This window comes from Rousettus aegyptiacus, unplaced genomic scaffold (genome assembly GCF_014176215.1).
Source record: "Rousettus aegyptiacus isolate mRouAeg1 unplaced genomic scaffold, mRouAeg1.p scaffold_m13_p_14, whole genome shotgun sequence".
Taxonomy (NCBI): domain Eukaryota; kingdom Metazoa; phylum Chordata; class Mammalia; order Chiroptera; family Pteropodidae; genus Rousettus; species Rousettus aegyptiacus.
The window spans coordinates 12,474,498-12,689,554 of NW_023416289.1; the positions used below are offsets into that span (position 1 = coordinate 12,474,498).

Sequence of the window (215,057 nt, forward strand, 5' to 3'; positions counted from 1 at the left end):
TAACCGCGTAATATGTATGTCTCAAATAATACAAGGGGCATATTTACATGTAAAATGTTTGTTTATCTGAAAATCAAATTTAATTGGGCATCTTGTATTTTTATTTGCTTTATCTGGCAACCTTATGCCTACTATGAGTCAGGCACTGTTCTGGGCTCTAGAAACAAAAATCCCACCTTCTGTGAAGTAGCTGTTCCTGTGACATAAAAGCAGAAAAGCTTCAAGCCACTGCTTGAGTCCATAAAATGCTTCACACCACAATAACCCGCATTCCCTCCACATATACAGAACAGACAGAAAACAAATCAGCATTACTGATGGTCTGGGACCGTCAGCTCTGACAAGAATAAAAACTCAACTTTTCATCTTTTAATCACTTTATTAAAATCAATACAAATTAGCTTTAAGCACTGTGAATTAATTTTTGTGTGTGTGTCTTCAAGTTTGGCTGGATCCTATTATGCATACAAATTAAGTTGGTTGAGCACTTGGTCTCTACCTGTTCCTATTCTCATTCCAAATCCGGGAGATGGTCTTTCAGGTAGCAATAGCCATCTCTTAATACTTTAAATTCTACATTAATCCCACCCATAAAACTATAAAGTTTATTAATGGGAGTTTTACTAATTCTATTCTAGAGGAATTATGGAAGATCTCCTAGATTTGATGGCAGTTGAGAAGGCGTTCACCTAAAGGAAGAGAGTAGGCAAAATGCACTCACTCCTACTGCACATTATAAGAATAAAAGCTTAAGTATGTATTGTGACCTACAAGTCCCTACATGATTTCTCCCACACCTTCCCTTTATTTCTCTCATCTCATCTCCAACTACTCTTCCCCTCAGTACTTTGCTTCAGTCATTCTAGCCTCTGGGCTTTTGAAGACTTACTTTACCTGCATCTGAAAAGCTTTCTTCAGATACATCCCACTCCCTCATCTCTTTTCAGATGTTTGCTCAATTGTCTCAGTGAAGCCTTTCATGATCACCCAATTTAAAATGTAACGTATCTCTTCCTTCTCTTCCTATCTGTGTTGTAGCCACCAGCCCCTGATAGCCACATGGACCACCAGAAATCAGTGAGTTTTAGGAAACACACTCTTTATTCAGCCAGCTGGGGCTGCCAGGGGTACGCAGACCCCAAATTAAGCAGCCCCGGAATGCAGAGGTACAGGGTTTTTAAGCCCTAAACCCCATTCTTCATTCTGTTGGAACACACAAGTCTATTTTTCTTCTTTTTACTAACTGTCAACCCACAGGTCAGTTGTGTGAGCTGGGGGTACAGAAGCAGAAAACTTATTGTTAGAATGTTATGTTCCCATGAGCAATAGCCAAGCAGTAATTTTCAAGCCAGCACACCTGCCACCTTCTTGCTTTATTTTTTACTCCAGACTTATCACTCTCTTTTATATACTTATATGCATGTGTGTATATGTGTAATTATAATTTGTTTCTCACCACAAGAATTATAAAGACAGGGTCCATAGCCCAGTTCCTAAAACAGTGCCTAACTCACAGGAGGTTTCTTTAATTAATTTGCTGAAGGAATAGATTTCATCAACATTTATTGAGCACTTAACTCATTGCTGTAGGTACCACAGGGTAGGAGATTTTTTTTTTAAAGACACACTAAAAATCTGAAATATGTCATCATAAAAGTACCCCCTAAAAGTTAAAAAGTAAATTTAAATTTTTCATTTAAGGAAGAAGACCCCAAAACACAGCTCCTAACTTTTAACCTACTTAAAGCAGACACACAATTAACTACACTGCAAAGCAGAAATAATAACAGCTCATTGAGTGAAAGAATCGAACCGTCTTAAATGTGAAAAAGAAGAGTTCAAATCTATGGGGAAAGATCTGATTCGGGTAATCAGGGATCCATTTACAGAGAAGACAGTGAGCCACTTTTGGAGACTAAACAGTGATTGGCAGGCAGAATTTTTCAGGCAGAAGAAAGAACAAGGACAAAGGCAGAAATAAGAAAGTCCAGGACACTCCCAGGAAAGTTCCAAGGAATTCTAGGGATACTTACTGATTTCACATAATGTTTCTTCTGCATCGTTTTCCTTTCTCCTAGCTTTGGTACAGTGGCAGTGTCATAGCCAACAAGGTTTATCCCAGGCATGATTATTGGTAATTGAAAGTTTTCCTCTCTCCGAGCCAACTGTTAAGAATATAGTTTCTACATATTCCAGACCTGGAAATGAACTCAAATCTTCACTGGCACACAGCAATACCTTCTCTTTCACAAAGGGCCTCATATGTAAAGGTTGACATTATTTCCAAATGAGTCCCGTATGTGTTGGAAAGTGTTGCTTTGTTAATGTCAGCTGTTTAAAGTGACCACAATTTTCACAATAGTGTTTCAGATTTCTTCACTTTTTAAAAAACTACGAGCTTCCCAAAAGTGAAGGGTTTCAGGGCTTACCCCCCGACACACACACCCCGCCCGTGCTACCACAGGCTCTACCCTCAATTTCCTGACCACCCCTTGGGCTTCCATATCTTAATGTCTTTGCCCTTCTCATTCTTCCAGATCTGTCTCCAGAGTCATAAACCCTGAAGGTGCCGCAGACACTACAACAAAATATCATTTAGTTCTCAATATATATTTGTTAAACAAATGAGAGTCCTTCTAAGACTTTAAGGGGCTTGGAGACTAATGTTATAGGGAAATAGGAAAGAGATTAAAATACTATAAAAGTGACAAAAGCTACGAAGTATCAAGAAACCTTTTCTAGGTATACCTCATTTTATTGTGCTTTGCTTTATTGCACTGAAGAGGAGTTGCATGTTTTTACAAATTGAAGGCAAGACCCTCCACCAGCAAAAAGACTACTTTATTGTGATACTCACTTTATTTCAGTGGTCTGGAACTGAACCTGCAATATCTCTAAGGTGTGCCTGTATACTAAGTATTCTTAGTGTTTACTAGAAAATAAATGGCTCAAAGTCTGATCATTCTTTTCCTGTATTCCTAATCAGTGGTTCTCAAGTGTGTCCTCCAAGTCAGCAGCAACAGCATCACCTGGAACTTAATAGAAAAGCAAACACTCACGCCCTGCCCAGACCTTCTAAATCAGAAACTGAAGGTGAGGCCCATCAATCTATTTGCAGGTTCTCCAGATGATTCTGATATACATTCGATTTTGAGAACCACAGATGTAAGTCATTCTTCTCCATCCTAGGGTGTAATAACTATCACTGCCAAGTGCAATAAACCTCTTCTATTATGGAGTCTAGTACCTCTTCCCTTTTTAAGCAAGAGAAGCAGTCAATTGAAGGAAAAATTAGACACAGGAACACTAGTATTGAATGGATTATATTTTCTAGACATGAGATAAAAACTTGACTAGAGTAATGAGAATGAAGTAGATGGGACCCAGGTACCCAAAACATTTCAGAAATGACATCAGTAAAGTTTAGCAAGAAAAACAGAAGTTGAGAGTGAGGGTGGAAATGAAGATGACTCGGATTCTTACCTTGAATGCCTTTGTTGGTAATACCTTTAATACAAGTAGAAACTCTAAAAAGCGAAGAAAGTTTAAGCTGAGGTGGGAGAGATAAATACTTCAGTCATACCTCCCTCCTGAATGAAGATTCCAAAAGTTTTCAGATTGATATGCCCAGAAGGATAGGCTGGAAAATAAACAGGGATAAGACCTAAAGATTTGGGAGGTGTTCCTATAATGCCGTGGCCAAAGCCTTGAGGCTAGATAATACTGCTGGAGAGAATTCAGAAAGACAAAGAGGCCAAGCCAGTTCTGTGAAGGGTGTCTTATTTGCAAGGCAGCAAAAGGGAGTCCAGTGAAGGAGGGTCAGAAGCCATGAGGGAGGCAGGGGGACCAGGATGGTGAAGTACCACCAAAGTCAGGCAAGAAGAGACAGTCCAGAAAGAGGAGATGGTCAGCAATGTCAAATTCTACAGGGAAACTTGGAAGGCAAAAAATAAAAACCAAAGTATTGATATGAAGAACTCGAAAATTAGAAAGCCTTCGATCTGGCTATTTCAGGCAGGCCAGGTAGGGCAGGAACCATGGCTCGCTCTGAAGGTGACGAAACTAAATGATAAAAACAGTTGATACAGATGTCTAAGGAAGTGAAAAGGTATTTGGGCAACTGTTGAAGAGACCCTGAGGGCACCGAAGGAGTTTTGGAAGTAGGATACATAAATTATAATGGGGGGTGGGGATTAGATTGGAATGAAGACTTGACAAGGAAGGCTTGGAATAACTCGACATTGCTGAAGATTGATGACAGAAAACTCGAGTCAACATTCAGCTGAAATTCACCAGCATGAATTTGTCATAGGCCAGATCTCATAATAATAGAATCTCAGATTTGAAAGGGAATTCAGTAATCAACTAGTATTCCTTCAGTTCAGCAAGGTATATTTGCTAGTTCTTGCTTAGGGAAATTGGTCAAGGACACTATGGTAAATGTCATAGACCGTTGGCCCCAAGTTACTCAAAATGAAGTGGGGATACATAAGCAGCGGTCAGTATAGCATAATGGATAATAATAATAATAATAATAATAATAATAATAATAATAATAAGTGGCTCCAAGTCAGTTTGCCTGAATGTTAATCATGTTACAGTTACTAGCCATGATAGTCGGGCATAGTCGTCTTAGCCTATTCCTTGACTGTAAAATAGTACCTATCTCATAGGCCTGTGATCATTAAATTAGGTTACCCGTATTATCTTTTAACAATGAGAATATACACAGGTTTTACATTTAAAGTAAAAAAGGCGCTAAAGAGTTGATGCTGAAGCATATTTCCTCAGGTCTCTTCCAAGGTTTTACTTTGCCCACATTCCCTGGGAGGGCTGCCGGAAGCGTCGCGCATGCGCGCGCGTACCCCTGAGTCGGGAGATGCAGGTGGGGCCGCCAGGGGGCGCAGCTAAATTGCGGCTGCTCCTCCCGACTTCAAAAGGCCGGGTTGGGTCGTAAGGGCAAGCGCAAGCTCCTTGCGCATGCGTACTCGGGCCTCGTTCAGCCAAGATGGCGCCCGTGGAGCACGTTGTTGCGGATGCCGGTGCTTTCCTGAGGGAGGCCGCTCTGCAGGTACTGGGAGCTCTGGTGGCGATGAGCAGGGTCTGGGCTGGCGGGCTCTGCAGGAATGCGAGAGGTCGGGCGGGTGTGAGCTGGGCCGATCTCTCGGCAGGACATCGGGAAGAATATCTACACCATCCGGGATGTGGTCAGCGAGATTCGGGACAAGGCCACTCGTAGAAGACTCGCTGTTCTGCCCTACGAGCTGCGTTTCAAGGAGCCCCTCCCGGAATACGTGCGTCTGGGTGAGGACCTCTGCCTTGGTATTGATGGCGAAGCTGGGTCCCAGGGTGCAGATGGGACCGGCTCCGGTGCGAGTTGGGGTCTGGCTATTTTATTAGCAATTGAATTAGAAACTGCATGTTCGAGGAGATCAGGATGGGAGGGGCCTCGGGCCAGGAGTCAGGAGTCAGTAGGTCTTGCAGGTTTGGATTAAAAATAGAAGGACCTAGGTCTCTCCAGCTTTTCTTTATTTGTTTTTAGTAGTTCAAAGTAATAATTGTTTTGGAGCTCCATAGGCCAGCTTCAAGTCAGAAAAAGGGATGGGTTTTTGGCTTGTTGACATAAGAAACATTTAAGTCTGTAGAGAATTTTATAAGCATTTATTTGAGCCCAACTGATGACATATGCCAGGAGCAATATCTCAAATCCTCTGGAGAATAATAGTTTTGCACCTTTTATGTATTCGAAATTAAGGAGGGAACAAGGACAATTACATAGAGGTAAGAAAAGGCAAGGTGGGTATTAGATCACAAGATCTTTAACAGAATTATGTGCTTGTGTTCTCCTAACAGTGGTTACAGCTTATTTCAAAGGTATGTTAACATAGATGTACAGAAACAATGGACAGACCTTGCTCTTAAGATAAACCTTTTACTAAAGAAGTTACAGGCTTGGGACATGACTACCCACCATGATCTGCCCAGTTAGGAATTTATGATCAGATCACCCTGTGAGGTTACTTTCCATAGAACCCTTTTTTATCCACAGGCTTTACATTAGTTCTGAAAGAAAACTGAATTATCACTTGGCTTACAAGTCAGCATTATTCTCTTGTTGGGGATCAGGGTGATACTGCCCAAGAAAGATTATAGGTGATGGGAAGCGTTTTTAGGGTTTAGAGACTGATAGTGGGGGTGTTGTTAGCTACACAGTTTGTGACTTCTGTAGCTTTCTCCACCAATTTATTAGCTGTGTGATCTTTTACAAGTTACTTAATCTTTCTGAGGAAATACTAATAGTACTTAATCCATAGGATTTGTAACATAGTGCCTGGTACATAGTAAGTGACTAGTAGCATAGCTGCTGTTTCTATGTGCTTCTTAGGATATGTGAGCAGTTTAGTTACCTCTCCATGTGGCAGTGTATCAGAAAATTTATTGTACATGTTTGTTGTTGATGTCTCAGGAGAATAACAGTAGTAATAGCTGGCATTTGCTATGTGTTAAACAGTGTGGTGCTTTTTTTTTTTTTTTAACACATAAAAACTGTTAGATATTTGTTACAAAGCAGCCAATAATTTGTTCCATTACAGACTACAACAGTTATTAATTGGATTAACTTTCCATCCCATATTGGAATCTGATCATGTTTTATTAATCTGGATTGTTAGAATCAAAGAATTTTAGAACTGGGAGAGGAAACCTATTCTGACATCCTAAAGCTAGATTATGAACTTATTATTTGTAAATATTATGGTAACTTTGACTTTCTGTGAAATTTGTTATGTTCCTTCATCTGCATTCAATGAAGATGTCACAGTAAACCTAACTGGCACGAATCTTTGTGATAGGGAATACAAATGTCTCAGCTGCGATTGGAAAAGGATCAGGAAATAGATGATAGTGTTAAAGAGGTTTTTATTGGGATATTGATCCTAAGTTCTTTTCATGCTTTTAGTAATATCTAAGGTTGTATGGCTTTTTGCTTCTAACTGAGGTTGGGAATCTTTTGTCTACAGTGACTGAATTTTCAAAAAGAACTGGAGACTATCCCAGCCTCTCTGCCACAGATATACAAGTACTGGCACTTACCTACCAGTTGGAAGCAGAGTTTGTTGGCGTGTCACACCTAAAACAAGAACCGGAAAAGGTACATCAGGACCGTTTATTATTTTTTCCCCTTTTTCTTTTCCCCTTCTTTGATTTCTCCTCCCATACTTGGGCCTGGCACACCCAGGTTATAGTCTGTGGCTCCAACTGGGGTGTGAACCCAGGACTTTCTGCTTGTAAAGCAGAGATGCTAACCACTACACTATGGAGCCACCCTTTCCTTAACTTTTTATGAGAACTATTAGATATATAAAAGTAGGAGTGTACAATAGGCCCAATGTTTCCATTATTCTGCCTACACAGTTATCTGTTCATGATCTGTTTTCATCTCTGACCTTGGCCTGGAGTATTTCGAACTCAGACATTGTATTTCACTGATAGATATTTCTTGATGTCTATCTTAAAAAAAATAACCACGAAACCACTATTACCCCTATACAATATTAATAATTTCCTAATATTATAAAATAACCAGTTAGTACTCACCTTTCTCAATTATTTTATGAATTTTTAAAGACAGTTTATTTGGATCAGGATCCAGATAAGGGTCATATGTTATGATTAGCAAATGTGTGTCAGTCTCTTGATGTGTAGATTCTTGGGAAGGTTGGTTAAAATATGAAAATGCAGAAGTAGAGTAAAACTCAACTGTCTTCTCACTATTTAATAGAATTATTTTCAGAAACGAGAAAAAAAGAACATGAGTGCTTGCCAATTTTTTTAACATGTGCTACCTTCAGAATTCTGAGATCCTGTTGTTTTCGGGACTCACCCATGTTGGCTAGGGTGAAGAGATTTAATGGATTAGTGCCTGGGCCCCATTGGGTGTTTCAAGGCCAGAGGAGTTTGGAAGCTAAATAATTAACCTTATAGTAATTTCAAATAGTGTTGGCAAAGAATTGCATCGTCTCTGCTGCCTGAGTCATCAAACCCATGGTGGACTCATATTCCTATACTTATTTGAACTGCCCTCAACTTGTTTTCAGCTAGGTTTAGAGCCCTCTCATCCAGAAATTACATTAAAATATAGCCTTCTGCGTGTCACTGGAATGTTTTTGTGGTGGTGGGGTGGGGATGGATGGAATAGTTGTACGTAAACTGACTGGTAGTCAGGTTTCCATTTGCATCCATTAATTGCTGAGTCTTAGAAATTGTCTTTTCTTCAAGCCTTTTGAACAGGAATAGGATATTATGTATCAGAAGCTTTAAAACAGCATGTCTTTTTCACCCAGCAATTCTACTGTTAGGCATTTATTCTAAGGATATAACCAAAGGTACTTCCAGGATTTATAGATGATGGTGTTCATTACAGCTTTATGTGTGAAAACAAAAAAGAAATGTCTCAAAGTAGTTACTTGGGGAGGTGTAATCACTGAATAATTCTTTATATACAGTCGTGCGCCACATAACAACACTTCAGCCAACAATGGACTGCATATACGACGATACGTACCATATAGTCTGGTGTAGGCCAGACCATTTAGGTGTGTGAGTACACTCTGTGATGTTTGCACAAGGAAATTGCCTGACGACGCATTTCTCAGCATACTCTGGTTGTTAAGTGGCGTATGACTGTGTGTGTTTATATTTTCCAGTTTTAAAAACATTGAATATGTTTTATTTCAATAACTGGGAGAAAATATTTTGTTTTCCTGATTCTTAGAAATTGTCTTTTCTATAGCCTTTTAGGCAGAAATTAGGTGTTATTTTTTTTTACTCTTCCATGTTGAATTTTCAAACTATTCTTTGCTTAGAGTTGTCACTTTTTTATTTTTAAAGGTTAAAGTGAGCTCATCAATTCAGCACCCAGAAACTCCTCTACACATTTCTGGTTTCCATCTGCCCTCAAAGGTAATTTTTTAGATAAGCCATTCTCTTCATGCCCTTTCTGCCCAAGTCATACCTCCACAAATTTACAGTGAACCGAATTTACATAGGCTAACATCATCATTTGTCCAGCCCTGTCTAATCTGACTTGTGTGTATATATTATTTCATCTGTAACCCTCTCAATTTTTCGGTTTTAAAATTATTCTTTTAACCTCAGCCTAAACCCCCACGAGAAACAGTAGAACATGGACACTCAGCCGATAAGCCTGAGGACCTAGAATTCAGTTCCTTCATGTTCTGGAGAAATCCTTTGCCAAATATTGACTATGACCTGCAGGAGCTGATGGTAAGGCCCTGTTTTGTGATCTCCTCCTGATGACAACACACTAGCTTCTCCCTGCCACTCCTATGGGTTGGGAGTTTGTGAATTCTATTATGTTTCAGATTGACAGAGGTGAGAATGTTCCAAGTGAGGAAGACAAGGAAGAGAATAGATTTGAAGAAAGGAAGGACGAAGGTAGTGATGATGATGAGGGGTGGATAACTCCCAGCAACATCAAACAGATCCAGCGGGAGTTAGAACAGTGCACCATCCCAAAGGACGTGCGGGTTGGCTGTGTGACTACAGACTTTGCCATGCAGGTGGGTGGAATGGGCTATCGGCTAGTCTTGCGCTTTGTATCATACCTGTCATGGGCATTGGTCCCTCAAAGGTTTGGCAGTGTGTACAGAGCTACTGTGTAATGGATTGAGAAACTTTACCTGTGTTCTTTGGTAATTTTTAGTTTGGAGGCCAGAGAATAATATAGTGACAAAATGTATATAGTATGTTAAATTTTTAATGTTTACTATTCATAATCTGTTGATGCATTTCTTTCAGTGCATATAGTGTTCTGTGCTCAGTTAAGTACTCAGAGAAAGTAGAATAGGTTTCCAGCCCACAAATGAGTATGTTTACTCTGACAAAATAAGTATTCCTTTTAGAGAGATTGCTAATGAGGGGTCTTGGCAAAATGATGAGCACACACCCCAAGCACTTAAGAGAAATCAGGGTCTTTGTCTTAGTTTGTGTCCTGAGAGGCACCCTAAGCTTGTTTTTCTTTAGCAGAAGCCTTTTATGAGCCCAACCAGTGTTCGTTAAGTCTTTTAACTATAATTATACAGATATTAAAAGAAAATGGAGTATTGCTCCAAGTTCAGTTCTGCTTTAACTTGGTTGCAGAATGTCCTGCTTCAGATGGGGCTGCACGTGCTGGCGGTGAATGGTATGCTGATCCGTGAGGCCCGGAGCTACATCTTGCGCTGCCATGGCTGTTTTAAGTATGTAGCTAATAATTTGGACCCAGTGCCCTCTGCTGAACACACTCCTGTTTTCCTGCCCCTTTTGTACACTTCTTGAAGGAGAGCCTTGCCTTTCTTTACACCTCATCCCACTAGGGCACTGGAATCCCTGGAACAGAGGTGGCCAGTGAGCTCTCACCTGACAAATCGAGGGTGGCGTTTTATAGTTCTTATTTTAGTGGCATAGGATTTAGTGTGTGGGATCTGAAGCAAATAACTGTAATTATTTAATAAGTACTGAAATGTGTATGGATGGAGTGATGCCTGAGATTTGCATCAAAATAGTACACAAGTGGAAGGTCCACCATTGGGCCTGAGCTGATAGAAGAGAGGCAAGGCCTCGGGGTCTGCCCTTAGCACCCACGCCCATTCAACCATAATAGCTTTTGTAGTATTTCTTATGTGATTTGTTAATACAAATTATTGTATGATAATTTACAATTTTTGTACATCGAGCAGGCTACCTTACCTTGCCTCAGTTTCCCTATTTGTAAAATGGAGATAGAACCAACCTCATAGGATTGTTTTGATAAACTTATAAAATAATGCCCACAAAGTTCATTAAGAATTCGTTATTAACATAACAACAACTTTCATATTTACATACTTGCTCCTGGGGTCATTTCCCTTTGCCCTCAGAGAACTGCAGCCACAGTTTGCTCATGCCGTCCCCACGAGGCCGGGCAGCCTTGTCTGTGATGTGTACAGTATGGTTCAGCCTTTTCCCCGTTTCTTGTCGTGCCCTTCGAGTCATGTGCTTCACCTTGTGCTCTGGGGATGGGGCTTGCTGCTTGTGGCCCCGGTCAGAGCCTCTCCTTTCACGTCTCCAGGACAACATCTGACATGAGCCGAGTATTCTGTTCACATTGTGGAAACAAGACCTTAAAGAAAGTGTCTGTGACCGTTAGCGACGACGGAAGCCTGCACATGCACTTCTCCCGCAACCCAAAGGTGTTGAACCCTCGGGGCCTCCGGGTGAGTGGCGTGTCTCCCACTCCCCTAATGGCAGGGCCTGAGGTGGGAAAGCGAGACCTCTTAGCTTGAGGGTAGAAATGATCAGAGGACAAAACAGTATCTCATGGTTTTTTCGAGATAGTTACTGAAAGCCTGTAACCTAGAGAGATGGGGGAGCATGCACAACAGAGCTTCTGCGTGCGGTTTTTGAGGAGTTTGCAGTCCAATGAGAAATAACCAGTAATTCCAGACAGTAAATAATAAGGGCCAAATGCGTGTGGGGTCACAAAAAGGGAGATCATTTACAGAATGGTGGAGGTCAGATTTGTGCCAGAGTTTGAGGATAGGCAGAATCTCCAGAAGCTTCACAAACCAGAAGGGAAGGGGTGTGTGAATGCTCTACACAAAAGAGAAGCCTGGGCTGGGTACTAGCAGCTGTGTATTTGTTTCAAAGACTCAGGAGAGAAGGGTTAAGAGACAAATGAGCATGAGAGTGTAGCCAACCTGGCACTGAGTCCTCCAAGTGTGGTGACTGCCACTAATGTACAGGATGAAATTTTTTTTAGCTTTCTATTTTGAAATAATTTTAGATTTATAGGAAAGTTAAAAAAATACAAATAATTCCTGTCTACCCTTCACTTCCCTCTGTTAACCTTCTACCACATTTGCTTTATCCTTTGCTACTGTTTTGTTTACTCCAGTTTGTTTGCCACGGCCCACTGCAGCCTGAAATATTAAATGGAAAATCCTAGAAATAAACAATACATAAATTGCGCGCCATTGTCCACGGTGCCATAAAATCTCATGCTGTCTTTGCTCCCTGCCCGTCAGTCACTTAGTCGGCGGCTCGGTTATCAGACTGACTGTCGCAGTATCGCGGTGTTTGTGCTCAAGGCCCCCTTACAGTAACCTAACACTACGTCACAACACTTGTCATTCACCGCACTTCACATCATGTAGGCGTTGTGTCATCTCACATCATCACCACAAGAAGACAGGTGAGCACAGTACAGTAAGATACTTTGAGAGACCACATTTACATAACATAGTATATTGTTATAATTCTTAGTTATTGTTCATCTCTTACAGTGCCAAATTTATAAATTAAACTTTATCACAGGTACCTATGTATGGGTCTCAGTGTTTACAAATTCATCCTTCTACTGGGGGTCTTAGAATGTATCTCCCGGTGGATAAGGTGCGGCCTATGTGTGTGTGTGTGTATTTTTATTGTACGTGATGCTTTGCCTTGGGATACTTTAGTATTTCCTGAAACAAGGACATTTTCTTACATAACCACAACATAATTATCAAAATTAAAGAAATTAACATTGCTACAGCAGCACCATCTAATCTATGGACCATATTCAGACTTTACCACAAATTTCCTTCATAGCAAAAGAAGGAGAGTTTTTTGGTCCACGACCCAATCTGAGATCACACATTACATTTAACTGTCCTGTCCCTTTAGTCTCTTTTAAACTGAAGTGGTTTCTCAAGTCTTTTATCTTTCATGACCTTGTCATTTTTGAGGTGAGTTACTTTGTAGAATGTCCCTCACCTGGGGTTTGTCCAGTATTTCCTCATGGTTAGAGTCAGGCTGTGCATTGTAGGCAGGAAGGCCAGAGGGGATGATGTGTCCTGGGTAAATGATAATCACTTGTCCAGTTTACTGGTGATAGTAACTGATCACTTGGTTAAGGGGGTTTCTTTTGTAACCACAGTATAATTTCCAAAACCAATAAATTAACATTGCTGTAATACTCTCTAATCTACAGACCATATTCAGACTTTGCCACAAAGTTCCTGTAAAGTCATTAGTTGTAATAAGTAACTTAATGGAAAGATACTCTAATACTGTATAAATACTATTTCTCATCAAAGTTTAATTCATAATTAAAGTTACTTGAGTCAGTTTTTACAATTATGGTTGCCAAACAGTGATTTTCTAATTCCATCATTCTTTCTTTATTCATTATTTAGCATTCTGCAATAACAAGGAATTTTCCCTCTTTATGTATTTTTCTATATGTGCGTAGTCTTGTGGATTTTTATTTTAGTCTGTAGGCTGTGACCCATTGCCATCATTATTTAGATACTGACACTATTCATGGAGGCTCTTCATGCTGGCCTCTGTATCCTTTTGACGTGTCCCGATTATTCTTTGAACTTCCTTACTCTCACACAACAGGATGTTCTGACTCTTATGCTACCCCCGCCCTAGAAGCAGCCATTTCTGTGAGCATCTCTGGGTCGTCTTTATGGAGAATGGTTTTAAGAAGCAAAGTACGGTCATTGTGCTAGGGTGTCAGCCGGCAATGGACAGAGATGGGAAATGTATGTATTTGTATATATAAATACATACGTGAATATTTTGCATTTCTATATCTGTATTAAACACTGAATACCCAATACCACAGAGGTCATTCTAGCCCTCTCATTTATAGCACCCTATTAACACCATTTTCTATAATTATTTATTTGTTTAACCCTAGTAAATGTTACTGCTTCAGAACTGCTAACATACCATTGTGAAAATGGCACCTGCTTATCAGAGTTCTATGTTCATATGGTATTTTTTCTGTCTTTAGCTGAGGGTATGTAGTCAAAGTGCTGTGTTGGGTTCTCCATCTGGGAGTTGAGGTGAGGATCAAGTGGGAAGGCTGCATGTCATGGGCCTAGCGCATAGTAGGCAGCAAATGGTAGACCCCACTGATGTCATCTGCATCCAGAGCCATCGGGAAAGCTTGATGTTAACAGGCCCATTTTAGACTAAATGGGTCTCCATCCTTCTAATGGCCTTTCTTCGTCTTATTTGCAGTATTCGCTTCCTGCTCCCAAAGGGGGCAAATACGCCATCAACCCCCATCTGACCGAAGACCAGCGCTTCCCGCAGCTGCGACTCTCACGCAAAGCCAGGCAGAAGACTGATGTGTTTGCCCCTGACTACGTAGCTGGGGTATCTCCCTTTGCAGAGAATGACATCTCCAGCCGGTCAGCCACCCTGCAGATCCGAGACAACACCTTGGGAGCCGGGAGGAGACGGTTAAATCCCAATGCTTCCAGAAAGAAATTTGTGAAGAAAAGGTGAAATGCAAGGTCCACAGGAACTAGGTGGCTGCTGCAGCTGCTAGTGACTTTGGGTGGGTGTCTCCTTTCCCCAGCCGTGCCAGCTCCAGAGGTGTCTGCGTGGGAAGAACACACCCAGCTTCTGCGCGCTGCTCCGTGGCTCCTGCGGGGGTCACACTGGGTTGGAGGTGGAACACGTCATGCCTCTGCTTCAGTGCACCCAGGGAGCTGGGGTTCTTGCCACAAGGGGCAGAATTGGATGAAAACAGAACAGCACCCTGGAGCGAATCTTCGACCTTGAAAGAAGGGAACTTCCAAGTGATATTTTTCTAATAAATTTGGTTGCAAGCCTCTGTGCATTTTTATTAAAATATAGGCCAAATTTTTGCTTCTTAGGTGATTTGAAGGCCAACACTTAAGGTATACACCAAGATCAAGCATTTAGATTTATCTTTTTTGTAAGAAAATATACCAGGTTTGTTTTAAAACAAAGAGAGCTCCCATTTTCTTTTTAACTTAAAAATATTTCAGTCATTCAGGAAATATCAGTGTAGTGAACTCCTGTAGAGCCCTTGACCTAGATTCACCCAGTGCTGGCATTTCTGCTTATTCACACTGTACTTTTCTGTGTACACAGTGCATCTCCTAGGAAAATTATGCTCTTTTATGTAACCACAGGACGATCAAATTCAGGGAATTTGATAACATTACTATTCTCCGATGCATAACAATTCAGATTTTACCAAATTATCTCAATACCATCCTTCGTAGCATTTTTCTCATCAATTCTAAAGTTTCTCAGCCTTTGTCTTTGTGAAATTGACCTTTTAATACAAGCCAGGTTTTTAAAATGTCCCTCTGTTTGGGTTTGACATTGTTTCTCATAGTTAGGTGATGGTTAGCACTTCGGGCAGGAATGCTGCGTGAGTGATCGTTAGGTCCTCACCATGTTACACTAAGCAATGTTAACTGGTAAATGAACCTGCCAAGTCCCCGGGTTTTCTTCTTTACATTGATAGTATACACACAAAGTTACTGTCCTTAAAAGTTCCTTAAGTTGGGTTTTTTCCTGTATGATTATCCATTCAGTATATAGTTAAATTTTTTCGGTTTAAAGTCAGCTTAAGATTTTCCCCTTTTTTTTTTTTAAATATGAAAACAGTTCCAAAAATCAAAACAAGAAGGTATACTGAGAACTAGGGGCCATTCCCTCCCTGTTGCCTTTTCCCCTTAACCTTTGTAGATAATCAGTTTCATTTGTTTCTGATTTATCCTTCCACTTTCATTTGCAAAAATGAGTGTTACATTTCCTTTTTCTTCTACCAACGGGAGTATACTATATTTTCCCCCATTGGAAATCACTCCATAATAGCTTGGAGATCTGTCAACCTCATCCTTTTTATCATCCTTTTTCTCACCCTCCTGGTACTTAATTGTAAAAACCTACCAGATCAAGCACTCAACCATGTACAGGGTCTATGTTCAGTGCGTAACCTGGGCAGCCTGTAGGGACATAGTTAGGAGCTTTCGCTTCCAGCAGCCTTGGGCTACAAGAGGTTAAATGCTTTCCCCACAGTCACAAAGTCTGTGAGTGGTTAGGCCAAGTTCTCAACTTTATTCATCTGTGTTTTTTGTATGACACATGTACCAGATGAGACAGAAAACTGGCTCAACACTGTCTTCCCCCACCCCCTGTCTTTGTTAAACTCATACTTGGGTGCCAGTTGATGGGCTGATACAACTTGAGCCCAGGGTGCTGGAGGAGAGATAAGGGGCTAGAACTGGGTAAGACCACTGCCTTTGCCATTCCTCCTGCTTTTTCATTTTCTATCAAACACAAAAGCAGAGGATAACGTACCCATGTACCAAATACCCAGGCTTGTCAAGCTAACATTTCACTACGTTTACTTCAAATTAAGAAACATTTAAAAATGTAATGAAAATTTAAATAAGTCTCTCTCGTAACTGCCCAACTCTGTCATTGCACCAAAAAATCAATCCCAGAAAATACATAAATAAAAGGTCCATGGTGATATTAAGTGCTTCAGTAAAACTTCATTTATTAAAACAGTGGGCCAAGTAAGATTCATACACTATAGTTTTCCAACCTCTAGTGACCTGGGTGCTTTTGCCCAAACTCCACATCTCCCCTCCCCACTCTTCCTATCACCATTTGATATTATTTGTTGCCTTCCCATTATGTCCGCATAAAAACTTAGTGGTGGAAAACAGCCATTTATTCTGCATACAGATTATGTGGGTCAAGGACAGCTTGTATGAAGGACCTGAAATTGAGCTATATTTATTGAAAGACTTATTTACGCAAATGTCTGGAGGTTAACAACTGTAGACTGAGATCTTAGCTGCACTTGCTAGCTATAATACGACAAGTAGCCTCTTCCTGTAGCTTGGGCTTCCTCACAGCAGGGTTGCAGGGTTGCAGGGTTGCAGGGTTCCCAGGTCAGGCACCCTGAGAGAAATCTTGAGTCCTATCATTTCCTGTGAGCTAGTGTTGGAATTCATGCAGCATTACTTCGGCTGCATTCTACAGGTTGAGGCAATTACAAAATCCTGCCCATATTAAAGAGACGGGGAATTCGATTCCACATTTTGTTGAGAGAAACATCAAAGTTTTCGAAGAGCAGGTGAGATCGAAAATACTGCTGTGGCAATTTTTGGAAAAGAATCTGCTACATGGTCTATCTCCTGCTATTAAAATAATCAGCTCCTTAGGTACAGGGCCTTCCTTATTTTGTCCACCGCTCTGTCCTTGCCACATAGAACAGTGCCTGGAACATGGTAGATTCTCAATAAATACTTGTCGCATATATTTGGCATTTAATATTAACTTTTTAAAAGGTAATTATAACTCCAGCTGCTGCCTCAAAGCGTTCTGACTAGCTGGTCACAAAGCACAATTTTCTACCAACTGATTTAAGAACTCGTTTTCAGTTATTAAACCAGAGCCAGAAACTAGAAATTTTAGAGTTGTCTTTAAACTTAGAAGAGATTTTATAAGTAGTAAAGTTATACTGGCCAAGGTGAAGTAAAAGGGTTCACATTTACCCTCTCACCTGAAACAACTTAAAAACCACATAAAATACAGTCTTTGGAGGTCAGGCAGTGTGGTAGGGTGATCCCTGAAAGAGGGAGAAACGAATGAAGTGAGCTCCACAATTTCACTAAGTTTAAGGTCTAGAGAGAATTTCCAGGAGAAGGAGGAGCCCAGGCACCTCATTCAGTTACAATGCAACAGAGCTGGGAGGCGAAGATGGCGGGAGTCTTGGAGACAGGGAGCATTGTGGAGAGAGGGAGCTGAGAGAGGAAGTGTGCGCTGGAGGGCTGCAGGGGGTCCCCCTTGTGTCCTCAGCTAAGTACTGATCAGCACATGTGAAGAGCTTCCCAGAGCTGGGGAAAGAAAATACCCCAAAAAAGTGGAGGGAGTACTCCTTGGAGCTCACACAGGCCAGGAGCAGTTCACATACCTTCTGAGCAGAGTGGAAAATGTCATGATTCATAGATAAACAGTGGGTACTTAGGAGTGGGACACAGTTATCTCTAGAACAAAGTTTGCTCTGGTTCCGCCTCTAAGCAATCTTGCTCAAAGTACAGTGGCCAGAACTAGTCCTGTGGGCTCACTCAACCTCAAAGGACCAAGAAATGCAATTCCAAAGTCTGGAAGGTGGGACTCTAGAAATACTTGGTGAACTGCCTAAGTTGACAGCCACAGCTATGACACATGTGACCGTGAAATGAACTTGTGAGCAGGAATGTAAATACAGGCATAGCACATTATTAATTCTAGCATTTCAGTTCTTAGGACTAGAAGTTTTAAAAGCTTAGGAACTTTCAAATGATTGCGTTCCTTCACCTGCTGATAGCTTCTACTGTTTAGAAGGGGAGGGAACTGTCTTCCAGTCCCCTGATTGCTGTATCCCAGAGCCTGCCTGCAGGGTTCTCTTCTACTGATTAGTCATGAGCTAAGGCAAAGCAAACACCATTCTGATCAAATGCTGGAGAGAATAACACCCAAAGTAAAGAGAAGCTGAAGAGAACTTCATCGAGAAGATGAGAGAGGCAAAGTGGCCTCTGGAGTCTACCCCAGAAACACAAGAAATCAAAACTTCCTTGATTATAGTAACATGGGCCAGGTGATGGTCACACAAGAGACCAACGATCCACATATCCCCAAGCCCATTGACCTAATTCTATTCCTCCAGATGACTCATCTGTTTTACTTACACGTAAAGAAACAAAAATCATACTAGAATGGCATATTGTCAAAAAGCAAAATGTAGGGAGCTTTGTTTATACCTATGCCAAAACTGGGCTTGCCTTAACACTAAAGAACACAAGCAAATTCAAGTCCTCGGGCCTATGTGAGACACTTAAGAAGAGAACTAATAATAAAAGGCAAACTTTGCTTTATAATGGTATAATAGAAAGATGTTAATCTGCCTCCTCCACAAAAAGACAAAAAAAAAAAAAAAAACCAACATTAATCATCCACACAGGAATGACCACACAGAAATAAACAAACTGTTTTATATTTCGTAGCCATATTTGAAAACAAGGACAACCTTTCAACTAAAAAACCTAAATTTCTAGCACACGATTTTTTATTTTTTTAATTCAATGTGACAATAGATACTATTTGGCTGAAATAAAATCCTTTATTTGGGGTTTAGTAGTAGAGAGAAACTGATCAGATATATTTAACTTGATATTGAAAATACAGACATAAGGAACGCTTGTTTATATAAGTAAATTGTGCTTGAACTTTGATTGCTAGTTCAGAATATTTGGGACTCATATTTATCCCAAGTCTTACTGGCTAACATTCTTTGATTGTCATTTTTAATGAAGTGATACTTCTGTACTGCTATCTTCTTTAATACAAGATACGGATAATAGTGCAGTGCTTGTTATTGACATTTCTACAACACCCCCCATGGAGGCAGCACCGCTGTAATTCACAGCCAAGCAGCATATGCAAAACTCTGGGGCATCTAGAAAAACAGCCCCTGTGCATACAGACAGGAAAAAAAAAATCTAGAGTAGGAATGTTGAACATGTCTGTATCACTGTGTTTGTGGTTCATGTATTCAGAGGTAAAGTCTCATAAATGAAACGCCTTTGTATGATGAAGACAATGATGAGACTGTAATTTTGTGACCCACGATTACAAGGAAGACTGGTACATATGTCCTAACACCTGTTTAGACCTCTTCAAACACTGCGAACTTGGTGTTATCTTTCTTTACCCTCATGAAGCTTGGTGCCTGGATCTTGAATGATGCTTAAGAAATGCTTGTGGAATTGAATGCATGACTCAGACCTGTTTAGAGAAAATAGTCATGATGCAGGAAATGCTTTTTCCTTATTTTTCTCTTAGTTTGCTCTTGGAAATTACAAACAGATTCTCCATCCCTGATGGTGTTCATGTAAAAGCCGAGGTTACTAGAGGAACGAAGATGATCAGGGATTGAAAATGGGGCCCTGGTATATCTTAAATTCTCTGATCTGGCACCAAAACTCAATTTGCTGTATCAGATAAAAATCTCCTCACAACAAATGCATGCCATTTCAAGAGAAATTTCAGTTTAACCAGAGTGGCCTAAGCCCAATAGAGGATGACCTACTTGACACAATATATAACATGATAAAATTCCAGCTGAACACACAGGAACTCAGTGAGTACAACATAAAGATGTGTGTCTGGTACAATAATGACCGTGGCAGTGAGACAGAAAGGCAGGACGGGATGGGATTCACAGTAGGAGAATCATTTCTCCCCTAATACCGAGGACCTGTTCACTCCAGGGATACTTGGCTGGTAGCCACGGAAACCACTGAGGATAACAGGTGCCCAGGTCCCCAGATAGTCCCAAGAATGGCTCTGAGCTGTTGTACTAAGTCCATCATCCACAGCTCAGAGAAAAAGCAAGGGGGCTTTGGGGACTTTCTGTGCAAAAAAGCTGTCACACATGTGGACGTGGTGCCTAAGCAGGTGACTAATGAGGCTGTTTGTGTCCTTTCACCAGGAGGAGGAGGGGGGCCTCCTGGGGATTCTCCTCCCCCTGCTCCTTGTTGCTAGATGATGAAGGCTATCAACAGAGCTCCTTACAGGTCCTTAGTGCTGGCCTGCTCCCTGAGGACTGGGGACACTGTTTTCAAAAGACACACAAAGCCTGGGGCATACACACTCCTGAGACAGAGACCTGATTGGAGGAGACCATGGGAATTGTACAGTCTTAACCTGACAGCATATTAAAGCTGGAGGGACCTTTGAGGCGATGCAGCCCAAACTCATATTTTTAAAAATGAGGCAACCAAGGCTCAGAGAAAAGAGCATTAGCAACCAAACTGGGGCTAGACTCAAGAATCCTGACAGCGAGTAGGGGCTGAGGGCTTGCCCTGGAGTCTGAGGGCCTGAGTTCAAATTCTGGACTGCACCACTGACTAGCTATACAGCCTGGATAAGTCTCATAGCTACTTGGTGCCTTAGTTCTCTTATATATAAAGTGATCATTTTATTCCCTACCACACATCATACACAAAAATTAATTCGAAGTGGATCATAGACCTAAATAGAAGAGCTAAAACTACAACACCCTTAGAAGAAACCGTAGCTATAAATCTTCATGACCTTAGGTTAGGCAATGACTTCTTAGATATGACACCAAAAGCATAAGCAATACAAAGAAGTTTGGTAAGTTAGACTTCACCAAAATTTAAAACATATGAGTCCAAAGGCAACACTGGGAAAGTGAAAAGAAAACCCTAAAAATGGGAGAAAATATTTGCAAGTCTGAAAAGGAACTTGTATAAAGAACTTTTATGACTCAATAATAAAATAACCCAATTTAAAAATGTGCAAAGGATTTGAATAAATATTTTTCCAAAGAAGATATTTGTAAATGGCCAACGATCACACAAGTCAGTATCACCAATCATTAGAGAAATGCAACTCCAAACCACAGTGAGGTACCACTTTGTACACACTAGGATGACATAATAAATAAGACAGATGATAACAAGTGTTGGTGAAGAGAAATTTATAATAACCTTCATACATTGCTGGTAGGAATGTAAAACAGCACAGCAACCTTGGAAAAGTTTGGCAGTGTCTCAAATGTTAAACATAGAGTTACCAGCAATTCTACTCCTCGCTATCTACCTAAGAGGAATGAAAACATATGTCCGAACAAAAACTTGTACACATAAGTTCATAGTAGCATCATTCATAATAGCCAAAGTGGAAACAACCCAAATGCATATCACCTGATGAATGGGTAAACAAAATGTGGTCCATCCCTGCAACGGAATATTATTCAGTCATAAAAAGGAAGAAAGTACTCATTCCTGCTACTATATGGATGAACCTTGAAACATGATGCCAAGCGAAAGGAGACTGTCACAAAAGACCAGGTAATGTATGATGCCATTTATACGAGATGCCCAGAGTAGGCAAATCCATAAAGACAGAAAGCAAACTAGTGGTGGCCTGGGACCAAAGGGTGGGAACAGGCAAGGATAGGGGACAGGCAGTGAGAATGAAAAGCCAGTTACCTTTAAAAAGTGCCTCCGTTAATGGGGTCTTTCTTTGACTTATTTAACTCTTGATTACTTTGGGTCCTGATGACCTTGGCTCTGAAGTGCGCTCCAGACATTGGGAATTAATTAATTATCCTGTTTACAATAATCATAGTGGTTTCCCTGATGTGCCGTTTTCTCTCAAAAGCTTTAAAAGCATATTTGCATCCACTAACCACCAAGCAAATGATCTCTCTAAGACTAGGACATCAGGAAAAAGAATGCCTGACTTAAAGAATGTGAACTGCATGTTGTGATGTGCGCACACCACACGAGATTCAGCAAAACCTTCAAAAACTTCAAGAACTCCAGAGCATAGTCAGGGGGAGTGCTAAAGCCTTCCATTTTTCATCACAACTCTCAGGCTGAGTGTCTGATCAAAATGGGGGAATTGCTCAAAACAAGACAACAGGCCTAAAATAGAATTGCTTATGTCAACCACCACAGCACCAAATCGAACCTTAATGACACTTTTGGGTCTCCCAAAAATGGAATCTTAAACCAGTCAATCGGGAATCACACCCACCAGCCCTGGTTAAGGTAATCTGCCTGCTAGAACCCTGGCATCTGCTAAAGGAAAGTGACTTTGCAATCATCAAGCGGCCACTTTGCCTTGTATAACTTCTTTGTTCCTGCTCCCTTCTGCCCTAAGTCTCTCCTTTTGTACAGCTCCTAGGAGCTCATTCCTACCTGCTGGATTGGATGCTGCACGCTTCATGAATTGTTAAATAAGGCAAATAAGATCTTTAAAATTTACCCAATTGAATATTCTTTAACAAAATAACCAGTATTAACTGCTTTCTCCTTTTTTAGATTCACTATAGCTTGGCTTGGCACTGTTATCCATCCTGTCTTTATTTAACATTTTTATATTTTGTCTATCATGACTTTTTCCTGCATGTTGATTTTTAAAAACAATGCATTATATAATGAAGAGATATCTTACCCTAAAGATTTCCCACCTCGCTTCCTTCTGAAATTAATTGCTTAGTTATCATTAGTAACTTTTCTGACGGTTTTCCACCCCTACCCAAACCCACGAGGCCTCCTCTTAGTGCCTCCCAACCTCAGGGCACCCTTCGTCCTGCTCCACGCCCCAGACAGCCCTTCTTTCTTAGAACTGTAGCCACAGTGAGCTCTGCTCTGGGCCCCAGGCCCAGATGGCCGGCTCCGCCTTTGCTGGCCACACCGCTAAAGTGGGCCGGGCTAGGTATAAAGTAGGGGGAGCTGTGCCTGCAGCACTTGCAAGTCTCTCAACATCTTGTCTCAGCGAGGTTCACGAGGTTCACGAGGTTCACGCCAGCAACCAGCAGCGCAGCCAATCAGCACGCCCCCGCTCGAGCCATGACGGGTGAGTGTCCCCCTGGTGAGCCCGCGGCCCCCAGTCCTCATTCCTCTCTGCCTGCGTCTGTAGGGGCTCAGCCCTAGGTTTTGTTCCTTGACTCGAAATGGGAAAAGTGAAAGCATTAGGGTCACCAAACGAGCCCTGACCAGACGCCAGGAGAGGCGCTCCTGTTTCTACCCCAGGCGCCACAAATTCGGATGGGCATTTAAGAGAGATTGATCTTGGAAGCAAAATATTCCCTCCACAACAGGTCGGAAACCAGCTGTCAGAGGTCAGAGTTGGCCTGCTGTCACACCTTAGACTTCCTAGCATTTAAATCATTTTGAATAAGTTGATAATATTTAAAATAAATATATGTGATTTCACTTAAAGATACGGATTCCTAGCTTCTGAAGGTGAGGCTGCTCCCTTTAGTTCTTGGACAGAGACTGAACCAGCTCCAGGCTGCCTGGCTCAGGAGACATTTTCAATGGTGTCCTTTGGACTGAACAAACTTGATAAGGTATTGCCCATTTCTAGTGGCAAAGGCTCCCCTTAGTGATAACCACAACTTTATCAGGTACATGGCCCGACTCTTAACACATCCTGGACCAGCTGCAGCACTTGCAGGGGCTGGGAGCTGTTTTCCAGAGTGCCTCGCTCTGATGAGGTTGGACGGCGCCAAAATTTAGAGAGCTGTGTCTCAACTAGGGCAGGACTTACCTTTTTGAAATTTCCTTCTCTCTACACCTAGTTTTCCTTCCCCAAATACACTGGCTCTCGTCTTGCTAAAAGTAAATAGGAGAAAGAGGTGACTGTTGCAGTTGAAAGACTACAGTTAGACTCTCTGAGGAAAGGGCCGAGCTGGGGACTGGGACTCCGCTCCTGGCGTTTCCAGGGGCCTGGGGGAGGCTGCAGGGCAGCTCACAAGGCTTCCTGCATGCATGTTTCCTGCCATTCACTCTTCAGCTCTCCGGAAGGCACCAGCACCCCCTCCTGCGATGCGAGGGCAAGAACTTTTTCCAATCCTACACAACGTTCAGTATTTATGTGTCACTTTGACCAAAATTGGGGTAGGGGGAGTTAATGAGGGAAATCGAGAAGATTTGGAACGTCTATAAGTAACATTAGCTGTACCCAGCTAACCAAATCTTATGTTAAGTGAAGCATCCAAAGCATTTGTTTGCAACCAAAAGATGTCTGACTCTCCCACACATTCCTTGAAGAATCCAGTGAGCCTGGAGGGCAGAAGCAGGGTATAGGAAACTGATTTGAGGGCCTGCCCTTATATTTCCAACAGGTTTTCCTTGATTGCTTATTCCTTCTGCCCAAACGGTCTTGCGGGTAATATCTTTTACTGCTAAAGATATCTAGACATGCTTTACATTAAAGCGTCGACATACCACAGTCCCTTCCTTTCTCTGCCAGCTCTATCTTTCTTTTGTCATTAAGTTCTATGTTGGTCATCAATGAAACAGAAGGTTGACAAGAGTACAGTTTAATCTGAAAGGTTAGTGAAAACTCCTGGTTTCTGACTGGCCTGAGGTTGAAGGCAGAGAATTGTAGGAATGTCAGAGCAACAGGGCACAGAGGTCAGCTCCCAGGGGACAGTCAGGATGCTTTGGCTACTAGAATGTACTTTCCACAAAGAGAAAGATTTGTGTCTGTTTTGTGTACTGACGTCTCTCGAACGCTCAGAGCAGTGCGTGGCGCATAGTAGGTGCTCAGTGAACACCACGGTGGCAGGGATAGGTTAGTGTGAATACGAGCGTTTCCAAGGGAGAAAGAAAAGTTGGCTGGCATGTGTTTGGGTTGGAAATAGAAGATGTAGGATGGTGGGGGAGGAAGGAGGGCCCTCAGGACACAGAGAAGTGGAAGGAACTGGGAGTAGATTTTGCAGGGACTGAGATCTGAAAAAGAAACAGTGCAGAGAGAGAGAGAGAAGCATTAAAAAAGATGTACTTAGCTCTGTTAGATAAGATCATTTTTATTGGGGAGGCAATTAATGTACATGATAAGCAGAAATGAATTTTGAACTACAGGTACTGATAATATTCTCATTTGTCTTTCAAGACAAATGGCAGCTCCTTCTGGAGGTCTTTCCTAATCAGCCAGCCCTAACGAAAACAGTTTTCCCCTGTGAACTGTCTTGTGTGTCTCCTCCTACAGGCTAATGTCGTTGGTTATTTGCGTGTTTAATTGCCTCTCTTCGGGCAAATTCTGAGACAGTTTAACACATTGCGTAGCAAATTAAGTGCCAGAAAGGGAGACTGAACCCTCCACGTCTAAAAAACACAGGTTTGTCCATGAAAAATGACCCAGAACTAGTGACTCGGGATTATTGGGTTGGGTATTAAATCTCCCGATTTACCCTTTACCTCTGGCAAATAAACATGACTGTTGGGTAATTGCAAATGAATGTTCCGTTAATTGCCTATTTTTCTTCTGGGTTGTTTGACTATTTTTATACTAGGTTGCTTTAGGAATCTATATATTCCAGATATTAAACTTTGTTGGTTCTATTTCTTAAAAATATAGTCTTTTTGCTTGCATCTCATCTTTATTTTTTTGTTTTTTGAAGGTAATAGGCGTGCTTATGGCTAGTAGAGAGTGAGCTCCTTGAAAACAAGTCATAGATAGATATCCTGACGTTCTTATTTTCTGGGAAGCACATTTGTTTTACTACTTAGGAAATGCTGGTTAATATCGATAAGTAAATAATATATATATGTACATAGAAATAACAAGTAAGCCAAGAGAATACAAATCGACAAAGCAGACTTCAGCAAACTTTGATATGATTAATGTAAAAGCAGATCACAAAGAAAATGCATGTCAGAGCTTAATGTACTCACATTTCTCCCAGGAGCGTTGAGTCCATGAGTTGATCTGATAAACAAGGGGGTGGGAATTTGACACAGCCTCAGGAATTTCTTTCCCTTTTCCCAGGCCTTCCAAAGCAGATAGAGCCAGAAACTCCAGGAGCAAGCTTGGAAATCCTCTTTTCCGGCATGCTGGGTCGTGAAACTGAAACCTGGCTGAATTTAACCTAATAGAAGCTGCCTATGCCAGGTGTGGTTAACAAAAAAAAAAAAAAAAAAAAAAAAAGGGAGAGACTTGAAGGCTTAAATGTGCCTGCCTTTCTAGTTAATTTTCCTCAAACAAGACAAAAAAGTTTCAGGTGCTTTCTCTTCCAGCTCCACCCACAGTCGCCCCTGTTAAGAGTTAGCAAGGCATGAAATAGTGGCGCCAATTATTAGGAGAAATGGTGGTGGTAAACGTCCTGTCTCTGATACTCCCCTCATCCCCCCACATTGTTGCATGGATTTATCTATGTCTATATATTTGGAAATTATTCCAGCTTCATCACTTGCTCCATAAACTTGGGTGTAGTAACTTTGCTGTGCCTCAGTTTTCTCATCCATAAAACGGGGATGCTCGTCGTGTCTACCTCATAGGGTTGCCATGACAATCGAAATGCAGAGTGCTTGGAGCGGTGTGTAGCACATAGTAAGCAGCCACTAAATGCTGTTATTGCAAAAGGAAGGCATGCTTATTCTAAAACATTTTTAAGACAGAGGAAGTCCAAGAAAAATTTCATCTTTCCCCCCTGCCTCTACTCCCTTGCCATCTCTTACTTACCTAAGAAAACTATTAATAGTTTCATATGATCATTCCATGTGTTTCCCCCATACCAATATACTGCAAATCTACCCACATATGTGTACTCTCTTTCTTTGTTTTTTATAAAAATGTATTCATATTCACTTCATTTTATCAGTTAACACTATGTCATAAATATCTTTTTAGGTCACTGTGTGTAGTTGACTCATAATAATCTGTAGTATGTGTGTGCCATAATCTATTCAGGTGTTTCCCATCAATAGACAATTGGGTAATATTTAATTTTTGCCAACAAAAAGAATGGTGCCGCAGACATCCTTGCTCATATGTCCTTAGGTCTGGATGCTTTCAGTTTGTAGAACAGATTCTCCCAGATTGGACAGCTAGATCAAAGATTTCTGTGCCTTTAAATTTTTAAGGTATTCGGCCTGATTACTTTCCCCAAACACTGAGGCTATTTATATTCCCACTGGCAATGCGCCAGTTTTCTGCAACCCTGATAGCCCTCAGTGTTGCTTGTTTTGAATTGTTCTGCCAATCTGATGGGTATATAATATCTCATTTTAATTCGCTTTCCCTGACAGGCCAGGCCGTACACTTTCTCATTGGTTTGTCATTTGCATTTTCTCCTCTGCGGAGAGTGTTCATATCCTTGACTTGTTTTCCCATTGCCTTGTCTCTCTTCTAATTATTTGTAGGCATTCTTTGGGCTTTTAACTCTTTGTGATAAAAATTGTGGATATCTTCTTCTTTTGACTTTGTTTAATGATGCCTTTTCGTAAACACAAGTTTTTAATTTTTATATGGCTTTATCTGTCAAATGTTTCCTTCATGGTTTCTGAATCTCTAATCTGTCTTTAAAAATATTCTCTGTCCTGAGGTTATACACATTCTCCCTTTCCTCCCATACTACTTTAATAGTTTTATTTTTAAAAATTTAGATCTGTAATCTGCTAATAAATTATTGCTACACGCAATGTGTCAGTAGGATGGTTAAAAACAAAAACTTATTGGGGGAAGGTAGATGGTAAATGTGGTCAAACATGTGGTGATGAAGAAATCGTAACTATGAGAGGTGAACACACAATGAAAAAATATTTAAGCCTTACTGTTAAAACGTACTGCTGAAACTTACCGGATTTCGTTAACCGATGTCACCATAAAAAAATAATTAATTAATTAATCAAAAAAAGAAAAAGAAAGAAAGAAAATGGAAAAAAAAAGTAGGTGATTTCTGTTTTGTGTAATGAGTGAGGGAGTGTGTATTTGTGTTTAATTCTAAAACTATTAAATTGTGATTTATCAGAAAATAAAGAAAAACTTATTGAATACAATAGACACTGAAAAGTGCACGAGTTCTAAGCGAATTTTCACAAACTGAACATACTGTGCGATCACCACCCAAATCAAGATATAGAACGTCGCCAGCGCCCCAGAAGCCCGTCTGTGCTCTCCCTGACCAGGGCAGCCACTACATCAACTTCTAACACCTTATACTCCTTTTCTAAGAGAATGATTTTATTTTCATGCAGATGGAACATGAAGAAGAATGCCAACACCGTTGATTAAATTAGTCTCTGTTTTCCCACTGAATTCAAATGCCTCTCTTACTTGCTGGACTTTTAAGGAGAAAACCTATATCTGACTGCAGTGGCTGAGTGGCATAATCTGATGTCTAACAAAGTCACCTCTTCCCTTACAAATCTCGGCTCAGCTCCCACGCAGTTGAAGCTTTGCTGGTTGGTGACTGATTTTCTCCATGTGCCTTGTGTGTGTCTAAACAGCCAAAAAAGCACTGATCGTACTGGCACATGCAGAGAAGACGTCCTTCAACTATGCCATGAAGGATGCTGCTGTAGAGACTTTGAAGAAGAAAGGATGGGTGGTCACTGTGTCGGACCTGTATGCCATGAACTTCAATCCCATAATCTCCAGAAAGGACATCACAGGTAGGAGCAGCTCCCCATTTTAATTAGGTCTTTGTGGGACTTCTCACCTGTGGGTTCTCTGGCTTCGGCTTGGCCCCATGGCCTCAGCCTCTCTTTTTCCTCTCTGCAGGTACACTGAAGGACCCTGAGAACTTTCAGTATGCTCCCGAGACTGTCCTAGCTTATAAAAATGGCTGTCTGAGCCCAGATATTGTGGCTGAACAAAAGAAGCTGGAAGCTGCAGACCTTGTGATTTTTCAGGTGTGGTAGGACATCAGAAGGGGTCGGGACACTTGAATTCTTATTGTCCCAGACCTGTCACCTAATTAGCTATGTGACCTTAGATAAGTCACTTACCCCGTTGACGGCATTCTCTGTAAAGAAGGGTGATTACTTCAAAGGTGCAGCATTACACAGATTTACAGATACTGTGAGTCTGGCTGTGTGACCCTTAGAAAATAGGAACGTGACTGCAAAGATGACATTGTGAGTCTGAAGCTTTTCTTCCTCAGGGTATTTAATCTTTTTTTTTTTTTTTTTCAATTAGTGATTCTAAATGGAATCTCTCAGAGTCTGCAGTTCTGCCCCTCTCTGTAAACATCCTAACCTGTTTGTGGGGTGTTGCCTGGGCTCAGCTTCTCCGCTGTGGGGGTGTCCCAGCTGACATGCATTGTCCTGCTTACTGTGTTCCAGTAGCAAACTGTGGCTTTTCTTCTGGAAGCTGCCTCACCATTTAGCAGTCAGTACTGGAAATGTGTATACTTCCTGTCAGTCATCTTTTTTGAAAATGTCCGACTGCACTCAATGACTTTGCTTCTACTAATTCCAACTAGCTTTTCGATCTCAAACATGCAATGTATATGACACTGGAAATGTCCCCAAAAGGGTAATAGTGGCTGTGGTTTTTGCAGTTATTCAATCATCTGCAAAGAATCCAGCCTTCGAAGTCTTCTTTTAACCCTATGCTTCTTGCTATGAACCACAGCCACATGTCAGTTGCCACAAGAATGCCTTTTTGGTTCACGTTTTCTGCTGCATCTCATCCTGGTGCAGCCAAGACAGCAGCAGTAGCAGCTTTCAATTCTGCATCTCAGAATCACCATATTTTGGAATTGGAAAGGAACCTGGTGGTCTTGAATTTAGCTTCTATTCGATGCCTAAGTTTTCTTTATTGTCAGTACAACCGCGCAGGTTGTACACTGCAAAATAGCAACACATCGAAGGGCAATGTACACACTGGGGATCTGTGTATTTGTTGTAACAGTTTCCCGACAAACGACAGGAAAAATCTTATTCTAGAAAAATCAGTGAACTATGTAAGATAGTCTCTCAACATGGAAATAAAGTATCCTGAGGAAGGAGTGCTTTAATTCATACCAAGGTGCCATGCGGGCTAGCCTTCTGCTCAGTTTACTTCTCCAAAAAAAACTTGAGGGAGCTCATAATACCCTATGAGCCACCCAGTTCTATTTTCAACTCTGCCTGCAGAACATGCACAGGGAAGCAAACCTGCTCACCTAAACAACATATCTACTTTTCCTGAAAGCTGCAGATCCGGCCGCTTGCCGCTGGAGAGTCATCAGTGTGAGAACGGAGGAGCTGCTCGAGATCACTCAAGCCCCCTCTTTTCACAGACAAGGCAAATGTAACTTAGAGAAGGTCTGGGGCTTGTGTGGCAAAGGTCAGGTACCAAGTTAGTGACAGATTTAGGGTAAGAACACAACTTCCACTTTTACTCCTTTGTCCTTTCTGTTCTAAAACCCTATTCCCTTAGTCCCTGTCCTACAGGTCAGCAACCCTTCAAAGAGAGAGCTGCCCAGTCCTAAAGAGTCCTTCTGTGTCCTTGTTTTTCTCTTCTGGGTCTGTCTCTGTTGTCATTGCCTTTAAATCATGAGTCAAGGAGAAGACATACTGATATAGTTCTGGCTCTGCTTTATCAGGACAAAAGGCTCAAGGATTCATGGGAACTCCCTGATAAACCTTACACTGATTATATGTTTATAAACTTGAGTGGTTCTGTTTATTCTAAATGATAGGATTTTATGTCCCTGAGCACAAGGTACATATTTTGTATTTTTGATACCACGCCTACTAAAGCAAGCTCTTGAGAAAGTATTGATTTAGGCATCACACGTCTAAGGACCACTTTGCCTGTGGTCCTTGCTGTTTAGACCTCATTGCTAAACATGATTTCATAGGAACAAATCTTATTTGTATGTGGCCTTCTTCAGACCCACTTGATATTTCTTTTAGGTGAAACTCCTGTTGACTGTCAAGTTAACTGACCAAGGGTGATACTTTTCTTTAAATGTACTAACTCCTTCAAAAGGAATGACAAGGCCAGAAGAAAGATGCGCCCCTCGGCGAGGTCACGGGCAGCAGCTGAGGGGCCTGAGCCTTCTTGTGTTGTGCTGGGTGTGTTCCTGATCCTGTCACTCTGTCATCTGTCCCACAGTTCCCACTGCATTGGTTTGGAGTCCCTGCTATCCTGAAAGGCTGGTTTGAGCGAGTGCTCATCGGGGAGTTTGCTTACACATACGCTGCCATGTATGACAAGGGACCTTTCCGGGTAGGTGAATGATTCTGCTTTTTCTGGGTTCTGGGTAGATTCTGTCCTGAGACAGAGTTTTGAGCATATGTAGATACTAAGATCAGGCTCCAGGTCCCTTTGGGAGAGATGCATAATAAAGTTTTAATAGATATTTCGATACGATGTTTAGAATTTTGCTTTAAAATACTCCAGGAAAAAAGGGGGCAAGGCGATGAACTAAAACCAGAGTGGCAAATACCGAGAGCTGAAGCTGGGTAGCGGATGCATCATCACAGAGTTGACCCTTAAACAACATGGGTTTGAACCACGTGGGTCCATTTACACACAGATCTTTTCGACAAGTACTGTAAATGTACTTTTTCTTCCTTATTATTTTCTTAATGCTATGGTCGTTAGCTTCCTTTATTGTCAGAATACAGTATATAACACATATAGCATACAAAACGTGTTAATCAAACATTTATGTTATTGGTGAGGCTTCTGGTCAACAGGTAGCCTATTAGTAAGTAACTTTTTGGAAAGTCACAAGTCATATGTGGATTATTAACTGGGGTCACCCCGAACCTCTGCATTGTTCAGAGGTCAACTGTACTATTTCCTTTATGTTAGAAAATTTCCATCGTAAAATAGTCTGCTTTCGTTTTTCAGAGACCCTCATATTACATGAAAACATGCTGAGACCTTCTAGATTACATGCCTAAATACATGCCTAGCACTGTGGGGAGACAGAATTAAACAGCGAACAAATTACTCCCCATAGGCACCAGCAGTCAACACCAATTTTGCATTTCCATGACAACCTTCACCTGATTTGCCACACCCAGGAGTGCCACACCGAGGGTGCCCCTGCTCCCCAGTCTGTTGTACAATTCTCCAGGCTGGGACTCCTGCAGAGTCGTCCTGCGAGGCTCAGAACATGCACAGCAGATGGGTGGACTTGTGAGTTCTTTTCACTGGGGCTGTTTCATTAACTCCCTGCCACTAAGGAGATGTAGAGGGTAATGACTTTTCTTTTGACAGAATAAGAAGGCAGTACTTTCCATCACCACTGGTGGCAGCAGCTCCATGTACTCTCTGCAGGGTGTCCATGGGGACATGAATATCCTTCTCTGGCCAATTCAGGTACCTCATTTTCAATGAACCTTCAGGGGGATTTATTAGATGAGCTTTCTACAGGGTCCAAATCCTCAAGATAGAAACCGAACACAGCACAGTAATGATTCAGAACTGTCGGGAGCTTCCATTTAAGACTTACCGGTCTTCCCAGGCCCCTGTGCTTACAGAATAACCTGTGTGCACCCATGTCCACGCACCCCGCTCCCCCAACCAATGACCGGTGCAGATCGCCTAGATTTGTATGGCCATGTGGTCTGATTCTCTTCAGACAACTGACCAATCTTCCTGCCATTCTCCAAGTTGCTGCTACAGTGTCACAGATAATAGAGCCTCTCCACCCTAAATTTAAGAAATAATTTAGTTCAGCTAATAAAACTAAAGTTGGAAATATGCTTTTTGGTGGTCACTCGACTTTCAAGATAATCTCTCCTAAGGAAGAGGGTGGGAGAGAAGAGCAAATGAGGTGGCCACCTATACTATTGGAGAATTAATATTAATATTGGAGACTAAATGGCAAGGCTCATTTATTAAAACTCATCTAGTTACACAGAGAGGCAGAGAAATGCACAGCTGCGTTTCTTGGCAAGAGTCAACTGTCAAGAAACCACAACTCTCCCTTATGTAATAGAACTGGTATTTTTGGCAGAGGATCCCAGGCTGGCACAGCTTCAAGGTTTTATTAATATAAATGACACATCTCAATAGGCTAAAATAGGTAACAGCTAGGTAGAGAGCAGAAGGGGAGAGAATACAGCTCTGAACTGATTCTCCAGGAGGCCTGAGGCCTCCACATCGGTGTCATACTAGGAAGCCCAGATTAACCTTTGCTGTCTATATATAGTACAAGCTGTATAGGGTTTGTCCTGTGACTCACCTCCTTACATTGTGTGTCCCCAGAGTGGAACTCTGCATTTCTGTGGCTTCCAAGTCTTAGAACCTCAACTGGTATACGGCATTGGGCACACTCCCATCGATACCCGAATTCAGATCCTGCAAGAATGGAAGAAACGCCTGGAGAAAATTTGGGATGAGACTCCACTATATTTTGCTCCAAGTAGTTTCTTTGACCTAAACTTCCAGGCAGGATTCCTGATGAAAAAGGACGTGCAGGAAGAGCAAAAAAGCAAGAAATTTGGCCTTTCTGTGGGCCATCACTTGGGCAAGTCCATCCCAACCGACAACCAGATCAAAGCCAGGGAGTGATTCACAAGACTTGATTTCCTTCTAAAATGTAGCCAAATTTGGGTTTCTTTTGCAGGCTTGCTTAGTTTTTGAGATTTTTTCTTTTCTTTTTTGCAAGGAATGAATAGGAAAGAGAATAGACTTTATTCATACATTTTTGTATAGTTTTATTAAACATAGTTTATTCTTAAAATTGCTATTATGGCAAAATCTGATTAGGCTCAAGAGACCACTTAAGATGTAAAGCGGGGAAAAGTGTAGAAAGATGCCAGACAATATTCTCTAAGGCCCTTTGCACACTTTAATCCCTCTTTTTAGGGATAAATTTTTAGGGCTAAATCTGGCTCGAAAGCATCCAACTCTTCAATGATCTGTTTTTCTTTTAATTACTTCTTTGTGGTTTATGGCAGAAGGGAATTGCCCAGAGAAAGAAATGACTCTACCTGTCTGATCTAAGGGACTTGTTTAGTAGTGAGTAATCTATGCTTGTGATATATGTTAATTTAAATTGCTACTCAGTGACTAATATGCCTAATACGTGTTACTCTTCCTTCAACCTTATTTTCTGTGCACAATATACACAAATACCTTGAAATAAAAAGCTAATTGAAGTCTCTTCTTTACCTCAATCTTCTATTTTAATGTCTGCAGAAATAAAACAACACATCCGTATACGGCATCTGCTGCAGTGAATGAATTCAAGGAAGGAAATACTTAAAAACCCCCAATACTTGAAAATAGCTTTCTATAACCAGTGCTTTATTTATATCTATCTATACGACCATCTGAAAAGTTTTTTTCTATACTATTGCTAAATTGATGTGTTTTGGCCCTATAATTTTTGGGATAAAATTGTAAACCTAGAGTTTCATTCACTTTGGTGAACAATTTTGTCATGATATTCTTTCATTTAAATTGTTGAAGTGCAGCTCTACCCACTGTTGGTGTAATTCAAATAGAATATGATGAAAGACTGCCCTCTTGTGGTGCTTGGGAAGAAAACACGAGAAATGATGCAAAGCAAGGTTACCTGAAACTGGGAGTAGCTTTGTACCTGCCAAGGAAATGGTGGCCTCAGACAGGAGACCCTCACTTACATGCCAGATGCTGACAAACACTGGGTATTTTTCCCACTACAATACCACAATGGTAGATGGCTTGGTGCTTCAATTTGAAAATATTTTCTTTTGCCTTCATCCTTACTGCAATTCTGTGTAAATTTCTAAAAGTTCCAAACAAAATAAAATTCATTTCTACAAAACAAACTCACACTGATTGGTTTCAGTGAAGCTAGTGATAGAGGCATTCAGGCAAAAGCAGATTCTACTGAGGAACACAGAGGGAGAGGATTCAGATTATAATAAATTATAGCCAGAAGCCTGTAAGGCGACCTGGCTTGAGCCTTTGCCCCAAAGGGCTGCTTCATAATGAATGGCAATGGAACGACTGATTAAGATCCTCTCGGAATTTAAAGGACATTTAAAGAGGTCCAGGAAAGAGTGGTATAGAAATCAAGAAAAATAGAATGCAGTAAACAAAAGCCAAGGGGCAGTATTTATTCTGATTTGCCTGATTTATTCAGATTTATCCTGTCAGTGGGCCAGGCACTCTTCTAGGCACTGAGAATACAGCAATGGACAAAACAAAGTACCTGCACTCATGGAGTTTGCATTCTAGTGAACAATAGATGAACAAATATGTCAAGCAGTGATAGATGCTAGAAAGAAGCAGCAGAGTAGAAAGGTCAGTGATGGGACGCATTAAGGCTACATCGGAGCAAAGACCAGATAAAGTGAGAGAGTGAGACATGTAGATATCTGAAGAGCGTTCTGGGCAAGAGTGATGTGAGCGCACCACTGAGGCAGGGGCATGCTTAGAGTTTGAGGAAGAGAAAGGAAGTTACTAAAGCAGAGAAAGGAAGAGAGGGATAGGTCAGACACATGGCTGGAATCAGATCACACGGGAACTTATCGGCATGGTAACACTGTAAAGATAGGAAGTTGCTGGTGGGTTTGGAGCAGAGGTGTACCAATCTGACTGATGTTTGATTCTGGCTGGTATGTAAGGAATCAAGTATAAGGGGCAATGATAGAAGCAGAGAATTGTTGGGAAGCCGCTATGACTATCTAGGCAACAAATGGAGGTGACAGCAATGGTATGTGCTGCAAAGTGGTAAGATTCTGGATATAGTTCAAAGGTCAGAGTAACCGGATTTGATGATAGATTGGATCTAGGTCGGATTTAAAAAAAGACCTTAAAAGTATTTTGGTGTAAGCAATTAGAAAATGGAGATTCTACTTGTTAATTTAAGGAAGAGTTTGGAAACAGTATTAAGAGCAGGAATCGGGGGGTGGGGCGGGGAATCAAAATTTGACTTCAGACGTGTTATGTTTGTCGACTAAGATAGCCAAGCAAAGCTATCAAATATGCAGTTGGATAATAGAAACCTGGAATTAAGAGAAATTATTGCTAGGGATGGACATTTGGGAATCTTCAACATATGGATAAGCAATGATACTGGATAATATCACCTAGGAATTGAGTTATGATAGAGATCTAATGACTGACATCTAGGGCTCTCCAGTGTTAGGAGGTCAAGATAAGAATTAAAAGGAGTGGCCAGTGAAGCAAAAGAGCTATGCGGTATCCTGAAAGCCAAGTGAAGAAAACATTTCAAGGAGGGAGTGATCAAGTGTGTCAAATACTGTGGCTAAGCCAAAGAAGGCAGGCCTGAGAACTGACCTTTGGATGTGGCCATGGGGAGGCCATTGGTGGTTTTGACAAGAACTATTTCAGTAGAGCGGTGTGATGAAAGCTTAATTGGAATGGGTTCAAGAATAGGAGAGGAAGTAGAAATAGTGTATGTGTGTTTGTGTGGGGGGTGCAATCAAAGAAAGTTATTTATTTGATTTTTTTAAGAGATAAGGGATATTTATATGCCAATGGGAATGACTCTTAGAAAAGGTTCTGATGTTGGAGAGAGGGGAAAATTAAAGAATATGTCTTTGAGAAAACAAAAGGGTATGGGATCCAGTGCATGAAAGAAGAGCAGAGCAGTATCAGGACTAGAAATACCAATTCAAGGTAACACTTAGTAGGAACCTCACACAGATTAATTTTTGCAACAACTCTAAGAAGAGAGTTCTATTTTTGTTTCTACTTTATAGATACATTAAGGAATGGAGAGGTTAAATAGTAAGTGTAGGAGCCATAACACTAGGCAGGCAAACTCAAGGGCTATACTTTTATATACCATATTATATCGCCTCCGTTTAGAAGCAGGGACCATGGCACCATGACACAGAACACAAGTGTAGCAATCAATACGTCTTCCCGAGAGCGAGACCATTAAGTGTTGCTGTTGAGAAACTTTACCTGCTTTATACTTCTAGAGTCCCTGTTGTGTCCTGAGCAGGGATAAATGATGTTCCAGTTCTAACAGGCCTGATTTTCTGGCTGCTGAGAATTTGCTTCTTACGAGATGACAGAGCGGGACTCTTTACCGGCTTGGAGTGCAGCATGACGACTTCCCATGTTCTGGACGCTGTAACTTAAAGTCTATGACCCAGGATCGCATCAGGTTTTTCTGGCAGCCACTTGTAGCCTGGCCTTTGGATCAGTCTTTTGCCCATATGGGCTGTTTTTTTGGAACAAAATATTTTTGATATTTATACTTAATAAGTTCCAGTTGGTTATTACTCCTTTCCAGTGCTGTTGAAGTTAATAAATGTCAAAAGACGACTTTTAAAAATATTTTGAACAATGGCAGCATTGTCGAAAAATAAACAAATGTGTGTGTCCCTTCCTAAAGTGACAACTCATTTACACATACATATTTGGAGATGTGAAAAATTCGGTCTCTTTCACGTCTATGTTTGATAAGAAGGTATAAACATTCTATCTAAAATGGTGTTTCTAAAACTTGTTATTTATATATCATATTCATGATATCCATGTGTTTGTTATCTGTATTAGAATTTAATCTTTTTAATTTGACTCACATTCCTCCAAAGTCTAGCAGGTATGCATATTATATATTTTTCTAATGCACATTAAAACACATCTATTATAGTTAAAAATAATGTTTACCTATGTGTCATCTGAAATCATTTTAAGTTCCACTAGTGATATGTATTACATTCTGGTAAATACTAATTTATATTTTTAGAAATAACTGCCCCCCAAATAAAAGAGATTGCCTCTGGGGCTGAGAGCTTGGGGAGACTTGGTTTTCATCAAAAGCACCTCCATGGTACATGATTTGCTGCCATGGGTCTGTAACATTTTACTAAGCATGAAACATTTATACTAAGCAAACGAAAATTCTGTCACACTAAGTCGCTTTCTACACTGCCTGGCAAAACAGTAGGGACAAAGTAACTACTTGAAAATATTTCTATATCTCATACCTTTTCCTAATGATTTTATAATTTCAGCCACGTACTCAGGCTGCTCAAAACTGACATTTACGGATACAAATTTACTCACAAAGTTTGAGGAAAAGAGACAGTTACCCACTGCAAAATGAAAACTTTCATATTTTATTTTTGACTGCAGCTGTTTACAGAAATATACTTGCGAGTATACAAATGTTCCAATAGAAGCAAAATATCTTTTTAATATTTAACAAGTTATCACAGATAGCTAAAAACATAGATGCAAATTAAATTCCCCCAGAGAACAAACCGAAAATATCTGGTTGTCAGTGCTCTGCAACCCCGACTATGAAAGCCATGTGCACAAAAAATGCAACCCTTGTGTCGTTGCAGGACAATGGAAGAAGGCAGTTCAGTGGTTGATCAGTGTGCTCGAGCAAATAAAATAAAATCTTAAAAATTTAAATGGCAGAATGGTAGCTAAACCACTTGAAAACAGGTTAACGAAATACTTGTAATATATTTATTAGAAAGACTAAGTAAAAGTTGTCAAAAAAAAGTAGAACTACTTGGAGCTTATCAACAGAAGGGAACAAAGTGAGCAGATACATTCATTTGATGAAAAGAAATTACCTCAGTGTCACTGGAATCAGTTTTTAGCCACTAAAGTCATAAATACTTCAGTGTGGGACAGCTCTTTACTGTACGTACCAGTCTGATTCCAAACCCACTCTCAAACATCTGAGATGTGTGTGTGTGTACGTGTGTGTGCATGTGTTATCCTGAGGTTCATTAGCTAAAATGATAAGTGATCCCTACGAACTATTCAAACCAGGCAAATTCCTTCTGGAAAAAAAAAAAGAGCAGGGGCGATATGAGACTTAAACATGGGGCTTTTAAAGGAGCTATTACAAGCTTAAGTCAAATAGAATTGTGGTAGAATGCTTTGGGTACAGGAATATATCAAGCAATCAAGTGAGGAAGAGAGGAAAGAGAACAAGAAAGGAGGAATGTAGCTAAAGCATCTCCCAACAGTTTGTCTAAACATTTGCCAGCACCAAAGTTTGTAGAGTAAGCCACTTACGTTTCCACTGCTAGTATTAAGCAGTGGTGATTTTTATAGAGTATACAATTTTTTATTTTGAAATGAGTGGATTTTTCTTTAATGAGTTAATTAACCATTTCTAAACAGTGGGAGGAAGATTAGAACAATTATGGAGGTAATGAATTACACAGAGAGATTAAAATGAATGAATAAATCTACTTGTGGTTAGTTTATATTTACTATGATGCATACTTTGATAAGGGAGAAATGCCCAAATTATATAATTCATTGTCTTGTTTAATATTGTAGTAAATAACTGTTATCTGAAGCATAAGTTCAAAGGATAGCTCTATCTCTACTGCATCAGTTCTCATACAAAGCAAGAGACTTTAAAAGTTTTATATATAAAAAAATTAAATAAGGTGTTTTTTGTTGACCTAGTCAGCCATTTTGTTTAATATCTCAGATACAAGTATAAATACAGGAATGACAATTTTGTTCTGAGAGGAGGTCTAGCCAGACCAAAATTGTGGTCTGCTGGTAAAGTAAGAGGCAATGAAAAAAAGAAAGCTTGTATTATCACTGCCAATAATGTACCCATTTTATAGATAAACAGGAGAATTTAGCACCTATCAATGATATTAGCTACTTAAATGTCATAACAATCAAAAGAACTATAGAACATTGCACCTGTATCTTTAAATCGGTCACTTATTGTAAACTTTTTAGTAAGTGGTAGGAAAATCCCAAACTAAGTTAACTGAATGATCAATAACTAGACTGTGTATATACATAAAATATACTGTATTTCTTCTATAGGTAGTACTGAGAATAAATTATTATTGCCAATAAAGGATTATGGATAACCAGGTTAAGCTGAATTTATACAAAGAACAGTGTATAACTCTGTATGAGTGGGGTAAAGAACACCCTTCCAGATTTTACTGTAAAGAGTTTACACCAGTGGCTCTCAAACTTTCAGTGTGCATCAGAATTACCTGGAGGGCTTGTTCAAATAGCGCTGGGCCTCACTCCAGAGTTGCTGATTCATTGTATCTGGGATAGGGCCCAAGAATTTGCATTTCTAACTGGTTCCCAGGTAATGCTGGGGTTAGCTGGTGGGCTGAGGACCATATTTTGAGAAACATTAGTTTATACATCCTGTATATGTAGAAAACCACATATTATAATGTTCCTATGTACATGACACAAAATATATAGGAAGAGGGCTGGTTTTAATTAACTGTCAAACACAGATTAGCAAGCTTAACATTCTAATTTTTCTAAAATGATTTTCTGAAGTATAATCATTTCCCCTTACAGTCAATAACATTTCAAAGTCTTAAGTCTTACTGTAGTCATTTTAGAAAATATTCACATAACACTCACACCAAGTTGCTATCCAAAGTAAAAAGGGGCATAAATATTCTTAGTTAAGATGTATTCAATAAGGAATCATCGCTATACAGCATTCTCGACTTCTTTGGAATGATTAAAGTGCAGACTATCATCAATAGGGCATTACGAATATTGCAAAAAGGTCTGCAGTCTTCAGTGCGACAAACAAGCATGGAAATACTCACACAGGAGGAAACTACTACTGTCCTGGCTTGTTGCTGATGGCCCTTTCTTCAGGTACCGCCGCGGTGCTAAGAAGCTGGAAGAGGCAAAAGTAATGAAAACCAGAGGGATGCTCAACTCAACTGGATCTGGTTGAAAGGAATTATCTTAGTTCTGGAGGGATTCAGATAGAACTTCATTTCTTTTGATGCTATTTTTCATAGGTAGATATAAGTAGATCACTGAGGTTATGATGGGCAAGAAGTGCACTATAATTACTTAGTTGGCCCTGTCGATTAGAAAAACTGACATTGTCAGACTTTACTTAAATTATGCGTTTGTGATTTATTTTCATCCATCTAATTAAGATAATAGAAGATGCTTTAAATACTTCTTTAAACTACACACATTTATGTGCATGGAGTCTCACAGACAGTAAAATTTTCATTAGCATTTAGGTAAGACCTACTATTAGTTGGTTGAGATGAAGACAAATTTCATTAATTTATTCGAAACCTAAACAGTATAATTCTGTACTCTTTTACTTATTCTCCCTTCAAAGAACAATTCTGGTAATGCACCTTTTCTGTTAATCTTATGCCAAAGGGAGTTAGAAACTTATTGTTTCCTACGGTGATCAACAAATGGAGCTATAAAAATCTTCCATTTTGTACAATCCCTTGTACCCTTCTATTTGCTAGATGGGATGCTGCCTGATTCATGAACTGCTTAATAATGCCAATTAGATCTTCAGGGAGGGGAGGGGGCAGGGAGAAAAGAAAGAAAGAAAGAAAGAAAGAAAAGGAGAAAGGAAGAACTAAATGGAAAAGTTGAAAGTTGGGACCTATTAGAATCATTTGTTCATGTATTTTTGGCAATAGTGAAAAATGAAATTACAAAAAGGGGCACTATTGTGATAAAAAGGCACTTTCCATGAAGCATTTAATCTAGATATAAAATATGAATTTAAAAATTTTCCTGAAAGAGAAAGCAGAGTAAAAAATACAATTTTATTAATAAATGAGGTTAGAATGGTATGAAAATAAATGGGTATTAAAGAAATAATGAGAGCCCTGGGACAATCTACAAATGATATTGTAGGTATTATTTTGATAAGTTACTGCATTATGAACATTATCTCCACAATTTAGCTCTAAGTGATACAAATAAGCAGAGGAGAAAACCTCTTTTTATACATGTTATGAGAGCCTACTAAACCACTAACTAGGGTATATACTCTTTTGAGTTATTTTTCTAATAAAGCTGCTGAACTATATAGTCTCTTTCTTTCACTAAGTCCCTCCACATAACCAAAGACATGTGAATGCAACATGGCTGTTTTGGTTAGGGATGAAGCCTGTGGTCATGAAGCAGAGTAAAGCTATCAGGTCTTATGTATATATTTTCATTAATTTTTAAAAATCAACTAGGAAACAGATATTTGAACAGAAAACTTCATCAGAAAGGTAAAAAGTTCTCAACTTAGTCTTAATGAATACTTATAAATCATACTGAATTTGAGACTTTGATTATTAAAGCATTTAATTCTGTTCTTTAATTATTGATGCATCTAAATAGATTTCACTTTTCCAAAACAAAAATCTATAATGGCTTAAATAATCAAAAGAAATTATCATCTTAGTTCTAGAGGGACTCATTTCCGCGGACACTGTTTTTCCTAGGCAGATTAACTGAGGTTCTGATGGGCAAGAAACGCGCTATAACGAAATTCTCAACTATAGCATATACAATACTACAAAAAAAGAGGAAGCGAGGAAAGAAGGAAGTTCTCTCATTAACACTGCTTCAATAACAATCTATGTTCTATGGAGACTTGTATTGGCTAAATAACAACATGATACCCTAATTAAGAAGGTAACATGATATAACTCAGAAGCAAAATATGACTTTTAATTCTTTTCTCCCATGTTGGTATGGATATATAATGGAATGACAATAAGGAATAAAACACACACTCACACAAACACAGAGATAAGCTCCAAGCATTAATGTGTGTTGCTAAAAGCAAGAACAATTGAATGTAACAATATAAAGAAATAAAATGTGGCTTACAATTTATTTAGGTCCTTCTGCCATTAATAAATTTAATAAATTGATTCTGAGGCCTTTGCTGGCTCAGGGAGTCTCTCTTATATGTAGCTAAAATTTGTAACAGTAATCTGGAAACTGCATTTAGTAGCACAAGTATCAACCACTGACCACTGAGCTAACTCTTCAATAAGAAGACAAATACTTTTTGTAACCAAATTGTATATTCAGAATGCTGTACTTGACATTGACCTTTATTTAACAATGTTAAAAAAAAAACAAACAAACACATACACATCATTATGAATAAGAATATGGTAGCATAGCAAAGCCCTTGTATAAATAACCACAAAATTTATGAAAATAAAAATTGGGTTTTCTGTCTCCATCCAATCAACCATTACAGTTCAGGTGTATGTTCTGTTCTAAACTTAGATATTATATAACAGAAAAATTGGTCCCTGGTGACTTGTCATTGGAATCAGCATTTTGCAATGCTAAACCTCTTGATGAACAACAGAAGTCCGTCACCACTTCAGCCACAAAGCAGTGTTCACTCTAATTAGAATATGGTGAACAAGTCTTCCTGAGTCTCCTGTATGATCACTCAGAAAAATATTCAGAAAACTCAGAAATAAACTTATAGTATTTTATGTCTACTTATTTTTATACCTGCCGGGTAAGCTTTCTGACATTCATCACCCCTCAGCAGTTAGAGTTTTACATTTTAAAACTGAAGCATTAGATTGTGTGACTGGTCTTTCTCATAACCTGAACTATATTGGGTAATTTTTCACAATAGGGGCGGGGAGAGAAGAGATACATTGAAGTAAATGCTTTCAGTTCAGAGAATTTATAAAGTAGCTCTGGATATTACAAGATGGGGAAAATGTTATTAAAATTACAAACATGGGTTTTTAGTGTCTTTATAAATAAAAGGCATAGAATACAGAAAGCCAATTAATAATAACAATAACAACAATAATAAAATATTAAATATATAGTGAGCAAAGACTGAATGGCTCATTCTTATGAAAGACCATCTGACACAACTGCCTAGATGGGTTTCCTTACTCTAACATTTCGCTGAGTGAAGATCCAGCAAACACACAGTAAACTGCCTTTAGCCCACTAACAACATTAAGGAACTGCCTGATGGAATGGCCACAGATGAACAGGTCATTTGTTTCAAAAGATACTTAAATACTCAATAAAGACATAACAAACCCCCCCTCAATGTTATCAGACGCCACGTTGTGGTAGAACATCAGACAAACTCACAAATTTACCACAAAAATGTGTGGCAAAAAAAGAATAGTTTATATATATGTATATATATAAATTTCTATATTTATGCCAATGTACTCACTCAGTACAAATAGCAAAATAGTATACCATTTCCTAAATACAAAATATAGCTTTCCAAAAAAATGAAACACACATTAGATATAAACCATCCAAAACTTGAACGATTGAAAACTGTATTCAAAATTAAATGACCCATAGTAGGTCTCTTTCTGAAAAGTTCCCTTCATATCGGCAAGAAGCCTGTACTACTGAAAACGTAATTCAATGCCTCTCAATTAGAGAGAGAAAGAAAGAAAGGATGGGTGTGGAGGTAAGAATATACGAGAACACAGAGAAAAAAACAAGTTAGAAGAAGGGCACATTCAAAGAACCAAGGAAGATCATCACAAAAAGAGGGAAAAATCTGGCTATATAAACAAAACCGACACCACAATTCCACTAAGTTTAACTAAATGTATAGGATAAAAAAAATAAAAATAAAAAACAAACAGAAAAGTAGCCTTCAACAAACAATTAACAGGCTATTTTTTGTACATTTAAAAAATAAATGAAACAGACAAGAATACCAAAATATCTTATCTACATATAGAAGCCACACATAATTTGGCTTTAAACTGTATTAACAGCTTTCTACATGCCAAAAGGAAAATAGGACATAAGCATGTGTCCAGACAAGTCGTAGTGAGAAGCAGGCATCCCATGGGTGGTGAGAACACCCAAAACTGTATAACTAATGCTACAACTGCAAGTTCTGGAGTGTGTTATTTTGCTCTCTATAGATGTAACACAAGTTAATTCTTCATTTTAAGTCAATGACATGACCTTGTAAAGCCTAAGGCTTGTGGGAACCATCAGATAAGTGATCACTGTGAACTGTAAAGCACTGAGGTGACAAGTGAATTACACTCACTGCAGCTCAGGGAGAAGTGATGTTTCAAGAAATTTTACTTTGTCTTTTTTTTAAAAATTAAAATTTACAGTTTCCTATTAGAGGGAAAATTTTGAAGACTTCAGAACAGCACCGTTCATGAGGGGGGAAAATGCATTGCTTTTTGTTTCTCAGGAATTAGCTCCTCTCATTCCTGAAAGGATACCCCCCAACCTGTGCTGCAGGAGTTGTTGGGTTACCCCAGATCAAAGTGGCCTTTTCCTTTAAGTTGCTACAGGGTCCCAAAGCTAGGAGTATATTACCAATTGTCTAAAATAAAGTGAAAAAAGAGGGAAAGAATAATATAGATGAATATAAAAAGGGAACACTGGCCCAAGACTGGGTTAAGAAGAAAAGAGACTGAAATTACTGTCAGTTTAAACTACTAAAGGATATCAGAACATAATTTACCATATATTATCCCCTTCATTTCTTATAGAGCAAGATAATTATTTTTCTACGCACGATTATGGCTAAACCCCTTAACAGAAACTCAGAGAATTAACAACTCTCTGAAAAATAAAATCAACAGCATTCCAGCTGTTTCCAGTTTGTGTATTGTTTGCCTTTGTGATAAAGAGGCCTCTTATGTGTGTAGAGCTCTTAATATAGCTTCCTTGTCAGAATGTCACCCCTTCAGTTTTTCTCCCTAAAAACTGGAAAAAGATTCACTTTGGCCGATAGCTGTGCTTTTTATATTGAAAAATCACAGCCTTAGGTATTATTTGAATTTTCCTTTTTCAAAAGCTGTTACTTGACTAAAACAATGCAAAAAAGAAAATAATGATGAACAAAAGTAAACATGACGATATGGATTATCCTCTAATAGCAATAATAACCGAGCAGTCCAGCTTTTAAAATTAAACTGTACTTTTAAAGAAATAGCGCCTAGGAAAAGAGCAACAATTAATTCTGTCAGCTGGAAACTCAGATAGATTCTCAGTCATCACTGATATTAGGAATATAAAATATGAAGATGTTAACAATGGTGGCAATCATTGCAACAGGCAGCATGGGTGTGCTCTTTTGCAGTCAGAGTAAAAGCTATCCATTTACTCAATCACAGTTTTTCCTATTTAGTTTTGTTTTTAGAGTAACAGTTTAGTAATCCTCATGGAATCACAAGATCTCAGGATATCCTGGAATCTGGATTTTCTTCACAGAATTTCTAAAAAAAGAAGACATTTAATATAACTCATTAGGGAGAGAAAGCATTTATAAAGTGCCTATTACCCTGAATGATCCCAAAGTATATTACAGTATTACGAATGGTACTTTATCATATTTATACTTGATATTTATATTTCTTGAGGAACGGAGAAATGAGACATAATTATATCCAATATATAGTACATACATCAGATTTCCTGTTGTTCCAAAGCAAAGAAGTTTAGAGCCAAAGGAATGCCCAGTATTAACAGTATAACCACAGCTATATAAAAAGTACCATCCTGTGAGAAAGCTGTATTTTAAAAGGTCAGAGTCTAAACAGTATTATTACTTAACCCAAATCTGCTAATAATAATAAAAGTTATTGATGCTTTTCGAAAAGAAAGAAGCCAAGATGTAATACTTACATATCCAGTTAAAAGGATCCAGTCAAGTTGTTCCCTTGGTTTTGCAATGAAACAAGCAAATCAATCTTTTCAATGTTCTGGTTGGTGTTTATAGAGGATGCCAGTGGAGAATTCTCCGGCATTTGCTGAGAAAGAAGTGTTGTCACAGGTGGCTGGCCTTCATTTTGTGGTTGGCCTGGCTGACTTATGGCCATCAACTGATCTGGCAATGCAGCTGGTCCAGAAGTTAGAAGCTGATTACAGTCTGCAGAGACATTTAAAATACAGAAACTACCTGATTAGTTACTTTCTGTAAGATTCATAAGGAGGTATTTATCAGTTGCTGGGGGAAAGTCATTATTCCGTTCACTCAGTAGACAAGTAAGAGAGAGGCATCTGACAGCCTTCCCCCAAAAGTCTTCTCCAAACAGTACTGGTAATCATCTTTGGTTTCCTCTAAGCAGAATAAAAATACAACTTTGCCTACTTATCATTATAAATCCTATATCATTTCCTTGGTATATAAACATTAGAGATGGGTTTCTACCTCCTTGGAAACTAATTTAATTGGCTGAGATATTTTCTGTCATTCTTACTTCAAGTTTATAGCTTAAAGTGACACATACATTTATACGCACTACCACATTTAATCCTCCCAATGTCCTTGTTAAGGATGTAATATTACCATCATTTTAGATATGGAAACTGAGGTTCATTGCCAAATAATTTGTTTAAGATTTCACAGTCTATAAGTGGTCTAGCAGGGACTTGAACTCAGTTGTGTCTAACTACAATCTGTGTTTTTAAAATAACTGTGTTTTGCTTCTCTCTAGTAGTAGTAGTAATAATGTGACCATTTCAAGCAATAACATTTAAGAAATGAGAAATCAGAAAGAGTTTCTTACTATTTTGAATGCCAAATAAGAACATTCCTGAAGTCTGTTGAGATGAGCCGGGAGAATTCTGTAGTTGGTTCATTGTGCCTCCTGTAGTGTTGTGAAATAAAGCAGCCTGTGGCTGAGGTGAAGATGTGGCTCCCTGGATTCCCGGCATGCTGCTCTGAGGGGAATAAAGAGGAGACTGTTGCATGTCTTGCTGGTTTATACTGGTCTGCAATGCAGACATGGATGCTGGAGAGAGGAAGAGAGTTACTTGCTGCTCTTGAGAATTAGGTGACCCTTGGACCAACTGAATCTGAGGAGAGCTATGGAACAAGGAAGTCTGTGATGATTCAGACTGGGTAGGACCTGTGTTCTGAAGTGAAGGAACTGTGGGCTGGTTCTGAAATTGCATGGGCTGCTGCTCTTGATTCATTGGGGCCAAATTATTCTGTTGGTGAAAAATTGACTGGTTCTGTTGCTCCTGATTGGCCATTGGATTTTGATTGGGGTTGAATATCATGTTTGGTGGTGGTGGTTTCTGAGATGCCATTGTCGCCATGGTATTCTGATTACTGAATAAGATGCTCTGCTGTTGTTGCTGCTGCTGCTGCTGCTGCTGCTGTTGCTGTTGCTGCTGCTGCTGCTGCTGCTGCTGCTCCTGGGATGGAGAGTTACTCTGAATGGCAACTATTGAGTGCTGTGACTGAAAGAGTGTTCCTTGTTGGGTTTGAGGCATTGGATTAGGAGGGAGGGAGCCCAGGGACACCTGAGGCTGAAATAGACCTTGCTGGGAGGGTTGTGCCTGTTCTTGGGGAAGCATAGGGGCCTGGATGTGTGATATTGGAGGCTGCTGTTGGAAAGCAGCTTGCTGCTCAGTGTTTGACGTTGACTGAAGTGGAGAAATTGAGTTCTGAGCTGCAAAAAATGAAATCTGTTCTTCTTGGGCAACTGTGTTAGTTTGAAGATTATTCATTGGACTCTGGGAAAGAAATATGTTGGCTGACTGTTGGTCTTGAGGAACAGAAGAACCCTGGAGCACAGCCATGGTACTCTGAGAGTGAAACATTGGAGACTGCATTTGTTCAGCAGAGGTCGTAGAAGTCTGGCTGTGGACAACAGGACTTGGACTATGAAAAATAGACCCTTGAGTTTCCTGGGAAAGGTTCTGAGCATCAGCAATAGGATTCTGAGGATGAAAAAGTTGAGCCTGTGAATGAGAAGACTGCTGCAAAAAATTCCCAGATTGGAGTGATATCATTTCATTACTTTGCTGGAATAAACCATTACCTTGTTGCTGGGTACCACTACTTTGAACGCTCATCATACTTTTTGTAGATGAAAAAAGGTTAACTTGAGGTTGACTGTCCCCACTGTGCTGCATTTGGACCATGGTCTGAAAGACACTGTTCTGCATTTGTTTTGCTTGTGCTCCAGTTTCTTCTCCATCTCCTGAACTTGATGTCTGAAACATGGTAGTGCCAGGAGTTGCAACCTGTTGTGTGGTGGTTGTAGTAGTTTCGTTTCCAGAAACTGCGGGAGAAGAAAACAATTCACATTGCATTTGCATGTCCTCACTGGCAGACAATGCACTCATCATATGAGGAGTCTGCTGGTAAACTGGAGACTGCTGAAGGTTTCCGTTTGCTGAAGCAGTTGAAGGAAATAACTCGGACTGAATCTGGGCAGCTGCCTGGCAGATACTTTGCTGCATCTCCATCACCATTGCAGCTGATGATTCCATCACCTGCTGTTGCTGTTGCTGCTGTTGCTGCTTAGATAATGTGCTTTCGGTCTGTGGGTGAACACCTTCAGCTCTTCCAGCTATTAGATTATCTGCTCTGGTATGGACTGCTGGCTCTGTTGAGGAGAACATTCCAGGGTTTACACTATTTTGAATTTGACTGACTTGTTGAAAAATATCTGCACTAAGCTGTTCTTGAACATTCTCATTACCATCTGGAGCAGAAAATAAAACCGAAGATAACTGTTGTTGTGCCTCTAAAACTTGTTGGACCAAGTCAACATTTCCACCACTGCCACTAGTGGCACTGCCTGTGAAGCTTCCTGCTTGCAACTGCTGAATCGTATTCTGTAGCTGACTCACACTATTTGGTGATGGGAAAATATTTGATGACATCTGCTGCTGTAAAGTCTGTGCTTGTTCTTGTAGTGGTGACTGCTGCTGTTGTTGTGACGCCTCAGTCAGGTGTGACAAATTAACCACTGTACCATCTGACTGTAACACTTCTCTAGATTGAGTTTCTCTTGTCTGAAACTGTGTAGCTGGCTGCAGTAGTGCATCACTACTGGGCAGCTGACTAGATGCAGAAACTGCTGTAAAGGTACCAGCTTGTGAAATGTCCTGTGTTTGGATAGTTGTCAGGGTCTCTGGGTTGTATGCCTTGGGCTGAATCTGCTGCTGCTTTTCATTTTCAGAAGGTAAGTGGGAAGATGATGATGTTGAAAAAGATCCATTTCCTGCTATGTTAGACATACTTTCTAGTGTTTGTTGAGTTGATCCAACTGTCTTTGTAGTCTAAAAAAGAAAAATCCCAAATGATATGTATATATAAACATTAAATGAGCTCATATACTTTTAAAAAGTATTATTCTAAAAACACATGCATATGCGGGGACAATTTTCCACTACATTATTATTTGGAAAACAAGTATAAGATTATGATTCTCAGTGACAGCATGTCTGATTGTTTATGGGATATTTTAAAAATAAGTATTATAAGCAAAGATAGTCAAACAAGGAAGTAAAAGAATAATCAGCTATTGGTATGCTTAGGACAGTAAGAACACATTAATTCTATGGTTCATGAATTAATAGCAAGTTGTGGATTATTGGTAACATTATAGAGAGGAAAACAAGTGAAAAAGGAAAAGGGAGTTATAGGAAAAAAGTGGAGAAGAAACGGAAATTAAAATGTCTTTAATTTTGCAAATACTAAATCAGTACTTTCATTAATACCCTACATTCCACAGGGTCTAGCTAACATTAATTCCTTTCTTGCCAAAAATGTATATTGGAAGTCACTTTGTAGGCTATTTTACTGGAGTATAAAAGCATTTAGTCTAAAGAGCAAAATTTATTAAGTGGATCCAAAGAGAAACAAATGTGAAATAGGAAAAGTAAAAAGCATAAACATGAAAAAAGAAATAAAAAAATTGAATGTTTTATATTTACATTAAGATGTGGGGCACTAATCAATGTAGCTTACCTTAAAAATAGGGGAAGACCTTTTTTCTGCTGTTACTTCCATTGGAGTAACATCTTCACTCTTAATCATACTGCTTGATATGAGTGGAGTGATCAGAGCATTAGGAAGAATATTTACTTTATCTAAGTTACATCCAGTAGTTTTCATTGCTGCACACATACACACACACAAAAAAGAAAGTTTAAAATCATCAACTATTTCATTCCATAGTATGTTAAATATCAGTCATGATTTAAATGTCTATTTTTTGATGCTATGATGGTAGCATGAAACATAAAACTGGTGTATCAAAATGTGCCCTCCCTTTTTTGAAGTAGCATTGGCTTGAGTACTCTTTGTATGAGCCAAAGACTGTGGGTTAAATATCAACAAGCTTAAGCAGTTCTGTTAGCAGCTATATCTCGACCCCACAGGACTCTTCTATGATACCTTGAATTAAACTTCTCAAAACAACCAAGATATTTTATAGAATACAACTTGGAAATCTCCAGGAGGTTAAAACTAAATCTCCAGGAGGTTAAAACTACTCAATTACAACTGTTAAAATTTCCTTTTAGTATATGGCTGCCTGGGCAACACAAAGTCAAAACTTTAAAGGCCAAAGGATTTTCTGAGCATTTCTCTCGACAAAACTCAAGCTTCTCATTAGAAAATGCCACCAAGTAACCAAATAAAATTTACTTTCCTAAATTAATGTCTTAGAAAACTTAAATTTGTCAAGATGACACATGAACACATCTCTCTTTTAGACAAGACTTAAACTTTTTTCTTTTCAGAAATTTAAGGGCTATTTTAGTCTATCAATTAAATTTCCAAAGCAAAACCAGTAAGTATTACCCACTTCTTTCAACTCTCATTTTCAGGAATTAGAGATCTACACCAAGGAGAAGCAATATATAGCAGATTAGGTATGTTCTATTACTTTCTTATATCTCCTTTCCCCCTGGATTCTTTTTCTTCTTTTTTGTCTATGTGAGTCTGCCACTGGCACTCAGTGGAGCCTACTGATATCGCTAACGAGAGTCTTCTGAATTGAGCGCATACCTGAGTAATGATCTAAAAGTTTCCTGCTACTTTGAGACCCTGTGGAAGAAATACAGATTCCTCCAGGCACAGCTGCTAAATTTCTTAAGTTGATACTGAGAAGAAATCTTGGCCACAAAGAAGAATTTTAAACGGTATATGGTATTATGAATAGGATTGCTACCTTTATAAATATTTTGATTTAAAAATACTTGAAACTTTCTGATCTCAAACTTGTCTTCCTTAAAGTTGTCTCACAGCCAATTGGCTAGAAACAAACTGATTATCCTGTGGGAGGAAAAGTACTCATTTAACTTTGGATATTCTATGCTTTATTACTCTGAGAAATGGATCATTTATTCATAAGTTCTCTGGACCACTTTTCACCTCAATTTTACCAATACCAATACACTTCAACTTACAATCCAATTTTTACCGAGAAAAAAACCAGATCATGTATACTTTATCTTATCATTTAATTTATATTACTTTTGTTTTAAGGAGATATACACAGTTGGGGTGAAACTAAAAATTAATCATGGTGTTTTGGCACTAGACTTAATATTTCACTGAGTAGTTAGTCGGGCAGTTATCCTCCTTACTCCTCACCTCCTACAAACCCTCTCTGAACAATCAGAAACGTACTTCAGAGCAAAAGCTTTCAACATCTGACCATAACATATTTGGATATCAAGTTCTAAATAAATCGTATTGTAATTGTGATGGCTATTTATAAGAACGTTATTTAGAGGATTATTGCCATAACGCAAACTTAAGTCATTTATGTTACTCAATCTTCAACATTAAATTATACCTATTTAAATATGCCAGATGGTACCTTGGTATTATACTAAAGCTCTGAATTTAAAAAATCATAAAAATAAGCCATTTCTCAAGGAAAATTCCTGAGGGCTATTGTTTTTTTAATTGATCAGAAATCTCCAATCAATAATATTGTATTTATAAAAACAAATGAAAATTTTAAATGGATAAGACAGTTGAGTATTCAATTTCACATCTTCATAAAATTATTTTTATCATGACTTCAGTTGATAAAATTATTCAAAATAAGGAGGTATGAATTTTGAAAAATAATATGCATATGTGTTTCTTATCCATTTTTTAAGCTTGTAAGATTTTGATCAAATGACTAAATAATTTTGTTATTAAAAATTAAACATAGCATTTAAACAGTTTAACCTTCAGTTTATAACCCTCTATGAAAAATTTCACACTGAATTATGTTAGTGTTCCACTACCTTCATAGTCTACATGAAAGGAACATCAAAAAATTTTCATAGAGAAGCACCGATGCTTCGAAGATGGCAAAGGACAGACTACAAATGTTCCTGACTTTAATGATTAATTATGGCAGTTATCTAATAAGCATGATTTGAATTACTTTTGCTTAGATGTGGTACTTTATACACTGAAGCTTAACCTATCCTTTTCTTAATCCTAGCTAAGTGACCTTAGGCAAATTATTTAACACCTCTAGAACCCTGGTTTCCTCGTCTATGAAATGAGAATAATAAATTACCCACCTTACAGAGTTTGGAAGATTAAATGAGACAGTAAAGAGTGTGGCATATTGCCTAACACTTAATATATATTCAATATATGTTAGCTACGATTGTTCATAGCACAGATTTGTTAATTTTCCTGTATTGAATCAGATAATCTTGGCAGTTTACTTATCAGTACATAATTTCTCACTAATCTACTCTGGAAAGTGTTCATGGTGGAAATCATGGTTGCAAGACATTATATATGTGAACACTAAATTTTACTACTGACAATAGAAGAAAATCCACTGTATTTGATAAAATTTATTAAGCATATTATGCCCCTTAAAAACATAAGTATTTTTAATTTGACTTAACTCATGAATTTCATGGCAGAAAAATATAAGTAAAAGCTCAAATTATAGGAATAAATCAATGGCCATTATGTAATTGAACCTTCATACATAATGGCACAAAAGCATCACTGAATATCATAATTATATTAGAAATCTGCTAAGAAGAGACTCAATCCTACCATATTATAAAATCTTGAAGATAATTTTATTATTTCTTGGGATTGGAATAAAGAGGCAGAAGAAAGAAAAACAGCAACAAAATAACCTTAAGCAATTTTTTCAGATGCCTAAAGTTTATATTTTGCTCTCTTCAGTCTCAATGTCAACTACTAATCTTATTGGTAGCAAAGAGCTTTATAATCTCGATTTTTAACACTCATTATTGTACTTTATATATACTTTTAAGATGTTTAATATTGGGAAATGAAAAACAAAATTAAATAAAAAACTCCTCCATTCCAACATATGTTTTAAAAATGTTGTATAGTGAATAAAGGGAAATATCAAGTTGGGAGACAAGCCTCCACATTCAGGAAAGTTAAATATTTTACCATAAGGAAGATATCTTGCTAAATGTTCCAAGTACACAAGAGAAAACAAAATAGTAAGATTTGCTAGAGAAAATATACAGGATCACCTATTTACAATTTTTGAGAAGAATCAATTTGATACCTTTCATGGCCTCTTCAAAAGAGCAAGGTCTTGCTGGACTAGATATTTCCTTCTTCACGCTTACATTCAAAGCACCAGCTGCTGCTATCAAAAAAAAAAAAAATTAATGCATTTATTTATTTAAACTTATTCATCTTAACAAAATATGTATTTTAGAATCCTTTAACTGGACTATTTTCTCAAAAAAGCATCACAAAAGTATTTGTTTAGTAGAAATTGTAGGTTGAAATGAATTTTTGTAATCACCAGTCTATGGTCTAAAATTCCAACTGGGCAGAAGCATATGCTCACTTATCAAACCAAAAACAGCAACTTTAAAAAATCCTTCTTGTAACAATATACATATTGATAAGATCTGATAAGCAGAAGACTGATGAGATTTTTTAAACTTATCAAATATACTATGTAACACTAGCATGAAAAAAATTTACCATTTACCTGCATAAATGATTTATTAAAAAATATGAATTCAGAAATATATCTATTAATGTAGCTAAATTTTAAAAAACTGTGATAAACATATAGAACCTATAGCATTATTATTATTATTTTTGTAAAGTGTGGGATAAAAAAATCTTTGCTATTATTAATGGATAATTGGTGGGCTATTACATCTAGTCATATCAATTATATCTATGACCACTCTGAATTCAATGAGCCATAGAAAAGAGAGCAGCAGAAGGAAATTTAACTTTGGGTGGTGAACACACAATGCAATATACATAGGATGCATTACTGAACTGTACACTTGGGACCGATTTGATTTTATTAACAAATGACACTCCAATAATTTTAATTAAAAAAGAACAGAGACCAGTTCTGAATGACAAATTCTAAATAAAGAGGTTCTTGCTTAAAATTACTATATAATAATTTTATTTAAGTAGATTAATTTCTATTTTTCAATGTATTTATTTTATATTCCTTAACTTATTCAAAATGGGAATTGAGTTGGCTTATTTTCAATTTCTTATTCTTGACATGACAATATGAAATGATAGTTACAAAGAGACTATAAAGAGACAGTTAATTGTGAATAAAGAGACTACACACACACACACACACACACACAAACACACACACACACACACACCTCCTAAGAATGAAGTTAATTATTTATCTTAGCATACTGCACAGGAATTGAATGGAAAAGAAATTCATAAACATTTTTTAAGCATGACATTTATTCTAACAATTACATATTTAAAAACGGAAAACTAATCTTTTTTAAAAAAATTTCTATTTTAAAATCATTTTAATCATTTTATTTTAAAGCAACAAAAATATGAGTAAGTCTTATATCTTATATCCCCCATTTCTTAAAAGGAATTATCACTGCAGAGTCACTGCAAAAAATACCTAAGATGATTTGTTTGTTAAAAGACTGAAGTAAAAAAAAAAAAATTAAGGGTCACTGCAAAAAATACCTAATATGATTTCTCTGTGTTAACAGACTTAACAAAAAAAAAAAAAAGAAATTAAGCAAACTTCAGTGCTAAGTGGCAATGAAACAAAGGTTTTATGACTCTGCAAAGTATCTAAGTGCCTGATAGCATGCACATGCAATGTATTTTTGGCAGTAAAGACCCAGAGGGCTTTAGAGGGCTTGTGACAGGCAGAGTGTGTAGACCCTATTTATGTTCATGTGAGCCCTTGCTCTGATTCTACTTTTAGACCACATACTCAACTACTCGAGATTCCTAAATTTTCTGCATGACTACTCTAAATTATGTGTACAGTCTTAGGTCTAAGGGGTAAACAGTTTGGAAGCACTAAGCACTGGCTGGTGCGTCAAGGCCCCTCCAAGTGTGGAATGGAGCCAGGAGTGGGAAGAGAAGAGTGGCAGGATGGGAATCCTCTTTCCTCACAGTGCCATATTCCAGCTTGGAACTCCAGTCTGAAAATCTTAAATTCATAACTGGTCTTCCAGGTTGTTATGAAGGTATCTTGGTCAAGTTAGGAGGATAGGATATATTTTATTAAATGATTTGTTTTAAATATTTAGACAAATGGTATAAGAGCTATCATTTCTACTGACTTATGAATACTAGGGTAGGCCTAGTTTTAGCTTTTAAATGTTTAACTGTAGTCCTCAAATAAATCACAATACTAATTAGTTTATTATAATGATAGTATAAATTTTCTATAACCAAGTTTTCCTGAAATCATAGTCTCTCTCTCTCTCAAGTACACCTGAAAAGATGTTCACATTTTATAAAATAAAAGAAGGAAAATCATGGGAAGATTCTTTAATTAGCTATATCATAAAGGTAGAAACTGAACAACAGATCTTATTACAAACTTTACATACTGTGTATTTATTCAATTAAGGGTTTCTGAGAGTGCCTGTTATCTACAATATGTAAAAATGAGTAGGGGGCCCTAAAAGAATAAACATATGTTCATAATTGCCTAAATGTGGCCAAATCAAGTTAATTAGTATATGCTTTAAAGCAGAAGACTTAGAAGCTGTTTTATTTGGCAATCTATCAAAGGGAAATTTCTAATAATAAGCACTCATCACTAAGAAATAGGATTCTCAGTGCTGATGTTAAGCACTTCAAAGTCCTAAAGTTCTTTAAAATTAATCAATAAAAACAAACAACAACAAAACCTCCATTTTTTTCAGGAAGCAAAAACTTTAAGGCTATTCTCTAACATATAGATATACTTCTCTCTTCCCTTCCCACACACAATACAGAAGCTCATTAGGAATAAAGTTCTTTTGCATTAATTATGCCATCTTTCTCCCCACACAAACAAGCTCCTCCTCACACAAAATATTAAAGATCAATATTCAGTAACTAGAAGTTATTAAAATGCTTTAACTACCATTACTTTAAATCAAACTTTCTTGGATTTTTGAGGCCTTCCTAGAAAGAAAACAATAAAATATTTGGTCTTTGGGTATAAGCCAATTTTCTTTTTCCTGTTTTTGTTGAAGCCAGTATATTATTTCTAAACTTGGCCTTGTTCTGTCTGAAATTTCTACTTGTGATCTTTTATTCTGAAACAAATACTAAGAGGATTTAATTAATACTATACTGTAACATACTTTTATAGCAGACTGGTGAAAAATAACCAATGTTGTGAATTCAGACATGATTTAAAATAAAAAAGCAGATATATTAAGTGATAGAAAGTAATTTATCAATACTAGTTATTACTCTGTCACAGTTGTTTCTATTACTTTTTCTTGCCAGGGCTTTTCCTGCCATCTTTTTTCATTTTGTGCCTCACTGAATCCTGAACTATTTGGAAATAACAGATACAGAATCAATACACTTACAGATACGAAGAACTGCTAATTCTGAAGTATACCTAACACTGGAATGAACTGGACCAATGGTAACCATGGCAGAAATCAAGCCTCGGTCAGTGGAACATGCGAAGTTTCCATTTCCAAAATATTTTCTCTACTTCTGCCAGGAAAGGTTTTTCTTCTTCAGGCAACTGAATGTGGGCAAACAACTCATAATATACGTCTTACCCAGAGTTCTACTGTTCTGGTTTCTAAAGGATCTATTTTACCTAATTGCTTTAAATTATATTTAAAATATTCACCAGCACTCTTTGATATTTTTAAATACAGAAATTAGAAAATGTTAAGGCATATATAAAACTTTGTGATTTTATCACTTATCACTCCAAGCTTATCTCTCACCTCTCCAAAAAGGCATCCTGTAAGCCAGCCAGACAGACTAAACTATTATAAGTTTCCCAAGGTTGTCACTTTCACTTTGCTGCATATCAGAGTTACTCAATGAGTGGTAATTCTTAGTAAAGAGTAACCCATATGATAACTCTGGAAAGAATGATATCAAAACATTCCTAGCTTTTTTTCAATTATTATTATTAAAGCATAAGGCAGAAATGATTCTCTTAAATATAAAGAATAAAAGCAGTATTTGGTGATTATCTTCTTAGGAAATAATCCCATCTCCAAAAATACTAGTATCAATTCATCTCAGTATATAACTTTTTCATTTTAGTTGGCTGGTCTTCCGCATATCCCTCCAAAGTACTAGAAATTAATCATTCATTTTACTTTAGAACCTTTTTATTTTGACGTACCTGGGTCTGGAGTGTAAGTGAATGGCTGAACATCATGAGATCTTCCGGCATTGGTCACTACATATATTCCCACTGATACTGGCAAAGTTATATGTTGATCATGATATGGGGGGACCTTCACAATAAGATGATTCTAATTTAAAAAAAATTACATGAGTCAGAAAAGAAGCAATACTTAAATTAAAATATAATTAAGTACATTTCCTGTTAGCTAAAAAGTTTAAGAAGGCTGACTAGAAAAAAGAAAGTATTTTAATGCTCAGGTTCTCAGGTAGCGGGACATTAACCTTAAAACTGCTTTTAAGGCAAAACCCAAATTTTTACAAGGGCTTACATACAACTTTATGTCATTCCTATTCTCCCTAACTTATTACACTGTAACCACACTGACCTTCTCAGTCCATTCTTTTAGCAACTAAATTCATTTTACTTCAGAGCCTTTATAACTCATTGTTCTTTCTCACTGGAATATTCTTCCTTCACCTTTTCAAATGACTAGTTCCTTACCCATTTTCAGGTCTTCTTCAAATGTTATCTCCTCAGAGAAGCCTTCTCTAACCATACTATGTAAAGTAGTATCCCTCCCTAGCCTGGTCACATAATCTTATTTATTTCTAAAACAGTGGTTATCACCACCTAAAATTACTGTGATTATTTGTTTTTTTGTTTGTTTGTTTGTTTTTGGTTTCTCTCCAACCTCAAGAATTAAGTTCCCTGAGGATACAGGCTGATTTATTTTTCATTCTATCTCCATTATTAAGTACCTTACATAACACACCCACAAATGTATTTGTTGAATAAATGAATAAATTTTAAGGAAAAAATTATGCTCACTTAGCACAATATCAGTTATCACATTTAGTGCAGCCTTGAAATGTACTTCACAATGTAATTCACTGCTCCTTAATCACTTTAATATTCATTTAGTTAGGCAATAGGGTTCAGTTTACCCAAACCCCAGTAAATCAGTTATTTTCTGTCAGAATAGTGGCAGAAGCACCCTTATAAGAAAAGGGAAGGGTTCATAAATGCTTCACCAATGCTTATTCAAGGCTACTATATGTTCTTGAAAGATACTGCGAACCACACTAGACTCATTCTCTTCTTCCCTAGAACATTATAGTAATGGGAAGGGACATTTAGGGATGGTGTTATGCTTTTGTACTGATGAGGTGATATACAGGAGGCCAATGTTGACAGCTGAGGGTGAAGTGTGTTTGATGACATTTTTTATTTTATTAAGACTATATAGTTGGTTGACTCAGTTGAATAAAACATGTGACAAATAAGGCCAAGGTAAAGGTTTCAATTTCTGAGCACTTAATTTGTTTCTAAGCCATCTTAAAAGACTCTCTGAAACAGTTACATTATAAATAAAAAATAGCTTCTGATTTATGATATTAACGGAGTGTTAGCCATCTCAGAAAAAAAATCACATTTTAAAGCCAGGTGGAAAAACACATATATGTGTGTATATCCACAGGTATTGGGGGGCAAATATCTGAGAGCACATACTCAATTGCATATGAGGTCATCAAAAAGTGTACCTGCACTGACCCAACTTCTAAGAAAGTTTTAAAATCTTGTCTACTCTCATTTTAACTCTTTTGTATACTTCAAATACATCACAAAGCAGTTCCACCTACAGTTAAAAAGATGGTTGAATGGATGGATGTGAAGTATCCTCTTAGTCTTAAAACTATTTGGCAAACTCTGTATTGAAATTATTCTCAATGAAAACTTATTTCTGGTAATTAATAACAGAATTAGTTTTTAAAAGTTAAATGAATATTTAAGGCAAATCTAATTTGAAACCTTTTAAAAAACCAAATGAACTTATTCTGATACTAATTCTTCATACTTCTTCAATCTGAATCTAGAAATTCTACAAGCAATTTGAATTAAAAACCAAGTAAACTGTGTATAGTGATAGAAAGTTGTTTTAAAATACTACTCTCACACATTAAGAGCAATTAACTACCAATGAGCTAGGAGTACAATACAGATAAAACATGCAAAAGGTTGGGAGGCCTTTGGAGCAGGTACAATGCTCTCTGAGGGTAAAAGGAGATTATTTGAATTTTAATTTCTTAGAAAAATCTTCTTGGCTTCAAAATAATGATTTTTTTTTTTTTTCCCCAGGAGATAATCCTTTTCAGAGCCTACAAGCAGTGGTGTCAGATATTTTTCACTCCTCTAAGGTGATAATTTATCATTCCTAACTAAAACCAATTTGAAAAGACATAACCTCTAAACTCTCAACCCTTTGTTTAGTCTAGTTGTTCGCACAAATTCTGAGGATCTTTCTGGCAGCTCTTTCAAGAAATGTCTTTCTGTATTTATCTTGAAAATTCCTTCTCCAAAACTTTTCCATTTGTTTTTATTCTTATATTCTAAAAAGTGCAAAAGAAAGAACCCAGAAGACTAAAGATTGAGAAACAACAATCCATAACGATTTTCTATTTTTGGACACACTAATGCCTGTTTCACGTTTTGCAAAATAAGTTAATTCTTAAATCGTATGCCTCTTCCTAGTTTCTAATATACTTGTTTTTAGCTTCTAGTTTCCTTTTAAAATCACCTCTACTTTTCAACCTACTAAACTCTCTTGCTTTCTTTCAAAACCCACTTATTAAATCTATATTTATACACAGATATCTTTAATTATATTTTATATATTTAATAGGCCATTAAGGTCCTAAAGAATTTATCTAAAGTTGTTAAAATGAGAGTGCATATAATGACTATGTGCCTGTCACATATGGTATACATGAACATGTGGCATATTATGGCCTTGACGAGACGAGCCAAATATTAAAGAACTGTTTTTCTAGACTTTGTTAATTTCAATTTTTTTTTTTACGTAATAGAAAAAGTTTAATACCTGATGAGCTGATTTTACGCTTGCAAATGAATAGCTATCACAGTTTTTCATAATTGTAATCTGCAAAGTTATCTTTAAATGGTCTTTTCTATATACTATCTTTTGGGCATTTTTTAAGATTGTAGAGGTCTTTTCAACTTTTCTGCATTGGCCTGATATTTCTTTACTGACCACACTCAGTTTTGTTTTTCTTAATAGATTTTCTGATCACTCTTCTCTCTAAATGTTTTTTTTTTATTTTGTTTTATCTTTATTAATATAATCTCTAGGATCAATTTGTTATATCTTAGCTCTGATACTACTCCAAAATACTTCCCAGAAAGCCCCTTAGGGAAGATATCTCACAAAATTCTCTCTGAAGAAGATAAAGATGTAAAAATGAACCAGAGAACCACAGAATTAATAAAAGATCATATTATAATTTAATTTGTTTACATACTTGTTTGCAAAAACCCCAGGACTTCTAGATATAGCCACCAAATAAGGACATAATTCCTTTCCATTCCACCCCGTCTTATTTTTATGATTATTATTTAATCTATTGTAGCTGACATAACTGCCCTGAAAAAATGTGTTTTAAAAAATACAACCATCCCAATGCCTCAAAGGTAAAGAAAGAAGGAAGAAAGGAGGGAGAAGGTAGAAGGAGGAGGAGTAAGAGGAAGAGGAAAAAACAATAAAGATTTCTTAATATGAAGTTCTAATGAAACAGCAAGTTAAGATTATAAAATAACTGGGGCTATTTTATTAATATTTTGTATAATTTATAAGTCTCTCAGTCTCCAGAACTAGTTCTCTTACCTAAAAACTGCATCATAGGATCAGGTAAGAAATAACGACTGTCGTTGAACATCACCAGCAAAGGACTTTACATCACTCTATTAAAACCATCAAAAAACTCCCATAAAAAATGCATGTTCGAGGCACACAAAAGTACTACATGAATACATTAAGCTTCGGCCAGGACCAAAACTACAGGCATCTAAGAACCTAGTTGAAACTAGGGTTTGAAGTGCTCTCAGGAGGAAGAACAAGGGACCTCAGATCCCAGAGTCTTCTTTTTCTTCAATGTGAATAAAATGAACTAGGAAAGTTTTTCACGAGTATCTATTAAGTGTTTAACATTATGAGGAACACAAAATAGTTATAATACATTGCCCCTAACCTCTAGAAGACCTCCAGAGGAAGCCATTGTTGGTTCACAGGCAGTGGGAATGGTCTGATCAATAAGTTATATAAGAAACTGTAAAAGGTCAGAGTGAGAAGGAGCCTCAAATAATCTAATAAAAGCTTATTTTACAGATTAGAAAACAGGGGCACAAAAGTGACTTGTCTTACTTATGGGTAAGACAGATTGTTAGTGACAAAGCAGGTACTGGAACGTCAGTTAAGATTAGTCTAGCAGAGATTGTCCAATGGTATATGTGACAAAGGAATGGCTGAGATCTCACTATCACTTTTGACAGCATGTCGTAGCATAAGGCTAGAGAAAAACTTTCTACACAGCATTTGTCTAGGTATATAGGAAGCTCTACTTTACATGATATTATGTAGTGAAGCATTAACTTCACCCAAAGTGAGGTCTAGTCTTTGCTGTTGGCTATTAGGAAGTTCCTGATAGATCTCCAGGCCCTTGGAATGTCTTGTCTGGAAGGAGTATCTTTGTTAATATCTGGGCAGTCTAACAACATGATTTATGAAGGGCGCTTTGGAGCATGTCATATCCGTTCTGATGGAACTGGAGACTAAAGGTTAGCTGCATAAGCAGTATGTGCTGGACTCAGTGGTTTGAGGGAGCTTCCTGATGGACAATACTCTGTGTACTGTCAAACACCAATGTACTGAGGGTAAGGCATTCCTGAGGAAGAAAGAACACTCGCCTTCAGGACCCTCCCAGACTTTGCTCTAGGCATCTGTCTCTTTGGCTGGTTCTGATTTGTGTCCTTTTGCTCTAATAAAACTAAAATAGTTAAATGTAGTGCTTTACTGAATTCTGTGAACTGTTCTAGCAAATCTGAGGGGGGAGAGGGAACCCTTGAATTTGAAGCCAACTGTTCAAAAGTGAGTGAGAGTGGCCAAGAGACTCCTGAACTTGTGGCTGTGTTTGAAGTGAGGGGCATCTTAGGAAGCACTGTGCCCTTAGCTTTGAGTCTGGCAATATATTGGATATAATATATTGGATATATAATGTTTTAAAATTTTAGTAGATTTTTCTTAAAACATAAAAGAGTAAAAAATAAATTTAAAAAACCACAAAGGAATTATGAACTTTTTAAAATTGGCTTACAGATGCCCCAAATTATTCCCTCTTCCAACTCTCTGCTTGCTTTCACGTGCACTCTTATCAGTATTTTATGCTAAATTTTAGGCCTTGGGTATTTTACACATTAGTTTGTCCCTGCTTCTCTCTTCTCTATCTTCTATCTGATTTGCTCATAAGTTTGTCCTTCTCTTCTGCTAGTTTAACATCTATGAGTTTGGTCCTATTTGCTCTACATACTAATTCTTAAGTCAGTTCTTTATTCTCGTTTTCAAGCTCTTTTTCCTTGTTATCTGAAAAACGACACATATAAGGTCCTACAATACATACTCTTTAATATAAGTGTAACAAATTGCGCTTCTGAATGCACAAGGCAACTAATAAATTTAAAACACCTGACACACAGGAGGTACTCAATAAATAAGTTTCCTTTTGATTTAACTAAATAGTAGGTTAAGATAAAGTAAAAGAAATGTTTTATTTATTAACAATGGTAATTTGCTAATGCTCTTAAACTTTTTATTTTTTATTTTTATTTATTTATTTTTTAATGCCTACAGCACTTGTTATTCCTAGGTGGTCGACCATCCAAGTACTAACCAGGTCCAACCCTGCTTAGCTTCCGAGTCAGACGAGATTGGGCACATTCAGTGTGGCATGGTCGTAGACTCTTAAAACTTTTTAAAAGAGAACTGTCACTTCTAGTATCAGTGGAATAATTCTATTTCACTTAAAGAAACTTCAGAAATAACCTTTAAATGATTTACATCCATCTCATATAAAGAAGAAACTTACTGCTGATTTAGGAAAATTTCAGAACAAAACTGTATTTCTCAGAAAGTAAACAATCAAACTATTAAAGGGCTTAAATTATACCTGATGAAATAATTCCATGTCGATTTCAGCTTCTGACTTCCAAGAGTTTTCATCTGATTGAAATAAAAACAGTGATTTACTAAAATTTTGAAAATTTTTTACTTGTAGCTATTATCTTTATAACAAAGTGAAACATGCAACATTCTCTATTTCAGTATTATGCCTACTTACCAGAAACATTTTCGTGGAAAATCACTTTAGTTCCTTTCAGAAAGTTCTTGCCAATTAAAAATACTTCTTCCTCTCCTTTCACTGAACAGCTATGCAAGCTTTTCTTCAAGATTTCTGGCACTCCTGCTGGCTGAGCTGTGGGCATACATAAGCATTCCATGAAAAGAACCACCAATACTTATTACTTATCTAAAAACAACTCTCAGTTATCCAGCTCTGTAAGTTTTCTTTCCTGACCTCTGAATTTTGACTACCTTTAATCTATAACTTAACTTTTACCCTGACGGAGAACAGAAAAAATAGAAAAGTCCACATTAATTTTTAATTACTTTTGTAAAATTTTATAGGAATAGATTAATGTCTAAGATGAGGTTTTAATTATATGATCTTTGTTTTCTCATTACATGAATAAAAAAGTTTTAAAATATGAACTTGTTATGTTTTATCTTAATATTTTTTAAAACTTCAGTTAAAAAACATGTTTGTTCCACAATCCTAACCTTAAAATTTCAGCTAGCTATGCCATTGCAAGACTTCTGAGACAACGAGTGCCTCTGGGTGGTATGGGGCCTCTTTACGGAGCTAGATCCAAGACTCAGAGGACCCATACCAAAAGAACACCTGAACACAACTGCATCCAATTCAGAGTAAGTCTTTCTACCAGGGCATCTCCCTGAACTGGGATACCCTGAGATTAAAAAATAAAATGACTTTATTTTCAGTTACAAAGACTAACAAACTACTAACAAAATTGAAAAAGAGGTTAACAAGCACTGAGAAGCCAAATCTAATGAATCAACTATAATCACTCTACCAACTTCCTCACACCAGGATTTTAAGAAAATTTATAGGTATTGCTTAACAAAGTAGGTTCCAAAGTAAAGTAAATCAGGGAAATACTGGGTTAAGCAAATTAAATGAACAAAAGGATTTCTCCAAGCATTCATATTTTGATGTACACTAAATATTCAATAAGGAGATATAGTATACAGTTTTCCCAATATATCTGACTCCAGAAACATTCTTCCTTATTGATACCTAAGGGCTAGTTTTTCACCAAAATGCTTTCTAGGATATTGGTATATGTAAAGAAATACCTTTTAAAGTACTCAAAAAACTGCTCCCCTTAAGGGCAAGCACTTTGACATAAATTACACTATCGATTGTTTTAATAAACCCTTACAACATATATATTGCAAAGGTAAACTTAAATATGGCTTACATAATTCATCAACTTCTCAATTAGTGAGATATCCCACTAACTTTTAGGAAAAGCTTAAGTTTTTTCTCCTTAGATACTTACATATTTAATAGTTAATTTTATCTTTACAAGAATGTAATGTGATGTGGGACACTGTTATTATCAAAATACCCACTGCCTTTCTGTCCCTAGGCCTGTCCTTGTGGAAAGGCTGAAATTCTTGCTCCACGTGCATCAAGATTAAGCCACATGACTTGTCTGGATAATGAAATGTGAACTGCTGTAATGTGCCAGTTCCAAGCAAAAGTTTTAAGAGTCTCACATTACAAAAATGGCAATATCCTAGATAAGAGCAGCTCCTTCAGCCTGGATCTCAGAATGAGGGGAATGGACCTGCTTCGTAACTGCACACGATATTATCATAAAGTGAGGGAAAAGTGAATCTTTGTCATTTTAAGCCACTGAAAGCTTATGTTGTTTTGTTTGTTACTGCAGCAGGATTTAGCATTACTTATTGACACTAATAAGTACCCTATCCTTATTAATTACATAAATGGCAAATGACATTTTTCAGTAATGTCTAAGAGTTTAAAGAAATTGTGAATGCATATATACACTGCTTGAATCCACAGGGCTAATGTATGAACAAAATGGAAACAGTTATTGGTCATACTTGGCAATTATATGCCCTTTTTACATGAAAAATTAACTGAACTAATTTATAACTTTTTGGAACAACTCTGGAAATAGATATTTGTTTTTAAAGGGCATTCAGAACTATGGCATTATTTTTATTAGAAAATAACAGGTGCGAAATTATATTAACGAAATGAATGGAAAGTCTATAACCTTTCCTCCCATTTTCAAATACTATGTGGAAATTCCACTTCACTGACGGTTATCAAAACTTTTGTTTCCTATCTCATTTTTTCCTCTTATGTACTAAAGGCATAAGATGGCCAAATAAAACCCCTCCGAAGGTACAATGTGTGCCTACCTTCTATATATATGTATTTACATTATACAAAGAGTTTGTTATTGTTCAAAATAATTTAACTTTAAACTTTGACCTTAAAAGGTCTAATTTATTAAAACAGTTTAATAGTTACCTAACAGAACAGACTTCATACTAAACAGAACAAAAATCAGGATTATTTAAGCATTAACTTTTATTTTAAAGTAATTAGTAAGCTGACTCTTGAAAGTGATCACAATGCTTAAAAATTATAATACTAAAAGGGAGTCATCTTTTCGGTATTATAAAAACAATGTGCTTTTAGATACTTTCAAAACATGGCCTTGAAAACAAAGCTGAAAAAAAATCATAAATATCTGAATACTGCCAAACAACACAGCAAATATTTCAACCTTTTAAAAGAATTAGTAAAGATTTTTTAATAATGTCCGTAAATCAAAGGTAAGTTTACGCAATGATATTATTTTTTTCCTAAAGCTGGGAGATAGAAATAAGGGAAGTACAAACTGATTAAATTCAGTCAAATTTAATACAATAAGCTTTATAAGAAATAACATACATTATTAAATAAAGCTATTATTTGCTGCATTAAAAAATTAGTATTCTTTTGAATACTAAAAAGTATGAAAATGGATATTCTTAAATTTGATATAGTACAACTAAATTAATATAAACAATATACCAAAACAAAAACCACATATACCTTTATTGTTTGGTGAAATCTAAAGATGTCAAGAAAGTAAAAGGGGATGATTTGTTTATCCCCTTAAAAACAAACAAAAAGACAGACAATAGATCCAATGCCATTGTTAAACCAACAAGTAGAAACAGGACTTTAAGGTCACAGGGCTTAACATAAATTCTGGCATTAGGCCTTCTTTCCATTGAGTATCTCTAGATGGACTATCAAGTATCTGTTTCCTCTCCTCCCTTCCACCTCTATTACCTTTTGGCCTCTTTTCCTTTTCTAGCTCCCTTTCATCTTCCTGTTTCCTCCTATCTCCCATTCCAATTCTATCCCTCCTTACCAACCTATTTCCTTTTCACCTCTCAATCTACTCCAACTGTCCAAATCTACCAAAAAGGTTTTATGGAAATAAACCCAAATCAGAAACCTGTAATGGAACAGACATTCTTATTTTTAATTTTTTAAATAAAAACTTTTTGGGGGTCCTTTGTTTCATTATGTATTATTTATACGTTTACTTTTCTTCTCCCCTCATATAGCCCACTCCAAAGCCTAAGCTCAAACCTGAGGCTCCCTAAAGTGGTTAGGATAAAAGCCAAATTCTTTAGCTCAACACAAGTTCTCTTTATAAAAGAGATCTTGCCTAGCTCTACCAGCCTCAAATATAACCACTTCTTCATAAATATCATTTTGTTTCAATCACATCACATCAAACTCTTTTTAATCCTCTTAAAAGAAGCATGCTCTTTCATGGAGCATATTTATACACTGCTCCCTCTACCCAGAATGACTTTCATCTAAACTCCACTTGGCTTGGTTTACTTCTATTTGTCCTTAAGACACAGCACAAATTTCACCATCTCTCAACAGTCTGGATTAGACATTCTTTTCTATGTTTCCACTGTACCCTATATTCATTCATCTACTATAGTCTTTATAACATTTTATAATAGGGCGTTTACTTGTCTTTTTTCCCCCTAGCCTGCCAGACTGTAAGCTCCCTAAGCTATCATGTCTGTTTCCAGAGTTGGTCACATCATTAACTATCCGTTAAGTTAATTATGAAGCTTTCCCAAAACATTCCTAAGAACCACCTTTGGAGATTCTGATTAAACCGGCATGTTTTTTTCCTTTCCTTTTCTTTCTTTCTTTCTTTCTTTTTTTTTTTTAATGCACCAAAAGAGTCTTTAACAGAAGGCCTAGATTGAGAAGCACTGCATTTATATTGAATAAATGACCGACTGACTACAATGAGGCACTATTTTCTTAGAATACAGTACTGTTTCTATGAACTACATTGTAGCCTCAATAAGCACAACTGTTTAAAAACAGAGCAAAACAAAACAGAACAACAACCTAACCTGAACAATTTTACCGCCTGCCAAAATCTGCTGACTGATCCCACAAATATGAAAAATTTTAATATATATATCACATTTTGTTTTTAAAAATAGGTCAAATAAAATGGTTGAGGAACAGAGATAAAATGATCAAATCAAAACAAATTCGGTTCTCTTAAATATTTCAGAAAAATGATAAGGCAGGAAGTAGAAGTATAGAAAAATGATGGTGTTGTTCTTTTTCTAAGAAATTGTCATCTATGAGTCACAAGATGGATTTTAGACCAACGTTAAACAAGAAACTATTTACTATATGATCCAGCACTCCACCCAAGAGAACTGAAAACACAGGTCCACACAAAAACTTGCATACATATAGTCATAACAGCATTATTTACAATGGCCAAAAGGTGGGGAAAACCCAAATGCCCATCAACAAATGAATAGATAAACAAAATGCAGTAAATCCAAACAATGGAATATCATGCAGGTGTAAAAAGGAATGAAGTACCAATACATGCTACAACATTGATGGTCTTGAAAATATTATGCTAAGCGAAAAAAGCCAGACAAAAAAGGCCACATACTGTATGATTTCATTTATATGGAATGTCCAGAATAGGCAAAACCACATAGACAGAAAGCAGAATAGTAGTTGCAAAGAACAGGGGTGACAGGAGAATGGAGTATGATTGCTAAGAGGTACAGGGTTTCTTTTTGAAGTGGTGATAAAAATGTTCTAAAATTAGATAATAGTGATGGTTGAGTTAATACTGTGAAAATAATAAAGACTACTTAATTGTATACTTTAAAAGACTGAATTATATGGTATGCAAATTATATCTCAGTAAACTATTATAAAAGAAAAAAGAAGCTTCTATGGGACAGAAACCATGAACCTGATTGTATATAATCAATTATGTGCCTATATGCCAATTCTGTACTAGTAAATTATAAATTATACAATTTAAGAAGTATATCCACTATCACATTACAGTTGATCAAAATAAAACCCTCCAATATTCTGTAGTAGGTATCAACAACAAATTAAATCAGGTATCTCTTTCATCTGCCAGTCCTACCTTGAACAAACAAGATTTCTTCTCTCTCCTGTTTTATAAAAAGTGAAACTAATTATTTCTATTCTATTAACATCACAGAGTTATCAGGATCAAATGGGATAATGTAGTATAATTATTAGTGGGAAACTCCATTAGAGCAATGCTCACTAGAGAGGATGAATGACGTAACTACTAAGGAGTTAGAAGCAGGACTTGGGCATGGTTAGCTCAGCCTTTTCTTCCTCCCTCTTTTCTATCTGCCTACATGCACAAAGCATACAGTTAAGACTATTTGCTGCCAGTTGGTAAGAAGCATGCAATTGTGGCAGGCTGCTTTGACTGGGTGGATAGATGTATGCAGAAGCTAGTCTTTTTTCTAACAGTTTTATCAGTAGAAGAGTTGCTATTTTCATCTCAATTTTTCTAACTCCTATGTGTCTCAATCTAAGTATAAGGGGGAACATTTATTAACTTCTTAAGACTTCAACATACATGAAAAAACTTTATAAACTACAGAGTACAATATATTAAAGTGAATACCCTCTCCTAGCCTAACATTTAAGCAAAAATAATTAAAAACTAATAAAAAATTTTTAATATTTCATTTTGTTGCTAAATAATAAAGCAAGATTATTTGACCAACCTACATACCTCTGGGTAGTATATTTAACGAAAACCTATGAAAATCAAATAAAATTACATTTTGAACACTGAATGATATTTTGTCTGTCTGTCTGTCTGTTTGTTTTAGGCAAAGCAACCCTTGGTTGACCTCACAGATTGCAAGGACTCTGTCAGCTTACAATCTCTTATTTTTTTATATTTTATGCCTATAGCACCTGGTCTTCCTAGGTGGTCTCCCATCCAGGTATTAACCAGAACCAACCCTGCATAGCTTCCAAGATCAGACAGGGTTGGGCTTGTTCAGGGTAGCATGGACATAGACAGAATGATAGATTTTTTTAAAAATCAAATCATTAACCCATTAGGAGAAGTGTGCAGATCAAGAGGCTTAGACTCTTGCCTAAATGATTATACCTAATTGATATTCATAGAAATTACTATTAAAAATATTTTAAGCTATATATATATCATGTTTTCGGAAAATCAGTTTGCATGAAATTCCAGTAAGAAATATGAAAGCTATTTTATCATGTAAACTTATCTGCAAATTAATTATTACTCTAGCACTTTCTCTTCTAAAAGAGGCATGGAAAGTATACTGCAAAGGTACCACTTTCTTAAAAAAAAAAGTACTACCCATGTTTATCTAATCCAGTTTCTCTAAAAAGATGTCAAGTACCAAATATTCAACTAAAGGAAGAAAAATATACGCCTTCATAATAAATGACACCTACAAAAGGAAATGGAAGGGATAATATAGGTATTCAAGTAAAATCTCCTAATATAAACTGAGATCTACTTTCTAAATTCATAAAAAATCTAAATTACATAACGTAAATCTCCTAGGTAGTAGAAATAGTTCTCTAACATAATTTAATACTGTATCCAAGGTCCTAACCACCCAGAGGCTATGGCTATAATGAAATGAATTGTTCAAACTTGGTTTTTGCAGTGGCAATGTAGTACAGTGGTTAAAAGCAGAGGCTTTGAATCTGGTTTTACTATTTACTAGCTGTGTGACCTTGAGGAGGTTATTTAATCTCTTTTAAGTCTCAATTTCATCAACTATAGAATGGAATCTACATATAATGTGATGGTAAGGGTTAAGTAATATACTGCTTATAATGTGGTTAACAAAATCCCTGCATATAGACGAGCGTTCAAAACATGGTAACTTTATTAGTATTAGCTCTATGTGCCGCCCATTGAATGTTACTGCTTCTTAGGGCTATCAAATCCACCTCAAATACTGCCTCCCAAGGACAAATACTTTTTTGCAATGTGGATATATATTATCATTAATGGTGATAAATTAACAAATCATAATAATTACACATGAAAAATTTCAGAAAATCATGTTTTCTTTTGCATTTTGTACCACTTTTAGCTGGATATATTTATACTTTAATGATACCTTAACAAAATAGAAAATGAATAAATAAATGAACAAACTAATGTAAGCAGGAGAAAAGCTGTCAACCATTTCCCAGTCCCTGACTTGAACTATCTAGCATGACTATAATTTCTGAGATGAATTTTTAAAAAAAGAAAAATAAGATTTATAAAAGATAATCTGATAAAACCAAGGTACAAATAAATACCAAAGGCTCTGTAATTATCCTACAGGTAGTAAGGTCACAATACCTATAATAACCCAACAAGAAATTCGGCAGAATGGGCCTCTTCTGCTCTTTTGACTTTAGTTATAAATTACAAAGAAGCAATGCCAAAGAAAATCACACATGATGAAAATCTTAAGTGATGTATAAAGGAAAAATTTTCCTATTTATCACTTGTAATAATACCCATTAGAGGAAAACCAGAATATATGGTAAGGTACATTCAACAACATGGTCAAATTTAAACACAGACATGTCATTTACTTTCTAAGCCAAGGTTAGCAAAATAAAAATTTATTTCTCATTTTGCAACACTATACTATAATACTGTAATTTATAATCAGAACTCCAATTGCTGTATATTTACAAAATTCTGCTTATCTTCTGGTTTCTTTTTTTTTTAAAGGATAGTTGACATATTATATTAGTTTTAGGTGTATAACATAGTGATTTCACAATTCTATACCTTATGATGTGATCAACACAATATGTCTAGTAACCATCTGTCACTATACAAAGTTATTATGATATTATTTACTATATTCCCTATGCTGTACTTCACATTCCTGTGACTTATTTTATAACTAGAAGTTTGTGACTCTTATTCCTTTACCTTTTCACTCAATTCCCCAACCCCTCCTCTCTGGCAACCTGTCAGTTTGTTCTCTGTATTTATGATTCTGTTTCTGTATTGTTTTGTTTGTTTTAGGTTCTTCATATAAGTAAAATCATACAGTATTTATTGTTTTCTGTCTGACTTATTTTACTTAGTATAATACTCTTTAGGTCAAGAGCCCCTAACCCTCAGGCCTCAGATCAGTACTGGTCTGTGGCCTATTAGGAACCAGGCCACACAGCAGGAGGTGAGCTGTGGGCCAAAGAGTGAAGCTTCATCTATATTTGCAGCCACTCCCCAGCACTAGCATCACTGCGTCAGCTCCATCTCAGATCATCGTGCATTAGATTATCGTAGAAGCACTAGTCCTAGTGCTAAAAAGGTTGGGGAACACTGCTCTAGGTCCATCCATGTTGTCACAAATGACGAGAATTTACTCCTTTTTATTGCTGAGTAATATCCCATTATGTATGTACACATATACATACATTCTCTTTATTCATCTATTGATGGACACCTAGGTTGCTTCCACATCTTGGCCATTGTAAATAATGCTGCAATGAACATAGAGGGCGCGTATACCTTATACCTTACTGTTTCTTATTCTCAACACAAAACAGAGTTAGGATCGCAATAATTTATCGCACAGTAAAGATGCTGGGAAAAGCCTTTGACTTTGTAATTCACTTCCGGTAAACTATTCAAATTATTTCTTAAATCAGTCTAGGATGATAATAGAAAACTACAAAATGCTACATATCTTTCAAAGTTTAGTCTAGAAAATCTGACTATAGCTTTTAAATGTTTCATATTTTGCATAATCACAAGCTGGAGTATATGAAACATCTGAAATTTAGAGATGTCTGAAAGCTTAACAGAAAATGAAAAAATCGTCCATATATTTAATATCTCTGTGTGTTCTTACTTACTGCATAAAATTGGAGAAGAAGGTGTTTGCAATGTCAAAGTGGAGCCATCTTTCCTTGTGATATTTACTCGAAAAACCAATCTGGCACGAGTGCTTTTTTTCTTGGAACCAGCAATTCCTATTCTGGCTTCAACATCAGCATTCCTCAGTTTCAATATCCCTACACAGTCCACCCTAAAACAGAAAAAATATATTAACTGCTATTTTCTGTTGTATGTAAAATACAATATTCTTAAACAAGTTTCTTTAAAAAATTTTTTGCTTCCTCATTAATTTTTCAATATGTAATTAATCATAAGGTTCCAAATTCAAAAGGCATAGAAGGGCAAATTCTGAATATTCATAAATTCAAATCTTGGCAACTTTTCATTTATAATGGAAAAAAACAGGAAAAAGGTAAAACACTTTCAAAATCTGAACATAAATAATGATTTACAAGAGATACTTTTGCTGTTTTAATAAATAAATAAATAAATAAATTTTGCCTCTTTTTTTTGGGCAGTTAATTTACATCTTAAAATAGAAGAAATGGGATTTATTTTTAAAAATATTAATAACTGTCCCCAAAAGAATGGAACACTATGTAGCCATTAAAACATATGCTATAATATTTAATGTGATGGGAAAATGCTCATGATAAGTGAAAAGGAAGTTAAAAAACAGTAGGTACAGTATTATCTCAATTTTATCAGAAAAAAAGGATGAAAAGACAAATATCAAAGGAGTGCTTACTCTGGGAAGCTGGCTTTTGGGGATATGTTTTATTTACTTATTATTTTTTAATTAGTCTGTATTTTTGAATAAAAATGAATAAGTACTATTTTTATAATCAATTATTCCCCTCCTTTCTTCCCCTACATACATTTATTTTTATAATTTTCAAAAACTAAAAAAATCAATCTTTTTTTTTGTGAGCGAAAACGGATTATTAATTTTTGATAACTGTTCTCCTTCCCTCTGTCTCCCAGGCTCTATTACTGGTATTAAAGATTAAAATGTCTAAAGGACCATCCTCTTTGAAGATGGTGGTAAGCCTGTGACATCTGGTCAGCCTAAAACCCTGACTGAAGACAAAAAAATAAATCTTTACTGAATATTTTTAAACTTTTTCCAATCAATCTTTTACTAAGTTGTTCAAAATGACTTTCAAAAGGAAACTGAAAACCAAGTAGAGAAAAGTCTTTAGTTATCCAATACAAATAATTACTACACAAGTCTACTCCATACCAACATGTTTTCTGCTGTTACGGTTCAACCTTAGGATTAAAGGTTCTTAACAAAAGGACTAAGGAAAAAAAATAATTTTAATTTAAATGACTAACACTTCTAATTTTTAGGCAATGGAAATGCTTAAAATGAAAAATACACAGTCTTAGGACATAATTTTTTCTAATACAGGAAAACAAAAACAGGTGAATTCATACTAGCAATATGCTTTTTCACATCTAGATGGGTCAAGGCACCATGGTCTCTGTTAAACAGTTTCTAATGCCAACACTTAAGAAAACAGAATTTAGAAAAGCAAATGAAATTGTCTGTAATTTTCATTTTTAATTTAATATTATTAATCCCAACAAATTAGTCTATTTTCTGAAAAGCCAGTATTCTGCCTGGCTTTTATTTCCTTGCCTTGCTCCACGGGATTTCTCTCTAGCAAAAGGCAAAAGAGTTCATCTTAACCCATTACAATTCTATAATAATTTATTTTTTAATTTGTAATGTTTAAAACATTTTAATAAAATACTCAAAATCTTCTTTCATACATTAAAACTAAAATTTTTTCCTGCTTACACGAAAGTGTAACATATAATGAAAATTTTTTTATAAGTACTTACGCTAGTGTCATGTTGTTGCTCGGATCAAGGCCAACTTCTATAACAGTAGTGCCTTCAATGTCCACTTCTTTGCAGGGAGTTGTATTTCGTCCAGTTACCCTACAGGCCTGATAAAATCCATGTGGTTTCACTCGACCAGAGTCATTACCCACAAACACTTGCAACACTACTGGCTCACTATGGCCTTCCAACTGGAATAAGATAACATGAAACATAAACACTAATTAGCTTTTCAAGTAATCTAATTGTAAAATCAAACATTCAATACTAAGTCTTTTATTTATAATTACATTGCAATAAAGAAATAATTTAAATTCTCAAGAAAAACAGATGTAAAATATTTTCATAAAAGGGAGCTGGCTAAGTTTCTGCAGAGAGTTTAAATTCTGCAATAATCACATCTTAATTACAATTTTAGATATTTAATGATAAACTATCATTCATAATTAATTTGCACAAGCAAACAAGAATGACTACACAGTCCTTTAGGTATTTATAAATTATGTATGCCAAAAAAGCATGTGGGTTACTCAGGATTTACCACAACCACTAAAGAAAAATTCACTAAACTGTATTAGTGGCATTATTATCATCATCATTAAATTAGAGTGCATATACTAAATTTTTGCTCTTTTAAAGCCACGAAAGTAGAAAAGTTTTTGAAGTACAGCTGTATAAGTAATAGGGAAATGGAGCTCTTTTTCATAGACTAGATACATACATACAACATCATAAAATCCTGGGCCAAAATATTATGGTCTGAAAAAATGCTAGATCAAACTAAGGTCTATATGGGCTATTACAAGTCTCTAGCAAACCTTCAAAAATTAAAGTATAATTTGTATGCTGAAGAATAAATAAATATTTAAAACAGGACTTGGGTACAAATGTTTCTTTCCAACACTGATTCTTGCTAACACTGAAGTTGCTAATACAGAATGCAGGAAATCACAAAACAACGTGTTCAATGTACACCGAAATGGTTAAACTCATACATCTTTTCTATCCCAGTACAGCTGTATCTCTGTGAAATGACATCATAATGAGGCAAATAAGCAATTTACCTAAATTGTTAGCGGTACCTAGAATAGTGTCAGACACATAGGGAGATGCAATATTTGTTGAATGAATGAATAAACTTTTAAGGTCAGTCAACTCACTCTCTATCACAGTTAGGCAATTACCTAATGACACTTCTAATCAGACAAATACTTAGATAAAACAAAAAAAGTCAGAGCATTAGGTTAAAAATATTGACCAAACTATCAAAAGTATAACTTAAATTTCTCACTTGCTTGTTACTTGTTTTAAGTTTAGGGGACTGAGGATGGTGGTATGGTGAGTAGTAGAGAGGTAGAAATGATATAGTACATATGAGTATTAACCAATCTTATAAATGGTCATGAGTAAGTTTCCTGATTCCAAGTTTTTACCATTATTTCATTCAAGTATGAAACAAAAGGCAGTCCACTAAATATTATTTAATTAACATATTTACACAAACTGTGTTTAACAAAAATGTATCATGTGATTAGCCAAAATTCCTGTTTAGTATTTTGCAAGGGGTTAGAACACTTGTTAAAGATCCTCCATCCTACTTTTTCTGGTCTGTCTTCAAAGAAAAATATCTTTTGTAACGGGTAACCCAGGTGCTGAAATTTAAGCCGCCCTTTTTTCTTTTAGTCTAAGTTCTGAAAAGAATTTAGTTAATTAAGACTCAGGTAATATCTTATTTCTTAAACTAAAGACTTAAGTTACCTATCAACCAATTCTTTTCTGAGTTGAATAGTCCTGATTACATTAGCCATCTAAATAAAAAACCTTGTTTTCCAACTCCATAATAATTTCTACAATATTTCTTTGAATTCGCTTTAAATTTCTTTTTAAATATAAAATTTTGGAAGAATCTAATATGGTTGTTACTGATGTCAAATATAAAGGGAAGATAATTCATGATTTCCAGATACTTTTCTGAAAACATATTCTCATTTCTTCTTTCATTTAAATTAAAATTTAAAGTAATAATATTTGGCTTATGGCTCAGTCAGATTTTTACTTTTAATTTCTATTTTATATAGCCAGCGATTCTGTCCTATTTTAGGCAGCTTTTGTTGGTTAAAAAAAAGTAATATGCAGAACTGGAGAAAATTCTTCATATATTGTGAAATAAAATAAGTACCTTTACTGTAGGAAAGCCTTGCTGTGTTCTGTCCTTTACTGAGCCACGGCTACCCTCAGTCAGGTACCGAGCTCGATGCTGGGTCTCAGGTTGTACAACTATCTTGAGCTCCTTTCCCTCACTTTTAACAGGATACTGTCCACACAACATAGGGCTTTTCTTTACTCCAGATCCTTTTTGGTTTTCCAATGTTCTGAGAAGTCAAAGCACAACATGGAAAAGGCATCAAAAAGTGTTTTCTATAAAAGTCATCCAAGATAAAGGAGGAAACAGACTAGGTAATAACATTAAAAACAACTGATTATCTTACTGACGAAATAAGGGAAGATACACAGAATGCATGATGTGGTAGGAAGAAAGACTGAATGCAACAAATTGGGAATAATAGGAAAGAAAATGGCTAATGTCACTACAACTTTTCATATTGTACTTCAGTCAAAATAAATTTTTAAAATTATACACACACACACACACGAGTGTTATATAAAGCTAGAAGATTAACTACTATTATTTCTCAATCAGACTTGCAAAGCAAAGGTTAAGTAGTGGTAGCAAAAAAAAACAAAAACAAAAACAAAAACAAAAAAAAAAAACAATAGGCTTTTAAAAAACAACTGAAGGTACATGCAGAATATTTTTCTAGATATCTTTCTCAGGACATCGAACTGAAAAAATTATGATAAAAATCAGTGATTCAACTTTTACTGGGAATTAGCTTTACTCAAAACAATCTCAGAAGTGTAATTTTTCAGAGCATTTATATTTGTGATTAATTAAATAATCAAAGCCTTAGCATATCAAAATTTTATAATCTGAGCTTGACAGATAGAGAATCTAACTTATTTTTTTTAATTGTGTTTCTAATGTTTATTTTGTTTATCATACATTTTCTATGTGGACTATATGTCCACAGAAAAATATTTCAAATGGTAGTTAAGACTTCAGATCAACACATTAATCTGAAGCACTGCAACTATGTGATAAAAATAAATAGAAAATAATATTGTTAGTTTTAAAATAGACTGAAATTATCTACATACATTTTAAAAGCATCAGGATCAAGAATATTTTCTCTATGACTCTCTCAGTCCTAAGTTCAAACACACTGAAGATACAGAAGCCAAGAGATGACTGTAGACAAACTTTCCTCCAAAAGCAAACAGGTTCCAGGAGAAATATTATGATTTCAAACAGAGAGGAGCAATGGGGACTAAGCACCCTTAAAACTGGCTCTCATGTTTACCCTTCCAGCTCTATGCTGTTGTCTCAATTATCAGTAACAAAGAAGGGAAAGGTTGTACTTTCAATGGAACCAGGGACTGGAGTGAAACCCATGGCTAAGAAAGGGGCAGAAGAATGGAGGAAAGAAGGGATGTAAAGAAATGCAGTAAGACTGACAGGATAAGAGAGAGAGTTCTGAAGGCTAGTGCTCAAACATCTTCAATTCCCTGAACCATGCATAATTCCTGAAACATCAGGTGCAGAAAGAATATTTGTTGATGAAGGCAAATAGGAAGAAGAGAGGAACAAAGAAAGGAAAGTGAAGGAAAAAAGAAGCTTCTAAAATAGTAACAAAAAAGACCGGATCCTAACTGGTCAAAGAATGCCATTCATGTAAATTTGACATAATTAAATCAAAGATTACCTGTGTAAGTCATCTAAAAGGCTCTGGAAGAATAAATTCTATCAACAAAAGTATCAAGTTGAAGCTGAAACAATGAGCAATGGGCAATACGTCCCATTTTTCTTTTCATCATTCTGGGTAGAAATTCAATGTGCAATCCCTTACACATGAAATTCTATGATATTGTTTTTTTTTAATCATTTTAAAATCAAAGCAAAAATACTACTGAAACTATGTAAAAAAAGAAAATACAGCAAAATGCTAATAGCAGTTATACTGGATGATTAGATTAGGGGCTATTTTTTTTCCCTACATTTTTCAAATTTTTGTAATTAATACCTATTAATTTTAAAACAGAAAAGAAAATACTACAGTTTGACATATAAGGAAAATTTAGCATATCAATTTGGCAAGATGTGGTTTTTATATTCACTTATGCTAGCCTAGCTAATATTTATGAGAATAAACAGTTGATAATGAGTTTTGCTATTTCAGTAAAACAAAATATTTTATTTGGGATGAAGACTATTGAATTGATAAAGCATATACATTATGGCATAAAGAAGAATAGCACAGGTAATTAAAAAATTTCTGAAATGATATTTCTTAAAGCCCTTAAAACTATCTATTCTCTAGGTTTAAATGTAAAAATAGGTTACATATACATTTAGATCTCTAGATATTTAAACCAATTGAAAACATCACTTAACTCTTAGAAAAGTAGTCATTCAAATGACTAATTTCAAAGGCATGATGGCTTAAGGAAAAAAAAAACCCAAGAAAGTAATAGTTTAATTGCATGGGATTTTACTTCTAAATGATCTCTAAAAAGGAAATCCACTGTCTTGGCATATTCTATTCAGTTTTTAAAATGACATTCTAATGCATTTGTGCTTCAAAGCCTTCTGTTGTCTATGTTACAAAAATAATTTTTACCAAAAAATGCCTAAATCAGGTTTCACATCCAGATGACATACCTTAATTTTTAGGACTATCTAGAAGAGACATAGGGCTAATGATTCTCAGGACATTTAGCTGAAGAATTTAAGAATGATACAACTAGGAATGTTTAAATACTGAAGTTTTTTAAAAAACTGGTTTTGTTTTCTTAAACTCTAACCTTTATATAACATTTTAATTATATAAAAATGCTGCTTCCATCTTGAAGATCATTGAACTGCTGTACACAATATATCTGAGTACATTTCCTATTATTTAGAATATATAAATTTTAAGTTTACGGCATATTAGATCTAAGGCTTAATCTCTAAAAACATCTCTAAATATCTTTCATGTTTCTAACATTTTTCTTGTTGAAGAATTTAAGACTTTAGCTTGAGATCCTCTTAATAATTGTCTTTGAAGGCCTATTTTTCTATATATTTACAAACGGTTTTATCCTTTCCTTGATATAGTTCTTAATAATTCAAAATTTAAACTTCTTCCATCATTTCCATATGCTAGAGGTCAAATATTTTTCCATTACCTAAGAAGCTGGACATTTCTTCTGCTGCTTGATGAGTTTCTGTTCCATGAATTATTTCATGAGAGATTTTGTCTTGACAAATGTTATTATACTTTCCCTGGGTAACCTCAAATCATTTCTAAGATATATCTATCATACAAAAGCAGAAGCAGAAAAGATGTAGGTCAAGAAATCTTTTTAATAGCAACTACAAATTACGTGTGTTGACTAACTCTACGTCAAAATTTTATTTGTTCTTCATTTGAAACTTAAACATTTTCCCGTATAAAAATAAAAATCTCTCTACTGGAACTTAAAAAAAAAAACCTTCTCCATTGAAACCCACATACCCATATTTAATGACAGATATACATGAGTCTTTTAAGTTCTGTGCTACTATGCTTCAGAGCATTATTACATAGGTAATAGTTCTACGAATATGTTATATAATTCTTGACTTTGCTAATGGCAACATTTTAGGAAAGGGTATGTGCAATTTTCTTTTAGATAATTTCCTAATCTAGACTTTCTAAAAATGAAAAACATTTAAATGTGCATTTTCATTTAACTGTATCACCCCAAAGGAGTTTTAAATAAGAGTAGAGAAGCAAGTAGTGTAGAATAATTATTACTTAAATAGTATATATTACTTTAAAAATGTACTGAGAGAATATTTAAGGACAAGTTTAATATACATTAAAATATTCTCTATATTACTCAATTAGATTTTTAACATAAAAGATGTTAATGATGTCATCAAGTAGTAAACCAATCGAAAGCTTCTCCATCACTTTTTGTGACGACCTGAAATTGTAGATCCTGGGTTAACTAAAGGACCAAACCCTGCCTCCCAAAAAAGTAATCTCTCAAAATCCAATGAGTTAAATTTCATCAAACTATGTTTAATACACTATAGGATAATCTAATTAAAAAGTCTAGCAATTAAATAGTACAATAAAAGTACTAAAGGAATCAAAAAGTTAAAAATAAGTCACGGTATTCTGTACTATATAGCAGTAAATATTCGGTAACATAGCTATAAAAATATATTTAGTGAGTGTTGTGAACTGGCAGAAATGAATGAAAACTCAAACAAACATGTACCCATGATCCTGTTCTATAACTCTTCAACTACATAACCCAGAAACACAGAAAAAAAAATAGTGATATATTTTAAAAAAGAAAAAAATCCCGTCAGCACAATGTATCAAAGAAAGAGCTTAATGTGAATCTAAATGATGAGAATCAAACCATTGACTTAGTTTTTTCTTATTTTCACCAAATTAAAAAAAAAAAAGTTTAAAATCCTCACAAAAATGGAAACGGATTGAATCTAATGGGGAGACAATGTGAAAGAACACAAGTAACCCTTTGTGAATGTTCTGAGTTGTTTTAGCTAGAGCTATTACATACTAGTTATTTCTATGCTAGAGTTAAATATTATGAGTAAATATATCCTTAAATCCTTTAAAATATAAATCCATTTGAAATTTAAGTTGTTTCAAAACAGATTATTTTCATTTTCTACTACTTAATCATATACCTAATAAGATAAACCTATAGCTAAAAATGTATTGATATATTATCTCTAGTGAAACTTGGTAACTAAGTTAAATTTTCATGTATTTCAATGATAAAATTAGTATCTGCTTTATATGCAAACTTGAACTGAGCAATTAGGAAAAGTGGGGAATAATTTTTGTTTGTTCGTTTTGCATAACGGTGATAGAACTTAAAAAAAAATATGAATACCAACCCATTTCCTGCTTTTGAGTTGCCTTTGTTGTCCGTGGTAAGCTGAGAAAGCACATAGTGAGGTGCTTTGGCACTGTCGGCATCAAATATATCCATATTAGATTCTTCACAATCTCGTCGTTTGACCCCAGGCCTCTGCTTTGGATTTCGTTTTCGTGATTTACGAGGTACCTCAGTGTTATCATTGTAGGAACTGGTGCTCATGTTACTGAAGTTGGAGGGGGAATCCTCCATCCACATACTGCAGCTCTGCTCAGATTCCAATCCACACCCCTCATCCTGGCAGGACATCCGACTGTTATCCAGCAAGTCCTCAGGTGGTGGTGAGATGTACAAGACTGTGTGCCTCTTCGGTGTTGATGGATGCTGCTGAACTGTGTTACTGGTTAACTGCTTTTCACTTACCCCTCTGTTACTTACCCCCAAGGCTGAGGAGCAGCTCTCCACTTGCATAGCCTTGCTGTCGGTGACTGAGGTAGAATAAATGGTAGGGCTGGAAGAGGTGGTAAAGGAGCTGCAAGCACCGCCCATGGAGGAAGAGGAGGGAGCTGAAGAAGCATCTGTAGTGTACAATTTAAGAGTAAATACACTATACATGTTTTCACCTATGCTGGCTAGCAGTCCCATTGAAAATATGATTTGTGAACTGATTGTTTTTCCCCAAAATGAATAGTTGGAATTTGGTTAAGTTTTAGAATATAAATGCTTCAAGCAATACAAAGCCTAAGAAATGCATTTTTTAAAAAATGCCCAAAATAGCATTATTTTACTTGTGTTATAATTGATAGATTTTTAAAAATTTAATTTAGTGCTTTAAGCTGTAAAGCAAGAATAAAGCTTTTATTGCCTCAGCTGGATATTCTGTTGAATTTTAATCATTTAAAATAATAAAGAAAACCCCAATATAAAACATATGCTTGTGGTCCACATTCAATGCCAATTAAATAATTCATTATAGAATTTGAAAAGTGGGACTGTGCTTAGCCACAAAATATTAAAATAAGTTTCTAACCTATGAAGCAGAGAACTACAGGTCATTTTTAATGCAGACACTCCCTGCTTCAGAGGCAAATCCTGGAATAAAAATATGAGAAAATAAATGAGAAAAGAGCTGCTGATTATTCCAGATATCATTTATAAAATGAGAAATAAATAGAAAAAAATATGTAATCAACTGAATTGGAGGCAAAATGGAACTGGTACCATCACTATGACTTACAAAATCTAGAAGAATAAAAGTGAAAAAAGTTTGATATGGAATATGCTGGGCTATAAAAGAAGCGAGTTAACCATTCAGGGTCTCCAGAAGTTGGAAGTGGCAGATCAAAACCATGATCTCTAAAATAAATAAATCCATCCTAAATGGCAGAATGAAAAGCAGAGTAAGGACAGATTATTGGATGGATTTCTCTTTTACGGTACTTGATTATACACTCAGCAATTGGTTACCACTGTCCATTTCCTCTCTCTTAGAAGGGACTGCTTGATTTAAACTATTAAAGGAATTTCCTAATATGAGTACTGGTAAATTTTATTAGCTGGAATCTAACAACAAAGAATTAGGCAGGAAAAAACTGGAGAGCAACAGAATTAGTTCCTATAAAAACGTATTTTATAAAACCATTGATCTATTATGCTTGGCAAAAAAAGATTTAAATAGATCTTTTCAAAATATGTGGCAATTGGCAGAATGGCTCATTTAAAAATACTACTACTTTAAATCCTTAATAGCATAACCTCAGAGGCACACTATTTATGTTAAGGTTGGAAGTTGTCAGTCCTAAAATTTTATGAATACCATTTTATCTTCTATAAGATATGGAAAGGTTTATAATTATACATATAAAAAATAAAAATAAGTGAGAGATAACTAAGATGTTTAAATTTAAAATTAATTTTTATCTACAGCCACGTATGCCACTATTTTAAAGTGGCATGATGAAACTTAAAACTATGATATACAGTCATTTAAATTGCAACATTCATATCAATTATAATATAAAGAGTGAAATGTAAGAATACCAATGTTTAGATAATCAAAAGCCAAGTGCCAAAGATCTATTTTAAATTGAAAACATGTACCAAAAACACTTAAATTATTTGAAAGAACTAAATTCACTCATAATATTTCATTACTTTCAAGGCAAAAGAGCATAGTAATTAATATTAACATCAATAATGTAATCTACACAATGCCGCATGGAAAGATTTTCCCCAACTACCATTAAGTCAAAGAACCTAGAGCAATTGGATGATACCAGTTCCATTTTCCAGTTTGTATCCTTGTCAAATTCAGTAGCTGAAATTGGAAAATTCAGTAACTTTAAACTGCATTCCAATTTAAAGAAAAATTTATCAATTTTGTATCATGCATTAATGCGATGTTTTCTTAATAAATAAATATTTTAAAAGATTTGTAAAAACTACAAAATCTAGATGCTAATGTCAGTGACAGTTTAGGAGCTGATTTGTAGCCACTTTGGGTTTAAATAACAAGTTTTTTGCTTGTTTTCTGAAATATACTAGAGAATTCATTTTAGAAAAAATAGATAAGGTATTATGGCTAACATTCCTCCATTTGTTCCGACTATTGGCAAAAAATGAAACTAATTTTTATGTATGTATGAGCCTATGCTCTTCATTTTCAGAGAAATACAAGTATGCAGCATGCAATGTTTGCAGTGGAACACACAAAGCATGCAGCATGAATGCTGTGAATTCGTATTTCTATAAACGGCCTTCCCCCACCCACCTTTTCTGAATCTAAGTACCATGCACAAGAATGCAGAATATGAACATCTCAGGGATCCCTGTCCCTGACAGATGGAAAATAGAGGTGAAAAGCAATTATGAACTCAAAAGCAAGTTAAGTGGTGCTTATAAATTTAATATGCAAGATATAACCTGGCATTGCTCTTTGAGGTATATATGAATTTATTGTGAAAATCTTATCAAAACAATCATGGTTATAAAATCCAATTGATATAACCATTAAATGTCTGTTCTGGGACAGGTATGCCAAACTGTGATCTCATACTCTACATAAATTAAAATATTCTACACATTTTCCTTGTACACCTAACACAATTTTTATATTTTACCTGCAGTTTCCTGGATATAGATACTAAATTAAAAAGTTCATTAGTACAAAACTATGACACTGAAAACAAATTCTGTCAGATGACAGCAGTGATCATCCTTTAATTAAAAAATAGTATTACTTTTTAAAGCCTACCTCATTTTGATCCTAAATTATAAAGATTCTACTCATTTTAAGACTGTAACAAATGAGGCAATTTTTTTAAACTATAAAACTCTACCATAGTATCATTGTTGATTTGACGATGATGATAATGATGCATAATATCTTTCATACAAAAGATGTTATATCTGGTTAGCAAGACATCACCTAAGTACACTATTTGCCAGGTGAGATTGTGTAGTGGAGGATAAGAACTATGAGCCCCTTGAGAGCATGGACAATATCTTTCTCATCTTATACCCTCCCAACACCTAACATAGTGCCTTGCATTGTTTTTTGTTATTAAATTCATTCATGGGAAGCCAATATTTGATATGTGTGCCGAGTTATATTAAAGTGAAATTAAAGTGGCAAATAAATATACCAATGTGTTCATAATGGATGCATCAGGTTTCTTAAAAAAGGGTTTACTGCTAAAAGTACTTAGACTGTATATGACCATAATAGCATTCTCTGATAATAGGGAAAGGTTTAGAAGTAACTTGAGAGTTTAGAGGTAACAATCTGTTATTTCTACAAAGAGTGTGCCAGTAACTTACTTTCTTGAAATTATAGGTAAGCTAAATGACCTACTGTGTATTAACCCATTAGTTATAAAAAATGTTTAATATTATCTATTAAAAAATAAATGCATAATAATTATGCCAAGTACATTTTAGATTTTGAGACACTAATTTGTCATTTCTAAGGATTCCCAGAAAAACACTAAAGAACAATCCTGGAAATACTGTAAATGTACTTAAAATATCTACAAAGACATTTCAGCCGCTATATCATTAAACATCAAGAAACAACTTAATTGACATTCTATAGAACTAAAATGCTAATGCAATTCTGCCTCATATATATTCTTTATTATTTATAAGTTCTTATAAACAAAACATGCTAACTAATCCTCTCCAGATTTTTGGTTTTTAAGTCTCCATTTTTTGTCTATTAGAAATGTAGAGACTATGCTTAATTGCTGAATATTAAAAACACAAAAATTCCAACATAAAAATGTTTCAGCAACTTTTTATTTTCTCACTTCATGGAACAATCATAATGTATTTCTACTTTATAACTTTACAATTTTGTTATTTAAATCCCTGACCAATCCTTCATAAAGAGGGAAAATTTTCTTAAACTTGTTCTCTTACTTAAGTGAATACATTTTTTAAAATTTTTTCTTTTATGAAAAAAGTTATCTTTGAACCTAGAAGAATTTTACTTTTCCACAGTATTTTATGTGATCACAGAGAGCACAGCAAACCAAAGGGAAAACCAACAGACCATTTCTATAATTTAGTAATGTAAATTTATAATCTCGAAAGAACAGATTAATTCAAAAATTTATAAGTGAAGGGAAACATTACATCTGTACTGTTCTAATAATTCTATTATTAGCAGTAGCCAATTACTAGACTAAATGGCAGTAATAATGGTGAACTCGTACATACAGCTTCTTTTTAAGAACTGATAGAATCATTAAGGTTTACTATGAATACTCAAAGTAGCTGGGATAAAAAGTATGACAGACAATATCTACATGGATAACCCAGAATTTCTAAGTACTAACAATCTCATTAGAAAGATGAAAATGGATTTTTAAATGGTGCCATATATAGAAACCTATATATATTTTATATACTCCTTGCCTAAACTATATTTTAAAATTAAGAACTATTAGTTCTAGATTTGTGAATTAGACATTATTTTAATTATCCTATCACTTTAGTGCTTAAAATACCCTAAAAAGGAGATGATACTTTTTATGGAACTAAACTTTTTATAGAAAGCTTTGAAATTAGGAACATTCTTTATAGTCTTCAGAAGAAACAAATATATCACTGATTTAAATTATGACAGAAGGTACATTTAACTAAGCTTCGATATATTTTATAACTTTTCAATATCAGTGAAAAATCAGTTGAGTTTCCTAAGAAAGCCATTAAAACAAAAGTCATGAAATTTTGCAAGTGTGCTAATAAGTGAACCAATAGTGGAACGGAGAAGGAGTAAACTATTGAATGCTCAGAAAATAATCATAATAAACAACATGGAACGTTTAGAAACAATTTCTGGTCTAAAACACTGTTCAACCTTAAAGTATGTCATTTTTCTTACTGGTAACAATGATGTCAGATCAAAACATCTTGTCTGATAAAAGTCACCATATACGAGGATCAAAGAAGAAAGAAATTGAGAGAAAAATTATTAAGGCCAACATTCATGTTGCCAAAGGTTTGAAAAATCTAGAACACACAAAGTGGCTGCAAACCTGCTTTATCAACACCTTACATGCCAACCTTTGTTTTCTACTTTTCTTCTTATAGTATTGATGTAAAGTTTAAAACTTTACAAAAAGTTTTAGTTTCAATCAGTAACAATCTACTATTTAGAAACAAAACAAAAAAAACAAACAAAAAAAAGATAAAAAGAAAAGAAGGAAGGAAGAAAGAAAGAAAGAAAAAAAAAAAGACTTATGAAGAAGTCTGAAAACCGACCTATACCCTGGGTGAGATTGGATGGGTTAAGTGTCTCTGGCACTATTTGTCTTCACTATTGACAGACACTGTCACACAACCCACCACACGATGCCTGTCTCTGAATGGCGAAGCTAGAATGCAAGTTAAGTGTATTAATAGAAAAAACAACTAGCATCCCAGCATATAAAATAAACAATCCAGATTACTTTACCAAAAAACCAAGAAAACAAAACAAAAAACAAAAATTGTAGGGTTGATAATTTACGTTTAAAACGGTTTCAATTTCCCATTTGTACTTTTCCCACCCAACATAAGTTTACAATAAGCAGTTTTAAAACAAACTTTAAAAAATTAAATTATTAACATCCAAATAAATGCAAGTGGGGAAATTTCTTAGCCAAAATTTTTGTTAACTCATATTCACCAAATTGTTCTCCTGTTTACCAATGCAGTCTAATCCATAAGCCAGAATGCTCTCTCACACAGGTGTGTTTTTAGGGTGTGCCCTTATCCAAATTCTCTGAAAGAGAAGAGGATGTGTTCTGACCAATACACTCATGCAGTAAGTAAGAAGTATTTATATTTTAGCAGCAAAAGAATCTTTCCATTTCTTTGGCCAACTTCCACATACTTCCTCATTCCCCCTCAACCAATTTACTTTTAAAAATTAGATACGCCACTATGCATAAAGTGTCTGATCCTAGAGGCTCTATTTAAAAAAATAATTAGCACTACTGATGAAGCTGAAAAGTTTGTTACTAAATTATTGGAGTCCACTTTTTCTTCCCCAGTCCATAAAACTGCCAGTCAGGGTTCTAATATTACATAATAATTACTTTCTCCTTTTAATCTGAATTCTCCTAAAATAATTATTTTTACTTTGTCAGAGTGCCATTAATATATACATAAAATATTTATTAAAGAATGTTTCCTGAAAAATGCATACAAAATTTTTAAGTGTTCTATCACTTACACCAATGTTTTAAATATATCTTTTGTCCTATTCAACTCAAAGTATCTAAGCACAATGTAAAATACATACTAGGCACACATTATACAATTTGGCTTTTAAATCATTTCCTACCAGAAGAGAAAGATGCTTTCTATCATCTAGTGATTTAAGTACTACAGAGTAGCATCACTGGTAAACTGGAAAAGACTAAAGCCCAGAAGAAATCCTCTACCTCAAATAATTTAAACACCAAAAAAAATAATTATACTAGCTGATAGCTACATTTATTACATTGTCGAAGACTCCAGGAAGTATAAGTTTTAAAAAAGGGACAACTTTTGTACTACTTGAAAAATGTTACTTTTAAGACAAAACAGAGACTATCACTATTAACTAAAATAGGAACCAGAGAAAAAAAGTTCTGAGGGATGCTATTTAAAGGTCACCTCAATGCTTTATCATATAATACATTTTAAAATAATAAAGGTATTCCTGCCTACTCTAGTGCAATGTCTTCACATTTCTCCTTTAGAGGTGACCAAAAGAGAATAGTATTGGTATTATTAAATATTTCTGATTTAATTAATCAGGTTTTATACCTGGGTCTGGATTAGAGTATATATTAGAACCAACTGTAGACAAAATAAATTGTCTAGGCAAGAAACAGAAGACAAGTCATAAACTGCTCAAAAAAAAAGTTTTGATAACTGATCATGCAACTTTATCATGTCAGTAAAAAAAAAAGTAGAAAGAGAATTCTAGGAAGAACTGTTAAACAGTGAACTTTACAGAATCATCACTTTAGGAACTGTCTTCTCTGTATGACTCATCATTCTCTATCAATGTTCCTTTTACATACAAGGGTTCCTATTGAGAGAGTGCCAGTGTAAAAGAATAAGTCTCAGAAAGTAAATTCCATGGCCCTTGTGTGTGGCTCTATGGTTGCTGATATAGAAAACTTCAAAATAAATAAAAAACAAACTGGGTGAGAACAGAAAGAAAGAAGCAAAACCAGGTTTAAAAATTTGTTTTTATAAAAAATAAGATCTATTTTTCAAAACCTTACTAAATAAAAGGAGAAACACCATGTGTAAGGAGGTCAATATATATTCATTCAATGATCACTAATAGTTAGGTAATATTAAGTATTTTATATATTTATCTTCATAGTAACTTTAAGATAAAGTTGGCATTGTTGTCTAGTTACAGGGATAATTATATTCAAAATTTAACTTCTGCAAGATTCTGTTTACATGACAGAAATGATATATCAATCAGATTCAAATTAAGTCTTTGTGATCCCAAAACCCACGCTAATTTTATTATATTTTATATGGGTAAAACTAAATAGAAATAAAACTATAATATATGTGTATGTGTGTATGTTTGTGTATGTTGTTTGACCTAGAGCACAGGTGCATGGGCCTGCCATGTTGAGGTACGTTCGTGCTCGTTTTCTGATTTAATTTAACTGACCATAATACCTTGTAATAAAAGAGTGACATGAGAAGAATGAATTTTACATCACTGGGCTAAATAAATACTGCCATGAACACATACTTGTATTTATGGAGGAAAAGTTAATGTATCCTTCCTTATGCCAAAAATAATTCAAGTATCTAATATATGCTACACCTCTGTTACCTTTAAAAAGCATAGCTCATTAGGCATTTTGTCTTATTTTAGTCAACTGCTACCTGGTGCTTTTTAAATTAAAAAATAAAAAGTAAACGCCCATGAACCCTCTGACCATACTTAACAAATGCTAACATTTTAGTATGTATGATTTTAGTTTTAAAAGAAAGAAGCCATAGAAACAGGTGAAGTCTTTTGTTATATACTACCCCAATCCATGTCCCTCACTTCTACCCCGGCTGAAGTATTATTTATATAAATTTGTTAGTATAATTTATACAACTAATTGTAATAAAGCAATTTGTTATGGCAATATATAGGTGATATAAAAAGTCCGCTTCCATGAAATTAATAATGCAAAATTGTACAAAACATATAAAAATAGAAATTTTGTCTATTTTATATATGTATTTGGCCTATCAATGGTTGAGAATCTGTGAACAGTTTTAAAATGCTATTCTATAGACTCAGGTAATATAAAAATGTATTTATTCTACCAAAAACTGAATAAATCACAATATTTACAAAATTATTGCTAAAAATTATTGAGAATAATAAAAAGGGAAACGTTTAAAGATTAAATCAATAATAGGCCATGTGTACTTTTTGTCAATGATAATTTATAATATGGATTGCGCCCTGAACTGGTAGTTGTTTCTGAATTAACTATAATGGCCCAAGTTTGCTTATGGTTTTTATTTTAATAATGCAGATATTAGCATAAATCTATACATATGAACATGTTTTAATGTGTACAAATGTGTGTATTTAGATTTATTATGTAATATCAGTAAAAAGACAGAATGAGGAATAGAGTTTTTAAACCTACTTGCAACATGTTTGTAATTAGGATCTGCCTTCCTTCTTAGAAGTTGTACAGTTTTCTAGGAAAAATAGAAACGGCCACAGGGAATAACCAAGATCAACTCACCTTTTAGCTCACGACACCAATATGTAGGTTACACAGGTGAATCACCTTTCCTGTTAATGGGCTTTGAGTTTACCATAATCTTAAAAACAGTGTATTGCATAAATTGCCAAAATTCTGAAATATGTTAACCTAGTTAACACAGGAGAGGGATCAAAGGCAAATTTACTACTCAAATTTTGTCCACTCGAGGAAGTCCAAATTACGTAACTGTAAATAGTTTCTAATACTAATAAATTTATGTTGTAATAAATTCAGTGGGCTTTATAGAACGGTGAATCCGTTCTATTAAAAATTAATATTCTTCTAGAAATCATATTCCCATTTTGTAGATCCTGAAACTTGAAGAGAAAGAATATGTTTTTTTCAATTTAATGCCCTACACACTGCCTCCCAAAATCTTGTTTTCTCTTATTAAAGTGATAGCACACAATGCTAAATTCCCTAATGAACAATGGCAAGGAGCAAAACACAGACCCCAGGAGAAAAGAACAGAGGTACACTGTGTTTGGAAGGACTGAGATATAATGACATCCAAACTGCTTAGCACAATTCCTATCACACAGGAGGAACTCAAAAATGGCAAATGGTATTTTCTTCAACTCAATTTTTGTACAGTTTTGTTATGGATGGTTTAGAAATTCCTAAAATTTTAATTCAGGTGTCTGAAATCAACGAAAGCATAGCAGTTTTTTGATTTAGTTCTTGAATGTGTTCTCTTATAGTGTGAATTGCATTCAAGTTCTTTCAGTATAGAAAATACCTGTTAGGTAACTGAGATTTATTAATTGCTGGGGCACAGAATTCAAAGCACTATTTAATAAGTCTCTACTAAAAGAAAACTTTATTATATGGCTCACTTCATGTAAAGTTATAAATGTAAATTAGGCCTTAAAAACTTCCAGTGATCAAAGTAGTGAAGATATTCAATGGAGATTTCTATCTTACGTGCTTTACAGGTAAACGTACCTATACATGTTAAAATCTGCCACAAAGGATTAGTGTACTGAAAATATGTTACCTCTAAAAAGAGTACTAATATATAATTTCTAGAAGTAAAAATAACAATTTTGTGAAAACAACAAAAGAATTACTACCTAGTTATTCTTAAGATTCTCTGAGTTATAAAATGTATGGTTCGATTAATTTACTGTTTATTCAAAAATTTAAAAAAATTTAAAAGAAACTTGAAACAGTCACCTTAGCAAAATTTTGATATAAACTAATAAACATAATGCCATATCCCAAAATGAAGACAAATAGTCTAAAATAGAAAAACAAAAAGAAACCTAAAGATAAAAGATAAACATACAAGTAGATTTAAAATATATTTAACTGGTACATAAACTCTATCTCAATAAAGCTGTTAAGAAAAATATCTCCCATGTGTCCTTTCGGAAATCCCAAATTCTGGTGCAACTGTTTTATTTCTCCTAAATACTTAAATTTTACCTGTAGAAATACTTATTTTGTATAATCTTTCTATTACAAAAAACAAAAAGATGCCTTTTGCAATTTGCGTTTCTTCACGATCAACTCCTTATTTTGCCAAAAAACGCTAGCAATTCATTTGGATAACTTTTTTTGTATCAGGAAAATGGCCTCTGGCTTAACTACTGAGAACTTACAATAGTACTGTTCAGAAAGTCAGTATTTCTAAAACTTTTATTCACTCACATACCGAACTTCAAACTCTTAACTACTTTTCCAGAAGCACAAAAACAGAGGTCTTTAAAAAATGGGGAGAAGTACAAAATTCAGACTGATGATTCTCAACTACACCTCCCAGATTTTGACACTTGACCTACAGAACGGAGAAGAACTGTATAGAAGTCAGTTATCTGTCCCTCATCCTCAACCCTGGGATTTACTGGATAAAAAGATGTTACTGATGGGAGTATATAAAAGTGTAAGTAGTGTAGAAGCAGAAAAATATTTGAGAGACATTCTTTTGTCCAATATTGTGGATTATGGATTAGCAGCATCATGTTTATTCATTCTCTCAATAATAAGTAAAGGGAAAATATCTAGATTGGTGAATCTGAGAAACACATTTTTAATAATTAAATAATAAAGAATGTACATAACACCTACATGCCCAGGCTCTAAATTTTAAAATCTAAATTGATTTAGAACTTGTGAAACACAAACCTTTATGGCAGAACTAGAAGTCTGTTCCCACCAGGCCCTCATACCTGATAGCAGCCAATCCGGCTCCTTCAAAACTCTGAAGAATTAACTACATCAAGAGTCATCATTTTTATGCATTTCACACTTAAACAGCAAATGCTATAGATTAAAAAAAAACTCACAGAAGCCTAAATTAAAGTGCCTTTCCCTTGACATCTAGTCTTTTGGCCAAGAAACACTGATAACTGGTAATTTACTCTAAATCTCTTTCTTTTGACAGTTATGTCACTAAGGATATTAATATGTCAAGTAAAAAAGCAACTCTGATGATACATACTAACTGATCTCTCTAAAATAATTATTATGTAATTTAAACTCTCACCTATAATGTTACATAAAAAGACTACCAATAAGACATTAGAATCCTAGAATAAGACTATGTTGCTTACTAAAAGCAAATTTGTGTGAAAAAAATTCAAATGACTTAGTTTTAGATCACAGAAATTTTTTATGTGTGAATATAAGAAAACAGTCAAGTGTACCTCCTTACTCTTCTCACCATCATTCCAAAGTCAATAATTTCTCGATCTAATACAAACATAATATTTCAGAATATTTCCTGGGTTAATTCTTTTATTTTCATGAGTTTCAACTGACAGCTTTCAATCTAATTTATCTGGAAAGGATTTTCTCAAATATATATAGAGGGAGGGAGAAAGGGAGGAAGAGAGAATCAACATTCCATTAGCAACCTAAATTAAAAAACTTTCAATATTTATATATAAAAATTTCTGAAATTCAGTTTGGTATTATTTGAAAGGAAGTGTTGTTTTTTTCCCAAACCTAGCTAACATTTTTTCAGCTTTTAAAAGAAATTGAATCTACTGTCAAAAGAGGTTAAAAAGCACAGAAGAAACAGACTTTTAGTTCTATATAGCTTCAACATGTCTTGAAAAAAACAATCTCAAAAAATACAAAAGAAACTGGTTAGTCAAATTCTACCTGTGGATTTAAAGTGAAATATTTCATTAAAAATTTTTAAAAATATATTTTATTGTCTGATACAAATTTTATACTAGACTAAAGCTTTAAATTCCAGAAAAAATATTCAGGGACATTTTACAACCCAGTAGATGTACAGTGAAACCAGATCATCTTGCCAATTTCGTTACTAGAAAGTTCACATTTAAATCCACAGAATTGGTTAGAAACGGTCTGGCAATCCACATGAACAGTGAGCAGGGCTGATAAGGTTCTTTGTCATATTTAAAGTTTTCCTGCCCTCAACTAGGAAGGCAGTAAAATTGTACTGTCCAGCTCAGAGGAAAGATTGGTACATAAGGTTAATGGTACATAGATTAACACATATAAGAAAAATATCCAGGGTTCTACTATAGTACCAATATCCTCATTTAAATCACAACCTTCCGTTTCACTGTTCTTTTTGAAACAAAAAGAATTTCGTGAAAACAATGTCCAATGAACTTTAAGTACCCATTTGAAAAGATGAGAGGTATCATATTAGACAAGAAACCTCTACTTATCAAGACAGATAAAACTGCAGTATATATATATATAATTTTTTTCCCCTGTTTTTAAAATCAAATACACTTAGCAGTCTATAAACTTGACTAAAAGAAGAATACAGTTGGGCAACTTCATATTTTTTAAAGCATTCTTATTAATTTATCATGAATCAAGACTTTTTTCTGTCACCTTGTCTGTCAATCTTTTATTCTAATTCAATCAAAATTTCAGCCAGTTTTATATAATTATAATTATACATTTATAAAGTGTATGATTTGAGAGCTGAGTGAAAATAAACTTGATAAATTTCAAACGTTAGTTTCCATACTTTTTCATTGATATAAGAAGTCTTTATATAAATATTACATTCAAATTTTCCATTACTTTCAACTGAATGTAAAATTAAGTATAAAGTTAGATTTTAAAATGTAGGGAAAAGGTTATGCCATAAACAGAAAAGAGACTTGAGTGCTCGAGTCCTTTTTCAGATTATACAAAGTAAAATATTTTTTAAAGCAAATATAAAAATAATAATTGTTAAAAATAATTTAACAAATATAATTTTCTACCTATAGCTTGGTATTTAACATTTTTATATGCAGTCAACAAAAGAGCTTTAAACTCATTCCCATAGTTGATGACAAGGTCCATTCTAGGAGCTGGCACTAATAAGTGTGCCGATGTGAAATTTTAAGAAATAATAATTATATCAATAAAATTATATTCGATTTTTTTAATTTTAAAAGTATATATTTTAAAACCTAAAACGAGCCTCAAATCACACTCTTTTTGATATGATCTTTGCCAGCACTGTTCATGTTGGCCAGATAATACTCTAGTTTTTTTAATAAAGTAAAATGAAATGCATACCAGCAGCAACTACAGCTGGAGGAGGCGAGCCTGCCTCACCACCACTTGTCTGACTCATTGATGCTACAGATGTTTCTCTAGATGGTGGTAACTGTAACTCCTTTGGGAGAAGATCATAGACAGATTCTGTGGGAGGAAAAGAGAAAATATTTAAAAAGAGTATAAGTCAATAACCAAATACATGAGTACAAATATGTCTTTTCATTTGCAAGAACTATATTATTCACACACACACACGCTCCATATAATTATAGTTGTAAAAAATTACAAGCAAATATTTTTCTTTTATTATATATTATTATTAAACAGAAGAATAAATTTTCCATTAGTTCTGCCCCTGGTTTTCTTGGCTTTATCCTTTATGCTTAAGATGGTCTCTAAAAAAAGTTATTAAATTTTAAACTGAATTAAATGAGACAGAATAGAGAATGTCAAATAACCTACGGTACTCCAAGATCTCCCTTTGTAATAATGAGTATAACTTACGATCCTTCACATATTGAGATAGCATTTACTAGTGTCTATCAGCTTTAAATTGCCTTCTCCAATCAGACCATTGGTCTAGTCATGCATGCTCTTTTACATAGCATCTTTGAGTAAATATTTTAATTTGTTATCATAATGCATTTTTTTCTCCTAAAGAAGCTTTAAAAAAAGGTCAAGGCTCAAGGAAATACTTCTTACTCTGAGAAACCTCCAACTCTAGAAACTAGGTACAAGTACAGGGTACTGTTAAATCAGAAAGTATTATTGCCTATATTAGATTATGATTACTTTTGTATCCCAAATTAAAGAATATTGTATCTTTTTAATGTATTTCATAATACTCTATCCATAAAATTAAATTTATAACTACTGTTTAGAAATTGTTATAGTTATTATATGGTTTTTAGATAGAAATAATTCTCGACATATCCTTTAAAGGTAGGAGAATCAAGGTTGGAAGGAACTTCAAAAGGCCAATTAGAATCATATGCCCACTTTCAAAGAGGCACTGGAGTTTAAGGGACTTGCCTAGTATTCCAAGAAACCCAATATTCCAACAATCAAAGATTATTAATTATTTGCATGAGTTAATTAAAAAACCACAGGTAACCGTATAAAACATTTTATCCTTTGTAACAAATAATATTTTTAGTTGACTGATTACTGAATTCATAAATACTGTGATCCTCCCAGTTAATTATTAAACTATGTATTCTAACTTTGATGTGGATAGGGATAAGGAAGAATGTTCTGAAGGAAAGCTAAAATTAGAAGCTGTTCTACTAAATGCTCTTTTTTCACAGGAAAGAATCAACTTAAAAGTTTCATTTAAAAAACTTTATTACCTAACACTTGAATTTTTTATCTTCAAAGCATATGGCAAATTAGACATCTGTCTGAACATAAAATGCCCTGACTGAAAAGTTTTCAGCTTGTTAAAATGTTGTTAAAAGCCTTACCTTAAGTAAATTAATTCCAACTTTCAAATAATATAGGGAAGACCGAATTAAAACAAATGTCATGTCATCAAATATTGATTTTAATATGCCTATCTTTCTCAATCCATGCTGAAAACAAAAATTCTTATACACATAAAAAGAAACATACTCGAGTCCTCTTTTTCTTGTCCAAACGAAAAGGAAATTTGAAAATAAAAATTGGCTTAAAAGGATATACCAAAACACATTTATGTCAAGGGAAAAAACTTATCCTGGTAATAGCCCTATTACCAACAGCGTTTCGCCAGTTGGGATTATTTCTCTACTTCTCTAGTTATTAAATAAATAAAATCAAAGCAAACTCTTTGGACTGTAACATTCTACCTTTCCCAAAGAAGGGTATAAAGTTGAGTCTACATTAGAGGTATAAAAAAGCAATGTTAATAAAAATACATTGAAAAGGAACTAAATACAGAAATTCTTATATTGCAGCCCTCCCCACAGCCTATCCTCTAAAACAAATGGAAGTAACATGAAAGGTCAAGTGGAACGTGTAGAAAGCATGGATTCATTTCTTCATCAAAGTTATTTTCTGATTAACTGACTCAAGTGTTTGGAAATTAAAGAAGTCAGAAGTTTTATCATACTTATCCAAAGGAAGCAGCAGTTAATACAGTGATTACCATCACAGGCTCTGATTTCAGACAGAACTGGGTTGGCTCTGCTACTTTAAACAACCTAAGACTTTAAATCCTCTTTTAAACTCTTCTTTAACCCCATTATCTCAAAGATATTCCCTCTAAGCCGTGACCATATAACCTGACTATATATACTGACTTTACTCTTTAAATCTGTTTCTCACCAGACAAAAAGATTAAAGGAACATGTATTATGTTGTTAATACTATTGTCATTTAATCTTAAATTCAATCCGAATTAAACACTTTCATAGTTTCCACTAGCCAATGAAAAACCTCCTGAACAAGATCATAGGTGTTTTAAATTGAAAATGACTAGTAGTCCTATAAAAGGGCTAGCTACCTCATGTTAAGCTGTCATGTCTATTTTTTTTGTGTGTTATCTTTTAAACTAGTTAGATAGAGGGGTGAAATTCTAGGTTTATAAACATAGAATATGAAGAATGAGAATGGAAAATCTTAATGGAAAGGTAGTTTCCCGAGGAAAGACTTGCTTAGAAAACAAAAGTAAAATCATTTCTAGATTTTTTTTTTTTTTTAAAGAAGAGAATGGTTACAAGGTTTCTTTTTAGGGTGATAAAAATATTCTAAAATTAGATTATGGTTACGCATCTCTGTAAATATACCAACAACTAAATGAAAGCCTTGAATATATGTCCAAAGAAATGAAGTAAAATTTAATAAAATTAATGTGACAGCTCTTAAAAATTGTTCCTGTGCAATGTACTTAAATGTAGTCATTCTCTCTTTTTAAAATTTAGAAATGATTTTACTTTTATTTTCTAAGGAATTCTGTCGTTGCTCTACCAAAGTTGGGTGACTGCTGTCATATATTTTTCCTCTGATGTTGCTAATAATTTGTGCAATAATAATGTTTAAATCAACTTACTCAATAGTTCATTATGAATGTTAGTTGACCAAAATCCCACTATGCTTAACTATGTAGTAGAATTAGAGCAAGTGCACTATAATAAATAACTCTATTAACATAAATTACTATCATAAGGGCATGAAAAAAGAATTTGTCTAACACTGATGTAATAGTGCAGAGCCTAGAACAATTATGGGAAAGAAAGAAATGGAGGAACGAAATCATTTTCAGATATTAAAAGCAAACGACTGCTTCCCAGTGTTGGGTGAGCAGGTGAGGTGAACAGTGTAAAAAAGGGCTGATTGGCTTGTTTGTTTGATCATTCAGCAAACTCTAATTGATCCATTTATGTCACTGATTATTTCTTTGTCAACTAGGTCCTTTATTCTTCAACACTGGCTATGAGGGGGATTTCACTATACTACACCAAACTCAAAGTTGAAAGAAATACTATCCAGAGGGCACAAGGCAGTGAAAGAGAAGGGAAAAACTGGTAACCTGATAGTGCAGTTTTTTCTTTTCTTATTTGAGAACTGTGTTCCCTAACTGCTGACTGCCCAAATCCCATTCTCTACTGCTTCATTCTACACATTGCTCAGTTCCAGGAAAAGATGAAAAGAGGACCTGAAACCCCCATATTCTTTCATTTTCCCCCTAACAGTCCAGGGAGATAAAACAAAGCAAACAGCTAAGAAAAGTATGCTTTTCTTGTTCTCTCTCAGCAAAATAACATTAATAATACAATTGCAGCTACCATTTACTGAGCATTTGGGGAGGGGTAGGGACTGTGCAAAGCTCATCATATACATATTCTGAATTAATTTCAAAACAATCCTGTAAGATAGGTTTTACAAATAAAGAATTTGAGGCTTGTGTAATAGTAAAAAATGAAAAACACATGTGATAAAACAAAAGAAGGGAATGACAAATATAAAGTTTGGGACAGTGGTTTCCTTTGTTGAGGAGATAAAAAGATAGCAGAGGCGCAGTAGAAATAAATTAGGCTGAACAGTGGGTTCATGGATGTTCTTTTTACAAAAATACATAATCTTAATCAAATCAATAAGTACATAAAAATTAAGGTTATGCATGGATAGTGTGTAGCCTCACAGAGTTACAATAAGATTTAAATAAAATGTTAAAAAGAAGTCTGTAAATTATTATTATTATTATTTTGCAATTTTTATCCCCACCTCACCATTGTTGCTTGATAGCTAGTATTCCAAAGTTCAACTGCTTTAGGGTCAGAAAGTAAAGACCGAAATTGTCAGAGAGCCCACCTACTTTATGACTTCTCTGAAGACTATCTCATTTACTTTCAGGTAACAAAATAAATAAAAGTTGTACACAACTAAAACTACAGACTTAACTCCATGCAGAGATGAACAATAAAAAGAGGGGAGGCTCTGTAAATAAGATGTTTCTGTTCAATTGTCAAGCAAGCAGCTAAATAGAAATATCTGTGGTAAAAAGGATGATACTTTGTGCTGGGAATGCTTAAAAGCTTTAGCAAAAAGTGAATTAATGCTTAGCACAGATATTAGTTATTCAAATAATGAATGCTCCCTGATATCAGATGCAAACACTGTAATATCAAAATACGTTTATAAATGTTTGAATTTTTTTTAAAAAAAATGGGATTTAACTTTTTCCTTCCCCTCTTTCTCTCTCTCTCTTTCTCTCTTTCTTTCTTTCTACTTTAAATACAAAGTTACTTTAGCACCCGAAAGAACTTTAAAACTTTCAAAAAGTCCTTGCCAATGGTTTGGGAACTAATTGCCTTATTCTTGCATGTCTCTATTAACTATCTCAATAAGCTGGTAAATCCCAAGCTATGGTTTCACATCAGACATTCTAAAACAAAATGTCTGGCACCTCCACTGTGCCAACATAGTTCTGCACTGAAGAGAGACAGCATTCATTCTGTTAAAAACACTTCAGGCTTGACAGTCATCATACTTGGCATCTCCACTGGAAAAATGTACTGGCTGCAGGTTTACTGGATATTTGGTTTCTAAAAGATTATGAAGTCCAAGAATAACTAGTAGGTGATGTTCTGTTTTAATAAATTTTTCTAAGTCAATTTACTAGTTTGCTATCACATATTAATTATACCACTTCTTCCTGGCTATATTTTATTGTTTTCCTAAAACAATTTAGTGTTCTACAGCAATTTAAAAATAATATACAGAAGCATAAATTAGATCAATTTAGGGAATAAGAAAACTAATGAGTTTCACAATTATTTTAATAGAGCACATCATATATTTTTTTCTAGTAGGTATTACTTCTTAAACATTTCACAATTATTTTCTAAATAACTCTTAATATTTATAAAATACAGAATGGAGTATACTACTGAACTAACCATTCTGGTGATCTACACTCCTAATTTAATTATTTTCTAAAGAAATTACTTGAGTCTGTCCTAGAAGGAATAAGATTTTCAAAGTTATATCTATGACGTAAACTATTGAGCAAAATATTTATGACTTATTTACAATTTTCAAAGATCTTAACAAGAATACTTTTACAATAGAATTTGAGAACTGAAGAGTTCATACAGAGTCCAAGAGGGGTGAGAAGTGAGGAGGGTATGAAGTATGAGGAATGATAAATTTATACAGTTTCAAAGTACAGCACCACAAAATACTTATTACAAAGAATAAATAGGGTAACTTTGAAGTGAATAAGTCTGACAGATGCCACCTTAATCAAGTTATCAGAGTATCATCAGTAATGACACAAATCAAAATACATCATTTATGTGATATTCTTGCCAAAGATGCATCATTTGAATGTAATCATGAGAAAGTATACAATCCTAAATTCAAAAATATTCCACAAAATAACTGACTTCTAATCTTCAAAAGTATCAGAATCATGAAAGTCCAGGAAAGAACAAGGAGCTATTTTGAGTTGAAGAACACATGACAACTAAATGAATATGTAATTCTAAACCTGATCCTTATGATATACAGGACATTATTGGGACAACTGGAGAAACCTGAATGGAGTCTGAAGATTAGGTGGAAAAATGTATTGATATTACTCTTTTAAAATTTTGATGGTTACATTGTGATTTTGTTGGAGAATATCCTTGTTTGTTAGAAATACACACTGAAGATTTTAGGGGTGACAGGGTATAATGTTAGCAACTTTCTCTAAAGTAATTCAGGAAAAAAAGGTCTTTGCACTGTACTCACCACTGTTTTATAAAGTTTGAGACTGTTCCAAAAATAGAGGCACACATGCATGTTTTACTAAAAATTTAATAGTTAATCATTACATAGTCCGAAATTTAGCTCTGTAATTAGTAGTTTTACTTCTAAAATCACAATTTCCAAAGAAATGCATATATCAAGGGGAAAAAAAAGCTTATTTCATGTCTTCATATTTGTATATCTGGTCATCAAAAAATAATCTGCATTGTCCTCTTACCCTCTCACTTTTGCTATCATTTTTGTCTAAAATCAATCAAACAAAACCAAATACTTTGGTAGTGCAGTAAGAATGGCAAACAAGATACAAATTTAAAGATGTTTAGTAAACTGATAGAGGTCTAGCAATTGATGATGCTGGGCACACAGACTGCTTTACTTCTATTTTATATCTTTGACACTTTCCTATTGCCATGTGTCATCTTTATGTCCTTTCTAGTTGAAAACTCTTCAAAGACAGAAACTATGGCACGTCTTCTTTGAATAACTAAAGTTTAGCAGTACCCTACTAATATTTACTGATGAGGTCATCAAATACTAAAGAAAGCTACTGGGTAATGATTCTAAGTTGTGAATTAAGCTCTGGGAAAATTTATAATTTTTATATTATTCAGAAACACTGTTAATAAAAGCAATAAATACTGTATCAGTAGTAAGGTGATAACACTGTACCTGGAATGAAGCACTGTTCAATAAATATCCTTATCCATTTATTATGTACTCATTCACTCAACATATATATACTGATGCCTGATGTATGCCAAGCACTATCCCGTATCCTGGGGATATATCAGTTAACACAAAGAACAAAAATCTGTGCCATGGATTTTCAATTTAATAGACTTAAATTATGGTGACTGCATGCTTGCTAAAGAGATGAGGCTCCAGTATTCTACAATTTTCTACCCTTACTAAACTCACATTTAATTGTAGTATCACTATAATAAGTTCATTTCTGTAACATAAGCAGTAGAAAAATCTCAACATGCATGTATTTTAAACCTTTAAAGTACACACTCAATATAACGAATACACACACTTACAATTTAGCTGAATGTTTACAAAGCCAATACTGAATAGAGCTCTGTTCCGTTGCTTAACAGTTACCTATATTATATAACCACGGACTTAATAGTCGTTCCTTTTTAAACTAAATTAACCATGTACTTATAAATGTAATACTATTAACAATGAAAATAAGTAGAAATTATTATTTTATACATATTATTTTGTTTTTGATCTTGAAAGGACAGTTAATAAATGATGATTTGCTCATTCATTAAGCACATTTTTGAAGTGCCCCTTACATGCCAGGCACAACATAGCAAATAAATTAGATGGAGTTCCTAACTTCAAGGTAGGTCAGTTTATTTTCTAAAAGAAGAAAACTTAACTTTATCACCACAAATTCATTTTGTGCACATAGGTACAGACACTAAAGTAACCCGTGTCTCTGTTTTCAAACAGCTTACAGTCCAGTGAGGTAGACTGTAAGTACATAAACAACCAATGGAATCAGCACCAAGATAAAGATGTTATGTGCAAAATAATAATAATAATAATAATAATAATAATAATAATAATAAAAATATAAAAAGGGCAAGGCAAAAATAGGGTGAATAGGATGAATGTAGTTTTACAAGATTAATCTAAAATTCACATAAAAAGCACAGAATTTTAGAGACAAAAGTGGTGAAAGTATTCAGCATAACTCTGTTTTTACAGAGAAGAAATTATATTCCAATAAGGTTATGACTTGCTTAGCATAGTCAAGACCAGTTAAAGCTGGGTGCTGAGCAAGACACTAGCTAGTTAAAAGATCTGCTCTTTCCCCAGCATTCCTGTTTATGAAATTAGAAAGAACACTGAAGTTAGCAACTCCCTCTAATTTACTTACTATATTATTATTGGTTGGCACATAATGGGCATTTCGATAGTGTGCTTTATGAATAAATATATGAATGAGCAAATCACCTACTTTGATTGATTCTACCCAAACAATTCTAAAATATTAATACTTGTTTTTTATACCCATAATCTTAATGAGGAAAAACAAAACAAACAAATATCCATTTTGTTTTCCTTGTTATTACCAAAATGTCAAACCACCGCAACTAAAAGTATAATTTTTCTACAGTATTTTCTATCCTAGATACCCTATTCCCCCATGTCCTATCTTCTAGCTTGTACCACCATTATCACCTAAGCCACCATTTTCATAATAAACAAAAATTACTTTCCATGTTTTAAGGTCTTCATTTTCAATGATTTTAAAAGTTATTTCCTGTCAAATTTCTTCTTTGCTATTAATGTAACATGGACGGTTTTTCCACTTTCGATACTGAAGAAATCAACAAAGCTCACTTTGTCTTTTCTACTCTACACAGGAATTATCAACAATAAACAGAAGAAATATGCAAACCTCATATTTTTAGGTATAAACTGATTGTTTACAGAGATCAAAATATATATTTTTGCTACCATGAACAGCAATAAACAAATGACGAAGTTCATTACTTCTGCTCTTTAATTTTAAGACGGTGGTAATTAATGAGGATTATCAGAACTGCCTATGGAAATATATATATATTTTTTCCTTAATGAAGATGCCTGGGATTCTATCACAAACCTAGTGAATAAGGGTTTACAATAAATAGGATCACAAAATGTATATTTTTACAAAGCTCCATAGATAATTCTGGCTAAGAGTCATTACTTTAAAGCATGAAATTCAGCCTCAAATATACTAGCCTGTACTAGTTTATTACCTCTTGAAGTATTTTCCCTGAATAGTGAGGGGGGAGGAGGGGAAAACACAAGAGATAAGCCAATTGTTTTAAATCTGCAGATTTAAAAAAATTTTTAATTTTTAAAAATTTTTAAAACTTGAAGAAAAGATAATTATATTTATATATCAAAAAGAGAAAATGAATGTTATCTTCCCTGACAAATGACAACTTCCATTTTACATGGCAATAGATAATTTTGGATATCTGACACTTAGATTTGATGCAAGTAGACCTGAATAATACCTAAAATCATGAAACAAATTAGCACAGTTCTTGTTATTTTGAGCCTGACAGAAATTATCTAGAATAATCTCTTATGAGCAAAAAACCAATGATTGTCAATGGAAGTCACCCACTGATAGATAGCATATGGCAGTCCTCCAAATCATCTCCTGGCCATTCTCTAATACAAATAACATTACATAAAAGTTTAATACCTTGTTTCTTGCTCACTTTACTCATCAACAAAGCCACTCTTTTTAATTCTGATAATTTTCAGTTTTCATTTGACAAGAGGTTGCTTGTGCATGCAATCCTTTGTGCCATGATGTATGTGGTCTATAAGCAGAAACAGAGAAACTGCTCTAGAAAATTGTTCTAAAATTAAATTATATCTTATTTTTACAAAGTACTTTTATATTTATAATCACAATACTGATAAATGTGAAAAGTGCTTTGACCTCAAAGTAAATATAAATGAAAATGGGTAATTATTACTAAACTTACAGGTCATAATATCAGAACAGATTTTTTTCTTCTGTTTTAACTTTTTATTAAAGCATAACACGTACACATAGCAAAATATGCAAATCTTGTCTTGAGCTTGATGAATTTAAATAAGTGAATATACACCACCACCACCCAGTTGATTAAGCATCCTTCATGCTTTCTCCCAGGCACCACCCCTAAAAGTAATCAATCTTTAACTTCTATCACTACAGATTATAGTTTTATCTGTTTTTGAACTTTATGAAGGAATCGTACAGGATATACTCTCTTGTGCCTAGCATCTTTTACTCGGCATTATGTCTGTTCAGTTTATCAATGTTGTCTCTTAGAGCAGTTCATTCGTTTGCATGGCTATATATTATTCATATGAATATTCTACAATTAATCCATTCTACTGGTAAAGAACTAATTTGTTTACAGTTTTTACCTATTACAAAAAATACTGTTATGAGACTCGCAAATATAGTGGACAATTTGGTGATGGACAAAGGGGAGGGGAGTTTGGGGGGCTGGGAAAATGGGGTGAAGGGTTAAATAAGTACAAATTAGTAGCTGATAGATGGACATTAGGATGGGGTGCTCGGCATTGGGAATGCAATTAGAATGAATACGTTGGCTAGGTGGAGGGTTGGGGAGGGAGGGAGCAATTGCAGGGAGGACCATTTTACAAACTATAGATGTCTAACCAATATACTGTATACTTGAAACTAATTAAAATAAATTTTTAAAAAAACTAAATGCAAAAAAAAATACTGTTATGAACATTCTTATATGTGCAGATATGTACTTCCCTAGAGATGAAACTGCTGGGGTCATAGCAATATACACTCTCGTCATTAGTTTATGAAAGTTCTGGCTACTCCAAGAGCTCAGTCATAAATAAATGTTTTTATAATTTTTCAGAAGCCATGTGGTGGAGGTAGAATGGTATCATATTATGATTTTAATCTGCATTTCCCTGACAACTAATGATTCTGAGCACCTTTTCATATGCTTATTGGCTGTGTGGTTATCTTTCCTGAAGTGGCTATTCAAGTTTCTTACCCAATTTTTAATTGGGTTATCCTTAAAATAAAAAATTTTAAAAAACGTATATTTATATATACATATATTTGTATGCATTATATATCCTAGATACAAATCCTTTGTCAAATATATATATTATAAATGTCTTCTTCCATAAGTGGCCTTTTCACCCCCTTAATGGTATCTGTAATAAATGAGAATTCTTTATTTTAATGACATTTAATCCATCAATCTTTTCATTCGTGTTTAGTGATTTTTGTGTCCTGTTTAAGAAATCCATTCATACCCCAAGTACATAAAGATACTCTGTTTTCTTCTAGAAGTTTTTTTTGCTTTACCTTTCATATTTATACATATGATCCATCTGGAATTGGTTTTATTTTATTATGAGGTTGAAGTCGAAGTTCACAGCTTTTCATATGAATGTCCAATTGACCTAGCAAGTAATGTTTGTTTTTACACCAGAAATATGTCTCAGAAACATACACTTTAGAAAGATGGAGCGAGTATACTTTTCCATATTCTTCCCACTAATTTCAGCTAAAAACCTTGGACACTATGAACATTTTTAAAAACACACGCATAAGATTGAAAGGTAGAAAAAAGAAGGTAGATCAGCTAGAGGTGGTAGGATCCAGGAACAATACACCAGTGAGTTCCCTGAGTTTTTCTCTTGGCCTCATATATCCCAGACTGGGTATGTAACCTAGAAAAGCCAATGAGAGCAGACAAAACAACGACGACGACGACGACGACAACAACAACAACAACAACAACAACAACAACAACAAAAACCAGTAATTTCTAGATCCTGAATTAGTTTTGATTGAATTGATTTTTCTCACTGTATGTTTTAATTTTCTGCCTTTTTCCATGACTACTGATCTTTGACTGGATGCCAGATATTGAGAATTTTACCTTGTTGTGTGCTGGATATTTTTATATTCCTATAAATATTCTTGAGCTTTGTTTGGGGTTATGGTTAAATTACTTGGAAATAGTTTGATCTTTTATGTTCTTGCTTTTTAAACTTGTGTTAGGCATGACCCAGAGCATGTTTAGTTCAGGATTAATTTTTCCTTACTACTGAGGCAAGACCCTTCTTAACACTACCCAGTGTCCCCTGAATTACAAGGTTTTCTATTCTGGCTGGTGCAAAGAGGCATCATACCTAGCCCTCTGTGAGGTCTGAGTTCTGTTCCTGCTAATCCTTTTAGGTAGTTTTTTCTTCATTCGTGGGTCCTTTTCCTGCATGCATGTAATAATCACCCATTCAACTGAATATTCAAAGAAGACCCTATGCAGATCTCCAGAGTGCTCTCTGCGTGCACTTCCCTCCTTTCCAGTACTCTTCTGTGAGAACTCCAGCTATCTTGGCTTCCCCAGACTTCTAGCTCTACGTCCACTACTCTGGGAGACCACTGGGCTCTCTCTATCTGGATTTCTCCTTTCTGTACCACAGCCTGGAAGTGTTTTCCAGGGAGAGAAAGGATACTCTTAGGACTCATTTTACTTTTTTTCCCCCCTTAGGGATCTGTGTTCTTCATTGACTGATGTTAAATGTAAAAAGAACCATTGTTTTATATATTTCATCTAGCTTTTTAGTTGTTTTAGGCAGGAGGGTAAATCTGTCCCCTTACTCTATCTAGGCAAAAAACAGAAGTTATTATATTGTAATTTTAACCCACATGAATATGTTCTTTGCTCAGAGGGTATGGAGAACTAATATCACACTTAGTTCTACTCCACAACCTTTAACAGATCTGAAGATTTTTCAGGTTACTTAATTAAATATTCAATAAATACTGTATGTACCCTATGTAAAAGACACTAGGTTATGTCTTTTGAGACTTAAAAAAATGAGTCTTAATCTTCTAAAAGTACAAAAATACTCTGCACACACAAGACACATACAAATGTATCCTTTGTACTCTAGGCACAAAGGAAGATATAAAAGAATTAAAGACACAATAGTCTATGCCCTCAATGAACTGACAAACTAGTTGGAATATGGCAATATATTTTAAACATTTTGAGAATAAGAACAGTTATATATCAATAATGATATCTATATAATCATTATTGACAATGTTTATAACTGAAGACCAGAGGCGGAAGGCCAAAGTCTTGAATAAGCAATAAGAATCTTTAAATCTTCTCAGTCAGATCTAGTAACATAACCAGTAAAACGTTATCATAACACCAGTCTATAGCAATAAGCAATTATCATAGACTCAGTATCTTGTAAAACCTAGTTTTGACTGTTCATTGCAGCAAGAGTGCAAACTAGGGTATTAAAATGCATAACTATGTGGCAGTACAGCTATATAAATAACGCAACAGAACACTAATTAAATATTTTTGAATGAATATTTATGAGTGCCTACTTTGTGATCCTGCAGGCTTATCCCTCTCCTTTCTCCTCTATCCCTCCATATTCTCGAGATATGATGATTTTCAATTCTTCAGGCATACACCCCCTTTCCTTTATCTTTGCAAATGCTGTCATTTCTGCCTGAAACACTAACTTTCCCACAGCTTTCAATTGTTATTTCTTCCCAAGAAGAATTTCCTGACCACTCCAGTCTTAGGTATTCGGCTCCTATGTATTTCCTCTACCAGGATACTTGGCACACACTGTTCCACAATTGCCAGTTTATCTATCCATATTTTCTATTAGACTACACACATCATGAAGACAGTGGTTGTGTCAGTCTCATTCACCCTGTCTCTTCGGCAACAGCACAGTGCCTGGAACAAATAGGCATTTGTTTGATGAACGCTGCTATGGGAATACCTAGCACTGCTGACAGAGCATATCGAGAAAGAAAAGGCAGAAGAGTCAGAATGAGGAAAGAAGCCAGGAAATAAGCTAGAAAAGAAGAGTCAGAGGAGGGCCTGGTGAGTATCGTGTCAAAAAAAGAAGTCTTGGGAGTAGACTGCCAGAAATGAAGATGCTTCATTTAGTTCAAATAAGGGAAAACTTGAAAGAATGAATTTATTTGATGTGGCAAAAGGTACTTCTTAATACCTTTGCCTAAGAAGTATCAAGGGAGTGCTGGGGACAGAAGCCAGAATACAAAGAGTGAAGTAAGCAAAAATATAGGCTACTATTTCACAAAGTCCTTCCAAAGAGAAGGAAAAGATTTAAGGAGACAGGGACAAATAAAGGGTTCGTTTTATTTAACTGTGTGGAAGAAGAAATTGTGAGTGCTTGACAGAATAAGGAAAATATCCAATAATGAGGAAAAACCTGAAGATCCAACAGAGGACAGACAGAATACATTTAATTAAGAAAACATCATCAGATTCGGCAAATGTGGAGTCAAAACAGAATTTCCTAAGGAATGAGTACATGATAACAAAGGGTTAATTAAAGGGCAACAGGATGGTGAAGAAGTTCGAGATTAGTATAGCAATAAATATAATGAAACAGTTTTCTAGGGCATTGTTATGATTATATTACTACAAAAATGTTTCCTAACTATCTTTTTAAGTATAATTTCTTTTGAAATGATATGTGCAATGGTTATCTCCAAAGAAATCGAAGCTAAACACAAGCTGATAACTACTCCTATGAGAAAACAAAAACATCAAAGAAAATCATAAAAAAGGAGAGTTAGAAAATATTTAGGTAAGATAAAGTATGTCATGGAATCAAGTCCAGGAGGCTGAGGGTGCCTTAGAAAAAGACTGGGCATTTTTCCCACTGATGTAAGAGAAAATGAAAATAGAAAAGTGAGAAAACACAAAGTTTAGAGATGAAGAGGTAAAAAAATTGAGACTTCAGTGGGATGGTTTCAAAGTGCTATAGGAAAAGAATTCAGTTATTTCTATTTGCCTGTGACTGTGCTCAAGAAGCAGTTAGATACTTAAAAGGCATATCAGAAACTCTTCTATACCTATTAACATTTAAAGGGCCAATTATATCATATAGAAAAATTAAGGATAAGACTCAGCAGGATAAAAGTTCTACTCCTAGAGGGTGTCAATACTATTATTAAACAAAAGTACATGAATTCTCATTTGGCTTGATCAGAAAGTAAAACTCATGAGAGCTATATATAGCAGATGATACATAGGCATTTCAAATATTATTATAATCTATTTTGTATAAAGGGGGATAAGGGAGGAAGAAGAAAGGTTCCTTAGAAATGTCTACAGTCACTACACAAACAGTATGATCAGGATACCAATATTTTTTATAATAAATAAAAGAAGGGTAACATGTCATAATAAAAGAAGATAGAGACAACTGGGCTTTCATTATAACTCTATCACTTATTTTCTGTGAGACTTTCGGCAAGCTACCACACTAAGCCTTGGTTGTTTCAATTATATTATGGCGGTAATATCTGTCTACTTTGTAGACTGTGAGTGCTAGCAAAAAAATATACAATAGACTAGAAAGAACTGTCTAGCACAGTGTAGGCATACAACATGATTATTTTACTAATTAATTAATTCATTCAAAGGTAATTTACTGCGAGTCAAGGATACAAAATTGAATTAAGACAAAAATGGTCCTTGTCTGTATGAAGTTTTTCTGTAATGAGAAAAACAGAAAAACAAAGAAATAATTTTCTGCAATAACATGGATGGACCTAGAGGGTATTATGCTAAGTGAAATAAGTTAGACAGAAAAAGATAAATACCATACAATCTCACTTATATGTGGAAATCTAAAGAAAACAAACAAACAAACAAAAAAGAAACAGACTCATAGATACAGAGAACAAACTGATGGAAGAGAGTTGGGAGGCAGGATGAAAATGGTGAAATGATTAAGAAGTACAAACTGGCAGTCACAAACAGTTATGGGGATGTAAAGTACAGCATATGGAATGTAGTCGATAATATTGTAATAACTATGTAGAGTGCCAGGTGGGTACCAGACTAGTTAGGGGGAATTACTTCATAAATTATATAAATGTCTAACCATTATGCTGTTCACCTGAAGCTAATATAAAACACTGAATGTCAACTGTTATTTAAAAATAAAAATAATTATAAAATTAAATTTTAAAAAATAATAATTTAAAAAATTCAAAGTGGAATGCTATAAAGAAAACAAATATGAATTTGTAATAAAAATAATGTAGCAACTACTTTAAGAGGAAATACTCAAGGAAGGCCTAAGAGGTTCCTAAGGATAAGAAACACTCAGCAACTCAAAAAGCAGAGAAAAGCAAGACAATATGAGGGAATTGCATGTGCAAAAGTCCTTCATAGATAAAGACATAGTATGTTTGAGTAACTAAAAGGTGCACAGGTTGACTAAAATAGTAATCAAAGAATTCTCCTTGATAGCATGAGATAAGGTTAGTGGGGACAGTAGAGAGCAGATCATGCAGGGCCTTGGCATCTTTGATATGGTCCAGATAACTTTTTTTAGAAGAACAAAGTTGGAGGTATCACTCTACCTGATATCAAACTATACTACAAGGCTATAGTAATCAAAATAGCATGGTACCAGCATAAAAACAGACACATAGATGAATGGAACAAAATAGAGAACCTAAAACTAAATCCATGCCTATATGGTTAATCTATGACAAAGGAGGCAAGAATATATAACAGGATAAAGATAGTTCATTCAATAAATGGTACTAGAAAAATGGGACAGATAAACGTAAGAAGATGAAACTAGACTACTGGCTTACACCATACACAAAAACAAACTCACCAGAGGGAAATGGAGTAGGTAGACAAGAGTAAAGGGGGTCAAATATATGGTGACAGAAAGAGATTTGACCTTGGGTGGTGAACACACAACGCAATAGGACTTAGAGCTGAATCATACGTTTGAAACCTATATAATCTTATTAATCAATGTCACCACAATAAATTTAAAAAAAAAAAAACTCAAAATGGATTAAAGACTTAAATGTAAGACCTGAAACCATAAAACTCCTAGAAGAAAAAATAGGCAGCAAACTCTCTGACACTGCTCTTAGTAATATTTTTTCTGATATATCTCCTCAGGCAAGGGAAACAAAAGAAAAAATAAACAAAGAGACTCCATAAAACTAAAAAGTATTCGTCCAGCAAAGGAAACCATTAACGAAATGAAAGATAACTTACTGATTGGGAGAAGATATTCATCAATGTTAGGGGTTAATATCCGAAATTTATAAAGAACTCATACACCTTTAACACCAAAATAACAAACAATCCAATTAAAAGATGGGCGGTGGAACTGAATAGACATTTCTCCAAAGAGGACATACTGATGGCCAACAGACATAAGAAAAAATGCTCAACAGTCATTAATCATCAGAGAAATGCCAATTAAAACCACAATGAGATATCACCTCACACCTGTCAGAATGACTATCATCGATAAAACAAACAAAAAATGCTGGTGAGGATGTGGAGAAAAGGGAACCCTCGAGCACTATTAGTGGGACTGCAAACTGGCACAGCCAATTTGGAAATTAGTATGGAGGTTCCTCAAAAATCAAAAATAGAACTACTGCATGACCCAGCAATTCCACCTTTGGTATTTATCTGAAGAAATCCAAAACACTAAGTCAAAAAAATTTATGCACCCCTTTGTTCATTGCAGCATTATTTACAATAGCCAAGACATGGAAGCAATCTAAGTGACCATTAATAGACGACTGAATAAAGACGATGTAGTACATATATACAATGGAATATTACTTGGCCATAAAAATGAAATCTTACCATTTTCAACAATATGGATGGACTTAAGAGAGTATTATGCTAAGTGAAATAAGTCAGACAAAAACAAATACTATATGATTTTACTTACATGTGGATTCTAAAGAACAAAATAAATGAACAAACAAAACAGAAACAAACTCAGATACAGAGAACAAACTGATGGTTGGCAGATGGGAGGGGAGTTGAGGGGCTAAGTGAAAAAGGTGAAGAGATTAAGAAGTACACGTTGGTAGCTATAAAGGCGTCACAAGGATGTAAAGTACATCATAGAGAATATAGTCAATAATACTGTAATAACTTTGGTGCCACGTGGGTACTAGACTTATTGTGTGATCACTCTGTAAATTATGTAGATGTCTAACCACTGTGCTGTACACTTGCTGTAATATTGAATATCAACTGTAATTGAAAAAAGATAATGTTATTGAATGGATGGATAGATGAATGGATGCATGAAACGATTCATACAAAAGTACTCAGAAGAGAGGAATAGCTAATAATGTGGCCAGGACCTTTAAAAAACAGAAACAATTAAGTTCTATTTATTCAAATTACTTCACTTTTTATGGAAGGGAAACAAAGTGAAAAAATACAGGAATAATGACTATTGTCCTAGGAAAGCTAAAAATATAGATGTGAAAGTAAACAAGAGCCATACATAAACAACATAGTACTCCATAAGTTCCCCTGACCTAAAATAAGCCAAAAGTTTACATGTAAACTGATTATAATTGGTGATTGTCTTTACTGTAAATCTATAAGCTCTGGTATGGATGGAGTCACATCAGCTTAAATTTCATGCATTCATTGAGGAGTTACTAGGAATCACTGAGTTCTGGATATATTAATTGGATCTACTAACATAAATAAAAGTCATAATTCCTTTCCTCAAAAGGGCATGTAGTGGGCTGTTATTAATATATTCTATTGTATTATTTCTTTTATTCCAAAGGCAATCAGGTGAATACCTCAAGTCCATTTCAAGATGACTCTAATTTTACTTCAAAATACACGGCTTTTCTATCTGCAGGTCTTGCACTTTCTACGGTACATATCTGGACTGTAGAAGTGTTCTGTTTGGCCTGCATAGTGTTCTAAAACATTTTCAATCAGTTGTCAACATTTAATAACAGGATTTCACATAAAAATCCAGGTTTCTGGCTTCTCTTGATAAATCACATGATCTGGCAACATTAAGTATATATTCCCACAAGGAAAGCTGCAGCTGCCTCTTTAAGTGTCCTTTCCAGTTACTCCAAGTACCATTCAGCCAATTTCACTGATCTACATTATACTGAGTCCTGCAGGCATCTAAGTTTTCAATCTCTACACTAGGGTTTGCAAGATTGAGTTCTTTTTATGAAGTGGAAGGAGGGGAAAACAAAAGATGAGTTTTTCCTGAAGAAACTTTGCAAGAGCTTGCAGTCTAGAATGGTGGTCTCAACTTTCTTGATCATAAAGATCATAACTTTCTTGATCCCTTGCCAAAGGCAAATGTAATGAGAAAGAAAGTGCACATGACAGTCAAGGGCTGGTAAGTACCTGATCTTCCAGAGAGTGAAATAAAAGACACAGTACCAAAACATTTCCTATTAAAAAAAGGTATAAACTTTCACAGAACTTAATCTGACTTTTAAAGAGTTTACTGTCTATTTCCTTATGTTAAAGATATAAAACTATATTTATATAGTTCATATACAGAAAGTATATCTATATAAGGTCAGAGATTAAGAATTTGCCCAAAATCAGATACTTGACCACAAAACCAGAACTGGAAAACAGTTTCTCAAAAACCAACAGTTCAATTTAATATTTACTAAGCATCTAATATTTGTACAACTCCATGCAATATGGATACAAATATGTACTCTTTACAATATGCTGCTTTTCCATTTTGTTTTTCTTGTTAATATTTTCATATAATTTTAAAGAATTCAATAAAGGCTACTTTTTAAAAACAAACAAAAAACCCCACTTTCTATAGCCAAAAGAATTGAAAGCTAGTACTCAAATACATGTATATGAACATTCACAACATGTGACTAGTCGCACTATTGACAATAGTCAGAAGGTAGAAACAACTCAAATGTCCAACAGAAAATTAATGGATAATCAGAATGTGGTATCCATATAATGAAATAGTATTCATTCACCATAAAAAATGAATTATATAAGTATCATTAACACAATATAGCTAATATCATTAATTAATATTAACACCATGGGAAATTTGTAACTAATAGGTCTCTCTCTCACCAAAAGCTGTTTGTATATGACAGCACTGACAAGTAAATTGTTCAAAACTTAAGAAGTTCTTTTATTTAGAATATATACAAAAGAAATAAGAATTCTAGAATTATACATATAACAGAATTGGACCTTAAGAGAAAAAATATGTTCTAAGTTCTGCAATGTATAAGTGAAATGCTTATACATAAATATAAACACTGAAAATTAAAATCTATGAGGAAAAATAAGATGGAATAAAATTTTTAGAGTCAGAATGTTCTAATACATGAAGATTCCTATTTTAACTTCTTTATGTTGATATAAAAGTGATAAGACAAAAATAGAAAATTTGGAAATGTTTTTTTAAGTATAAAGGAGAAAATAAAGTCACTTTAACCCAATTCTCAGAGATTGTCATTCTAACATTTAATCTATTTCCTACTAGTCCTTTTTTTTTTTTTAAATAAAACTGGGATCACGGTTTTATATTTTATTTTTAAAATTTAGCATTTATAATGCATTGTCTTCTATAATTAAATATTCTGATACAATAGCACAGACTTCATTTATAAACATTAAACAAATGATGATAACCAAGATTTCACTAGCCTCCCTTAACCTAGCAAAGGAAAATAACATTAAAACTATACCCTGAAGGATTTTAATCAGCTATAAACTTTTTATAGTTTTTTTCCCAGATTTATTGAAATATAATAAATAGTTGCTCGTATTTACAATTCAATGAGTTTTTTCAATTATAGTTGGGATACAATAATAACATATTAGTTTCAGTTGCACAGCATAGTGATTAGAGATCTATATAACTCACAAAGTGATCATTCCACTAAATCTAGAACCTCTCTTCCCCCTTACATATTACAACATTAATTATTTTTCTTATGCTACACTTTGTATCTCCATGTCTATTTTGTAACTATCCATTCGTACTTCTTAATCCCTTTGCCCTTTTTCGCAGCACCCCCTCCAACTTCCCTCCCATCTAGTAGCCCTCACAATATACTGTGTCTGAGTTTATTTTCGTTTTTGTTGTAGTTGTTGATTTTGTTCTTTAAATTGTACATGTATATGAACTCATGTGAGATAAGTCTTTCTCTGACTTACTGCCTAGAGGGCAATACCCTCTAGGTCCATCGAGACAATATCTTTTTCCATTCCCTTCCTTTTAGTTGGTCTGTGTCTTTTAATCTGAAGTGAGTCTCTTGTAGGCAGCACATGTAGGGGTCTTGTTTTCTTATCCATTCAGCTTCCCTATCTTTTGGTTGGAGCCCTTAATTCTTTTCCATTTGAGGTACTTGTTGATAGGAATGTAGTTATTACCATTCTTTATTCATGTTCTTGATACCTGTTTTTTCTCCTTAAAGAAATCTCTCCAACATTTCCTGTAGTACTGGCTTGGTGTTGAATTCCTTTAGCTTATTTTTGTCTGGGAAGCTCTATAACTGTCTTTCGACTCTAAATGATAAAGTATTCTTGGTTGTAGATCCTAGGTTTTCATCACGTTGAAAATTTTGTGCCAAGTCCTTTTGTCCTGGAAAGTTTCTTTTGAGAACTGGCTGCCAGTCTTATGGGTGCTCTCTTGTAGATGACTAACTGCTTTTCTCTTGCTGCTTTTAAGATTCTTTGTATTTAAACTCTGGCATTTTCTTAAAATGTGTCTTGGTGTGGGCCTCTTTGGGTTCATTTTTTCTAGGACACTCTGGGTTTCCTAGGGTTGTATGTTTATTTCCTTCACCAGGTTAGGAAGTTTTCTATCATTATTTCTTCAAATAGCTCTTCAACTTCTTGGTTTCCTTCAGCTATCCCTATGACATGGATATTTTTACATTTAATTGCGCCCCATAGGCCCCTTAAATTATTATTATAGTCTTGGCTTTTTTTTTCTTGCTATTCTGATTGAATGTCCTTGGCCTCCCATCCTCTATATTGGTGGTTCAATTCTCTTCTTTATCTACTCAATGTTGATTCCCTCTAATACACTCTTCATCTCAGATAATGTGTTCTTCATTTCTGGTTCCCTTTTATAATTTCCATTTCCATTTTTCTGTTTTTTATTTCTTTGTTAAAATTCTCACTGAATTCATCTACACTTCCCCTAAGTTCATTGAGCATCTTTATAATTGGTATTTTGAACTTTGCATCTCTTAGATTGTTTGACTCCATTATTCATGAGTCTCTGTTCTATTCTCTCATATGGTTTCTGTTTGTTTTCCCATTTTGGCTGCCTTTCTGTGTCTGTTTCTATGTACTAAGCAAAGCTCCTAAGTTTCCCGGTCTTATTAGTGTGGCTTGTGTAGTAGGTGTCCAACAGTACGGTCTTGAGGGGTTCAGCTGCAGGCCAAGTTCTGCCCCAGCCTGTGCCCCTCCGGGGCCACCTATTAAGATTTAGCAAGTAATCCACAATGCTGTGCTTATAGTTTGCCTCAAGAGGCCATGCTAGAAACTGAGGTCAGCTGCCACCAGAGAGTCTTGGAGTTGGCTCACCAAGGAGCACCAGGCTCGCTGAGGACACAATTGGGTGTGGTTTGCATGGGTCCACAAGTTGGGGGAAGCGGAGTTTCAGGAAATCCTCTGGGCAGAGTGATTTCTGTTATCCAGTAAGATGGCCTCTCAGCTATGGCGAGGCTGAGTCCACACACTGGTAGGGGGCATGGCTCAACAGAGGAACAATGGATATTGCCAGCACGTCTGCCCAGAAGAGAGCCTTGCCTCTGGCCCTTGCTTGGATCACTCAGTGTCCCGTCTAAGTTCCTGGCGCCCCTTGAGTAGCCTACTTGGCACTGGTGCTTAGAGCATGAAGGTCTTTCACCACAAAAGTCTGCTCACAAACAGGGCCCCTTTAAGAAGTGTCTGCAGCTGCCACAGCCTCTGTCCCACTCAGCCAATCCGACTCACCAGCCTCACGTCTTCGCCCCTCCTACCTCCAAACGTGGCAGAGTGATTTCTTATTTCTCTCCCTAGTTGTAGTGCTTCTGTTCATCTAGATCCTAGGCGACTTTGTTTGCTGTTTGCTCCATGTTTGTCGCAACTTTGATATGGTCACAAGAGAGATGAACAAAGCCTCTATTATGGACACCATTTTTTTTTTTTTTACAGTCTAGCTATAACTTTTTAAATAATTATTATTTCATCTTAATTATAAAATTTTCTCAATATAAAACATGTTATGCTTTAAACGCCTTTCATCTAACATACTAGGAAGCTGAAGTTTAGAATCCTACAATTAAAATAAATAGCAGTGCAAGAATCTGAATCCAGATCCATTCTGATTCCAAAGCCAAGTACTTAACCACAACACTAAATATTATAGGATGACTCGGGTGTGGTCTTATCTAATTATATCAGGTAGTCATATTCAGTTACTCCATTCTCAAAATAAAGCTAAAAGATGCAAACCTGAAGGCTTCACCTTGAAATTTAACAGAAGAAATTAAAAAATAAAAAACATATTTAAGTGCTTACCATAGAGAAAATGCTACGTTAAGTATGAGCTATTACTGCTCATTGGGAAATAGTGAAAAAAATGTAATTACTGTGTTCATTACAGTGATGTTTTAACAACAGTTAAAAAATAAAATAATATTCCATTATCAAAGAACTGGCTGATTTAAGTATACTTTGTTATTTAAACCTTGAGATTCTTTGCAGCTATTATAAATAATTATAATAGATCTATTTTAATAACATCAGTAAACAGATAAAACACTGTATAATCAATCCCATTTATGTAGAAATGTACAAATACATTTATACATACAAAAATGTATGTAATGTGTATACATACTCAGAAATGTCTGAAAGAATCACTAACATATTAACAGTGGTCATTTATAGATACAGCAGGCTTTCATGTAATTTGTCCTTGTTTCGTATTTTTCCATATTTTTAAGATTCACACACACACACATACACACATATATATGTATATTTAATTATTATAAGGCAGCATTAGCAGAGAAAAGTATAGAAAAAAGAAAAAGACTAATGGAGGATAACATCAAGGAAAAAATAAGGTTGTGTGTTGAACAATTCCTTTACCCAGCCCTGTTTCTCTATTATATTCACTCTGTTAATTATGTACCATCCTCAATGACCCTAACCACTCATTTTCAACATTCCTGAACCATAGCTTCTAAGTTTTAATGAAGAAAAACACAGAGACTAGTACCACAATGAATTCATCATATTCCTCAAAGTAACTCAGGAAACTTTTTTAAAAGTATTCTTCCTCAGCTCCCTCCACCCCCATTCCTCAAAATGATTCTGTTAAAGTCACCACCCTATATCTATCATCCTCACAAATTACTTTATTTCTCCAGAGAGAAAACAAGCTATAGGACATGAATTTCTCATACTTCCTTTCCTATATACAAATTATCCTTACTTCTGTTCCTTTAGGCTTGAGAAAAGAAGCAACCCTGTGCACTAGATACCCTTTTCTTCTTTGCTCCTCCAAAACTTACTTTCCCGTCCTTTGTCTTCAACTCCTTCACTCTACAAGATTCCCATTCCTACTGCATCTTTCTAGTTTCCACCTTTCGTTCCCTTCACAATCACACTTAGTACAATCACACTCATCTTTGCTTACTGCTTTCACTTCTACTCACAACTACTACCTAGCTCTATTCCCACCGCCTCATTAAAATTTCTGTTACCAGTAAACTCCTAATTGATTTATTTGAAACTTCTGATATTAGTGACTATGGCTTTCTGAAAATTCCTCTGTCCATTATCTTCTGTTTCTTTTCTTTCCTCATTGACTCCTTTTTAGTCTGCTCCTTTTTGCATGCCCCTTAAATATTTTGGGGTTTTTTTTCCTGTAGGAAATGAATCCTTAACCTTCTTTCTCATTTTTCTCTTCTGATGGTTAATTTCAACTTCAACCTTAACTCCAATGATATCTGGAACTTGATGATAAATGTGTGCCTCTAGTTCCAGACTTATAAATACCTACTCAATATCTCCATTTGGATACTTATACAGACATGCCCAAAACCAATCTCTCGATTTAATTCCCCCTTACCTACCCACCCATCTGAGTCTTTACCATCTCATTAAATAAGAACTCTATTCTTCCAGTTGCTCAGTTCGAAAATTTTGGTATCATTTTTCACTCATCTTTTTTTCTCATACTCCACATCCAACCTATAAGCAAATCCTGTTTGATCTTCCTACAAAACAAATCCAGAATTCTACTAATTCTTGCTACTTCCTCTAATACCATCCTGGTCTAATTGTCTCACCTGAACTAATGCAGTTGCCTCTTACTGATTTACTATTTCATTCCTACAGTTTATTATCTACATTGTAGCCTGAATAATCCATTTAAAACTTTATTCAGATGGCATCACTCCTGAGCTCCTTACCCACTCTGCTCCAGCTACACTGGCCTCCTCACTGTTTTTTTAACCTTCCTTCCCAATCTCAAATCCTCTACACTCATCGTTCCTCCATCTGGAAAATTCTTTCCCTAGACATCCCCATAGTTTACTCCCTCAGTTCCTTCAGATCTCCATACAAATGAGGCACCACTTCTTTGAGGCATTCTGCCTACTCTATATAAAATAGCACCTCCCATCACTTTCTTACCTTTCCCTAATTCTGCTTTGTTTTTTCACTCTGACATTTTTTTAGACATAATTCAGAAAACATAAAGTTCACCCTTTAAACTGCACAGTTCAGTGGTTTGAAAGCATTCACAAAGTTTTGCAGTCATCGCCATTACCTAATTCCAGAGCATTTTCATAACCATCTCCTCCCTCCAAAAAAAAACCCCACACCCATTAGTAGTCATTCCCCACTCCCTCATCCCCTCAGTACCTGGCAACCAGCGATTTACTTTCTGTCTCTATGGAGTACCTATTCTCAACCTCTGATATTTGGTAATTATTTATTTATTGTCTGTTTCCAACCACCAGAATATTAACTGGTGAAGGCATGGACTTTATTTTCTTTACTTCTGTATCCCCAACATCCAGATTAGAACTTGCTGCATAGCAGATGTTGTTAACTATCCCACAAACATCTTCATTTCAAAATATCTAAAACTGAACTCATTACCTTCTGCTGTATTTTTAGTATAAAATAATTATTTTAAAATAGCACTTACCAAACTATGTTGTAATTGTGTGTGTCTGCCCTATTAACAATGGTAACTCTCTTTATACTTTAGGCATTGGGCACAAAATATATTGGCAAGTGGCTACCTTCCCAAGTATCTTAATAGTCAATATATTAATGGCTTAAATTTATGCTTAAAAATTAAATTAACTAAATACCATTATCTACCCTTCGACCCCTTTTTCCCTGGCTCTTCTCTAACACCTTCTTCTCTAGACAACAGATGCTAATGTCTGGTCTAGCAAGGGTAAGCCTCACTTATCTATTCTCTATTAACTTTAGGTCCAAAACCTACTTTAAAATACCTTGGAGAAGATTAACCGAGACAAACCAGAGTAGTTCTCCCCAAGCTAGAAATGAGAGCAAAAGAATCAGATAGCCAAAGCTGATCTCCAGGGTTCACCATTTTGAATAATGTAGTTATGTTTTCAACTATTGGGATTATGTGCCCTTTACTGTACAAAGAAAACACAACACAGGTAATACCTGCATAAAATATCATTTGTTGACTATAATATTTCTATCACATTTATTCAGCTTTTTATAATAGTTGGAGTTGTCGTCTCTTCATCCCAGCTGCTACTAATTCAGCCTCTGATCATCTCCAGCCTTGGTATACCACACCTTTTGCAGCTATACCTTTTACCTCCATTACCTTCCTCTTCCCAAGTCTCTAGCTCCCACATACTAAACTCTTGTTCAAATCTTCCAACACGATATTCTCCCCTCTTCCTCTTCCAACACAGATACTTCACCTTTATCTGACAAATTTTTATGAATTTAGGACCAAGTTTAAGTGTCACCTTCTATCAAAAGTGACACTTACTGACCCCATGGCACACTGTTACCTTTCCATGTCCTACCTCATCAATTTGGAACTTCCTTTTTCAGACCCCTTAGCATGCTCTGAAAAAAATCACATTTTTGTCTTTTACAATTTTATCTGTAGTCAGTCTGTAAATAAATGATCTTGGCTGAGGTTACAGAGAAAAGGAATGATCAGAAGTCGTAATATGTACTTTTTATTTTTAACCTAGCTCTTCTATTGATTAACAGTATCAACTTGGGCAAGTCTCTTAATCTTTTGGGGTTTAGGTTTTATTATCTAGAAGATGGAAATGATAACTATACCTCTTAGATATAAAAAAGGTTAAATGAAATAATGTATATCAAAGTACTTTACAAAGTTGTGTGCAAAGTATAATACAACAGTAGTAGTGTAAGCTATCTACTTGCCCATTCTTCTATAATATAATTTCGCTTGTTGTTGACCATAACATATGTCAGTCTATTAAAGTTATTAAAGTTCATTTTCTTAAAATGAAATCAATTTGGAAAATATACTAGAAGCAGAATAGGTCTAATTCCAGCTCTTAATTAACAGTTTCAACAAGTAGTAGATTTTCCTGAACCTATTAGTCAAGTGCTAACAGGTTAATGAACAACTAGGAAAACTGGGGTAAGTTCAGTCCATTAACAGCTACAGATGAAAGTAGCACCTGGAAAAAAGTTCTAACATGAAAACAGGTTAAAATACAAGTTTTTATATTTAAAATTCTGATAAGCTTATATTCTTATATTGTACAAAAAATGACATAGTTTCTTGTAATGATACACTCAAAAATTCAATTTACCATTTTCCTTCTTTATTTACTCCCTTTTCCTCACCCTATTTTATACACTCACCAGTTTTAGAATTACACTTTTTATCTGTATTCTCAAAATTATTTTGTTAAAAATATAACTGTGTTGCAATACTAGAGGTGAATTAAAGTTATTCCAATAGCAAACGCCACTCCAGTTTCCTTAGATGTTTCACTATAACGTATTCTAAAAAAACAGAGATATAGGAACTCAGTAAAATCACATTTTTCAATTTGACCAATTAAAATAAAATTCTAAGATTTTGTGCTTTATTTATTCATATTTACTAAGAATATATACATATCTATAATATTTAAAACACACTGGAAACCTAAAACTGATTTATTCATTTTTGGCACTAATATAAATTTAAAAATATGTAGTTAAACCTGGCATTTTCATGAGCCCTTGAAAAAAATAAAATTGCCTTTATTTTGAATTTTAAAAATGATTGTATTCTTAAATCACCCATGCAGAAAATGGATGGGAATTCATTCTTATATCCATGCCTCCCTAATCCGCTCCCAAGTATAAACACTACTATACTCCAAAAGTAAATTATTTCACTTAAAAATTTCAGACTAACCTAAATGAACACTTTAAAGAAATCAGCAACTGAAGAGAATACTTAGATCAGCAGTTAGCTTTAAGATTTACACTAATGCATCACACAGTACACTGAAATTATGACACATAGTACTGTTGAGATGATTAATATTTTACCACAAGTACCTCGGTCTATCTCTGAAATAGCAAGCACCTAACACTGAGGCTAACAAAGAAGTAATCAATCACAATTATGAAATTATTGACAACTAAAAGAATATTCACTTCTACCAATGATGTATATATACCTTTAAAAAGACAGAAGCACAGAATTTCAAAAATTCCAAATAATTAAACTTTAATATCTCAATAGTTAAAGACTTTACAATTTTGTATCAATTAATTATATCATTTGCTTTAAAGGATATAATATCTATGGCACTTAAGTTATATAACAAAATACCAATATATTGGTATCATTTATTAACATTTTTTATCTTTTAACTACAGTTCATTTTTAAGAAGGATAATTTCAGAGTGATTAAAAAATGATAAAACTATCAATTTCGTAAATATTAATACCCTTTAAAAGTTTAAGCTAGTAACATTATGAGGAACCAAAAAAACTCCAGTTTAATCTTAATCCTGTGTAAAGCATGAAACTACTCAAGATCTGTGGATCTTTGGAGTTTAAATGATCACAAGCGTATAGGTACTGTAACAATTTTTGAACGAAAAACATTAATGACAACTAAGTACCACATATCACCATAAGAAAATAATTATCATTTCCCTTTTTAGGGAACTTTTAAATCAACTGGGAGAAAAATGAATACTCCAATAGAAAACTTAACAAAAGATAGGAATAGACAATTCAAAAAGATATATAAATGGCCAATATGTACATGAAAAATACTCGATTTTAATGGCTAATTAAAAGAATAAGCATAGGATATGAAATGTAATAACTTTTTAAAAGATAATACTTGGTGCTGGCAAAAGCTCAAGGAAATTGGTATTGCTAATGAATATACACTGGTAAAATCTTTTCAGAAGCAATGAGGCAATAGCTATCAAAATCCTTTAAAATGTGTATATGCTTTGTCCCAGCAATTATACATCTATAAATTTAAATTAAGAAAAAGAACATAGTTAAGTATGCAAACATAAATACATATAAGAATGCTCTCTACAGCATTATTTATAAAACCAAAACTAGAAACATCCTAAATGTCATTAGTAGGAGAGTGAGTACATAAATGATGGCACATCCATATTATGAAATACAGTAAGTCATTAAAAATAAAGACATAGATCTATTCGGACTGGAGAAAATAGAATATCCTTTTGGATGAAGGAAGCAGGTTATACACAGTATTAAAATCATGTCAAAATAATCCTATTTATGTAAAATATATGTGCATAGAAATAAATAATGGTTATCTATGAGATGGGATTTTTTGTGATTTTTATTTTATTCTTTATATTTTTATATAATTTGAAGCTTTAATGGTAAAAAATAAACTTAGTTATGTTCCATTTATTAAGCTAGAGTGGTGTGTAAAATATAGTAAGAGAAAAAGGTTATAAAATTCACAATATGATTCTACTTTAGAAAAATAAGTATACATGAAATGTCCATATTTGCACGGAAAAGAAAAAGTATAGAATGACAATGTATGTAAAAATATAAACAGTGGTTATATTACATATTATTTTCCTTTTCTACTTTATATGTCTTATACTTTTCACAATGGCCCAACTTTTTTGTAATAAGCATATAAAAGTATAATTTTATTATAATCTGAAAAAAATTTAAGCTTTCAACTTTTGAAAATTTTATATTAAAAATTCTTAAACACCCCTGAAAAATGACGTCCTGAAAAGTTAACCTTCTTTCCTTCTAATACATATTTTTTTCTCAAAATATCCAGCGCAAGTTAGAAATTCACATTCATAATGAAAAACATTATTTCATATAAACTTCATAACAACCCTGTTAAAGAGAAAAGGAGAATAAAAATTAAAATAAATATGACTAGCAAAATGTAAAATTGGTATGTAAATATGTCCCCTAATTACAGATATGGTACTTTTTTCCCCTACACAGGTTTCTCTCGATTAACTAAATTGCAAATAAGATACAACAGAAGTAATTTTTCCATGGTGCCCAGCCTGGAATTAACTGTATAAAGCTTTTCCCCCCTTCATCTTACGCAGAATGAGAAAACTGAACCTTAATACCCAAACATCCTGGATAATACAATTATTAGAAAAGAAGAGATGGCTGGCAGCATTATTTGCTCTTGCACTAGCACAAATTCTTTTTAAACCCAAAGACTTTGGCACTGTTATTATTCCTACAATCAGATAAATCAAGAAACCACACAAAGGAAAATGGTCACAGAATGTCAAAGAGATTAATGGTGATGTTTATTCTGCTTTATTTAAAATGTGATATTTTCCACTTTTTCTTTGGCATTAATCATCTTAGAATCAAAGTTTTTTAACCTTTTTGAAAAATATGTAGAAACTATATAATAATAGCAACTTATGTAGCTTATACTATAGACAGCATTCTAAGCACTTTACTTAGATTAATTCATTTGATTCTTACAACCCTATGATATAACATGCTCTATTATTCAACGGCATTTTACAGATGAGGAGACTGAGGCACAGAGAGGCCAACTAACTACTCCAAGCTGTCGCATAGCTGGTGAACAATATAACCAAAATCTGAACCCAGGAAGTCTTGCTCCAAGGCCCCAAGGAGGGAGATATTAAATGTTCCTATATAATTGGGCATGAGACCTTGGAATTGGATCTGCTGTAAAACAGAGAATTAAGATCCCACAACATGACTTCTTAGTGATCTTTTTTCAATAGAGAAATTGAGTGAGGAAATAGAGAGAGCAATTACCTGTGAGTTGTTACAAAACTCACTTTTTGATGTGAAGAGAGACTCAATGTCTTTTTACCCAAACTTTTTAACCAAAGTTAGCCATTTAAAAAATATGTTTAACAAAATTGAAAAATAATTACGTGAAACTAACCTTCTTATCCTGTCAGACTAAGATTGGGGGCGGGGGGGGGGAGGGAGACGGGCAGAAAAAGATATAAAACACAACTTGAAATTTCTAAAACATTAAACTTAAAATATGATTGTCTAAACTACTTTAGGATTTATTTTCCCCTTACAATCTTCTAAAGACAAAATAACTGTAAATGACAATTTTCCAATATTTACAAATTGAAATTCAACTGATTGAGTTTATTTTAATAACACAAAAAACAGTACTGTTCTGTATTGTAAAATACCTCTCCCTGAAAAAAATCCAATGAATTTTAACTATATAGTGTTGTTTTTTTTTTTTTTCAAATAAATGCTCAAACCTAAAATTATTAGGAAACTTCTTTGGTATACCATAGCCCAATTGCCTAAAACAAGATTTGTCAATTTACTGGTTCATTCAGAATACTCATATTTTGTCACATGGAACTGAGCACTCATGAAAAGCTGTACTGAGAACTCCTACAAATGCCAAAATAAGGAGCTCTTTAGATATCTGGGGTGTCAGAGTAACCTATGATGGAAGACAAAATATATAGTGAAGGGATAATGGAAAACAAAGGAACAAAGTATCACAAAAAATAACTTCCTGCTGCTGATTGAAAAAAAAAAAAAAAGACTTCTCTTTTAATTCCTAGGTCTGGAATTCAAAAGCCTTACCCTGAAGACTCAAAGGAGCGATCTGAATAATTCCAAGGTACAGATCTACGACCTGAAGTTTCTGTTCAAATTAATTAACTACAAAAATTAGGGATATTGTTTTTTTACTTTGTCTATTCCTAGCTGTCTTAACTGATAAAACTTTTTTATTCTCTTATTTTTATCAAATTTTACCCTTTGAATTTCTGAGTTGAAGTTTTATCCACCTTTAAGGATTTCAGTAATTCAAATGAGGAGTACTTATCCACATCTGGATTGCTAAAATGGTCCTTTTCTCACAGAACACACCATCCAGTTCTTTTATGAAGAGCTATGTTTACTATAATCCATGATCTCTACAATATGCAATTAATGGATAAACTGATGAACAAAGTCCTACTAAAAATGAAGTAGGAAAAGGAGAGGTCCAACACACTGAGAAGAACCCTCCATATAATGTTCTCATCTATATTTCTTCCAGAACTAGAGTGGTGGATATTAAAATAGTTCTTTTTTTAAATAAGATTTAGAATATTCTTTTTTTAATGGTGACACTGAGTAACAAAATCCAGTAAGTTTTCAAGTGTCTAACAGTAAGATATATATATTATATATATATGATATATATGGGTGTGTATGTGTGTGCATACATATATATGTATACACACACACACACACACACATTTTGCATTGTTGCATTGTATGGTCACTGCCCATAGTTAGATTTCTTTCTGTCATAAAATAGTTCTTGATAAAAAAAGGCCTAGGACCAATTTCATATTTCCAAATGGATGGAATTCTTTCTTTTGAGCTATGTTATTGGGTGAAACCTAAAATGCTTTTTCCAAAAGAGCATACTTCTCAGTTCACCTTTTTTATTTCATTTTCCTCACACAATAAAGGACTGCTAAATTTCACTTCTATTTGATTTGGGAGCTTCCAAAATATAATTTGCTTCTATGCTGGTTGACAGTTGATATTTCTGAAAAGGCCTAGCAAGTTGAAGAAATACTTCCTAGTATAGGTGTATAAAAGAACAAAACATATCTAAATTTAAGAGAAAATGCACTTTTGGATTTATACATGAATAAACAAATGAGTATGGTAAAAACACAAATTACCCAATAGTTATCTTTCAGCTTTAGGTTACCTTTCTATTTTTAGAACTAGCCACCATCGCCCTTCTACAGTTTGCCATCTCAAGCAACCCATTATAATTCCATCAAATGAGCAAAGGCCACAACTGATTACAGAATTAATCTGAAGTATTCTTAGGAATAAGTTTGTTTCTATAATTAGAGGGCATATTAAGTTTATAAGCCAGTCAGAGTATTCATCAGGAAATTATTAGTTGGTAAAAGTACTAGTCGTTTTACAAAAATTATTATAAATTATCAAAGTGCCAATTTATACCTAAAACATTATTTATTCATAAAATACATTTGTGTACAGATTAATATGCATTTACTAATAAACTTACAAGTACTGGTCGATTAATTTAACTTTATTAAATTGGATTATGTTCATATTCTCATTTATTCTCAAACTTAAAACTTGAGTTATGGCAATAAGCTAAGAAAACATCCTCTTAAAATAGAAAGTATTTTAGAGTTGAGGAATGTAATAAATCAAATTAAAGAAAAATAAATTAAGTGCTTTAATGTTCACATAAGACAAATACTAAACTACCCAACAATGCCTCTTACCCAGACCCTCCTATGAATACAATTATACCTATGTTTAGTTTAGCAGTTATCCAGGATCTTCATTAACCTCTACTAATATCTAATTAATAATACAAATACAAAGAGAATACCTTTTTGAGACTTAGTAGGGTTTATAGTTTCCATATCTACAGAAGTGTGTCTCACTTATCTAATGCAGCTTTTCTTCTTCTTGGCTCACTGCCACAATTGTGACATTTATCAGAAAACTGCAATCCTCTTGCTACTATTAAATACTATAAACATTTGCTTTCCAGAAATCAACAAATGAACCAACCATGCATATTAATAGTCAAAAAATTTTCCAATCTAAAAGAGGTTAATGTGTCTACTTCATGAATTTTTCACAGTCATCTGTAGTCTAGTCTGGCTCATCAAAAATTTGTTTTTGATTATCCAAGATGTAGCACACTTGGAGGTGTTTAAGTCATCTCATTTACATTTAAAACTAAAGATTTTGGATCCCATGTAGAAAGCAAGAGGAATTATAATTTATAAAAATGGAAGAAAACCAAAAATGATTTACACTAAAATATACTGTTAAATGGGAAAATGAAAAAAGTCTCTTTTCCATGTGCACACAAGTACCTCTGTCACATTAACTTTACAAAAACACTTAGTATATCTCAGACTCTTAAAATTTTGTTGTTTTTTAACATATGGTTTTGTGGTAAAATATACATAACATAAAATTCACCATTCTATCCATTTTTTAAAGTGAACAATTCAATGGCATTAAGTTCATTCACGTTGTGCAACCATTGCCACTATCTATTTACGAACTTCTTCATCTCAAGCATAAATTTTGTACCCATTAAAAACTATAAGACCCTATTATAAGAAATTGAAGATACAAAGAAATGGAAAAATACTCCATGTTCTTAAATTGGAAGAATCAACATAGTTAAAATGACCTTATTACCTAAAGCGTTATACAGATTTAATGCAATACTCATCAAAGTCCCATGAGCACTTTTTAAAGAAATAGAACAAAAAATCATCAGGTTTGTATGGAAGCACAGAAGACCCTGAATCGCCAAAGCCATCCTGAGAAAAAAAGAACAAGGCCCAACTTCAAGTTATACCACAAAGCGACAATAATCAGAACGGCATGGTATTGGCAAAAAACAGACACACAGACTAGTGGAACAGAGTTGAGAGTCCAGAAGTAAAACCATGTTTATATGGGCAAATAATTTTTGAGAAAAACAAACAGTGGAGAAAGGAAAGCCTCTTCAATACATGTGCTGGGAAAACTAGAAAGCCGCCTGCAAAAGAATGAAACTAGACTGTTGTCTATCACCACACACCAAAATTAAACTCAAAATGGATTAAGGGCCTGAATATAAGACCTGAAACAATAAATTGCATAGAAGAAAACATAGGAACTAAACTCATGGACCTTGGACTTAAAGAGGATTTTATGAATTTGAATTTCAAAGGCATGGAAGTAAAAGCAAAAACAAATGAATGGGACTCTATCAAACTATAAAGCTTTTGCACAGCAAAAGAAACCATCGACAAGGTAAAGAGACAACCATCCAAATGGGAAAATATATTTACAAGCAACACCTCTGATAAGGGCCTAACATCCAAAATATACAAAGAATTCATATAACTTAATAACAACAACAAAAAAAACAAGCAATCCAATTAAAAAATGGGCAGAGGACCTCAACAGACACTTCTCCCAAGAAGACATACAAATGGCCAACAGACATGTATGTGAAAGGATGCTCAACATCGCTAGCTATTAAGGAAATGCAAATCAAAACCACGATGAGATATCATCTCACACCTGTTAGAATAGCTATTATCAACAGAACAAGTAATAATAACAAGTGTTGAAGAGGATGTAGAGAAAAGGGAACCTTCATACACTGCTGGTGGGACTGCAAATTGGTACAGCCACTATGGAAAACAGTACGGAGATTTATCAAAAAACTAAGACTTGATCTACCATATGATCCATCAATTCCTCTATTGGGTATTTACCCCAAAAACTTGAAAACATATCCAAAAAGTTATTTGCACACCAATGTTCATAGCAGCATTATTTACAATAGCCAGGACATGGAAGCAACCGAAGTGTCCTACAATACAAGACTGGGAAGGAGTGGTACATATAGACAATGGAATATTACTCAGCCATAAGAAGAGATGCGAAATAAACCAGACAGAAAAAGTTGAAAACCACATAATATCACTTACATGTGGGATATAAACCTAAAAGCAATAAACAGGACAAACAGAGACTCGTAGACATGGACAACGGACTACAGGTTACCAGAGGGTGGGGGAAAGGGAAAAGGGGGCAAATATGTGGTGACAAAAAGAAATCTAACTATGGGTGGTGAACACAATGCAATATATATATATATATATATATATATATATATATATATATATATATATGCGCTTCACTGTTGAATTGTACACTTGAGTTACTGGATTTCGTTAACTAATGTCACCATAAAAAACAAACAGAAAAAACTCCCCACTGCCCTCTCATAGTCCTTGGTAACCACTATTCTAATTCTACTTTCTGTCTCTTTTCTAGATATCTCACGGAATCATGGAATCATACAATATTTGTTCTTTTGTGCCTGGTTTATTTCACTTAGCATATGCTTTCAAGGTTCATCTATGTTCTAAAATATGTCAGAATTTCATTCCTTTTTACGGATGAATAATATTCTACTGTAAATATATACCACATTTTATTTACATATTTATCTGTTGATGGACAGTTGGCTTTTAGTAAATTCATAGAATTATACAACCATCATAATCATAAATTTTAGAACATTTTTGTCATCCCCTGTAAAACACCCCAAATCCTTTAACCATCATTCCTCTACCCTCATCCCATTCCTAGGAACTAACAATCTACTGTCTGTCTCTACCGATTTGCCTATTCTGTACATTTCATATAAACTGAATCATACAATATGGTCTTTTGTGATTGGTTTCTTTCACTTAACATGTTTTCAAGGTTTATCCATGAAACCTTGGATAAATGTAGCATGCATCAGTAATCCATTCCTTTTTATGCCTGAATATTATTCTAGTAAATATATATACCAAATAAGTCAGAGAGAGAAAGATAAATATGGTTTGATCTCGTATGTGTAACCTAAAAAGAACAAAAAAACTAAATTCATATACAAAGAACAGATTAGTGGTTATCAGAAGTAGGGGTAGGGAGTGGGGTGGGGGCAGTGGGCTGGGCAAAATGGGGGAATGGTCAATGGTATAAACTTCCAGTTATAAGATAAATAAATTCTGGAGATATAACATACAGCATGATGACTAGTTATCAATACAGTACTGTATATTTGAAAACTGCAAAGGAAGTAAATGTTTAAAGTTCTCATCGCCAGAAAAAAATATTATAACTATGTGTGGTGATGGATGTTAACTAAAGTTACTGTGGTGATCATACCCAATATATACATATCAAAGTCATTATGTTATATATCTAAAACAAATACAATATTATATGTCAATTATATTTCAAAAATTTTTTTAATTAAAAAAAAAAGGTCAATCATAGGAATAAAATAAACAAAAAAACCCTAAACAAAATGGACTTAAAAATCTCAGAATTCAAAGACTAATGCCTAGCAGGGAAAAAAAAGTTTAAAATAATATTTTTCACTCTTAACACAATTATTCCAAAAATTGTGGTATTATATCAATGAAATCAATAATACAAGTATGGTAGTCCCAAATCAGTATTTTAGATGCTACACTGCTCCTAGGACCCTGCAGAAATTAAAAGCTAAAAAACGTCTATGTAGTGTTTCTGCATGTGAAATAAAAAATCGACCTATAAACAATATTGCTACGCCCTACTTGACTTATATTTTTAAAGTGAAGTTTGTTCTTGGAAAATGACAGCTAAAAATTACAAGTTTAATTTAATAGTTGACAGGGGAGTCGGGTTTGACAGGAGTGATCCTCACATGTACCCACACACATACACCACTTCATTCTGCTAAAGACCCAGGGAAAGCATGCCAAGTAAGAGTTGAGAAAGCTAGTTATGTAGAGATGGTGTTGAGCAAAAAATGTCTATTTCCAGTTCCATTATCACCTCCTATTAACTGGTTGTTCTGTTCTGTGGGGCACAGACTTTTGAAAACTCTTTTTTTTTTTTTTTAGTTAAAACCCACCTCTCAAAAAAATAATCCTCCCAAACATAGAGGAAAAAAAGTCCTGTTGGGAAAAATTATATTTTCTGATAAAGGCACCAGACATCTTCTATGCCATAAAACTAAGGTCACATCTCTAGCTTTTTCAATTCTCCATGGCAGTCCTACCATCTATTACTTTAACCACTCTAGACTTTTTTTTTTCAGTCTGTAACATGTAAAAGTTCCCCAAAGAGAACTTTTGCTCACTATATTACATAATCATACGTTTTGCCCTAAGCTATGCTTTTCAAGCTTCAAGAGAGCTTCCTTTTTCCAGTATTAGTGAACAAATCCACTTCCATTTTCATCTTAATTATCTAAATTATCTAAATCTTGGTCTTTAAAGATTAAATGGCTCCAATTCTTTTAAGGCTGAGGTTTCCACTTGTAGTCATTCTAATGTAATTGTTATTCCAGTTGAAGCTCTCCACAGGGTGGTATATAACTAGAGCACAATCTTCTCAGACCTCCAATACCATTCCTTCCTTCTTTTCTGAATGTGGTATTCATTCATTCATTCATTTATTCAATGAATATCAAGCCCCTTTCAAATATAAAGCACTTGTGTCATTTGTTATGAGAATGCAAGGAATAGTCACACTGCCCTTGAGAAAATTATCATCTGGTATAATTTTTTAAACAAAACTGGACTTCACTAAATGTTTTTTGTGGTTTATTGCAGCATTAATTCTGTGGCTTAGTCTAATATTTTACAATCAATTATCTTATCATGGTTTGGATTTCTTTTTCTGAACACATGCATAATCTAGGACTTCAATATTAAAGCTCTCCTAAGTTTTGAAAGACTGTTCCTCAAATTATTTCCATAATTTTATTAACACTGAGAACAATCAATAAAATACTTTAAAAAAATGTTTTAAAAGTATAAAATTTAGTCTGAAAAATACAAAACATTATTGAAAGAAATTAAAGACGACCTAAATAAAAAAGAAAGACATCCCACGTTCACAAACAGGAAAGATTTAATATTACTGAGGTTGCAATACTCTCAAAACTGACACCCCCACTAATTTGCAATCCCTATTAAAATCACAGCTCATTTTGCAGAAATTGAGAAGCTGATCCTAAATTTTAATGGAAATGCAAGTTACCCTGAATAGCCAAAACAATCTTGTAAAAGAAGAACCAAGTTAGAAGACATCCTTTCTAATTTCAAAGTTATTTCAAAGCTCCCGTAATTAAGACAGTATGACATGATCATAATGATGGACATATAAATGAATGGAAAAGAACTGAGAGTCCAGAAGTAAATCTGTACATCAATGGCCAACTGATTTTCAACAAGGGCACCAACACTATGCAATGGGAAAAGACAATCTTTTCAACAAATAGCATTAGGGCAACTAGATATCCACCTGCAAAAGAATGAAGCTGGACTCCTACTTCACACCATATACAAAAATCAATTCAAAATGGATTAAAGATCTAAATGTGAGAGCCAAGATTATAAAACTCTTAGAAGAAAACACACATGTAAATCTTCGTGACCTTGAATTAGGCAATGGTTTCTTAAATATAACACAAAGCACAAGCAACAACAACAAAAATAGATAAATCAGACTTCAATAAAATTAAAAACATTTATGTATCAAAAGACACAAGAAAATTAAAAGGCAATCCACAGAATGGGATAAAATTTCTGCAACTCATATATCTGCTAAGGGACTTGTATACAGAATATATAAAGAACTCATACAATTCAACAATAAAAAGACTAATTCAATTTAAAAATGGGAAAAAACCTAAAATAGATATTTGTCTACATTAGAGAATACAGGAATATATGAGAATAAAAAATATTTTATTACCCTTACATCCCTTAAAAAAAAGTAGCTTTCTCTTTTAGAAGTTTATGGTACCCACACAATGAAAGTTAAACAGTTTAGACTGTATAAATCCATTTATATAAAGTTCTTATGAGTGTACCTCTGTAAAGTGGTTTAAGAAAAAGAAAAAATACAAGTAACAGCAGAACCAACAAGGAAAATGTTGAGAATACCACGAGAAAATGGGTAGAAAGGGAGGATTCAAAAAAAGAGGGGGGGGCAGTAAAAGAGAAAAATCAAAGTCAATTAAGAAGGCCCTTATGCAAAATATCACTATTCATATAGCATTTCACAGTTTTCAAAGTCCTCTCACATTATTTCAGCTGTTCTTTCTCAAAATTCTTAAGTAAGCAAGACTGATAATGTCTCCGCTGAAGAAAAGGAATGCTTACATGATTTCCCACAATGTCTCAAGGCCAAGCTAGAATTAAAATTCAAATTTTTTAATGCCTAACAGAATTCTCATGAAGTTCAGAAGCAAAGACCAATTACATCAAGAAACAACCAACTCTTGAGGCTCTATTTTATACTGTTTTTTCTGTTGCTCATCTTTTCTCAAACTTAGGCTCTGAAATATACTAGCAGAAATAGGATAAAATGATTTCTATTCTTCCATTAAACTACTGCCAAACAAATCTAGAGCCTCATAGCATCCTCATTTTCTAAAGTAATTCTCCTTAGGTGGTGGCTTGCTTATCCTACTTTTCACTTCTGAGTACATCATCAGTCAAGAGAGAGTTGGTTCAACCAGCGATATTCTTGAGCTAAATCTTAAAGACCCTCACCAAAGTCAGGCGATGATTTGCTAATTTTGAATGTTAAAATATTCCCCAAAAGGGTCATCATCATATTCTTTACAGATTTTTACATGTGGCTTATAGAATTTCTCTCATTACTTTATGAAAACTGAATCCTATTACAAAGTATTCTCTTTAAACCATCTAAACAGTAGTGAAATCTTATTAGGGCCAAAAGTGTAAATGCCAATTATCAAGTATCTGTACTATAATAAAGTCAGGGTAAGCTCAAAATTCTGGAGTAAAAACGTCAGGTTTCAAGTTCCAGCTTTTTCCACTAGCTATGTGACCTTGGGAAAACTAGTAAATCCTTCTGTACCTCACTTTGCTCATTTATGAAGTAGAGATATTGGTACTATAACAAAGGATTTTTCTGAGGATTAAATGTGAAAAATTGCTATAAAATGCTGATACACATAAATTTCTTAAAAAGTGTTTTCAATTATACTAACATTGAATTCATTATTCTTTCTTCTCTTTAACTTCCAATATTGTTTCTTTTAACATGCCCTACAAAGATTGCTTTAAGTAGATTTTTTTAAAACTAAAGCTAAATTTATAAAGATAAGAATAACCAACAACTTAGCTCACTATTAGAAACTTTCTTGTTCTTGTCTCACCTTCAAAACCAAGTACCAAGTTTACCAAAGGACTAATCATAACATTTCTGAATGGAAAAGATGTGATAAACATTCATGGCTGGCCAGCAGTAATAATGACCAGCTATTTATCAAGTATACAATATTCCCCCCTTATCCATGGGAGATATGGTCCAAGACCCCCAATAGATGCCTGAGACATCAGATAGTACCATACCTTACATATTTAATGTTTTTTTCCTATACAGTCACCCCTATGATAGTTTAATTTATAGATTAAGCACAGTAAGAGATTAACAACAACAAAAAATAAAATAGAATTATAATATATTGTAATAAAAGATATATGAATATGGTCTCTCGAAATATCTTTTGAATTGTTTATTTCTGGAATTTTCCAGTTAATATTTTCAGACCATGGTTGACTACAGGTAACTGAAACCACAGAAAGTGAAACCGTGGATAAGGGAGTACTACTATAAAAATAACTGAAAATCTCATGTAGCACATCTTTAGTTCAAATCATCAAAAATATAGATCCTTTATCACAATATCAGGTTTTATCCATATTTGGAAGTTGAAATCTTTATCTGCAGTTAATCTGCACAGAAAATGTCTACCTTTTCATTCAAGTACATGTTTGTAATTATTGTGTTACACCTTGTTATATCTTTTATTATACCTTTTAACTTTGCTTTTTATTAAAAGAGCAATGAATTTCTTTTGTGTAACTTGAAAAAACCTCAGCAACAGGAAAAGACAGTAACATAAGTTAGTAAGCAACATTTCTATTGAAGAATACCTTTTACTTCTCTAAAATTAACAGAACTATCCTGTCACTACATAATCAGCCCCAGCTGATGTCTCAGATTAATTTGATCTTTCACTTTTTCTAATTACCTGTTATTCTTAGTAGAAAACAATCAGATGAGTCAACTTTTCCTAACAAAAAGTGGCTATTTTAAAATATGTTATATTGATTATAACAATAAACGATTTTCTGTACTACCACTTTCAAGTTTTAGGGGACTCCTGGAATAATTACAGTACAGTCAAGAGTCAAGAGAAGATTAAGAACCGTCTGATTAAATATGGATTTCTATCTTCTTACAATAATAAACAACAGAATACTAGCACTGAAGAAAAATAATGAAAGCAGGGTTTAGGAAGAGACACAAAAACAAATGGCAGAAAAACAGAAAGATGGATCCTAGAAGAATTTAGGATGAACTAGGTTTGACTTCTGTCATCCATAAGAACTTCATTTCCATAATTATTTCCATAATAATATTTTTAGTTTACTAGGTATGGATCAATAGAAATTAACAGATACTAAACAAGAAAAGAATCCAATAAATTTTCACTGTTAAATATTTTCAAAAAATCCTTTCCTATAAGTTATCTTCATATATTTCATCATGGAAGAGAAATAAATCAGGCCTAATAACAATTCGGAAATATTCCATAAAAACAGTAGGACATTGCTACTATTTTTAGAATTTTCATGTGCGAACTATAAAGTATAAATTATGCATACCATGTCAAATAAATTGACACTAGTGAAAAAACAAGTTTATTTTCCCAGCTCGCTGTAATATTTCATATTTTCTTTTTAAAATCATTTGATCTTAAATGTTTCATTCATACCATTATATAAGTGTTTAGTTCTTATTTAATCAGTTCTTTAATTTGATCCATCATATCATTTAACTCATGCTTTTAAAAGCGTTTTAAAATTTTAATCCATTCTTTTTCTCTTATTTTTCCAATTTGCTTATTTTTCCCATTTTATCTGATTTTCTACCATCTTATCTTACATCTCTATATTTCTAGAATGACCTTTTAATCTTATCTGTACACTTTCATTTAGTTTAATTTTTAATCTCAGTTTTCTATTTGGCAAACAATATATGCCATAATCAATATTTTTCAATACAGAAAGTATAAACAATGGTACTCTTTGCTCTGTAATTGAAATTTTTCTCTAGGTATTCCAAAGAATCTAAATACCCTAACTGTAAACCATCTTACTTTTATTGACATATACAAACTATCTTCTTTAAAGAAGGTACAGAACATGCAAAATAGAATCAAAAAGTAAAAATTTGGTGTATACTTCTGTCCACAGGATTTTTCTACAAGTTATCTTTAAAACAAATGCAACAGTATCAAAAGTTTCACATGTAATTATGGAGACATTAGAAACATTATTTTAATGGCTATATACTATTGCATTGATCAGCTAGACCCTTTTCCCACTGTCCAGCAACCACCACATTAAATTCGAAAAGCAGTAGCAGAACTCTGGATGGTGACCTAGTTAACTAGACTTATTGTGGTGATCATATCCCAATATTTACAAATATCAAATCGTTACATTACACACCTGAAACTAATATATGTCAACTACATCTCAATTAAAAAACAAAACGACTAATTTCCTTTCTTAAAAAAAAAGGGTAGAAAGCAGGAAGAACCAGCACTAATATGCAGTATAAATACGAACTTAATTAAATGGTAAAGAGATTTTGAATCTATTTTTAAAGCTTAATAACACCCAATTGCCGTTTTCCAACTTTATTTTCCTAAAGAAAAACTTAAATTTGGAAAAGGTATGTTCTATTAAAAAAAAATTAATGAACTATATGATAATAATAAAATTCCTCTCACTTTGGGCTGAGTTTTTAATTATTAGATGGAAATCTAGACTATTAATATAAAGCATGCATAAATATTACTAGATACTTCATATTACATAAACAGTAGTACAGCATAGTACTAGTTAAGAATACAGACTCTAAAGTGAGACTACTTGAGTTGGAATCTTGGATCTACAACTTACCAGGTGTGTAACTCTGGATAAGTTACTGAATCTCCCTATACTTTAGTTTCCTCATCTGTAAAATGGGATAATGACCATCTCAAAGAGTTGTTATGAGAATTCAGTGAATTCATAGTCATAAAATTCCTGGCACACAATAAGCACTATATAAATGATAGTCATTTAAAATTTTTTATATAGCTAACATTTTTTGAGCACTTACTATGTGCTAAGTAAAATTCTTTACAAGAATTTGCCTCAACAACAACCTATGATAAAGATACCATTGCTGCCCCCATTTAAAGATGAGAAAACTGAAGCCAAAAAGATTAAATGACTAAGCTGAGGTCACACACAAATGTCGAAACACAGATTTCATTTGAACCCAAATCTGACCGTATGGCCTACAATCTCAACACAGATTACAAACTACACTATACACTAGAAGGAGTAGCCTTCTGTTGCACTATATCTTGATAAGAGAACAGGGGAGACATGAGAGACACTGCTGAAATAAATCAGAATATGTATTTCCTGGATAAAATAGAGTATTTTTAAAATCAATGATACGTAACTCTATGTATTAAATGATATGATGTCTTGATGTTTGTTTTAAAAATAATACAGCTTGGGGAAGGGGAGAGAATAATAGTTAAATAATTATTAAAGCTTAGTGATAGGTAGATGAGGGTTTATTATTTTATTTCGTGTACTTTTGTGTATTCTTTTAAATGTTCATAATAAAAGGTTTAAAATAGAAATAGGACATATACTTTCATTACACAAGCAAACAACTTTCTTATGATACCCTGTATCAAAGATATAAAAGGACATGACATACTTGATACTTATACATTTTACATTTTATATTTCATCTGTAAAAGACTGGTCTTACTTTAAATATATGAGAATCCTCTCAACCAAAATTAAAAATTAATAAAAGTATTTAGGTATGAACATGTAAATATACATATTAAATGGTTGTCTGCATTTCCATAAACTTGTTAAAAATATCTGCTTAATTAACTCGGTTTCATATCTTTCACCTGCCTAATAATCTCTATAATTATGACACTCTGGTTTGTTGGCCAGAAAATGGATGGGTTTGTACAGACAAATAGGACTCCATTTACAACATGGTTACAAATTGACCATGAATAAAGACCAGAAATCTGCTTCACTAACAAACATGTCTAATAATTCCTTATCTAAACTTGTACTTGATTTTCATACTAATATATATCTATGGGCTTCTTAAAAGTATAAATATGATCAATAATTTGAGAATCTTTTATATGCTCTAAATTACAGTTAAAACAATTTAGCTGTTACTAAAGGAAAAAAAAAAAACATTAAGCCAGACTCTATACTATGCATTTTTAAAACCATTAGTTTACTAAATTTAAGATTATACATTTTTATAAAAAGAATATTAAGGTTTCGAGAAGTAAAATCACTTGCCCAAGGTCACAGAGCTATTTTGTAGCTAAACTGTTATTCAAATTTAAGCTTAATTATAAAATCCAGTATTCCTCTACTATACCAGACTACTAGATAGGAAGCAAACACCTACACTCCAATATTTAGGGCCTTTTTAAAGTGGACCACAAAATGTTTAAGTTACTGGTTACATATGTATTTTACAGTGGCAGCTTGGCTTTAAGAGCACAAACTAAAACACAAAGAGCATTGTTTCTGCTACTAGGACCTTTTTTCTCCCCAAGTGTCTTAATTTCAGCCTCAGGTTATTCATTTCTATAGTGTAAAAATTAACATCCTGGCTGTCCAACTCAGGATTGTAGATTCAAAGATAATACATATGAAATCACTTCAAAAACTACAAAAACCATACAAATAGAGCCTTTTTTGTCTTAAAATGTTTTGTCTTAAAAATGACATGACATAAAGTTTTCAAAAGTAACTGTCAGTTGTTTAAATTATTCTACTTATTCTATTAACACTTCCAAGACTTCTAAAACCCTTCTTTCTAAGCATAGCTCAATCATCATCCCCATTACTTGGCTTTCCTCATCCTTAAAAACAATGCAATAGTAATGACACCAATGCTTTTGTAATAAATAATTAATGTATCATTTTGAAATGCTCAGCAAATAAAAGTTCTTCTGAATCTTCAAACTAAATATGTGTTTGGGGTTATTCTTAGTTATATTCACGATCTTGTTTGCACTTTTTCATAGCCAATTTATAAAAAGCTATTATTAAAATCTGGAATTCTAAGGTAGAACACCCAACACATAATTTTTAGCGATTTTGTGAGGTTTTTTTTAAGGCTTCTCAAAGCAGATACAAGAGCTAACAAGCACATCAAACACAGCAACAAAATCCAGAGAAACATTCAGCTGCTCTAAAAGAAGGATCAGGCTCTTTAAGAGAAAACTACATTGTATGAGTTTGCAAAGTTTCACACTTTCTCCTTTAAACTCCATTTCAGAGAAAGCCTTTGCATACTCACACAATATGCTTTAAAATGGCACTCTGCTGACCTTCCAATAGTCCAGCTCTATGAAAATTCTGTGATGGGTGTAACTTCAGAGAATCTGAAAAACACAAAAAGCATTAAGTACTTTTTATGCTGAATGATTTTTTTTAAAGCCAAGGATAGCATACACCTCTTACATAACTGTCATGTATTTTTAAGAGCTAAAGCCCATATTTGTGAATATATTCTCTGAAAAGAAGGCTGAATTGCCTCTACAGTGGTCTCTACGATAAACTTAGATTTTCATAAAGCATTTGTTTCATGGAAAATTATCTGATTACTGCACAAACGTTGTTAATGTTTTGACTATTTTTAGCACCCAACTGCACCACATTTGCCCTCCTCTAAGAACCATCTCTTGATATCGTCCTCTGAGACTCAAACCTACGATATTACCAAACTACTTCAGGTAACGTTTCCCGAAAAACGTATTACAGGATGGTGACTGCCAACTAAAGTCATCAGAGCAACAGACAATGGCTACAGTTACTAAGTAGGACTTTGTGTACAAACTCAATCGTCAGTCTATAAAGTCTAGTACCTTCCAGGGTAAACCATCCCACTCTGATTCACTCAAACAATTTAAACACACTAATGTGAAACTGAAGTCCCCCTTTTTGGAGGGGGTGAAATCAGCGAATGAATACGTCAAACCAAAAACTGAAGAAACGCTAGATTTCTCAGGAAGGAGGTTTATAGTGGCACACAATTTTTTTTTAATATGGTGAAATGAATAACTAGTAACTCAGTTATGTCTTTTGCCTCCTCCCAGTGGTTTAAAAAGTGATGAAGAGTGCAGTGGGAGCATTTTGGTCTGATGCCCCTTGCACAGGAAACCTGTTCTAACACATTCTTGTGGTGTCCAGTATAGGAATTTAACCCCACTAGAGATTAGCTCAAGTGTTAATATTTTAAATCCTGGGAATCCCCTTCAGGCTTTAGTCAAAAGAGTTTTTAAATTGGGAACCTCGATCCAATGCCCCTCTCCCTGCAACGAACTAAGAACAGCAACGAAAGAGAAAATTCTCAAAGGACAGCGTCTGTGCCTGAGCTGGCACCCCTGGGACAGGAGAGGAATAAAACTAATATAGACAGAGTACCCCTTTCTTTGTAAAGGAGAGGGAGAAGTAAGTAATTAGAATGCCACAGAGGTGCAAAGAGAGAAAAGGAAAATTCGGGCCCTTTTCAGCAATGAGATGACGAGGAAAGGCAGAGAGACTGGTGGATGGGGGCCGTCCCAGCAAGGGGAGGGAGTAGACTAGGCCAGAGGGAGAGGGGGTTAGAACGACGACGCACAAACAACCTGGAGGGGGAGAAAAATGGTGTGACCCTGCACCCAGAACCAGCCCCAGGCCACGCCGCCCGTTTGGTGGCAACTTTACCGGGGAGGATGGTCCCGGTGAGAGGAGCCGCGGCCCCACGCATCGCGCGGGCCACAGCGCGGGGCCCACTCCCAGGTGATCCCCGAGCGGGGGAGGTCGGGGTTGGCCGCTAGGAGTGTGGTGGGCCGGACGGGCCGAGGGACCCAGAGCGACTGGTGCCGCAGAGACCGGGGGCCGACGGCTTCGGGGCTGCCGGCGGCCGGCTCCGCGGGGGAGGGGCCGCCACTCCTCCCCGGCCCCTTCCACCATCGCCCAACCGCATCGGCCTCTCCCCACCCCCCCAGGACACGCCATCCCGGTCCGGGCTCGGCCGTTTCCCCCGACGAGGACCCCTCCGGCTCCTCCGGGGCCCTGCCTCCCCGCCCCCACGCCCCAGCCCCCAACCTGACTCACCTCGCGAGTACAGGGACTTGGGCGATTCCAGGTCTAGGTCCGCGCTGAGCAATGAGATGAAGTCCGAGGGCATCGCAGCTCGACCCAGCCCGGCCCGAGGGCAGCGGGAGGGGGGGGAGCGGCGGTGGCGGCGGCACCTCCTCTCCGGGACCGCGGACACCGAACCGGGGGCGGCGAGGCGAGGGCGGCTGCCGCTGCCTCCTCCTCGAGGGCAGTGACTTCCACCGGGCCGAGGACCGAGGAAACGGCGGCGGGGTGGAAGGAAAACTCCACAGGGACTAAATCCCAGCGAACCAGGAGGGGGGGTTCAGGGCGGGGAAAGGGAGGGGGAGAGCCAACGGGTCCGTTTCTTGCTTCTCCTCAGCGAAAACTGACGGTCGCCGCCGCCACCGCCGCCGCCGCCGCTGACAGGAATCTGAGCCCCGCCCCCCGGCGGGGCACTGCGCAGGCGCGGAGGGGGCGCGTCGGAGCGGGGAAGAGCGGGGGCGGCCAGCGGAGGGCGGGGAGGCGCGCCGTGGAACAGCATCAACAAGGGCTTCGCTTCCTGCCGCCGCGGCCTGGGTTGCTGTTCCCCAGCCGGGAAAGGGCCCCGCCGGCAGGGAGGGAGGGAGGGAGGGAGGGAGGCTGGGAGGTGTCCACGCCTGGGGCCCCAGGGAAGAAAAAGGTATTTGCACCGACCTGGTGATGGCGATCCTGAGGCGGCCCGTGCAGCGCAGAGCTGAGCGCAGGAGACAGACCTAGGGGAGCCGAGGTGTCTGTGCGAAGAGGGAAAGGACCCCAGATCCGGGCGCGGCGGGGACGGGTGGCCTGAGGTCTCGCAGGGGAATGGAATTTCGTCGCTTGGACAGCCACCAGACCTTTTGGGTTTTCATAGCAATGTCTAAATTGAGTTGGCCAAAGGGCTATCAAATTCATTTCTTAATTAGGAAATGGCAGACCATATTCTAAAAACCTCAAGTTATTGGTTGTTTTAATTAAAGTACCCCTTTTCCTTGCCCTTCCCCGGTCCACAACGTCTTTTAAAGGTTGAAAATTAAAAACAAAAATCTTCCTGATTGTGCTCGGCTGGCCGGGTTTATTCGGAGTGAGAGACAGAAGACAGTTTAAAAATTGGATCTTGTGAATCCACCTGGCTGTTCTAGAGGAGAAAAAGAAAAAAACAAACCTAAACACTCTTCCAAGTAGTTTTTAGTTTTTAACCTTTGGATTTAGGCAAGGATGGAGAAAGAACACATTTAATTGAGTTTTTGCTATTCTGTTCACAGAGCCAAAAGTTTCCATTGCAAAAACTGAAAATCCTCACCTACACCGCAGACCGTTTCCTGACACTAATAGACTTCTGAGAAATTTTTAATCAAGTTATTAAAATATCAATTGGAGTGCAGGGTATGCATGTTGGAAATAATGTTATTCTTGTGTGGGATATTGATGCCAGCAGCCACCTGGGCAACGTTTTTAAGCTGTTTGACTTGGTTTCGTTTTTGTTATTTTATCTACAAAAACAATTGCAAATCATAAAATAATAGTCTGTTATAGTATACGTATATACAATTTATAGAGCCTTTTTCCCAGGAATTCAGGCAATCATCTGGATTTGGAGTGCTGGGGATGGGAAACTCCCAGCAAGGGAGGCCCCAGTACAGGTGTCTCTAGGGTGAGGCCCTTGGCAAAGCTTTACCTGCAGACCCAGAACTTAAACTTATGTCATCAGAGTCTACCTGTCTTTCTATCGGAATATGTGATTCGGGTTGCTCAATTATCTTTGCCGCATTCTGCTTAGTAATCAATCGATCCTGTCAACATTTTCTTCCTGTCAGAGGTAAGAAAACTTTTAAGAGCCACCCCAAGATGGAAAAGCAGAACAGGAAACTACCTTCAAATATTCATCACCACTATATGCTTTTGAAACGAGTCCCAAGGGAAGTCCCTTCATAACTGGTCAGAGTCCCACTCATTTAAGACGTAAACCCCACTTTCCCCAAAAGGCCAAGGCCTAAGTCAAGGCTTTTGAATCATAGTAGGAGTAAGCATCTATTGGAGAACTACCCCCTCCAGTAGTCAACATATAATGCCAGAAGAGGAAATTGCAAAGCACCAGGCAGAACCCCAATACTAAAAAAGTTGAGTGAATCACTCTGACCATATTCCTTTTCCCCAGACCTATATAATCATTCAACAAATTTAGGGTTTAGGAAATCCCCAGTTGCTGTTATGACCCTAATTAAGAAGTCAAGAAGTGGCAAGTCCTCTTCCTCTTTTTTTTCTTAATACAAGTGCTTCGGTTGTATATGTTAATCACATTTCCCCTGGTAAGGTAAGAGCAAAGTAAAGAGGCGTACCCCAAAGTGTGACGACCTAGACTGTCAATTCTCCTACACTGGGATTCTTTAGATTCAGGCCCCACCCCATCAGGCCTTGCAACAAGCAGTGATTATATCTAAATGGACATTTGAAAATTCAGTGGTCCCCGCTAAGTTCTTTTACAGAGACACAGCTTCTGAAAAACTACTTAGATGGATTGTTTTCAATGCCATGTTTTGCAGTAACATAGAAACCTAGAATCTCATTTTGTCCCTTAAAATTTCGGTGACTAAAAACACAAATTAATTAATAAACAGTGTTTTCTCATTTCTGATCACAAAATACAATATAACCTATATGATAATGAGGGTTAACAAAAATAACTATATGATCATTGTGTCTTTAGTAAATTACATGCTACCCCTACTTCCAATGATATTTTTTCTGTGGTCATTAATGTCTCAATTGCTTCCCCTTATATCTGATATTTGAAATAGTCTCATGTTATATTTTAAAAACCACTCCATCACCCAAACATATACCTTCATAAACATTTCTCTGTGTGCAATAAAAAGTGACACTTTAAGCCATAAAATTTGGAAATTTCCTCTCATTGGAAATTACAATAGGATTATGGAACAAAACATAAAGCAGATTTAGTAGTTTGTAGAATTTCTTTATATTACTTCCCAATCATATCACATTCCTGAGTTACTTGATTAAAATTTCACAAGAACCCAGATTCAACTACAAGGTTGTACAGATTACACAATAGGGTGGCAGTTTTTATATCGATGGCGTGTTCTTTAACCCCTCCTGGACCTGTTTAGGCACTTAGTGAATTGTGTTGCTGGATCTACCTCAAATAAAAGAGGTTCAAATATCAACCACTGAAAAGGAATTAAAGTTATACAGAAGAGAGGAATGTGTTGTCACAAGACCTACAGAATCTTTGTCATTCTAATACAATTGAGGCTGTTAAAATTTTAGTCACACGTATATTGTAAAGAACTTGCTAAACAAATACAAAATCTGAAAGGAAAATTTCCAGAGTGACTTAAGTCATGAACAAAAAAATAAGTTTAGACCACAAATTATCTTTGCCCCACCTTGGGAGCACTCAATAGTAATGGAGACTTGATAGTGGTGAGAAATAGCAGTGACTGACAATTTGTGCTGAAATTATAACCAAAGTCCTATTTGGTTATGTTTATGTGTCAATTTCCGCCCTTAGAACATGTTCTAGCAAATGTTTCTGAGGACAAAATTAGTTTCAGTAGTCTTCCCATCAGATTTAGAACACTCTAATTCCTTACATCTCTCAAAGTGCCTAAATTTGATAATAAGTCACCTAATTCACTTTGATGAAGTACTTCTGTGCTTTATGACATAGTCTAACTCAAAGTTTTCCTGAGGTCTTCTAGAGAACAGTTAAGTCTCTCAAAATCTAGAATAACTGCAAGTTCTGAGCTATGGTGCAATCAGCTTGGATCTGGAGGACCTAGAGGGCAGTGAGAAGGAGGCAAATACCAGAGATACTCAAAGAGTGGATTAAGAAGGAGCAATTTAAGAGAATATAGAAACTCCCGAGCCCATTAATCCAAGACAGGAAGGAAAATGTCTCTAGATCATCTCAACAGTGGGCAGGTTAGACTTATGCAAACTGCACACAAGTCATTCATACTGGCCTTGAGACCACTACCGTAGGTTTGCAAGATGCTCTTTCTACATCCAGTCATAATATGTATTAGGTCTGGTACCCCCACCTCAGCTGTGATATTAGTTTGACCAAGAATAGGAATGAGAAATTATTTTACTATTTCTTATTACTCTTTCTCTTAATTCAGGGAATTTAACCTGAATTTAACCAATGTGTTTGTTTCAAGGCATCTGTGATCTCTCTAAACATGTATACAAATTTTTGCAAACTGGTCCCTATATGCATCTTTTCCCTTAGAGTGAAGGTCTTTAAGTTTCATAAGATTTCTGAGCAAAAATAATATCTATAACCCAGAAAAAAAATAATCATCCCTCTATATGAAGTAAATCCATTATTTCCTCTTTCCACACATGGGTTCTAGGAACTATGGTAGGTGCAGTGCAGGAAATACGAAGATATTACAAAGATGAGTATAAGAACTCAACTGTCAGCCTGAGAGGGCACATGGCTTGTAAGCAAACACATGCATCATAACACGTGCTATTTCAGAGTTCTGTATAGGTATCTAGAAAGATATCATCCTCTTGCTTTCTTAGTGAGCTGATAGAGGGAAAGAGGAAGGAATGCCACTCAACACACATCACCCTTTCTTCTCTGCCCCCACAGCTGGTATCTCTTCACTCCGACCCATTTCCTGCAGTGCTTAAAAGTGCTAGACATTTGCAGGTCAAAGTCCTGACATACAAATGTTTACATTGTGATGCATCACAGCTATTGTGTGTTGATACAAATATCCCAAGAAATACCTGAGCTTCATTGGACTTTGTCAGTGGATGGTCAAAGAAACACTGAGTGTCATTTTTTCAGCTTTGCTGAAGATTATGGCTAAATACTTAGGTTAAGGATGCATTGAAAAAATAGTTGAATTGGTCATCCACAACTAAGCCCCAGAATAGAAGGGCTAATTTGAAGTTACTGGATAAACTAGGCTAACTTTAGAAATAACATATTCCACCCAAGAAGCACTTGTTTCGGCTGAATTAGGAAATGTGGACTCCTCCAAACAGGGAAGAGGCATGCAAGGGATCTGCCCACAGGTGTTAGAATCTAATTATTAAATACGAGGCTTAGAGAGAATATTTATTTATTTATTCATTCAATTTCTCTACCTGCAAAAATCTTACATATCCTTCAAAATCCAACTCAGACATTACTTCATCTGCAAATTCATCCTGAGTCTTTCCAAGCAATATGACTTGTTCTCTCCTCTGAATTTCCATAGCATTGTGTCCATACTGTTGGTATAGCTATTATCACAGTGAATTACTGTTCACGGTCTCTCTCTAATATAAGTAAACACTTAGTTGTACCCAAGAAGGTCAAAATAAATAAAATACATCCTTGCCTTAAATAACTTACAACCGATTGTGAGCATATGACTTTTGCACCTAGAATGAAACAAACTCTCTAAAGCCACCTTAATAGGAATTTGACATTAGCTCCAGAGATTAATAAAATGAAAGAAGAAACTAGAAAGGTAAGAAAAGGGTAGAGTCAAAAGAACTCAACCATTATGTGAAGGATTCTGTTCTTTAGTCTTTAGGCACTAAGGAGACACTGAGGTTTTTGAGGAGAGAAATGACCTGCTCAGAGTTATATTTTACGAAAGTAACAAAAGGATTCTGGTAAAGATAGTGGAGTGTGTCAACAGTGCGCTCACCTCCTCTCACAACCACGTCAAAATTACAACTAAACTACAGAACAACCATGATTAAGAATCGCCTGAAGTCTAGCTGAACAGAAGTTTTATAACTGAAGACATATAGAAGTCACCTTGAGACGGGTAGGAGTGGCAAAGATGCAAATTGGGCTAACCCCCACACCAGCATGTGGACGTTAAAAGTCCAAAGGGTTAGCTCAGCTGCAGAAGACTCCCCTGGGTGAGCAAAGGAGTGAGGGATCCCAGTCCTATACCAGACTCCCAAGCCTAGGGTTCCAGTGCCAGGAATAAAAGTCTCCATAAATTTCTGGCTGTGAAAATCAGCAAAGATAGTGGCTGAAGTCCCAGGCATTCCTTGTAAAGTGTCTTTACACAGAGTTACTCACTGACTAACTTAAGAGTCACTCAGTGCTCCAGCACTGGGGCAGCAGCTTGAAAGGTGCCAGGGACATATAGAGAGGAACTAAATTGTCTGGCTTCAGGGTGAGGGCTGGAGGGGCAGCTTTCTCCCAGACAGAAGTGCTGATGAAGGCCACTGTTCCTTGTTGGATCCTCCCTGCTCCCAACGTGCAGACCTAGAAAGTTGCCATATCCGATTCTCCATCAATCTGGCTAATACTGGTCACCCTGCCCTGATGATTCCTTGAGACCCCACCCCACCAAAATTACAGGCCCACCCAAGCCACTTACAGTGGCTTTTCAAAACAAACAGCCTGTCTTGGTTCATGCTGCAAACTTACCTAAAATCACAAAACCCAAAAAAGCAGCATCTAGCCTCAGTGTGCCCCATACTTCTTGCTGAGCAGCCCCAAACCCGGCACTAGCAGCAACCAGTCCTGGTTTGCAACTTGACCTCTTGAGGCACCTCCAAACCCAGCACAGGTGGCAGCCATCTGTGGACTGCTTCAGATGGCCCTAGGCAGGACACAGGCAGCAGGTGAACTTGGCCTGTGGCAGGGGCCCTCCCAGGAGGGTCTGGGGCTGGCATGCACAGTGGCCAGCTTCAGACCAAGATGGAGCACCACCAGCCAACTCCGAGGATGACACACCCAAAAGGCAGACTAGTCAGTCACCAGAGCCCTGCTAAAGCAAATCCTGCTTCATGGGGTCAGTCCTTGCACACAGCTACTCTACTGTAGTTACCAGCCAGTCCTCACAACCAATCAGCCCATGGGTCAATCCCTCCCACTGGTGTACAAACAGCAAACAAGGCTCAACTACAACAGAAGGGCATACACAACCCATACAAGAGACACACCTGGAGTGCCCGATTCAGGTGAATAGGGAGAGTGCACCACTGGGCCCCTACAGGACACCTACTACATAAGGTCACTCTACTAAAAATGGAAGACAGAGTAGCCCTACCTAACACATAGAAACAAATACAGGAAGGCAGCCAAAATAGGGAGACAAAGAAACCTATCACAAATAAAAGAACAGACCCAACTCCAGAAAAAAATAATTAAAGAAAATGGAGGCAACCAATCGACCAGATGCAAAGTTTAAAACACTAGTTATAAGGATGCCCGATGATCTCAGTGAGAACTTCAACAAAGAGATAGGAAACATGAAAAATGAAGATAGAAAACATAAAAAAGAACCAGTCAGAAATAAAGAACACAGTAATGGAAATAAAGAATACATTAAAGGGAATCAGCAGTAGATAAGATGAAGCAGAGAATCAAATCAGCAATTTAGAAGATAAGGTAGCAGAAAACACCCATGCAGAACAGCAAATAGAAAAAAATAACTTCAAAATAACAAGGCTAATTTAAGGGGCTTCTGGAACAACATCAAGATTACTAACATTCAGAGCATACAGAAAGAGGAGAGAGAGCCAGGAATTAAAAACCTATTTCAAGAATTAATGACAAACTTCCTTAATCTAGCAAAGGAAATAGACAAGCCCAGGAAACGCAGAGTTCCAAACAAGATGAAACCAAAGAGGCCCACACCAAGACACATCAAAATTAAAATGCCAAAGGTTAAAGACAGAGTGAATCTTAAAAGCAGCAAGAGAAAAAGCAGCTAGTTACCTACAAGGGAACTCCCATAAGACTGTCATCTGATTTCTCAACAGAAACTTTGCAGGGCAGAAGGGACTGGCACAAAATATTTAAAGTGATGAAAAGCAACAACCTACAACTAAGATTACAATACCCTGCAAAGGCATCATTTAGAATTGAAGGCCAGATAAAAAGCTTTCCAGACAAGAAGAAGCTAAAGGAGTTCATCACCACCAAGTCAGTATTATAAGAAATGTTAAAAGGACTTAGTTAAGAAGGAAAAAAATTAAAAATATGAATAATAAAATGGCAATGACTACATATCTATCAACGATTACTTTAAATGTAAATGCATTAAATGCTCCAATCGAAAGACATAGGGTGGGAGAACCAGGCAAAATGGTGTAGATGGTAGAAGCTTTGCTCATCCCCTCTTGTGACCACATCAAAGTTGAGATGGAAACATGGAGCAAACAGCATGCAGAGTCACCTGGGGAACTAGATAAATAGAAGCACTACAATCAGGGGGAGAAATCGTCCTGCAACAGTTGGAGGTAGGAGCATGCAAAGACATGAGGCTGCACAGCCCCCAGTGGCTGAGTGGAATGGAGACTACAGCAGTGGCAGCCAGCAGCTGCAGACGCCTCTCAAAGGGGCTGTGTCCACAACTGAACTTTCATGGTGATGGACCTGCTGACTCTGAGCACCAGTACTGGGTTGGCTGCTCCAGGGTCGCCAGAGACTTACAGGGGAACACTGAGTTGTCAGAGTGAGGGCTGGAGGCAAGGCTTTCTACCAGACAGAAATGCTGGCGGTATCCATTGTCCCTCTGTTGAGCCCTCCTCCTGACCCTAGTGTGTGGATACAGCACTGCCATAGCTGAAACATCATCAAACTGGATAACAGAGGTCACGTCGCCCAGAGGATTCCCTGAAACTCCACCTCCCCCCAAACTCACGGTCTCACCCAGGCCACATTCAGTTACGTCCTCCGCAAATCCAGTGCTCCTTGAAGAGCAGCGCCAAGACTCACACTGGTGGCAGCTGGCCTTGTTTTCTTGTGTGGTTTCTTAAGGCAACTGTAAGCACAGTATTTGTGGATTGCTTGCTGAATCTTAACAGGTGGTCCCAGAGGGGCGCAGGCTAGGGCTGAACTTGGCCTGCAGCTGAACCCCTCTCAGGACTGTGCTGTTGGACACCTACTACACAAAACCACACTAACAAGACTGGGAGACTTAGGAGATGGTGGGATAAAGGTTTGAATCATCCACCAACAGATTCTTCATCATTGGAGTCCAATAGCTTAACCTACCAAAAAAAATCTAAAGGAGAAACAAACACCACAAAACATGATTCACCAAAGAGACTTTATACTTTGTTACCTGGAACAGCAGAAACTCTAACTACAAAAGAAATCAGCCTAGATTTACTTCTTACCAGTAGGAAACCCAAGAAAATATAACTTGCTGACACTTAATAAAAGAATAAATTGGTAGTAAACAAATCTACATAAGCATGCATATCCAGTTTTCACTCCAAACAAACTTGAGCATCAAAATTTAAGCTTCTCAATGCTCCTTTCATAGTAACTAAATGTGGAAGTTCAAGAATGCTAATGGCCACCAATTCTTCATGAAAAGAAAAAGGGCTAGTAGAAAGGAAAAGCAGCCATAATGTCTTTAAAGAAGATCATTTTGTGAACCTTCCATTCATGGAAGACTTAGGTAATAATGGACCTAAGGTTTACTCTCTAAGGCCTGGACCAAGGAACAAAGCATCTAAAAACCAGTTACAAAACAGCCTGAGGAAACTCTGAACTCAGCCCTGACTGCCTGAACTGGAGTCATAAGGAACAAGTAAATCATCAGCCCTTTGCAGTTATTAAGTAAATACTTTTTTGTGTGTACAAGCCTATAGAGAGTTGCTCCAGTAGGCGTCCCTCCAGAGGGAAAGAGGAAGGTGTAATCTGTGTCACTGCTCATGAGCAGGTCAATCCTAAACCCCAAATCTGACTTGTCTTCAGTGTTAGAGGCCACCTTGAGATATGGTGCCCAATGAGTTCTAATTTCTTCTAGATAGGCTTGGTATTTCTTCTACAGTAAAATCTATCTCTCATATACCGCTATGGTCAGAAGTAACCAAAGGAGCATGCAATCATTTATATGATACAAGAAAATAGCCCATAGATACGTATTGCTCATGGATGTCTCCTATACTTATTTACACTGTCTGTCGGAAGCTATTTGATGAAGTAGAATGTGAACCAACTTGGAGCCAGAGTCCTAAGTTCTAGTTCAAGGATGCACACTCCAAGAAGGCAGTCACACTTCTCCTGATCAATATCACTTTCCTCCAGGGAGGGATTTCTGCTTTCCCTCTGGACTTAATCCTGGGTAGAGTAAAGCTGGAGCTGCTGGCACTATCCTGTGACAAAGAGGAAAGAGCCTTTCTGAAATAGAGGGAGTAGAGGAAGCATCACCTAGAGATGAGGAGAGAGAAAACCAGAACCCGAAAAAAAAATTATTTGAGTCTCTGGAAGAAGCCATGCCTTCAATTATCTGATTTGATAGATCCCCCCTCCCCCAACACACACACACACACACACACACACACACACACACACACACACTTAAGAGGTTTAGGATGGAATTTTCTGGCATTTCAAAGTGAGGAAGTCTTAATTTGATACAATCTGCCCAAGTTTATGGAAATTTCTTGGACCTCCCTCCTCTCTGTGAAATAAATGAGTTAGATTATTTATCAGGCAGGCATTGTGTTTGGCTGCTAGTAACAAACACCAGTGGCTCAGAGGTTTGATTTTTCTCATACAAGAAGTCTAGATTAGGTAATTCAAGGCTACTAGCCTTGCAGTCCCACAATGCCAACAGGCACACAGGCTTTCCCCTCTGCCAGCTCTCTAGGTGACCCTCATGCTTACAAGTCAGCTGTCACCTCTAGGCATCCTGTCTGCATTCTAGGCCCAAAGAGGAAGGAAGGCGAAATGGCCAAAGGGACAACTCTGGTCCCTGGAAGACCCTTATGGTGGTTTCTACTTACATCTCATTAGCCAGGTCTGTGTCACATGGTCACTCTATCTGAAAGGAAGGTTGGGAAATGTGTGGGTGTTTTTAAATGGGTACGTGGATGCTCTGAACACAATTGCAGGTCAGTTGGCAAGGAAGAGGGGGAGAACAGATGTTGGATTGACAATATGGTATCTTCCGTAGACCTCATAATAGCAAAGGTAACCTCCCTCTCTGAAGGTCTATAATTCTAATCTTTCTGTCTTGTTTCATCTAATCATTTTTTAAAGAAAAATACCTAAATATTTCATGGAAAGGGAGCACATATTTATTTATTTTTTATTTTTTTATTTTTAGTTTTTTAAGGGAGCACATTTTTAAAATCTCAAATTTTAGAGAAGTCAAGGTATATCTCATAAATGAAATGATAATTGGCAAATGTGAGATATCAGATTATTAGTCAAAAGCTCTTCATATTTATTATCTCTTCCCTGAAACTTTCTTCAACTTTTTAATTCCAATACTCTGGAAGCCTATTCTCACTAATTGCAACTATTCTGATCCCTTCTTGACTGAACTAAATTACCTGGCTTTTCCTTCTAGTTTCCAGTCCTTCTCAAATAATTTCATATCCTCATCTTTTACCTCTCCAACTAAATTGTAAACTTGTAAAGAGTAGAGCCCAGCACTTAGCACAATGCTGGATTTAGAGCAAGCAATCGATAATGGTTAAGCATGAATGAATGAATAATGGAAATCTGAATTCCTATTTTTTTCCTCTCTTCAGAACTCTGTCCTCAATGCATGCTTGTTAACTGACTGCACCTCAAGGTAATTTGTATCCTAGGAAGCCGTTGTTAGAAAGCCTTTTATATTCTACCTTTAAATCCTCCCCACCATTGTAGGTTCAGTTCAGCCTCAGGAGTCAGCACCCGGACCACCTCCCTTCACCTAATTGTTTCGCCTAAGGCCTTTCCCATTTTAACAGATTAAAGATTTTTACCTTCAGAAAATTCTTCTTGTGTCCAAATTAAATTCTATACACAGCCGTTTCCTTTTACTTTGCTCTCTATATTAAAAGAATGCAGCAGGTAACATGTTTCCTAATGCTTTATAAAGTTCTAGTGGGTTTTTTAAAAATAAGTTGGGGGGATTCTACAGCAAAAGCAATATGTGTTCATTGTAAAAACTAAAAATAATAGCTGCAAATAAGTTAATAAGAATTATTTAAAAACTTATAAACCACCACATAGACAAGATCATTTACTATATATCTTTCTGGAATTTTTCTATGTATATTTGCATTATACATACAAAAATCGGCTTCGCTATGTATACTATTATCCTGCATTTTCGATGTGACTGTGAACATTAGTACACATCGGTAAATATTTTTAATAATGTGTGGTGACAGAAGAGTATTCTGTTATAGAATATATCTTCATTTATTAGCCAATCCCTGACTTTGAGATGAACATTCTTGTAGCTAATATGCACTTATAGCTTTCTTTGGATACACCCCTCAATGAGTTTTGCTTTGATGAGCAATAAGGAGAAACAATATAATGGGAAAGAGTGAGGCAAGTACATAGTAGCTCTTTACCATTATTTTGGGACCTAAAATGTGTCCGGCTTGCAGGTTCCAGGGCTTCCTCAGCATAACATAATGCAATGACTTTAAAATATATTCCCATGGCACAACACCTGGAAATCTGAGCTCTCTGCAGAACACTATAGAAACATTGATAAGGAAACTTAAAATCACGAAACATATAATTTCATGCTACATCAGATACTATTCTATTCCAGTATCTAGTACAGACAAGCATGAGATATCCATTAAAACACACGCACGCACGCGCGCACACACACACACACACACACACCTCAGAGAAATTTTATAATTGAGAAGTTTGGTCCATTAATTATTTTTTCTCCTTTTAACGGGTAGAAGACTGGCAATATCTGCTTTGGCGGACCCCAAGTGCAGATGGAAAAAGCAGAAAATTTCACTTTGAGTCTCCACTCTGTTACTTGTTACATGCATAAATCTCTTAATCGCTCTGAAACCTCAGTGTCCTCCTCTGCAAAATGGGTTTATAACAGTATGGTTGTCATTTACAAGGGTTATCATAGGGAGAAAATGAACTAAATTGTAAGTGCTTTGTAAAGTATACTATTATAATACAAATATTACCAGTAATTATTATTGTAATTGATGAAGTGTTGAAAAAATGAGACTTAAACCAGAACTGAATTTGTCACAAAGATCAGACCGTATAAATGCAATCCTAAATAAAAAAAATCAGCCTTCAAAAGTTGGCATTATACATTCCCTCCAAGAGACACTTACTTATTCTATGCATTTATATTGTTGTTGGTCAGTAGTTTATTCTTTTATTCTTTTTTTAAATTAAATTTATTGGGGTAGCATTGTTGACCTTGATCACCTGGCTGAAGAGCAAAAAAAAATTTAGGATCTTAAAATTTTAAGTGTAATAAGAACAAAAGGAAAGGAAATGAGAACTTTCTTACACTGCTGGTGCTGGCAGAAATGTAAATTGACAAAACAAAACAAAAACTATTACTTTGGCTAGAAATTTGGCAATATTTGATAAAGCTGGAAATACCTATACTCTTGACCTAGCAATTCCACCTCTAGATTTGATAAACTCTCTCGTATATAAAGCATGCAATGGCATGCTTATTGCAACATCATTTGTAATACTGAAAAGAAAGTGGGAATAGATGTCATCATTTAAGACTGTGGATCCAGTGGTACCTGACGCCTGCCTGGCCAGCTCCCTTGCAACCAACCCAGAGCTCTTCAGTTACATGGCCAAAATTCCATATTAAGTCTGTTTAAAATGATTTTTCTTTCACTTGCAACTTTATTGAGTCCTGATTGATACATTGAGGTAGTATCATCAAGTTTGTCTAGATCTATGACCAGTTTTTTTGAAAAAGGAAAAGGCAACAACTATTCAGGAAAACTTACATGCCTAGACCTAGACCCAAGAGGATAATTAAACCACAATGATCAACATCTCGTGTTTACAATGGACAAATTATTCCAGACTTCTGTTGATTGAAGTGCAAAATCAATAAATGAAAGAAATGAAATAAACATAATACTTGAAATTGAAGAAAATATTTTTATAAAGTGGTGTGTCTTACAAAGTTTTACAGTCATATAAATCAGTTCAAGGTGAATTGTTTTTTTCATTTTAAAATAGAAAATATTTCAAATACATAGAAAATAAATGCTATATATCTATCACACAGGGTTGATAGATTCGATGCTGATAGACTTGACACTTCTCTATATTTCTTCATGTTTTTTAGAAAGAAATAAGGTATTATATATAACTCTGAAGTCCTACTCCCCATTCTCTTTTCCTTTCTCCCTCCCCCTAGTAACCACTATTTTGAAGTTGGAGTGTGTCATCCCATGCTGGTTTTTGTACTTATACTACATGCTTGCATTCCATTGTTTGAATTTACATTTTTCTATTTCTAATAAGTTTGAACATCTTTTCAGGTATTTATTGACCATTTAAATTCCTCTTCTGTTTGTTTCCTTTGCCCATTTTTTCATTTGAGTTGTTCGTCTTTTGTTAGAGTCTTTAATACATTCTGGATATGAATCCATTGATGAGTATATGTGTTGCCAATATCTCCTCACTGTCCATGGCTTGCTTTGTGATATCTTCAGTCATACAGTACTCCCCAAGACATTTGAAAGACCTCAGGCAAGCCAAGCCTTGGGTAAGAAGGGTCTTGTCCCATATTACAGAGATTTGGTCCAAGGTCACAAAGCACTGCCCAAGGTATAAATAGACACCTAGCTTTAAAATAACTAAAAAAAGAAAAAAGAAAAGAAAAGAAAGCTCATTGTTATAAAACAATAATCTGTAAGGTATTCAAAGCTGTCTGAGAATCTGATAATTAGTACATGGTTATCAGTACGCATTCTAATTTATGATATCAGAGATTTTGCAGTAGCCAGTTAAGCTTTCTTTGTTTGGATCAAGACACAGAAGTGCCCAGTTCAGATGCATCTATGTAATATGAGGGAGTCATACCATAAGCTAATATCCCACATGTGTTCTACATAGGACATTCCTTCTTTGAGATGTTTATAGATATTAATGTAACCAAAAGGTTTTGTGGTCAAATATGTTTGGGAAATGCTGAAGTAAAACTATTTTTTTACTTTGGACTTCTGTGCTTTTGATATCTTACTGTGCACTGTAAATCAAGGGCTGGCTAGAATAGATGGGGTTTCCCAAACTCATTTGACCACAGATTATTTTTTTCCATGGATTTATTTTCAGCCATTAAGATCTGTTAAGCAGGCTCAAGTTTAAGGTGGAAAAGATAAGGAGATTGCAATAGCTGTCAGTTCCCTAGTGCCTAATAATATTCAAGGTCCTATGCAGGGTACTTTATTATCTCCTGTTATTGTCTCAACAACCTCGAGATGTGTATTATTATTTGTATTATCAATATGAGAAAAGTGAGGCCCCAAATGGTTAGGTGTGTGGTTCAAGGTCACAGAAGTAGCTGTAATTGGAACCCATGCAAGCTACTCAAGAGCTCTCTGTGCTGGAGGGAAATGGGAGGGAGCGCATGTGCCAGGCACAGAGTAAGTTCCCAATATTTATATCATTATCCAATCTAATTTAATCAGCACAGCTACACTATGAGGTAGGTGCAAGTGCAGATGAGGGAACTGAGGTTTTATTCGCCTATCCTGCTCAGATTCTCATTCCTCAAGAGGGACATTAAAATGCAAAACGATGGGTATAGTATCATGATCAGTACATCAGAACAACACTACACATCACCATACATTTAAAAAAACCTATAAATAAGAATTAATTTTTTAAAACCTACTCATATATATTTTTATATAAAACATGTATGTATACATCTATATGCTATATGTATATATCTCTCTATATATCTACACATGCATATATACATATATGTGTATATATATATATACACACACATATTTTTTTTTTTCAATTAACTGAAGGGAAAATTCCAACTTCATGATAGGGGATGGTGGTTAAATCAGCCTTTAGCTTTTTTTTTTCTTTCTTTTTTAGCCTTTAGTTTCGATAGACCAAACAAATAATGTTAGCAAACATTATAAAATGTTAATGGTTATTTCTGAGTTAGTGGTGAGAATATGGGCGTGAGTTTCATTGTTGTTATTATTTGTAATTTCCTGCAATTTTAAAACTTCTCCAAATATAAAAGAATTTCTTTAAAAAATAGGAAGGAACTATACCGAAATAGTAATAGTAATCATTCTTTTATTCTTCCTTCTGCTTTTCTATAATTTCCAAAGATTTTGTAATAAGCAAATCTATAATGGGAAGGAAACCACCAAATGATTTTATCTTGTTCTAAAGTTTTGTTTTTAGCAGACTTAATCCTAATATCTGGAGGTAGTTAATGTCAGTATTCAATCAACACCGAGCTATCTTATGTATTTCTATATACGTTTTTATTGTTATACATCCCAGTATTGAGTATCTACAACTAAACAGGTAATAGAAAAGCCTGTATTGTCCTAACACTATTTTCCCACTCAGATAAGTGGATTAAAGCCCTCTCATGAGGTTGGACTCATACATGAGTCATGGACAAGAGGTCAAAGACTATTGTATCTTTCATTTCTAAGGAATGGAATATATTATTTGTCTAATGTGTGCGTATTCTGATATCCTGAATTGTGGTTACTACCTAGATATAATAGACACATTCAAAATTAGTAGAAATGAGGTATTTACTGGAATTATCTAGGTTCCACTTACAATCTATTTTATTATTCATTGCACTGATATTAACAATTGGGTAACAGCAGGTGTGAATGGGTAAAATGACTCTAAATCACAATCACATGGGGGAAGTTAGAAAAATTGTGCAGAGCATGGAAACCTTTTTACTTTTGTAGCTATCTGAGCAAGCAAAGCTTGAGTTTCCAAGTTTAGTGACAGATTTATTTTAATGTAATTGAGTAACTGGAGTTTTCCATTGTCAGAAACTTTTATCCATTTCATTACTTAGAGGATTAAAAGAAAATTTGATCTGGTGTTTTATGGAGCTTTCTCTTCCCAGGGACCCAGAGAGGGAACAACTGGGAACACATGACCCTGAATATTATCTGTTTCCGCTGCTTCTGACTGAGCACAGTATATACTAGATCACTGGCAAAAGTTTTAAGTCTGCCTCTCACCTCTATTGTCTCAGAATGATTTCATTTTAGAGCTGGAGGAGGAAACTTTAGAAATCACTGAATTCCTCTTATTTTCCAGGTGAAAAAATTAGAGAATGATTTTGGTAGGAACTAATGAAATTAAACTTATGCATACACTATGACACAGCACTTCGACTTTTGAAAGTTACCAATGAGAAGACTACGAAGACATTTAAAGGTGTTCATTTCAGCATTTTTTGTAACAGAAAAAAGAGGAAGGAAGGAAGGAAGGAAGGAAGGAAGGAAGGAAGGAAGGAAGGAAGGAAGGAAGGAAAGAAGGAAGGAAAGAAGGAAGGAAAGAAGGAAGGAAAGAAGGAAAAGAGAATGAAAATGTCTATTAGGAGAATGGCTAATAAAACATAAAATATTCATACCATGAAGCATTAATAAGCTAGATCTAAGTGGATAGATGTCAAAAACAGAATGAATCAAAGAGCTAAGTTGTAGAAACTTGTGAAAAATATATTTATATAAAAACTCATCCAACAATACTATTTTTACACGTGTACAATATATATAATATGTGATATAATACTGAATATGAAAAGCTTCTGAAATATCTAGAATTTTGCTTTCCAATATAGTAGCTACTAGCCACATGTGGCTATTTAAATTTAAATTTAAATTAAGTAAAACAGCACTAGCCAGATTTCAAGTGTTCAGCAGCTACATATGGCTCGTGGCTACTGTATTGGACTATACAGATATATAACATTTCCATAATTGAAGAAAGTTTTATCAGATAACTCTGGTCTAAAAAATACAAGCCAGATTCATAAGATTACAAAGCTGGGTGGTAGTAAAACTAAAACCACTACTGAAGTGTTTTTGGCATGAGGGCCCATTCACGGATGGATGGATGGATGGATGGATGGATGGATAGATGAAAGGATTCATTCATTCAGTCAGTCATTTATTAATTCATAATAATTTGTTTACTACATGTTAAATCCTGGATTCAAACCTTGGAAGACAAAGTTTCATCTTATGCCAACCCAGCTTCAGAGGGAAGACTAGACAAGCATTAGTCATCAATATGTACTAAATGGCTTTCTGTGCCAAACCCTGTGCGAGGCCTAGGGTCAGTGGTGAGCAAAACAAAGTCTCTGTCCTTGTGGAACTTGCAGTCTATAGCAAGGGTTCTCTCTCAATATTATGGACATTTTCATGGGTGATTCTTTGTTGTGGGACCTGACTTGTGGGCTCTAGGACGTTTAGCAGCATCTGTGGCCTCTACTCACTAGGTACCACTATTGCCCATTCCCAGAGTGACAAACAAAAATGTCTTCAGACATTGCCAAATGCCCCCTGGGGGACAAAATTGCCCACATTGAGAATGATAGGAAAAGAGAAACATTAATCAAAGTATAACAAATTATTTAAACAATGATAAGCATGTAACTGCTGTGATGGGGTTATGTGGGATGTTTTAAAAGCATTTATCAGGGGCCTGGCCTAATCTTAAAGGGATAGATGAGGAATGCTTCTCTGAGGATATGACAATATTTCTGCTCTTTCAGCCAAACATGAAAAGAACTTGCCTGCCACAGTTCTGAGTAAAGAAGTCCATGCCAATATTCTGGGGAAGTCAGATGTGAAAGTCCAGAGATGCCAGTTTTCTCTAGGAGAGGTAAAGTAGGCTGGAGTTTGATGCCTAAGTATCCGTTTCATATCCCATTATCTAAAGCTCACTTAACTGGCACAGCTTGGATAGGCTTCCATGAATTTAAGACTAAACCAGTTAGTGAAAAATGGAGAACAGCTACAGGTCCTGTCCTCCTCACCAGAGATCCAGAGGTCATAAATAATAAAGCAAAATAAGAATCAGGATTTACTACATTTCTCATTTCTCTAAGAATTTGGACAAATACTCCACTAGGCTCCACTCCAAGCCTTCACAACAAAAATAAATCCCAGTAGAGAGAAATGGAAAAGACCAGTTAGATCACCAAATACATGTGTCTCCCGTGGCCACAGGAGTCCCCAACTGGAAGATGTGATCAAATCTTTGTTCCTTTCCTTAATGAAGCCAAAAGGGACTGCTTGGAGCTAAGCCATCTATTTTAATACTTTGAGAATTACATTTTAAAAGTACCTTTGCATCCTACTTTAACTTCCTTATTTTTTTCTCCCCTGAAAAACATTGGTCTTGGACTGTGAGAGAGGGAGCTTAGCAATCTTTTGTCCCACTCATTTATTTTATAGATGAGGAAACTAAGGCCCAGAGAGGGGAAGCATCTGGCTCAGAGTTGCACAGCTATTAATGGCAGAGTCATTCTCAGTACTCCTGAGTTCCTCTTTCCTCTACAACTGGGAACAACGAAAGAATATATATTTACATATATCAAGACTAGATATTTACATATATTCTTTTATTGTTCCCAAATATAGGGAAACTTTTTATATGTGTGTATATATATATAATGTGTGTGTCTATGTGTATATGCATTATATGTGTATATATATATATCTTCTATCTATCATCTATCTATCTATCTATCTATCTACATGTATTTCAAAAGTGATACAGCTAAAGTCAATGTGAATGTAATCCTGGACAGAAAAAGGACATTAGTGGAAAAACGAGTGAAGTCCAAATAAAGCCTGGAGTTTAATAGTAGTAATGTACAAATATTGGTTTCTTAGTTTTGACAAATGGTCCATGGTTATATATTTTATATATATATATATAATGTTAAAAATAAGGAAAGTAGGTAAGGAGTATAAGGAATCTCTGTATTATTTTTGCATGTATTTCATAAATCTCAAATAATTCCCAAATAATATTATTTTTTTGAAGTAATAAAAATGCATTAAAGCAAGTTCAAATAAAACAGAAGTGTTTAAAGAAAAAGCAAAAATGGGGCCTTAATTCTCTCCCTAAATTCTAACCACTTTTAATAGCTCAGTGTGTCTCTTTTTAGGCATTTTCTTTTGTTTATTCAAACATACACGTACAGTTTTAAATATTCTCTCTCGTTTAATCCTTCAAACAACTATATGAAATTGACCTTACAACCAAATGAGGAAACTGAGGCTGACAGAGACTCAGTAATTGGCTCAGGGTCACAGCCCGTAAATGTCTGGTTCTATAATCAAAACAGAATCTACTTAACTCCAAACTCCTTGCTGTTCCAGGGCCCATGAGGCTGTGCCCTGCATAAGGGTTCTCCGCTCAGGTGGCAAAAGGGGACCCACTCTTTGCTCCCTAAGTCACGCACTCTGGCAGGGGCTCCATCTGCCTGGAGGACAGACAGGGCCTCTTCTACTTGGCATGAAGGCTGCATATGGACTGGCACCAGCCGTCCTCTTTCCCTTTCTCCTATGCCAAGAGAACGGCGATAATGGCCATGGCCATGACTGTTGCAGAAAACAGAGAATGTGACTTTGGATGTTTTTTGTGTTGTAGTGGCGAAGGATGGGAAGAGAGGTGTGTTCTGTAAATATAGGAAACACAGGGGCGTGGAATTTCATATGTTACAGCAAGCCCGTATTCTGCAGATGATGAGCACACATTTTGAGTCTTCTGATGTTAACCAACATCAGAGGATTCGAAATACCAAATATGTTCGGCATTCTTTCCCAAAGCAATGTGCCCTACCTGCCAGGAATGGAATTTTCACATATTTAAGGTCAAAGTGAAATTTCTGGGAGGGATCTCAGTGAATCATAAAGTCAGTCACCGCATTCAGGGGCTCTGAATAGGAGGAAATAGGAACAACAATATGCTGAGTTTTTCAACACTGGCCTGTGGGCAGTCTATGATCCTAATCCCTGTGTGACCTTCCCAACAGAAAAATCACCTTAGTTACATTAGCAGAGTGGCACCCTGAATAATTCACTGGCAAAACAAACCATTAAGTGTTGCCCCTTAGAAAGGAGGAAACTACACAGAGCCTTCACTCTATGCCAAGCCTGGCATTAAGCATTTTTATGTGCTCTCACTTTATCCTCATATCTCTCTGTGAGGGAGGCATGATTATCATCCCCATTATACAGGCGAGGCAACTGAGGCCCAAAGAGGAGAGGTGACCTGCCCAAATGTCACACAACTACTAAGCAGCTGAGAAAGGATTCTAACCTAGGTACAGGGGTTGACTCAAAAGCAGGGCTTTTTTTTTTTTTTTAAATGTTTCCAAGTAACTTTGCAAACAAACTATACATATTTTAATTTTCTAAACTTAAAAAAAAACGCAAATCACTTTTACAGCATATGCTATCTCCACGCTGTGGTTTATATTCAGAGACCAGATGGTAACATAAAAATCAACAGTCTTTTCCAGCGCTCTTACTAGTTTTGGTCACACTTTTCTACACTCAAGGAAGATCTGAATACATTTGATGTGATACCTGAGGAATGGTTTCCACATTCAAGCCTGCTGTAATGTGTTTACGTGCCCCTGACTTTCTCTAAGGTTTACCCCATTCTATTGTGATCTCAACATTTTATTATAAAAACTTTCAAATATATAGACAAGTTGAAAGAATTTCATAGGGACACTGATATACCCGCCACCTACATTCTATCATTAATATTTTACTATACTTTAAATTTTTAATTGTTTTTAATAGGTGCCAAGAACTTTGCATATATTATCTCACTTAATACACACACAAAAAAACCTCTTCGAAGCTGTTATTATTTCCATTTAATGGATGTGGAAATTGAAGCTGAAAGAGTTGTGACAAACAATTTGCTTGTTTACAAAGCCGCTACTCGAGTTATATTCACAAAGATGGAGGCCAACTTGAGCTGAATTTGATGGGAATATTATTAATTCAATTAATGTTGGAGATTTGTTTTCTGAATCAGAGAAGTAGTTTCCAGTTGTAAAATTCAGCAAAGGAGTCCATGTGTTTAGCAGGAAGAGATTTGTTCTTTCAGATTCCATAGATGGAGTATTGATTTTCTTTATAAAAAAAAAAAGTGTATGGCAGGGATATATGCACTAAGATGTTCACTGCAGTGTTATTTAAAATGAGAAAAATTGGAAACAATCTAAATTTCCCAAATTAGAAAAACAGTTGATTACGGTATGTAATACCATATGCTCAAAAGATGGCATACGATGCAAATGTTAAAATTTTTCTTTCCTTTGCCTCATAGGAATATTTGTCAATCTACCATAGGACATATGTGCCCGATCCAAATGTAATGTGATAGCGAATGATGTAAATGCTAAGAGTGCATATCATTCTCTTTGGCATAGGAGAATAACAAATTGATATTAAAATAGAAGAAAAGGATCTGTAAAGGTCACTGTCATCTAGGGCACATATTAAGCGCATTTAGCTTAGTTCTGAAAGCCTAATATAAGACACAACAAAAAAATGACCAGCATCCTTCACTGTACACACATTTGTTGAGTGCTTAGTGGATGTGGATACTGGAGACTCACTGGTGAAGAGAAAAGTTTCCTATCTTTGTGAGGATGGCAGTCTGAGTAGGAAGTAATTGTCCTATCTTCTCTCTGGGTCGCATCAAATGACTGGTTTAGGGAAGACTCCTCCCATCTGATAATACTCAGAGCAGTGATTCTCAACCAAGGGTAATATTCTCCCACCCCACCCCAGGGGACATTTGGCAATATCTGCAGACACTTTTGATTGTTACAACTGGGAGTGGGGAGAGTGCTACTGGCATCTAGTGGGCAGAGGTCAGGGATGCTGCTAAACAATCTATAATGCACAGGACAGCCAGCCATTCCTCTCCCGAAACAAAGAATTATCTAGCCCAAAGGTCAATAGTGCTGAGGCTGAGAACCTTTAACATACCAGGATCCTTTTTTGGAAGTTAAAGTGGAGAAGAACTTAAAGTTGAGGTGGTTGGGATGGACGATGCCCCAGAAGAAGATGGAAGCCCTGGGGGCATGTGTGTGCAGGCGGAAGAGGATTTACCTGGGTGATTATGGAGGCTGTTAGGCAAACCTATGGGTAGAAACAGCCCCAATTTACTGAAATTCTACTCCAAAAGTTAATTTGTAAATTGCTTCTTTGGCATATCTTAGATCCCCAGCCTGCCACACTCCAGAAGGAGACCATATGGTGAAAATGAAAGGCTCTGGAGATAAAATCAGAAGATCTGGGTTGAATCCCAACTTTGAAATAATGAAAATCCCTTTACCTTTTTGAGCCTCCATTTTCACTTTTGAGAAACGGGGATGGAAATCCCCCCACACATACACTGCTGAGATGAGAACAGGTGTTTGAACACGCCTGGCTCGCTGTAGAGGCTCAGAAATGACATTGTCATTTTTACTGTTTGTTCATAATGTATCATTAATTGAAAAGAGTTCTTTTAAAATAGAACATATTGTGTGTGTCTAGTTTTTGTTGAATATGAATATCTGCAGAGAAAATAGTCTAGAAGTAATTATATCAAATGGCTGAGACAAATTGTCCCTGAGTAAGGAGAAACAAAATCAAACAAAAACAAGACAGAAACAAAAACATCACCTTTGCAATTAGATAGTAAATACATGTTATTTAAACTCTTAAAAAGTTATTTTTTCAAAAGATGTTTTATGACATAAGGAAATATTTAGGATACAACTTAAGCAAAAACTAAAGCAAGATAGAACTGTGCTGCCTAATATAGCAGCCACTAGCCCCATGTGGCTATTGAGTCCTTGAAATGTGGCCAGCCCTAATTGAAAAGTGCTATAGTGTGGGGGGAAAAAAAATTCAAAAGTTAAACAGAATGTAAAACATTTCATTAATAATGTTAAGGTTGATTATATAATGAAATTATAATAGTTTGCATCAATTGGGTTAAATAAAATATATTATTAAAATTAATCTCACCTGTTTGTTTTCAGTTTTCTTTAGTGAGGCTCCAAAAACATTTAAAATTACATATGTGGCTCATATTGGTGGTTTACATATTTCTTTTGAATAGTGCTGATATAAGCAATATAAACTTCCTCATATAATAAAAAAAAAAATGCAGAGAAAAAAATAGAATGGAAAAATACCAAACTCATCACCACAAATGAATCTAAATGATAGGATTATGGGTGATTTTTTTGACCACCTTTACATTTTTCTGTGCTTCCCAAATGTTCTGTGGGGTGCAGATACCCCTGTGATCATCTGGAAAAAGGCAAAATGAGTCTAGAATCTCTCCTGTGTTCCAGGGCGAAAACTGGTCTTTCTCAAAATGATTACATCATATGAGAACTGTTATTTTGTGGGTTGAAAATGACCTTGTAGCTAGCTGACCTTTCCTTTGGTCCTGAGTATGAAGTGGAAGGTCTGAAATTCTGCTCCCTGCTCTCCGTGGGGGCGGGGCCTTCTTCCCGGGGCCTTCCCCACAGAGGGCGAACAGAGGATGTGAGGAGGTGAAGAGCAGCTCTGTGGATGCTCAGAACATCCCTGGGCAAGGAAATGAGTCACCCAGTGAGTCAGCCCTGACGCCCTGCTTTCATTCTTGGTATTGTTCCATCTCACTGCTCCTGTCTGTCACTCTGTCCCCCTGAACTACATGTATGGCCTTGAGACAGCCCAGGCAGAGCTGGCTGAGAAACTCCTGGGTGCTGAGCACATCAGGTGCCTCAGTCACAGTTTCATCTGTGGTCACCACACGATCTCCTTTCGCTCTCATGGCTACTCGTTTGACACAGGAGTTATTAGCATTACCATTTCAAAAGTGAGGAAACTGAGGCTCAGAGAGGTTAAATACATGGTCAAGGGCTCACAGCTAGGAAGAGGCTGAGGTGAGATTCAAATTCAGGTCTAACTTCAAAGACTGTACTCCCCAACATGGCAGGACCCCACCACTTTCTTTCCCAGGGTTCTGACCTCAGTCTACCCCCACAACAAGACCAAGAAGCAATTAATCGGTGTCTTTGCATTGTCCTCCATTTCAGGTGCCCTGACTGAAATGGCCCGGGCACCTGAAATATAGGTGGTCTGCTTGCCCTCTTCCAAAAGTCATCTCAGGGAAAAAGTCTAAAAGTCTGATATCAGACATTTACACGAAGTATGACTTTAGGCCTATAATTCTCCTTCAGGGAGCATCTGCAGATGAAGTCTTACTTAATCCAATTGTGGGATGAAAGATTAACAGGAACTTCTGCCATCGGGAGAGATATCTGGGTGAGAAATAGGGTGTTCTTAGTTCATCTCCCTCCTGAGAATAAGAGCCGACCTACTCAAGGAACCACCCAACTCTTGCCTTCAGTTTACTAGCAGGGTGGGTGGGGCCAAGGCCGAGTAAACAGATGTTCATGTGATGCAGCTGCCACAGAATGCCACCCCCTCACAGATTCTGCCAGTAGAGAGTCATGCCTAGGAATTAAGCATTTCTCTTTCTTTCAACCTTTTTGATTTATTTCGTAATTAATATTTTATAGGTACATGATTCGAAAATTATATACATCATGTATGAATGTATATAAAATTACATATATCATTTTTAACCATGTGAATGCATTACATGTACACACACACACACACACACACACACACACACAAAAGTTATGTTGAAAAGTCTCCACCCTGGTCCCCTACTCCACCCCCATGGTCACAGCTGTTATTAGTTTCTTACGTATATTTTCAGAGTTTCTTTAAGCGTATACAAACATATACAAATACACATACACACATACTGCCATCCTTCTTTTTCTACAAAAGTTGCAGGCTCTCTTGAGAAAGTGAAAATGCTAGAGACAACACACTTTAATGAAAAGGAGTCCATAGCTATTTTCTTCCTGGGGTCAGTAAGTTAGGCCTTTTCCCTTTGTTTTCACATCTTAAAAGTCAGGTTTAATGAGGCATAACTTACACACATACAGGAAAATTTACCCTTTGTAGTGGACAGTTCTGTGAATTTTAACAAATGTATTCAGTCATGCAGCCACTACCACAATCAACAGACAAAACAGTTCTATCACCCCTCCCCCTGCAAATTCTTTCATTCCCCTCCGTAGTCATTCACTAACCCAAACCACCCCATCTATCCTCCCATCTTCAGCCTCTAGCAACCACTGATATGTTGTTCTCTATCCTTATAGACTTTTCCGGAATGTCATATAATGGACTCACACAATATGTAATCTTCTGAGCCTGCCTTCTTTCACAAAGCAGAAAGCATTGGAGAAGTGTCCCTATTATCGTTGTGTATGTTGTATGTATCAGTAGTTTCTTGTTCTTGGTGAATCGTATTCTAGTCATATGGACATATTACCATTTGTTTATCCATTCATAGTCGAAGGACATTTGGGTTGTTTGCAGTTTGGGCAATATGACTAAAACTGCTATAAACATTCACGTACGGATTTTTGTGTGAACATGCATTTTGATTTCTCTTGGGTGACTATAGAGGAGTGGGATTTCTGGGTCATATGGAGTATATCATCTTGTTTTTAATTATTATGACAGCCCCATGCCCTAGTCTTGTTAGCTTCATTCTCGGAGGGGAAATCTGAGGGCCAGAGAGTTTAGTAGCCTGTCTCCCACATCGCCCATCAGATAAGTGGCAGAGCTGGGATTTGAACTCAGATCCGACAGGAAAAACCTCCTCTGGTAACCACAATGTAATTCTGTCCTTCTGCTGTTCTGTTAAAATGGGTCAGAGACACCAAAGGTGTAAGGGCTAAAGGTATTAATAAAACACAGACCTCACTTTCTTTCTAATGTTGGCTCCCTTACAAGAATTCGGACTTCTGGTTGAAAGAACATCCTCCTGGGGGCCCCTCTAGGCTGGTAGTACGCTCTATTGCCTTGAGAATACCAGCTTTCCCAAAGGGAATGTTTCCTAATGTTTATAAGTAGGTATGGAATGTGCTCTTAAAAGTTTATAGTTCACTTACCATGCATCATCTCATCAGAGAAGGATTTCACGAGGAGGTGGACCCGTCTCTCCCTGTAACTCACCCACAGAGCCACCAACACCTGATGAGCATCATGCAGACGGAGGCTATTTGTGACCCTTATTATTTCACTCTATTCTGAGCCACATGCCTCTCCCTTTTTATAATGACAACCTGGCAATTTCAAACGCCCTCCTGGCACGCTTGGATTGGCAAGGCGGTGGCCTGGAAAGGGCACGGGCCTGGGACTCCAGTCCTCTCAGGAGTTTGTTGGGCATTAGGAGGGCTACATGAGTATCCAGCATGGGCCCTGGCACCTAGGAGGCATTCAGCAAATATTGGTCTCCTTCCTTTTCCCTAACAGAGGAGACAAATACCAAACCAGCAAACAGGTCTAAGTTCACTAAAATGAATATAATTATAAATCTAGCTTTTCTTTCAGCCTAAAGAAGAGGGATTAAGGAGGAAAACTCCTTAATCTCCTGGCTATCAGAGGGCCCTGCTTTCTCTGAGAAGAGGTGAGGTTTTACTCTTGGAGAAGTGGTTGGAAGCAGCAAGGAGAGGCCTAAATCTTACCAATCACATGAAGCCAGGCCTATACAGGAAGATGAGGAAATCATTGGGTTATGGCAGAAACAGGTTCTCTGCCTCACACTTGTTGGAGGAGTTTGCGGGTCTCTGTAAAGTGCAAATAACAATGGCATGTGCCCTCTTAGGTTGTGGGGATGGGAATCTGGAGGACATATAAACCTTGTTTAGCTATCTCAGTGCATTGTTTTGGGGTGGAATGAGACCATGTATGTGAGCCAGAAGTCTCACATGAGTGGTTTGGCTTACACACAGGGTGATCAACTTGTCCTTGTCTGCAATGAACATTCCACGTTCCAGAAAACCCCTAGTCATACGCAAACTGGGACAGCTAGAAACCCTGCTGTTAGGTAGCTGATCAGACATGAGGGACAGGGGCACAAAGGAATAGAGGCCCAGAGACCACCCAAAGAACACCGTATTGGTAGTTAGAGGATCTCTCCTGCATCCCCAGAGACAAAGGACAAGAGGGCATAATCTGTAGATGGTTAAATCCGGCCACAGACCCATGCGCAGAAGGTACTATCTAACCTACCTACAACCTAAGTCTCATTTTACCATCATTATAATACCATGTTTATGCCCGGAAGTTCATGAATCTAATTAAAACAGACTGAATTCTGGGTAAGCACATGCATACTAGGCAAAGAGTTATAGAGCAGCCAAGTGTCAATCAAAATGACCTCATGTGCCAATCACCAAGGAATGTCTTTGTAACCACTCATCATGGCCCAAATACAATTCAGACCTTCTTACTTCTGCATGATGACAGCTCTCTTTGCTGAAACCACATTCCTCCTTGGAGTGTGCTCTGTCTTTCCAAAATTTACTTTTAATAAATCTTTTCTAAATCTCACTGTCCTGTGATTCTTTGCTGCATCAATAAGAAAGAACTGAGGAAAATGCTAATTACGCTTCTGCACCATTATCCCCCCACGCCGCTGGGGCGACATCGAAGTTCAAGTCACCCCCAACGGTACCACTACCTATGCGCCCATTTCTTAAAACCAAACTCATAGCCAGTGTTCAAAGTTTAAAAGTTCACCTTAAACATTCCAATGTCCAGAACTTCTTAAAAACTAGAGGATCTGGCGACTCTGTGGCCATATTTGCACATGGAAACAGTGGGCTGTGGCCGTGTGGAAGCAGCTTCTTTTAGATGGCTCAAGCACTTGCCACTTTGCCATAGTCCCCATCACTCTCTCTAGTCTGACACCCATTCATCCACTTCACTCATTGATATTACCTGCCTGGCCCCCGTAGCACTGAAGTTTTCAACCGCTAATGTAAATTTAACCTCTGAAGAGCTTGAACATTTAAGAGATAAAACTTGAAAACGTTGCCTCTAGGTCGCTCCTTTTCAAATGGTCCAAGACAGAAACATTTTCGTGTCTACAAAGCGCCATCAATTTTCTATCTGGTCTTCTCTATTAAAAAAACAAAGTAATATAAACTATAAGAATCTACATTGTTTTGCCACTAAACTTAAAAGTGTTGTCATTTGCTAATGTAAAAGAAAATGCAAACTCAGAAGTTTTCCTCCTGAATTAACCCTCAAGCACAAATTCTATTTGCAAGTGACAGAAATGTAATTTAAACAGTTTAAAAAGAGAGAAATGAGAGAGCCAGAAAGGGTGGGGAAAAATAGAGAGAGATTAATTTAATAGCTTCCATAATCAAACTGCAAAACAGTGGGAGTGATTGTCTGGATGCAGGGTCAACAGGATTCAGAGACTCCGGCTCTGCCCCAGCTGGGACCCTGTTCCAGCTTCTCTCTGCAAATTAGCTTCATTTTCTCAGGCCAGCTTCTACATGTGGAGGAGGAAGGAAGCAAGGGCAGCTCTGGGCTTCCATTTTTACTGTTTGAATCCCAAAAGGGGATAAAGGATGGGCGGTGAGTGGTGGTAGTATTCTTTTTTCCACCAGTTAAAAGATCCAGGTAGAAAATTCCCGGGGAAGATTTAGGATTGGCCTGGCTTAGCATCCATAGCTGTTTCTAAACCAATCAGGGTCTTTTCCCAGAAGAAATGAAGAATGGGTGTTAGGTAAGCCCAAATCATAGCTACCAACAGATTGCTCTCTGTGGGTTTAAATGACCTTCAGGGCCCTCCAGGTTGGGAAGCTCCTCTCTGCCGTCTAGTTTTTTTGGGACCTATTATAGTAAATCATGATTGCTCACTATGTGCCAGGCACCGTTTTAATTGCTTTGCATATATTATCTCATTTAATCTTTTCATTGACCCTCTAAGGGTTTTATAAGTAAAGGTACTGAGACACCAAGTAGTTACATAGTTAAGCAATTGGCCCAAGTGGCAGACCTGGGCTGTAAACCAAGCTGATCTGGCCAGAAATCATATCCCAGTCACATCACAGCTGTCTACCTGGAGAGAGCTACATACAGTGGTTCCCCATCTTGTCCACAGTTTTACTTTCTGTAGTTTCAGTTACCCATGGTCAACCATGGTCCAAAAATATTAAATGGAAAATCCCAGAAATAAACAATTTATAAGTTTTAATTGGATGCTGTTTTAAGTAGAGTAATGAAATCTCATACCATTTGGCTCTGTTTGGCCTGGGACAGGAATCATCCTTTTGTCCAGTGTCTCTAAGCTATATACGCTGTCCCCTGCCCTTGTTAGTCACTTAAAAGCCATCTCAGTGTTTCAGATGTACTGTCATGGTATCACAGTGCTTGCATTTAAGTTGCCCCTATTTTAATTAATAATGGCCTCAAAGCACAAGAGTAGTGATGCTGGCAATTCGGATATGCTAAAGAAAAGCTGTAAAATGTATGTGCGTACATGAAAAAACATTATATATAGAGAGAGAGTTCGGTCCTATCTGTGGTTTCAGGCATCCACTGGGGATCTTGGAACATATACCCTGAAAATCAAGAGGGATCGTACTAGACTTTACTAGACTGTACTAGACTATAAAAGATTTGTCGCAAATGCCTCTGTGCTAGCAGCGTTCAAAGGTACGACCACTAATGGTGCGGCTTTTCGTTTGTGAGTGTAGGTAAGGGACTAGGTGAAAGGTCCCCAGATTCCTGCCATGCTTGCTGCCTGTGCTGGGGAAGCTGACTTTGATCTGCCGCTAAGCCACCGGGCACAGCGCTATCTGTTCATCTAGCCCTCAGCCAGGCAGCTTGGCCCAGATTCTCCTTCTGCTGCATTTTTGTGTCTCACCAAGTCTGCATCCAGTGACCCAAGTCCTGCTTTGGGAATCAGAAAAATCATATTTTGATTTTTTTTTTTTTCTTTTGTGTTCCTGGTCCTGGCTCTGTCCCTCACAGGATACAAATAGCAATGTGTTTGTTATTTGTCCAGGTTTTAGTGGAATTCAATTCAGTTCAACAAATGTGTAGTGAACTTCTACTCTGAGCCTGATTATGAGACCAGGATTATAGCAATGAATGAGAGCAGACCCTGCCCTAAAAATATTTAGGCTGCATTTTTTCTTTATCCTTATCTCTAAACTGTTCCATTCTGGATTAGGAAAAAAGCTTTCATGATGGTCTGGGCCCCTTCGGTTGCACAACTTTTCCAGTTCTTCCTCTGAGCCAGCCTAATTGCTCTAGAATGCTCCTTTCCTCCATGGCTGGAATGCCTTTTTTTTTTTTTTTTTTTTTTTTTTTGTCCCTAGGGCTAAATTTGACCTTTAAATCAAGGCTTGCTTATGTCCATAGCCTTCTTCCTTTGCCACCCCCACCAGATAAATTGATTTGTTCCCTGCACTGTTACCATATAAGAATTAGGCTTGTCTGTTAATGCCTCCCAGTCCATACCCCCTTCTTTGGAATTGTTCTTTATCCGCAGTTCTCGGTAGGCTTAAACAACCCTGTTTTAATCACGTGATTTATCTCCCAACCACAGCTGGTTCTGAGTGATCACCTGACCCAGGGGGTAGCCATTCATAGACTAAACTGAGCCCACCAGCTTCTGTTCCCTTGATATTCTGACCTGAAAGCTCAGAACGTGGAGGAGGATAGCTGGCTCAGGAGAGGGAAAGTACTGTGGTCTTATGGCGTCAAGCTTATACCAAGTAAAATCCTAGAAAAAGAGGGAGACGGGAGAATGAAGCATACACAGAGAAAGGGGCAGAGGTGAGAGACCATCCATAAGGCATTGCTGAGGAAGAGGTAGGGAGAAGAACCAGATCAATTTACCAAGTCAACCCTCCTCTTGTCCATCTTGAAGTTCACTTCATAACCTCGAATCTCTGGTATACCTTTCAAACAGATTCTCAGTTAATTTGAGCAAGTTTGACATAGTCTCAGTTTCTTGCAACCAAATAAACTGTGACTAGAGCATCAAAATATTTCATTCATATGATCATTATCACAGTTATTACAATCAGGTGCAGATATTTTGCCTATCCCCAACAGATGGTGATGTCTTCTTATTCATTTTTTATACATCCATCGCTTTTTCTTGCCTTTGTGCCTAGCACATGGTCCACGTTCAGTAAAACTTTAATAAAGGAATGATGGAATGTTCATCTCTAAATTCCTCTGCCCAGCTTTCTAGCCTTTCCCCATCAGCTCCATATCTAACCTCATTTCCCACTACTCTTCACTACACACCCTTCACTGTGGTTAAACCAGTCTCGCTAAGGCACCGACTCATTTCTTTGGGACTTTCCTCATGCTGGAATGCCCTCCTCCCTCTTCTTCACCTATTTATCCTTCTAACGTCGGCCCCCTCCTTCTTAATTCATTCTTCGAATATTTACTGAATGTCCACTCTGTCAGGCATTATGCTAAGTGTCAGGCTACAACAGAGAAAAAAACAGATAGGCTTTCTGTCGCCATGTTGTTTATTGTCTTGTGAACTTTCCTCATGAAGGCTTCTCCAGGAGCCCCCCGACTCCCACTCAACTCTCTCCTCTCTTACCTCTTGTAAGATTAATTCTTAGTACCTCATATCTCTGTATGTTAACAGTTTGTCTTGGATTTCTTTTGCCTACCAAGCCTCCTCCTGCTAACTGGATTTTATGAGGCTGGAGGGCTAGAACCTGAATTTTGTACTTTTTCTATTTATATTTATGTGGCTCAGCACTGGGGACACAGTGGGCACCTGAAAAATAATTCTTCACTGCCTGCCTGCTTGATTGAAAGTGTCTCCTGCCCTCTTGGCCTGGAAAATGGAAGGACAGAGAGGTATTTGTCTGTCTTTGCAATCCCAGGAATAAACATAAGCCTGGGTTTCAGCTGATCCAAATAACCCTTGCCATAAGGCACCAACTAAACCCAGGGTTGAGATGAACAAATAGAGGTTTTATTTGTTCTGTTTAGTCCCGGGTACTCCAGGGGAGGGCTTCACAGACCTTCTCACCACAAACCCATGCTAACAAACAAGAAGCCATTTCTCTGGCGGCCTCCTGTGCAGCGTCTTTTTACCTAGGAGTCAACTCCCTTGTCTCCAGCTCTTCTGAAAGACACCTTTCAGCCCTGCGTCTTTACTGGGTGGGAGGGAAAAAAAATAGGGGCGCTAGATTTCATTCTCTCCCCAGACATAAGCAAAGGTGGTTCATCCCAAACCCAGGCCAGTAAAGCCTTACCGCAGAATTTCCCTGCATAAAGAAAGTGCCTTTTTAAAAACACAAAGTTACTCTTTCAACCTAGGGAAGGGAGAAAAATAATCCACCAACCAACCCCCAAACCTGCCCCTGGCCAAAACCCCGAAGTCGATGGCATTTCTCTTTTCTCCGATTGCATCAGTGACAGGCAGCAGGGAGCTGCTCGGTCCCCAGCAGAGGCTTTACGCCACGTCTGTGTCTGTTTCTGATTCTTCTCTTGTTTGTAAGCAGGGCCATCTTAAACTGATGCAGGACAGGAATTAGTTTCAACCCACTGGTTGAGTCCAGGGGCTGACAGTTCTGAGAAAGAAGCTGTTGTACGCATTAGGAGCTGTTCCTCTTGAGTCAAGCTCAAGACCAGCTGGCTCCACCTCTTTGTCCCCTGTTTGATGCACTCCACAATGCCTCTGACTTGAAGTCTTAGCTTGTAGGTATCCACAACTCTATACAATAATAACAACTACCACTTTGGGAGCAATCTTCCCAAGTACCCAGCCCTTGCTAATCTTTACTTATGTTTAGTTAGCCCTCTGTATCCATGGGTTCCACATCCAGATTCAACCAACCATAGATTGAAAATATGTGAGAAAAAAATGTTATGTTGTTGCTGATGTGTACTATGTAGTCAGGCCTAAGATGGTTGCGCTGGTACTGGACATGTATAGACTTTTTCTTGTCATTATTCCGTAAACAATACAGTATAACAACTATTTACACAGTGATTACATTGTTTTAGTTATTGTAAGTAATCTAGGGATGACTGAAAGCATATGGGAGGATGCGTGTGGGTTATGCAAATACTATGCCATAAGAGACTTAAGCATCCGGGGAATTTGGTATGTGCAGGGGATGGGGGGTCCTGGCATCAATCCCCTTTGGATACTGAGGGAGGGACTGTATCTTGTTAGATCTTAAAAACAACAACAACAACAAACCAAACAACCCTATGATATAGATGCAATGGTCATTCTCTCTTTTACAGATATAAAAACTGAGGTCCAGAAAAGTTAGGCAGTTTATCGACAGGTATTAAGTGACTGAGCCAGGACTTAGACCCCAAGCCAGCTGACTTCAAAACTCGTGTTCTTCATCACTATGCTAATGGCTCTCTCTTTCTTCTTCCCTTTCCAAGGACTTCCCATTCTCCAAAGACTAAAGAAAATTCCCGCCCTCTCAGATATCTACAGCCCTCTCTTGCCTTCCCTTAATGGACTTACTTTCTCTTATTTGTTAGCACTTCTCAAGCTATTTTGAAATAAGCATATGTTCATGCAACATATACTGAATACCATGTATGCCAGCCACTGTTTTAGGAAACTTAGCAGTGAACGAAACAGATAAAAATCCTTGTCATCATGTGCCTTACATTCTAGTGGAGGGAAACAGATAATAAAGAATGCAAGTATATTAAAATATATATAGTAGATGGCAATAAGTGCTAATGAGAAATAAGGCTGAGAAAAGAGGTAGAGACTATATGGGAAAAAACATATAATTTTAGGCAGGGTGGCTAGGGCAGGCCTTACGGAGATACTGGACTTACTATCTAATAGACATGAGCCATGTAGGGGGAAGGGCATTTGAAATAGAGGGAAGGGCAACTGCAAAGGCAGAGAGGCAGGAGTGTGTCTAGTATGTTCAAGATATGTCAAGGAGGCCAGTGTGGCTGGAGTAGAACCGGTGAGAGAAAGAACATTTGGAAGTGAGATGAAACAGGTACAGAGAGGAGGCCAGACTGTATGAAGCCGTGTAGGCCATTGTAAGGTTGGTGGCATTCATTCTGAGTGACATGGGAAGCCACTGGAGGGTTTTGAGAGGACTTGCATTTTAATAGTATCGCTCTGTTGTGTTGAGAGCAGACTGACAGGGGACACAGTTGGGAAGCTATTGATAATCAAAGTGAGAAATGACGATGGCTTAGATGGAAAGAGTGAAGGTAGTGAGAAGAGTCAGATCCTGGATATATTTTGAAGTTAACTCAACAGGATTTCCCAACAGATCGGAGGTGGGAGGTGAGAGAAAGAGAGGAGTCGGGAATGACACCCAAGTTTTTGGCCCGAGCATCTAGAACAGAGTTACCATTTACTGAGGTAACTGTGGGAGGAACAGGTTTGGAGGAAGCATAGCAGGAGCTCAGTACTGAATATGAGAAATTTGAGATGCTTATTAGAGATCTAGTTGAGTAGGTGGTTAAATAAACAGCTTTGGAATTCAGGGAAGAGATCAGGTTGGAAACACAAATGTGGAAGTCATTGGGGTATGGATGGTATTTTTAAAGCCACAGACTTGGGTGAAATCACCCAGGGAGTGAAAGTAGCTAAAGAGCAAAGGTCTAAGGACCATGCCCCAGGGCACTCCAACCTTCAGAGATCAAAAAGGTGAGGAGGACCAGCTGGAGAAGACCAGGAAGGAACAGACAGGAAGTAATAAGCAACCCAGGAGACTGTGTCGAAGAAGAAGGAAGGATCCACTGTGTGAAATGCTTCTGATTGGTCAAATAACAAGAGGACTGAAAATTAACCCATTCAATAAAAAAGAAGATATGTTTGACTAAATAATTCTCTTGTTTTGTTTGAGGTGTATTCATCTAGATTTCTCAACCAATTGCAAGGTTGAGAAGAGCAGGGATTGTGTCACATTCATCTATACCCGACTCCTGCACCCATCATACCCCTCCTGCGTTTCCTGGGGTCATCAACCCCCGCCCTCATCCCCAACTTTGCTGGGGTCTGGAGGTTGACTTACCAGCCAAGGGAGCCTTGGGCCTGATCTAAAGCACCAGAACAATCTTTCAGGCAAGTCATTGTTTCCCAGATTCAGTGACGGGAGTAAGTTGCTGCCTCCACTTTAGAAAGAAGAGGATGGGAGAGATAAACTGAGGGTGGTAGAAGGGGAGGATGCAGACACCCACCTTAAGGGAAGACAAATTTTGCTTTTAGAAAATGCCTGAAGTAACTTTTTTGTTGTTGTGAGGAAGCAAAGGAATGTCTCTTGAGACTATATGGCTCCTTGGTTTAGGTAAAGTCATTAGGGAGCCTTTTCTAGTTGGATATATCCTAGAACCCAGACTAGGGTTGGGGTTGAGAATGAAATTCCTCTGCACTGAGTTTTTCCTTAGCAGGGGAGGGAGACAGGCATGTCAGAGCCTGGGAAATGGGAAAAGAAAGATGGGAGAAAGATGGCTGGCAAAGAATTCCCAGGGGTGAGGCTAGGCTGAGGAACCTGTTTTAAGAGCAGCGAGGTCTAACATTAATTTTTTCGAGCTTTTAACATTGAAATAATACTAGATATAGAGAGAAAAGTGCACCACAGAAATGTAATGGATTTTCACAAACCGAACACACCCATACAACCAGCACTCAAGTCAAGTATCCCAGGAGCCCCCAACCCCTGGCACCATGTTCCCTTCTAATCATGACTCCACCCACAGGTGATCACTCTCCTGACTTTGAACGGCAGGGACTAGTTTTGCCTGTTTTTATTATATAAATGAGTCATGCCTTTTAGGATCAGACTTCTTTCATTCAACATTAGCTTTTCATAGAGTCGTACAGCTTTCATTTTTTCATTGCTCTAGACTATTCCATTATATGAGTATAACACAACTGGTTTATACCTTCTACTGCTGATAGACTTAAAAGCTGTTTCCATTTTGGAGCCATTACGAATAGTGCTGCTATAAATATATTTGAAAATATCTACTGTTTACTTTTCTCCCCCCAAACTTTTTATTTAGAAAAATTTGAAACATAGAAAATTGAAATAATTGTACAGTCGTCTTTCAGTATTTGCGAGGGATTGGTTCCATGATACCCAAACCAATGCAAGCTCAGGTCCCTTATATAAAATGATGTAGTATTTGCATATAACCCACGCACATCCTCCCATATACTTCAAATTGTTTCTTGATTACTTATAATACCTAATACAATGTAAATGTTATGTAAATAGTTATTATACTTTATTATTTAGGGGAAAAAGTCTGTCCATGTTCAGTACAGATGCAACCATCCTAGGCCTAACTACGTAGTACACGTCAGCAGCATCATGACTTATTAAAAATATATATTTGATCCACAGTTGGTTAAGTCTGCAGATGCTGAACCCAAGGATACAGAAGACCGACTGTATAGTGCACATTTATATATGAACCATCTATGTACTAAATGAACATATTTGCTTCATCACTTATCTGTTCCTCTATCCATCGATAAATCCATTCTTTTTTTCCCTTTGTGTGCATTTCAAAGTAAGTTGAACACAGAGGTACATTTCACTCCCCAAACATTTCAATATACATATCATTGACAAAAATTTAATATTTATTCATGAGTTTTCTTTGAGGGAAAATTTGTACAAAGTGAAAACATGCGGTTAATAGTATTGTTCAAAGAGTCTGAGAAATATATACACCTGTATAACCCAAATTCCTATCAAAATATAAAAGATTATTATCATTTATAAAGTTCCCTCGTGCTCCATTCCAATTTCCCCCCATAACCATTGTGTTCTCACTTTTTTCACAGATTTCATGGATTAATTTTGCCTGCATTAGAACTTCATATAAATGCAATCGTACAGTATGTACTCTTTGTCTAAGGCTTCTTTCACTCAGCATAATGTTTTTGAAATCCATTCATGGTGTTGCATGAATAAGTAGTTTGTTCCTTTTCATTTCATGAATATAACATGACTTGTTTATCCATCCTCCTGTTGACTGACATCTGGGAATGTTTCTAGTTTTTTGTTGTTGTTGCTGTGTTGTTTTTAAGAAAAATGCTATTACCATCTCTATTAGTCTTTTTGTGGGCATACGCTTTCATTTCTCTTGGGTAAATACCTAAAACCAAAATTGTTGGGTTACAGGTGTAGGACTAGTTTTATACAAAACTGCCAGGCTTTAATTTCAAAATGGTTGTATGATTTTACACTCCCACTAACAAGATAGGAAAGTTGGTGTTGTTCAATACCCTAGCCAACATTTGGTGTTGTTAGTCTTTAATTTAAGCTATTCTGGTGGGTTTGTCGTGGTACCTCATCATGGTTTTAATTTGCATGTCTCTGATGACTAGTGATATTGAGCACATTTTCAAGTGTTCATTGGCTATTCATTCATCTTCCTTTGTGAAGTATTTGTTCAAATTTTTGCCATTTTGTATTGTTTATCTTTTTTGCTCTTAAGATATAGGAGTTCTTTTTAAGCCGCAAATACTAATCCTTTGTCAGATAAATGCTTTCTTTAAAGTACTGTCTCTCATTCTATGGCCTGTCTATTTCTTTTCTTTAATGTCAAAAAAAAAAAAAAACTTTGGTTATCACCAACTCATAAAAATATTCTCCTAGGTTTTTGTATAGAAGCTTTATAGTTTTATTTTCTACATTTAGGTTCATGATCCATTTTAATTAATTTTTGTATATAGTATGGATAAAGATCGAAGGTTTTTTTCCTTTTCTTTTCCTTTTTTTTTTTCCCCATAGGGGTATACAGTTATTCCATTTGTTGAGACATTTTTTCCCTGTTAGATTGCTTTGGTATCTTTGTCAAAAATTAAATGACCATATAAGTGCATTTCTGAATTATTTATTCTCTTCCACTAACCTATTTGTTGAACCTTATGGTAGAATCACACTGTCTTGATTGCAGTAGCTTTTATAGTAATTCCTGAAGTCAGGTAGTAAGTATGAGTCCTTCTAACTTCCTTCTCCTCCTCCTTCTTTCTCTACCTCTTCTTTTCTTTTCTTTCGGGATTGCTCTGAATATTCCATAGAAATTTTAGAACCAGCTTGTCATTTTAAAAAAGAAGTCTGATCGAATAATGAAGGAGACTTTGTCGAATCTCTATATCAATATGGGTAGAAATGACATCTTAAAAATATTGAGTCTTCCAATTCATGGCATGGTATCTATCTCTTCATTTATTAGGTCTTCTTAAATTTCTCTCAGGAATGATTTACAATTTCCAATGTATAGGACATGCTTTTTGTTAAAATTATTCCTAAGCATTTTATGTTTTTTTGAAACTACTGTAAATGAAATCGGTTTTTTAAATTTCAAGTTCCAGGTGTTTGCTGCTAGTATATAAAAATACAACTGGTTTTTAAAAATAACTCTGTGTCTTGTGAAGCTGCTAATTCTATTTATTAGTTCTGTCATAGATTCCTCTGTATTTCTATATAAATGAGCACTTCATCTGCCAATAGAAGTTTGGCTTCTTCCATTTCAATTTTTATGGTTCTCGTCTTACTGTACTAGGATCTCCAATAGTATGTGGAATATAAAAGGTGAGAGTAGACACACTAACCTTGCTCCCAGTCTTAGGAGGAAAACACTCAATTTTTCACCATTAAATACGATGATAGCTCTAAATTTTTCATGGATACTCTTTTTTCAGATTAAGGAAGTTCTTTTCTTTTCCTAATTTTCCGAGGGTTCTGGTCGTGAATGGATGTTGACATTTTGTCAAATTTTTTTCTACTTGTGATGATACCTTTTTCCTCTTTTTTTTTTCTGTGAATTAACATTGATTTTCAAAAGTTAGACCAGCCTTGCATTCCTGAGATAAGTCCCAAAGGTTATGCTGTATTATCCTTTTTATATATTGCCAGCTTTTATTTGCTAATATTTTGTTATCGATTCTGCATCAGCTTTAATGAAGGATATTGGTTTGTAACTTCCTTCCTCTCTCCTTTCTTCCCCCACTCTCCTCTTTCTTCTTTCAGTTCTAATGTCTTTTCAGATATTTTCTTAGATATTTGATAGACTCTACCAGTAACCATCTGGGCCTAGAGTTTCCTTTCCAGAAAGGTTTTGATAATAAATTCAACTTATTTACTAGCTAAAGGGACATTCAGGCTTTCGATTTTAACTTATTTCAGTTTGGGTAAGATATAATTTTCAAGAAATTTCTCTATTCTGTCTACATTGTCTAATTTATTGGTATAAAGTTATTTATGCCATTCTCTTATTAGCCTTTTGAGGTCTTTAGTATCTGTAGTGGTATCCCTTCTTTTATTCTTGATACAGGTAATTTGTCTTCTCTCTTATTTTATTTTGTGGGGAGAAGGTGGTCAGCCTAGCTAGGGGTTAATCAATTTTGATCTTTTCAAGTAACCAACTCTTTGGCTTTGTTAAATTTATTTATTTATCTGCTTTCTATTTTATAATTTCTGTCCTTCTCTTTATTATTTCCTCCCTATAATTTACTTAAGCTTTATTTTTCTCTTATTTTTCTAGCTTCGGAAAGTGAAACCTAGGCATTTTTCCCTAACATTAGGTTTTAAAGCTATAAATAAATTCTAAAAACTGCTACATTTCATCTCACGAAGTTTAGTATGTTTTATTTTTTTAATAATCATTCAGTTCAAGATATTTCCTAATATTTTCTGTGTTTTTTTAAAGACTATTATTTAGAACTCTAAGTATTTGGGTTTTTCTACATGTTATTGTTACTGATTTGTAATTTAATTCCATTGCAATCAGAGAATAGTCTCCATCTTGAAGTCTACTTCATTTGATATTAATTTAGTCATTTCAACTTTCTATGCTTACTGTGTGCATAACATATCTTTACCCAGCCATTTCCTATCAACCTCTATTTTGTGTCTCTTATAGACTTAGTTGCATCTGCCATTTTATTCATTCTGACCATTTCTGTCTTTTAATTGAAGTGTTTTAGATTATTAACTTTTTAATGAAATAAACTAATCTATTGATGAATGAAAGCATGAACAGACCCGCTAATCCCCAATCACAAATTGCTAAATTATCTTTCATTAAACAAACTAAATTAAATAATATATAATAGGGGTCTAACGAATATTTGTTGAGCAAATAAATAAACGGATAAATGCAGACAAATTCCTTATTAAGCTCCAAATCTCTGATTTATGATTTTCCAATCTGAAACCTGACAAGTATATTTCACAAGACAACCAGAGAAAATATTGATTCAATAGACATTTGATTTGCAGGATTAACCTCATATTTATTCTACTTCCCACAAGAAATTTAACACATTTCTGGTTAGACTATTAACTTTCAATGTAACTATTGATGCAGTTGAACATACATCTACTATTTAACAGTTTGTTTTCTGTTTGATCCCTATTTTTTTGTTCTTCTGTCCCTCTTCTCTTGCCTTCTTTTGGGTTAATTGAACAGTTTTTAGAAATCGACTTTCATCTATTAGTTTTCTTGTTATACTTTATATATTTTTAAATGTGGTCATTGTAGAGATAATATATATCCTTAATATTTCACAGTCTATTTAGAATTTACACTTCATGTAAAATATGTATTATGTTTGACATCTATATAAGTTATAAACCTTACAATACAATGTAGAATTTTTTGCTTTAACATTTATAAGTATATTAAAGAAATGAAGAGGAAAACTTATTACTTATATTTATTCTTACATTAACTGTTTCTGGTGCTCTTCAATCTTCCTGAAGACTCAACTTTCTCTCTGGCATCATTTCCTTTTACCTCAAAAAACTTTCCTTCAGCATTTTTTATAGTGCAGATCTGCTGACGATGAATCTCTTAGTTACGTTTATCCAAAATGTATTTCATTTTTAAATTGTTTCCTGTCCTCCTTGGCTGTAGGGCCTTTTCCATTTCCCATGAATCTTTAGGAAAAGTCTGTTTCACAAAAAGCCTCCTAACTGGTGCCTCGGGGAGCATGGGAGAGGTGTCACATGGGGAAAAAAGCATTGTTTAGAGGGGACTGCAGCTGCAGCAGCAAGAAAGCCATCAATGACAGAGAATCACTGCAGCAGAAATTGAGGGGAGAAGACAGAGACGACGCAAACCATCCTCCCCAACCTCGGGAGCGTCCCACGGTTAATGCGATGATGCGCAAGCCTCTCAGTTAGATGTTAGAACAAAAGTCATCTTGGAAACATGGAGCATTTAGGGACATTCCAGTTATACAAAAGGGAAGTTTAATTCGATTTGACATGTATTATTATGTGCACTTTCCGTCTTTTGGGCCTCCATTAGGACTTTCAGAAATCTTATTTTTCACCTGGGAAATCCGAAGATGTGGCGGAGACATCCCTCCCCCATGGGGCTGTGGGGTCAGCTGACTCCACGCCACCTGCTGGGAAAGCTGTTCGCCAGCCAGAGGCTGTCAGATCTGCCCCATGAGCAAGAAAACATGCCAAACCAGAGAGAGTTGGAAAAAGCTTCCTCTCACCATCAGTGATACCAAGGAAAGGACCTTTCCTGACACACGTGTTGCTGGGCTCACCAGAGCCACCTCCCATGCCTGCGGGGGTGAGGGGAGGGGGGCATGTGAGCTTCTCTCTAGCTTTCCCTGGGAAAGATTCCTGCAGAACTGCAGGGTCAAGGCCAGAGTGAGACAGGAGAAGCACTCTCTCAAGCGCAAAATTTAAGGGGGTGCCCCCAAACTCAGCCATCAAGATAAATCATATTTTACTGCAATATTTTTTCTGAAAAAAAAAGCAAAAAAAAAAAAATCTAATAATGAACAAAATCTCAAATTTTTAAATAAGGCAGAACCTGACTGCACTCGCATGACTCATCACTTCCCACCTCCTGATCCCAGCCTGCTGGGTCCTGTCTTTACCTAAAATGTCGGTGTTTTGTTCATCGTGGAGTTTTTGCATTAATTTTGATTTAAAAAAAAAAGATATTGCACAAAAATGGCATTTATCTTGATTACCATGATTTTTGGCACCTCCTTAAATTTGCACTTGCCTCACCCTAGTGCCAGCCTCGAACATCAGTAAAAAGCCCTTTAAAATCTCCCTTGCGCATATCTCCATTCCAGCAAAAGAAACCCCTCAGCATACTTTGATAATGGCATCGCATTTTTTCGTACATAAAAATGAAAAGCTTACTAGTGACACTAATAACAGCCAAACGAAGGATTTGGGTAAGTTCTTGGCACAGTCTATTTAGCAGTTTTATGAATGGGAATTCTAACAGATTTCTGGATCCCAGAGTAAAAATTCATCAATTAAAATGATCCTCGATTTCTTTGTCTGAACATACGGGACTAAGAATAAGAACTGAGGCTGAGAAATGCAACGTTTGTTATAATGCACATTAATTTTTTGTTATGTAGTCAGGGCTTCAGTTAGATGGAATAATTAAATCTCAGATCTGATACTTTGTGGTAGAGTATGGTCAGCATGAGTGGCATTCGTCAGCTATTTAATCCCTTTTATTCAATCCCATTGCATGCTGGTAAAGGAAATAAGGAATAATAGTGAGAACTCTAGATTGAGAATCCCAGTTATGATATGTAATACCCATATCAATTTGAACAAATCACGAAATGCCCTTGGGTCTCACTTTCCTCATCAGTAAAATGAGGCTATAATTTTCCTTAAAAACCATGCCATGGGCGGGTGGGAAACATCCTAATTGCTCTCTCTCTCTCTTATTTATGCTAAATAATTACAGGCCATCTTGATTATCTTTGATTTCTAAAATTATTTAAAGCTTATTTTGAAAAATGAAGATTTCTAAAGAACATTTTAAAAAGGAAGACAGGAATAAGTAGAAGAGCCAGATTTTGTTTTTAAAAAGTAATGATTACAGAACTTTTTGGAGCCCCGCATATTGGGATGCATATATATGCCAAATGAGAAGCAGTGACCACTTCTACTCTGTAACTTCAGAAAGCTCAGAGTAGACACTCTGGGCTAAAACATCAGTGATCTGGGTTAATAAACTAAAATGTGGGCTTAACCTCTGTGCTAAAGCTCCAAAAGGCAGAGGACGAAGACTGCTCTTGACAATGGCTGAATGTCATTCTCACGAGATGGAAAACATCACATTCTCACCAGGACTTATTTAGGTATCCAGGTTCTATTATTAATTTCCTCCCCAAAGTCTAATCTTATCAGGATTATGATTCCTGATTCTGATTGTACAGCATTTGGTAGGTTAGAATTTTTTAAAATTATTTTAGCAGATCGTTCTCTTTTCTCCTCACTTTCAATTTTTCCACCTCGTAGCCTCTTAGGTAAGTTTCTTAGGACCTTCTTCAAACACCCACAAAAAAGAGATGCTCATACCTTAATCAAAAAGAACAGGAATTAAACCCCTATGAGGTCCCCAGGATAGTTTGTCTCTTTATAACACTGAGCGGCTTTATTGAGATATAACTCACATACCATACAATTTACCCATTTAAAGTGTACAATTCAATGGTGCTTAGTATAGTCACAGTGTTGTGCAACCATCACCACAATCCATTTTACAGCAGTTTCATCACTACTCCAAACAGAAACTCCATACCTGTTAGCAGTCATTCCTCATTCTCTCATGCCCGGCAGCTGAAGGCAACCACGAATCCATTTTCTGTCTCTATAGATTTGCCTGTTCTGGATAATTCACATAAATGAGTCATATATTATGTGGCCTTTTGTGTCTGGCTTCTTTCGCTTAGCCTAATATTTTCAGAGTTCACCCATGTTACAACATGTGTTAGTACTTCATTCCTTTTTATGACCTAATAATACTTCATTATAAGAATAGACTACATACATTTCATTTACCCATTCTTCAGCTGGTAGACATTTGGGTTGTTTCCACTTTTGGGCTATTGTCAATAATGCTGCTATGAACATAGTGTACAAGTTGTTTGGACATGTTTTCAATTCTCTTGGGTATGGTATCTAGGGGTGAAATTGCTGGGTCATATGCTTTTTTATGTTTTTCAATGGAATAATATGTCAATTATCTATTCTTGCATAGAAAATTACCCCAAAGCTTCATGGCTTAAAATCACAATCTTTTATTATCTCTCGTGGTTTATGTGGGTCAGGAATTTGGGAGCACCTTGAATAGAAGGTTCTCCCTCCAGATCTCTCATGAGGTTGCCGTCAGACGCTGATTGATGTGGCAGTTATCTAAAGGCTAAGCTGGAGCTGGAAGATCCGTTTCTAAGATGGCTCACCCATAACTGGCAAGTTAGTGCTGGCTCTTGGCTGGGGGCCTCAGTTCCTCTCCACATGGGTTTCCCACATGGATGTTTAAGTGTCCCCAAAGTAGCTTGTCTTTCTCTAAAACAAGGTAGCCAAGAGACCAATGTGGAAGCTGCACTATCTTTTATGACTTAGCCTCAGAAGTCAGTCACTATCACTTTTGCCATATTCTATTGTTCACGTAGACCAGCGCTGATTCACATAGGAGAGACTATACAGCAGGCAGATACCAGAGGAGGCAAGGTTGGAGATCATCTTGGAGACTGTCTACTACAGATTGGTTGACTTCGAAGCTCTAACCTCTGTTGTCCCTGTAGAGAAAATCCAAATTTACAGACCCCAGCAGGAGGTCAAATAATACACGGCAACGTTCATAGGATCCTGACGGCACTGTGATTCTCTCCCTCACTTGGTGGATTTAACAACCTGCAGTGGAGTTTCCTGACTCTCCTGCTGGGAATTTGAGAAGGAGGAGAGCCTTGGAATGATCTCCCTGGTATTCACCTCTGGAGGAGCGAACGCTTTGTCTCTCTATCAACATCAGCAAAACCTTCCTGGAATGCCATTTGAGTTATTTAATCCAGTTGTTAATCCACTTTCTCTCCTGGCAAATCAGCAAGTACTTATTAAGTATCTACTGTGGACCCAAGAGCTAATCCCAGGATCATTTGAGACTAGTGTAGATGAACAAGCCAAAAATGCCCAAGCATGACCAAAATAGATTGTTGTCAAACCCACCTGTCTTGAGGCTTCAAAGGCAAAGAACTGAAAAGGGTTTTGTTTTGTTTTTTATATTAGCATTTAGAGAAGTCACAGCCGCAAGCATGCTTTCATATTTGTTTTCATTTAGAAAATTCCTGAAGATATGAAAGACAAAGATAGATTGAGGAGTAATTCTAGATTAAAGAAGACTGAAGACACTTGACAACAACATGTAACATTTATCCTGGATTAGACCCTGGATGGAAGGAAAATAGCTATAAAAATACACTATAGTAATTGGAAGATGAACTGTAGATTAGATAATAGTATTGGACCAATGGTCATTTTTCTGGATTTTATGATTACATTGTGGTCATGTAGTAAAACATATTTGTTCTTAGGAAATACACATTGAAATTTCAAGGGATAAATGTGTCTACAACTTACTTTCAAGCAGTTCAGAAATAATTCTGAATATATATATGTGTGTGTGTGTGTGCGTTTGTGTGTATATAAAGAGAGAGAAAAATCTAGCAAAATGTGAACAGTGGATCTGAGTGAAGCTATACTGAAATTATTTATACAATGTTTGCAACGTTTCTGTAAATTTAAAATTATTTCAAAATAAAAGTTTCAAAAAAGGAAATTGCTGAAGTTCTTTCCAGGCTAGACTGTGGTGTCATCGCCCCGTACAGAATATGGAATGGTAAATAGGAGTTGAGGTTAAAAGGGGGTTGATTACCCACGTGACCAAGCTGACGCTGCCTGAATTGACGATGTCTCCTGGCAGCTAATAGGAACCCCAACATAACCAAAACTGTGCACTGTCCTCGTGACCCCAGAGTCAGTCCCTGAAAGTGGTGGTCTCACCTCGTTCAGCCCCTGACCTCTGGCCCAGCAGCCATCTTAATGGTTCCTCCTTGAGGCCCCAAGCTGGGCAGTGGCACTGCCTGCCCTCTTGCTCCCCAAAATTGAGAACATTCATTTGCTTAGTTGAGCCCCAGGCCTAAAGGTAGGAACCGGTTCTGCTCCCTCCGGATCAGAGGCAGCCATGGCCAGAAAGGCATGGTGTGAAATCCCCCTAGTTTCTAAGAACATCTCTTAGCCACAGAGTTAGCCAAATGTCTTCGAGCTGACCTAGAGTAAGATGCCTTGTGCCCATGACACCATTCAGTCTCAGACGTGAATGAAGGTGCCCATGCTAACTCCCATTCCACCAGATGGGTAGGAGGTGGCTGGGAGGTCCACTGATATCGAAGAAACAGATCCAGTCAAGGCTCCGAGGATGCCCAAGTGAAACGCATTAGCCCTTCGGCCTTCAGAGCTCACTCGATATGAACTCTACAAAGTAGTTTCAATGCCAGCCAAGTCTGGGTATCACCATCTGCCTGCCAGAGCCAACCCACTGACTTCCAATTAGCAGTGAGAGGAAGTAGAAAGGCCACCAGCCCCAGGGGCTTCAAAGAGGAGGAGGTCAGGGAGATCCCTGACAAAAGAATCAATCACAGAGCCCTGGATGAGAACAACAGGAGAAGAAGGTCTTTCTAGTTTCTATGAAAAAGGTTACTAGACTGTGATGGCCCCAGGCAAGCTCACAGCCCCGTGGCCTCCTGCTGGGGACAACGACCTTTCTCCTCCAACTCCAAGGACTCTCTGATGTGTGTCTGGTTAAGATCAGCCTCCTGCAGTTCTCCATTCACAGCAGATGTTCTCAGCCTTTCTGCTTACCTGAGACCAGGCAGATGAATCACAGGCTCAGCTCAGAGCAAGTTCTCAAGAAGAGTAAACCCTTCCATTGCAATTATTAAGTGTCAGGCACTGTCCTAGGTGCTTTACACAATTGTAATTCCCCCCACCCAGTAACCCTGTGAGCATGGTAGTGTTATTCTCATCCGGCAGATGTGGAAACAAAGGGAAGCACAGAGAGGTAAAGAAACATGCCCACTGACCTAACCATAAAACCAGGATTTGAACCTCGGTGTCTGGCTTGAGTCTGTGCTTTTAACCACTTCCTTATGTGAGGCCTCCTAGCTTGTTCTTCGTGCTGCTTTTTAGCTAAAGAAACGATAAATGAGGAAATAAACTCTTGTTTCAAAAAAAAATGAGAGCTCTTATTCAAAAATACACAGGAAGAGATGGATAAAGGGTCTGCAAAAACAGATTGAGAGATGATAGGAAAAAGGAGTGAGACTCATCGTTACCTAGTATACTGATAATCTGTACCACATCATTCATTCACTCATCCTCTCATATTTAGAATTCAAGGTCTCATTAGGTGGTAAAGTGGCAGGAAGCAAGAGAGACACCATTTAGTTAATGAAGTGAAACCTGAGCACACAAATAGTGAAATAATCAGAGGGAGGATTTTAGGTCAAGTGAATGATGCTGACCTCAGGAGCGGGGTAAGATCAGGAAAGGAAACTTAGGCAAGTGGAGGAAGCGTTCCTTTCACAGCACCACCCCTTCACAGGTTGGGGGGCCTTCTTCCCGCTGCCCGCAGCCACCCCACACATAGCATCCTTATTTTAGCATTTCCCACATTGGGTTGAAGTTTCCTATTTGCTTCTCTGTCTGCTATTAATTTCCGTATCCCCAGTGTTAGGCATGGACTCAGTGTTTGTTGAATGTTCTGAACAAAAAAGGCTCTGAAGGGGGTGGGGGGGGAGGCACAGGTGTCCTAATGGCACACGAGCAGGCAGGCTCCCCTGACCAGTGCTTCTCCAACTCTGTGGCAGATGAGAATCGCCTAGAGATCTGGTGAAAATGCAAAGCCTGATCCAGTAGATGTGGGCTGCAGCCTGAGATTCTTCATTTCCAACAAGCCTGCCGGTGATGGTTCTGGTCCCTGGACCCCACTTTGAGTAGTGAGGCCCTCGATGATCCCCAGCCTTTCCCAGCCCCAAGAGAGCCTCATTCCATGCCAGGACTCACTTCCTCAGCCCCTGTGCTTCCCTGATGCCCCTCATGTTGTCTTAAACACAGATCCCATTTTCCTCCTCCTTCCCAAACCCAGGCTTGAAGATACTCTACAAAATCCCTGTGGTTCCCACAAAGTGTGGTCCACTGGTCCCCAGGGAGGCGGGTGAGGAGGCTCCTGTGGTCGAGGACATCGACCAGATCACAGGTCACATCTCCCAGAACTCAGGACTCTTTACCATCTCTGAGGCTTCAAGAAGTCTGTGATGACAGAGTTTTTTGCTCAGGAGCTAAAGGGATAGTGGAGACTTAATGTCCCCATGATCCTCATCAGCACCATCCCCAGCTGCTCAAGTCTAAGTAAAGCCCCAGTGTTTGCTTCAAGAGTGATTTTCCATCATCCAGATTGCCACCCCATATGGAAACCCCAGAGCTACCCCTGGAAACAGGCCAGGTTTGCTGTCATTGGTAGGGACGGGGAAGCGGGGAGGCACCATTTCCCCGGTCGGTGATGCTCTTTTCTTTCTAACTCTCCAGGACCCTGATTCTGAATCTCCTTTACCTCTCTTTCTTCTTAAAGGATTTGATGCCTTTATTTACAATAAATTGTACATGACTGAAAATACTCCAATAGGCTTATTCTCGGTTTGCACTTCTGCCCCCAGCCCAGATCTATTTTCTATCCCTTTCCGTTCCTGGGAGGCTGACCACTGAGGACCACATCACCTAGGCCCTCCCATCCCCTGGTTTCCGGTTGAATTCTGCCAATGGGAGGAACTGCTAGAATATCTGAGGGCAAGAGGGAACATGGAGCTAGTTCATCCCCCTACAGTCTTGCCTCCACTCAGCAGTGGCTACATCTCTACAGCCTCCAACCCCCTCAAGGAGGATCTTCCATAGCTCAGTTCTCCCTGGGCTCCCTTTGGCCCTTTCACCCAAGGGTGCTATCTGCTGCCTGCTTGCACAAGTCCCAGAGCATCTCACCATCCCTGCTGGTTCCTTCCATCCTGCCTACTTTACTGTAAATAGTCCTGTCTCTAATTGCCTTATTTTATTTTTCAGTTAAACCCTTTTGAGTGTGACTCTGTTTCCTGCTAGAACTCTGACTGATAAAGGATGTTGCATTTTTACTAAGTACAAGAACCGGATTTGACTTAAGCCAAAGAAATAAAGCTCTAGTGGTAGAATTTGGGGCTAAAGGGAGTCCAGAGAGACAAGTTATTTCTTAAAAATAATTTTTCTATTTTTCAGTTACAGTTGACAAACAATATTATATTATTTTCAGGTGTGTAACATGGTGGTTAGACATTTATATAACTTGTGAAGTGATTACCCTAATAAATCTAGTACCCACATATACACATTCATCTTTTGATGGATACCTAGGTTACTTCCATATCTTGGCTATTGTAAATAATGCTGCAACAAACATAAGAATTCATATGTCCCTTCAAAGTAAAGTTTTGGGTTGTTTAGATAAATACCCAAAAGTGGGATTACTGGGTGCTTCTTTGTCTCTTGTTATAGCCTTTGTTTTAAAGTCTATTTTGTCTGGTATAAGTATTGCTACCATAGCTTTTTTTTTCCCCATGAAAAGAGACAAAGTATTTTTGGAGAGGGAAGTGTGTCAGTGTTTCTCAGTGCCTTGACATCCAACTACATTAAGGCCTGGAGCTTAACTTCCCAATGATTTAATTCTGTTTAGTAGCCATGGACTAAGAAGCTGCTGTGTTCTAGACATGGAACTAAGGGATGACAGAAACCAGGCCCCATGTCCCAGAACCTCGCACTCAGGGACACTCAGGCACACTCAGGCCAGGGCAAGATGAAAGCTCTGGAACGGAACTGAATGTGACAGGCAGCCAAGCAGGGCAAAGCTGCTGAGATAAGAGCCTAATCAGAGTTCAGACAGAGAACAGTGGCAGACAGCAGACGGAGGCTTTGTTCCAAAGCTGGGGACCTGGGAGGACCTCGCGGGGAAAAGCAGCAGGTCACACAAGATCTTGGGGGACGGAGGAGCAAGCCCATCAGCAGCACAGACCGGAAGCCAGGGCAGGCGCCTTTCTGTAGTCTCCTTGGAGCTGCTTTCTTGGCTGCCCAGGCAGTTTTAGATACTCCTCCCCTGGACGCTTATTGCACATCTACTTTCCTCCCACAGCTCCCTCTGACTGATCAAGAGCTTACTTCAAGCATGCGCTGTGCTCATTCGATCCTCCCAACCACCCTTGTGAGTGGGTGTTACTCATATCATTCTATAGTGAAGAAACCGAGACTCAGTCCAAGTGACTGGCCCACAATTTTATAGAAAGACAATTGTATTAACAGACACTGGAGGAAACAGGATTTGAATCCAGAGTGCCTGGCTCTGAAAAGTATGCTCTCGATCACTGTGTTATCTTCCTTGATTTCTAACTCTTAGAGGATGAGCAGCATCTACCACCAGCCAGGGTGGTGCTGAGCGCTTTAAGGGCGTATCTAATTTAGTCTTCACAGCACCCCTGTGAGGTAGGTCCTGGAATTACCCTCCTCTTTACCGAAGAAGAAACTATCCCCCTCTAAGAGGTTGTGTCACTCCCTCAAGGGCCCGCCACCAGGTCATGGTGGAGCCAGGGTTTGAACTCGGTTGACCAACTCAGAGTTCATGTTCACAGTTACTACATTCCTTGAAGGCCTCGGTTATTTATGTTCTTAACAACCTTATTTTGAAGAGTGGTTTTAGATTTACAGAAAAATTATGAATACAGAGAGTTTTCTAATTGCTCTGGCTAGGAGTTCCGATACGATGTGGAATAACAGTGATGAGAGGGGCCCTTCTTGTCTTGCTCCTGATCTTGGAGGAAAAGCTTTTAGCTTTTCACCATTGAGTATAATGTTAGCTGTGGGCTTATTGCATGTGGCCTTTATTACGTCGAGGTACGTTCCTCCTGTACCCACTTTTTTGAGAGTTTTTATCATAAATGGACATTGAATTTTGCCAAATGCTTTTTCTGAATCTATTGAGATTATCATATGACTTTCATCCTTTATTTTGTTAATGTGGTGTATGTAGCACATCGATTGATTTGCTTGTGTTGAACCAGCCTTGCATCCTTGGAATAAATCCCACTTGATCATGGTGTATGATCCTTTTCATGTATTGTTGAATTCACTTTGCTAATATTTTGTTGAAGATTTTTGCATCTATGTTCATCAGGGATACTGGCTTGTAATTTTCTTTCCTTGTGGTTGTCCTTGTCTGGTTTTGGTATCAGGGTAATGCTGGCCTCAAAAAATGAGTTTGGAAGTGTTCTTTCCTCTTCTGTTTTTTGGAAGCATTTGAGAAGAACTGGTATTAATTCTTTGAACGTTTGGAAGAATTCACCAGTGAAGCCATCTGGTCCTGGACTTTTGTTTGTTGGGAGTTTTTTGATTACTGATTCTCAATTTCAGTCTGTTCAGATTTTCTATTTCTTCATGAATACGGAAACACAAATAATATACGATCTCACTCATAAGTGGAATCTCAAAAAACAAACAAGCAAAAACTGAACTCATAGATACAGATAACAGATTGGTGGTTGCCAGAAGTGTGGGTGGGGGTGGGCAAAGTGGATGATGATGGTCAAAAGGTACAAAAAAAAAAAAGAAATACAGAGAATGTCCAAATACCTCATGCCCAATTTCCCCTATTTTTAACATCTCATATTAGTGTGGTGCATTAATGCACCAGTGTTGATAAGTCATTATTAACTACACTCCATAGTTGATTCTGATTTCCTTAGTTTACCTAAGATCCTTTTTGTGTACCAGGATCCCATCCAGGATGTTATATTTCATTTAATCGTCATGTCTCCTTAGGCTCCTCCGACTATGACAGTTTCTCAGACTTTTATTCGTTTTGATGAACTTGACAGTTTTTTTAAATTGTGGTAAAACGTGCATAAAGTAAATTTATCATCTTAACCATTTTGGGAGGTATTTTCAATTGTGGTAAAATATACATAAAACTTACCATCTTAATCATTTTTAAGTGTACAGTCAGTAGTGCTAAGTGCACTCGCATTATGGTGCAATAGATCTCCAGATCGTTTTCATCTTGCGAAATGGAAATTCTACACTCATTAAACGACTCCTCTTTTCTCCCTTTCCCCAGCCCCTGGTAACCACTGTTCTACTTTCTGTTTCTATGAATTTGACTACTTTAGATACTTCATGTTAGTGGAATCATACAGTTTTTGTCTTTCTGTGACTGGCTTTTTTCATTGCGCATAACGTCCTCAGCTTTCATCCACATTATAAGCATGTGTCAGAATTTCCTTCCTTTTCAAGGCTGAATAATATTCTACATTTTATTTATCCATTCATCCATTGACAGACACTTGGGTTGTTTCCACCTTTTGGCTATTGTGAATATTAGGGGCCCTGCTTTTAATTCTTTTGGATATATGCTCAGAAATGGAATTGCTGGGTCATATGGTAATTGAGGACCTAGCATACTATACCATTTTACATTTTCACAACAGTGTGTAAGGGTTTCAATTTTTCCACCTTCCTGTCAATATCTGTAATTTTTTTAATAGTAGCCATCCCAATATAAGGTTGTATCTTATTTTGATTTCGACTTGCATTTCCCTGATGATTAGTGACGGTGAGCACTTTTCCATGTGTTTATTGGCCATTTGTATATTTTCTTTGGAGAAATGTCTACTTAAGTCTGTTTTTCTATATTTTAATCAGGTTTCTGTTGTTGTTGAGTTATAGGAATTCTTTATATAGTCTATATATTAACCTCTCATCAGATATATGATTCGCATTCTGTAGGCTGCTTTTTCACACTGTTGATTACCTCTGATTCACAAACTCGGCAGTTTAGAGGAGTAATGGTCAGATACTTCGTAGAATGCCTTCTATTGAAATTTGTCTAATGTTTTTCTCATAATTAGACTGAGGTTATGGGTTTTGAGGAGAAAGATCATGTAGTTCTACTGCCATTTTTACCACATCATATCAAGGACAAATACTCTCAACATGATTTATGACTGTTGATGTTGACCTAAATCACCTTGCTGAGGCAGGATCAGATTCCCCACTACGGAGTCACTCTTTTCGCCCTCCCCCCACCCCTCCCCCACCTTTTCCATATTTTGTTCTTTGACAGGAAGTCACTGTGTGCAACTGTTGTGGTTCCTCTACAAACTGGTATTCAAGGGAAATAGCATGCCCAACTCCCAGTTTCAACAATTACGAACATTCTGTCATTCTTGTTTCATTTACATCTCTACCCACTGCGTGCTCCTACCCTATTTCATTACTATTTTCTTACAGCCCCCCTGTGTTTCAGGTAAAATCACACGAATTGACGCATGAAAATCTTAAGCTACACGATTTTAACAAGCGGGTACAGCTGTGCAACACACATCTCTTTCGTCTTCCACTGTTCTCTGTTCCTTCTCATCTAGTACCCTCCACCCACCCACCCAGAGATGACTGTTCTGATTTTTTTTCAGCGTAGGTTAATTTTGCCTGTTCTAAAACTTCATATAAATGGAATCACACAGTATACGCTTCTCTTTCTGGGGCGTCTTTCATTGAGTATAATGTATTTGAGGTTCACTCACGATGTCGTACGTATTGGTATTTCATCCCTTTTTATTGCTAAGCGGTATTCTGTTAAATGCATATGTCTTAACTTGTTTATCTGTCCTCCTGTTAGGGGGCATTTGGGTTGTTACCAAATTGGGCTATTGTGAATAAAACTGTGAATGTTTTTGTACAAACCTAGTCTTTTTGTGGGTATACATTCTCATTTCTCTTGGGTAAATACCTTTTCGTACATTTCTGTATCCACCAGTGCTTAGGACCCACTTGGTACTCCAAAACAACAACAACAACAAAGTGATAAAATAAACTGAGCTGCAGAACTAAGAGCTGTGAGGTGGCAATAATCATTTTATAGGATAAAATGCATTTCGTATAATAAAGTTTCTACGTTGAGCATGAACACCAGCAGCAAAGGCTGAATAAAAAAGAAAGGGCGGCTGAGGTACAGACTTAGGGATTCAGTTAAGAATTTTTAAAAAGAACCAAAACATGGGGACAACCAGGAAACCTTTCCTCGCAAGGAACAGAGACTTCTCGCCCACCTGCTGGCTGGACAGGGAGTCCTAAAGGGTGTCCCTGCCAGAGTCCCAATGGAGCGCACTCTGGGGGAGGCAGCCCAGCTAGAGCAAAGGTTACAATGCCCACAGTTTGTGAGTGAGATTTTCCACGATGTTTCGTATCTTGTTAAGGAGCATTAATGCCCTTTGTTTTTTCCTCTCTAAATCCACTCCTGAGTTACCACGCTGAGAGATTTTTGTCCTGGCCAGGGATAGTCCAGAACAGGAGACAGTCCAGCAATCTTTTCTCCCTGGCTCTGATAGATGTTTGTGTGTAGTTGGGAAATCTGGGTTTCTGCCATGAACTAGCCCATGTGTGCTTTTGTCTCCAAAAGTCCTTCCAGCTCTGATATTTTAGGACCTAGCAACTATACTGCTGTTTTCAATAAATGTTTTTCTTTTTCTTATTACAAAGGTATATGTGTTCATCATAGAAAGTTAGAAAATACAGACAAGGGAGCAGAAGAGAATATAAAATCACTCTTAATTTCTCCGCCCAGTGCTAACTCTTATTATCATTCACTCATTCATTTAACAAACGTATTTGTGGAGTGCCTGCCATGTACTGAGCAGTTCGAAATAGATCTTTTTTTGGCTATTTATTTTTACATTTTAATGAAATCATCCTGCTTTGCAACTTTTCACTAAATAGACAGTTGTGAGCATATTCCTATGCCAGTAAATATTTTCCTACAACGTTCCAGTTTTTCATATTAATAAACACTCTCAGAGCTAGATTTTGAGCAAATTCATAATCATTTCCTCAGGACCATTCCTAGAAGTAGAATTCCTAGGCTAATTAGTGCTCACGCTTGTGAGGCTTTTGGCCCGCAATGCCAAAATGGCCTGCACCCTCCGGCTTTCTCTGCATTCTTCCATTCGATACATATGCATTGAAAAGGGTCTAGAGAGCTGCTTTGTCCGTTACAGCTAGCACCAAACACACGTGGTTATACATATTTAAGTTAAAATTCATTAAAATAAAAGAAATAATTCAGGGCCTTAATTGCACGAAGCCGCATTTCAAGCACGTGGGAGTCACATGGAGAGAGTGGCCACGGTAACAGCACACAAGTCACATTCCCATTATTGCAGAAAGTTCTGTTGGACATCACTGATCCAGAATAGTGTTCAACTGATGTTAATTACTGTCATTTTGAGGAGGAGAGATTTGGGGTGATTTTCCTTTTTATTACATTTCTTGGCCTGTTTACAATGAGCATTTATCAATTACTGGTTTATATATCTCGTGTTTAGAAGCCCTTCCCCCTTTGAAGGGCTATGCCTCATGCCCACTAGCCGCCTATAGTAGATGTGTTTGATTTGGGGAGATCTTCAGAGCTTTGACGTCTAGTCATTGAGTTTGAATTCCAATTATCTTTCTAGAGCTGATAATTTCTTTACAAATCGACTTGCATAAAGAAATTCTGGAAGAGTACATAAGAAATTAGAAACATTACTTACCTATAGCACAGAGAATGGGTGTCTCTGCAGATGAGGACAGAATGGGAGGAAGATTTTCCATGTGAATGTATCACCTATTTAAAAATAGATTCAAAATAAATTTAAAATGTATTTCTTTTTTAATCACACAAATAGCATATGATTGTAAAAAAAAAAAATCTAATAGTAAACAGTGAAATTCCTTTCCCTGAAGGTTATTATTGGCAAGTTATAGAGAATCCTTCCAGACTTGGGTCTGTTATGCACAAGCACACATAATATCTTTATTACATAGTCAGGATCATAGGTACTTATGCTCTACAGCCTGCTTTAACACACCTCTAGACATTTTATCTCGTCAGTGTGCATCCATCCGTTCCTTAGACATCACCAGAGTCCTACCTCTCTTTCTGTTGGTGGCACCTAGAAAAAGAGGATTGCTAAAGCTCCAGGACTTTCTCTTGCCTCTCCAGGTGACCCTTAATAACACCTCCATGAAATAAAATACACCCATTTTAATGTAAGGTTCGGTGATTTCTGACAAAGATACGTAGGCCATCATCACCCTAATCAAAATATAGAGTCTGTCCGTCACCCCAAAAAGTTCCCTGCAGCATTTTTATCAACAAAATTGAATAGAATAGAAAGTATCAGAGTTTACCACATATACTAAGGTCATTATTTCATAAAACTTGCATTTCGGTCATATTTAAAGATACACAGATACACAATATAGGGTTGTGACGGGGGTCAGAGTCAGAAAAGTTTGAAAGTCCTCATTGAAACCCAAAATGCACACAAGGCACTGGCGGTAGCTGTAAAAGTGTTAGGTACTCGCTCTGAGGGTGGCTCTGTGCCGGGCGCTCTGCTGAGCACCTGCATGCATCGTCTCGTTCAGTCCCACAGCCACCTCCTACACGGCGCTTTACGCCTCATCCCACAGACGAGGGAACCCGGGCGTCACACTCTTCCCTGATCTATCTGATACCTAAACATACTGTTCTTGATGCCTCGCTTCCCTCTCGATGGGCTTATAACTCCATCTGAAATGTCAAGTCCTGGAGGACACAGATAATATTGGTCTGTCAACCTCAGTTAATTCATTCGAATACAGCTAAAATAATGAGAGAAAAAGGAAGACGCAGTCCGCCCTCTGTGGAGCTTGCAGTCCAGTCATAGGTGTATACACCCACCAGTCCGCGAACAGCACCGAAGAGAGGGACACAGTGCCACGCTCCTCGTCGTGACCCAGGATGTAACCCTGGCCGTGATGGGCTGGCTTTTCCTCCTGCAGTCACTTGGGAATGTTGCTGAGACAGTGCTGTGTAGTCAGGCCAGGTGAAACCTGTTCAGGCCCATCACCTTCTGGCTCGTTTTGAAAGACCTGAGACCTCAGGAGTCCTGGGAGACACACACAGTCCTGAGGTTGCTAGAGGGACAGGCCCAGGGTCTTGCTGGAAAGAGTGGAGACCTCAAGAGCCCTCCTACAAAGCCCCTGACCAATGAGCAGCAGGGGCAGGATTCAGCACAGGATTTCCCTGTCAGTAGGGTCTTTGTCCCTGAGTGTATCTCCGTGATAGACTACTAGCCATAATCAGTCTCTCACTTCAAAAGAGTCAAGACAGATAGCACAGACTCCATCTCCCAGTTGGCCCTCATTGGCTGCACCCTGATTGACTTATTGTTGATGAGCCTGTTTATTTCAAGACCCACATTCCTTTCTCTCTTAGATTCTCTGGTATCATTAAATCTCCTGAGCATTAAGAAAGGTCTTTAATCTTTATTCTTGAACATCACTGCCCATGGTTTGGAAAAGTCAGTGGACTCCCAACAGAGACCAATTTTCATCCCAAGAGGAGGTAAAAGCCCCGGAGCCTTGGGGTCCTTATGGCCTCCTCAGTGTGCTCACCTAATCTCACCAGCCAGGGTTGATGTGGAAAGAATCAGAATCAGAATTGAGCTCGAATCCCAGCTCTGTCACTTGCTAGCTATGTGGCCTTGGACAATTTACCTAACCTCTCTGAACTCCTGTTTCCTCATCTCAAAACAAAACAAAACAAAACAAAACTAAACTAATAACATTAATATGAGCCTTGCAGGGTTATTGTGGGATTAGATGAGATCAAGGTATGCAGTTGGCATTTAATACATATCAGCCCTTCTTCCCTCCTTGTGCCTGCCAAGTAGATTAACATCATTTGGAGACAAAAACAGCTGAGCAACTTTCTTCTAAGGAGGATTTGTAACTTTGTTATTGTTATTCCTGGAAGGGCAGGAACAGGAAACCTGTGACTGGCAGGAACACTGTAACTTTGGCCCTTCTAATACATAGCAAACAAAAGTTTCCATAGGATTGTAACTGCTGTGCATTATAACATTTTATGTACTAAGAGTGCCCACCTGGAAAACAGGCCTTGTCTCTCCATCTGTACCACCAAGGGATCCCAGCCACCATCACCCACTCACCTGGACCACTAGTTAGCCTGGTACCAGGGCCAACTCCCGCTCTTCCTCTCTTAGAAGACACTTCCTTCCACAAAGTCCAGTTCTAACGATGCAAATCAATCCCATCAAACCCCTGCTCTACACTCTCCGTTGTCCTGCAAAGCCCAAAGTGATCTATCTGCTGCCAGCCTCTCCCCTCTCAGCTCCCACTTCCTCCATTCGCAACTCTGGGCCGGCCACACGTGTTTTTACTTTTCCTCAAGCGGGCCAATTTGTTCCAGCCTCAGGGCCTTTGCAGCAGCTGTTTCCCTCACCTGCAGCGCTCCTCCTCCAAATGGATGCTTCCTTTTCAATGTTCAGGTTTCAGGCCCATTGTCATCTTCTGAGATATCTCCTCTGATCATGTCCCAACCACTTCACCCTATATTATTTAGATCCTTGCACTTGTCACTACCTAAAACTCTCTGGTACTTTGTATCTTATTTACCATGGATCTGCAGCGATCAGACCACTGCCCCACCGTTTAAATATAAATCAATGATCTTCAGAATGGTCTCTCTTCATTCTAGAGCTTCTAATATGTAAGTGTCTAGACAGTCCTTTTATTTTTGGCATTTTTGGCAAAGTGACTTGCTTCTGGAATTTAACAAAACCAGACAACGCCTGTCTCCCTAGTCTCATCCAAAGCTGTGCCACCTCTTCTAGAATCTCCCGAGACTCTCACTGCACAACCCTCCATAACAGCAGGACACAGATAAGACCAAGGTTTTACAAATCCCACTGGAATATCCTGCTGCTGCCTGAAAAATTGGAGTGCCACTGGACTGGAGCCTTCAAGCCAGAGACAGCCCGAAGCTAGCAAGTGCCCCTGGCTTCTCAGTGGGCTGAACACATGGGATTAATTCAGGCAGGAGCCAAACAAGAAATGCTGGCCCCAGAGAAGGTCTAAAGAAAGAGAATTTGAAAATTCAGACTGAATAGAAAGTGGGAAGGGGGAGAAAGTGGGTAGAAAGTTAGGAAGGACTTACCCTCTTTAACCCAGGGAAACTTAACCTGCTAGGATTGATATTAAATATTAAATTTGGGGTGTGTGTGTGTGTGTTAGGGAGAGGGTTTATCTTTTTATCAGAGTTGCAAAAGGATCTGTGCCCTAAAAGATTAAGAACCACGGATATGGAAGGCATGCAATTAGGTTAGCGAACCATCTCTATCCTAAACATGACCCAAACTGAAACAATCACGAGAAAGGAAAAGTGCTTTGTGCTCCAAAGAAAATAAAAACCATTTCCAACAGGAATTGGCTGTCACATTCTCTGCGCTTGGAAAAAAATCAACAGAGCATCCGCCCAGCTCGCCCAGGGCCCATCCCTTAAGCCCAGGTCTCCAGGGAAGGCAGCAAGCCTTTGTTTTCCAGTCTGTGGGCAACTGGCTGGGCAGGGAGCCAGAGAGGAGAGACCTTGATGAAAGAAAATACTGAGATTTGCCCATTCGTGCGGGCTAGAAGCACCTGCAAGTGGGCTCTGGCTGATGCCACAAGACCTACCAGGTGAGGAAGAATGTGCTGGGTGTAGACTCAGCCATCTCTCCTGCTTTCTTGATGTGTCTCCAGCCAGGCTATTGGACCTGCTTTTCCCTCTGGGTGCTGTGGGGCACCACAGCATTAGTCATGGGCCTGGGTACTTTTCTAAGTAGATTTTGGACTCTTCGTGATTCGTAAGCCCATATTTCTCCTTGTGGCCTCGTGGCCTTGTGGCCTCACGGCCTTGTGGCCTCACTATCAAATTGGAGCTCCTGCCTATTTAAGGCTGTGTCACATCTGGTGTTCAGAAAGGACACTCCCTTCCCCTGGCCCTTCTTGCCTTTGTAAGGGGAGGACCTGAGACGTGGCAGAAGTCCCAATAAATGCTGGAAGGAGATGCGTGAGCAGGCGGACAGGCCCAGAGCCAGTGTGCTGTGCCAGCACTTGGTATAACCTCCAGGGAGGGCGCAGTCCACACACGTCCCGCCTTCCAAAAGGCAGGTTCTGAGTGTCAGCCCACAGCCATCGCCTCTCCATGAGCCTCATGGATTTTCTCTCAGCCTTGAGTTGTTATTCTTAGAGGTTTGTAGACATTCTGTCTTTACTATCTTCCAAAAGGCATTCTTGATTTCCTCTCCCAGATCTGATTCTCCTCCAAGCTTCCCCTACTCAATAAATGGCACCTTCATCACCTAGCGACTCATCCTTTGGGACCCAGCTAAACAGCACCTCCTCTTGGGAAAGACCTTCCCATACCAGATCTGAAGCACCCCTCACAGCGACCTACACACGAAAATTCCCTCTTTCATGTCAGCCTGTTTATCGTGTTCCGAAATTATTTTATTTTTCTGTGTGTCTTCCCACGTGAAGTTCATAAAGATAGACACTCTCCATATGCATCTCTGGAGTCACTCCCCAGCCTTCTCTCCTCTCCTCTAGGCCTGAGGAGGTTGACAGATGCAGTCCGTGTCGCCCGAGCTCCCCAACCCCCAAGTAGGAGATGGGAGAGTGGGCTGGGGGATCTCTCCCCGCCACACTGTAGGCAGCAGCCTTCTCCTACAGCTCTTGACGGGTTCTAGTAACTACCTCCGTGCCTTGCTCTCCTAGGCCCAGTGGTGGTAGTACTGCCATCTGTCACCAACCTCGAAGTGCCTCGCCCATCCCTTCCCCAGGGCTCTCTTAACCCTGCCCACACTTCCGCAAAGAGTCCCTCCATTAAACTCTCCTCCGCGACCCCTCTTGAATGTGCTACTTGTTACCTGACAGTGATTACCTGACAGGGTCCACAGCCGACTCACTGACCACTGTTTCCCCAACAATGTGCTAAGGAATGTCTGGCATGTCTTAGGTACTTAATACGTGTGTTTGAATGAGTGAATGAATGATAAGGATTCCGTGTTTTTCTTTACACCTTTATTAAGATATAACTCATGGGGTGGTTCCATAGAGTTAGCGCGTCTGCTTAACATGCAGAAGGTCCTGGGTTCGAGCCCCAGTGGAACCACGGTTCATACCCTGGGCGTGCTTGGCCCGGGGCACTTGGGCACCCCAGTACACGCGGTGAGCAGGTGGGAGGAGATGCCCCGCCTTCTTAAGGGGAGACGGCAACATCCATATGTCAGGGGTGTTAGTGGGGAGAGGAATTAAAAAAAAAAAAAAAGATGTAATTCACATACCATAAAATTCACCTTCCTAAGGTATTACAATTCAGTGGTTTTTGAGTATATTCACAAACCTGTGAGACCATCATCCTATCAAATTCCAGAACGTTTTCATCAGCTCATAAAGAAACCGTGTAGATGGGGGTAGGGGGAGGATAACAAGGGTAAAAGGGATCAAATATATGGTGACCCAAGGAGACTAGACCTTGGAGGGTGAGCATATAATGCAACATACACATAATGTATTATAAAACTATGCACCTGAAACATATGTTATTAATCAATGTTACCCCAATAAATTTAATTTAAAAAAACAAAGTAACTATGGATTAAGGTCACTGTATATATAAAAAAAAAAAAAACCTGTTAAGAATTAACATTATTAAAATGGCTATATTACCTAAAGCAATACACAGATTTAATGCAATGCTCATCAATATCCCAATGGCATTTTTCACAGAAATAGAACAAAAATTCCTCATCTTTGTATGGAACCACAAAAGACCCCAAATAGCCAAAGCAATCAGGAGAAAAGAGGACAAAGCCAGAGGTATCACACTCCCTGACTTCAAACTATACTAAGAAGCTATGATAATCAAAACAGTATGGTATTGGCAGAAAAACAGGCACACAGACCAATGGAACAGAATTAAAGACCCAGATATAAACCCCTATATATATTTATATATTTACAGGCAACTAATTTTCAACAAAGGAGCCAAAAACATACAATGGAGAGAGGAAAGCTGCTTCAATAAATGATGATGGGAAAATTGCAAAGCCACATGCAAAAGAATGAACCTAGACTGCTAACACCATACACAAAAATTAACTCGAAATGGATTAAAGACTTGAATATAAGACCTGAAACAATAAAATACATAGAAGAAAACATAGGTACTGAACTTATGGACTTTGGCCTCAGAGGGGTTTTCATAAACTCGAACCTAAAGGCAATGGAAGTAAAAGCAAAAACGAATGAATGGAACGACATCAAACTAAAAAGTTTCTGTACAGAAAAGAAAAGTCAACAAAACAAAAATGGCTTTGAATGACTGAGATGTACCTTAACTTTGAGTTATTAGATATGTTTATATTAAAGAATACAACAATTAAAAAAAAAGGCAACCAACCAAATGAGAGGAGATATTCACAAATGATCTCTGATAAGGGGCTAATATCTGAATTACAGAGAATTCATATAGCTCAAAAACAAAAAAACAATCCAAGTTTTAAATGGGCAGAGGACCTGAACAGACATTTTGCCCTAGATATACACATGGCCAACAGATAACATAAAAAGATGCTCAACCTCATTAGTTATAAGAGAAACACAAATCACAACCACAATGAGATATCACCTCGTACCTGTTAGAATGTCTATTTTCAATAAGACAAGAAATAACAAGTGTTAGGATGTGGAGGAAAAGAAACTCTCATACACTGCTGGTGGGAATGTAAGTTGGTACAGCCATTATGGAAAACAATATGGAGGTTCCTCAGAAAATTAAGAATAGAGCTATAATATGACCCTCTATCCCTCTTCTGGGTACTTCCTCCCAAAATTTAAAAACATTTATTCGTAAAAAATATATGTATCCCTATGTTTACCACAGCATTTCACAATACCCAAGACAGGGAAACAACCTAAGTGTCCTTTGATGGATGAATGGATGAAGATGTGGAACATATATAAAATGGAATATTACTCAGCCATAAGAAAAGATGAAATACTGCCACTGGTGACAACATGACTGGATCTTGAGATAACCATGCTACGTGAAATAAGTCGGACAAGAAAAATTGAAAACCATATGATTTCACTCATGTGTTGGATATAAAACAGAAACAGACCAACAAACAAAACAAACAAATTCATAGACACAGACAACACTATAGCAGTTACCAGAGGGAAACGGGGGTAAGAGAGGATAAAGAGGGTAAAGGGGTCAAATATATGGTGGCAGAAGTAGACTTTAGGTTGTGAGCACACTGTGGAATATAAAGGTGAAGTGTTATAACGTTATACATGTGAAACTTATGTATTAACCAGTTACCGCGGTAAATTTAATTTTTTGAAAAAGGAAACTTGTACTCATTAGGGTCACTCCCCATGTTCCCCCAGATCCTGACGACCAGTAATCTACTTTCCGTGTCTATGAATTTGCCTACTTTGGACATTTCATCTAAGTGGAATGTTACGAGATGTGGCTTTCTGTGTCTGGCTTCTTTCACTCAGTATAATGTAATATGTATCAGTGCTTCATTTCATTTTTTTTTTATGCTGAATAATATCCCATTATTTGGATACACCACTTTTTGTTTATCCATTCATCAGTTGATGGACATTCGGGCTATTCCCACTTTTTGGCTATTATGAATAATGCTGCTATGAATATCCATGTGCAATTTTTTGTGTGAACATGTTTTCATGTCTCTTGGGTGGATAACTAGGAATGGGATTGCTGGGTCACTTGGTAACTCTATATTTTACTTTTTGAGGAAGATACTGTTTTAAATCACCATGTGTCCCACGGCACTACACAGTACTTTATCCTGTAGCCCCAGGCATCACCGTGGAAAAGAACTCAAACTCACAAGAATATGAGGCAAAGAAGATCTCAAGTACCATTGGTCCTCTCCCGAATATACACCCAGGAGATGGGTATGTTTTTGCACACACACTCCAGGACAAACAAGGATGCTCACAGTAATACTGTTGGCCAAAAATCCAAAATAACCTGACACCCATTAACAAGAGCTTGGATAAATACGTTGTGGACTATACATCAAAAAAAAAAATAAATTAGTTATATAAAACAGCATGGACGAACCTCACAAATACAGTATTAAAAGAAACAAGTTACAAGGGAGTATATATAGTACAATTTTGTTTGAAGTTCCAAAACAAGTGAAACTAAATCATGTGATTTAGGGATGCACGTGTAGGTGGAAAAACTATTAAAAATTATTTCAACAAAAAACAGGATACTGATTACCTCTGGCAGGGAGAGAGGGAGACGCGTCAGGAAGAGGCACAGGAAGGTCCTCTGCAAGCTAGTTTTCTAATTCTTGTCCTGGGTGATGGATACATGAAGATCCATTTTGAATTATTTTTAACTGTACATAGGTACTTAACCTACTCACTCACTAGTCCAAAAGTTTTATTTCACAATTCAAAGAATAAACAGAACAAAACTCACGTCCAGGTGTCAGGAGGCCTGGATGCCAGATCAGGTTTACCACTTAAGAGCTGCGTGACACAAATTACTTAATCTCTCTGCCTCAACATTTTTATCTCCAAAATGGGGATGATGATAATTGCTACTTATTCGGAGTTTACCATTCTTGAGCACTAAGCTAAGTGTTTTTATATGTCAATACTCATTGTGTGTCCTTGGGGCACGAAAGACGTTATCGAAGGTAGCTTAAGCACAAAGTGTTACAAGGATGCAGGGTGCAGCTGGGGAGCGGATTCTGGAAACTCTCTCTCTCTCTCTCTCTCTCTCTCTCTCTCTCTCTCTCTCTCTCTCTCTCTCGTTGTTGCTCTTCTCTCCATAACTGTTATATTCTTTCCTTTTGTTATAAGCTGGTCATTTTTGCAACCCCATCCACATGTGAGAAAATGGCCACCCACAACTCTCAGGTTTGTATCTTCTCCATTCAAGACACCAGCCAGACTGAACCTGGAATCTCTCAGCACAAATTACAAAGTTCCCTGGGGAAAGAATTCCTATTGTTTTAAGTTAGGAGCCAGTATCCACCCCTGATCCAATCAAGTGGCAAAGGGGCAGAGTCACATCATGCAAAATCCCTGCTAGGGACAAACACCATGAAACAAAATGGGAACTATGGATGGACAGCAGTCAGCCTGTGGAAATCTAGTTCTGTGGAGATGTAGAGATGTAAAGAGCAGCTGCTAGACTGGAGAGGGGAGCAGATACCTAATATCAACTGTTAGTTAAACTATTCTTTGTACTAATGCAATGAGGTAATGTCGGTGTCCCCATTTTACAGATGAAAGGACTAGGAATCAGACAGGGCCCAGGGATTCTCAACAGCAGCACCACTGACATTTCAGGCTGAACAATTCTTCATGGTGTGAGGTGGGGGTGGGGGTGGGATTGTCCTGTGCATTGTAGAATGTTTAGCAACATCCCTGGCCTCTACACACTAGGTTCTAATGGCACTTCTCCAGTTGTAACAATCAAAAATGTCTCCATATGTTGTCAAATGTCCTGACACAGGCTCAGTAAATTATACACCACTCCACTTGTAAGACAGCCAGTATTCAAACCCAGGTCTGACCCTACAGCCTGTTCTTAGTCACCATCTCTCATGATCATATCTATTACCAGCTTCACAAGGTTGTAATGATATAATGAATGTAATGAATGTGAAATCGCCTTGAAGATTTTGGTGCAACATAAATATGTCACCACATTCTCCTTAGGAGCTTCCAGTACTGTAGATCAATGTGGCTATTCAAACAGGACAGGACTCTACATCTCTAAGAAATTTTAATTCCAGGGGTCTGACCACTAACCAACCATATTACTCATTTAGTTTCATGATGCGATTCTTCTCCAAATCCTCTCCCTCATGAAGGGCGATATTCCCAAGGTCTTGCTGCAACACATGTCCAATTCAACTCCCCAACCATTTCCTTATGGTAGATTTCCTTAGCTGGTTTTCCTCTAGCAGAGCCAAGTGTTTCTCCAGATAATCTGGTCCCCAAAGCCCGTCTATTATTCTTCTACACATAACTGACTAAACATGTTACATCTCTTTCTCCATGAACTAGCAGTCTCAATAACCTAGGCTACCTGAGGTTCATGGTCACATTCTTCCAAACTCAAAATGCCTCTCTAAGACTGTTGCTTGACAGAGCCCTACATGGACAGTCCCCAATCTGTTAGTTTTTGTTCTGGTTTTTAATATTCATTGTGACTGAATTCTAAAAATGATGGAATCCTTCATTGGCAAGGCTTTGAGTCTCTCCTATCTGAACGAGAAGGGAAAATATTTTGGCTGAGATTAGAGGGTTGGCCACACGCTAATGACAGAGAGTGTTACAATGAGCTTCTAGAATTTTATAAAAGCAAGCATATCCTTACAGCTTAATCTAGCTGCTTAATAAAATGACCACAATATGCCATTCGTACTTTTCCAGTCAAGATATAAACAACTTGTTTAAAGGTCTAGTTAGAATGTAATATTTTTAAACTCTTTTTATTGACGTATAACTTACTTTTCTGCATGGAAGTATACAGCTCAATACATTTATTCCATATAACACACCCATGTAACCACCACTCAGATTAAGAAATTACCCACATTCCAGAAGCCCCTCTCAGGCCCCCTCCAGGTCACGGTCTCCATCCTCTCTCCAAATAGACCATTATAATTTTAATCTTATTACCTCCATATTTTTTATGTATCTGATGGCACAGATAATTATCTCTGGAGGCCAAAGTTAACTGGAAGCTGCGAGAATGGTTTTCCCATGAGTCATTTCTCTTAAGGGTTTTATCAGCGAGGATCCTTCCAGCTGCAAGTAATAGAAACCCCAATCCAGATGGCTTAAACAATGAGAAAATTTATGATCTCTGTATAAATGGAAGTCCTGTTGTAGAGCATGCTTTAGGGCTGATTGAATCGGCAGTTTGAGTGAAACAACGTCCCATGCTCTTTCATCTCTGTACTCAGCCATCTTGGTGTTTGCTTTATCCTCAGGCTGGTAGCAGGATGGCCACCACAATTCTGCGACTCTCTCTGGAGAGAAAACTTCTTCCAGACGTCTCATTCTACTGGTGAGAATTGGGTCACTTGTGCAATTACTTAGACCAGGGAGACAGGGTTGCCTCAATTGTCTTAGACTTGTCATTTAGGGATAGGATGGATGGATGTTGAGGATTCCCCTCCACTGCTCCCTATAGAAAACCACGTAATAAAAATGTAAAATGTCTGGCTTGACTCATTTATAAACATTTGATATTGCTAAATGGTTACGAGGGTTATAAACAGTGGAGATTTGTGGCTGAACATATCGTTGGGAGATTCAAGGTTAGAGGTAAGTAACTCCCTGTGAGGAAAGAATAAACTGACCGTGGCAAAATAAACACAGCAGCTCTTGCCTCTCTCTCTCTGCTCAACGTCAATGATCCTTCCTCTCCAAATTGCCTATTTGGGCACTGAGTCATAAACATATTTTTTAAAGTTATTGGGATAGTGTCTGTTACCAGTTATGTTAAGCACAGGACATAATGTTTCAGTATACACTTAGGACAAATGCTGCCTCTTTACAAATCACATGATGGTTGGCCAGGCACACAGGACATGCCATTTAAATGCTACCAGGTGTGTGTGTCAGTTCCTGAAAGGACTTTGGTTTCTTCAGTTACCTTGATAATCCCCAGAAGCCATTCAATCCCCATAGATGTTTGAATATTCTCCATATTAAAATTCCAATTTTTAAAGAAGTATTTTGAATGAAAGCCATAGACATACATATAAGTATTAACATTCATTTGCTCAAGGTAGTTGGGAATGTAACATGTAACATGTTTACATCCCTTTTATCAATGTGCTAGTCATATATTATTAGAACATTGGTGAATACGTATTGGAGGAATCTATCAACAAAGAATACATGGGTAGGTGAGGTACACTCGTCAGCGAAAAACATAATAATGATGGATATAATAGTGATGTTTTTTGTGTTAAATGGTAAAATGTATAGGTCTGTGGATGATCGGACAAATAGTAGATAAGTTTTAAAGATAAGGTATTACATTTATATGTATATAAATTTTACATACATATGTATATGTACCACTAACTTTATATTTGTAAAAAAAAAATAAAGGTCTTTAAATAGTTATCTATACTGGATAAATATATAACTGATACTATTCTGAGCACCAGGGAGAAAGGATGAATATACGGGCAATTCCAACTGAAGAGTAAAAATGCAGCATATCCTTCAGAAAACTATTTATCACAAAACTAATATTTCTGAGGAAATTTTTTCTCATGACTGTTTCTAACTTTAATTGCTACTATATTTATAAGGCAACTATTAGCACAAATATTACATCTAATATGTATGGTTCTAATGAGAAAGTATATCAATAACATGCTTGATTTCAACCCACATTTCAGAATTTTTTTTTTTTTACTAAAGATGTAATATCCTGTGATCATCAATCATTTTAGTTACATTTTTGATATTCAACAGTCGTCCAATATCCCCTGGATATCTGAATGCTTGTTGTTAGAATTCTAGTTCTTCCTCAAGAATAACATGTGAGGCATATATATTTTACTATACGTTCTTATGTCAACTGGGAATATGCCTTTAATATATAATCCAATACTACTCTAGTTTGCTTTTTGGTATAGGCTAGGTTTTTTTTTGAAAGAAGCTGGACATTTCACAATGCCAAGACCCAATCCAGTCAATTCTAATGAGGACCTTAAATGTTATGAAGAGGTTTCTGTTAATTTGCTTTATGAAGGTCAGATGAAGGTTGCAGAGATTTTAAGAGGAATGCTCTTTTCTACCATACCAGCAGAGGGCACATTTTCCACTTAACTGTAATTCCTCCAGCCTACAAAATCCCATAGGTGGTATTGGGTCAAAGTATAGAGGGTACTGAAAACCAGGCAGTGCTTGAATAAAGAATGTGCTTAAGAAAGAATAGCTTGGAAGGAACAGACATAATAGCAAATACGGAAAATGACTGGGCGCGTCCACTTTTTAAAAATCTCATTTAGAAAAGGCCCAAAACTCTGAAGAGGCTTAAGGGTGACAATTCTCGATTCTCATGAAAGAGAGATTTCTTAAGTATCCTAAATCCTTAAGACATTTTCCTTCAGGTGGCATTGGGCCATCGAGTTCTAGTTTACAGTTCTGCTGTTGAGAAGTTTGGATATCTGGTTCCTGATTCTTTTGAGTGAACTATTTTTCCTCTTTGGAAACTTTCAGGACAGTGGTTTTCAAACCTCACCATGACTCGAATCCCCCCCAAATAGAGATTCTGTTTCAATTGATCTGTGGCAGGGCCAGATGTTGGTATTTTTAAACGTTCCAAAGGTGATTTCAAGGTGATTCGAAGTGTGGCCATGGTTGATGGTTTTAGATTTTCTTCTTATCCCTTTTGTTCTGAAATTCCACAATGACATACTTTCGTGTGAGTCATTTTTCATTACTGTGTTGAGAGCTCAGTGGTTCTTTCGACCTCAAAAATCAATCATTAGTTCTGGGATGTTTTCTTGTATTATTTCTGTGATAATTTTTCACTTCTAGGTCTCCTATTGAGATAGGGTATCTACTGGTATGAACCTATCATTTTCTATCTTTTCCTTTTTTCCCCCTACCTTGTGAGAGATTTCCTCATTTTTATTTTTCGACGCTTTTATTTCTGCTCTCATTTTAAAAACCTTAATTTGGAAATAATTTTAGGCTTACAAACACTTGCAAAGATAGTACAATGTTCCCATACATTCCTCACCTAGCTTCCCCTAATGTCGACATCTTACATAACCTAAGAATAATTATCAAAACTAAGAAATTAACATTACAACGATACTATTAACTACAGACTTTATTTGAACGTCACCGGCATTTCCACTAATGGTCATTTTCTGTTCTAGGAACCAATCCAGGCCCCACATTTGGTTGTCATGTTTCCTTAGTCTCCTTCAGTCTGTGATAATTCTTCACTCTTTCCTTGTCTTTCATGACCTTGATGCTTTTGAATACTGGTTTTGTAGAATATTCATCAATTTGAGTCTGTCTGATATTTTCTCATGATTAGAATGGAGCTATGAATGTTGGGTAATACAATAAAGTGATGTGCCCTTCTTGATGCATGAAGGGTACATGATATTAATGTATTATTTTATTACCAGTAATGTTAAACTTGACGACTTGCCGAAGGAAATGTCTGCCAGCTTTCGCTGTAAAATTGCTGCTCTTTTCTTCGTAAGTAGTAAATGCTTTAAGAGAGTATTTTGAGGCTATCTTGTTTCTTCTTAAGCTTTTAAGTTTAATTTTAGCATTTGTTGATAGCCTCAAATTTGTAATTCTACAATTCTTATTTTCTGACTGTTCCTTTTTAAATAGCATTCTATATTTTTCATGGATACAATCATCTCTCAGAAGTTATCAGGATTTTTTTTCTTATCTACATTATCTCTTCCTCTGACATCTTTTTTCCTATTTGTTTTGGTCTCGATCTTTCGTGTGAAGGCTTTCCAAAAAATG

The 215,057-nt window shown here is 36.6% G+C and overlaps 4 protein-coding genes and 1 pseudogene across 14 annotated transcripts; 2 read left to right on the forward strand and 3 right to left on the reverse strand.

Annotated features, from left to right (window-relative positions):
* Positions 1-4,965: 4,965 nt before the first annotated feature.
* Positions 4,966-14,674, forward strand: NOB1 (NIN1 (RPN12) binding protein 1 homolog). 2 transcript variants are annotated; one of them, XM_016146873.2, is made up of 9 exons: positions 4,966-5,071; positions 5,172-5,304; positions 7,020-7,150; positions 8,890-8,961; positions 9,157-9,285; positions 9,384-9,581; positions 10,162-10,259; positions 11,111-11,255; positions 14,056-14,674. In XM_016146873.2, exons 1-9 carry the CDS (start codon positions 5,009-5,011, stop codon positions 14,323-14,325), a joined length of 1,239 nt encoding a protein of 412 aa, XP_016002359.2. In that variant the 5' UTR covers positions 4,966-5,008; the 3' UTR covers positions 14,326-14,674. The 2 variants fall into 2 exon arrangements, with proteins under 2 accessions (XP_016002359.2, XP_016002361.2); XM_016146875.2 differs by having other exon boundaries at positions 7,071-7,150.
* Positions 14,675-23,118: 8,444 nt separating this feature from the next.
* NQO1 (NAD(P)H quinone dehydrogenase 1) lies at positions 23,119-34,247 on the forward strand. Its single transcript, XM_016146888.2, has 6 exons — positions 23,119-23,250; positions 28,632-28,796; positions 28,906-29,036; positions 31,231-31,344; positions 32,347-32,448; positions 33,340-34,247. The coding sequence occupies exons 1-6, from the start codon at positions 23,244-23,246 to the stop codon at positions 33,643-33,645; spliced, it is 825 nt and encodes a 274-aa protein (XP_016002374.2). The 5' UTR covers positions 23,119-23,243; the 3' UTR covers positions 33,646-34,247.
* Positions 34,248-38,134: 3,887 nt separating this feature from the next.
* NFAT5 (nuclear factor of activated T cells 5) lies at positions 38,135-144,432 on the reverse strand. Of its 10 annotated transcripts, none has more exons than XM_036231428.1 (15): positions 144,037-144,386; positions 96,059-96,184; positions 83,299-83,360; positions 82,288-82,846; positions 77,443-77,635; positions 75,264-75,454; positions 73,430-73,602; positions 64,376-64,510; positions 64,205-64,257; positions 58,185-58,317; positions 54,111-54,194; positions 50,555-50,703; positions 47,352-49,863; positions 46,468-46,711; positions 38,135-46,058 (listed from the first exon to the last, which is right to left on the reverse strand). In XM_036231428.1, exons 4-14 carry the CDS (start codon positions 82,815-82,817, stop codon positions 46,476-46,478), a joined length of 4,389 nt encoding a protein of 1,462 aa, XP_036087321.1. In that variant the 5' UTR covers positions 82,818-82,846; positions 83,299-83,360; positions 96,059-96,184; positions 144,037-144,386; the 3' UTR covers positions 38,135-46,058; positions 46,468-46,475. The 10 variants fall into 10 exon arrangements, with proteins under 10 accessions (XP_036087321.1, XP_016002363.2, XP_016002364.2 ...); XM_016146877.2 differs by lacking the exon at positions 83,299-83,360 and adding an exon at positions 142,266-142,319 and having other exon boundaries at positions 54,111-54,191; positions 144,037-144,352; XM_016146876.2 differs by lacking the exon at positions 83,299-83,360 and adding an exon at positions 142,266-142,319 and having other exon boundaries at positions 38,140-46,058; positions 144,037-144,278.
* On the reverse strand, positions 63,880-63,997 carry LOC118611870 (annotated as a pseudogene).
* On the reverse strand, positions 144,289-206,080 carry LOC107511926 (extensin-like). The gene is given in 3 exon segments (XM_016146889.2): positions 144,289-144,656; positions 144,658-144,893; positions 200,183-206,080. Coding segments are annotated over 3 exon segments (639 nt in total). The 5' UTR covers positions 200,244-206,080; the 3' UTR covers positions 144,289-144,314.
* Positions 206,081-215,057: the final 8,977 nt, after the last annotated feature.

What these genes read in the sequence shown, in the direction of transcription:
- NFAT5 (XM_016146876.2), bottom strand. Translation starts at nt 144,109, where the DNA reads ATGCCCTCGGACTTCATCTCATTGCTCAGCGCGGACCTAGACCTGGAA. An exon ending in AAGGCTTTCCTACAGTAAAG is followed by an intron (nt 75,455 to 77,442) that starts GTACTTATTTTA and finishes ATCTTATTCCAG; the next exon opens with TTGGAAGGCCATAGTGAGCC. An exon ending in TTTCCACGAAAATGTTTCTG is followed by an intron (nt 64,258 to 64,375) that starts GTAAGTAGGCAT and finishes TATTTCAATCAG; the next exon opens with ATGAAAACTCTTGGAAGTCA.
- NOB1 (XM_016146873.2), top strand. Translation starts at nt 5,009, where the DNA reads ATGGCGCCCGTGGAGCACGTTGTTGCGGATGCCGGTGCTTTCCTGAGG. An exon ending in TAAAACAAGAACCGGAAAAG is followed by an intron (nt 7,151 to 8,889) that starts GTACATCAGGAC and finishes TTATTTTTAAAG; the next exon opens with GTTAAAGTGAGCTCATCAAT. An exon ending in TGAACCCTCGGGGCCTCCGG is followed by an intron (nt 11,256 to 14,055) that starts GTGAGTGGCGTG and finishes TCTTATTTGCAG; the next exon opens with TATTCGCTTCCTGCTCCCAA.
- NQO1 (XM_016146888.2), top strand. An exon ending in CTCCAGAAAGGACATCACAG is followed by an intron (nt 28,797 to 28,905) that starts GTAGGAGCAGCT and finishes TCCTCTCTGCAG; the next exon opens with GTACACTGAAGGACCCTGAG. An exon ending in CAGACCTTGTGATTTTTCAG is followed by an intron (nt 29,037 to 31,230) that starts GTGTGGTAGGAC and finishes TCTGTCCCACAG; the next exon opens with TTCCCACTGCATTGGTTTGG.